This window comes from Tyto alba, unplaced genomic scaffold, assembly GCF_018691265.1.
Source record: "Tyto alba isolate M040663 unplaced genomic scaffold, T.alba_DEE_v4.0 Super-Scaffold_1000006, whole genome shotgun sequence".
NCBI classification, from domain to species: domain Eukaryota; kingdom Metazoa; phylum Chordata; class Aves; order Strigiformes; family Tytonidae; genus Tyto; species Tyto alba.
This window is the reverse complement of record NW_024881272.1, coordinates 18,070,688-18,359,045: the sequence shown is the minus strand read 5'-3', so window position 1 is coordinate 18,359,045 and position 288,358 is coordinate 18,070,688. Positions and strand designations below refer to the sequence as shown.

General features: G+C 39.1%; 5 protein-coding genes across 15 annotated transcripts; 3 read left to right on the top strand and 2 right to left on the bottom strand.

Moving 5' to 3' along the window:
* Window positions 1–92,017: 92,017 nt before the first annotated feature.
* PKN2 (protein kinase N2) lies at window positions 92,018–148,893 on the top strand. The gene is given in 23 exon segments (XM_042786387.1): window positions 92,018–92,223; window positions 92,225–92,401; window positions 116,645–116,945; window positions 125,120–125,271; window positions 129,908–130,025; window positions 131,594–131,739; window positions 131,845–132,058; window positions 135,237–135,422; window positions 135,726–135,835; window positions 137,574–137,717; window positions 137,856–137,931; window positions 138,261–138,435; window positions 138,698–138,827; window positions 139,267–139,403; window positions 139,493–139,568; window positions 139,656–139,747; window positions 140,827–141,003; window positions 141,576–141,638; window positions 141,741–141,817; window positions 143,178–143,320; window positions 144,659–144,766; window positions 146,348–146,428; window positions 146,509–148,893. Coding segments are annotated over 23 exon segments (3,147 nt in total). The 5' UTR covers window positions 92,018–92,163; the 3' UTR covers window positions 146,713–148,893.
* Window positions 148,894–150,055: 1,162 nt separating this feature from the next.
* Window positions 150,056–177,159, bottom strand: GTF2B (general transcription factor IIB). Its single transcript, XM_042786391.1, has 7 exons — window positions 177,059–177,159; window positions 174,426–174,532; window positions 162,529–162,662; window positions 154,949–155,095; window positions 154,683–154,812; window positions 153,797–154,078; window positions 150,056–152,212 (listed from the first exon to the last, which is right to left on the bottom strand). The coding sequence occupies exons 1-7, from the start codon at window positions 177,073–177,075 to the stop codon at window positions 152,079–152,081; spliced, it is 951 nt and encodes a 316-aa protein (XP_042642325.1). The 5' UTR covers window positions 177,076–177,159; the 3' UTR covers window positions 150,056–152,078.
* A 1,478-nt stretch (window positions 177,160–178,637) lies between these two features.
* On the bottom strand, window positions 178,638–207,093 carry KYAT3 (kynurenine aminotransferase 3). 6 transcript variants are annotated; one of them, XR_006164745.1, is made up of 15 exons: window positions 202,460–202,593; window positions 199,206–199,264; window positions 197,827–197,971; window positions 194,662–194,811; window positions 193,366–193,452; window positions 191,840–191,962; window positions 191,637–191,757; window positions 187,663–187,739; window positions 186,689–186,778; window positions 185,844–186,030; window positions 184,763–184,836; window positions 184,224–184,310; window positions 181,695–182,820; window positions 179,362–179,578; window positions 178,638–178,852 (listed from the first exon to the last, which is right to left on the bottom strand). XR_006164745.1 is itself a non-coding variant. In XM_033000593.2 (15 exons), exons 2-15 carry the CDS (start codon window positions 203,404–203,406, stop codon window positions 182,758–182,760), a joined length of 1,386 nt encoding a protein of 461 aa, XP_032856484.1. In that variant the 5' UTR covers window positions 203,407–203,447; window positions 206,968–207,082; the 3' UTR covers window positions 180,986–182,757. The 6 variants fall into 6 exon arrangements, 5 of the variants coding, with proteins under 5 accessions (XP_032856484.1, XP_032856486.2, XP_032856485.1 ...); XM_033000593.2 differs by lacking the exons at window positions 178,638–178,852; window positions 179,362–179,578 and adding exons at window positions 203,403–203,447; window positions 206,968–207,082 and having other exon boundaries at window positions 180,986–182,820; window positions 202,460–202,578; XM_033000595.2 differs by lacking the exons at window positions 178,638–178,852; window positions 179,362–179,578 and adding exons at window positions 200,264–200,411; window positions 200,740–200,832 and having other exon boundaries at window positions 180,986–182,820; window positions 202,460–202,549.
* Window positions 207,094–207,269: 176 nt separating this feature from the next.
* On the top strand, window positions 207,270–237,760 carry LRRC8B (leucine rich repeat containing 8 VRAC subunit B). Of its 5 annotated transcripts, none has more exons than XM_033000582.2 (5): window positions 207,270–207,356; window positions 230,934–230,988; window positions 232,350–232,448; window positions 233,127–235,288; window positions 236,326–237,760. In XM_033000582.2, exons 4-5 carry the CDS (start codon window positions 233,153–233,155, stop codon window positions 236,596–236,598), a joined length of 2,409 nt encoding a protein of 802 aa, XP_032856473.2. In that variant the 5' UTR covers window positions 207,270–207,356; window positions 230,934–230,988; window positions 232,350–232,448; window positions 233,127–233,152; the 3' UTR covers window positions 236,599–237,760. The 5 variants fall into 5 exon arrangements, with proteins under 5 accessions (XP_032856473.2, XP_042642322.1, XP_032856472.2 ...); XM_042786388.1 differs by lacking the exon at window positions 207,270–207,356 and adding an exon at window positions 216,175–216,196; XM_033000581.2 differs by lacking the exon at window positions 207,270–207,356 and adding an exon at window positions 216,353–216,538.
* Window positions 237,761–257,025: 19,265 nt separating this feature from the next.
* Window positions 257,026–280,449, top strand: LRRC8C (leucine rich repeat containing 8 VRAC subunit C). 2 transcript variants are annotated; one of them, XM_042784374.1, is made up of 3 exons: window positions 257,026–257,065; window positions 271,989–272,130; window positions 274,299–280,449. In XM_042784374.1, the coding sequence occupies exons 2-3, from the start codon at window positions 271,993–271,995 to the stop codon at window positions 276,567–276,569; spliced, it is 2,409 nt and encodes an 802-aa protein (XP_042640308.1). In that variant the 5' UTR covers window positions 257,026–257,065; window positions 271,989–271,992; the 3' UTR covers window positions 276,570–280,449. The 2 variants fall into 2 exon arrangements, with proteins under 2 accessions (XP_042640308.1, XP_009970286.2); XM_009971984.3 differs by lacking the exon at window positions 257,026–257,065 and adding an exon at window positions 270,710–270,853.
* Window positions 280,450–288,358: the final 7,909 nt, after the last annotated feature.

Here is a 288,358-nt window from a genome sequence, read left to right as displayed (position 1 = left end):
CATGCTCCAAGACATGTGGAGAACCAGACAGCCTCCTTAACCCTCTTCCAAAACCATGCTCACAGAAGACCACCACAACAAAGCCACGTTTATTCCACTGTTAACACACATTATTTATTTTTTTAGAAAAAGAACATGATGCAAACAAATGCTTCAGAAGCAGAATGAAATATAAAGGCTGTTGGGCTTGTCTCCTGTTCAGCTCTTCCACAACAACAATGAGCTATTAGAGAAATTACCTAATCACAAACTAAGGTAAAAAGTTTTAGGTATAGAGAGCAATTACAATATGGACAAGGAAACAAATGGATGCAGTAAGCTGGAGTGGGATATAGCAGCACTACAGCTTCTCTTTGCTAATTCCCCCATTGTTGCTACATTACTAAAGAGGACGTTATCTTACTTTCACCATGAGTTAAAAGAAATCAAGCCTGCACTTTCCACTGCAGTGCTGCCAGTTCACGTTTTTGCTTTATGGACGCAGTTTCTTGTTTGCCCACCCATCACATTACAGAATTAAATAACAGATGATTTCTGTATTAAAAGAAAATTCTGTATTTAAAGCTATCTACTTCATATCCTTCTACGGCCCTCACTGCACTGAACTGGTGAATGCAATTTTCCAAGGAAATCTATCATAGCTTGGATATTTAAGATAGTTATTGATCTGTAAGTGAAAGTATATATGAATAAACACATTTGCACCTCTAGCTGCCAAATTATAAGACACCTTTGAGGAACTGATGGAAGAATCTAAGTACACTTATTGAATCTACAATGCAATGTTGAATCATTTAAAATACTACAGAAATGAGTGAAGTGTCATGAACTGGAAGAAACAATTCAGCCTGCACACTGACGGGCTCTAAACGGCACAGGAGTTGAGACAGAGTACAGCTAGCAGCGTTGCAGGCTGCTCAGCAAAAATGTTTGTTAGTGACCACAAAAGCAAGTAAGATATTCTGCTATGCTCAGAAAGGGACAAGGAACAATACTGAAAATACTAGCTCGTTATCCAGATCATCCCTTTATTATCCAAGGAAACAGTGAGGTGAGATAGGCCAGATAAAGCAAATTCACAAAAATTATGAATGAGAAAATGATGGGTAGGAAAAAAAGCTAGCAACACTGAAGTACGGAGATCTCAAATCAAGCAAAACCACATAACACAGAACTGTACAAGCTCAGCTGAAGTGTATCCAGGCTCAAGTCAGTTCAGGAAGAGCATGCATGGTTTACATGAAAACTTCAGTAATACCACTGGACAACTTAACTGCAGAATATAACACTGATCTCAAGTTTTAATCTTTAATAGTGAGTGTAACTTTTTAAATCCCATTTCATTTACCAAAAAAAAAGAGGAACTCTAGAACAGCAGAGGAAAAACGGGAAAACATATATTGGCGAAGCAATTTCCAACAAATACATCTGTAAATATTAGGTCTTTCCAAATTAAACCTGCAATAAATAAGAGGGGATGACACCTCCTCTGCACTACATCCACTTTTTTATATCAAGTACTCCTAGGTACCCTTCCACATAATAGACAGCTTGAACTACACCAGGGAAAAATTTAAAAGGCACAAGTTTTAAAACCACAAAGCAATATTTTAAAGGTAAATAAGTAAACATTTTGTGGACTTTACTGCTGTGTGTAACCAGCTAGGTTGAGAGTTTGGCAAGCCTAAAAATCTGAATGGAACATTTATGCAGAGAAGGGTAACTTCCACAACTACGGTAAGGTCTAGATCCTGTAAAGAGACACCTACTTTGCAATGTCAAAAGGAACATGAACATTTTGTGAGGGCACATAAGTGTCTGCAAGATTCAAATCTCAGATAAGATAAGATGTACCATTGCTATCAATTCTCACATAGTCTTCTGGATTAAGGCAGAGCTGTCTCCTAAACCGAGTTCTACAAATTCGTGTGTTTCACTTTGATTACAACACCTTTAGCCTGTTCCGAAAACAGCCAAACTGGATGAACCGTAAGTATAGCATAAAAGGCCCTGAAACCTCAATCTCAGCAATTCATCAGAGACATGTCTTAGCTGAACAAAACACAGCACTTTAAATCTGGCAGAATTTACTGACAACTACTGAAACCAGCACTGCTGAAATCGACCCATCAGCCCAAGAAGCAGCTGTATTTGTTAGCTAGAGTCACTCTTTCCTGATTTACATCCAAGCTAATAAACTATCTAAATGCTTGTATTAAAAGTCTTTAATATTTCTGAACATGGTATCCTAAATAGGAACAGTCTCAAGAAAACCGCAGAAGAAAAGGACAAATGTCATTGTGTATTTTTGCAAAAAAAAAATACTTCAGGCTGTTAAACATTTATGACTCTTGAGTAGCTATTTGAATCTGGCAAAACAAGGGCCTATGCATAATTCTCCTTTAAATACACAGCTTCAGCAAAACACTACTCTAATTTACCCCTCCAAAGTAGCTTACTTTGAATAGGAAGTTTTTTCTGTATAAAAATAATCTGTTACATAATAATTCCTACTTTCTTAAAATTCTCCATTTCTGAGATGTTGGCAGAGATTTTTAGGAAATATATCTAAGAAAGCAATTCAGTAGCATGGCAGTTGACCATCTTCAATAGCAGTTAGGCTCTTTTCAATAGTCATTCCAATAAGAAAAGCACACTGCTGGAATCATCTCAATCTAAATAGCACAAGCACGCACAGCTTCCCACAGGCAGGCAGCAGGATTTGCACAAGGAGACAAAAGAACAGGCAAGTGTTCAACAAATTTTGAAGATTAAGAAAATTGCACTTATTTTAAATTTTCAATAGCAGCAGATGAGAACCAGGTCAGGCTATTCAATCACAGCTCAGAAAATAAATTGCTTAATTTTCAAAAGCTTTCAGTATTAATTTAAGTCTGCTCTCACTGAAGTCAGTGGGAACTGCTAACAGGTTTCATCAAGAGAGTCAGACAAGCCTCAAGCAATTTCAGAAATCTGATCTTCAAACCCTGCCACCTTGGTCATTGCTCAATATATATTATATTCAAGTACACAGGTACATGGTGTTTCTTGTCTTCTCTTCCTTTCTCCCAAAACACACATATGAATGCACTCACAAACACAACAACTGAAATGAAAATTTGAAGCACTCATGCGATTTCTAGCTGTATGAATTTCTCCCATTCAAGAAAAACAAATACAAAACAAAAAGAAAAACAAACAACCAAACAAAAACCCAATGAAGAACAGTACACCAATTTCAACCACTTTATGGGTAGTCCAGCAAACTTTGTAATTATGGATTTCAGAAAGCAAATCTTTTAAGCTCTACATACATATCTGTCCCATAACATTGTTCAGAGTTCTACAACTTGGAATGTAGCCTTTCAGTAACCCAAAAGAGTATGTCTGTTGTTTTAAAGCATTTACAGTGCCAATTAAGCTGCCAGGAAAGGTAAACAGTTACATTTATAGATTCCAGCACTGCTGCTGGGGTAAGACAGAATGTTTAGAATGAAGTCCCTATCATGACTGCCCACTGACTTGCCTTATGGAATAAAAAATCTGCTCTCCTCCATGCTGGGATCCATGGTGTCCTGGGTTTGAGTGAGTGGTGGGGTTTTTTGGTAGCGGGGTGGGCCGCTGGAAGAGAAGGGGGAGAGAGTGGCTGCGCGGTGTTTGGCTGCCAACTAGGCTCAGACCACAACACATGGTCAGCTCCCTGAATTTGAAAAGACACAAAATTCTACATAAGTGTATCAAAAGGGTTTGTGAGAAAAGAAAAATGCTGTGTGTAACAAGCAGGCACTTCTTTGAAAAATCTGAAATAGCCATCTCCACAGGATGTTATTGCTAGAGAATGAAGCTATTGCCCTAAAAAGCTGCTTAAAAAAAAAAAAAATCATACATCTCAGACAATCAGTAGCTGCTGACCATTCAAGGCAAATCTTTCAACTTCTCAACTCTTTCAAAACTCATAATACTTAGAGATATGTAGAGCTCCACTTGCCAAACAGTCCCTATACTCTTCTGCTGGGGTCTGCATCTCAAAATACAAGTTTCTGAGAATAGGACCCCTCTCTGTCTCTTTTCTGTACTGTGTCACACTTTTTGAGCGGTCATCATCTTTCTGTCCCTTTCCCTATTACCCTCTGAGAATAGCACCATTGAGAATTGTCATCGAGACCCATGCTAGAACATACCAGACTCTCCTACAGTATACGGACTGACTTTCCATACACCCATGTCTTCCCCAGTTTTGAGGATACTGATTCACACGTAATAGGAAAGCCAGAAAACATGAAGGTTTTGACAAGATTTCCACATACAGTTCTTTTGGAGAGAGCAAAAGAACCTCACATATAAATATACTTATATACCCATGCATGTCCATGCACACACACACGCGCACACACACGCATTAAAAATCCATATCCATTTCCCTTTCCTGAACCTCTTTCTGGGCTCAGGTCTCATGGGGCAATTCTCTCTCAAATGCATACTTCAGAGTGGCTAACAATTTTTCTCTAACAGTTCACACTCATTTCTTGAAATGTGGTTTTCCCTTTCCCCTTCCAAATCAGTTGGTTGCCCATGGCAGGCTGAACAATGAGTTTCCTTATTCATACCTTTCCAGCTGAAGTCAGTCATTCCCTCACCAAAGCATCTTTTAAAACGGTTTCTAGAATATTTTTCTTTATAACCCTCAGCCATCTTTCTGCTAATGTCCTTACAAGGGCCTCGGTCTCCAGCACATAAATGGAAAACCAACCAGGATTCATGTCAGTTATATACACAGATTATGCAAGTAATTTTTCAGTAATAATTTTCCAGTAATACTTTACTTTTCACAGCTTCTTTCGGTTCTTTTACTCTGCATAGAAAATGGTTCAATGAAACTCAGTCCTGTGACTATGTGCACACATCTGGGTGCTGCCAGACTCCACTGTCAGGCTGCAGCATTCTAAGCAAAACCTGAAGTAAACGTAAGCAGTTTTCAAGTTTCTCCAGGACCGTCATTTGTGTGACAGAACCTTTTATGTTAACTCCCAGACATCTCTAGCAAGCATTTAACACTGATTTTGCTTACACAGGCAATATCCTGTTAAAGCCAGCAAAGGGAAGAGACTCAGAAGACCCTCTCTACACAGAGTAAGCTTTGATTAATCCTGGGTAGTTCTTCAGAGGCTAGAAACTCAGCCAAACGTGACTTTGAAATCAGAATTGTACAACAAGATTAAAAAAGAGGCATGCTATGAGAAAATAGAAGATGTTAGAAAAGATACAGTGAGTTTTTCTAAGGTCGAAAACACCAGTTTCATTTAGGATTTCAGCCGTCAATATATCATAGTATAGGAGATAAATTCAATTTATTGTTAAGACCAATTGGAGCTTAAGATGCTACATAGACATTTTTTGATGCTGGATATCATATCTGAGGTAGGTAAATTACTCATCATACTATGGATAAGTAAACTGAGGCACAGAAGTTCATGTTCTTGACTGAAATCACACAGTATTAAGCAAAGCCTACTTTAAAAAACATGAAGTACTTAACTTAGAAATTATTGTTGATGAAAATCAAGTGCCTAATTATAATCAAGTACTAACAAGTTAAGCTGTCACGTGAGAGTAAAAATGAGAAACACAGTGAAACCTGCAGGCTTGTTTTCTGGATGCAATATATATGGGCTTGGAGTGGTTTCCAAATTATAAACTGTCATTAAAGCATTATCTAAAATCAGGAAATACATCTCACAGTATATTATTTGCCCAGTGCAGTCATCCTATCCTATGAAATTAGGACACCTCCTTATCTACACCCTGTCACAACACCATGCTTTTCCATCAGTTTAAGCAAAACTTCATCAGGAAATCTAGCAATTCTTTAAAACTATTATACAATGTTTATTCTTATAACATCAACTTTCACTGTGAGCCCAATCCTGTAAGGTGCTGAGTGTCCTCAGTTGTCATTTGACGTTTACTTTGTCTTAAAAACTCATAAAATTGATTACAGTGTCACATTTGACTGATAAATGTCTCAGGCCAAGTCATAAATTTATTTAGGATAAATAAGAGCAAAAGGAAAAAAGCAAAGCATAACTGTAAATCGGTGTAGCTTCCAATACATTGGGCACTAGCACTCTCTTTCATTTCACTGCATTGATGGAAAATGGCCTAAGAAATAAAAAGGAAGACAATATGAGTCTTTGAGTTGAATGTTCCATACTATGTAGTCATTTATTTCCTTCTGAGATTGCTAGACTGACAACAAAATCTCTTAAGTTGGTAAATATTAAGGGAAAGGAAGAATGTCATTTTTTTTCCTTGACAGTTGTATAATATCTAGGCATAAAGGGAACAGTGGACACTGATATTTTTCATGACAAACTGTATGAACAGCAGAGAAGTCACATGTCTAATGCAAAGTAAAAAAACCAAAAAAAATCCTAGGTTATTTAGGCATGCCAGAAAGGGTAGCTCTCTTCCTTCAAAAAGGGTGTTTGCACGTACTATGAACATCCTTCATCCAACTACATTACATCACTACATGTAAGAAAATTTAGCAGTGAATGTGACATCAGAATTTTTTTCTTATTTTGGCCCTGAATGTGTCATCATTTCTGCAGACCAGACTAATTAACTAACAAAGCATGTTTACATTCTAATACAATGAAATGGAAAAGAAGTCTCAGAAAGCTCATCCACTAAAAAACAGAGTACAGGTTAATTAATTTTCAAGGCTAAAAGGCATCATTAGACAATTTTATCTGACTTCTTACATAATACAAACCTTTAAATATCACCTGGTTCTTCTTACGCTAAGTCAAATGACAAAATACCTCTGCCTGACCGCACATCTGTTCCACCTTCCTCAGAACCGTACTTCCATAGATGTACAGAAAAATGTGTGCGACCAAAATGGGAAAATGAAAAGTTTTAATCTAAAACAGTAGCATGTCCTCCTCTTACAGGAAAACACCATTTGTTTGGTACAAGTAGTTATTTTGCAGCCAGCACTAACTAGACCACTTATTATTGTAGCCTGTCCAATTTCTCATCCAAAACTGCAAGTGGTATCCAACAGATACTGAGAGCCCAAGGATACAAGAATTAGAGCTGTAGTGTCTCTAGCTCAATGATTCTTGTTATGCAGTATTTGGGGTTTGCTCCATTACAGAGAAACAGATTTACCGCAACTTGTGGACATTCATTCAAGCTTCAAGCAGCAGATAAGTCAGCCCAACCAGTGATCCATTACAGTATTTATTATACTAACAGAATGATCTTTCAGTTATTGTTCATGTGGATTTACTGACAGGAGACGAGTAAAGAATGAAAAGTAATGACAGGAGAACAAAGCTGACAAAAGGCATGAGAACAAATGTTGCCTTATGTTAATCATGAGGTCATAAATATGTGAGTATTTTTGGCTGGAGCAACTTTTATTGGTTAGCAAAAAGAGAGAGGTTTTTAAGATTTTTCCTCTCTCTCAATCCTAACTTTTGCCACTGGTCTAACTTCAGAATTACAAGACTGGTAAACTTCAGTAGATAGGCGTGCCTCCTACCAAGCTGACTTTACACTGATGCTCAGCAAACACCCTCGCTGTTTAGTGGCTGAGAAGTGAGAGGAATCAAATGTCAAAAAACAACAGGTCATGTACAGTTTTCAGTACAAAAACCTCTAGCTAACACATTTGCTAACACAAGAGAAGGGTTTGAGGCATTTTTTTCTCAGGACCATACAAATGCTCAACATAGAGTTTTCCATGTTGCATATATTCAAGTACCTGTTTTGTATCTATTATTTGATGTCAATAGTGGACTGTTTTGAAATGCACCCTAATTATATGAATAGTAAATATGATTGATGAAACAGATTCAAAAACCTATAATTAGGATGTGGGGAAGTTAATTATTAAATTAATATTTTTTTAAACTGTTAAGGATAAAATGCTGATAGAGTTCTATTAGCAAAAGAGTTCTTCAGGAATAAAGAAGCTATGACAGCTGACATTAAATCAATTTGAGAACAGTAGTAATGGTAGGAAGTTTTAAGGTTTACACTTTAACTGCGTTATAGAATTCTGAAGAAACAAAAAAAAAGAATTAAAGGTTTTTTTTCAAAATGCAGCATAACTCAGATCTTCTAGCACTTCTACTATAAGCAGTGTTGAAAGCTAACTTTCCCTTTTAGTATGACAGGTAGAATTGTCACTTAAACCATCAAGCCATTAAACCAGTTTTTAAGAAGTATTTTGTAGATTCTGTAACACTAGCATTCTAGAGAATTTTCCAGTGCCTTTTCAATCAAGAAAATCTGGCCAAAATTGCACTATCTGACCTTCCAATTAATGGCCCTGCCTCTTTCCTGTCAGACTGACACAGAGTTTGGGGAATAGTTAGGATTCATCTGGAAGTGATGTAATTTCTGCCTTTGCCTTTGTTTTCCGGACGCTAATGGCTTTTAGTCAGTCCTCTTCACTCAATGTATGACACATACAGCCATTCCTATTTTAGTTGTCCATCACCTTCAAGCATTATGACAAGAACAAAGCAACTTCTTAAAGAAGCTGAGTTCAACTAGATGTATTAAATTTCTACAAATTCTTTGCTTATAAGGTATAGAATTGAAAAATTGTCACTAATGTTTATCTGAGTGAACCAGTATCTATTACTCATGAAAAGGCTCTGCTTAAACAAATATAAAAGGTCACAAGGCCTGTGGATTCAACATTAGTGCTACTGTTCAGTTTCTCTATACATTTCTGTCTGATTATTATTTTTCTATGAGTTATCTACTCTTCTAAGCAAGAACTGCAGAAAAAAATCAACAACCAGAAAGCTACAGTTGGTGTTCTGAAGTCTAAGGCCTGATCATGGTACTTATTGCTTCCTCAAGATCATGCAAAGTGCAGAGTATAGATAGCACTTGTAAGCAGAAGGTAATACATACATTTCTATGGATACTTATAGGATCACGGATATAAATTACTAGGGAAAATGCATTCTATCAGGAAAAGTGACACCTGTAGTCTCCTTCAAGCTTTTAAAATAATATTTCTGCTCTTTAAATATTTACCACTGAGCACCAAATAAAACATATGTAATATCCTGTGGAAATAACGTGCATTGAATGGCTTTTAGAAATGTTTGACTCTATTAACATTTTACTCAGTCATACCAACCTGACACCTGGTCAATGTCTGTATTAAGGCTGCATTACAAAGCATTTCAATTCCATTTTTATTCCTCATACTGTTTTAAAGAAACAAGAAATCTCCCATTTCTCATTATTAGGACACCAGTGAGATAGGAAGTCTCTAGGTACTGCTGAGAGGTTTGGGAAGCTCAACTATTCTTGTTGGAACTTCTCTAGCCTGGCAACACAAAAAGGTTCCATTTGAACTTAGGTGACATTTAGGTCTATGTGCCAAAGATGTTTTATTCTGACTCAAATGTATTTTTGTGTAATTTGGCTCTGGTTGAAGTTAACATCAATTTCCTTCTTCCCTAGCCAAATTTTCACAGGACCAACCATGGCTGTGCAATGATACTCATAGTCACGCTCTCCTGTGTTCCCCAATGACAGGATGTTCTATCCTAACCTGCAGGCACACACAAAGAGCTTAAAAACAAAGGGAGCACGTTTATCTTCCACCTGAAGCTGGATTTTTTCATTGGGTATTTAGGACACAGTGATTTGTATTACCTGATACTTCCAGATGTACCTGAGACACCTTCCTTGGTTTCTCACTTTGGATCAGACCAGGAATAATGAGGCAGCTGTGCTCTAGTCTCCCTGGCACCTTTTCTTCCATTCCCAAAAGCCTAAAAACATCAAAGACTTCACTTCAGCTGAGTGAATCTGCAAGACAATGAATAAAATAAAATTTTCTCATAAATAATACAAAACCTTGACAATAAGAAAGTGTTTTACTGATCTGAACCATCCAGCCATACACTGCAGTATCCCAAACAGAAGATGCACCTTTCATTAAGGCACTAAACCCACGTTTTATACAGTATGCTTTTAAACTCCTGTGCTGGGTTTGTGTCAGTGTCAGGGGTTTTGGTGGCAGGGGAGGGGGTTGCAGTGGTGGCCCCTGTGAGAAGCTTCCTGAAGATCCCCAGGCTCCAAGTCAGACTCACTTCAGCACCAAGGCTGCAACAATTAGCAATGGTGGCTGCACATCTGTGATAATGTATTTAAGAAGTGAAACCTGGGAGGAGGAGTTGCAAGGATGACACCTATGCGAATACCAAAGTCGGTGGAAGAAAGGGAGAAAAAGGGGGTAGGTGCACCAGTGCGGAGACCCTCCCTGTAGCCCAAGGTCAGACAGCAGGGCCACCCCCCTGACACCCATGGAGGTCACCAGTGGAGCAGATGCTGACCTCCAGCCTGTGGGGGACCCCACGCCGGAGCAGGTGGCTGCTCCCAAAGAAGGTCAGGACTCTGTGGGAAGAAGCCCCCACTGTTGTAGTTCAGCGCTGGGAGGATTGCAACACATGGGAGGGACCCATGCTGGAGCATCTCTGGAAATGCTTCAACGTGTGGGAGGGACTCATGTTGGAAAAGGTTTGTGGAGGACTGTCTCCTGTGAGAGGAGGACCATGAGGGATCAGGGGAAGAATGCAAGGAGTTCCCCCTACCCTGAGGAGGAAGAAGCAGCAGGAATTACTACACCACCCCAAAGCTGAGCCAGGAGAGGTGGGGAGAGGTGTTTTTAAGATGTGAAGATGCTTCTCACTGCCCTACTCTGTTAAGCGTTGTTGTTGTTAGTGTTTTAATTAAAGTGATATTCTTTTTCTTCCCCTAACGAGTCTGTCTTTTGCCAGTGACTGTAATGGGTGGATCACCCCTCCCTGTCCTTATCTTGGTTCCTGAGCCTTTTGTTTTACCTTCTCCTTCCCATTCCTAAAGGGGAAGTGGGTGAGTGGCCGCGTGGTGCTCAGCTGACCTCTGAGCTCAAACTACAAACCAGCTGCACTTGAAACAGAATGATTCTCCACTACTTCTCTCTCTATCAGACAACAAGCAACATTCAAAAGATGCCTTACTTCAGAAGAAGACTAAACTTATATGTAGCAACTTTTGTGTTGTGCTATATTTTCTCCTGATTCTTTCTTGTCAGCCCTTCATCAGAACACCTACCCTCAGAGGGTGATAGGCAGTGCAGCAGTATGTTAGTTTTGCCCTTCAATGAACCACCATCTCCTCCTGACGTGTGTGTCTTAGGACACATTCAACAAAAAGTGCTACTTATTCCCTGAGTGCTGTCCTTTCTTTCTCTGCCCTCTCAGACTTTAAGAAAATCCAAACATAACTGGGATAGAGAAGAAAAATGATTGGGTGAGTATGTATCAGCAGGAAGAATCTGTATTCTCTGATCTGAAGACTTCTCTGTTAACCTGAATCCAACAGATCAAAGAAAACTGCTGGGTGCGTTTCAGGCAAGGTCCTCCACTCAACCCCACAAAGCCAACCACTGTCTGTTCAGTGGCATAGTGCAAAGTTGGAGGTGGAAGGGGGGATCTGATAGTAGTGACTGTGACAAAAGACAGTGAAGAAAAAAAAAACAGAACAAAACAAAACCAAACCTCAAATATAGTGTTCTGCCAGGTAACTCGAAGTGCTAAACTTCATATAGGCTGATACCTCAGGTGCTCTGAAGTCAAGGGAATGGCAGGTAGAAGATTCTCCAAAATTTTCTATGCCAGTTACTTGTCATTATGAATATAATTTCGTAGGTGAATTTGGAATTACAGGCTCAGATATCAAAACAAAACACAGAAATAACCCTGTATGACCAGCTATAAATCAATGTGGTTTTATCCTCTTCCTGAGGATAAAACTTCCTGGAGTATCTTCACCTGCAAAACCACATGGCAATATTGAGCAAGTAACAAACTAATCACACCAGCTAACAACAGGAGGCAAGTTTAAGCTCTCAGAGTAAGGCATAGCAAGCCAAAAAGAATCAGCATGAAGTTCAACAGGTGGCTGCAGAGTTCCCATGGTCTCTTACTGCGCAACTCACTTCTTCACTCCTACTCTATGGCAACCCAGTAAAAGCTATCATCGCTTAAATCATTTGGGCACCCTATATTCCAAGGTACTACCTGCCTCTCCCTCTGTCCCAAACGCATTCAGTCCACACCCTCAAGCAGCTCACTGCCACCTGAACAAGGTTTAGCTTACAATGCCCACATAATTGGGGCAGGATTCATTTTAGACTGCTAAAGAAAGCTTATACATGATTGTCTGCCTAACCACAACTAGCCAGCCCAATCACCTGTAAAAGGCTAAGACCTGGCACTGTTTGTCCAGCTTATTTTTGTTGTTGAAAAATCTTTAACGCAGATTTCCAGCTTGAACCACATAACAAATATCTATGTAAGAATTTAAGGATGTGCACCTTTTCAAGTCACCGTTTCTTGAATGTGGGACAGCATCAAGCCCCTGTTGTCACCTCTCCTTCATCTTTAGATGGTGTGGCTATGTAGTGTATGAAAATACTTTGCTATATTCACAGACAATGCAGCTGTGTAATAATGTTACCTTTGTCCTTCAGTGCAAAACCATTTTTTTTCTGACATGTGTGTCTTAGGACCCATAATACTGAGACATCTGAAAATAGTGATTCATTTTAAAAATTTCATTCAAGCATCTGCACTAAATAGAATTTACAAAGACAGACATTAGTCTGATCATACAACCTGACTGCTTTGTGTTCCTACAGCTCAGAGTCACTGACAAGGGATTATACTAAAGGCATCTTTATACTAAAGGCTACTTCTTTTTCTCTATGTTGCTAGACAACTTCCATTTATGATGTAAACCTAAATATCAAGGTATGAGGCATTTCATTCTTAAAATTAGTTACACATTTAAATGCCTTAAAAAGATCCAGCCATTAAATATATGAAAAAGAATTGTTAAAAAAAAACCAATCTCAAACCAAAAACCCCAGGGGTATGAGCATGTGCCAGGCTGGGGGTATTAAAAACGCAATGAGCTACACAGCATTTTTTAAAGCAAAATGCTTTCACATAACCCTTGAGAACTATATACTTGTGTATGCTCATGCAGACATACACAGTGAAATTAAGGCAACTTGCCCTCATCTGCTCTGGTGCAGCTCTTTCTGATACCATAATTGAGGTCATGTAATAGAAGGAAATCACACTGGTGAGGTCACATAATAGAAGGAAATCACACTAGCAGAGATATATGACTCCTGTTCAGATGATTTTGGAAAGTAAGGGAGAAATAGAAAGGTGAATTACAGTGTAATGACAGAAATCAGTTTTTATGTGAAAAATCAGATGATGGATTTATATGACACACGAGTATTACCCAAAATCACCCTGTAACATTAGAAGGTAGCTACATTATAGGCTGAAGGAGAAGATATTTTCAGTGATAGTCATTGATACTAAATGCAGAGAGGAGAAATAAGTCAAGAAAATGGAAAAACAATATAAGAGACAAGGCTTAGAAAATATATACACCAAACTGATGACAGAATTAGCTTGGTTATATTAACAGTTAGGCTTTGGCATAAAATGTTGGACGATGTAAGGTAAAACCAAAATTTGTTAAGACATTTTCTTAAGTCTACTAAAAACTAACAAAACCATAGATAAGGATACTATTCAAAGTAAACACTATTAGCTAGATAGACAATGAAAACTCTCATTCTAGTAACATACAACATCTTACTGTAACTGTTCCTAATAGTGTAGTTTATAATGAAATGTGAGGCTCAAGAAAAGCTGAATGGAACAACAATAAGATTGTCTACAACCTAACTGACTAAACAAATAGCTGGTAACGTTTTCTTCTGACTAGACAGTGTCTGCATAAATTAAAGAATTATAATTATGTCAGGAACTACACATTAATGAAACTGATTTTAATATAACGTTAAGTATATTGGTACTATTTACTACAAAACAACATACATAAAACTTTGCTTACTCTTGTTTTGCTCCCAGCATGCAGTGTATATTAACCTGTCCAACTTCACATAGTAACCAATTGTGACTATTACAATCCATATAATTTATCAGATTTAAAAAAAAAAAAAAAAATAAATCCAAGCAACACCTTTCCATATGGCCAATTAGCGAAGTCATAAAATGCAGCAAATATATGATGCTGTATTGAACATCTGTGCTGGTTATCCTATGGGAATTTTTAATAAAGGACCAAACAGCATATTGATGTTAATTCTATGTTACCGGGACTTTAAATAAAAAACTAAAATAAATAGCATCCATTAAACTGATCATACTGTTGTAACTCAAATTGTGTTTATTATGCTAATGGAACATGAAATTAAGAAAAAGACCTTTATGCCAGTGGAATTAATTAATGAGCTTTATGAAGGCATTGGGATGTAATTTATTTCTAGATAAGTAAGTCTAATTTGCAGTTCCATGGGTCTCTGCAATGCTGATTGTAATAGTTATTCCTGCAGATGTGCTGCTCACAGCATGTCTTTCCATTAGAACTGAACACCTCATTATATAAACTGTACCTAATTAAACATAATACAGTGGTGACTTGTTAAACTGGCCTTTTTAAGTCAGCAGCTGCCTAAGCTAATAATACCGTACACAAGATTTATATCATCTACCATATAATACTGATATTAAAATATACTGCCCAAGGGATTGACAACTAATTTACCAGTATGTAACAGGTACACTTCAGATTCTGCAATGGAGATTAAAGACTACTAGTCTATAAAAATCAAATGAATTAAAGTCTATTTGGAGTTCTAAATAATTATGGAAGTTTTTTAATAACTTTGTTTTTTTAACGGGTTATTTTAAAAACCATAATCAGAGAATAACACTTTTCCTATGTTCTTTCTCCATATCTGATGGGGTTTTTTCCTTATGTGGTCTGAACTACTAGAATATTTGAACACAATTAAGTATGCGCAGACTCCCTTTGTTGCAGGCAAAACAAAATAAGAAACCTCCAAGGCAGAAATAGCTGTTTCTTTAGTTTTGCAAGTTTGATTCTGTGACTATTCTGTACATGTCCTTCTTTCCACCAAAATGTAGATATATCTCATATTCAAAATATCACAGTCTGTCCCCATAAAGCCTGACTATTTTGGTCAGAAAATGAGAAGGTCAGAAAATACAGTGAAAACAGATTGATTCTCTCATGAGATAAGCTAGGAACACTTCAAAACTACACAAGAATATTTTGGATAAACAATGTTTGATAATGAAAACTCCATATTCTGTATATAACCTGCGGTTTAAGACTTGTTTTCTGTTTCTCTCTTCTTCAGAGGTTGAATCAACTGCCACTTTATGGAAGTACCAGTCTCTGTATGAAATAGTTACATTTTGCTCACAGGTATATGAATAAAATGACATGGATATCCCTTTTCCCCTCAGAAGTCTGTGATTCTTCCTTTCCTCTTTGCTCAAGTATGCAAAACTGGCTCATCTTCCACTAGCTCTTGCTCTATCACACAACTGAACCATCTGAAGACATGTGAGCAGCCCTGCATATTGCTGACACCTCTCCTCTGAATGAAGAAAATGAGGCTCAAATTCTAAACAACTTTTCATATGTGTAATTCCAAGTGGTAAATTTAAAAAGATGCATAAATTTAGGCAAATACTTTTGTCCAATGACGTCCGGTATCAAGACTCAAGTTCAAAGTTCAGAAATGTCAACATGTTTACTCAGTGAGGACTTAAAGTTCCCAACAACATTCACTCCCTTGTACAACCTTTTCTTCCACAAAGAAGTTAGAAAACACACAAAAAAATGAAATGTGGTCATACTACTTGAAGCCCATCACTTTGTTCGGATTCTCTTCAAGTTCTGGAGGAAAAGATTCAGAATCAGATCAGATTTGCTCTGAGCCACTTTCCCTGTCTTACTGAACACATAACAAGAAGACAGTGTTCTTAAATCAACCATTGCTTTATCTTTGTTTTCAGTAAGCTGTGACAATCGAACCACAATCCTCTCCTAAAGACTACTGCTCTGATAGCAACCTCTGTCACTCTCATAAACCTTAATATCTGCAGCATCATACTTTACTTTTAAGGTTTCTTAGTAAAGACAGTTTGACAGTCATTCTCCTCTTCTTGCCAGAATCCCTATATCATTCTGGACTGTAATGTGAAATACATGAATCACTGCAAATTAAGGTAAAATTACAGTTTGTGCTAGAGTTACAGATTCAGAGAAAAGAGATCTGTCCTGTCTTAAAGGATGTGTATCAAGTAACAAAAACATGTGCAATTTAACTTTATTGGCAGAAAATGAAGAGCAGGCTTCCAGACTGAAGCAGCTTGTATACAACTAGCTTATCCTACCAACAGAAAGAGGGTTCCTGGGGTAGAGCTGACAGCATGCTTAGAGGGAGCACAAAATTCCAGGATAAAGAATAAAAACAGGTATTTGCATGGGAACCTGTGATTAGAAGCAAAGCCCTATGGGAAATAATTTCATATGTAGAAATTCTTCCATAATCACTCTGTCTTTACCAAGGCTGCATTTTAATTTCCTGGATGTCACCATTTACTTCATGCTTTCAAAAGAGAGTTCTCCAACTATCATCTAAAGTATTTAATTCTTGATTGGGATCTTTATTGTGAAATCTTTTATTATAAAATCCCTGTACTAAAACAGCTACCTTTAAAATAAAGGATACTATTTCAATTCAAAAACAAAACTCTTTTTTTCATAGAAGTCCCATTTAAATTGCTTCACTATCTCTCAGTAATCAAATATGAAATGTAACAGAACAGCAACATAATTTACTGTGAGAGTAAAATTTAGCAGAATCAATCAACAATAAGAAGAAAATAGGAGCTCATGAACACCAATGGGTCTATTATAATTATTTTTAATTAAAGTATTCCAGATACACATTAATTTTCTCTGCTCACTACTTTTATTGTTTGACTTGCCTTGAAATGGGAACTATGAGCACTTCGAAAAATGGGTTGACAAACTCTAATTTCACAATAAATTGAGTACCTACTTCTCCATCCTCTAACAAAATGAATTTTAGTAACGTATCACAGTTACCCTCCTCCATGACTCACCACAGATATACTCCACCTCTTAAAGAAACAGAAAACTAAGAAAATATTTTCTCTATTAACAATCTTTATCAGTGTCTCCAAAAAGAAGAGAAAAACCCTGTCATTGTGCTCCCCAACTACACACCAAATTAAAAATACTAAAGATAAACAAAAGTCAAATAAAATTAAATAAAATACAAACTTATTTAATGCAATCAATAGAATGTTGATGCATTTAATTCAAATTTCAACTATTTTATAGAATGATTTTACAGTTTCTTACTCTGCCTGCAACAAGAAGGGTGGCTTCACAATCCTACTAGTGTGAGCGAGTTTTCCAAGCTAATTTACAATTTCAGGAAATGAATGAAATTGAAAGAAATCTCCAGATAATTTGATGCTTATATGAGCTGAGCTGCTAAAACCTTTCTGAGAAAGTGACTCACAACTGGTCTGATCTTGCAGGTGCCTGAGAAGACTGGATTGAAAGTTATACTGCCTATTTAACTTCTTTTTTTTACAATTAAGTAGTACTACACACACAAGTAGTTATCTTGGAAGCATAAAAAAGACCTTAGACGATTACTTATAGCTGATCTTCTACCTCCTTGGGAGATAAAGGAGGGCAAAAAACTGGGACCAACCAACAAAGTCTCTCAGGAACATTCCTCCCTAGAGGAAACTAAAAATATGCAAAAATATGGTGAGTGGGGAAAACAATACTCCATATTAAAGACCTCACAGAAAGTTACTATTTCAAGCCAATTGCTGCTATCATAGAGTCAAAAGAAGCTGTTGGATGAAAGAAAATGTTATGAAATTACTCATATTTTTTCTCTAAAACGAAATGCAGAAGCTTATTGTCTGCTGCATTGCCAAAGACTTTATTCATAAATTCTCTAAAACTTTAATCCTGGAATTCTTCAATATACACAAAAAGAACTTTAAAAAATTGCTAACTACCATCAACTGAAAAATTGGTATCACATGGTGAATTGGGACAATTGCAGGAACAGCACCTTCTTGCAAATAACTACAAAACCTGAGTCCAGGTAAAGGAAAACCTCCTAATCCATACTCGAGATAACAGAAAAACAGGAGAAAAGTTCCATCCACTAATGCCTCACACTATCATTTCTTCTTCAACAGGACAATAATTTTCTGAAACCCTGAAAAACAATGAAGCTTTTTAATTTCTAATTGCTTGGAAGGCAAAGAGAAAGTATATGCATGTTATTTTGAGTTCATTTTGTTGAAAGAACTTGGATATTGTAACACTGGGAGGTCACACAGACACCTTGACAGAACAGAACTGACAGGTTTGTTAATTGCCAACAAAATTACAGCACTAATAGCTTTTCAATTACAACAATATTTTCATGATTTGAGGGGTCAGTCTCCATTCCCCATGTGCATATTGTAAAGAACAATCAGGAAACACTGTGAACAGAATTCAGCCAGTTGCTTTTACTCCCATCAAGGACAAAAATCTCCACCGACTTCAGAGTAAACAGAATCAGGCCCTTCATGTGCATATTAAATAAAGCAGACACTTCTATGTCTGAATACATGCTTTTGATGCCACAAAGGAGGTAAGATGATCTGATAAAAGCAATAGATGAAAGTGTATTATTATCTATACTATCTCCATTATATGATATTAAAAACTCTGTAGTGTCTGTATGTATTACCATAAGCTACTGTGAAAGTTGATCTGGTTTCTAGAGGACAGTTTTTTAAGTATGATGCTGCAATTTTTGATGGCATTTTCCTCAGAATTTTTTTAAGAGACAGACATTATTATTATGATGATTATTATTGTCAGTGTCACTAACAACAAGAATTACTACTTCTTAATTGCATGTTCTCTTTCCTCCCTCTCAGGAGGCTCCAACACAAAATCCCTCTATGATAAATTTTAAAAGCACTGGCATTTTGAGTTAAGATTTCTCCAGCTTCACAAGAAAATTCTCATAGCACCAGGGTAAAAAACAGTAAAAAACCCACAGAAGGTAGCAGAACCTCCCCAGTGAAGGAGTACCCCCATTCAGCAGGTCACAAATCCACAGGGAGTGACAGAAGGTTGGGGTTTGCACACCCAGCAGGCCTTTGTGGAGAAGAGATGCAGGCTGTTCTCATTCAGATGGCGCCCCAGGAAACACATGGGGTAAGCCTAGTACAATCAGGTGACATTGTTTTCAAGGCCCAGAACACATTCTACTGAATTACAACTTAATACATTAGAAACTGCATTGGAGTAGTACTGTAAGACCTCAGCTAGGCATGTGTGATGTGCTCTGGGGAGTTTAAACTCCATAGGGAAGAGCTCACACGAGGTGGGAAAGAAAGGAATGTTATTGACTCTGCACACAGGGAATCAAGTCAGAAAGGATTTTGGCAGAAAGCTACTGGATGATTACCCTGTGTGAAGGAATCTCAGGCCAACTGGATCCCAAAACAACACTTCTCCTTGCCAAACACCTCCTAGTCTCCAGCCTGCATCAATTACTGGAACGCACACCGTAATACTCAACAGTGCTGGTGTTAGCAAAGTTATTTTTCCTGAAACTGAGGCCATCACGAGTTCAACACATAACTTAAGGGAAAGACATGGGGAAAGGTAAGAGAAAAACGATGCAAAGATGCCTTTGATATGCCTTTTCATAAGTCAGATTCTCAGCTAATGCATAGCCTCATTTCTCCATTCATACATACTGAGCCCTGATATTCTGTACAACTGGTGTGTTTAACAGCAGGGCTAAGAATAAACCTACAGACCCAGCCTTAGTACTTTCCAAACCCATACAAGCACATAATGTGGTGAAAGGTCATGGAGCTGCCCACATTTCTACCCTCTGCCCAACCATACCACCAGTTCACCCATCCATGAGCTAAAGATTTGCTCCAGTCATCAAGTGAGTTGTCAGGCTCAATGACTGAGTCTTTGTACAAAAGCTCAGTTAAAACTAGAACTGCATACACAAATTCCGACCTCCAGTGAGAAAAAAGAATGCTCATTTGTGCCCCTTTTAGCTTTTACAGGTTTCCCACCAAATCTCTTAATACTTTTTCTGACTTACTCCAAATTTTCAACTTTTGAATAACTACATTTGCAGCTCTGCTAATTTTGTTGCTCTGGGAACAGCAAAATCTGGCTGCCACAACTGTGGTTCTTTTGTGTTCAAAACTGCATCACTTATGTATTTAAAAATACATATGATATTTATAAAGCCTACTCAAAACATTACCAAATTGTCCCATTTTCATGTTTTCATGACAATTTATATGTTTTCCATATGGGCAAGTGCTGACAATATGATACAAGCTTAATGGAACAAATTGTGGTTTCTCTTTATTGTCTTGGCATCAAAAATCTACACTTGCATAAAAATAACTCTCTCCACTATTTTCCAGGGATGATTTTTCATTAATGAAATATTAAGTGTGGCGCTCTCTCATTTTACTTAAAAATGCACCAGAAATTTTCATTGCTCACCTCACCACTGTATCTGGGAGCATTACAGATCTATTGAAAAAAGCAGCCGATATCCAGAGAGCACAGAATTATTCAGATGCGTTTTCTATAACTAACCATGAGCACCACAAAAGACTCGGGTTGGAGGGGGGAGGGGAAAGGTGCCTCACTTTCTATCCATAGGCAGACAGAATTCATCCCTTCTACATGGCCCTTCTACTGTTTTCTCCCTCCGACTTTCCAGAAGCAGGAAGAGTTAATGCCTTTAAGCATTAGAAGAAGACTCTGTGTTAAAAGACTACAGCTGAAAAAGCTGACAGCAAATGATTTCCTTAAAAGTTCTCAAAGACTCCAATGTGGCACTGAAAAGAGCCATTATTCCTATACTCCAACAGCATATGTACTTCAGCCATCGCCATCCAGTCTCTGCTGCCTCCCTCTCCTTACCTTACTGCAGAGCTGTCCTTTCCTTCTACTTTTCTCCTCCTCCAATTACTGCAGTCCTAGTGTAGAGAAAGCTTTCCCTGACCCGAAGCTCCTCGGTAGGCAGTCAGATGAGCTAGCTTTCTCTTCATTTAATCTAGCTCCTACACACGCTTCACAACATGACAGACATGTCAAATGAGCCATCCGCCAGGCCACTGACAGCAGCTTCTGGGGCGTAAGAGAGGCAGCTGATGGAGAGGAGATTGTTGGAGGGAGTCAGGAAGACAGGAAGCTATAGGTAATATCACGAGTGCCCTGCTGAAAACTGACAGCTTAATGGGTATGACACTGCCGGTTATTTTACGTACCTCAAGTCTTAGTCTTGAATAATACACTTACTACTGAGAAGTTAAAATGGAAAATAGATTTTGCCAGAGTTAATAACAAAGGTTAATTCTATAGAAGTTGTGGGTAATAGGCACCTCCTCAGTCACAGTCTAAAACGTTTCACTTCCTAAGAGTTGAATGTTGATGAAAGTTGCTGTGCTGATGGAACAAAACCAAGTTAATTCATCCACAGAAAAAGCAGCTGGTATCATACACAAACCTTCTCCTGGGCAGCCCCTCTCTAGGATAGGCATTGGGCAATCTGTTTAAGAAGCAGGCTTAAAAGATAGGTGAGACAGACATTCGCTGAACGAGCTTCCTATTAACAAACCAGAGATATTCTGCCACCAATTGGCACTTCCTCCTACGAGGAGAAGAAAGGAGCACTTCCACCAACTGTTCTCTCTTGAGGTGACTCACCTCAGTGACACTACTGTCCCTAGACATGCATACACTTCCATTTGTAACTCCCACGTCTGATGGGAAAAAATCTGCAGTGAGCACTAGAAAAGTACATGGATTGTCACTTCCTTTTTTAGCAAGACTTATTTTTTATCAGTTATGTGGGAAATGCACTTCAGGACAGTCTTACTGCTTTCTGTACACCACATCACCCCATGCTCACAGCAAACTGACACTTCCATGAATGTAAACAGGAGCGCAGCTCCAGCAGAACTTTCCATTGTTGGCATTCTGCAACTTACTGTATTCTGTTTATACTGACTCATGTTTTCTTCACCCATTCTAATAATTTTTCGCATTTCATTACATTTCCTTTAAAAGAGCTTGTGGCTGAGGTCTAAGAAAGTTCAAGTAATAATTACTTTCATCTTTTTCTTTAGCAGGTTTTTTAAGGGTAGATCTCTCAACAGCATTTATAAGATGAGCATTAACAGCAAACAAAATGAGCTTCAGAGAAACAGAACCTAATAATAACTTCTCATTTTACTTCTGGATTGTTTTCATATTAGGTACAGTATACATATGTAGTTTAATTAGGACAAATTCTCTGCTTGCTTATGATCTCATCCTTTGCAAAACTACCACGCTAGCAGTGTTGAATGGGCTATAAATCAATCTGATGTTCACGCATAGCGTTGAATCTCTCTTACCAATTAGGCAGAGTTTTGGAAAAGCTCTGGATCCAAAAGTTCACGTGATGAAAATTTTGGCACAGAGCTGAATATTCTCTATTAAGATGCACTACACAGAGTAGTAAGTTATATTCTGCAGTGGTTCATTTATCACCTAAGCAGACTCTTGATTAAACACCTGTCTGTTCCCCTTATGTGTCAATAGCTTGTATTTCAAGCAACTGATTGCTCAGTAAGAGGGAGAAAGTTTGCAGACAGGAAACTGCCAAGTCTATTCTGTGAAATATAATAGAATTACTGAAATTAGGTAAACTTCCTCGAAGCTGTACAGTGGAATCCACTGCAATCACCACCTATAGCCTTAAGTCTTAAAACTTAACAAAATTGCTCATTTGTTCAAACAGCAAGTTGCAATCAGGCTACGCATGATTTTTGCTTTTCCATGTAGTATCAAAATCTACATAGTTTGATTTTGAGTTTTCACTTTAGCTCTTCATGATCAAATTGATCTAATAGTCATCAAAATAATAAATCAAATAATAATTTAAAAAACTGTGTTACAATAAGATGAAATGGTACAGAATACTGATCATTGAGCAAACACTCACCTAAGGAACACTGGTGCCTGGATGGTCAAACAAGATTTTTTCTTTATAAGGAAATTAACAAGTAGAAGAAATCTGTTCACAGGGAAAATGAAAATAGATATTTTTGCTATTTCTCCGGGATGAATTAATAGTGCTAACGCTCCCAGGGTAACTTGACCTATGAATTACAGTGAATGGAATTCCTCGCTTTTCACAAACCATTTGAAAATTGGTTTTTCCACATTATTAATCATATATTTAATCAATTTCAGTTACGTCATAAGCTTCAAATGTTCTTTTTCTTCTGGCACTTCCCTGCACTTCATCCTTAAAACTTGCATCTATGCCAAAAAGTACTGATATATATGGTCACCAATATTATGTGCCATTTGCTAAACCTTTTATTAAACAGAACCACAGCACATGTATTCAAAAAAACCCTGACAATATACATGTTTTCAAGAATTATAATAGATTGAAGTCACAACACTTTAATGCTTACCAGAAATTCAACAGTTTTCTCTACTGGACAGAAGGGCTTGGCCAGCCCCAGTAAAGGAAAATAAGCCAAAAGAAAATGTTCGGTTTATAAAAATTCCCTACAGAAAAACTCCATGAGTCAAAGGACGCACTATGTTTACTACATGATTTGGGATTTAAACCATTCCCTTCTGACTCTTTTCTTTCAGCGGATGTATTTGAGGTGTACAAACACTGAAAGTCTAGACTCCTTTTTACATAAATTTGATTTTTCTACCTTAATTATTGTTTATATTGTACATCATTTAGGTGTGATTATGTTATATTTAAGTATTCCTAAATTAATTCACATTAGTCTAGTTACCTAAATTACAGCTGAAAAATGATTTTAATGTGACATCCTGTTAATTTGTTCCTTTGGTACTTCAGCTCTGCATCCCTGGGGCAATACAATCTAACACAAGAGTTTCAAAAGCTCCAATACAGTATACAAACTTAGGATCGTAGGAATTGCCATACATGATCAAAGTCACAGGCCATTTAGTCTAACATCCTATCTCCCACAGGGAAGATACTCCAGGGGAAGGTGGAAGAAACCCAGCAGTAGGCAATAATAAAATATAACTTGCAATGCAGTCATTTGACACAAACAATAAAAACAGTAGTTTTAAGGACAGCTACCATAAGAACACAGATGAAAAAACAATAAGTAATCGTTTTAAAGAACACCAGGATGTTTTCTTTATGTAAGTTTTCATTCCAGTGACTCTTGATACACCTCTGATATTCCAGCATGGGCTACAACTAAAATTACTTTTCAGGACACAGCTACGGGCAAGAGAGAAAAGTGTGCATTTATTCTACAGTGTTGTTTAAAATGTGATCTCCAAGTGGCCCACAAGTTTTTATTCAGGGGAGATACCTGCTTTTGCTTATGCTACCTTAAATCAGTAGTAAATCTAATTGTACTGCCTTTGGCTTAAAAGGGCATAATGGAAAGCAGAATTCAGTCATTATGCACCTGAGGATGTACCTACAGTAGTCATACAGAGGCTAATGATCTTTATCAGCAACAGAATTACAGAAATTCAGGGGCCTGTATACAGAGAAGGGTCTGACAAAACCACAGCTGCAGAAGTGTCACTTTTCTTACCCTATCTTAAGTAGTGCATTCCACTAGGGCTGAAAGGCTGATTTATTTTCCCCTCTCTAGACAAGACTTCAATCCACACAAAAACTGGGAAAAGAGATAGACCTTGGCTCCTCTTCACTGAAAACTTTCATAATAGCCCTCTTCCACATCTTCCATAAGAAGGCCCTACATAAAGGAAGCAACTTCTTGAAGAAGGTTTGAAATGAGTTTCCACAAAAAACATAGATCTTTTGCAATAAAATCAGCATCAACTTTCATAGAAAAGATCTCCTTGAAGCACATGAAACCAAGCCTTCTAGAAGTGATAAGACAGTAATTCCTCATAATGGAACTTTGCTTTTTAGTATTTTTTCTTTACATAGTAAAAGACATTCAACTTTCAGATTTTTCAGAAAACTAAAATATGACTCAGTCCAGAAACTCAGAATCTTTTTAGCTCTACACCTTTTGTGTATGCTTTACAGTACAGTCTAATTACATAATCACTTATTTGTCAAAAGCATATTTTTTCCCCAACAAACTCAGAGACAGATGTAATATCATATAATATTTTTCATTGCCATAATGGCCCAGTATGTCTTTACTGACAGACTTTTATGTGATTAAATTCTCATCCCTCTTCGGGAAATATTTTATTATTTTAGTCAGCAGTCATATATTATAGACTTTGTTTTTAACCAGCAGCAATGCTACCTTATGCTCAATTTTGAGATGAGATTTTACTTTGAAGCTAACTTAGCTGCATTGCACAGGTATCCTACAAATGCAAGTCACATCTCACAATGTTCTTAAGCTTGTTGATATATCTAACAAGTAGCCAAACTATGCAACAACAGTGGCCAACCCATGATCAACAAGTAACAGTGGGTTTTAGCTGAAAAAAAAAAAACATTCCTAAAATGTTTTCTCAGTTCTTGGAAAACAAAAAATACATCAAGAATAGAGCTTTGTTCTGTCCTAGAAAGTTAATTAAATGTAAGTACCCAGATCATCACCCAGGCTTGAAATATGGATGATCATGCCTGCAACGTAAAATAAACCTATGAAGTAAACCAGCTGTGACTTACAGAAATATTCACTAGATAGATATTACTCAGATGTTGGTGGATCAGCAAATCCATGCTTTGCCTCTGACCACGAGAACAGAACACAGACCAGTGGTTAAAGACTGTAGTGGTCATGAACGCAGATTGAAAAGCTGAGACAGATAATTGATTTGCCAGACTCTCTGGCATATACAAAGTATTCAACAGCACAAAATACAACACTGTCTGAAGTGATATGATAATTGTTCTTCAGAAATAGTAGCTGACAATGTAGTCAAGAGTTGCTTCTTAAAGGAATTTTAGAAGTGTGACATTTCTTACTTTTTGAATAGTTAACCTTACTCTTGCTACATGCTTTTACCATCAGGACTGTTGAAGGAGTGTGCAGAAATAAGCGCAGTAGAAAAGAGCAACACTGAAAACAATACTATCTAATAAGAAATTAATTAAAGAAAGCTGTACAATATTGATCATAAGAAATGTATTATTTTGCAATGTCCAGAAAATAAATGCAGGATATTATATTCTCAGAAGTGGAGCAATACTTATAGTGTAGGTGGGTAAACACTAACAAACCAGAGCTCTTCCATATTGGTAAAGGATAATTTAAGGAAGGTGATCTTTTTCTCCCCCTTACATCTTTCTTGTAGGAACAAGTAACAACCGATTTCCCTTCCCAGTATCTTGTCTGTCTTCCAGTATCTCCCTTCTTTGAGAAGTAGGGAATTTAAGCTTCCAGTCAGGCTAGATAATTCACTAGTTACTACACTCATTAGCATAGCCAAAATTGACTCAAATTACTCTTCCAAAAACATTCCATTTTCTGTTTTAAAGGGCATATTAATACATGCATAGTATTTCTGTGGCTCAGACTCAGAACATATTCACTAGCTGAAGTTGTTCTTATGGCTCCTTTCCCCTCTAGAAAAGTTACTGCTTTGGCTGAATTTTGCTTATGGAGTCACCACATTTCAAAATTCAAGAGATTCAAAAAAAGCCAACCCTCCAGGGAAAATGTACTCTTAACTAAGAGGCAAAAGAAAGGACATGTTCCCTGAGAACAGATTCAGTTCTGAAATGGAGAAAGTCAGTTTAAGATTAAAAAAAAAAAAAAATAAAAAAAATCTGTTTTGACATATGGTCTTCCTTTGTACATAAGACAAGTAACTTTGAGAAACTGTTTCACTGTACCACATATAGGGCCCTGCAGGGCTTTTTCAGATGAAAGGAAAAGATAGTAGTGTGATCTGCACAGGTGTCAACAAGAGTCTAATCAGACAACATTGGGACTGCAGAAGGTAGGCATCTAACTACAGAACCATTACTACAAATGATGACAAATAGATGGAAAGAGCTTGGTTTAATGGTCAGACCTTAAAGTGAACTTGTAAGATCTATATACAATAAAAAGCCTTTAATGCTTGTGCACTGAAGAACTTGATAAGAGAATCAGTGATATACAAGGGAGCATGGAATACCACAGTGCTATTATAGTATAGGTATTTCTAACAGGAACAGTGTCTTAATGATTTCTTTGTAGATGTTTTATAATGTAATGAATCGTTAGAACACGTGTGTGTGTGACACCTACAGCGTCATCCCTGAAAACAGGCTTAATCAGACATGTAGGCTGTGAAAGCTGATGGAGCTTTGACATCTCTCACCTTTACAAGGCTTTCTGTGACTGTGAGTACCTCAGTTATTTTTATAAATCTGGTCTATGTCTACTGGAACACATGGACTGATTCATATATGAAAGAACAAATCTATGTATGAACTGCAACTGCAGTTCCTTGTACAAAACATTTACTCCATCTCTTTCTAAAGAACTGCAGTTCTGAAATATGTAATACATGGGCATTTTAGATTAATAAACCTTTCTTTACAACTTCTAGAAAAACTCTGATCCCATTTCCAAATAGAGAAGAATATTTACAGAAAAAAAATCATTCAGAAAATGGAAACCAAATCTTTGGAGCCCCATACTCTTCAGAACATGGGTATCCTTAAAGCAATAAAACTTAATCTCCCAGATCTGTAAAAACAAACATATTGCCTTAATAACTATTTTCAATTGTGTGCCATGTAAAGAGTCTGTTGGCAGGCTCTTGATCCCTTACACCAAGAAAACATAACAGGAAACTCTAGGGAAACAGAAACATACCAGTGCTGGACACACAGTGGGAGGTGCTCACGAGTCCAGTGCAGATTATAAAAGGTGTCTAAAGGAAATTGTTCAATTTATTACTTCTTACTTAGAATGCAGTATATACCTTTGCTCAGTGCCTGGGAACCAAAAAACATATGTGTAGGTAAGGCAGAACCCTGAAACTTCCTTGGCTGGCAGAATTTACCATCTCTTCACTGAAATACAAAGCACAGAATTTTACACCCCCCTGAATTTGTAATTAATCTTACTATGAACTCCTTCAATACCTGAGACACTGCTGGATAGACCGTTTGCATAACGGTTCTATAATGCTGATACTGTGGATGGATTTTCTATTAATTTTAAATATAGACATGATTACAAAGATCGGCTTAAAGTAGCCTTCATCTAATGCTATTCTTACAGGTTCAACCATAAACAGCAATACAGGTTTGTTTTCTTTTTTCCATTGAGTAGAGGGGTAAAGGATCAAAATTCAAAAATTATCAATGGCATGAGATGCTCAGCTCAAGACATCCTAAAGAGGCTGAATCACCTTTGTAAACCTAGACTAGGCATCCAAATCACTCTCCACTCTCGAAAAAAACAGCTTGCTCTCTGAAACGGCAAAATAGCAAGCTTGATCATACCACAAGAATAACATACAGGAAAATAATGAAGGTATTAAGGTGACTGACTGCAGTAGAACTGCAACGCAGAACGAAAAGGGCACAGTCCTGTTGCTCTTCAAAGCACTGATTTGTTTTGCCTATGCGTTTGAATGGGGACAGGCACAAGGTATCCTGAGTTGCTCAAACGAAAGAAGGTTGCACTACCCACCATTGACCCAGAACGTAAGAAGGGCTGTCTTTGGGCATTCAGAGGTGCACAAAAAAGCCTGCTAGTGCTCCTCCCTACAAAGCTTCTTGCACTGAAATTAAAATGTGGCTTTTTATACAAGCCATGTTACAAGATAATGTCTCCTAAAAAATAAACTCATAAAAAATGCTCTTAAAAAAATGCCTGATCTATGTTTTCAGCCCACATAGATATTAAACCTAGTTTCCTAGACCCTGAAAAGCTAATTATGCATTCAATTAGAGTTTCTTAATAAAGATTAAAACTCTGAAGTCTATTACAAGCCCATATTTAATTCAACTGCCATTTTATCCATGCCATGAAAGTGTGAGTGGTAACAATGAATATAAATTATAATACATGCCATAGAGTGAATGCTATTTGTCCAAGTACGTTCCTATAAAGAATTAAATTTTGCTATCGGTTCCATAATCTCGTTAAAATTGGTATTCTTTATTTGGTCTTTCAATGTAGTCCAATTTCCTACTTTGAAAAACAAATTCTAGGGAATAAAGAAAAGAGATTAATTTATCATTAAGACTCTGCTTAATTGAAGTCAATTCCGAACAAACTTGAATTCAATTTCTGCTCATTAAATTGAATGTGCTCTGCGTTTCTCTCTGCATTGCTTTGAGCAAGCAGCTGAGAACAAGGGACTAACATCAAAATTATTAAATTGAGGAGATTTTATTTGGTCTTCACATGCCAGAGCCGCTTTGATGAGGAGCTGTTTTGGCACTGAAAGGAAACGAGAGCAGCTGGAGGAAAAATCAAATGAAACTAAGCCTCGGAAAATTGAAGAAAATGCAAGCTTAATAATATTTAATAATTAAATTTCCACAAACAATAGCGGCAAATGAAGTAATCTGCAAAGTCTGTGAACTCATTTGCATAATTGATGCCGGTCCCCTGTAAATGAATAATGAAGATAATAAAAGATGTTGCTAAAAATGGGCACAATAACAGCAAATTTCATCAAGCCGCGCGCTCTGATTAATCTGCTCTTGCAAATCAGCAGCGAGAGGGGGACGCGTGATTACCCGCGCCGCGGCCGGCAGCGGGCCCCGGGCGGGCCGGGCCCCGGGCGGGCCGGGCCCCGGGCGGGCCGGGCCCCGGGCGGGCCGGGCCCCGGGCGGGCCGGGCCCCGGGCGGGCCGGGCCCCGGGCGGGCCGGGCCCCGGGCGGGCCGGGCCCCGGGCGGGCCGGGCCCCGGGCGGGCCGGGCCCCGGGCGGGCCGGGCCCCGGGCGGGCCGGGCCCCGGGCCGCTGCGGGAGGGCGAGAGGCGGGGCCCGGCCCCGGAGCTGCGCGCCTCCTGCCCGCCGCCCATCCCGCCGCGCCGCGGGCAGAGGCTGCGCCCCGGGCGCCGGGCCGGGTCCACCGCTGCCCTCGCTGCGCGGCGGCCTTCTCTTACACACGCTTTGCCGACCCGCGCAGGTAACGGGACGGGGCCCCTGAGTTGGAGAAGGTCCAGCTGGGGCTGTTGTGCACCTGGAGCCGCAGCTTGGCCTCATTTATCCGTCAGACTGAGGCTAGCCCGCGTGGAACCGTCTCGCCTTCGCGCTGACGGGGCCCCGCTCAGAACGCGCGGCCCACGCCTCACACGCCAGCCTCTGCCCCGCCGACAGAGGCGAGAGTAAGAGCCGCAGGTACGAACGGCTGGCCAGGTTTCGTCTGGCTCAGATGGTGGTAGCCATAAAATAATTCTTTCAAACTGAACGTGCGGTTTACCCTGATTTAGCTACTCCCACAAGGGTCCAACCCTGCAGATTTCACTGGAATTAATTAGTGCTTTTCACAAGACTGGGATTTTTCACAGATTGAAAAAAAAAGTAGGAGAAACCAGTTACGCTGCTCCTGGAGCTGATGCAGAGGCTGGCAGTGGACACTATGCTTTGGAAACGGGAAAATATTCCAAAAAGTAGTATCCTTTTATAATACAGTCACTACAGTTCTTTAAAGCACTTAAATATAATCCTTAAGGAAGGATTATATATATCCTTACTTCACTGGGATTCCTCAGAATATTTATAGGATCAAGCCCCAAACTGTTACTCTGTTGATATAATTTAATATTTATTCTGTTGCCTTGAACAAGTGATCTCTCAGAGCACTGGACAATTGCCATGAAGGAGAACTTTTCACTGTATGTAATATTTAAGTGCTTTATAGCCAAAATACAAGATGCCCTCTATTTTAATTTTGTTATTTTGCTCAAATCCTGGATCCACCTTAACAACTACAGTTAGTTTGAAGTAAAGGGCATGTATTTTATTACGGAATGGAAACTTCAATACTACACACACCAAAGAGAAGACTTTTATATCAGTCTAGTGAAAACCAAAAAAACCCATTATTTTCTCCTGTTTATGGAACTGCAGCTTGCAAATGACCATCTATTTAATTTGGTGAGCTTTAACTCGTAAACCAACATCCCACTCCTTTAAACAGAAAGAAGACTAGTCTGCCCTTTGTGGCAAATATATCCCCTTCGTCTTTCCTTTTGCACTGATACTAAACAAGTGTTTAAATCTAGGTATTAAATCTATGTACAGCATTATATGAACATGCAATACAGTTTGGTACATCATAATTCATACAAACATATCACAGCCAAATTGCATTCACTACATACAAAAGCAGTTAAGCCATTCAACCTAGAATGAGCAGTTTTTTCACAAGCTTGACAAGGAGGGCAATAACCAAGCTTACGATACCGGCAGACCTGGATGGCAAAAAAGAAGGTTCAATTGCTTTATTAGGCATGTAGGGAATTGTTTTATTAGTGAAATAGAACAGGTCCCACTATGTAGAATACAAATCCATATTGTGCAACTAGGAGGATAGCTTTTAATCTTTTTTTCTTAATACTTGAGGAATAATTCTGTTTCCAGCATAAGTCAGGGCAGCCTTTGAACTGCTGCAAATTTAACAGCTTTGTCATTGAACCTAAGGATCCTCCTTTTGGCTCCTCCAAGGAGAAGGATTTTCCTCTGGCCCTAAGCACAAAACAGCCAAGAGCCAAAGGGAGTAGAGGCACATGAACCAGTTTTATAGCAAACAAGACGACTCCTGATAAACAGTACAAAGACCCTGCAACAGGACTAAGGATCCTCAGTCCAAGGGCTTTGTAAACAGGAGTCAAAGATGCCATTAATAAGAGAGACTATATTTAAAAAAAAATATGAATGGAAATTTGGATTAGATTTCTGATAGAAGTGATATATTTGGGGTAAAAGCTAAGCTAGCAATTATAATGAGTTGGGTTGTATGTGAGATTAAAGCAAACCTTGTGGTCACTCACAACTTGAATTACATTTAGACTTCAGTCAGAGTGGCAGTTGGAAGAGTTCCAGTTGAGCTTATTTCTGTTCTCAACTTGATGAAATTCCGAGTCAACAAAAGGACATGATGACTGCAGAGTGAGACATGAAATAATGAAAGGGCCACAATGACAAGAAGACAAAGATGCGTATTGTCATTTGCAGAATAGACATTGTTAAATTCAAAATGGAGATCAAGGAAAGAACAAGAGTTGCTTTCTGGAGGATGTTACAGTAGCAGAACTGATTATGAGATGATTGTCCTGAGTGAAAAGGAGGAAAGAGGCCACAGGCACCTAGAAACAACACCAAGTGCTCAGAGTATTCACACAGGATATGGGATAATGACAAAGGAAGACTTAAATGTGTGTCCTTGATGCCAGGCAACAGTATTACTTCCATCCCTGTCCTAACCTACAGTTGGATGCATTTAAGAGCTGAAACCTCAGCAGTCATTCTCAGCAGTCATTCTTATGCCAAAAAGCCTATCCCAAAGATCAGTGGTGATTCTAAAAGGGAAATTTGTTGCAGTTTTTTTGCACAAACAGTCATCAGTACCAATACTTGAACCTGCGTTTCCCAGGAGGGAAACCTGCATTTCTCTCTGGCTGGCACAAGTCTCCATCCTTTCCACCACAGTCCAGCCTAGAAATTATTTTTCCTACAGAAAAATATTCGAAACCAGTACATTCAATACTTTCTCATCAATGATCACCATTTTCTTATATTCTTAAGTAGCTATACTGTACAGTTAGATTTCAATGTGTAATTAAATGGAAATTAAATGTAGTTTCACAATAAAATACCTGGACAAAACTAGTAATTCCACTAAACAAAGCTAGTGCAATTCTGCTTTGCACAGAATCCAGACATACAGGCACCACACTTGCCATCATCATGGAAAGAAGGGAGAATCAAAATCAAGAGGAAATGTTTCTAAACATTTCATGGTTTGATCTGAGTCATAAGGAGGATTTACTGGAATTCTTAATAGCTAAATATTTACACTTTGATATGAGGCTATAACTTAGCATGTGAGGACTCAACCAGGAATGTAATTATTATTATTTTTTTAGATCAGTTTTGGGAACAGTTTAGTTCAGTCATTTTTAACTTAAACAATTGTAATAAAAAATTAAGTTTGATGGCTTGCAAAATTTTCTTATATAGCAAAACTTTATATTAAAAATACACATTTGCTAGCAGTTAAACCATAGTACTACATGTTAGTGATTCAAACATCACCCACTCCAGAATTTCTGTAGCACAGCCACATCTGAAGAATTTGCATGTATCTCATCATATTGACTGTACTCAGCATAATTAGGTCGGGGGTGTTGGTTTTTTTTTGTTTTTTTTTTTTTTTAATATTTCCAATTTTTTTAACTAATGCATTTCCCACATTTTTTAAAACCGTAAAAACCCCAAGTATTTTTCCAACACAGGTGACACCAAAAAAAAAAAAAGATTCCATGTGAACCTTCAAGCTGGAGGTGTGAGCTTCTGAAGGAAAAGCAGATAGCCATGCCAGTGGGTACAAAAAAAAAAGATCAAATGGATTAGTGAATTAAAGGCAAGATTCTCTCCATTCTATCTTTTCTCACTGCCAGACAGACCTCTCTTCCAGCCAAGTCCCAAAGGTGGGACTCGACGTGTGACAGATTCAGAATTACCTCTATAGCCTCAGTAATGTGTAAAATATGTTCAGCGGTAATCGTGAGTGTCAGTGCGCATGAAACAAGAGTGTATTAGGGGCTAAATGCAGTGATGTTCCTTGTAATGCGTGAAGTTTGAAAACTGTGTCAGCAGGCTTCAGCTGTACCCTTTACAATCAGAGCAAATGGAAAAGTTCAGTGGCACAGTAGTCACATATTTTAAAAATCAAAAAGCAGATGTTTGATTAAGAAATATTATTATCTGAAAACTACAAGTACCATATGTTGATATAAAACTGATTTTATTTTGAAGAATCATCTTTTATTTCCTCCTCTTTTTGAGCTCTATCATTGTTACTCCATTAGAAGTCATTATCAAAAAAATCTTTGTCTGATAGTAGGACTGGGAATAATTGGATTTAGTCCAGTCCAGTCCAATGACTCTGGTGCATTGACTCAAGACCTGACCTTTGTCAACTAATTAATTAAAAGGACCCTGTATCAGATGCAAGTGTTGTGATTGTTTTTAATGCCCTACAGCAATCTTAGAAAAAAAAAGATTCTAGTGTGCTAGTCTCAGCATGTTTTAGTACAGGTGTTTTTCATCTTTAAACATGAAGATAAACAACTGTGGTTTTAATTACTTGCCTTTCCATCCAAAATATTGTTTAGAAATGAATTAGGCAAGCTCTCACCTCAATGAAACACTCATTCAGAGATGCTGAGACTGGTGTAGTATCTGGATAAACCTATGATATAAAAAGACAGGAACATGTGTATTACATGTACTGTTTATCCAAACAGTCTAGTATTGCATCTACATAGACTCCCTCCAGAGAGCATCCTGAAATACAGATCTGTTTTGTCCCCCAGTGTTCCAAAGAAGGACTGGCAGAATTTAGCAACTCTTGCAGGAAAGTGTTCCATTTTAAGTTTCACTTAATCTTAGCTGGTAGTTTCAGGCAGAAGTAAATTACATTGCTCTTAGTACAAATAAACTTGGGATTGGATGAACTCTCATTGCAATGGGAGGAAAGGACTGAGGCTCATTCTTCCTTTTCCCCTGATTTCTGCAGTTCCTAAGTGGATCTTGTGGGGTTTATCTGCAGAGCCACTCAGTAAATCTGGCCAATATCTTCAGAGGCTAAGTCAATCTGTGGAGGTGCATTAGACCTTTTTGTACTTTATCATTCAGCTGCCATGTTTCCCTCTATAGTCATAGTTAACTTGTCAATGTAATTGCTAGGAAACAGGTTTTCTTTGACCACTCCGACTGTTTATTTTCATTGCATCTTAAAATTGTATATGATGGTCTTCCATGCTAACTGGCCCTGAAGACCGTTAACTTCTACTAAGTGTTCTGCCATATTTCTAAAAAAGAAAAATTAAAAATTGACCAGCCAACAGGATTCCTGTCATACTTTTGGGACAAATTCCTTCCTGTGGGCAATTTCTCTTCAAACCTTATACCACTACCTTACCGAAATTGAGTCTTGTTGGAATTTTCCTATTTTAATTATTCCATTTTCTATTTTATTTACAACTCTGTAGCTTTTACTAGGTCAATAATGGAGAAGACAGGCTAAAAGGTGTCACATAAACTTCTGACCATGGTTTAAAGATTGGTAAAAGCATCACTAGAGACTGTACTACTTCTACCAATTCTCCTAACTAGGGCTTTGCTTCACACTGTCATATTTAGTCATAGCAATGTGCTTTTTTCCTCTAGAAAAGGAGGGGATTTATTGTCATGCTATACCAACTTCCATACAACTGTAAGTAGCAATGGGCAATTAAAATAATCTTATTGGAAGGTTGTTGCTGAAGGGTTATTTTGCCAAAAAGTTAAACTCACTATTTAATTGTAATAACAGCATTACACAGAATGAAGAAAATCCAGGGGGGAAATCTTTACCCAAAAATAGTCCTGTCACTACAGTACACTAGATTCCTGAACAATTTTCTCTAGCTTCTTCAGCATCATCAAACCATTAATTCTAGGTGGCACTTTCAATGACACTCCCTTAGAGGGACAATATTAGACATTCACTTGTATGATCTTCACCTTGTATGAAGAGAATGAATAAAAAATGAAGTTCTTCACTGTGAACTATTCCAGACTAGCTATTTTCATTTTAAAAACTGTTTATTTTACTTTGACAGTCTGAAGGTTAAATTAACTCTGAGTTTTCTGTTCTTCTGCTGTGAAGCTAGTGGGAAGACTGAGCATACTGCCGCCTCTTAAGGAAGCTGTAACGTATGGCCCAAATGCTAATACTCTAACACTATTAAATGTATAAGTCATAGACTCATCAAAAACTTTCTGACCAGTGATACTTTGTTCTGTGAAGTACGTACAAGATCTTGATTACTGATACAGAGCTACTGGCAATAAAAATGAATTAAGATGCTCTTTCAAAATAAACATTTTTAGTGATGCATTTTGAATTCCATGCAATGTTTCCTATGCATTCTATAACACATGGCTACATACCTCCAGTAGAGATACCGTTCCTGAGCCAGAAATGGAAAGGCTTTAGGTTCTTGTACACATTTTAGGATTTGATCCCAATACCGGATTTACTGCCATTGCCTAAACAGAAGAGAAGGTTTTGACCACCCTGACTATGAAAAAAGCATAATAGTGTATTGGTCGTGCATATCCCTTTGCCCTTCTTAGTAACATACTGTAAGTAGAATTTGAGACATACTCTGCATCACAGATTTTGTAATTGCCTCCTCCACATCACTGGTGAATCTTGACTGAATTGACCTGGAAGGAGAGTTTTCTAAACACTGAGGATTTTTTTGAAAAAGCTGAAGTTACCAGGCTTTTAGCTGTAGTTATCAGAATCTATGTGGGAAGTTGCACGTGTCACTGCAGTCATGGCACAAAAATACATGCACCACACCGGGCAGCTACACTGAGAGTGCCATACCAGCTTGTTCTACAATAAACCTCTAAAGCAGACCAGTACTGGAGACATTTGGTACTAGCTCATACAGAAATGAGTTCAGAGCCTTCTGAATTATTTGTTCAGTGCTCTAGCTGATAAACCACAGCCTATTTATTATACTAGTTATGCCTCATTGTTCAAAATTTACTTCTCTACCATGGAAGGCTGCTATATTGTAACTAAACGTAAATCTTAAAATACACAAAGTCCTACCAACTATATGTAGAATATCTTTTAAAAGTATATCTTCAGTTGGATATTCAGACTGACTACTTGCCTTAATTTATGCAAATATAGCCTATAGCTAAAAGCTTTGTATATTTGTTTCCCTATGGTATTAGTATTCAAAAAATAGGACATTCTTTCAAGGGCATTTTATAAACACAGAACTATAATTTATATAGCAAATTAAAGCTCATACAAAATGTGTGCACCGAGGTACATATTAACATATTTAATTTCAGTATTACCTGCAAACCTGTTTTTTTCTATGCACTGCTCTAATTAGCCATATAAAATCAAGTCAGTATATTGTAAGCAATTATTTTAGTGGGAGTAGAAAGACAATCTGAATTAAATATATGGTAAGAGATAATATCTTATGGAAATTAATATACTAATTTGTATCAAGAAAAATGTGTTCTAGCTAAATTTTATAAGATAGTTTGGAGTTCAAAAATATGACTCATGTAGAAGCTGTAGTTTTATAGTTACTAAGATGTTAGACTGTGGAACTGCTTTTAAGTTCCTTATTAATGTGCCAGTGCTCATTCTTTGATATCTGCAGATTGTCAGTAACTACTAATGTCATTTCATATTGTGAAGTTTCTCCTATTATGAATATTCACTCCCCCTACAGTCAAATTTGTAAATTGTTAGTAACTCTGTATGTTAAAAGAAGTTTTTCTTCTGTGATTTAAATGTATAGATCATACCTGACTTCATATTTTTACTTTTGTTACTATCCACTTGAGAGAATTAAATGATGGTGAAGATCAATGTGCAATTTTTGTTTCACTGAAATCTAAAAGTAATCCTATAAACAGTATTTTTTTTCTTTCCTCTTTTACTCTCAAAAAGTCCGAAAGCTAAATATGAAAATTACGTTTAAGGAATGAGAAAACAAAAAATTATCCATGTGATAATGAACTTCAGCTGTTTCTTCCTAATGCAGTTTCCAATTTTGATGGGATTCAGACAGCAGAATCCATTATCTAGCAATAAGAGCATTTAGCTGATCAGGTTGTTGTAATTCAGAATTTTACACTCAATTTCAATCGTAGAATCAGTAATACGTGCTACAGTTCAGTTCCCTTTGTAAGAAGGGTAAGAGACTCAGACATTTCCTCCTCCTCCTTGCTCATGATCTCAGAATATCCAATGAAGACCAATACTAACCATATGGCAGTCCAATGCCTGCATAACTATCTTGTGGCCTCAAAGCAGCTCTCCCGCATTTCTTGGCACAGAAGTTTCTGTCTGACATAGCTGCCTTATACCTCCACTCTGCCCTGGGAGAATGATAACAAGGAGTTTTATTGCTTGGAAAGGTCCACAAAAAAAAAAAAAAAAAAAAAAAAAAAAAAGAGAGATAATAAAGCCTTTTAGAAGACGGGTACAAAAAACTGAATTACATTTTTGCCTTCCTGCCTCCAGCATCACACAAGAGTAGCTAATCTGCAAGAACCTTCCTGGATCTAGAACTGAAGAAAAGTTTTCCCATCTTATGAAAATTCAAAGCTTTCAAATTCTTTACTGTTTCATATCTGGATAAACTGTGTCCACTACAAAAATACAGTACATACAAGTATGTTCTAGTTCTTCCTTTAGCACTCTCGCACATCCCAGCTGAGCTTCCTGGCCACTTGGAAGTCTGAGGTAAGTTATTCTCAAACTCCCCACTGAAGCCTTTTCATCTTGTATAGACAGAAAAATTTCATAGGATGAACATGTACCTGGACAGAACATCAACTACTGGCCTGTCTTAAATAGCTATATTTTTATATATATACACAAGTAGGGAAAATACATGTATTATATATAGATATAGATATATATATACATACATACACATATTCCTATGAAACAGCTGGATTTGGACAAACCATCATCTCTAGTGAAACTCATTCTATTTTACAAATCCTAAATAGTTTCCCCAACTATAGATAGAATAATTTCCAATCCTCTATATTAAAGTGTACAAGTAAAAGAAGTGTGAATAAAATATTTTTATTTAAAACTTCCCTTAACATTGTAGGATAAATTGGCAACATGGCCTCAACCCAACCTCTAGAAATATGTGGAAGAACTTCAGATATGACAGCTACACCTTGCACTCAACATAAAGTGCAGTAGGAGTGACAGAAAAAGTGGCAGGCAAATTAAAGAGTTACCTCTGTTTTAGCAATTTTTTGTGACAGCATTTTTAAAGTTTGCTGGGCAATTGCTCTAAAATGACAGTGTGCTGCTGAGCGGGTAGTGCACCGAGTACATAAAAGAACTTGTCAATAGCTATTTCAGTCGGGACTTTCAAACACGAGAACTTTAAGTATACATCATTAAAAGACTAAATTCTTTCAGCTTTCACAGATGTAAAATTCTTGCTGCACCAGTTTTGCTAATTATCTCTGACATTTATGCTTTTGGCACAAATATTACATACTTCAGAGATGTTTCATTTCTACATGCTAGTTACTAGTTTCTGCGTTGAGTCAACATGCTTGTGGTATCAGAAGCAAAGGACTAAGTACCCAAACACAGAGAACTTCAGGTTCAGTGATGCAGTTTTCCATTTAATTTTTCTTCCTCAGTTTATCCAACTGTCCCAACAGTCCACCTTCCGGTGTAAAGAAATTATTTCCATGTAGCATTTTAAATGCATTTCTATCTTTTCGTAACAGGAATTCAGGAATTATGTCAAGTATGAGTTGTGATTTTATTTCAAAAGAAAATGGTTTGCTTACAAAGGAAACACAAATATAGTTATGCAACAGGAAATACTCAAGTAATATTACTAAAGAAATATTTTGCATCTGCTCTGTCTTCTGTTTGGATTTTTTTTCATATTTGCTCAAAATTAATTATGTACCATTTTGGCATTTTGGAATATAGCCTTGCTTGAACAGTTTAAAGACTCTCTGCATATTTCAGTAAAAATGGAATAGGTTTTCTTTTTCTCACACACATCAGAGGTTTTCCAATCACTTTAACAACTACTGCCTTAATCTTTCCAGTCAAAGTGACTAGTGACATTTTTCATCACGTTACTTTGGCTGATGGGGTGTTAGAGTAAGAATGATCCAAATTTAGTTTACATCAGAATTATTCAATGATTCTAATGCCTTTGGTATAAAAAAAAATAATCCTGGATAAACTGCGCTGTCAGAGGGTCAAGACACAGATAAATACAGTTTTTCACCCCCATGTCACCAGTTTGAACCTATTCTATTTTAGTACTGTCCAAAAATTATCACTGCTGTAAGCTGGCCCACATGAAATTACTAACAGGGAACCAGTACTAAAACAGATGGAAGAGAATCATGAGATTTACAAAACTACAGTATTTTGTTACATACTGAAAAGACTGTTTATGAGCCATCCAAGACTCTGTTCTATCCCACCAAACACATTTAATGTTAGCATGTAAATTTTGGGGAAAAAATAAATCCTATTCAAGAGGACTTCCTATCAACCACCACAAGTATTTCACATTGTGCTCTTTCCCCAGTCTTTCATATGAATTTGTACTTGGCGTCATCTCATGACTCCTGTTTGCGAGCCTGACCTTGCATTCTGCTGCTACAGAACAGAGCCAACGTGACAGCCCAGTGCCAGCCACATGAATTTTCAGAATTGTTGAAAATATTTCTAGTTTTTAAAAAGCAACATACTGGGGTAGTACTGGTGGAGCTAAAGCCAGTTTGTCATTTTCTGAAACGAAAGTGTTTTTTAAAGCAACGTAATACATTATACTCCCTGTAATTAGAGATAGGCTATAGCTGGAGTGAGCACGTGCCCCACACCAGTACATGCTCAAACCCAGACTCAGATCAGTTTCTGCATTCAGAGAGGAAATACATGAGGAAGATGTTACCAGTGAAATCATACCCAGTCCTGTAGTTCAAGTGCACACTGGAACACCACTGCATTGGCTCCAGTGCGTCACAAAGTCCTGTATCTACCTACCTCAATCCCTGCCCTCTACCTGTGTACAGACTTTGACTGCTGAAGAGTAGTTCACATGCTCTTGTGCACCATTCACAAAATGTATCAAATTTTGCACCTTAAGATTCTCTTTCACTTCAAAAAATAGTTTTATTCAGAGACTGCAATATCTAGATCCATGTCAATAAGCACAACAATACTATAAACTAATACAACCCTCTGAAGCTCAGGTCTCCATTAGGTTCTGCAAACCAGTACGCAGAAGGTGTGATATTATTTTTAAATGGTAATTTTAATCTTAAAATATATATTAAAAAATGACTTCAAAATCTTTTGGGTTTGAGCTACATAATGTTATTAGATTCTGACCAGTAGTTATATGCATGAATCAAACGCAATTCTAAACATCTGCATGGTCAGTAGCTTTACTGTATTCAAAGTCACCCTCACTGATTTTGTAAGAAAATGACCAAAACTCACAACACATCAAAGAAATACAATGCTTTTTAAAATGATACAGTGGTTATAAAACAAGTCACAAAGTGATACATATCACTACACATAAAATGTGTATTTTGAAGATTTGTACCATCTCTTCAGTCACACTCATAGTAAGCGAAATAATACAAAAGCAACAGTACAGTGTTTAGATAATACTGACATTAAGCTATATATCAGCTACTACATCGATTAGAAGTAAACTTAAATCAACAACACTAAGGAAATTCATCAGAAAGAAAAGTTTTCCTCTGATGAGTACAGAAAAACTTGCAATAGACATCTCACTGAACTAACTTCTCCCTAGTTAGGACAGTCCAACTGGAGTGTCACAGAACGGCTTTTGTGACACATGGGCTCAATCTGAATTCAGGCAAAACTCCCATCAAAATAAATGGGAATCTCTCTTACAGCTCTGATTCTGAAAATGCTTACACATGTGCCTAACTTCAGGCTTAAGTAGCCCTATTGAAGTCCACAGGATCACATGCTTAAAATTAATCCCACATAAATCTGTGGGCTCAGAGCCTGAAGAGGGAGTACAAAACTGAGCCTTAAATGAACAATGGCTCAGAGTTTCCAAGACGAATTGCTTATGAAAACTTATAGTAAGACTGCAATGCCTAATTCTTCCAGTCTTCTTTGAAAATCTCTTCATTTGCCCCAGCTATTTCCTGAATGGTTCAAGGCTTCTGTGAGTCAGGCAAAAAAGAGAGCAGATATCCTCACTGTCTTAACTAACTCCAGGATTCATGCATTATATGAATAGTTTTGATCCAGATTGAGTTTTACACTTTATCAAATGGCATAAATACCCAATATGATAATGCTAGACCTGTATTCATTAGTGCTTTAGTCGATGGGGTCTCATGTTTGTAATGGTAACACACTGTCACTAAGGAGGGAAAAGATAATTTTGTGACAGGCAAATTATTGCTATATCTCATTAGGAATGTTATGTTCCTGTGTTAAGACATACCAATTGCAAAGTAGTAATCATCAGAGTATCATCAAGATGTTGCTATATTTGAATATGATATGAGCTCACCACCAGATCAGCCCATTGTCACCTACCAGCTTGGAGTACAGAGAAGATACTGATCTACAGTGACTCATGAGCAAAGAAAAGTACCTTCTATGACAACCTACTCAGAGATGTATTTTGTAATTTGTTTCCGGAAGCCTCTGATTTTACAATTGAAGGGTGAAGTATTTTGAAAGTTTCTGAGCCTGCAAGGAAAGGTGTCTGATTTATCCTGTAATGTGATCTGTTCAGAGCATCTTATTCTTATTATGCAATAGCCAGTATCTGACAAAATCATACAAATCTGCAAGCCTGAATCAGTTATACTAGATCATTTTGCTTGACTCTGATAGTGGAAAAGACCACTATACCCATCTGGACTCCTTTTACTGCTAGCCAGATCAGTCAGTCTTTGTTGAATGATAAATTGTACCCTCTTAAGGAACAAGTCTTCAGATGCAACAGAATGGTGTCTGACAAACAGAAGTGCTACAGAGGGTTAAAAGTCTCCTACATTCAATGAAATTCTCTCTTACATTAAGAGGTACATATATCCAATACATAGAAATTTGAAAAAAAAATCTCTAGTTATGGATGGCTAGAACGTGTTTCTAAATAGATTCCAAGACAGTGTGACAGGAAGTATCACCCTTGTTAAATCTTACTCATAGCACTGCAAGTTCATTTGTGACATTAAAAAACTAGGTTTTCATCTTCCCCATCAATACCCTTGAAACTCCCACAGACACAGTGACATAGAGCTGCACAGTGATCCCCAGGACCTCACAAATCACTGTGAAAGGAAGAAACATGTTCTCTTCTTGCAAAGTCTACTGACTTGGGCAGTTGTGAAAGTTGGTAATTTTCTCATTACCCCTTCTCCTACACAACAAAATAACCTAATACATACTGCAGAGTAAGAGTGTTTTGCTATGCCCAGAACAGCACAAACACAGGCACTTCAGTTACACTGGATCCAAAGACAGGTGAATAATTTCTTTCCTGAAGACCCTAATACAGTCTTACTCATTTCTGCCTAGCCAGGGGCAGTCTGACGCCAAAATGATTGTATCAAATTTTAAGAATTGGACTGATCTAAGCAACCTTTGTTTTAGCCTGATGATTTACATGGCTTGCTTCTGCAAATACTTCTCTAGATAAGTTAAAGATTTACATATTTATTTATCTGCAGATTATGTTTTAATTCACCTATCATATATTTAGCAATATCTAATGAACAAACAGATATTTTAAGATTTTAAAATTACAAAGAAAATTGTTATTTACTTATGTGTTCGGCAATCACTCAGCTTCACAGCTGAATGATGGCATTCCAAGCTTTCTGTCTGTGTCCTATTCTTCCTCCCACGGACAATCTCATCTAATTACAGATCCTTGCGTTTTAATGTTTTAGACCTTCTCCTCCCTCAACTACACCTGTGGAATGTTAATCACAAAATAAACTGAAGAAACACATAATTACTAATGTGGTCCTAGATACTTCACCACCACTACCAAAGAGTTTCTCATGATGAACCAGAGGAGCCTACCGCCATTATAAAAGTGGAACCAGCACTTCTTTTCCTTGAATATTTCCTCTGAAGTAAAATCAAAATAGGAAGGAAATAACTATTCCAAAGGGGAAAATATTTTTAAAGTCTGTATAAAACTTTAATTAAGGGAATCTAAAAATTAGAAGAATGTGTTCCCACTGGGCCTGCACAGAAATTTCAGTGCAATTATTAATACTTTCCATTTAATTTCTGCTATCCTTTCTCCCATAAAAGCAACGGTGCACACCTATAGCAAAGAACCAAAGCTTTATTTACATGGGCACTGCTTCAAGATCATGCACTTATGGAGATACCAGCTGTTTCTCTAGTACAGAATCAGCTGTCTTAGTATCATCTTATTCAGCAAGGAAGTCTTGGAAATGTCTCTGCTTGATGCTGGGGAGGGACGGTAGTTCCATCTGACTAGAGCTGGTCCTGAACATCACCTGAGAGTCGGTCTTATAAGCAATTCTCTGTCCTCACGCTCTACTGACTGTACCGGTCTTATATCGGATTTTGATGGATCCATACTGAAAAAGACAGAAACTTGGGACCTCAGACTTTAGATTAGAAATACTGACATTCTTTCCTCCTGCTGACACAGCTAAAATAAAACACAAGTAATATCAATACTTCTAGTATCAGGCATTTCAAATGCAACTAAAATTTCCTGTAAAAAGGAAGCCAGTTCTTTCACCCTGATTTACTGCACTGACAAAGGAACTGCTCCTGATTTACATTACAGTATGTGAATGAAGAATTGGTATCATCTATGTCAAAATGTTACCCGATACATTTTTTTAGAATCAGAGATTACACCACAAATATTTTTAATGAAATCTAAAAACAAATGAGTGAATTTAAACCTCTAGTTCATTAAGAACTAAACCGTCAAGACTGAAGGACATGTGTCACTTCTGGGGGATTCCAAAGGAATCTAAATTTTTCACCAGAATTTTAGCATCATAGGAAAATGTGACAGTAGTAATAATACATGATATTATATACTGCTAGACAAGTTGGACAAATTACATCTGCTACTGAATAGATGTGGAAAGAGTCTGTATTAGAAAACTTCCTGCTGGGTCACAAACATACATCCATAATGGTTTGTTTTCAGCACAAGAAAAATTGCCATTGTCATATTCCAAAGTGAGTGTAAATTGTTTTATTATAAACTCCCTGTTGGTCCCTGTTTAACTGAGAAATCATTCAATCTAAATTTATTGTCTCTCTGCATGGCATTGCCATGTGTTGGTATCACCAAATTCTGCCTCAGTAACAAAACCAATACTCCCTTAAAAGACAAAATGCACTCTTGATCTTAAGCAACATTGTCATATATTAACTCTCAGTTTGCCCCCACTTTATTTGATTTGTAATTCAAGGCTCTCCACCTCACAAAGTCAAGGCTTCATTTTTACTGATTCACAAGACAATCTCTACAAACTTCCACCATGCATGACAATTAGACACCTATGTTTTCCATAGTCCAGATTAGCAATGACAGATATACGTATTCCTGCCATCCTCCATTCAAATCACTTTTTAATTTGATTTCCAAGTAAGGTGACCTGCTTAAGTAATGCCACTTAAACATACACAAAACAATATGTAGCCTTTGTGGTTCTCCTTTGCATTTTTTACTCTTCCATCACATTTTTAGCATCTGATGGAAACAGGGTAAGTGACAAAGACTGCAAGAGAACTGTGAAGCAAGGACTCAGCCATCATATTGGCTGTATTTAGCATGAGAAGGTCTTATTGTTGTCTCCAAGAGCACCACCAAGGCAGGCTTTGTTGAGGATGTAATTTTTCACACTTAGTGCCACAAAATGTCAACCTGAAGCAAAATCAAATCCACCGCACTTAGTGTCACAAACAGCTCTATTATATCAAGAAGAGCACAGCTGAGGAAAGCAAATTAATCTGGGCCCACAGTAAATACTTACCTGCTAAAGATTAAAAGTATTAAATTTAATTGTATTGGATATATTATAGATTTGATTTTCATATGTAAACATCTGCCCACATTCATAAGGGGACAGAGTTGTTCAAAACAAAACAGGATAATTTCTTTCATTTTCCTTAATTGGTGATTACAAACAAGTAAGGCATCAGACAACACTTCCGACTCACTAATTTAACGTCTGGGGAATAGGAATATATTTTGTATCTTACCACTCTTCACTGGAAACCTGGAGCAATCTGTATATTTTCTTTAAGAAAAGAGGTTGAAAGACAGGATGTTACTAGAAAATAAGGTTCTCCAGCTTCTCCACATTCTCACTGCCCAAAGTGGCAGCAGCTCAGTGTGACTTGCACAGGCGAAGCCAAGCCAGATGATAGGTACTCTGTCTGAAGAAAGCAGGAAGGCAGAATTGCTTCTCTAATTATGCTAATCAAGGGCTTTCTTAAAGAATAAAATTCATTCCTCTTTTATAGGTTTTTCAGAAGGGCTTACCAAAAGGCTAACACTTCCCTTCTATTACTTTTTTTTTTTCTTTTTAAAGAATCCATGATTTACTGGGTAGAAAACACAGCAGTCCTTCCAAACCTCCATTTATAATAGGATTTTTCCAGTTCCTCTTCCACACCAAGGAATTTTGTGCATATCTGGAGAAATTAGAAGCCACAAGTGATGAAAAGTGATACTTTACTTCCAGGTGACTGACATCTTCTTCCAAATTAAGAAAGGAGTTTGCCTATTAGTTTTCCACAGTATGCAGAAATTTAGGCAGTTATCTGGAAAGTAGGTGTTACAACATGGCTTTGACTCAACTAAAACTGAATAAGGGTTATTTTCTATGAGAGGAAAGAGAACCTGTGTTTGCCACTGCCCTTCCCTTGCCTGAGCACTGTTTTTCAGTTCAACACCATGTGATGGAGAAGCTGTGAGTGTTCCTGAAGCAGTCTGCCACTCTCCACTGGCAGCCAGTAGGTCCCAGCTAGTCCAGCTGTGGCTAATTTAAGAAGTCACAGGTGCAGCAATAATCTAGCAGCAGGAACTGAGTCATTGTGGATACTCATTTGGATATAGAACTGCAGCTACAGGCTGAAATCTGTCTCGAGTATGAACTTCCATCTGATCCTGGAAGAGAGTTAAAGTAAATCTTCACCTGTGACCTCAGAAGTTAGAGCTGGAGAGAAAATTTACCTGTATTCTGAATTTTGGACATGTGTGGCATACTGTATTATTCTGGAGTTATCCTAGCCTAAAATCAGATAAAATTTAAGAGTATTTGTAATGAAGAGCAGTGACAAAGCTACTGACTTGTCTTTCCTATTGGGAAAAGCAGTATGTGAAATATTATTAGATAGTTTGCTGTAGCTGCATGGTATCTGTTTATTAGAACCCATTGATGTAACTAGGAAGCATAAACATTACATTTGCCAATAAAACTATTGCTACAGAAAAGCATGCATCATCACAGTTATTGTCTTCACAAGGATATGTTCCAGAGGAGATTTATGTTGGGCCAATGAATAATTTGTGGGTTGTCTGTTTAAAAAATCAGAATATCATGATATTCAAGCGTAACTTTGATCTTCCTTTGGACAAGCATCTAAAAGCAAAAGAAGAAAATATGCATTTGAATATAAGAACCTTCCAGAAAAAAAAAAAAAAAGAAAGACTTTCTGTTAATCTAAGTTAAGAACAATAACTATGCACACAAGAAATGTATCCAAAATGTGGGATGTTCAGTGGTAGGATCTCACTTATTCCAAAGCTACCAAAATCAGAAATCTCTTAATGAAGTATAACTGTAATTCAGATGCAAAAATTAAGAAAGTGATCACTTTGTGAGAAAAGCAGCACAGAGACCCTATTAAAGGAGAGATCAGAGCTGGAGGATGCAACCATTACAGATAAAATAGGAACAAAAAAGAACCAGTGCACATTTCCAAAAACTCTTGAAAAAGCTCTAGTTGAGACAAACAAAGGAGAAGAAATCAAAACAAAGCTTGTTTTCTGACATTTCCCTGCCAACACCAGAAAAATGCAGATAGAAAAAAGAAAAGCAGTATCTGAGGATGATGTGAGCACACTAACTGGCAGGCTTGAGAGTGAGTAACTGAAGGGACTTATAAGGTGCACAACGTTCTGAGTGCCAGGAGAAATTACTTGTATGTGAATCATTCACAATCTGGGAAAGAATTAAAATACCTACCCACTCCTCAATGATCATCATTTCTGGGTTTTATTGTGGTGGGAATATTATTTAAATGGAACAATGTGAAAAAGAATTAAAAAATTAAATTGTCTCATTCACAATACATTTCACTGCAATCATTATTCAACTGACATGAAGTCCGAACTAGGTTTTGGTAATTCTAGCTGTTTGTTACTGTATAGCTGTAGTGCACTGTAAACACTGCGGGAAGGGGCATGGGGGGCTGTGTGTGAAGGGGTTTGGAAAGGGCAGCTGGTTCAAGGTTAAGCTGAGATAAAGCCATAACTTGGTTTAGACTTATCCATGTCTCATCTCAACTGTGTGATATGGCCCTCTCTCCTGCTGAGCTGCATTATCTGATTTTGATACTGTGTATCAGCTGACAGACTTCTTGTTGAGCTTTATTCTTGCCACTCGTTTCAAAAGGTGGCTGCAATGAAGTATGGACAAATACTTAGCGAACCTAAGCAAATTTGGAAATAATTTTCCTAGATAGTTTTATAGTAAACTATTTGACAACATCAGTAGTTTTCAAACATAAGAGTCAGCAAAACCTGCTTTTTGTAATAAAATAAGTGCAGTTATTGTCATTGAAATTAAGGTTTCATTAATTTCCAGTTAATTCTTAAGTGTCTTGCTGTTTTTATGTTAATCCAACTATTTTAAATAGACTTTGCTGTTTGAAGTGACCTATGAAACATTTTCAATAGTAACTGATTGGAGAAACAACAGGAGCACAAGTTTAAGTAGGGAAAATCAGGAGAAAAGGCTATAGGGGCTTTATTTAAGACAGCCAAACATTGTCTTAAGAGCAGGAGATGGCTAGGAAGTATGGAGCAGGTTTTGAGAAGATTTCAGCTAAATTCTGGAACTAGTAGGTAGTGACATTATACAAGCCACCAAACTTCAAGAGGCTTTCAAAGCTTTCAGCTTTGGCCTGCTTTAGTGCAAAAGCAATTATGTTGATGCTAGAATACTTTTGACTTCCTGCATTACAGAATCAGCTAACAGTGTTCTATCATTAAAGACTGATTAGAGCTTCGAGCTTCAGCTGGAATGGGTCCAGAGATGCTTACATCGGTTTTTATACTTCAGTGACCACTGAGTCTCAGCAAAGAAAGGTAATAGTTTGGATGTTGATCTTGTTCTACTTGTGTGCTGTAACTGTTGAATGAAATCCTTATTTTCTGTCTCCCACCAACCATTCTAAAATGTCTTCTCCCAAGCACATGTGCTTAGTTATGAGAGCAGCTTCAACGAGTTTAGATGTTGTGTTCAGAGCAAAGGACACTGTGTGTACCAGTAGATTCCACGTAAATTGCTTCTGCAGCACCAATACCTGACATGCCTTGTCAGAGCTTCTGATTTATAAAACTTATACTGATTTATAAAAGTTATACTAGAGGACAAACATGGGCCCAGAAATACCCTAACTGTAAAATATTTGCCTCTGTCTGATTTGGTTTATTCAACATCTTTGATTAAGCCTTATTAAAGGACAGTTAGGCCTTCATTACTAATGTTACACAATATGCAAAATCTGTAGGTTTTGTTATTCTACCTTTTGATGGCAAGAATAAATTTTCCTAAAACAAGACTAAAAATTATTTATGAACTATCTCCCTGTTCTGTTTTTCATTCAGCATCTAAATATTAAAGGTAATCCAAAGCTTAACTCCACACATTATTAAAACTACCATTTAAAATTAAACTATGTTTAAAATGACCTATAAAACCTTTCTTCTAAACCTCGGTTGAGATATCAGTTGCTTAAATATATTCAACACATTTAGAAGAATCCTATCACCTCTCCTGTTCTTATTTAATTAAGAATTACTTTTGCCAGCCACAGGAGAATCAAAAGAGCTTTCTTTTGAGTTATTCACAACGTGGTAAAATAACACATGCAGATACAGCAGCTGACAACATAAGCAGGGTCAGTATTAGGACAAACTGGCCAAAAAGAGCAGCTTTTGGCATAATTTTAATCAGTTCTTGGGTGCATGAAATGTCATGGAGTTTCATATGAAATGAAATTATCCCTTTCTCTTAGCTTATTTCTGTTCCAACTAATCCTCTAACTCTTTATTAAACATTATCTTTACCATCTGCTCTGGGTGAATGTTCAACACCTTGCAGAAGAACTCTGGGCTGATTGGTTTTTATGGGCAACATGATCTGAGTTTTATGCACATACTTAGGATTATGTCAAGGACAAAGAGGATGAATAATCCATTAACTATAATAAGCAAGAACCCATATCAGTGCAGCTAGAACATGTGTTATGTTTCAAAAGCAAAAGATGAATTAGAGATATGTGGATCATAAAATACCCATAACCCAGGACCCTCTCTATACTAGGACATCATTTCCATACATACACACTCCACTAAACAGCATTTCTGGAAGTGACGTTTCAGTCTTGATGAATCAGACTTTTTAGTGCTGAAATGGCATTTCCAAGCCTACAACATGCAAAGAAATAGCTCTGCTGAATTGGACATTTCCTCTAACATGGAACAGATGGCAGCAAAATATCTGCTCCATGCATAGGTCTTTCAACCACATCTGTACAGTCAATAATAGAATGTTACTCTATTTTCATACTTTTTGTAAACCTCTCAAACAAATCATCAAGGAACTGCTACTGTTTAAAGTCACAGTCTAAAAATTTACATTTAAAAAAGTAATTGTCAAAGGTTAGTCAAATGTTGCCATCAATTAGATCCAGTTACTTCTTCCACTCTTTGATATCCACAAACGTTAAAATAACATTATCACTATTAATTATAATATTGTGTAATGTGTATCATCCTACCAAAACATCATGTGCCCCAAAACACATAATTGTAAGAGTTTGGTTCCTTGCTCAGAACATTCCGTGTAATTACTCACCTTTTTCACCTTTACGCATCTGTTGCAATAATTTGTCTTCCTTTGGCTAACCTTTGAGATCAAAGTATTTACCCTCTCCTCCACTATAAAGGTTTATGATCCCATAATGAACAACAATTATGATGGTGTCTGATCGCAGTGTGTATAGTAACAGCAAAAAATATCTGGACAATATGTGGACTCATCCCCTTGCGGAAGGTTTGCACCAGATATCCTTGCAGTATGCTTTAAGATGTAATGACAGACTGCTTTTCTAAACATTTTCAGCAATTTTCAGAGAATTATTTGACCTGCAGTGAGCAGTATACTTCACTGCTATATCATTCTATACATGAAGGGAAGGATCAAGGTTTTCTACTGGTGTAAGTCATCTGGATTCTGTTGATTTCAGCAGAACTAGCTTAATTTAAGCCAACAGTGTGATCTATACACTTTTAGAATTGGTTACACAGTAAGGACTCTGAGAGAAGTAGACATTACTAACTACTGGAAATGCTGCAACAGACTGTGAGGGTTGTCCATCTGAGAGCTTTGACTGGCAACAGAAGGCTGTATTAAATCCTGGTATTCAAACCTCAGTACTCTACATGCTTAGGCTGACCAGAGACCTTGACTTCTTTACCTGTTCCTCTATTACCCATTAGGGGCAAAAGAAGAAGAGAATCACTGAATCTTTCTGTGACATACCCTGCTCCACACTACTGCCCTCATAGCTCACTGGATTAGAGGGAAATCAGATTAGACCCTAGCTCATTTATTGTATGGGAGCCTGCTCAAATTGCATATTCTAATCTAAATCTCAAATGTGGTAGGCAGTAGATGAAAATCTATACATAGCTCAGGTTCTTGGTAAACTTATTCTCCTAAACTTCAAGAGTAGTGACCAGCTTAGAAGTACAACCTAATAATTAAAAAAAAAAAAAAAAAAAAAAGAGAGAGAGAATAATAGAGCTGAAAGGGGCCAAGGCCAAAACAGCATTATATTAAATAAAGGCAAACAATAAACTTGTATCTTCCTCTCCAAGTCCTCCAGCCATTGGCAGTGTTTAGTAGTAGCAATAGGTAGGCAAGGAAGGATTCAGATACCAGATGCAACACTGCACACTTCTTTCCTCTCTCCCTTTTCCTCTGCAGGAGTCCTCCACCCAGGAATAAAACAAAAATTCACATTCCTACTTCATCTCAAACACAAGCACAGAAGCCCTGGGGGGGTGAAGAAGCAAGTGAAGGGGAATGGTATAGAGTTCTTCCATAGGCATTTCTAGCTGAGATCCCAGCATCTAACCGTCATCGTATTTTTGCCCGTCAGAACCACACTTCAGTACTTTGATTAGTTTAAACTTGCAGTCTCCCATCTCAGATTTAAATACCCTGTGCATTCTTCCGTTAAATCTATTATATCTTGGAATCCTTCTGTTTCATGGGAATATGTATGTACCAGTGGAAAAAATATGACATAATATGGCACATATTTGGAGTGTTGTCTACATTTCTGTAGTTAAGCATGTTTATGTCACAGAATTTCTCATGTAAATAATTGACTGCTTAACACACACAGAGAGTTCCTCATCAACTAACTAGTCTTTGTGAATCCCCCAATTCAGAATATAAACACTACTGTTAAATGAAAGTCTTCCAAATAAAGGTATACAGAATATTCAAAGTAAATCCCACTTAAGATAGGATATTTCTATTGCTGAGTAGACAGAAAAATGGGTTCCAAAGACATAAGTCTGGTCAGAGGTCTAGGCCACTCACCAGAAGACAGTCCTGTCAGCTCCTATCCTAACCACTGACTTCAAAGACTCTTCGAAAGTACAGCATGGAGTTATTTTTTTCCTGCTAATACTTCCATTAAGCCTCTTCATATCAAAGAAATTAAAGTTACTTTTCAGGTGTGCCTGTTGAAGAGTGCAAATTTTCAACCCAATGGGAATTTTAAAACAAAAAATAGACTTAGTATTCATTCTTATCGAGAAAGCATCTCTCCCCTCCCCAAATCCTGTTTCTGTATGTACATACATGCATGATTTACTTGACGTAGAAGGACAGAGGGAGATACAGAAGAACCCTCTCCAAAATAAAAACCTTGAAAGTATAAAAAGAGGAAAGCAAAAGAGTTATGTGAAGTGTTAAAGGGAAATAAAGATTTTATACATATCTTAACTGTTAGCATGAGTAATACGCAAAATGGATTTGGTTTAGGTTATCAGCTTTTATCCAGATTATCCAGACAATCAGCATCTGGTTTAAGTCCCCTATGTAACCATCTGTAGTAATGTCACATGAAGGATTAGCCTTATCTGACATTTGTAATGAATATATGGATGGAAAAAGAGGAAGGAGTGTGAAATGGAGTACACCTGTTAAAATCAGGTGAAACCACATCTTTATTTGCCTATTCAAATAATAACTGGGGTTTTTTGATCTTTCAAACATTAGGGTACGTATTAAAAAAACATGTCTTCACTGATTTTTTTTAAGAAAAGCAGGCAAATTGAGAAAAAGTAATTTAATATATTTTTATACTTGATCTTTTAAACATAACTATAACATTAAATAAAAATAAAGCCTAATTCTTCGTGTTCAGTTATGACAGATGGGTGTGATCACAAAAACATCAAAGGCAGGCTTATCCTAATCCTGTAAAGTGATAAGTGCCTCCAGAAAGGTCCTGAGTACCTTTCTAATCCTACTGAGGATAGGCTGCAAGTGCGTCAAGAGGTAATGGGAGTAAGTAACAAGGGTAACAGTGGGCTTTCCTATCCATAGGACGAACAGTATGTATCAAAAAGATCTGATAAGTTAGGAAATAACCTGATTTATCTAAGCATAGAGATCAGAAAGTGGGAAGATGTGTGTTTATTTTCCACTCTCTGTGAGCTTATATTGTGTGTATAGCATGGCCTTAGGCACAGAGCATGTGGCTGTAATTCAGAAAATCTGGCTTCTCTTCCAGGCTCTGTTATTTGAACAATATTGCACAGTGCTGCAGGCCAGTATCTTTACACCAGTGTTTTCTTTCCACAAATGGTGAAACTGAAATGATCTCTTCGCAATAGATCATGAAGTTGTGCAAAAGTGACAAGACATAAAAATCTACTGCCACGATTAGTTGTAATGCATCAGAATGTATGAAGAAAAAACTAATTTTTGAAGCAGAAAGAGAAACTTAAATCCCAATAAAGGTTTCAATTTGGGGGGTTTCTCTTTGGGTGCAATCAAATATTCAGGATAGGGAAAATGAGAATAAAGGATCCTATGAACTTGAGATAGGTAGCTCTACCTTTGGAAGAACAACTGAATTGGAATGACTGTTGATCAGGTCAAGTTCATCAAGAAAAATCTTTTCATCGTAAGGTGGCCAGGTGAAAGGCCTAAATGAAGACTGCCCTGAGCATTTTGAGGCTGAGTGATACGAGAACATAGTAAATAGTACTGCAGTGGAGTGTAGCTGCTAAATAAACAAGGTATATTGTGACAATGCCAACCACTTCTCCCCAGTTTAAAACAAGCCTGCTAAGTCAGGCAGCAAAAGTACCTTGTGCAAAGTGACAGATGATATCTAGGGTAGCTTAAGAACTAAGCCTCAGCCAGTTTCATCTCATCTCAATGAAACTCTAGGATGATTCCCATTGGTCATATAGGACATGGATATCTCATTTCCTTTGGAGAAATGGCAACAATTAATAGCTGATATTTAAAAAAGGCTTCTTCATATGTGTATTATTAGATGTCACATGTACATGATGTAGCTCGACACTTTTTTCTTTTCAGATATCCAGATACTGCTGTTACCAGGCAGAATGTCACTAATGACTACATTTTATAAATTTGTGTTAGACATTTTTATAGCACATGCTGTATTGGCCCCATTGCCCAATACTGCATGCAATTACTTTGTTGTTGCTGTTGTTGCTGAGGGCCAAGCTCTAACAAATTAAATTTAGAGAAGGGAAATAGGCTTATATGCAAATGGAATTAAATGCTGACACAAGGATAAAACAGCACTGGATTTAGACAGGGCTCTCCCCCCAACTTTTTAACCAATCATTAGATTTAAATTGAGCAGACAGATTCATCTTTGATTTAACTCCACTGTAATCAATGGAACTGCAGCAGTGATGAACCTGGAGCAATATGTTTTTGACAGTTTTTATGCAATGGCTATCCAGAATGAAGTAGATGAAACAGATTTTTTTTTTTTTTTTGCTTATAATTTATGAAATTATTTCCCCATCCCCAAATCCCTACATTAAGGAAATTAGTTAGTGCATAAAAATGGATAAAGTAGGCAGCTTCATGCCAAATACCAACTGCTGACCACAGGCTCTGTACCCAAAGCCAAAATATTTATCTGACTTACCTGTGATCCAGAAAGAACTCCCTAATGGTATAAGTACAGCTGGATAATTGCATGGTTTCTTCTCAATATCACTTGCACTGTATATAAACAATGAAGTACCTTTAGTGTTTCTATAATATTAGTATCACATATAAATAATTGCTGAATTTAGAAAATTATGTTCTTTGGTGATCTACAGAAGACCTATGAAGAATAAGGTCTGTTGGTCTGATCACTGCATTAGACAATACAATGCAATCCATATTTCAGTAAACTTTTAGAACCCCTGGTTGCATTTTGTGCTTTTATTACATGACTGCTCCTATACATGGCTTCCTTTCTTACCTGTCTCCACTGGCACTTCTTGTAGAAAGAATAAATTGTTTATCAAAATACTTTGTAAATTAATGTAGGACCAAAGGACTCTGGCAATATGTACTGTATATGGAACTAATGAGAAACTAGGGATCATTGCTTGTACCAATCTGACAGACCCTGATTTTTTGGCATTTTGTTTTTTGGCACGTAATCCTCTTCATTTTTCTCTCTCTTTCTAGTTTTTCATTGCTTCTTTTCAGCTGACAGCTCATTGCTTATTCATTTATTCATTGGTCTTATTTTTTTGGTTTTGAGGATTTTTTTATTCAATGGTAAATTCAGAGGAATTACAGTTTCTTATTCTACACAGTCACATCCCTGTATTAAAGCCATCAAATGATACAGAGAACTTCTGTACAGGCATGAAGTTTTACCCTTACTGTGTCACAGTTTTCACTCTTACATTACCTTCTCCCACATAAACAAAGCTTTAGCTTCTTTTTCACTGTAGACATACAATACTATTTTATGTAACTGCTAGTGGTTAACCACCCACATTTGAGGGAAGCATAACAGACTTCCTACTACCTCCTATGACATGGTCACCATCAGCCTGAGTTTGCAGATGATCTGGCTGAAATATTAGAGTAGTACAGTGCCTTTTACTTTGAGGCCCATAGAGCCCCTGGGTCCACAAGAGGTAATTAAGAGAAGTCTGTTGTCAAGAAATAAATCCATGCATCAAAAATATTTGTTAACCACTACAGTAGAGTTATCCTCAGCTTGCAGAGTAGCCTTGGGACTATAGGTTCTCTAGGTAAAGACAGAAAAGTGGACAAATTTCAAAAAGCAAAACTAAATTCAAAGCAAGACTCAATTCAGATCAAATAGCCTTAGCAAAACATCCATTTCCTTTGTACACCTTGGTTCATATACATAAAAACAAGAGGTAAGAATCAAACAAGACAAATACCTGTCACTGCACTTAAATTGGTGGGACTACTGATCTCTGTTTACACTTGCTGTTCTGTAGCAAATCACTAGGGGCATAGCAGAACACTGCTTATCAGTACTGTTATACTAACCAAAGATGCTTGATTCAGGTCTGAAGCACATACAAACCCCTTTTCCTTTCCCCAAACATACGTATTTCCTTCTTTCCCACCCATCAAAAAAAACAAAACAAAACAAAACAAACCAAAACAAAACAAAAAAAAAAAAACAAACCAGGTATTTGCTACCAATGCATTTTGCTTACTGGAGATTTCTGAAAGCGAAATCAGAACTACTTTGGCAACATACATTCCTATCAAAATATGAACAACCAAAAGAATTACTGTCATATCATGTATTTTCATGAAAAGCTAGTTTAAAAAAAAAAAAAATATAAAGACATAAGCCAATAAAAAGTGAGGAAACCAACTGATTTCATAATATACCTAGAGCTTTAAAGAGGAAGAGAAAATACTACCTTTGCAAGTACATAACTGTAAAACTTAGAGGAAAATTAAGACTTTACAGTTCAGTTACTAGCACTTTCCAGAACATGAAGCCTGAAAGTCTGAGTATTCCCCTTTTTTCAAACAGTAAAGATTTCAAGTTTTTACTCCGTTCATATTTGTTACCACCTTCCCGTTGTTTATATTTCGCTGATTTCAAAACACATAAAATGGTTTCAAAATCAAAATAAAACAGTTTATACATGTTACAAGCTGTATTACAATCCTTCTAAATTTTTACCATGGAAACTACAGTAATTTTCAAGTAGTACAACTTTATGCTTCTTTCCAGAGTTCTAAACATTCTGTTCTGTTTAGTGATTCAGTATGATCTGCTAGTAGCATACTCTGGAGTAGACATTCTTCTTAAGTGAAGAAAGCAGAGTTAGAGATAGTAACTAAGATTAGCATGAATTCAAGGGCCGAAGCAAAATTCAGATACAGGATGTCCGTTAGTTAAAAACTCAAATCTGCATTAAACTGCACCTTTGAATATTACTAATACTAGTAAGAAAGTTTTCAACTCAAGCATTATATGCAAAATTTTTTTTCTAATCTTTCAACAGATGAAAAGCAAAGAGCACTTTAAGGAGAGAAACTTGCATCAGGTCTTATAACCAGGAAAAAAACTTGTGAGATTACTGTCAGCCTCATAGAGTAACATTAACAGCTTGCCTTGAAACTTCAAGGTAAGTGGTCCATTAATTTTTAGATCTTTCTTCTACTCTAGCTTTAAATTCCTCCTTTTTGTCTACCAAAATTGATTTCTAGTTGCAAGAACGTTATTCTCCATGTGCTTCTCATGTCTGCAAAGAACCAGTTTCAAAACCAGTTAGGGCATTCAAACTGAAAAGAGGCTATCCATATGATGAGTTAATCAATTCACACACATATTATAGAGTTTTACATTAAAATAATAAATAAAATGAATCTATTTAGTACTCTTTAAAATGCCTTTCAGTTCTGCAGGGTGACCGGCTGCTGTTCATTGCCATCTCTCTGCTGCTCTGGAGCCCCCTGCCGTAATGTGAATACATACCTTGCCGATGCCAAGCTGACAGGGGCCGCTGCCTTTGCCTGGCCCCCTTCGTCTGGAAGCGCTAGCTAATTAAATCCACAGCTGTGAATGGTGCACAGCGCTCAGATGGACATACCATCTTGTACTCTGAATATTCCCTCTTCATTTTTCCCCAATGCTAGAACCTTATCTCAGTCTCTCACCTAAACTAAATGATGTTCCTGAAGAAAGTTTTATATTCCTTTGGAAAGAAAGTAGTAAAATGGAGAGTCATAAAATAGTTTTTTATGCAAAACAAAATAAATTTTTAAAAAAAAAGGATTCAAAATATCAAGTATTTAATCATCATAGTAATCAAATGAATATCTAAAATAGAATTCAAAAACGGGTTCATTGTGAGAAATGGCCTCACTAATTGGTGAGCAGCCACAACATACATAGAAAAAACAAATACAAGTAAAAGGAATCATCCAAACACAGAATCTGAGAACTATCCAGTGAAAGCATTTTACCACCTCTAATATGATGAAACATTCAGCTTGCAAATACATAGCAAGTACATGGCAGGGGGGCGGGGAGGGTGTGAAGGTAGTTACATTTTGAACTCAAGTTAAAATGAACCGTTGAATAGCACTGAACTGTGAAACAGGAGAATGTGGATTCTGTTTGCAGTGTTGTGTCTGACTTTTTATGAAATCTGAAGGAGTCACTACATGACTGCCTCAGCATCCTTCATTCCTAGTCTCAAAGCTGGTGAGCTACAGAAGGTATGGACCAGTTCTCACAGTTGGTACATCTATGCCAAAATCAGAAGAGTTGACAGAGGGATATGAGTGAAAACATTCCCAGAGTAGCTGTACTCTCACTGGCCTGCTCAGCCACCCTAGTGAGACTTTAGTTGCCCCAATAAGCACTCGGGATGTTTGGCAGATTTTTGCATCCTATGCTGTAGTTCATGTTTCTTGTCAAAGTCCCTTGATAAGGTTTCTTTCAGCTATGCCTACCAGTCCTTCACTCTCATCGCTTAATTACAGTGTGCAATAGTCACTTTGTATAGGTGTCACCTGGATCTCAGCTGGATCTCTTAGACAACACATAAAACTAGGTGCTGCTGAAATACAAGCAACTTTCTTGCGCTGATGGTTTGCTGATGAGCTAGCCCTACTTTTCTTCAAATTTGGTGGTTTGAAGCATCTCCTGCAACTCTGAGCAATCCCTATCCCATCTGCCTCGAGCGTAGAGCCCTGCAGTCAGTGTACTGAGCAAAGAGCCAGTCCATGCCCTCCAGAGCGGTCCCTGCAGCAGACACATACCTGGAACGTGCCAGGTAGCAGATGTATTGCCTCCTTGTGCAAGCACTGCAACAGCCACTGCACAGGTGGTTGGTTAATGCCAACAATATGATGCATATTTCCTGTGCTGAGGGGAACTGCATCTTTCAGGAATTGTATCAGGCTCTGGCAAAAAATAATACAGCTAGGGAGAACATATTTCAATATGAGTGAGCTAATTATAATTTTGGCTCTTAAAGCTTTCTAACAGCCAAAATATAAAGTCCAGCTGGCATGTCCTTCCGCCTGCCTGAAGGAAATAATCCCAATTTATAGCATAATCAAAAATCATGTTTCCATATTTTTGGGGGTTTATAAGTTACTGCCAATACATCAGCCTATGGAAAAGCCTCAGATTGCTTTCCAAGTGATGGAGTGCCAGGAAGAAAAAGTTTCAATGTATACACATTTTACAGCCTCTACACTAGTTTAAAAAGCACACAGGATTGCCTGGCTGGAAGTGAGGGGGAAAAACATCTCAGTCAAGTAAGGACTTTGTGAATCACATAGCCCTGTGCAATTAAGGGGCCTTTGTTAATTTTCAGATTGTCATAAATCCATTGGAGAATTTGAGACAATTCAAAAACCAATTACAATAGAATGAAGAGGGGATTGGGCAATCAGCTGAAATGAAATCCAGCCCACAGAAACAAAATGTTGCAAGGAATCAGCCCTGAAATATGCCAGGAGAATAAAAAGCATATGGACCTGAGCAACTGCGCACATATAGTCTTTTAAAGACCAAGGTTATTTGGTATGAAGGCAGAGGGTATTCCATTGCTCTGAACACTGTTCTGCTAAGTACATTGCATCTTACTTCTTTCAGTCAATTATACACTGAAAAACACTGAAACTACCACAGATGTACAGGGAAGCAGCTGTATGGTTTTCACTCACTATACCTGTAGTAATAAATAAATATCTCGCAGAAAAATACTATAGCACTACTTGCTCTGAACTAGCATTTTGAGTACACACCTGCAAAGCCAAATAAATTTTTCTACACCTCATAACCAAAACACTGCACCACAAATAGCAGTTTGCAATGATCAAAACAGCATTCATATGTCTATTTTTAAGTGATGTTTCTTTAGAGATATAATTACGATTTTGATTGCTTGTGCGCTGAGGTAAACTAAATGAAACATATTCTAGGTTTTATTGAAAAAATGTAAGGGATCAATCCTACAAACTTTATTAAAATGAGTAAGTCTTAAATAATTAACAACATAGACTTCAGCATGGTTCTTTATGTATATAAGAAGTTTATCTAGTAATTCTAAATGACTTAAAATCCTAGACATGCAATCTTGATTAGTAGTCGTGCAAACCAAGGATAGGAAACCATATTTACTTTTCAGATGACAGTCATCTTGTAGGGTCCATAGTACTTGAAGTGTGTAAAGCTTAACGTTGGTTCAGGTTCTGAGACTAGAAGTCAAATAGGGTACGCCTGCTGCCTTCTATGGTACATTGAATGCAATTTTCATCGCCACACTCATCCACTCTACATTTGTATGCTTGGATATTCACATTCCTTCAGTTTAAGCCAATGCTTGCCCACGCCATTCTGTCTCACACCAGAATCTAGATGCAGAGGGCTTTGCTAGCTAAGTGCGTGAAGAAACTGCTAGTTTCAGCAATTTCTGCAGTTGCAGAAATTCTGTAATATTCTTTCAGTAGTTAAAAAATGTGCAAATTTAAAGCATGCTTTGGATGGCAATAAAAACAGAATGGAAACTTGCCTCTACACACTGCCTGCTACTTCAGCCTTTGGCTTTTATAATAGCAAACCTTTCAACTGTTCCCTGTGCCTTTCCTCAAAGTGCATTACATAATTACATTATAAAGTGTATAGTTTGAAGTACCGGTATTTTTTGACCTCCTAGTTCAATCTATTGCCACATTATCACGACATAGATATCCGTTATAATAGTGAAGCACCTATCAGTCTCCCAGTACTAATACCTAGTTATTTACTAACAACTACAGCCAGAATCCTGATTTCCTCTCAGGATCCCTGAGGATTTTCGCTCTTATCAGTTAAATACAAAATTCCATACATCTTGATACCTTGACTGTCTGGGTATCTTAACTACATGTCCTTTTGAGATAACATTTCCTTGGTAGGGATCAAGTCTGTGGCCAACCAAAGCTAAGGAATAGCAAGCATTCAGGGACAGGAATTATATAGCAAATTTACTGATAAGATTATACAGGTGAGGGCTACCAGCACCATGTAGCAGTGAAATAGCCTCCTTCATCCAGAGAAAGAGAATACCAGGTCACTGAGTCACATGTTTGGGGCTAGTGGCGAGGACAGAATATTCAAAAAGCCATCACTGTCACAATGTAGGAAGGAATGGACTGGTTTCCGTATGGGCAATAGCACCGGCTGGACCAACCTCCACTGGCACATCAGAGGTCTTAACTCAGATGAGCTCCTGAGGGAGGATGCAGTTCTCGAGGTCTGGGGCTGCAGGGATTGCTAGAGTCCTCTCCCTGGGGCAGGCAGAGGCAGTGTCCTTGCCTGCAGCAGTGCACTAGTAGTGTGTCTGGCAGTGAAGACAGTCCCCATCATCCCGGGCTGTATTAACAGCATCAGCAGCAGATTGAGGGAAGGGAAGAGAGATTTATCACTTGTTAGATTGCACCTGTAATATTGTATCTGGGTTTGGGATCTCTGCAACTAGAAAGACACTGGTAAACTGGTGAATCATCAACATGGTCATGGACAGAATACACACACACACATATATATAAAATAATATACATATATATAAAATATATATATAAAAGAATTCCATGGATGGTAACTAACTGCACAGAAACCACCATAAGCATTTCTTGACTCACAAGTGGTTATAGACTAGGAAAACATATAGGTGATATATTTGATGTATATTCTCAGATTTTTCTCTCGGTGAGGTTTTGGTTTTTTTTTTTTACTGCTGTCAGAAATAGGATACTGGGTTACACAGACACCTAATGTGATTCAGTATGAAGTTTTTATAAAGATTATTTTCAACTGTTTCAATAACATGCTAAGTTTACTATCTCAAATATCCACATAACATACCTGAAAAGAATCCCAGTAATTTAGAGGGGTTGGGATTAGCTCCTGTTTTCCATAAGGAAAGTATGAGGTTCAGGAGATTGGAAGACAAGATGAGCCATAAGAGAATCAATCTGCAGACGTGGTCCACAAAAGTCTGAGAACTACCAAATCACTAAGTACTCAAAATTGTGTGCAAAATATGAATAAAATATTGATTTCATTAAAAATGTTAAGGACTACTTAATTCAACAACATTTTATATGTTTGCATATTTATTTCTAAATTTGCATATCTGTTTGCATATATCTTGTAAAGCTGAACGTTAATTATACTTTAAAATCATGTATAAATTGTAACCAAGAATGTTGTATGAATTTTGGAAATAAGAGACACACTCAAGTACCATTAATTATAAACTGCCATTTAAAGCACACTGAAGCAGACTTCATATTGAAAAAATATTGAGCCCTTGACAAATAAAAAAGGCAGCAAGAGTTATTAACTGGTCTAGCTGATTAAATGGCATCTCCTACTAGCACAGCAGAGATTATTTTTTTTGTTTCTGCCTCCAGAGCATGGCTTACTTTTACTCAGAAGAGACATGACAATTTGCTGGCCAAAACAAATACTGCTATATACTGCAAGTATGATACAGTGGTTTATAATTTCTGTTTAAGGTGATTCTCTTTTTGAAGTTTTCTTCATAGAGAAATGACAGTCAGTAAATACCTAACCGTAAACAAATAAAACTACATGGGTTACTTTAATGGACTATTGTCAAATGAGGTGAGTTGAAATGATTTTATCACATGCTAATTAGATTTGTGAAATGATTCTGAGTAATTTAAAGAGCATTTACACAAGGTCAAATCTCAAGAAGCCTCCAAAAACCTAGACTTGCTAAATACACAAGATATGATGATCTGGCTATCACTTGAAGTGGTAATTAGAGACAGTCAGATGTCTAATGTTTTAGATACAAATCCAAAGTCAGCTACCCCAGTAATCACTAAGAGCCAGAATTTTCCTTAAAAACTGTTCCTTAGGAATACTGCAAAAGTGTTTGCTCTTGTTGATTTTGAGAAGATGTATAGAAGATCCGTTAACATTGAAAAAGCAAAATTCAAACTTACAGCTTGGATAGAGAAGGCTTGACAAGCTTATTAGTGCAAATCAGCATTGCTGACCTTAACACTTACCTATCTCTGGAAAAGGTTATGGCCTTAAGCAAGGACAGCGGAAAGGTAAAAATTCACACCTCTCTCTAGTCACTCCAAACTTGACATCTTAATTTACATGAACAATGAATCTGAGTTTGCATTAATCCATCAGGTTGGAAAGTACATAAGCAGAGATACAAACTCATATATCTTGTTCTGCTAGCTTTGCCTCAGGGGTGGTAACTTCAGTGCAAGGAGCAGAATGACAGCCAGGAGCAGTGAAGTCTCACACTTCTGCATGCACTATGCACGTAGGACCACCTCCATCAGTTTTAGTGATGTTGCACATACAGATTGAATTTGGCCTGCATAGACCTGGACTAACATTGGCATGTTATCAGCCATTCATGCTTCTTGGTCAAGCAAGGGAACTTCAAATCTTTGAAAACTTCTTTGCATGATCTGTATTTCCCATTAGAAATATAGAACACTGCAGTGAGAGGGAGAGCCAAGAGATGCACCACAGAAATACAGGTCTGTGGTTACCACTGTGCTAAAGTCTGACTAAAGTAAAGTAGCCAAAGAGCAGCCAACTTATGCACACAGAACTGTCATTTAATTCTGTGTTCTGAGAGACACCTATTCTCCCTGCACATCTTCTTCAGCCCACACTTAAGACTAAGCAAGCGGTCCCATTAGAGGACAGACCTACTCTAGCACAGAGGACTATGGTTAACATTTAACCTTGCTTCTACCACCATACAACCACTGTTCAAATTTGCAGAGTTGAGGTAGAATTCCACTAAATTTTAATAGCTGTGGATTCATGGTATGTCAGTGGCAAAAAATGAGGGTGAATTTTCTTGCTCTCTGCAGGAAAATTATGTGAAACTCCACGAGTTTTGACTTTCAATTTTCCAAGATCTTCTAATTTTTCTCTCCTTTTTCACAAAATAGTCTGCAGAAGGAAAGAAATGCCCTAATTCCCATGACGTTTCATAAAAAACACATGCCAACACTTCTAACAGTAACTGATTCTTGGCCTTGGTTCTTTCTTCTGTATTGGCCACATAGGTATTAAAAAAAAAAAAAAAAAGAAACACAAAAGCACAAATGAACAAAGTGTACTTTCAACAACATGGCTCTGAGGTTCTGAGGTGTTGGTGAATAGTAATTAGCTTGTTTAGATCCTGAGGTCAGCTATATTTATATATATGTATGTATGTATGTATGTATGTGTGTGTGTGTGTGTGTGTGTGTGTGTGTGTGTGTGTGTGTGTGTGTGTGTGTGTGTGTGTGTGTGTGTGTTCAAAGTAAAGCAAGATAGTAAAGTATAGAGCTTAGAGATCTTATTTCTTAAAATTAGCAACCAGCACAGCACTAAGTATGGCTGTATAGAGCAAAAAACTTCCACCATGGTTAGAAATGTAATGACTAAGTAATCAGCCATGTGATGCTTTTCTTCCAACTCTCATATCCTTCACCAACAACCATGGAACATTTATTTTGAAGAGGGAAAAGTGTGCTTCTGCTTCTTGAGACTAAGACATTCCTACAGCTAGGAGAGAAGAGAGGAACCTGACAGGATACTGTAACGTTCAAAGCTTTAATCTTCCATTCTAATGAGGATCTGTAGAGAATGAATTACTACAGCACTGGACAGGAAACAAATAGTTCTTCCTCCTGATAGTTTACACTCTAACAACAACAAAATGTCATGATTAAGACACTAATGAGTATTAGATAACCCATATGTTTGTAATAGGAGCATTCTGTAGTTCCGTTAATAGAAGGGCATCATACTGATATTTTCTTACAGAAGGGTCTAGAACTAGATTTTTTGAAGAATTGGGATCCAAATACAGGTCTTTGTTGTAAAAGTGCCAATTGCAGGATGAGCCAAAATCATGACTCAGTCCTATGCACTCCTCAAACTCTGGTATGACTTTAGGTATCTAAGTATAGAATCCATTTATTTCACTGAGCTTTCATGATTATAGTTATCTATTTAGGTAAACATGGAAGTAATATGGCAGAATGATTTTAAAAGATTGCAACATATGCTAAACTGAAATAGCTCAAACTTTAATTTTGTCTGTTCCTTTACTTTGGTTTGCTACTTTGACACAAAATATCAATTGTATAAAATTTGAAACTCAGTAACTAATGAGTAGGGGGTAGTGGTATTAGTTAACAATGGTTCAGAAATACTAAAATAGCAATTCAGTTTGTGTCATCTTTAATTTTAGTGTAGGTAGGTAATTCTTTAAGGTCTGATAATAATCATTGTAGTTTGGCATATCCAAGTGCAAGACAAACAGAGGTAAGCTAATGCCCAACTAAAATATTTTTCTTGATTTTTTCAAGACAAATTAACATCTCAAGTGTTTTAGCAACAAATAAGTTTCTTAGCTGAAAGTAGTACATCTGCAGCCATCACTTCTCCATTTATGCAAAAAGTACAAATACCAGTGTAGTTGGTGACTTTCATATGCAGCATGCCTTAGATAACTGCTTTGACGTATGAAGCAAAAACTGGAAGACCTGAGAAATGTTCTAACTCCTTACTATTTAGCATTCTAATTTTCAGTGTGATTCTCAATCAGTGAAAGAAATGGAGACAGAGGAGAGAGAAATGCAATTTTCTTCTTTTTCAAATTACAATAAAGGATAATTAGTACAGAAAAAAATCCTGTGAGAAAGTAGAGGGAATTTTTTAGGATGATTGCCATACGTTGTCATTGTAGTCTTAGCAGTAGACCATATTTTGATCGCATTTCATCAAGAACTGTGCAAAACTTTCAAATTTTACAGGACTTGTTGGTCTTGTTGATATTTGTAAAAAAAGGTCTGTACTTATTGCAAATACACCTTTAAACCATCAAAATGTTAGGTAGCTGTGGTTGGAAATGAGCTACTATCCTGTTTTTTCAGGTACTCTACAATGTGCATCTCCTGGTCTTGGTACTTCTAAAGGTGCAAAAAAGGCCTAAAAGACAGCCCATCAACTTTTAGACTAGCCTGCTGGCTGCAGTTGTAGCCATGATAAAGAGATTTCAGGCAGAGTTTTCTCTGAAAATGAGTGATCCATAAAGGAAAACAAGGGTTGTGTTCTTTTGCTGGTTTTACATATTTTACAGGATGCCAAGATGATGTTGTTTTACAAAATGCTTAAAAGCTTATTTTCTGCTTTTTGAAATACAAGGGAGACCAGGTTTTGCTCAGTGTTAATTGAAGGGGATGGAAGTGCTGAACGTTTGTCAGTTTTTTCCCTCATGACTGGTGTTGCTCATCATTTGAGGCACAATGAATATACTTTTCTTATGCTTGTTATAAACTTGAAGACAGCATTTTATGTAGTATATTATCAATTACTCCTGCTCAGCTCTGTGAATTCTGCCTGGAAAAATATAAGAATATAATATATAGACAGTTTGTGATGGCAGTCCACCTTTTTGTGCGCTCTCACATGCACAGAAAGCACTAAATCAACAAAAACTCATTTGATAATATCAGGATAGATAGTCTCTAATCTTCAGTAGCCTGAGTTTTCAACTACCAGGCTAATCTAAGTGTGATAATACTACTTCATCCTTGAACACCCAGTTCTATAATGTGTAAGCAGTGATGTCAGCATTGCAAAGGAAGGACTGTATGGCCATTTTAAGGATCCTAACACCTGCTTTCTAGCTAAGTGTCACTTTTTCAGGGGTCATAGAAATTCTCACAGCAGCCTGTCCAAAACTCAGTAGCAAATCACCTGATATGCTTAACTTTGTATAGCTTTGGCTTTTTTAAACTGACCATGTATTTCATGCTAACATGAAATTAAAATGAGGCTTATGAAGAGAGAGAGGACATGGGCAATAGGAACCATTCATGAGTCGGATACAATAAAACTTTTGCTGAATGCATGCAGGGTTGGCAGACTGAGAAATTCCTCTGGACATATCTACTCAAAGCAATCTGATCAAGGAAGGGGCAGAATCAATGCCATTGTGTGTATATAATAGAACAAAGTCTTAACTACATAGAAAGAGGTTTTCCTTCTTTTCTTTCCCAATACTGAAATGTCCAGTTTGATGAAGATAAAACCAATGCTACTGGCTTATTCAAAGATCAGTCAGTTGTACTAATAAAAAAGGCAGAGTTCTCTTGCTTTGAGACGTGCCTGTGCAATATATGACACCAGAGAAAGCACAGACCTCAATTACACATGCGCTTGTAGGATTGCTTAATTTGGCTCTGAAATATGAACGCATTTATGGCTTTGTAATCTAGTTTTGAGATGAGTTTTGTAAGCTAACTGTACATACAGCCTCATATTTCTAAGTGTACCAACCTAATTAAAAGGAACAAAAAACTGAAGATTGCTTCCTTAATGCAAGATCCTTTTCTAAAAGGATCTGCATATGAACATAAAGGTATCCATAGAAATACAGATATCCAAATGTATCCATCCTTAGAGTACTTGCTTGGCTGAGTTGAAAACAACAAACAAGGAACTCTGAAGGTAGGATTCCCCCCAGCTGTATACTGGAATCCCCTGGAAACCTTTGTCTTAATAATGTTCTGAAAATCGTTTCAGCTAGGGGGCATTCAACTAACATTTTTTACATGGCTGCACTTTTGATGTTAACCTGTTATCAGCAGAAGTGAGAGAAGCCTTCTGACGAGAACTATAAGGAAATCCCCTAATATTCTGTGCTGATTTTAAATTTCTCCATTACTCTGTATTCAGGGGCCTCAAACTTCACATAAGTAAATAAGTATGAGTATCCCATACAGAAATGCACCTGCCATTTGTTCATGCTATAGACATACTATAAGCACTTTAATACAGGGATACCTCCGAAGCTCTCCTATAGTGAATGTGATGGTGATGTGCATTATACCAATACAATGAAGCCATAATCCACAGAACAGATTATGGCAGCAGCAATTTTGCCAGTATAACTTAATGTACACAGAATTTCTACTGGCATAAACCAGAGATCATACCTCATGTTACTGCAGCTTTCCTACATGTTACAAGTGGCAGCAGTAGCATGACCATAACCTTAAATATTTATCAATGCAACTATATTAATTTAAAATATTACATTTGTGTTATTTACAGGGGCAAAAGGTTCACATCACTTAAAGATTGGTTTCCCTGACCACGACACATGTGGCTCCAGGGCACCAGCACCTCCACCTTGCTGCTTAAATTTCCTTGGTGGAAGGAAGTTAGAGGCACTTCCATCACATGTCCACCCACCAGGCTCTGCAAGAAAAGAACATTTATTTCTGCCTCTTCAATGTAGGCAAGATGAGTGCATCAGCACCTTTTAACTGGCTGAATTAAGGGACCCAGAGTTCAAAGTGTTGGATCCTTTCTAAGCGTGTATAACCTGGACAATCAACAAAAATATAGGTCTATAAGCATGGGTTAGATCAGGGTACCATGGCACTGAGGTAATGCTAATTAAACACTGAAATTTGCCTACAGAAACTGTAAACTCTCCAATACTGATAATTCTCTGGCATGTCATAGGCTGAGCTGACTCTGTGTTGGGGCAGGAGGTCTGGTTAAGAGAATGCTATGATATACCTTCAGTCCATATTGTAAGAGATTTCTTTTGCTGCCACCTCCCCCTCGCAGATGAAGAACAGGAAAATACACATTGCATGAGGTGACTCATTATATTAGTAGATGCCCTGTATTAAATTTTATATATAAAAATTTCCATAATTTCATGGGTTCCACTTTAAGAAACAAACTACGCTGAACTTTCATTGTGCTGTGGGAAGCAAAGCTGAACAGCACATCAGCAGTTATGGTATTACATATGGACTTTTGCTTCCTCCTGGGAGTTGTTTTCCTTAGAAACAAAGCTGATTCCTATTTTCCACTTTGCTGATAGCTCTGTTCCTTCATAGTTTGTACTATGGTAGGAACTATTGTGCACCCTTCCCTCTCCCTCCCACCCCTGCATACCCACACACTTCCTCTTTTCCAGAACAAAAGACACTTCCAATTATTGAAGGAATTTCACAAAATTACATTCCCTATCCTTATATAGTGATAAAAATTATGACGAATCAGTTCCAAAACATGCTTTCAATAGGAAAAGTATAATTGTTACCCAGGAGCTATATCCCTACCAACTTTGTATTTAATCTTAAAACAGTCATGAGAGAAATGCTTTTGAGGAAGTTGGGCTCCCATACCCAGTTCTGGTTGCACTACCTGGGGTGAAAACAATTTGATTTCAGAGGATTACTTATGCAAGGATTCTGGAATCAAAACTTACTATAAATTCTGGTTACCTTCAAATATTCCCAGTTACCGTCTTATGGAACTACCATTTGGGATTTAGTTCGCAGCCTGCAAGCAGTAATGATGGAAAATCAAGATAGGGCAGGTTACTACAGCTTAGCTATCAGACTCCTTGAAAACACACTCCTCTGTAACCTTTAGAAAAACAAGCTTCCAATAAACACAAGAAGCAGGTTCCAGTCTATGGTCAAGAATTCTCTTATCTCTTAACCCTGGTTCACAGGCTAATGAGACTACTTTGAGAAAACTGTCTTTAAGTGTCTCCCCTTTATCCTTTCCAGAATTCTGCAGGCTGTACGGCTCATTACATGTTTCCCATAATACTGACTAGCCCCTGCCATCATCTGTCTCCTTGCTGCCTGAGTGCAGGAACTCCTCACATCAAATTAAAGGGCCAGAAGCACAGGGTACATCAAGAGGGACAAGGAGGCGCTGACTCTACAGGGAGCGATTGTCATACTTTCTTAAGGGACGTATTTAATCTATTCAGGAAGTCTGGAAGATGTACTTCATGGGAGAAGGTTGATCAGTGCTGATAGAGGTGCTAATATAAACTGTATAAGTCTACTGTTATAATTTCTAAATTAAGATATATGTGGCCAATCTTTCAGCCTTTCCCCTCTCCCGAAGTCAGTATTTTATTGGTTTTAAAGCTTTGCGTTGACACAGTGCCGACCAAAGGCAAACACTACAAAATACAAGCCCAGACCCAGCATGTCATTTTGCACAACAAAAACAGAATGGGGAAGAAGTGCTACATTGCCATGCAAAACATTTGCAGATCTAATTATAAAAAAAAAAAAAAAAAAAAAAAAAAAAAAAAAAAAAAGAGGGATTTATACTGAGTGAATTCTTATTCTATAAAAGGAGTGGATTCAGACCCAGGCACTGGAAGAAAAACAATGCCACACAGTATTAAATGAAAAAAAAATCTTTAGCTAAAATCTATAGCATTCTGTAGATGAAGATTGAATGAAAAATTGCAAGCACCTGAACACTGAAAATTACTGTCTTTTATTACAATCTGAAAGAAAATAGCACCTGAAACTGGAGGCAGAATTTTTTTGGATCATCTTATGAACTATTAACTTGGTTTAAAACACCTAGTCACAGACAGAGAACAGGAGTGGGCTACCTGAAATGAGGGAGTTGTGGGGCACTGTACTACAAAACACACACAGAGCCACAAACAGATCTGTGATTAGCACAAGCCAGTGGAACAACCCTTGATAATCAAGCCTCAGAACAGGATCAGACGAAGACCAGAGCTCTTCTTGCCAGTAGGAACCTTATTGGACAAAGCACCACCATTCCCTCCATTTCTAAATTAAAAAAAAAAAAAAAAAAATCTTTTTATTGAGTATGCCTTTCTTTTTGAAGAATAAGTTTTCAAACAGCACAGTGGAGCTTCATCAGTGCTCACTGTAAGCCTAGTTTGATTTTCAATGAAAACAATGAAAGGATTTTCCTTTTACATCAATGGAGCTGTAGTAGGCCTCACTGGGCCAAGTTTACAGATAGTACATCACTGTAAAAGTAGTCAAGTTGAAAACAATAGCACTGCTCATACAAGTCATGATAATTTTGTGCAAGTAATACTCATAGGAAGGAATGTGTTCAGGATGCAGCTCTACTGACAGCTTTTGTGGCACAAAATCACCTCAGAAAAAAAAAAAAAAAAGAAAAGAAAAAAAAGACTCTATATACTGATGTTTATAAATGAGAAAAATATACTTTGGATATTCCCTATCACACAAACCCCAAAATATCACGGAAAAAATCACTCAGCAGTTTCATTCATCCATCCAGCATGAAAATAAGTGTTATTCATTTCATAACAATTTGTGATGGTTCTGAAACAATAAAGAAAACATGCAAATTATACTGATACAATAAAGACTTGATTATGCAACTGTTTTGCCTATTTCACTGCAGCAATAAGCAAGCAAATAGAGACTGAATAGAACACAATTTAGCAATCTTATACTGCAAAAGAATATTCACTTGAGTTACTAGTTCATCTACTTAAAATAAATAATTTTGGTAAATCATTATCATTAGGGAACCTTATTTAATGAATTTTCACAAGCTACATCACAATGATCCTGACACTAGTTTCATCATGTTTGTGCTCCACTTCTAGACTTTCAAGTCCGAATTGTTTTGCTCTCAAAAGACAGCAGAATACTTTTTATAAAATGTATTCAATTAATTTTTATGGGGTCGGCATTCCATTTTTCAGAATTAATATTGTGAAATAATATTTTCTAGAGTACTTTCTAAGTAGAATTTACAAGTATATTTTAACCTCATTAGAGCAAATGGAAGATAAGTACAGGCTTAAATGTGGGCTTTTTCCTGAATCAGGATATTCCGTTGTATTTTAGATTAACAATAAGACAGAAGAACACTGACAACTATATTTCAGGCAGTTTTCAGAGTGCACATAGAAGATATTCTGTACAAAACATAGCAATATAATATGCTAATAAACTCAGTTATTTCTTTTTTCCTGCTGTGGCAAGAAAAGACACTAACAATGATGTTTATGGGGGTGATAGGACAAAAAAGGTACCTTTTATTCACCTACTTGAAATCTAAATTTAAGAGATTTCTCTTCCCTAGTTCCTTCTCCTCAGAGCCACGGACCTTCCCCCACCACTGTGGATGAGAATCCACATTTAACATTTGATTCATTAATGCTGCTTGGAACATCATTAACTCATCCTTCATGCCCTCTGGGCTGCATCAGAAGGGGTCACAGAGTACTGGTGCTGGCCAGCAGCCAGTGGCAGCATGGCGAGCAGCCAGCCATTCTGCTATGGACTGGAGGGGGTTCCTGAGAGAATTTGAGAGTTCTTCTGTATTTCCACCTCTATTACAGCCCAAGATCTCCTGCAGAGTTTGCATGTACAGCCTACGGATACAAAAGGTTATGCTCCTCTTGCTGTATTTTTAGGTTGTTGACTAACAGTTATTTGTTCACTGAATTCTTTCACAAAGTAACCAAATCAGTATTGAGATTTTTATAGTTTCATGAACTTCTTTTGGCCAAATCATATCTACACATGATTTTGCAGAATTGGTAATTTAAAGTAATTCCTGTCTTTCTTGCAAGCTGAGAAAAACAAATATAGGTATTAACAATACTATCTTGTCCAAGTTCTCTTTTTAGGAGGAAAATAATAATCTTTGTTACAGTTTCCTGTACTTTAACGGTCTTACCATTAAATTACCAGATTTGGTCCTGAAGCATTCTGTAGCAAGATTTGAAAAATTTGTACATACATTATGAAATGAAACCAAGTTACACATCACTTCCAAGAAAATAAATTAATCAGAGCTTGTATATAAGAGAAGTAGGCAGTATGGGTTATGGAGGGAAAAAAATGCACTTTGGCATGCTACAACAGAAGTAGGCAATATCACCAATACATCATTCTCGCATGCATATTTATAAAGATCCATATGTAAAAGCTCCCACCCACAAACGCACAACACACAAAAATGCATAGGTCTTTGGGAAATGGACTTTGTATAATCTGATAGAAAAACTTTACTGCGGCATATTTGAAAATAGATTGAAAATTATTGCCCCACTTTGAACATTTCCTGAAATGTACTGTAATATCAGTACAAAGCTGACAGCATCAATCAGGAATCTTCAGAGATACTTCATTTGATTTTTCAGAGAGATGAGAAAGCAACAAAGTGACTGGACCAAGCAATTCCAGATACTTACAGCACATTAATCAATTTGAAATGAACTCCTTTTGTCTGCAGCTGTAATGGTTTAGAAGACATTTCCTAAACAAATAGATAATATTTTATTTTCTATTATAACTGATCGAACTCTGTCTTATATAAGAATTTAAAAAAAAAAAAAAAAAACAAAACAAAACACCAAATAAGAGTAGGTTGGTTTTTTTTATTAAAGGGCATGCTTACAAATGTGTAATCATGGTTACAGAAGTTCAAATAGAGCTTATTTTTTAAATTCTGTCTGACCTTGGATTTGTCAAAACTGTATATGGGTCAAGATTATGAAAGGGCTTGCATTACATGAAGTTATCTAAGTATTGTTCAGACTGGTTTTCAGGATGAAATACTAGCTGAAGTTTGTATTTACTTGATGCGCAATCACTTTAACCTTGCTATGTGCACAGCAGATGTCTTCTTCACAAGACTACAGAAGCTATTGACTATAAATCTTGATAAGATAAGCTGTTCATTCCTTGCTTGTCAGAGCACTCAAAAAAAATCGCATAAAAGAAAACAATTACTGAACTGAGGCAAATACTAAATGCTGATCCTAGAGTTCTTATGGGGACATCAGGAGGACTTCTGTCCAAGTAAAACCAGCAAAATTAGAACCATTGTAAGAAAGTCATTATGCAGAATTCAATTCACTTGTGAAATTTAACTCATATGAATGCCAAAACTGCAGTTGCAATTTATTCTAATTGGCACCATTTCTGAAATCTCAATAGTTAAAAAGAAGATGAAATGAGCATAGTAATTCAGCTACCTCCTTTATCCTTGCCATCTACCCATTCAGTCATCAGTGACACAGTGTGTGGCTAAAGCAGAAGTGAAAAAGCTTGTATTCCCCATCCTATGGGGCAAGACAGTGGCCAAGACTGTCAACTCAATAGATTAAATTAACAAAAGCCTACACGGAGTGCTTTCCACTATCTCTGGAAATAATTTTGGAAAGCGGGTTCTATCCATCTTTCTGCTTTGCTGAGTTGATTAAAGAAGTTTGTTCTACTTACAAAAATGACACTAAATCAACACAAGAAGAAGGACTGAGGGCTCAGACATCCTGTTAAGAACAGAAAGGTATGAAAAATACACAGCAGGTGATATTTTTGGCACATATGTCTTCACAATAATGGTTAAAAAAAAAAAACTAGATGAGGTAGACTACCCTGCAGAAATGGGAAGATTGTTCCTTCATTTGGAGGGTTATTAACATGCTCAGGGCAAAGTTTCTAATTGATCAAAAAAAAAAAGTTTGGCATTTTTAATTTAAATTAGTTGCCTTCAGAGAACTCACTAGAAGGAGAAAAGTGTTATCTTCTTAATCTCTGTCCACAAGGTGAAACACAAAGCCACCACTCCTGTTATTTCAGTCATCTTCTACAAATGAACTTCCCAGAAATACAAACCTTTTACTTATGTAATGCTAATGAGCTGCTCCTGAACTTTCTGAAGTTGATAAGCAGTCAGAGTATTTTCTAGGGCAAAATTGACTTTCTGTAGGATAGTAATTCACTAATGCCAAGCATCAGAAAATGCACTGTGATTGAAATTCTTTTTTATAGGATCCCATGATTTGGCTTACAACATTCTACAGCCTTTAGACATCTGGGAATCTCAGAACAGAAAAGTTATTCACAACCCTACCTTAAAAGAATGCTTAGTGAATAAAATAACCAAATTGGCCAATCACATAAGAATGCCATATGACAGTACCACCTTTAAAGCATATGTGCATAGGGACAGGCCTCAAAAAACAACTAGAATTGCTACACATATACTGTTCAGATAACCTGTGTATACTCGGTCCAATAAACTGGATTTACTCAATTCATACAGAGGATCCTTCACCAGCAAGACCTCAGTCATCATTTCTGTGTTGCAGTTCAGTCTTCTTTGCCTGCAAGCTGTTATCAAAGCCTTCTAAAAAGCATATTCCCTACTGCACTTTCGGAATTAAAAGAAGCGGGAATTACGAAAGTGTGCAATCTCTACTACATCCCCTTTAATACTTAATTAGCTATCCAATCAAAGAGTAAAACCAAGCAAGATGATATAACTGATTGAACTGATCCACTTGGAGAAGAACAATGTGGTAAATAACAAACGAAATGACCACAGAGACTTAACACAAGTAATGAAAACAGCCATTCTTCAGTTTCTTAGCATCAAAGTTTAACAGATCTGATGGTGCTTCTCCTAGGTCCACCTCTCAGCCTCCCCAGATTTCTTTTCAGCAAACTAATTCCCATTCACTTTTGCCAAGTCTTCAAGTTTTTACTGAATTAGAAAAGCTCAACATATGTTTTCAGAGACCCGAGAGTCCACAATTTTCCATATCCTCATATGTTAGACCCTACTATCTGAGCTCCATGACCCAAGTGTTCTTTCATAATTGCCACACACAGCAAAGCAATTGTTCTGAGGCCATTTGAAAGTCACCTCTTGTATGGAAGAGAAGCAAATAGTCATAAGATCAGATATGTAACCTTCTGAGGATGGGAAGTTACATGGTGACAGTGATGTGGGTGAGCAGAAAAATTAGGTCTGTAACTGGAAAGCATACCTAATAGACCTAAAAGCAGCAGACTGAATAAATGTGATGGTGCACATGAAATTCATGATGCAGACCTATTTGCAGGAGAATATGTGCAGAAGTAAATGATTACTGTCTTAAGGTAAATAAACATAACATTATCTCTAAAGGAGACAAATTTCAAACTAGGTTAAACATGATCTATCCATCCTTCATGGCAAAGCGTCATATCAGCCTTAGGAAACAATCTCATTGCTAGAAAGCCACAGGCATTGTTTCTATTTGTCAGTCAGTTAGGTGCATTTCTTTTAGCCTTGGTGGACTGCTATACTGCCTCCTGGTACATGTTTGTAATGTATCAAGTCTGTTACCTGTTAACAGATACAAGATCATATGATCTAGATGCATCAGCCTTCCAGACTCCTGAATTATTCAAATACAATAATTTCCAACTTGTAACTTTGGTTTGCACAAGACATACTGATACATATGCAGCTGTATCTGTATATATTTGCCTGCCTCAACTCCCACAAAGGCTTTTTTGGGGCCTTTAATCAGATGTTAAATCCCATCTCTTGCAGGCTGTGGGCACCTTATATAGACTTTTTCCAGAAAAGCATTATTAAATAGGACTTGTGTTCTTCAGAAACATATCCTTTTGTTCTGTTGGAGCTTCTTCTGACAAAGTTGATGACAAACCTTTCCTTTTTTAAGCACCATCTTCTCCCCCTCTCTAGCACACACACATACTTGTTACAACATAAACAGTAAATTATTTTCATGCAAGTCAGTCAGTACCTTCTTCCAGAGATTTGGATACTTCCTACAGCATATTCACTTCACTAACTTAATTCAGATTTTAATGCTTCTAGATAATATTTCTTGGAACTAGATACACTTCCATGTTTTTCATGCTTGGTGCATGCTTAGCTCACAAATTTCCTCTTTGAAAGAGCTTCCACCGAAAAAGTAAATTCAGACTTCAGCTAACAAGCAGCAGAAGTTTCAAAGGAAAAAAATTAAAAAAAAAATAATAAAAACCAACACTGCTACATTTCTTATGACACTTAATCCCCTCGTGCATACTAGTACTCAAACAAACCTCTACAGTCCACAAGGAACAACCCAAAATGTCCAGTTCTACACTCTAATGCAAATCTTATGCTACTTCTAGTGGATGTTTGCCTCCATTGCAATCCCTTGTTCTTTTCTATTCCAAATCAGTTTGCATATTGTAACTCACCTCCTACTCACAGGAAAGGAGAAAATTTAAAGTCCACATTTCTACTTTGGGAGGATAAGAGAAAAAAATAAAAAATTGAAAAAAAAATAAATATTGAAAAAGAGTCCTTAAACACCTAAATTTTTTCCTACTATGCCTGGTTCATATATTCAGCTGCCAGTCTGTCAAGTCTGACAATAACTGCTGTGACAGAAATCTGCTAAAGAAAATCGGATGCTTCAAACAGCCTGTTTAATGAAACAGTGGGAAACTCACATTAGCAATAAACACAGGAAGTATGGGAAGTCTTGGCAAAAGACAAGTAAAGTGCCACTTTTCTGCTCTGTACTTGATCAGTCCTTTTTACTGGTTATCTGTATGATGAACCAGAGAAATTCAGGAATTCTACATGTGGATTCATAGGTATCATGTGATTCCACCTGTTCCAGAAAAAGAATGCTTTATTCTGATTTAGATGTTCTGCTTTTAAAGCTTTGATTCATAATTTCATGGAAACACAAATGGAGACACGAAGAGTTTGCTGGACCGGGAATATGCATTTCAATGTGGAGTTCTGCTTTGGTAGCAGTAAATCCAGAAAGGAGCACCAAAACAGTCCATGATCTATTCTGCAGTCACAGGAGAGATGTAATTGAAATAATTTCAGATTAGCTACAAAATTGGGACTGAAATTATCCCTGAAGACCACATGGCATCAGAGGTTAAATAACAAAACAAAAAAACCCTGAGTAGAACAACTGAGTAGAATGCTTTTTGTGTATCAGTGTGGAAATATACATAAGAGAAGAAGTCATGTACTGATTTTCTTTGTTCACAGTACACACCAGTGAAAAGAACATAGTTTATTTCTGATTACAGGTGGATCTGAAAATCAATCATTTTCAGTTAGCTTAGAGGAGACCAACTATGGAAACACCACAGGAGTTGGAATATCATACTCAGTAAGAAACATATGAAAGTAGGTTTGGGAAGGGGTTAAACCTGACTGAACTAAAAAACCCACATATGTATGGTAAGAATACACTGAAAACAAGAGAATCCAAAAAATTTTTTGCATTTGTTTCTTTTGGGGAGATAACATCTATTTGATGAAAAAAAGTTGAATGATCAGCAATATTAGATTTTATTACAATCCCAAACGAAAACCTTTAGAGGTTAGCCATGCTGTGAGATCTAGAATCCCTTTCTGATGAAGCACAGTTATTTGCCCAATTAAGTCACACAATCCAGCATTAAGCTTATGAAATAGGCAACGTGATGGGGTAAACAATTTAAAATCCAAAATGCCACAGGACAGATTGACAGCATCAAAACTTAATGGTGTTGTTCTCATTAAGAAGGTACATGAGACTAAAACCTTTAGAAATTTGGGACAAAATCAAGCTCTTCAAGTGCAGAATAATGCTAAAAAAACCCAACCACTCTGCAAGTCATGAACTGTCCTATGGCAGCTGTTCATAGAAAAGGCTCAAATGTCTTTGGATCAGCACATAGGTACTGTCAGTAACTTGCAAAATGATAAAAAGCCCACCACTTCTGCATACACCCACAACATTTTTAAAAAGACATTTTCTGCTAGAAACCAAGGAAGCATTATATGATTGAAGATGAAGAATAAAGAGAAAGTAGTCAATACCAAATATTTCTTTAAACCACAATGTGAGAAACAGCGAGGTTCTGATGAGTACGTTTTGAAAAAAATATTAGAGTATACATTAAATATCCTCTCCCTCAAGGAACACTTTCAGAGACTTTTCCTGAGACTACTGCTGTTTGGCTTATGTTTGAAACAAATATGTTTCATCAGAAAAGTAAGGCATTCAGGATGGGATGAGGAATACAACTGTTTAGATATTTTTTCAAGATCAAAATCGGTACAAAAGCACAGCAAAGCAATTCTAGAGAAGAGCAGAATCGCACCAGTACAAATCATCATTAGGCATACTCTGAGAATGTATCTGTATCAGGAAACAAGGAGTACAAAGATTCCATACATATGCATTTTTAATTAATTCAAAGGAAGTTTCTACTGTTTTAAGATAAAGCAATCTCAAAACCCTGGAGTGTTCAGTACCATTGTATGCTCTTAAAAAGTTGGAACTCTGAATAATTAAAAAACATCCTCAGAGCTGAGGACCTCAACAACAGAAAAAAGCTAAATTGTCCTTGGCCACCTCCATGAATATACCTTACCATGCAACAAATGTGACCAAATCCATATAATCATCATTTTTTTCTAGCAATAAATGTGTGCCAGACTGAGAAAATTGGCACTGGGTAGCTGAACCATAAGCCATTTACTACTACTGTCTAGCAATTTCCAAGCAATTCCTTCCAGAAAATACAGATCTAGGTTTGCAGCACACAAAGACAAAAACTTGCCAACTTAATATTGAGATGGGTACTTTTTAAAACGTGATGTAGATAAAATGGACTTATCTATGGCTAGATAATATTATGAGAAACCCTTCTTTCATAATAAGCACAGACCAATTGCCAAAGCAATCAGGGCAAGAACCTAACCCCTCTCAAAATTACAATAGGCATTAATTCATTTCCAGCTTGTTGTAAGAGGAAATAAGTCCCTCTAAATTAGTTTCACTTCCCAAGGAAAACTTTGTTCAGAAATACTAAAAACATGCAATTATGTATGTAAAATAATTTTTCAATAGACAGAATACATACTTGAATTAGCAATACTTACCAAATTTGTGTAAGGTTTGTGTAAAGGGATCACACAATTTCAAGTGACAAACTGGATGAAGGACACTATTCCAGACTGAACTGTCTTTGGGATGTGTATTGCAAGGTATTTCAAACAAAGTATTCAAGCAGCACTTTTCTCACTTTTGAAAATCCTTTAGTAGTCACCCTCCTGCTTTGAACCTTCCAAGTCACCAGCTTAAAAAAAGTCACTGATACCTCTCAGCCTCCCCAGTCCAACAGAAGGAGGTACAAAGGCCAAGGTTTTGTGTCCAGTTTTCTGTCAGTACTACTGTAGATGCAAGTACCAGGGAAGGAAGTCAACCACAGCAACACTGATGAAGATTATCTGCAGGAACTGCACTAGGAGAATAGCCCAAAAATCCATCAAGCATTAGAAAAAGACAGATGTGGGGCACACCTAACCAGCTTTATTGCCTGAGAAGGCCTCAGCTATGTAAGAACCACAGAAGATGAAAAGCACCATTCCAGTTCACAGCAATGTTAATTATTTGTTCATGCATTATTATCAGGATGTGTTACCTTGTATTTCAAACACTGCAAGTTCAGCCTAAAGAATAACAGCTGAGGTTAAAATGCATGCTGCAAGGAAACTTTAGTTAGCATGTAGGGAAGTTATGCAATTGTGATATTTCATGGGATCATTTGCCTGGGAAAGGAAGATAGGAACAGTGATCTGCAATTTTAAGTGACCAACCTAATTGGGGAGAGGAAGTATGAAAAAGTGCACTACAAGGCTTATGTTCCATCATTCAAGTGAATAATAACAACAATAGTCTTGGAATAAAATGCAACTCTTCTAGTGTTATAGAGAAGTTCCTTAATATAAATGGAGTATTCAGACATGGACTGAAAAGAAGTGAGATCTAGCAATCCAGCAATAATTAAAGATATATAAATTATTTATGTAGCAGATTAACCAAAACTGAAAAATGAATGACAAAAGTAAAGGATAGAGAGTTGGCAAGTCCAATGCATCTGTTACATTCTCAAGAGCAGTCTTTTTTTTTTTTTTTTTTTTTTTTTTTTAATACTTAAAATTTGGGTTTGAAGTATTTTAGTTCTTTTCCTTTTTCTTGCTTTTCATTTTTAAATATTTTTGTTTCTCTGCAGGACTGGAGCTGCTGCCTGCACAGTTTTGGCCTCCATTCAGAAAGAGAGAACAATAGCACCCAAGCACCCTGAAACTCACTCAACTGTTCTGTGATCTTGCTTTCTTAAGCACCTGAGTTCCCTTTAAAGCTGGCTGCACAAGGGATCACAGCAGTGGGCAGAGAGAAATATGCGAGCCTCCTCAAGAACTCCCTTGTTTTTTGTCAGAATGTGTCTTTTCAAGGTGTGCAAAGGAAGCAGGCATCAGAGATGTCTGGATTAAAACTTTGCTTGAATTTTTTCCTTTAGAATTTTCACCGTGTTTTCATGTGACTGAAAACACAGGGGGTTTTACCTTGATTGGCATAAGAATTCCAATTGCTTACAAAGTATATTGACATTAACAAATCATTCAATTAGTTCATTATTATTATGAGACGTATAATATCAATGCCAGTTAAGGTTTGAATTAAACCATCTGCAACAGAAATTTATCTCATGTTAGAACACGAGATGCATCTCATCATGTTGTACTCGGTACACGATTCACTGTGTACTTTAACTCTTTGCCAAAGAATCAGAGACTTCACCTTTATTGTATTAATTAGTTATGCAATCCTGCTTCTCCATTTTCCCTCCCAGCCCCAAGGAGAACTTGAACCAAAGGTATTAAGACACTAAGACCAAGTTCCCAAAAGCAGTTCAGACACTTGGACACATAAGGCTTGCTTCCAGTGAATTAAACAGTAAAAATGCCCTGAACTAACTGAAGGGAAATCAAGGTTTGTACATTGTCACATGTGGAGCTCCCTTGGCAGAGGACTTTCCATGGAAAAGAGGAAGAACTCAGTCTTAAATTCTTGAAAGGAACAATCATTACTGAAGATTAATAAACACTAAAGAAAAAAATATCAGTTTTAGCAGATTGCCACTAGATGGAGCAATTTAATATTAAAATCTCCATTTATAAAGAAAGTCCTCGTGAAGTTTCAGATCTTTCACTAATACACCTTTACCATTAACAGATTTTTTTTTTTTCCTTTTTATGCTAAGGACACCTAGAAATACTGTGTCCCTGCAGATTTTGCAACTAAGAAGAAAGTTACATATTATCCTAAACACAAATGTTTCTGTATTTTACCTGCATTACAGCAAAGACTGAAAACAGTGTGAAGTAAACTGCAATTCTAATGCACTTCAGTTAAAAAATTAATTTCATTTGTCCACCAATCTACATCACATAATCTTTGGAAACATTAAGCATTAAGAAATATTAAATAGTTTATCAGACTATTATGCTCTCTATTAACCACATACACCAGAATAACTTTTTGCCAGCAGAGATCATTCCAAACTAGAAGTCCTAAATCCACCCTGAACTTTAGCCTAACTACTATATATTTAAAATTCTACATTTTAATATCAAAACTGAGAACTAAGAAGATTTTGCACTGGCACATGAGAAAAAGAGACTCAACCTTATTAGCCTGAGTCCCAGTTTACACCAGTTGTACCTAAGATCCCTGTGGAACTACAGTGCCTTCTGTCAGTGCAAGACCAAAAGTTTCACCTATGTTTACCTAAATTTCAAATGTTAATTTCAAGCAACAATTTACAGTTGTTGCTATCCAAAATACTTGCTGGTAACATCCATCTGTACCTTGTAAAGGTGAAGTGTGTGTTTAAAAAACAAATAAAACCACAGTGTTGTTGCTGAATTCAGATCTGAGGCACCAAAGGAAGTAAATCCTCAATGATTACATGGGTCTTACAATCCTTAAATACTGGATTTGCTGGGAAAAAAGGAAGCAACAAACAGGGCTAAGGATAGCCTGTGAATGGCAACCCCCAACTAACCTCAGCTTCACCTTTTTATTTTAAAGTTACTTCTGTTTTATTATACCTATGAAATATTCATATTTTTGAAGTATGATTTCATAATCTGAATGCTATGAAAACAAGTTATAATATTCTGTCTTCTGTATCTAAAGCCTGCATGCTTCATAATACAGTATATAATTTTATTACCCTGCCTATTATTGCACTTTTCTAATGTTAAATCAACTTCTACCTGCGCAGCAGGTATATATAACAACTGGATTTACTGTTGTGTTTAGGTCCATGTTGAAAATACATGGTTTTAATGTCTAGATGTGATGTTTTCTTCAAATATGTTACTATTATCTATCATGATTAATAACCCCCCCAAAGCATTAAGCTGTTTATGCAACTCTTAAGGTAGTTATGCACTTCTGTCCTACAGAATTCAGCCATGGTTCATGAGATACTGAGGACATATCACTGATATGTCCCCGTCACCTCTATCATTATTATGACCACATTCAGCTCAGGTCCAATTAAGCTAAACTCTCCTACCTCAATCAAATAGTCTTTAAGGACGCTGCAGCTCAAAATTGGCCTACTAGACAGATCTCAGGATGGAGAGAAAGAATATAGGACAGAAGAAGGGTAAACCTTATTATTTTATTTTTAGATTATTACACTTCATTTTCCTGCTTTGCTCCATCACTGCACTACTTCCAGTAAGGGGGATGAAGGTGGAGTGTGTGGTGTGTGTAGGGAACAGACAAAAGAAAAGCAAAGAACAAGTCAAGAGGGAAAGAATGAGAGCATGCTGAATAAGGCATTCCACTAGTTAGAGGTACTTCTAACACTTGTGTAAAAGCTGCCTTCATTAAAGCTAACATGTCAACATTGCAGCAAGTGAAGAGGTAAGTGAATGTAAAGAAAATCCAGGTTATCACGTTTCAAATATCAACCCAGTGCACTTCAGCTCTCTCCTCCATTAACTCCACCTCAGTGTTCACCTCTGGCTGACTGTTACTTGACAGCATAGATACAGAAATCAGATCAAGGCTCCAAAACACTTTTCCATACGTTCTTCAGTAGCTTCCAGCCTCTTACAAAGAGGAAACAAGTTCACTAACTGCAAACTACCCGCTAGGCAGAAAATCAACTTGAAAGTGGTTTATATTTCTACTAGAATAATTCATTATGTGATTATAATAAATGGCTCAAATCCGAAGCCATACTGACAGTATGGGATTTCAGTGAATGTATTCCAAGATACTTTGAAGCTACTTAACCCCAATTGATTCAGCTTAGTCCTTTAGACACCCAGTGTTTGCTCTACAACATAAAAACAGGATAACAAGAAAATGCATTGCACTTAAAAAAAAATCACTGGCATCTATGTATCTAATCAAATTAAGAGAAGCACAAGAACTTAATTGTTGTTGCTCTTTCAGATACTTAATCATCTTACTTTTCAGTCAGTAGAGGCACTCCACAATCAACTTGGCAACTAGTCTCCAGTATAGAAATCTCATCTAAGCCTTTCTACATTGTATGTCTTTTCAGTCAATGTGAGAATGCCAGCAGGTTTATTCACACAAAAGAAAATGCCTTTGGACATCCTGTAGATGCCTGAAAGTTTCAGTTAGAGCTAGTTAAAAAGGTATCCCGAACAGAATGCATGTGATTAATTTCCCTGCTTGCCCCTCTTATGACCATCCCACTGCAAAAGGAGGGTGGGGCGAGTAGAAAGAAAAAAGATGAGGAAAAAAAAAAAAAGGGAGGAGGAATATAAGGGAAAAATAGAGACAAATATTATTCTCACTCTCTCGCTTAGGGTTAAACAACAGTTTACTAAGTGGAATACACTGTAACAAGCCATCTCTGAACCACAAGGTTCAAAAGCAGTAGAACATGAATCAAGGCAATGTGAAGCTGCACTTCACATGAGAGCAAGTGTGTTTGCCACAGCATGAGAATAAAAGAATTGGGGCTGGGAGGAAGACAGGGAGTGAAGAGAGAAGTGGAAGCAGTAACATATTTGGTATCAGTACTAACATGTGCCTTTCTCTTGATATTGTTTGATGCAATTGTCATTTTCTCTGAAAGTTGTTAAGCTCTCTTCTCTCGTGGGGATGTCAGCCCCGGGAGAGCAAGGAGAATGCAATTAAAGCTAGCTATAAACCTGCCTGGTAACTCTCTTGTTTTAAGTGTTCATTAGATGAAGATAGATCTGCTCTTTTAATTCAGAGACATTGCATATTAAGGACGAGTTAATAACTACTTAGGACTTCAATCCCTGACAGAGTTACATATGTAGGCTACTGTCTCTGAGAGGAGATAAAGACATGGAGAGAAAAAACAACCATCAAGTTAATCATGACCAAAAAATCATTACCATCTAAGACTGAGTGTCTGATGAAGTCTGTTTCAGAATCATTTGGCATAGTTGTTTATAACGTCCACAAACATATTAGAGCTAAAGAAAACTTTCTTCTGTGGACACCACACCAACAGACATGGCACTGCAGCTGTACATGTTCTCAGGCAAAGGACTCAGTTCCTGTTTCTGTCAGTCTTTGCTGTAGATTTCAAAACAGCAAATTAAAATTGGTTGAGGATGACCAAAAGTTCATGAGTCACACACATCAACTTCCACAACACAGGATGAGACCAGCCTGTCAGAACCATGATGCAGAGGAGAACAGACACAACCTTCTGCCTTTTGCACACCCTGCCGGGAGCTGCTAGCAAATCTGCAGTCCAGTATTGGTGGCAACAGACCTTCCAAAGGCAGGTCAAGTCCTACCTTAGAAGTGTGCAACAGAGACATCCCTGCAGCAGACTTTCAAGCACAGATCCCCTACTGAGCAAGGATTTGTCTAGAGATGCCCATGTCTGACTCATCCTTTGCAATAGATTTCCCTTTCCTCCAAATGTAGACTGGGGCTTCAGCTATGTTGTGACTCTCAAACTCTTTGTTTTATATTTGCAAAGCCTTTTTTAGAAATTTGATTTTTCTGGAATCATGAAAAGTTGCATACCCTAAAGCTGCATGTGAAAATCCTTCAATTATCTCCAGAGCCCCAATTTTCTAACATCTACTTACAGCAACCTTGGGACACAGCCATGTACATTTCTTCAGACAGTCGGTACTCTTCATAACAAGGTAACATATTTTGAATCACTTTTGAATGTATCTTGCCTCATTTTTATAATGAATTAAGGTACTTTACATGAGCCACCTTTTGAATTAATGTGCTTGTAATTGGCAAAAATAAAGCAATGAGATCGGAAACTATCTGAAGATATAGCTACCTTGCTTATACTGATCTTTTATCTACATTCTTAGAAAACAAGGCCTTGATGTTACCAATGCTGCACCAGGCCCTATTCACTTCAGTAGATTTAATGAATGCGCAAGAGTCCATCTGTGAAGAGCTCTTTGCAGGAACAACACTGAGTATGTTAAGCTAGATCCTGTAATCAAGTTTAATTAGTATCACTGGGACTTAGCATAGGTGTAAAGATCTATCATGTTGATCCACTTGTAGGATCATAGCCTTAATGTAAAGACATAAAGCATTTTGTCATTACTTCAAATAATCCAGGTTGATCTCCTTTAAAGATATGAGGTCTGATCTCACAGCTGGTTCTGCACAGGTAAGGACACTTCCTCTCCACAGAGTTCCACCAACATTAACTAGCATAAGGCAGATTCTCCATTGTAACTGAAGGAGGGAAAAGAAAAGCAGGAGGCAGTAACAGGAATGAACCTCCTTGCCCTGAAGCACTCTTTTCTCACTGACTGCAAGTGTTCCCAGGGTCCAGAATTAATAAAACAGATAGTAAGATAAAGTTTGTTGTACCCCACTCCTCATAGAATCTGTCTATCTGGCTGGGTGATAATACACCTACACCTAGCCCTGGGCAGTAGTATGTAAACACAGAAGACAAATTTTACCTAGAAAGTGTGCAGCAATTGTTAGCAGGGTTATGATTACGTCACAGTAATCCACTCAAAAGTTGCAAGATTAACTGTGTAATTAAAAGAGTTGTTAAGGGGTAGTTTAAAAATATGCAAAATTTGCAAGCACCACAAGAGCTAAATAAATTTATATAGTCATTTTAGATTTCTGTTTATGACGTCATCATCTTGTCCTCTTCACTGTCCACAATACATCAGTAAGAGCCTCAGAGAGCTCTCACGCTTTCTCTCAGGAGCCCTCTCTTACATGGAATTCTCTTTAAGAAATCTAAGTGAAAAGCAGGTAATTAACTTCTATGAATTACTATGGAAGAAGTGAATTTTCAAGAATGAAAACTTTCTCAAGCCAAACACATTAAAAATTGTCCACACCTTTGATTTTTTTTTTCTCCTGTCCATCATTTTCTTTTATAAACACCAGCAAGTTGCTGGTCTAAGAAAGATTATTATCCTAATTTCTTTTTTATCCCAAAGTTTAACCTGATCTAGACATTTCTTTCTAAATCTATTGCAAAACTTAGTATTAGAAGCTCTTTAAAGCAAAGCTTTCTCCCATTCCCACAATGTTTTAAGAAGCAAAACAGGAAGATTAAACGTACTATTCTTCATTAATATACTACTATTTTCAACATCTCTTCACTGAAGTAAACAAACAAAGAAGGCAAAGACATATACATTCTCCCATCTCATTTTTCCTGAGCCTCATAGTTCCAGAATTTCATAAGGTTTTCAGAGGACTCAACCTAGAAGGACAACTATGGGAATGCAAAGGTAACACTGCTAGGTCTGAAAGTCAGGGAGAATAAATGGTTACAACGTTAAAAATCTCTTGTGTTTTGGGGGGGTTTTAAACTAATGTTGGAACTATGTTTCTTTTACATTGTTTTCTTCATTCCTAAGCGAAAAAGAAAATGCTATCCTAAAGTAGACTGGAACTGTGAATTTTAGCATTCCCACTAAATAAGAGAATGTTTTCCTTTAACAGGTATCAATATTACTTGCAGAATTAAATAATCTTTACCCTACCCCATCAAAAAGGTCACTAACTCCTAAAGCTTGCTCTGTGCCTAAAAAGGTGGTGGCCTGGCCTAGTATTACTCTGCCCCCACTACTCACCTACTAATACAGTACATGTAGAATGGTATCTAATTTCCTCCTTTCCAAGAGTTTCATTTAGCCCATACCCAAACAAGTCTCTAGACTGTTGTCCCTCTAGAATACATTACTAACTCAAATAAGCAAGATTAAACAGAAGCTTAAATAAAATCTTACTTTTCCCTGGTAGAGTCATGCTTGTAGTAAGTATAATAATGTAACAATTAACACCTATCTGATGCCCTAAATTCTCATTTCTATATGCATCACCAAGTGAAGGCAAGCTCCTCCTTTGATGATATATAGGACTAATTAGACCTATTCTAAAAAATACCCTAGATTTTGCTTACAGTATCATGGATATTTTTCTAAAGAGTTCCGTACTATGTTCAAGGGTTCACAAGGTATGCTTTGCACCACCTGGAAGTCTCAGCTATTTACTTTCCCAGGTCTTTTGGGGCAAAGACTTTAATAACACAGCCTGAAGAAAATAAATAATTAAAGGCATTAGCCAATGGTACTGACATCTCCTTCTTTCAGTTTGCTTTTCTAGCATGTTATTTGAGTGTAGGGAACGAGCCAACAGAATAATGGCTGAAGAAATAGCATTCAGATATTTTAAGACACAGGCTGAACTCAGGATTCCATATAATGCTAAATTCTTGGACTTACGTACTTAACTGCCTTCTATTTTGAGACTCACTCGGAATGTTCTCTCTTGCTCAATAATTCACTGTCACAGTACTTAAACGTAGAGCTGCAGTTGTCCAGCACTGCCTTGTGTTTTCCAGACTCTGGAGGAAGAATGATCAAGTATCAGAGATTTAGCTAAACTAATGTTGCTTTTCCAAACCAGTTCCTCTTTTGATTCCTGTACCACTACACTTCTATCAAAGAATCCACAACTTTGTCCTTCGAAGTTGTGTAAATAACATTGGGAACATGAAAAAGATTACAGGCCCTGTCTTGACAGGGTTAACAATATGTTTTAGGCTACACCAAACAGGCCAACTTGGTTAAGCATGGACTAAAGTCAGCTGTCTGTTTTAGACAGAATCTCAAAGCTTTCTGAACTTTGTTGACACCCACTCACATATCTATGAGTTTTCTTTGGAGCACAATCTGTGTTTCCCTCTGATCACATCTTGTAAATCATGTAAAATATACATGCTAGCACATTGACTCCTCCTCCTTTGCAGTGGGACCAGGCTAGTAGGTGAGCTGCAGTAATGGACCAAATACACACTGACAACTATATTAAGTCACTAAGTCACAGTTATCCAGTCATTTCTGATTACTTCTACATATCCTTAAACATTTGTTCTCAAAACCAGTTCAAATGAATTTTAAATACAGTTTGGCATCATTCTATCATTGTATAAATGTCTTTCTTTGCTCCCCCCCTCCGAACCTTCTTCTGCAATGTGCCCAAAGCTGCACCATGCTCCACAAGTAAAGCCAACTCATGCCTTTTGACATGTGACTGCTAAACTAAGACTGCTTCACACAACTGACAGCAAAGTTATGCTAGCACAAATTTTACTGGATAATGTGAAATTTTAGGTATGGGAAAAATTGAGCCAGGAAGTCTGGTGAAGAATAACTAGGATTCCCACACACAGCCCTTTTCACAATTGAATCATATGAATGATTTCTGAAATTCTCCTTTATAACTGTGAGTTATGTACCTTGGGGCTCTTGATCACATAAAGATGTTTACTTTATTCTCAGACTCGGAAAAATGACCTACATGACCTCCCAAGTTATCATTCTTCAGGTAGTTTAAAATTGCACAGTAGGAAAAAAAAAAAATATCACTCAAGGACCCAAACTGTATTTCAGGAATTCAGGAATTTACACTCATCACAGAAGGTGTATGCTTCAAAAATTTTATCCAAGTGCTAAGCCAGTTCCCAGTACAATTCACCATAATTTACAATTTAGTCTCAAATGTTTTATATTCTTTTGTGATATCTAAGATATGTTTTCCTCACTGGTTGCTGTCATATTTCAATGCCACAGTGGACAGTAATTAAAATCTTGCACTAAAGCTCTGTTAACCCCAGATTTTTTAATATTCTTAGTAAAATAGTGACTGTTAGACAACTGGCAGGTCAAGTTCTCCTCCTCTCTACTTTCCCCTTTTCCTCCAAGCCTGTAATTGTCTGGCCACACAGAACAGAAATCAAGCCATTGGCTTCAAGTGGACTAAGTCTATATCTATATTTCTCTGTGTGCAAGATTATGAATTATCTCAACACAGTTACTTAGGCCTAAGTCAGTCAAAAAGTCTAGTTTCTGTAAAGATGTGGATTGTTACTGTAGAACTATCTTAACATTTCTTCTTTTGTGAAATTAACTGTGTGCATCTGTTCATCAACTACTTTTATACCCCATGATAGATGGTACTTTAGGCTTGTCTGGTTTGATTGTGGAAGTGTAAGAACACTTAAATGTTTGAAATTTGCTAGGAATTGTAGTGGTAATTTAATGTTTACTTTTCCCATTCCCTTTTTCCTCAAAAAAAAAAAAAAAAAACCAACCCAACCCTCCAAAATTTAACTTTCAGTTCTAGAGAAAACATACTATTACTGGCCTGTAGCCATACAGAGATGCACTAACATAAACAGAACAGATGCTGATGCTTGAATGAAGATGAATTTATCAGAAATTCCTCAGCTTATATGAGTTTGACATGAACTACACAGATAAAAAAAACAGTCTCAATTGTTTCCACACAGTGTTATGCATGAGTTCCAATTAGCCTAATGTAGCACCCAATATTAAGGTGGGATGAGAACGCATGTGTATAGACCAGTCAACAGAAAGTATGTGTTTATGGACAGGTGAAAAAAAACAAAACAAAACAAAACAAAAAAACCGACACAGGCAGGAAACAGAATAAATGCTAGTGTCACATGCTGCCAAGAGAGAAGAGAAACCATTTCCTCCCAGACACTCTAACTGCCTTTGAAGCTCTCAGAAGCTTATTCCTCTGCAGACTAACTGAACAGTACCAATTTCCGTTGTCGTCCCCCCCCCCCCGGAATTCACCAAGCACCCCAAATACGTATGTTTAGCCCTTTAAACTAATAAGAATGGCATTAACGGCCCCCACTCACCACAGCCTCCTGGGCCACTGCTCCAGGTCCCCAGGGCAGCAGGTGGCTGCCCTCTGTCCGGGCACTTGAGACAAGCATGACCTCTCCTTCCTGAGCTAGCTGCTTTCGCTGGAAAAAACGGCCAGAAGGTTCTACCTGCCTCCTAGGCCTGGCACAGCCGAGCCCCAGCAACCCCCAACACCAGGGATGTGCCACACGCCCCCTCCACACACACCCCCCACCACCACCACAGGGGGAAACGACAGGGCTCCCGGCGCTGGAGATTTACAGAAGGGGGAAGCGCCGGCAGGGGGGCGCTACGACGCGGGAGGAAGAAAGCGAGGAGGCTGAGGGGGCGCTGAGGAGGCTGAGGGTGCGCTGAGGGGGAGTGGGGGGCGCTGAGGGGGGCTGAGGCGCTAGCGCGCCCCCTCAGCGCCTCGCGCCGCTGTGCCCGCGGAGGGGGGCGGGGGCGCGCGGCCTGAGCGCCCGCTCTTCAACGCAACACACACACACACACACACACACACGCACACACGCTCTCACTCACACACACTCACTCTCTGTCACGTGCTCCGGGCGCCGCAAAGCAGCGACGCTTTTGCGGCAGGGTGACAGCCAAATGGTGCGACATCGGCGGCAGCCGCAGGAGCAGCAGCAGCAACCGCGGCGGGCGAGCGCTGCCAGGGCCGAGCGCCGCGCCTGGGCGGGGGAGCGCACGGCGGGGCCCGCACCGCGCCCCGGCGGGCACAGCACCGGCCCCGGCGGGCACCGCGCCGCGCCACAGCGCCCGGCGCGACCCCCATGAGAGGCGGGGGGGCGGCGGCGGCGGCGGCCCCTCCCGCGTCCCCCTGCCTGCCCGATCACGGAGCGCTCCCCCCGCCCCCGATGCGCCCTTAGTCCCGGCCCCGGACCCGCCTCCCTCGCTCCCCTCCCCGCCGGCGGCGGCGGCAGCAGCAGCAGCGGCCAGGTGCGGACTTCAAACCCCAGCGCAATGGCGTCCAACGCAGCCGAGAGGGAGATCCTCTTCACCGAGCTCCAGGTAAGCGGCGGCGGCGGCTCCTCCGGGCGCCGCCCTGGCCCCACTCCGCTCGCCCGCGGGGAGGATGGAGCCGCCGCCGGCCCCGCCGCGCCCCGCCGCCCCCTGCCCGCCGCTCGGCGCGGGACGCCCACCCCACCCCACCCTGCGGCCGGGCCGGGGCGGCGGCGGAAGCCCGTGCTCACCCCCAGGCCTCTTCCCGCCGCTCTCCCCCGGGAGCGGAGGCGCCGCCGCCCGGTCACAGCCCCACCCCGCTGCCGGCCGCGACCCGCTTTTGTCTGCTCTCGGCTCCCTCCTTCCCCCCGCCGAGCGGCCGCGTCCCTCCGGCGAGGCCTGCCCCGGGCCGCGCCCCCCGCCCCGGCCCCGCCGGCCCGCAGCCTGCCCGCTCCCCCCGCGCCGGGCACGGCGCTGCTCAGGGCCCTGGCCGGAGGGGCTCCCGGTACCGCCCCCCCCCGCCTGTGTCAGGGTCAAGCGCAGAGCTTTTCCCCTGTTCGTGGCACCGCGCAGGAGCCGGAGTGGCTTCCTTCGTGTAGGCCTTGAACGCGGAGCCTCCGAAGAGGAGAAAATGGTGCGACCAGTGTTATTTGTCACACGGCAAGGGGTTCTTATCGCTACAAAAAAAAAAAACCAAAACAAAAAACAAACAGCCCTGCAACACTGTAAAAGGGCCTGAAGAGGCAAGGGTTGGTTGTTTCCATCCCTGTAGTTTGGCCAGTTTCCGTTGTCTCTGCAACTGTTACTTTTCTGCTTGTCAGCTGCAGGGTTAGGTGCAATTCGGGAGCTTCAGTTTTGTGCTCTTATCTTTAAATGTCAGCTCAACCTGCTAGCTCTTCCGCTTCCTTGTCCAGAAGAAAGCTTGCTCTTTTTTTAATTTTTTTTTGTTGGTTTGTTTTTTAATGTACACTGCTAAATCTATGCAAGTTGTTATGGTTAACCAGGAAAAGAATGTGTCCCTGAATTTATTAGTTGGACAATTAGCTAAAGTAAGAACTCCATAAATGGAAAGCATTGAATTTAATGCTCGAATAGAAAGGCATGCTTTAAAAATGATACTTTTTTTTTTTTACTAAACGTTGTTAAATTCTGATGTAGTTTTAAATGTTAGCAGTGTGCTCACTTGAGTAACAAAGGAAAAGAAGGCAGAACAGAGATGTAGCAGTCTACTTGATATTGTAGCACATGAGATGGCTGAAGGCTAAGAATCCATCTAAAATGCTGAACTTTAATCAGTGGCTCATAAGTGTCTAGAAAGAATCACTATGTTAATACAAACTTGATACGATGATATATAAGCTGGCAAACCTGTTTGAAGTGGCGAGCTGTGTGAATAAGTAACCATGGTAGTGTTACAGGTAAGCTAAATGGAAGCAAAATTTCTGTAGAAGTACTGAGAGTGGGGTTCAATTTAATTTAAACAGAAATGAGTGGGGTTTTTTGTTTGGGGGGATGTTTTTTGTTATTGGGGTGGGGAGGGATTATTTTATTTTTTTTCTTGGAAGATGAGACTGACAGTTATACTCCATTAATAACAAAAAAAAAAAAAGCACAAAAAACCCCCAACAAAACAAAACAAAAAAAAATGAAAAAGAAACAACAGGATGGGTTGAATCCTTTAGTTGCCCTATCTTTTCCATTATAAGTGGTAACTTCTGGATCGATAAATACACTTCTTTGGGCAAGACAGAAAGGCTACGAAGTGAATGTGGAAATCCCAGTAGGGTTTTAGCTTTGTAAACTGGTAACTTTTGGGTATTTTTAAGAGGAACTTCCATATCAGGAAGAACCACTGTAAAGGTGTTTTGTTTGCCGTGGCATATATTAGCAGTGGAATGCAAAGGCATCACTATCATTTTTCTTGGGAATTCTTTAAAACATATTATTCTTTATATACCTGTGCATAGCAACTAGTTTAGTGTCATGTTCCCAAAGTAAAGGGAACTACAGTGAAGTGTGAGATACGCCATTTCACTCATGTTTCTTCAGGAGGAAACTTCCTCAATCTAAAGAGCTCTAACTTAAAAAGTGCTTGTATGTAAAATGGGCTTTTACTTGCATATTGCAATCTTGTGCAGAAAGATGAGGAAGTTGTAGAATGCACAGCTACAGTAAAGGTTGAAAGCATCATATAGTTGGGTGGATCTAGATCATGAACGATGTGTGGTTTAGATGTTTTGCTGGTCTTGTCATGGCATCTAGAGTGAGTAGCAGTCAGTGATCAATATAACACATTGATACTGTATGTTCTGCATGCACTTGGTTATGATAGCCCTGTGTACCCCAGCGTGCTGTAAGTAGTTAACTGTTAGGTTTGGATGAAGTTAATAAAAGTGGATCAGTAGTCATGAATCAGTTGAACTCTCTTGATACAAAGATTGGCAAACTTGCACAACTACTGACTAACAGGATGTGAAGTGGGTTCTGAGAAAATATGAAAAACATAAGGGCAAAATAACTAACTGCTTAGAAGAAAGTTGTAAAACATAGATGTGGTGTATGTACTTGTTTCAAAGTGTACCGGGTTTAATTAAACAGGCCTTGAATAAGCCTTAGATCACACTTCTCTCAGTGACAGTTTTATATTTTAAAAAAAGTGACTCCACACCTGATAGAGCAGTTTCTTAAAATCCTCTGCTAGCAAATATCCACTAGATGTTTCTGCCCTGCTTTTTCTGAAAAAATTTCTCCATTCAGTCATATCTTACTTTAAACATTTCACAGGGAGTTAATAGGATGTGGAAAACATATCTTGCTTCTAAGCAAGTTTTCATGTAAGTTTGTTCAAGGTGAAAAATGCAACACATTACACAGTAGCTAGCAAATGCATAGTATGAAATAAACTTGGCAGTAAACATATCCTCTTTTTAGTTTGTTCTGGTTAGTAGCTTCACCAGCAAAATTACCTCATTACCAAAATTTGAAAAACTACATAAAGCCAGCTTACCTTTTTACCTCCTTTTATCTCCAGTACAGGTTGTTTTGCAGGAGGGGGAAGGAGCTTGGGTAAGAACCAGTATTGCCGATGATGCCTTCCCTTCCAAAATTTTGCTGTCCTTCTCTGGGCTTGCATCCTTTTAGAACTTTGACCACTAGCTAAACTAGCCTCTCCAGTGCTTGCTTTCAGCTTAATTGCACAGCCTTTAACTCTTTGCTTCCTGATGGAAGTGGCAACTCTGCCTCATAAAATTAAACTTTAACTTATGATGCTGTAGGCTGATGCTAAATAAGGTGTCCATGGAATAAAATGTTTATAGTTTTATATGAAAAAGTACATATTTTTTTCAGTCACTATTATTTTTTTTTTTGAGGCAGTGTGTATTTCCAAAGATGTGTGCTTTCTTGGCAATGATAATAGATGTCAGTGTAGTAAGTTGGTATGTCTGGGGTAACAGAAATTATTACTTTTATTTACATGAACCTATTGTGTATGCAAAGTGATTGCACTTTTGTTCTTCTAGGTGTTCTCTATCACTTCTTTTCTAGACAGCAATGTGAATGTTTTAAACTGTAGACTTTTCTTGTTAATGTTACAAGATTTATTTTAAGAAAACTGGGTTCACTCACAAATGTGCTTCCGAAACAATACCTGTTTAACACCAGAAAAAACCCAGTATATTGCATGGGTTCGTTTGCTAAAATGAAACTATTTGGTCAAGACAGAGAACTTAAGTTATGCCCTAAAGTAAATAAGCATGTAATTGCTTCAAATTGAAGTGTTAAAGGCTCTACTTGGAATGAGTTTTTCAAACTAGGCCATAATACATATTTCTAAAATTACAAAACATTGGCAAAAATGTCTGTATTTCTGTATTGGCCAGAATAAAGGAATTTTTTTAATGGATATTTTGTTTTAATGGAAGCCCTAATCATCTAATTTCCTAAGATGCTGTACTCGGGGATTTTGAAGCACAAATTTCTTGACAGAATCGTATTTAACAGCCATTGGTAACTTTAGGGGGTTTTTTTGCTTGGTTGGTTGTTTTTTTTTAAGTAGCTATGAACAGTACCATAACTGAAAAATATGTAAATTATGCTTACACAAAGACAGATATGGTATAGTTTCTAATTTGTTTTATTTTTCCATTTCATATCTGGATAATGTAATTGAAAAATGCTCAGTATTTTGTTAGTCTGCATGATATAAATTGAACAGTTGAGTCTTGGAGTACACAACTATGTTTTGTATATGAATGTATATCAAATTAGGCACTTGTATCACTCCACATTGGTTAAACTACTAGATGGGACTCTGAAGACCTGCATTTCATTCGTGGCTGCTCTGCTCTCAGCTAGGTGACATTAGGCAGGTGACTTTGCTTACTCATGTCTCAGTTTCCTCATCTTTAGAATAGAGGTAATGATGCTTGCTTTTTTAGAGATAAAAAGTACTGAGTATTTATTATTAGCAGTGGTCAAGTGCCTAAGGACACCTTAAAAAGGTACAAGTGACCTAATTAATCTGTTTTGAACAGACATTGTAATTAGGCTGAACACTCAGCAGTAAGACTGCCTTCAAATACTGTTCAGTTAGGACAGATTAGCCTCAAATAATTTTGAATTACTCTTGTTTCTTCAGAACAAGAAAAAGTCACATTCAAATGAAAATATCCTGAACTAGTCTACTGCAGTTCAGACATGAAAACGTATGTGCAGCTGCTTGGGACTTCTTAGGTCCCTACAAACACTTCTAGAAGTGGTGGATTTAGGGAAGCACTTCATTTTTTTTTTTTTCCATTTGTGGGTATATATTACTCTTTAAACAGTACTCTGCTCAAAACTTGTATTAGTAAAATATACATCCTGTTCGCAGTGGAACATAATCAGTCCTTAAAATACCATTAGCTAGGTGCATGGGTGGGGGTTTTGATTTTGTTTTGTTTCTTCCACATTCTGAATCCTGTCAATCTGCCTGTTAAATAGGAACTTGTAGGTTATGTAGACTTGTATACATTTGACTGAATTTTCTTTATCAGAGCAGATGTCTTTCTAAGACCCAGATCTGTTATTCTAACTCAAGATAGATTAATAGTGATGTCTAGTAGAAAAGTATATTTAGTTACAGTATGTGTAATAGCTCTGCTGGAACAGTTTTTTAGATTGTGAATGGTCATTTGTTACAATGTAACCCAAAATTTGTGGTAGAATAACTAGATAAACATGTCCTTTACATTGGGAAATTATGGTTTAAAGGCTTAATGAAGGGATTAAGAATCTCTTCGTCAATGTCTCAGTGCTTTGCTGATTTAGAGACTAAGATATTACATGGCCTCTACTTAGATTCAGAGTAACAAAGCCTTATGGTGTGTTATATGGAGCACAAGGGTCTCAGTCTGCTTTTTGCTTTTGTTTTTTCTAGAAATCACTTGTACAAATGGTACAAATTGATTGATGGTAGGCTTTTAGTTAGTTTGTTTGTTTGTTATGCTTTGTCTACATGGATCCATCAAGTGAATGGGTTCAGGAACAGACTGAGCTGAATCACCTCATGAGATGCTGTTCTGTAGCATGGGCAAGGCATTTGTATGGTACTTTGAAGCTTTAATTATTAATACTTGGCCTGCAATTCCTGGCACAAGCAAAATAGCTTCTTTGCTAGTGTTGAGGGCAGGGAGGGTGTTTTGTTTTTAAAGAAATTAGATTTATGTTGTAGGATCTGATCCATGACTTCTGTTACTTTTAGAAGTACTTTGGAAGTACTACATTGAAACAGAAACTAGTAGTGCCATTAGTTAACGAAATGCTTTGGGCCTGTCCTCACAGTAACATTATATCTGATTAGTTTGTTTCTTTGAACTGCAGCAATATAATTATGTCACACTGACACAAGTCCACACCATTTTTGTTACTGCCATTTTACAGTTACTGATTACTTACTGTTTGACAGCTCAACAGTGAATTGAACTACTTGCAGTCTGGGCATGCATCCTATGGAGCAAAGTTCTGCTCAGTGGGTTTTCTCATGGAGCTTTGTGGGGTGTTTTCCCCAACCTTCAGGAATTCTGTGACCGCGTGTCAAATTAATACAGTTTTGTGGCATCCATCAACTTTGCCAGTGCAACTTCTGGCAGCTGGTGAGGAGGATATGGCTGAGTTCTGTGGTGAGCAGACACTAATATGAACAGGATAGTACTGTGCAGTTTCAGGCTTATGTTTAGCTAAATGGACCAGCTCTGCTGGGAATTCTGCTGCTGTTGTAGTGTGGTAATAGAAGAGGCTGAAATCAAGATATTGAGGCTAGTGCATTTAACTTCACAAATAGGGTGAGTTAAGAGAGTTCATGCAATCGGTTACTACGGCTCAGTTGCGGGACCACCAACTGTGAATAGTGGTGATCTGATTGTTTTTTTAAGAGTAGGCCACACCTTCTATTTTTCTTGATAGTAGGTGTAGATGCAGTTTCCTATATAGTGTATCAACATTATGCCCACTTTGGCTGGAGTTCCTGTTTGCTGTGACAGTACTGTACAGAGCACTTCTGGAGTGGATGCACCATGATGACAAAACTATGCTCTCATCAGTGTAGCTTGCCACTTCTGCTGGGCAACCAGGGGAAAAACAGGAATGTTAGTGTAAGTGTATTTTACTAGGACAACTGCATCAGTACTAAAGGCCTCTGTTATTTTATTATAGGTACCAAATAAGAAATGGTTGACTAGGAAGGGCTGGGCTGTGAAAGGTTAATATGCACAGATTTTTTCCTGTTCTTTTTTTTGTGTCATAAAGAAGGGTTGATATGTGGCAGGACCCAGGATGGGCCCATTATGCAAATCAGGAAAACTGGCCTATGCTGGTAAAAACGTTAATGTGAACATGACTAAATTAGTTAGCTTTTTCTGCCTCCAATTCATGTGGATTTCTTTAAACCTTATTTTCTTCACTGGAGATGTATTGGTTTTTAAATGGCAGGGAATTTCTGACTTGTTCTCTAAATAAGTACAGATCAGAGACCTGTAGTGTTACAGTTGTTACTGGTGATCCAGTGCTGAAGCAAACCGCTTTTTCTGTTGAGGTTTTTCAAATGCTTGCTGTCCTGCAACATGGTATCAGGGCTCATACATTTTAACTTTCCATTAAACACAAGAACATGTTAACCTGAAAATGAAAGTAGCATAACCAGTGCTATTTCTATTGAGAAAGATCGACGGGGACAGTTTTCCATTAACTTTCCACAATTATTATTAGTGGGTCACAAAATACAGTAGGTGGCAGATCCGTATCCAGGAGAAGGCATAATCAAGTCTGCAGTACCAAGGTGCTAATGGATTGTATCAAAGTCCTGAGATAAATCACAGGAATAATGTGAGGCTCTGTCTGTTAGTGTGATAGAAACACTTGCAAGCAGATCATGTCAGAAAGGAGAACTTCTCATGTGGATTATTACTACAACTTTAGTAGTTTTCTAAATTAGTGCTGGACCCTAAACCTAGAGAATATTGCTCAACTCTTGGAATGTAAGGGCTGATAGACCTTTTCTGTTACCTCATAAAAGTTAATCCTCAAAGCACTTAGAAATCACCATCATGTACAATTTCTTTATGAAATTTAAAATTAAAATACTTGTACATGAACTTCATAAGTACATATGTAACATATGTAACATATGTACTCCTTCTGTGTACTTGCTTTTGTTAGACTACTGAAATAAATAGGTTATTAAAAGGAGTAAGAGCTAACAGTAAGTGTAATTGTTATTTATCTGATTTAGAAATAGTACTTGCAAATAGTTGTGTAGAGCTGTTCTGAAATTTTTCTTCTATCTGTGTGTATATATATAAAATTTTTTTCAAATATAAACTTCATGTAATTTTTGAGGAGAATTTGAGAGTTGATGATTAAAAGAAGCAGGAAAAAGTTTGGTTTTTTTTTTTTGTTTTGTTTTGGTTTGTTTGTTTGTTTTTTTTTTTAGGCCCTAACAGAGACTAGCTAGTTGAACAGGAAATTATATTAATGGTATGGTTCAGTATATCACTGGTGCTATAGTTTGCTTATGAACTTAGGAACTTTGACATATGTATTTCTGAAAACTGTCAAAAGGTATATTCAGTTTGGGTTTTTTGTTGCAGATCACTAAGACACAAAGTAGGTCTGTGATGTAGATTTAGGATGGAAGAGTTCTAGTTGGTTCATTGACCACGCCATGTGCTGGAACTGGGAGCTTTCCCCATACAGACTTGAGGCTGTTGTTCAAAGAAAGTGTCAGACTTTGTCAGCTGGTACTGCTGCTGAAAAAGAGTATGTGCCACGTTATGTTGCTTTAGATTTGCACAGACAGCTATATGATGAACAGATTTTGTTGTTAGTTTTGTTTTGTTGATTTTTTTTCCCCCTTGATTAGTTTCCAGCCAGATCAAGTTCACAATCCAGTTCACTGTGTGGCCACGTGAAGGCCTGTACACTGGCACGTATCAGTGAATGGTCTGGGGCAGGAACAAGCGGTTGAGGAAGGATAGGACTGCTGGTTCTTTAGGGTGGGGTTTCTTTGCCTGCAATGCTGTTTTATGCAGTAAAATATCAGATTACAGGCTGAGATTTACTCTCATGTATGTGGTTTTGAACTAGGGACTGTGAAAAGAGTCCAATTCTGCTGCAGATGAATGTATAGATAACAAACAGTCCATGAACTCTCTCTGGCAATTCTTTGCTAGCTTCACATTCTTTAAGTGGAAAGTGTCACAATATGTTTCATGTGACAGTAAAAACCCATTTGTCTGAAAAAGCATTGAAAATAGAATTGTTTTGGACATTATACATGGATGGAAGATGTAGTTTCAATTAGTTTGATGTCAAAAGTTGAGAATAGTGTTTAGGTTTTGTAGCAGTATACTAGATGAATGTGAGGATATGACCACAGCTTTATTTGCTAGCTTTCAGAAGTTGCTGTTAAACTTTTTGCGCACTCAAAGCAAGGAGTAGTTTTGAAAAATCTTGAGTCTTTTTGTTATTTCTCTAACTTAAGTGAAAGAAAAAGTAAGTATACAATTGAAACAAATGGGATTGAATTTTGCAGTGAAGACAACTTACTGTGCAAATAATACTATAAATTACTGTCCATAAAGATAATGAAGAATGTGAAGTATTACAGTTGGTATGAACGTGTTTGTAAGTTATTGAACAGTTCAGTAACTGCAAGCCATTTGAATATTTAGTAGGAAAAAACTCCAAAGGATGAGTTGAATGTTTGCAATAACAGAATACCTCTTAATGGTCACATCAGCATCAATTAAAGTATCACTTAATAGGACTTTGAACTACTGTGTACAATTAGTGTGTGCTTCAGAGGGGGGAAAAAAGGCCTAAAAATAAGGTGCAGAAATAAAAAATTTGAAGTAACAAAGTGGTTACATGTTTTCAAAGTTTTCACGATGTTGAATTAATTTTCAAAATTAACATTTTTTTCTCCTTCTCCTTGTACACATTGGCAAATTCTGAGTGTGTTATCTTCATGACTCAGCTATGCCATTAGAATCCAGGAGTTGTGGTTTGATTTTTTGTTTGTTTTTGTTTTGTTTTTTTTTTTTTTTTACTTGGGTTGTTGGAGTGAAGGATTATCTTTAGAATGAACAAGTATAATGTTTTTGGTGATTCCAGATGTTCCAAATCTCTCTGCTAACAGCTCTCTCTCTCTTATGTATTGTGGGCAAGAAACTTTATGCCAGTCCTTATAAAAACTTGCTTAGTTATGTTGTTCTGCCTACGTTTTTTTTATTTATCTTCCATAGGAAGAGGAACATAATTCTTTTTATGATAGACTTTTTAGGACTTAAACTGGTTACATCACTTAGGTTATTAGATGTGAGACTGAAATTACTCTTTCATCATTGTGATGCATATTATCACTTGGATTTTTAAGTAACAGAAATCCAAAAGCCTCTAAAACTACTGTTGAGACTTTAGGAGGAATGCAAATTGACTGTGTGGCCTGTTGCTTTTTACAAGCATAATATGTAAAACCATCCACTGCTTTTTTATTTCATGTGTTTGTTTATATGAGAAGACTTTGCAAAACAATTAAGTGGAATGTGTTTTAAGAGGATGTTTTCTTTATAGACAGATCTGCATATGACATGACGAGGTTATTTCTTCCCTAATTCTCAAATCACGTAGGCTAAAATTATAAGACAAATGTTGACAAAGAAGTGTCAGCTTTTCTTAAAACTAAAAGACAAAAGTACATTATTAACATCTGAAGTTGTAAGTGTGTTGCTGATAACCTGTCCAGAGCACATGGAGAACTACATTCACATAATGGGGTGGGGAGACACAATACAGTAAATTGGATTCTGGCAAAAGATTATAGATGACAGAGTCAGACTGAAGGCAGGGTTTCAAAGACTTGTATTGAAAAGTACCAAAATTAGCATACTACAGATCTACAGAACACTTTCAAGTCAGCAAGGCCTTTTTGTAGGACATGTTCTAAACTTAGTGGCAGCAGTAGAAAAGTAAAAGTACTGTAAATCGTACATGCCTGACTACTAGTGTAGCATTCTTGAACTGCTGCCCATTTAGGACTCGGCAATCTCCTTTAATGGAAGCATGTTTTCTTCAATATTTGAATTTGTTTGTTGTTTATTTATAAGCTCATATGAAGCTGGTGTTTAAGGCTGAGAATAACTAGATGTTAAAAGTTATCATTTGCAAGTTATAATATCTGTATAATTAGAGAACACCAGGAAGATTATTTATATTTTGTTCTTGGAACTTAACCCATTATTTAATAACTTTTCTTCAAGTTGCTAAGATTTGTGTCTTTGGTCTCTCCTGAATATATGAAAACATGAAATTTTGAAATTTAAAACAGATAGTACTTCAGCAGTAGAACAAAATAATTTATTTCAGAGGGTTTTTTAATTGTTGCTCTCTACTTCTTTATCCATACCAGTTAGCCTGAGTCAAACTAAGTATTTGTCTAGTGGGAGAAAAATGTAATCAGTTTTAACTATTCATCTTTATCAAGCTGGTTCAAATATGATTCCTCATCTCGTAAGCCACTTCACAAAGTAATATCTAAATCTGACTTTTTTCCTCTTCATTTTCTTTGTGCACTTTTCAAATAAAATGAGTATCTATGGCAAAGTGAATGACATTCATCAACAGATAATTTTTGTTTTGGGGGGAAAACTCCTTTCTTGAATTCTACCTTTTATTGTAACATACTGCAAAATGCAGAAACTATTTATGACTTAATTTAAATGCTTTAGAAATTGGTGTTCACCTGTATCAGGACTCTGTACAAGAGAGTGAGTGAATGTATCCTCAAGCTCTAATTAAACTAATTCTAACAGGCTTTAACAACAACAAAAACAATCCTTAGAAGTTTAAGTACAGGAGGAAAAAGAACACTGGCCAGCTGTAGAGTAGTATTCAGTATCATTGTCTATTTTTCAGGTTACCAGCCAGCACTGATATTAAAGTGTTCTTTTTTGAAGTGTTTCTTTTTGATGGGAGTAATTCAGTGACACAGTCAGGGCAGGAGCTGCTGTGCACGTGGGAATTGGTTTCTTTAACTCCAATTTGATTCTTGAACCAGATGACCTTGGGTATGGAAGGAAGGCAAGGGAGATGCAAGTTCTGCAAATGGTCTCCCATTTTTGTAACTCTTTCCTTTCTGTAATAGACAATACTGTTTTATGGACTCAGAAGTAACATTTCACTTCTGTAGCATGTGTCTGCTTTCTTGTCTGTTGCATTTATTTGAATTAATTTACTGTCAGTTTGAGGCTTATACAGTACTTCAAGTAAACAGATTTTTTAAAACTTACCAACAGGCATCCATATTCTGAATTTATTCACATACATTTTCTAAACTATGCAGCTGAACTATTTTCTTCTCCATTTCCATCTAGCACGTAATATTTTCTGCAGATTTCCTTCACTAATTTTTGTTTTGCACTTTGCTATCCATAGATGTTGAAAATGTAAGAGGTTTCTAATTACTTTTATGAAATTTTCCACTGTTATAAAAAAAGGTGTCTACTGTCTTGAAGTATTTAAGTGTTTCATTATCACAATGAATATACTTGAAGCTTAGTACATAGTCAAGTACATCTACTGGGAATTCCTGAAAATCAGAGTTACAGCAGCAATGAGCGTTTTGGTGGCATATACTGGGAATGATCAGAGATGCCACTTCCTCCCTCAGGGTTAGCAAAGGAGAAGGGAAGGTCTGGCTGTGGTTTTGGCATCTTCAGAAAATGGGGAGAACCTGTGTCTAGGCAGAAGCATTGGCTGTACCCCAGAATATTTATAATGCCACTTTATTGCGTCCTGGCTAGGTAAAACAGTAGGAGGGTTGTGAAAAAGAAACTAATAATGCTTAGAGAGGTTGTAGAACTGTATAGTTGAGAGGATGCTCGTCTGAGCTAAATATAATATCTTATTTTGAAAGATGGTGTAGGCAGATTGAGACTACTTTATTTTTGTTTAGTTTAATTTATTTTTCTATTTCAGAGACTGATTTTTATTTTTCTTCTGTGACTCTTGACATCTTTAATAGAATGCTTGAGAGAGCCTTAAGAAGCACACATACCCCACCCCCTTTTCAAATTCATCTAGGAAATAGCCACGACCTCCTAAAATTCAGGTTTCTGTCAGAATATGTTGGTCTCTTTGATCAAGTAGAAGTCTGCCTGCTAGTATTTTTCAGTCAAAAGCTTGTTTGTATATTTTTGTCACCTAAAGATGACATGCTTTAGATTAGATAGCTCATTATAGAGGAATACATAGTAGATACTCTTGGGAATGCAACAGGTTAAACTTCAACCATAAATAGCTTCTGATTGTAGTAATTTCTTTCTTTAGCTTAAAGGACTTCTTCATGAAGGTTTTTCTGAATGTCATATCTAGAGTATTTTTTTTGTAGCTCTTTGTTGTTAATAAAACAGAATATTCTACTTCTGTTTAACATATTTTTCATGCTACAGTTTTGATTACTAGCTAAAGGGTTTTCTCAGGCTGCTAACTGAAATGCTTCTAAACTGGAATGTGGAAAACTTTTATCCTTGAAGAAGAATGTCTTGAAAGTTACAAGCATATCAAAATCAGTTACACTGGAATATTGGCAACGAATAATTCCTACAATGTTTTTCGAAATTGTGTGTGTGAAAACTGCTGTGTATATATGCCCTGTAAAATAGGATGAGGCTTTTAATATTAAAAAAGGATTAATTTGGGATAAACAGAGGTTAATACCACGTTCAGGGTTCCATTCACATGATTGGTGCTGGAAAACTCACAGAATGCATGTGTAATCTTACCCACTATGAAAAAGGAAGGGCATTGAAACCCCTAACAAGTATGCCTCATTGTGGGCTTTCTGAATACTCAGCAGTGTAAAAAGCAACATATCATTCCCCTGGTTTAATGCAGTTCTAAGGTGAGAACTTTTTGCCATTATTATGTAAACTCAGGTTTATATCATATCCTTTAAGATTTACTTTTATAGGCACATCTATACATGATGCATTGAAAAGCTGTTGTCTTATACTGCTCTATTTCTGTTACAGTACAGGTCTCATTGGTGCACTGTTTATTTGGAAACTGATGCTTCCCATTTTCAATTTAACTGATAATGAAACTGTGCTGGTAACAAGAGCTAGATGGAAGAGAGTGCTATATAGTATATATGCAAAACAGGAAACAGGTTACTTAGGAGATGGTACTGAGACTGAACTTAAAGAGTAAAACTTAAATGAGCATTAAGAAATACTTGAGCTAAAATCTTAGACTTTTATTCAACACTTCTCACTGTCAGCTTCAACTAAATGTCAGAGGTTCATTTTTGTTCCTAAGATGGTAGATTTGGATTACTGTACTGCAGGTCAGTGGGGGATCAGGGCTCCTAAACACTAAGAAAATGTAGAAGGTTTTTAAAACCAAAACTAAGCAGATTTGTATTTTGTATTTTGAAATCTAAATGTACTAAGAATTTTTTGTAGTCCACGTAATTGGTAGATGAAATCACCTGCCTCTTTTTCCTTGCTATTGCATATAAAGCAATGAAGTCGGGAAATTTTCTTTTTGCTTGTGTTGTAGGTTGACAGGCTTCTGTGTCTTCGTGACTTCACTAATACCTAAGGAATTATTAAACAGAAAATGGACATTAAGAGCCAGTGTGAAATTCCCTACCGTATTTTAAGGGTCAGAAAAAGGAGGGTTGCAGAAACACTATTCAGATGTATCATAGCGTACATCAGTGATGCTCCCTAAAAGTCTCAGACAAAGGGGGATGTGAAGTAATGCTTCTATAAATAACTCTGTGTTCATCCCTAAACTTTTACTGGAAAGGCATGGAATGAGATGCCTGCGTTTCTGCAAGCAGAATTTTGGGTGTGGCAATACTTAGTCCCAGTAGTGAAAAGTGATCTTTTCTACTGACCACCTGTAAAGATGAGGAAAGGATTTAAGCAGACTTTTCCATCCTTTTACTGCTGGAGATGAAAACAGGAGCAGCATTTCCAGCTGGTTGGAGTGTAGGGTGTGAATTTAAGTAACTTCAGATATAATAGCCAAAACTACTGTGAAAAAGTTCTCAATCTCTCAAGAGTATAAAGACATAGTTCCTTGATATATATACAAACACGTATCTGTTACCTGTAATAACAAATTCAGCCACCAAGCTGGGGAACCCATAAGTTATGGTGGAGGCACTGCTGCACAGTCCTAGAAAGCAAAAAAATCTGGTTCCTTCACCAAGATCTAGTATTTAACCACTTGGCCTGTTGCCTCATAAAACAGATGTTAGTATTATCTCTGATATGTATTGCTGCATTTATAATGTACAAAATAGTTGGCTGCTAAAGATGATGGCTTAATTAGAGTGGAATGTAGACTCTCAGCTCTACCCTTAGTTTTGTAATGGCTAAAAATAGCTCCTGTAAAATATAGTAAAGTTAAATGGCATAACATATCAGTTGTCTGTGCTGAAAGTTGGAATTGCCAGAAACAAGGAGATTTTTTTTTTTTTTTCAGATGATAATTATCCATCCCAGAAATGGAGATTCTCATCCATGGATCACTGTTGTGCTTTTCAGATTAAAGAATTAGTGTATTGTCCTTTAACAGTGTCCTGACACTAGTATGTGTTATTGAGAGATTCCTGTCTACTAGCTGAGGATATCTTTTACATCATCTCAATGATTTAAGATTTTTAACCTGTACTGAAAGAACAGAGAAGCCCCAAATTGTACTGATTTGTTTTTGTAGTAAGGCATTTTAGCATTCTTCTTATGTAGTTCAGTTAAAATGTGTAACACTTTAAGTACCAACAACTTACATATGTGGCAATAGCTGATACTGTAATTTGTGGATGAGCAGAATGGTCATACTGTTGCATTACCTGAGATAGATGATAATAATACCTTTTAATTATGTAATAGTAGCTATTATCTAATTCATTTTTATCATAATAGAAGAAAACCACCTTACAAATGGGAGTGAACATTTTTTGTCATTAAGTATTAATAACTGGGGTTTGGGTTCCTTGAGGGTTTGTTTTGATATTTCTGCATAGTGCTTAAAACTTCTTCACAAGCAGGAATTTAACCACACAAGTTTATCTTATTAATGTTACAGCCATTGAAAAGGTATAGTTGCAGCGTTAACTTTACATTAAGGTAAGTATATTTTTTGGATGCTTGCCCAACAAAGCTTTTTGTACAGTGTGCCTTGTGTTTGAGGAGGAGTTATCAAAGTCCTAAGGCATGATTGTGACTCATGTCTGTTGACTGACCTTTTTACCTTGGAAAAAATAATACTACTGTATTATTCAAGCTACAGGAAACGATAATTAATTTGGTAGAAAAGATTTTCCAATGTCTTAAGTTATATGTGTAACATTATTCTGCTCTGAATGTTCGACAAAATTATGTAAATAATTTACATGAAAAAAAAAAGTATTTATATTGGGGTGACATCAAATAAAATTATACTAACTTTCTACAGCAGCAGAAATGCTTTATTTTAGGTGTTTGCTTTAACACACACTTCAAAAGATACCTTACTAGTATTTATTTGGGGAAGGGGGAAAATGTTTATCTCTTGTGGACAGATTACTAGTTCTCTGTATTTCTAGGACTTAGAGGCAAATTCTCCACACAACATTTGCATGACTTCAGCTTTATCTTAAATAGTTCTGTTTCCTCAGTAAGTTATGTTGGACTTCAAGCATTTCAGAGCAGTAAAACAACCGCTTGCACCAAACTTGAGCTTAATGTAACTACACAGAAATCTATCAAGTCAAACTGAGACAAGTCCAGTGATAAGAATTTCTCTCAACCCTTGTTTTAGTCTCTAGCAGTAATTCAAATGAGTGTATTAAAGTCTAAAAGCAGTGGATACCATGCATACCCATATGTAGTATCTGGCAAGAATATTAAAATACACACTTTATTTTAAAAGTACATAGTATATATATTCAATAAATAATTCTAAGCCGTTAGGATGAAGTTGTTTATATTTACACGGTACAGAAAGTTACAGATGTTCCCATGAAGAAAACAATAACTCCATGTTTATTTGAAATTGTTTAAAGTAACAAAGAAACAAAACAACCCCGAAACCTAAATCTCATTCAATGCTTATTTTTGCTATCCATTTTAAAATTTAAGGTTTTTTTCAAAGCAGCCTCAAATTGTCAAACACACAAAAATAGTAATTTCTCTGCTATTTACCAGTCTTCACATTTTTATTTGTGAAAGGAGATTTGAAGATTTTTTTTCAAAAGAAGACTAAATTTTCCAGGTCAGATTTGGAAAACGCAAAACAAGTTTGTGCATGGAATTCCTGTGTTGGCAGTAGAAGATATGACACACATTCATGTCCATTTTCAGTGCCCAGTCCAGTACATTAAAAGTACAGCTCCAGTTCAGAATCTGTAACTAAGCAACTTCTTTTCTTAAAATATGTTGTGCTCCTCTGAACTTGCTTCTCTTTCATTTATTGAACTGCCGTTCAATCCACCTGGTTTTCCTTATCTTTTAAATAGGAGTGTGTGTATTTGTCACGTTATGAATACATGCTATGATAATATTACAGGAACTAGATGAGAATTTGTTATTTCAGTGCTTCTATTGCATGCATCTAGGTGAGGCTGCATTTTAGGGAGAATTACTTCAGTCTTCTTGTCACAGTTCTATGACACATCGTTGTCAGAGATACATCCAGCATGTAGTGTGGTTTTAACAGGTCATAAAATCTTTTGTCCTTTTCCTTGTATCTTGAAAGAGATCACTTATATTTTGGCATTTAATAGAGCTTCTACTACTGTGTGTGGTCTGCTTGAAACCATATTAATTATGTAAAACTCGGTTTTCTGAGTATGTATTCTGCTTCTTTATCTCGTTATACTAACTCAGTTACCGTAGCACCACTGATAATCATTGGTACATCGCATGCACTTAAAAATGAGAAGCTAAATTAAGGCAGCAAGGTCTGGTAGAGTATGGAGAATTGGTGGTGTTACAGGCATAATTTCATGTGCTGATCTTGTTCCTGAACACATGTAAATAAAAGTTGTGACAGCAGGCCCCATTCACCATAACAGCAATTTCTGCTGTTTCTTTTGCCCCTCTGAAACTACAGAGGGTAAGGTTTATTTGCACTGTGCTGGACTCTGTTGGAATGTTTTGACTGGGAATAAGAACTTGAAGTTATACATAAAAGTTCAGAAACTGCTGAAGCGTCTGTTACCATGCCTGTTGCCAGAATATCTAGTCACACTTCTTGGATACTGTAGCCATCTTCTGATGTTGGATAGAGGTGATCATTGCTTGTTCTCTGTTATAGCCTCTGTTGAGTCCTCTCAATCATGAGAAAGGTGTTTGTAGGGTTTTTCTTTTAATGTCATATTTCTTTGCAAGTCTTGCAGGTCCTTCTAGCATAAAACCCTCAGGAGCTGCTACAATGAGAAGCAGCTGAAGGTGGCATTTCTTAAAATGTTTTCCTTCCTTTCCCCAGTGAGGAAATCTCTCTTATGCCCCTTTCTATAACCGATGTTGGCACGGCACTACATGGACACAACTTCCAGTTCTGTGAGCAAGTCCGCGCTGCTGTTGGAGCACCTTTTGAGGAGCATGCTCTTCATGTTAGTAAATGCTGGCCTAATCAGGGATTGTTTGTGGCTGGAAGCCTAGATGTTAGCAAGGATTCCCCAGGGAATTTTATTACCTGCTTAGGTGCGATGTTCTGGCTGAGGCAGGCCACACAGCTTTTCATGCAGGTGCTGTAGGACTGAGTGCTGCGACCCAGCAGCTATTGTGTGATTAAAAGCAAACATTCCTCCTGTAGTGTTCATTGACACAGCAGCTGAATCTGTAAGAGAGGGGCAGAGGGGACCAGGTGATTGGGAAATGTAGTTTGGACATCCCTATTTTAAGGAACACTTTCATCTCTTATAGATGCAGCCAGGCACTTACTGTTTGCACACAGGAATTGAACCTTGTTCAATCAGTGTCCTGCCTGAATTCATCCGCGTATAATGCAATGCCCAATGGATATTTGTGCCTTTAACAGCCCCTTGGTACAAAGCAAAGAACTGTGACTTAGATTAAATTTAAATCCTGATTTGCAACATGTTAGTACAACAAACTAATGCCAAAATCTATTAAGCCTATGAGGTGGGTTTTTTTGTTGTTGTTGTTGATGTTGGGTGAGTGCTGAGATCTTGACCACAATCACATTTGCTTTTGGGCAGGAAGAAATAGTCCATGTAGTTCCAGTAATCTAGACAAGCCGTCACATCTGGTTTTATGAATGACTTCAGGGGGGAAGGGAAGCTTGCAATTGATTAACATTGTTCTTAAAATCAAAGGCTACTGTAGTTTCAGGAATTACTGTAGAGAGCTTCAGGGACCTTGGCAGTTAGCTCAGAAAAACAACTTTTTTTTCTTTTTTTTTTCTTTTTTTGTTTGGGTTTGTTTTTGGTTTTGGCTTTTTTTTTTTTTTTTCTAAAAGATTAGTCAGAAAATTATACTAAGAAACCTAATAGTTCCAAATCTGTACTTCCAGCTCTTCAAAATTAAATGAAAAAATAATAAATATTTAGTCTTTCTGGATTATGGTAATTTAAAAAATCATACATAAATTATATTTGAAATAAGTGTGCTTATATTAAATAGCCAAACATGTTTTCTTACTATTTAATTGTCTACTATCACCTATTGAAATGGCTACTGAAATTCAGGAGCATATAACAGTGAATGCTAATAGTGTTAGGAAAAATTATACTGTGTGTTTTTACTGTGAGTTTTGGTATGGTCATCTTTATTTTTTTTTTTTTTTTTTTTTCTCCTAAAGGCAGGTTGAGTGGGCTAGTAGCAAGTTAATGTGAAGTGTAAGTAATATTGTGCATGAGTTCTTATCAGCTGTTAAGCATGCTGTAGTTTAAGGCTCCACTTCCTTTCTATAACAATGCCTACCAGGAGCAAGCAATCTGAATTCTTGCCCTATTCAGTATTCTCTATGTAATACAGTGTAGCTGTACTGTGCTCTTGAGAGCAAGTCTTTGGGAGTTATTAATGACCAGCATTTTAGCATTATCTTTTTCTTCTAAGAGGTGACAATTTGAGAATCTCATTTTGAATTGGAAGTCATTCAGTTTACACAACTTAAGCAGTTTCTCTATGTTCAGCTTCACAATACTCTCCTCTATTCAGCAATACCATTTACATTGTTCAGCAATTTAGATGTTTTATTCTTAAATGGGAGTTTGGATGGTAAATGCAGTTTGGCAAAGTACCTGCTTCACCAATTATTTGGTTCAAATTGACCTGAAGAAAAAGTGCAGGGCCCCCATGGGTTTTCATAAACGACATCACTACTCTCCTTCACCACATCAGCCAGAATAGACTGTGCATTATTAAAATACATGCTCAGACCACTATCCATTATTTTCAGCAACTCTACTTAAAACATTTCCCGGGAGTACAGAAATTGAAGGGTAGCATCTTGAATTCATCTATGTAAATAGATAGCCTTTGAGCCAGCAATCAAAGTGAGGTTGAGTCATTAGGCCATTGCAGTAGGAAAGCTATATATGTGGGTTCCTTTTTTCCTTTTTTTTTTTTTTTTTTAAGCAGTAGTATCTAATTTGTGGTCTTTGATAGTTTATTGTAGTAAACATAGCATCAGTTTCATTACATGCTGAAGCGTTTCAGAAATCTCCAGTCTGGCTCATAAACATGTATTTTCCCATTGCAAACAAGTATGCACCACTGCCTCTAATTGCTTTCAGTACAGCCCAGAGCAGGTTGTGAGGAGCAGCACCGGGTGCCTGCTGCCCTTTGCTGCTGCTGGGGCAAAGAACTAGGTCACCAGCAGCCTGCTGTGGTGCAGGGGGAAGAAGGATGCTGTGCTGAGTGGTCCAGTCCTGGGACCACCCAACAGGGATTGGTTCCTCTCTTTTAGCCAGCTGTCAAAACCCTACCAGAATTAAAAAAGAAACTGAGAATCAGTAACTGGCTGCCCATTCTTTTGTCTTAGATTTTAAAGTGGTGAGGCCTCTTCTCTGTGTTGTCAGCAGTAGTGGTTTAGTCATTATCTGCTTCAGAGCATTTCCACTCTTTAAGATGTTTTATGTTAAATTATTCTGGGAGGTAGAGTAAAGGAAGTGGCTGTGCAAAATCTATTGATGGCTTCTTAGCATAGAGAATGTGAATGATTTCTCCTGTCTTTGCACCCTGCCTACCTAAGCAGTGCAAAGGAAAGGACCTGGCCTCTGCCTCTGCCCGTTGTTCCTTCTGACATACTTAATTTTGAGGTTGAGGGGACAAAACGCCTACATCCTAATGGATGTGATGTTCAACCTGGGAGGGAGTTTATCCAAATGGGGAAAATAGTTTTTTTGAAAGAATATTCAGATCTGAGACTTGTAATAGGTTGTTATCAAATAAAGCTGGAATATCCTGACTTTTAAGCCACTTCTCAGTTTAAAAGTAGAGCTTGAGTTTGGTGTTTTGGGATGTGCTTTTATTAAAGAAAAAATCTTACCTCATTTCTTACTTAACTATTAGAAGTTGTGTCCAGTTGTAGGCATCTTGGCATTATCTCCATTCTGAAGCGAAACATTTTGGAGGCTACTCATCTCTTCAGCATGGAGATGTCTCAAACCTGTGTTGCATTCCAGCAGCAAAACATGTCAGCACAGGAGCAGGGCACCTTTGATTGCAGAACACGTTCTTGCTCTGCCTTCACAGCGACCTTCTGGGTCACCAAGTGCACGGCTGCCTCCCTGGAAAAGTGGTTATTGCAGAGTGACCTTTGTGCCAGGTGACATGTCTAGGTGACGGGATACTTTTAGTTCAAAAGTGTAATTAACTCTGGATGACAAGAGAGACAGAAGGAGTATAATCTGTGGCTTTGGGGAGGATTTAAAGATGAATGTTTAGCTGCATAGGCAATGCGACCAGCTTCCAGCCTTGGCATCCACGCTATTGAACTCAGCTGTCTCAGAAGCAGATTGAAGAAGACCGTATCCTGAAACCCTTAAGTCCAGGGACAAAAATGCTGCTGAGACTGCTCAAGCTGAGCAGAACTTTAACTTAATTATTGGAAATTTGGAATGCAAATTACTAATGATCATAGAGATTTAATATAATTGAAGACTTGTTAGAGACTCTGTATCTGGAACAAGGGCTCCAAAAACCTGTTTATGGAAGAGCATAACATCCCTTTACCTGGTAGGATGTAGGACTTGTAGAGAGACAGAAACCTCCCCTGTAACAAAATACGTTATTGTTCAATAGATAAACAATTAACTGAAGTCTCTTTGTGAAACCCTAGTCAAGAATATTTCTGAATTATTTATATCTTAATTACATTGTTCTGTTTGAGAAGTGTACATTCTTGGCATAATTTTAGCATAATTCAGGTGCTATTGAATACAGGATAAAGGTTTTCTTTTAGTTTTGGGGGTTGTTTGTTGTTGGGGTTTTTTTTACATTTACCATTTGTCCTTTGTGAACTTTGAAAAGTGTAATGTCATGCTTTAAAGGAGGTAGATGATGAGTTTATTTCTAGGAAGCTTACGAAACATGCAAATTATTATGGTTTAAAAATACACTTTTTTATTTACAAGCACTGTTTTGATCTCTGTTTTTAAAGGCTAAATAGTAGTATACTAATCTTGAAGCGCTTTTTTTTTTTTTATGTCCTAAATTTTTGTGTTAAACAGGGAAGTCAAAGATCTGAATCTAATTTGGATGAACTTATTACTAAAACAAATAGTTTGGTATGCAGTTGCTTTATGAATTTATTTTCAGTTTCATTTGTTTCTTAAAACACTCAGCAAGTGCTGGTTGGTTTCCTTCATTAGTGGTATGAGCCTTTGTATTAGTTGCTCATCACTATTGATTATTCTTTAAAATAAAAAAAAAGTTGATTCTTTTTATACACCTATGTATGGAAACAATGCCATGTATTTCCCAGTACTACTATTAATAGCCTCTCTCCATATTATTTTAATCTGCACTGACTGAAATGTGCTTACAGGAATCACAAGTGTACGTTAAGTATAAATTTGCAAGATTTTTTTTTTCCCTTTTCCTTTATTACTCAGTTTGTAATTTCTGAATTGCTTGTTTGTTGTCTTTTTCACTGATAGACAAGTTCTGTGGCAAGATGGTGATTCCCACTTTTTTTAATATTTAAGAATCTTTGAGTTGCTAACTTTTTTTACTAAAAGTAGCAGCTATGGGTAGAAATGTTTTAATAAGAGGGGTAAATTGTAAAATAATAGTTGAGGACTAGTAGATTGGATATTGTTTATGGAAGGCAGTATCCCTGGAATGTGTACAGGTTGAAATAGTTTGACCAACGTTATCTGTTGACATGTATGGCCCAGGCACAACCCTCATGATCCTAATTTTCCCAAATTCTCTCAAAAGCATAGAAGTCACCATGAACTATATCTAGAGATCTTATGTTATGGGATATTCTTACAGTTTATTAGCCCAGTGCTGTACTACTTGAACTCCTTCCTGAATGTTTTCTTCTACTGTTTCCTCTGCCATATTGTTGATGTTTCCAACAGCAAATAGTGATAACAACTTATTTTGCACCCAAAACTTTCAATTTGAATCATCTCTTCAAATACCTTACTGTCCACCCAAACATTTCAGAAATCTAGGCAATTTCTTTACTGTGTTTAAGAAAATTTACTGGAATGTAGGTCTTTTGGGTAGTTTTGTACAGATCGGGCCATGCATTTACTAAATACATCCTGAATTATAACAGGATCAGATTCTAAGTTCAGGAGGGCCCTTCTTTGATCTTCACTCATTGTAACTACGACTCCTTGGGTAAGACCTAGGGTCTACTCGTACAGGCAGGGTCCATGTATGAGACATACAGAAAGTGTTATTATGTATGTAATTAATTGTATTTGTACTTTACTGATGTTGTTTCTATAACATGCCCTTTGTACTCTTACTTCTCAATGATACGTGAACATATACTAGGCACAAGTATGACCGTATGTGTACTGGTGGTCTGAAGACTTTACATTTCCTGCTACCTTACTACATCAACTTCTATTCATCACTGCAACATTTTTGTTTGTTTGTTTTGGTTTTGGTTTCCTCTCAGCCTAGCTTGCCTGCACCAGAAGAAAGTAAGATTATTTTTTTAATTATTATTTTTTAATATGAAAGTCTTTACTTGAGGGATTTTTGTTAAAAAACCCTAGCAAATCTGTTTTCCAGTAACATCTTGACAAATCTTTATAAAGGTGCCAGTATTTCTTTTAAACATTTGCAAACATAACTAAGTTCTTAAACTTTTTTTGTTTTTTACAATCTTTAAAATGAATCTATTCTAATGAATGTATAGAAGTTTGTCATAGATAGTAATTGTTAGAATTTAGTCTTATTTCCTTTTTCCATTTGGTCTATTAAAAAACACAATGAAATCTAGAAAATTACAAATGTGAGTCATTAGCTCTGAGGCGTATAACTGCCAGGCAAGCAGCCATGACAAATCCAGAAGTATTTAAATCTCTTGGTGTTAAAAATAGGCATAGTAAAGATGTCACTAAATTTAAAATAAATCTGTTGTAAAATGTAACTCGAGTTAACGTGTAATATCTTGTGAGATTTGTTTCTTTAGGGCAACATGTGTGTAGACCCATGCTTAGTAAATGGTCTCACAAAGTGAGTTTAATATACAGAGGCCTGAAGCCTAGTCATTTTAAGTGTGCAGCATGCGTTGTCAAGAAACAGTGTTTCCTAGTATTTATATTACTGTTTTTCTTTCTAGGGGGATGCCAAAAGTCTTCTAGCCTCTGAGAATGTGAGCACTGGCCAAAAGTTGGACTTTTCAGATACAATGGTACAGCAGAAGCTGGATGAAATAAAGGACCAAATCAAGCGGGAAATAAGGAAGGAACTTAAAATCAAGGAGGGAGCAGAGAACCTCAGAAAGGTCACAACAGATAAAAAGAACTTGGCATATGTGGACAACATTTTGAAAAAATCGAATAAGAAGTTAGAAGACTTGCATCATAAGTTACAGGAGTTAAATGCACACATTGTTGTAACGGATCCAGAAGATGTTGCAGGTATCATACGTTATTGTGAAATGAGTTTTTCCTCTTAGCTTAGATAAGCTATATCCCATTTCACTTAAAAAAAATTGCTCTGGGAATGAGTAGATCTGTAGCTGGTGAGTTTTACTTATGTATGCCTATTTGTTTTGATTCACAAATAAGTGTCCAGTCCCTTTGAGTTTTAAGTTGTTTCCTGGGAAGCACTGTGTTTCAGAGACTGTTTGATGCTCTGAAGACTAGCTTAACATGTACCAGTTCTTCACTTTCAGTTATTGCTATATTAAAACATTTTCTCAATCATTGTAGTATTTCCTAATAGTTTTTCACTGTATAAAAGCAAATTTCAGTAGCTCTTCCAGTGATTTTCTCTGCGTTACACTGTAGCCATCAGTGTTAATACGCCTTTTTATTCTATAAGGAAAAAAAATTCTGACATTTATACTTAAAAGTTTTGGGTTTGGGTTTTTTAACTTAAATCTAGCTTTTATAAACTGTTTTTCTGTTACTCTATTTATCTGGCTAACTTATCAAACATTTCTTGCTGTGGCAACAATTTGTGAAGTCTTCAGGCTTTTCCACAATGAAGCCACCATTTTAAAGACAATTTGAAATTGTTTTCACAGAATCACAGAATGGTTGTAATTAATGGTTTTAATTAGTATTTTCTGTGGCATGGCAGTGAGTCAGTACTAATTTTGAATGTATTTTTTAAAAATACCAGGCTTGTATTTTAAGATGGAATGTTGTGAAGTAAACAGTCCTTTTTCAGCTTTGTGGAATGACTTGGGAGATATTGCCAGCCTGGTAATTTCACACTGCACAGACTCTTTTTGGCAAAAAGTTAATAAACGTGCACAAGCCATTGAAGGTGCTTGTAAAGTGAGTGCTAAGCCTTAAGAAGCTTGGACAGTACAATGAAAGACCTCATCATTCTTATGAAGAAAGTTTGGTTACAGTCAGAAATTAGGAAAATACTGTCATGTGATGTCAGCAATTCATACTCTCTAGCCCTGTGACATGCTACAAAAGTGTTGAAGTGTCCGTGGTGTTCGGCACAGTATTCTCTGCATTTTTTGGCTTTTGATCTTCGCAAGATACAAGGGGGGCAGAGTGGGGGACAGCTGGAACTAGTGAGGCAAAGTAGCTGCTGCAGCATGAAATGGGAATGAATACAATAATGCATGCTTCATAGGTAGCCATTAGGGTTTTAGTAGGCATGAAATACTCTGTTCTTTATTGGCTAATGTTTATGAAAATCTGCTTCAGTTGACATTAGTGTGGCTTTTAAAGGAACAGGAAGCACGGAGCAGAAGGAAACATGTATACAAACTGTGTATAGACCAAATATAAAAATCTGTGGGGACATAAATTTATGAAGTTCATCTAGCAGTAGAATTTGAAAAGTGGATGCCCACAGAACACTCTTGTGGAATGCCTTGTTCCAGTGTAGCATTTTAAAACTTATCACAATGAGTTAATGAGCAGTATTGTCCTTGTGCATGAATCAGGAAATGCAGTAGACCCTAAGAAAGCATTTACTAGTTCTAAAGAGATGGTTTGGATACAGAGATCTAAATGTTGTTCAGATCCTTAGTACGCTTCTAAAAAGGCCAGTAGCACCCATTGATTTTGTGAATAACTGTTAGCAGCCAGGCCCATCTTGCCTTGTGTTCAAATACCAGAGACTTCATGATGGGGTCAAGGGATAAAAGATCAAGGTTGATAAACTTAAGTATTTCTACCTGCTTTTGGTGCATGATAAACTTGTTATAGTACTATGTTTTTAACTTCTATTCCATTCAGAGTGTTATTGGTAGATAGCTTTTAGAGTCATACTTAATTATTGAAATATGCAAGAAAAAGCTTACTAATTTTGTTGAGATCTTTATATTCTCTGTATAGTATCACATCAGGTATTCCTATATCAGATTCATTTTAATATACAATATTGCTTAACCTTCTGAAAAAAAAAGTAGTAGTCTTTAATTCTTTTAATCTCTTTTTAGATCAAAGATCTACAAGCACCCATCCTCCAAAATGGAAATGCTTGATTTTTTCCATGCCATTTGCCTTGTAATTTAATTGCCTGTCTCCTTCCTCATTCCTGGTCACTAATTCATGGCGGGGGAGCAGTATCAGTGAGCATTCTGTCTGTCTTTAGACTAATAGGTACAAGTCATGTAGGTGGTACTCTGATTTTTTTAATACTGAAGTCTTAGTTTTAACGTAATGTATTAGTGAACTTGGCCTTTGAAAAATAAGGTTGATAATATAAAACTCACCAACTGTGTGGGTGTTTGCGTGTATAGATAGATAGATACACATAATATTCAGGAAATACATAAACACATAGCCCTAAAGATCACTGCCACCTGACAGAAGTTATCTCTGTGGAGAGGTCTCGGGTATCTCAGTTTGGCAATTCTTGATTTTGCTCATGATCAACAATGAATTTAATAACTGTTTACTGATGAATATGGGAGCTCACCGAATAAGTGCATTGTTTCCAGAGGTTAGTTTTATTCTAAATTACAGCTTTTCACTTTAGCTCATGTTTAACCTTTTTCCGGTCAGTTAGTGACAAATGATTTAAAAGGGAGAAGGAAATATATGGGAAATTTTTAGACTGTGCAGAGCATGAATTCTGAAAATAAGGTGAAGAGGGTGGAGTCAAGGTCTGCATGTACAAGGTCTCTTTATGTACTTAAGTATTTTTCAGGGGAGGCCCTATGTTTTTCCCTGCCTTGTAGAGTATATTGTGTAGGTTTTTGCAGGTTCTAAGTAGCAAAGTCAGGACTGAGATCCGTTGAGAAGTAATACTGAGAGAATCATTGCCTACAAGATAATGATCCCTTTGACCTGCCAGTCCTGAACTCTGAAGATTTTTGGCCTGTTTCTGTTGACTGGTTGAAAGGTCATTGTGGTAACTCGGAAAAGTAATTTAATCTTTCCTTGTTCCAGTATCTGGAAAGTGGGTGTGAACATATATTTGTAAAGTGCTCCAGATTTAGAGCTGAAAAATGCTGTGCAAGCTGCTGTGACTCTTACTGTTGCTTATAGTATCCAGCAGTAACTCACATTACACTACAAATTAGTGTTTTGTTAAAAAAGTAACTTATTTGTAATTAGCACAGCGTAACTGATACATATTAAAACTATTAAGTGTAGTGTTAATGAATCTCTTGTAGAAAAATCTCTTTTAATAACATTCCTTTTCAATCAAGTTAAGATGTTTTGATGGTAGTTTGCCCACGGCTGAAAGCTTTCCATGTCTTAATGCCATAGGAAATTATTTTCACAACTAGTTGAAGAATTGGTACTAAACCTTAACCAAAAAGTGCAGTTTGCCAACAAGCTATATTATTGACTATGAGGGTATATTTGGCAGCGGACGTATGATTCAGAAACAACTTTTAGCATAGTATAGGTTTGCTTTTCATTATGGGGTTGCTGGTGAGGCTAGATTTGCTTTAGAAGTGGGACTTTGTACCCAGATCTGCCCTTATTGTGCAGCGTATTAGTCATACTAGGATGTGGAGTTTTAAAATCTGTAGGTCAGCACTTAAAAGTGAAGCAGAACGCAGCAGTACAAAATGAATAGGACAAGCCTAGTGACCATTATTGCTGAAAATCTGAGAGTTTTATTTTAATGTGTAACATGAGGATGATTACTTCAGTCTTTGGAGATGAAGAAATTTTGCATCTCGAAAACATACTTCTATGCAGTAGCACAGATTAAATTGATATTCTTCTCGTGTCTAAAAAGTAGTAGTAGAGATTGTGGGCTTTTTATATGACTCATTGAGGTGTAAGACTGAAATAGTTTACCTACAGCAAGCCGCTGATGTAATTAGGCATATAGTTGATACATGAGATACATATGAATTGAGAAATTAATCTGTTCTAGAGCTGAAGTAAAAGTGGTTTAGGGAGGTGAGATGATAGTAAAACCTTTGAGGTTTTTTTCCTCAGGACTGGATAAAACATGGAGAACATGAAATCAAAAAGACAAGTTCATGCCTCTTATGCTATCCTCCTAGCTAACTTCTAACCTATCCACTTTACATTAAATTTGGCTGTAGGGGTCACAAAGAAAATAAATAATTTTGTTTAAGAATATGACTAGCTGACGGAGCGAGAGAGACTGTTTGGGGGATTTTTTTGTCCCTACAAATGACTAGGTTAATCTGTCAGGCGCCAAAGTGTCCATATAAGACCAATTACTGGAAACTGGTAGAGGTAGCAACCAAACTGGTAGAGGGTAGTGACTTTTTAGACAACAGACTCCACCTACAGGGCTCATATGCATGGAAATTCCATGGTAACTTTTGGGATCCTTAACATAGAGGAACAGTATTGAAGCAATTTGGAACAATCTCTCATCACTTGTTTAGTGGTCAAAATTAGCCAGTACTGAATTGAAATTCTGTTGAGAGTGAAAAGTTCCCAGAAAGTCAGTGCTGAATACTCTGAGTGCAGAATGTCCACTGCTGCCTTAGGCTTACTGATGGCTTAGTTCAAGTGCTGATACAACCCTCTGACTCCCTGAGAAAAGCCTGATGACGCCTCTTTCTTCCCCCCTCCAGCAATGCCTAAGCATGCATCACAGGTATTTCTGTTGGGTATGACACTGGTGAGGCTAACTGCAATGAAATATACTCAAATAAGATTAAAATAAACTATTTACCATAGGGCACTTTCTGCTAATTGAGTAGCTTAGCAGCATGTTGCTGTACCATCTGGGAACCCAAATTCTGAAAGTTACATGGGGTCCTAGATTTCACACTGAACTTATTGAAGAAATAGCCTACCTAGCGTCTGGGGAAGAGTCCCCAGAGGAATAAGCATCAGTCTCAGAAGAGTAGAGTTGTGTCACTACTCTAATAAATATAATTTATATGGGAGTGCTGGTAAAAGGCAATTTAGAAGCAAGAAGCTTTTGCTGATGTGCACTGTGCAAAGACCTGAACTGAAAAGCTTTTCAGAAGAGCAAAGATCATGGCTAAGGTAAACATTTTGGACTGAAAACTGCCATTGTCCTGATGCGATCCAGACGTTTAAAAAGAATAAATCAGTTAAGCCACCACTCTTAACTTATTTTAAGTCTTATGAGTATATTTTCATGAAAAAGGATATTGCAGGTGCTGCAGAAGCAATACTTCAGCTCTTCCAGCAGCCTGGGTGTGTGCTAACAAGCCACACAAAACTCATTAGTGCAAAGCAGCAACATTCATAGTTGTTCAGCAAAAATAACATGCTCGTTACTTGAAATGAAGTAAAGTTCACTTGAAATACATCTGTTACTTCACTTGATATTCACTGTCAAGAAGGAGATGCCTAGGGGCACTAATCCATACCCCAGCAGTTCTTGCTGTCCTTTGCAAAGCTAGACTTCAGTGCATCCAAAATGGCAAGTTTTGTACTGTGCTTATTGACCAGCAAACATGGCAAACTTAAGTATTTTATTTTCCTCAGTCCCTACTTACCTACTTGAGTGAAATATCAGTTTGGTATAAGTACTTAACTCTTGTTTAACTTCAAACATATATGTAAATCCCACTGATTGCAATTATCTGGATTAATTTATTACTTATTTGTATTATGAAGGTGACTGAATGTCTCCAGATGAGATTTGAGCCCCTCTGTATAGTGCTTTACACAAATAGATCAGAGATGACTAGCCATACCAAGGTGATTACTAGACATTACAAAGAGAGGGATACAGCTAATACAGATGTAGCTTGTAATGCTGCTGCTGAGATTGTCAGTGCTTTCCATAATGGGACCAGTTTGTCTGGCTGATTTAAAACTTTAATTTGAATTCTTCTATAAGAGTCTGCCTCAGGCTGCTTACTGAATTGTAATGGGGGCGGGGAAGAGGAGGAGTCACTTGGAAGCCATTTCTGAAAAGCTGTTGGTAAACTTTTTTTTTTTTCTTACAAAAAAAAAATATCTTTGTTAAGAAACCATATTGTTCCATGTTTGGGAGTTTAGTGAGCAGCTATTAGGCCTGAAGATAAAAAATGTTTTCTTCCTAAAAATTGGTCCACACTGCAGAAAAGTTTCCTTTGCTGCTGGTTACTAACAAAGCATATAGTAGGACCATTTAAACTAAGCTAGTTTAGGTCCACAAGTGCAGACCAACTCTTGAGATGACCCGGGTAGGTGATGTGGTTATACCTTCACAGTGCAGACACACAAAGGGAGATAATAACAGCTGCCTGGGCAACCTGAACCGTGGTATCTCTAATTAGTCCCTTGACTTGCAACTTGAGTGTTGTTTTAATGCAAAGGAAGACTGCTTGTGTGCATCTTTAAAAGTTGTGAAAACAGACTTCAGGAGCCCCACAGTCTTCCCAGGGATGATCAGAGGGATCTTTAAGTGGTAGAGGCCTGCATCATATACCTAAATTTCGCCAATATTCATTTATAAAATTAATCTACTTTACAAGGAGACTTGACACTGTGACTTTCAAGTTTCACATTTGTTCTGATTATTAGGTGAGGATTAGTTGAATGTGAAGACGTAAGTAAGAGGAAGGCATGTTGTTAATCTATGTTTTATTAATAACAAATTTAAGGTAAAGCTAGTTCAAGTGCAGTTTGACAGAGAAACCAAGCCAAAACATTGAGGAGAGGATGAACAACAAAACAGATGAGGAATAACATAGATTTAATTAAAAAAAAAAATATTCTGGTATTTTCTGTACTACTTTTTAGTGAGGATGCAGTAAGAGTCTTGAAGTGGCTTGAAGTGAATAGTGAATTAGAAGCAGAAGAACTTAAAACTTCTCCTTACATGAAATCTGTATGTAGCCTCAGCAAAGATTGGAGTTTAGGAAGAAATTACAGAGCAAACTTGACAGTAAAATGTATTAAGTCTCCAAAACTAGTTATCAGACACTTCTACAGAAGAAATAAGGAATGGCAGGTAAGATGTTTCCCCATGACACCTCATAATTAATAACTTGTAAGTTACCAGTGCAATGCCTGTGTTTTCTAATAATTGAGGATTTCTGGAAATTGATCCATGATCCTAGTTTTAATTCAAGGAAAAGTAATTAAAATTGGAAAAAAGGACTGTACTGTTGAACCTGGGTAAATACTATCTTCCAGGAGACCAACTAATGTCATTTGCCCATAGAAAAGGCATTGTCTTATTGTTGGGGTAGAAGAAGTCAACAACAAAAAAGTGTTATTATAGTGGACATAATTTATCCTCTTTTACAAAAAGTTTGAAAGAGAAGCCATTGGGGCTGTTAGAGAAGATAATTAGCTAAAAGAACAGTCATGTTGGAAATAGTTAAGTACTAGGAAACAGGCCAGTGGCCACTTATTTTCAGTTTGCTAACAGTTCATGTTGCAGAAGCTGAAATATGAACCAGTGATTAATAGACTTTTCTGGAGGAGGGTAGAAGAGTTAAGGATTTTGACTATGTAATTTGATTGATAAAACTAACTTGCATTCTAATAAATTAATCCAGCAAGATGGCAATCTGAACACAGTAATATTGTCAAATGAAAAAGCTTTCTCCTTCCCATAGCTCACAGTTGTTCAATAACCTGTCTGCTTGTATATCCAGTTATCCCAGGATTCTGTTATGATTCCAGAACAAAAATCATTCAGCTTTACGACTAAGGAAAAGGGTCATTTTATCTCTTCCTAATTTTGTCATAAACTGTGTCAGCAGCGTTCACAGTAGAATCTATGAGGATCTACTTAATATCTGTATTTAGACCATGTTCATTAGTATTGAATATTCTTGTCCAAGTTTGTTTTTAAAACACTTAGATTTAAAATCAGCACTATAAAAAATCTTAATGGAAAACTGCATTTTTAATTGACTTAAAACATTCCAGAAGAAATAAATCTCCTTGAAACAAAAATAGACCTAGCTGCAAACCTGCCTGTTTTACCACTCCCAGAAGTGATTCATGTGAATTAGGATGTGTAGGAGTCACTAGGCTTTCGTGAGGCTCTTCATGTTAAAGCGCATTTGCAGTCGCAAAGTAGCTCTGGACAGGAGGGTCAGTCTTAAGTATGATATTCCAGCTTTGTTTAATCTATAACTTAATAGATAGAGTTTAGGGTAGTTTAGGGGGCAGGGGTTTGGGTTTTGGCTTTTGTGGGGTTTGAAATTTTTTTTTTTTTCCCACACACATTACATCTTGCCTTTACTTCACAGATTGTCCTAGGACTCCTGATACTCCAAATAGCGATCCTCGTTTTTCTACTAACAACAGATTGATGGCCTTAAAGAAGCAATTGGATATAGAACTGAAGGTAAAACAGGGAGCAGAAAATATGATACAGATGTACTCAAATGGCTCTTCAAAGGTAAGGCTTTGGAATGCTTAAAGAACATGAAATGACTGTGGATTTTAATACTGCTGTGGTATGAATGTACAATGTATAAACATGCAATTTCAGTATTTTGAGTTTGGGGTATATTTTTGTTAAGTAGTTATGTCAAATCTGCTCCAAATTACTATACCTTTTGGTGTCGTGGTTTGATACCCACTTAAGTGATTGTTTTATCAATTTGTCCACATGCATTCAACCTAAATAACAAGTCCAGCTTACTAAAGTTAGTACTTCTAGTAACCTTTGATCATCTGTGATTCGCTTAGCAGAAAAGCTAGATATGACACTGATATCTGGTGCTTTTCCTAGTTCCTCTTGAAAGAAAACAAACAAACGAACAAAAAAATCTGTTAGTTTAATGTTGTAATGTACATGACAATTACACAAAAGGTGACATTGCCAAGCATGCTTCTGAAATGGCCATCTAATTGGAGTTGGAATTAAAACAGTTTGTACCAAATATTTGTTTTAATGAGATGTGTATAGAATTCTGATAGAGTTGTTATAATCTGCATTAGTAGACATGCACATAAAATATGCATTAAAATACTTTTTTTTAACAGAAGTGTGGTATTCTAGAGCTAACATCTGACAGCATAAACTAAAATTAAAAATAAAACCACACTTATTTCTAGATCTGAATTTTAAACACATGCTCGTTTGCACTTTCTCTCTCTTGATAGCACCAGAAGTTCTCCAAGGAGGTGTGGGGGGGGAAGTGTTTGCTAACCCCTAAAGGGGTTTATTACATACTCCTAACTATGAAATAAAATTCATTGCACTCTAAGAATCCCTTAACTCAACTGAAAGAGAAGCCAAACCTTTTAAATGAAGAAAAAAGCAAAAAATAAGCAAACAGAAACCAACCAAACAAACAAACAAAACCCAAAGCAACAAACCTTCCCCCCTCCCGCCCCTGTATTTTATAAGGGAGTCGTAGTTCTCAAATGAGAAAAAAGCAAGGGGGAGGGATCCTCTACTTACCTGCCCCTTCACCCTTCATTAGTTACTCATTACCTGTTCTTTTCATTTACTTTTACTAAACCATTAAGGAGATGAATTTCCAAACTTAGGGGAAACACAAACATGGATCTAAGCATACAGTAGCTTGGTTAGATGTTTCTGTGTCCGGACAACAGTAAATAAAACTGAAAGATTTTAAGTTCTTAACTGACTGAGCCAATAGCTAGCTAAGTCAGTGAACTTAATAAAAAGAAGTGTTTTACTTGAAGAGTAGACATCTGTGAACTCCGTTGCTACCCCTTGTAATTGATACCAATCAGAAAGTGTTGGAAAGGAGCTTCATGTTTCTGAGTGAATTTCTGCTAGGGCCTGGTGGAGAGTCAGATTACTATGTAGCTGCCTACTGTATGACTGATTTACACCTCGAAAAAATTACAGTGAATGCTGCACGTTCCCAGAAAAATTAGTTTAGACTAGATGGACTGTAGGTGCCATCAAGCTTGGTCCCAGAGCACTTCTGTTGAACCAGCTGGTAATTTGGTAGCCTTATCTGAAAGTGAGCTGTAACCTGCTAGCCTGGGGCAGATGGAAAAAATATCTGGAGTGCACCTTATGACTAAGGGCCTGGGAATGCTGTCCATGCACCACAGTCCCTCAGCTCCTGGAAACCCTGGAGTCTACATCCTCTGGGGCCATGTACTTAACATTGGGTACACTTAAAAATAATAATCATCTGACCAAATGGATCAAAAGACCTACATGAATTATGTTCCTAGTAATCCCTCAGTATGTAACCTTATAACAGCCTGAAAAAACTTAACTAAATACTCAGGCTATAATATTACACACTGTTAGCAGGCTTTGATCAGACTAGGTAGAAAGGATAAATTCTGGCTTGCTTTATGACTGAGGCATGTAATTAAAATTGATGATTGAATCTTGTATTTGCAATTGGTAAATGCTTTAATCAGCCTACCAGATTGTATATATAGTAACTGGGCTGGGGAGAGCAAGCTGGAAAACACAAAAGTATTGCCAGCTGCTTCACCAAACAGCATGGAAATGGTGCGTATTCATTCTCTCATGTTCTTAATACTCGGTAGTGAGATAATTTGGTGGGTTTAAACTGTAGGCTTGATCATGGTGATTACACTTTAAAAAGGAGAGCTTAAAACAATTCGAGTGTCTGGATGAGGTGGGCAAAAGGGGCAGAAAATTCCCAGTTTTAATCCAACCCCCCTAATCCAATAGTTCTTTAAAAAGTAGTTGCCAGACCCTCTTTAAAAACATATTAAACTCTTTTGTGACCTTTATTCAAGTGTTCCATATTATCTAATTTCAAATTTGTTGTATCATTTTCAGACCTAAGTTTGATGGAGGGAGGTCATCATTTTTTTCTTAAAAATGAAAAAGTAGTCTGCTAATAGTAATAAACCCATCATCTCATGGGAAGGTTTTCCCTTTGTCCTTACTCTACTTGCTTCAGTAACATTCGGCTCAACCAGTTTGGACTTAAGTGTTTCTGAGATATTGATCATCTTTCCTTGGACTTCTGTGGATTCTCTGAGATCCCACAGCAGCTTTGCAGATCAGTTTTACAGGCATTGTCAGTTCTTCCATACTCAGGAGATGGCTTGAAATACTTTGTATTCAGCTTCCAACACTAAAAGAGCTGCTGAGTGCAACACATCCATTTTGATTCTGAAGATGGGGTTTTCTGTATCTTGAAAACAGAAGGCTAACTCTATAATCCTGAATTACCTCCATTCTATGCATTGAAGGGCTGATGTTGCCCCTGAGCAAGCAAATCCGTTGCAGTAAGAGGATATGAGGGACAATCAAGAGCAGCAAGATCAAAAATAAGATGAAAGTGAAGATACAGACAATGAAACACTTAGAGCATATTTGTACATCAGGATGATGCATGGATGAAGTTTAATACAGGATTCTAGAATTGCTTGTAATCTGTTACTTAAATCATATACTCTGCTGTAGACAGGGGTTATTCGAAAATCTGACATTTGTATTTGAGAAAGCATTTATTTAGGAAGTTCAGTGCACTCATTAAATAATTGGATAGCTAACATGGAATCTTAAAATATGAAAACTAGTGCTATCTCTGAAATGTTGCTTAATACTAAAACTTAAAACCAAGAGTTCTGAGACTGGTACGCAGAGGGGGCACAATTTCTCCCCATGCAGCCAAAGCCTTTTTATGTATATTTCTTGGTGTGTCTACCCGGCAAAACATAAGGCAGCATTAAAATACCTGAGTGAGTAATACATTAGGCACAAGGCCATAGAGGAGCTCTGTGAAGGTAAATTCTCTCTCCTCAGCCTAGTGGTGTTTTTCTCACAGTATACTTCATGGTGCCAGTGTTTCTAGCTCTGGGTGTCTGTGCTATGCTGCGGTTCTTTGTCTTGGTTGTGATAAGGGGAAGAATTGAATTTCCTTAACTTCTTAAATAATTGATAACTTCATTATAAAATTAAAAATATAATATAAACCATGTCCATGGGAAGGTAACTTATTAATGAGGTTATAGAGTAGCTACAAAATGAGTTAACCAAAATACCCTGTGGGCTATAGCAAGTGTGATACTCATCTACACTGACTTCTGTTAAGTACTGTGATTGATTGGTACTGCACAGACAGGACAAATAGACTGCCTTAAATTCTCTGACACCCCTTTTTTTGTTCTTACTGCAAGTCAGATCACCTTTAAGTTATCTGGTAATTCCCAGAACGTCCAGAGAGCACCGCACAGCAGCCATAGAAGCACATGCACCATTCCACATCCAAGAACCATGTGATAATCCATTCTAAGTCAGCACATTGTAAATCAGTCCTCCAGTATTTGGAGGACAAAAAGATACACCTGAGAAATGTTTGGATGGCTGTCTGCATTCCTGACGAGGAAATGGTATCATCAGTTAGTTTAAAAGTTCATCTTCAGAAATGCCCTCTTCTAAACTGCTTCTTGTGTTACAGCTTTTGAAAACAAAAATGGTTAGCTTAGTTTATTTAGATTAAAAGTACCATACTTTAAGTTGCTGATGAAATAGCTAATGAAGTAACCCTCCTATCTTATGTATTTATTAATGCAAGAAAATCTTTAGCTTTGATTTGCTCAGAAAAACATACTGTGGAGTTATTTATAATGTGCTATGTAAGCTAGCTTAATATTTCTAATTTCAAGGTAGAAAATCAACTCAAATTTACAATGATTTTTATAGGGATTTAGTCTAGCAAATTTGACTTTTACAAGAGTTCTTATCATACAGTAAATTTGACTCCTTCTACATAGGGTGGAGGTATTTTGCACTTAATATCTTGTCCTTTCTTTAGTATCAACTTACAAAACATTAATCTACAATTGTAAAGTTGCTAGATCATGCCTCCTTTACTCAGCTTTAAACAGATACAGTTTCCATGGGAGTGGCTTATAGTCTTTAATCAACCAGAACGTGTCTCTGTCCTAACTTAATTTCCACTAATAACCTAATGCGGTTAGTTTGAATTGGTCTGCTCTACCAAATGAACTACATAGATTTAGTACTTGTTCCGAAAGCATGTGGGGTTTGAAGCTTTAAATGTGTTTTGTTCCATGAAGAGTTTATGATTTTAACTTGTTTGTTTTAATAGGATCGAAAACTTCTTGCCACAGCTCAGCAGATGCTCCAAGACAGCAAAACGAAAATAGAAGTTATAAGGATGCAGATTCTTCAGGCAGTCCAGACGAATGAATTGGCTTTTGATAATGGTGATGGAGTAGAAAGGAAATATGAATTGTTAATGTCGGAATGCTGTGTAGATATGTGCCCATATGCACACAGAGTTACCATAAATTTCTAGTAGGAATGTTAGACAGAGTTTGCATGAAGCAAAAATAATCAGTCACGAGGCAGACTGTTGTGTGTGTTAGGATGCCAGATACATCGGACTTGAAGCAAAATACCTTAAGCTTAATGAAGAGAAATATAATCTTTCTTCATCGTCCTTTTTATACCTTATGCAGTCCATTTTTGCCTTGTGGTCTTCGTTCTCCCTTCATGCATGCTTTCTTTTGTCTTAACAATGACTAGTAATTTTCTTTAAAGCATATAATTTTCACTATCCTAAAAAAAAAAAAAAATCCAATGCAGGTGCAAAGCCTGCTTGTCATACTTAAATAGATTGACCTTATTATTACTAATGGGAGCACAGATGGAGGCAAATTTTTGTTGTCTTTATGGGTATTTAGGCTAGATATAACAACAACAGAAAAAATCATTGCTTTTAAAATGACCTCATGTGAAATGCTCATGCTGCATTTCAAAAGTAGTTTTAAATTTGCATTTCTTTGGAAATCCTTAAAGAAATTAAAAAAAAAAAATCACTCCTGAGCTATGATAGCATGAGCGTACTGTAAAATTGTGGGCATATCGGTACATCTCTGTCTTGAACTTTATTTGTATGCATTTCTGAGTATCAAAGTTGTATGACGATGCTTGTAATCAGGGCCTGGGTATATCCTACATAATGAAAAACATCTCTGTATGTGTGTGTGTGTTGTTGGGGGGGGTGGGGTACTTTTCTTCGTTTTCACACTTAGGATGCATCTGGGTTTTTTTAATACATGGATTATGTATATCACTTGTTCAAAAGAAAAAGAAAGGTATTCAAGCTAGAAAGGGCTTTCAGATGCCCATTTGTGTTCCTACTACTTTAAACAGGAACATGTCCAGGAAACTTTCTAACTCTGTTTAGGAAATCTAGACACTGTAAGAAGTGGACGTTAGAATGGTTGACCTAAACCATTTGGGGAATGCAGTGTATGGGACCTCTTACATTCTCTGTGCTGGCAGAAGGCAGATTCCCTGGGATTTCATATGAAGCAGGAGAATTATCAGAAACCAATCAGGTATCTACTTAGCTACAGAGTAGTTTGACAGATAAATCCTCAGAGCACAGCTCAGAAATGCGGAAGTCTCAAAACCTCCTTCTTGCCAGCTGAATGATGTTTGGGAGATTTAGCTTTCATCCCTTAAGTCCTCTGAAGACATGTTCTTTTTCTCTCATCATCTAGCAATTATATTCCTTCAAGGAGTAGGACTTGTTTGTTGGATTGAGGCCCTGATCAATTATTTCTTCCTTCAAATGCAGATCCCTAAAATTGCTCTGTTTCTTTTATGAAATACTTCAAGCTTTTCTTTGGAATATCAAATCTGCATCTCTCACTTTTTTTTTTTTTTCCCTCCCCTCTGTTTATATGGGGGAGGGGTTAGTATTAAGGAAATTAAACATTGACATGGTCTTCAGTGAAGATTGTTTGTTTATATCTCTTTGCAGCAAAACCTGTGATAAGCCCTCTTGAACTCCGAATGGAAGAATTACGGCATCATTTTAGGATAGAGTATGCTGTAGCAGAAGGTGCAAAAAATGTGATGAAATTACTTGGATCTGGGAAAGTTACCGACAGAAAGGCACTTTCAGAAGTAATTTATGTCACTAAAATTTCTGATACTTTATTTAAAATATTCCTTCAAGGAAAAAGAAGATTGATTTTTTTTTTATTTATTTTTTTTTCTTATTTTAAAAAGGCACAAGCAAGATTTAATGAATCAAGCCAGAAGTTGGACCTCTTGAAGTATTCACTGGAACAGAGATTGAATGAACTTCCTAAAAACCATCCCAAAAGCAGTATTATTATAGAGGAGCTTTCATTGGTCTCTTCACCCACATTAAGTCCTCGTCAAAGTGTAATATCTACTCAAAACCAGTATAGTACACTGTCCAAACCAGCAGCTTTAACAGGTATGACTTATGGAGCTTTTTTATCATTATTATTTTATGAAATGGTTTTAAACAAATCTTTAGTGCCAATGTTATTTCTTTCTGGATATATTTCATTGCTATTCTTTTCCTAGACAAAGGCATTTACAATCTCCAGGTGTCTATGTGCCAAAAAATGCAGATAAGTTTCTTTGATTTCTTTACTGACCTTTTGTAATCCTATTGAAAAAGTCAAGTTCTGGCCTTAAGTTAGGTCACTGTGGAACAATACCTGACATCTTTCATCTTTAGATTATCAAGCACTTTAAAAGGTGGATAAGTATCATTATCCCCATTTTACAGATGGGGAAACTGAGGCACAGAAGGGTTAAGTGACTTGCCCTGATCATACGATAAATCAGTGGCAGAGCTGGAGATAAGCACTCAGCTTTTCTTCCAGTTCCTATTTTACCCACTGGACCACACTCCTAGAAGGTGAGGTTTATGCTACCAAATCATGCGTTACATTTCTAAACCAAAGAGGGGAGATCCTAGGAAACATGCATGGAACTATTGAGGCCTCTGTTTATTGGTGCGAATTATTTTCCTTGCAACTAAACATGGAGAGGTTTTGGGGAGTTTTTTGAGACTTAGCCTACAGTGAGGGAAAGATATATTTATATATCAATATGAGACTTGGGAACTTTTCATAGATTGGGTTCACCTGGAATTGTTGTCCTTCATTTGGAACTAAACTGTTTCAAGAGATGAGCCATACTTTAAGAAAGCTCTTGAACATTTTCCTCCCAGTGTTCTTAAAGAAAAGCAAATACTTTTGACTACTTTGGGGTGTGCCACAAAGATGATCATGCGGCTGGAGCACCTCCCTTATGAGGACAGGCTGAGGGAGTTGGGGGTGTTCGGCCTGGAGAAGAGAAGGCTCCAGGAGACCTTCTAGTGGCCTGCCAGTGCTTAAAGGGGGCTACAGGAGAGCTGGGGAGGGACTTTGGCAGGGAGTGTAGGGATAGGATGAGGGGTAATGCTTTTAAACCAAGAGAGGGTAGATTTAGATTGGATCTAAGAAAGAAATACTTTCCAGTGAGGGTACAGATTGCCCAGAGCAGCTGTGGCTGCCCCCTCCCTGGCAGGGTTCAAGGCCAGGCTGGACGGGGCTTGGGGCAACCTGGTCTAGTGGAAGGGGGGTTGGAACTAGGTGATCTTTAAGGACCTTTCCAACCCAAACCATTCTGTGATTCTATGTTGCTTTACTAAATTTATTAAATAAGTGGTCATATAAGAATTACTAACACAGATAGGTTTGGGGTCTTTTTTTTGTTTCCTAAAACATTTTACATGTAACTATTAAACCAACTATTAACAGAGTAAGTTTATTACAAAAATAATTTGTAATTAAAATGTTACTCTAGTTATACATGTATAACTGAAACCAGAATTTAGTTTTGAAGTACTGTGGAGCTACATTTTAAAACAAAAAGAGGAACTGTTCTGCTGAGCTGCGATAAAAATAAAATGGAGCGAGTATACTTGTCTTCCATTTTGGTTCAGTAAGACACATAGCAAAGGGTAAAAAGCATTAGGGCCTCAGCCAAGAGCCCTTGTAAAGTTGCAGAGTGGTGAAAGAAACTTTTTAATCATATGGAATCTCAAATGATCAGTGACCATGGGCAGGAAGTATCATGCCTTGGTTTTAAAACAGCTTTTTTTTTTTTTTTTTTTTTTTTTTTTATTCTTTTCCTGTAATACATAAGCATGAGTAAGATACATTATAGTGACAAATAAGTCCTCTTTAAAAGTGATTTACTGGTACATATGACCAGTCTCTACTAGGGATTACAAAACAGAGCTACATGCTTGTGCATTTCTTAATAGTTTCACTTTCACACTGACTACATAAAGAGCTTTTGTATTGAACTGGATTTTAATGAGCCATGGCTTTGTGTTTTGCCCCTAACACCTTGTGAAAAATAGATCAGTGCTACTGTCATACTTTTTAAAGTGCATCAACAGAACTTTGATCCACATCCAGTCCTTATACAAGACTGGAATCTTTCTGCTGATTAACTGCCCCCCCGGCCCCAACCAGAGGTTGGGAATAAAGTATTCTTTTTACCTTTTAACCTGATTCAGCAGCCAATAGCATACCTTTCTCTTCATAGCCTAATGCTTAGCTGTCACTTACAGCTGTTAGTTCCCTACAGGACATGATTTCTTCTCAGACTGGTTCCTTGGTGTCTGTTCTGTGGGCTGTAATGTTGCCAGGCCATTTTTAGGTCAAGCCTGACTTAAGTTTCTGCTACAAAAGAGTACTTTTAAGTTGCACAGTTAAGTACATTTGCTGTCAAAAGAACACTGCATTTAGGACCTGCGTTTCTAGCTGACAGTATGATTATGAACTGGCTAATGTCACCACTTCTGGTAGTTAATTTTGCTAGTGTCAGTGGTGTCACAGTTTTACAGATGCTATCTTATACAGGATGAGGTAAACCTACTGTTCTTGTAACAGTCTGTAGTATTCAGATGTTTCTGTGCTGCTGGAGGAAACTCTCTTAAATTCGAACAGCAACCTCATTTCGTTAAAGTTGTAGATTTTGAGGAGTAGCTTCTTGTCTCAGCTTCTATAAATCCAAATTCAGTCAAGAAGGAATAACTCAATTTTAAATTATGTACTAACTCAAATTTGACTTCAGCATGCAGCAGGCAAATGTGATATCTGAATGTACCTTAAACAAATTTGTAGTCTCAATAGTCAATGTGTTCATTTTAATTACCAAAGCAATATATCTGATATTAATTGGTTATACAAAAGTTGTGAAAAATTGTTATTGTTGCATCTGCAGGATCCATCATTTTAATAAGAAACTTAAGATTTGTCATTTAAAAAATTAGATTGCTTACAACTTGAAACTAAGTCAGCTGAAGAAAACAAAGATACTTCTGGAGCATGGAACAAAAACTTATTTTGTGTTATTTTGGTGAACTGTTGCTCGTTCTAGAAGGTTGAGTCCACATATTTGACTTTTAATGCTTATTTTCATTATATTTGTCTGTCTGAGCTCTGTCTTTTGACTTCAGCTGATATTTCTGTTATACTCTGTGGGGCTCAGAATGTGAGCTATTGCCATAAATCGAGCACTAGTCATTCACTTCATTTACTTTAAGAATAGAAATATTTGATAAACTGTTGTCTGTCTTGTTCTAGGTACCCTGGAAGTTAGGCTAATGGGCTGCCAAGATATTTTGGAAAATGTCCCTGGTCGATCAAAAGCCACATCGATTACGCTACCTGGTTGGAGTCCAAATGAAGCCAGATCATCTTTCATGAGCAGAACCAGTAAAAGTAAAAGTGGGAGTAGTAGAAACCTTCTGAAAACTGATGACTTGTCCAGTTCAGTATACTCCTCTTATTTTTATGCATATCTTTTGTTTATATTTTAATGTGCATGCCATGTTCTGTAATTTAAAATACTAAATTGATTTGAAGCTTTAAACTTATCTGTTTCTTCATCTGTCAAGTTTTTTAAAAAGAAAAAAAAAAAAAAACACAAAACAAAACCACAACCACACTATTATGCCTGCAAGAACCAATTAAATATGAGATTACATTTTTAAGGAAAACTTAGTGAAGATTTTTTTGTTTGTGGAAAATCCTCTTAAAGATTTAAGCTGAGTTTATGTACTTTACTTACAGATGAAGTCTGTGCTGTGCTGAAGCTGGATAACACTGTGGTTGGTCAAACTAGCTGGAAACCTATTTCCAATCAGTCATGGGATCAGAAATTTACACTGGAACTAGACAGGGTAAAAATGTGGTCTTAATTCCTTGACAGCTTTCCGTTAATTTCATGATGCTTTTTGTTTTGTTTTGTTTTTTTTTCCTGTTGTTGTTGTGATTATGTTCAGCTTTCATATGTGCAAGTATTCCCATCCTTAACAGCTTAACCCCAGGGAGCTCATTCTGTAATGCTGGGCTGCCATTCTAGAAATCCTACCTTTTCTGGCCTACAAACTGACATAATGTTTTTATCCAAGATCTAACACTTAGCATCTTTTTAACCTGTGATAGAAGGTGCTTAATTTTTTATGACGATCATCAACTTCTTATTATTTATCAGTAAATTCTAATATCAGAGATGGTTTGGATATTTTGGTAAAGCTATGTCATAGAATTTTTACTGTGCTTCTGTAAAAGTGTTCTCATGTGAAGCTGATTAATTCTTCAGGAATAAGAAGTAAATTCACTAATAGTTCTTTCCGACAACTTAAATGTTACTTGGAGGACACAAGTATCAAAATGATACTTGACGTTTCTTTTCTCATGCCTTCTGAAGAGAATTTATGTTATATAGGTGTAATCAAGCATTCAGTTTTTAGATACCTGATAGTTATAGTATGTTAAGTTACAAGGATTATTTTTTTCCATAAGTGTTTAAAATAGACTGAAAATTAAACTATATTTCAGGAGCCTAAATGTCATCTCCAGTATATATTTAAAACAAATGGGGCGTGGGGGAAAGCCCCCTTCCTGCTTTGGCTCTCTCCCCGCTGAGCCCCACCCCTCGGAGCCCCAAAGCAGATTCCTTCCATCTAGGAGGGAAGCAGTTTTAGACTTGCGGGTAGAGGCGTTCCGGTTCCGGTGAGTAGTGCAGAACAAAACTAGCAGCTGTGGAGTCCTGAAGCCTTGATTATTCTCAGTTTAAGACTTTAACTAGTCAAAGTTTGGTAGCTGCTCCTACCAGCCTACTGTGTGTCACGTTCACTATTTAAGAACTCAATATCAAATGCTTTCTGGTGCCAGAGGAGGACCTTGGTTCTGCTGGGCACGACCACACATCCTTCTGTATTTGAAATGCACATTTCAAACCCCATAATTTTCTTTTTATCTGTTGCTGCTTCTTAACTTTTGTTTCTTTTAAAACCTACAGCTGTCATATAAATTGATGCATCATGATGGAATTAAACTATGCTAACTGAACTTAGTCACATACATGCTGCTGTTAGAGTCTATTGCAGGATTCTTCACATTTGGTAACAAGCATGTAAAATACCCTAAGAATGTATAAATCCCACTGGCAAGATACAGTAGTAGTTCTTGCTTAAAGTTTTTGTCCCCTCTTATGACCATGTTACAAAAGCTATATGTATTTCAAGAGATGCTGTGTAAAGTATTGCATCATGATGCATGTGCAGGTACTAAAATGTCACTATGCAGCTGTGAAAGGCAATTGGTACTTGTAAAGAACGTGGAAAGCTCGTGAAGTTGAGGTTTCTGAACACATAAAAATTTGTTGTCGGAGCTTGAGCTAAGGGAATTTTACACTTGAACTTTTATTTGGATGCTGGCAATCACGTCTGAGCTGAAATGCTACAGTCATCCTAGCGAGAGCTTGCTCAGTATGGCTGGTTACCCTGCTGCTCTTTGAAAGTCACAGCTCTGCATCTCCATCTTTGAGTTGCTAGATCTTGTGCTTGTACAGAGGTGACTCTTGCAGAACAATTCCTAATAAGTAATTTCCTGTGTATATGTTTCCTGTCATAGTCACGTGAATTAGAAATCTCAGTTTATTGGCGTGACTGGAGATCTTTGTGTGCAGTAAAGTTTCTGAGGTTGGAAGATTTCCTGGATAACCAACGGCATGGCATGTGTCTCTATCTTGAACCCCAGGGCACTCTGTTTGCAGAGGTAAGAATGTTTCTTTGAAGCACTTGAGCATACTTGCAAGTATTACATTGCAGAATAGTTTAAAAAGTTTTCCTGAAACTTGTAAGAATGCATTTTGTTCTGAAACCTGACTTACAACACACATTATTTGAACTGCAGGTTACATTTTTTAATCCAGTTATTGAAAGAAGACCAAAACTCCAGAGGCAGAAGAAAATTTTTTCAAAACAGCAAGGTAATTGTTTAATATAAACATGTAAAGCTTAAAAATTGTACAGCTATGTGATTTTTTTTTTTTATAGAGACACCTAATATGTGCCTGTGAATAAAACTGTTGATAATGAAGGATTTGGCGTTACATTTAGAAATGTTTTGTTTTAGAATTCCTTATTATGCATTAGCATTTAATAGCGAGTAATGAGGAACTGCTAAGGAATGTGACAAATTCCGTTTATTCTTCATAAACTATAAACTGATTAATATGATTTTTTTTTTAATTATAGCTTTTGGTAATAAGTAAGGAAATTACTTGCCCTCTATTTTCTTTTTTCACAATATCCACAGGCAAAACATTTCTCAGAGCTCCTCAAATGAATATTAATATCGCCACTTGGGGAAGGCTGGTAAGAAGAGCTATTCCTACAGTAAATCACTCTGGCACCTTCAGCCCTCAAGCACCGGTACCGGCTACTGGGCCAGTGGTTGATGCACACATTCCTGAACTAACACTGCCAGCCGGGTAGGTGACACCTGCAGTTTTTAAGTACTTTAAGAGCAAGAGTAACAGTGAGGTGCTTATGCCCTAATGTACGTGATGCATGTCAGATCTGTTTATTCTGCACTGCAGACCTTTCAGTATTTTAATTTTGGACATTTCATAGGCAGATCTAGACACAACATTTGTTTTAGGAGAAATCTACATAACGTGCAGTTTTAAGTTGTTTTCATACTATCAAAACAGTCTCTGGTTTACACTGAGGAGTTATTTATTTTCTTGCCAGTGACTCTCCTGTAGCCAAATTGGACTTTGAACTTGAGCCTGAGCCTCCACCTGCTCCACCCCGTGCATCTTCCCTTGGGGAAATATGTGAATCTTCCTCTGAGATAAAGTCTCCTGATGTGTCATCTCAGGCGAGTAACTTCAAGAATTTCGGGCTATGCAGTTTAACAAAGTTGTAATATTGGCATCTTTACGATGGATTTCTTCCCTTATGCTCCCTTAACTTACATATACAGAATTGCCTTGACAGAACACTGCAATTAGTCTTGGTGGCAAACTGTTTCCATGGTTAGTGTGTTTAACTCTCCTTGTGGTTTCACCACAGAAAAAAACAGAAGCCCAAAATCATTAGAGTATTCAGGAAGAAATGGTTTTATTAACAAAGCAGAATGACTGGAGCAATAGGTTGCATCAGTCTGTTAAAAACTTGCTTATCTATATCATCATAAAGTACACCATTTTAGCTTAGATAATTCTTATGTTAAGAATTTCACATGCTTATAGTAAAATTTTTGCATTCACTTACCTTCGCAATCAGTTTTAAATTTTCAGACTTCTTTTTCTTCACAGGATGAAGTAACAACTTTTGATTTTGAAAATGGCAGAAATAGTATTGTCCCAAAACTCCAGCCTGAAATAATCTGTGAGCCTGATGCTCCCCGCTCAGACATAAAATATACCAACACCCGAGAGCCTGAAGATAGAAGGTAAAAAAGCAGTGGGTTTGCTGTTGATCTGAATGATATTTCTTAAAGTTAAAAAACTAGAAGATTTTTGACTTTTTTTATTTATATAGATCGCAACAAAGATTTCAGTTCAGTCTGAAGGATTTCAGATGTTGTGCTGTACTGGGCAGAGGACATTTTGGAAAGGTAAATGTCGAAAGGCTGTATCAAATGTCAAGGCTGTATCAAAAACTAGATATAGCTCTTAAATGAATCGCTTATCTTCTGTTTTAGGTGCTGTTGGCAGAGTACAAAAACACAAACGAGATGTTTGCTATTAAAGCCTTAAAGAAAGGAGATATTGTTGCTCGTGACGAAGTAGACAGGTCAGTTTGTAAAATACAATACGTTGATTCCATAAATTGTGTTTTCTTTCTTCATGCAACCCAAGTGTAAGCTCTAGCAAAGAGCAGTTACATTCAGGGAAGGAGCAAAACTGGTTCTCATCTCCCTGCTCAGCTGGCTGCTGCAGACACGTAGTCTTGCTTCTGGGACAAGGAGGGACCAGAGTAGCCCATGAACACAGATTCATTTTAGTGCCTCTCTTACCGTGCCTGTACTACAGCTCTGACTTGAAGCTGATCCTGTTTTTGATTTAGGTTCTCTTGCAATTATTTATTCTAATTGCTTGTTCTGTAGACTTCCATCACGTTTCAGGAGGGCGGTGACTGTGTTTTCTTTACTGGCAAACACCTATGATGGTATATCTCAACTTGTAACATACTGTCATACTTTGTCCATGATATTTTCCCTTAAGTCCTGTTGTTTTTAAATCTTTTTTCCCCAAAACTCAGATTTTTCTTTGCTTGGAAGTGAAGTGGCAATTAGCTACAAAACCATCTAGTTTTAGTACAAGAAGGTGCTTTTACAACTGTTTAATGGTGACAATATTGGTTTGATTTGCAGGAAGTAAGATCACTGTATTAAGAATAAGCTACAAATAAACCAACTGGCTTAAGGAGAAATAATCTGGAATTACTATAGATAGATGTCTGTAATATTGTTACTGGTTTTCCACTTTATGCATTGTATACCAATAAAATAAAAATAAATTGAAGCTAATGTCACATGACATTGATGCATACTTAATGCAGGTCTGAGTATTTGAAAGGAAAATTGGCAGGGTACAATTTTCATGGACTGCTAGGTTTCCTTTTTCGTTTGCAAAAGCTAAATGTAAGTTTGTGGAAATCTTGGCATCGACTTAACGTGTGTGCAAGTATTAAAACCTCTCTCTTGAAACAAAAGATGGTCTTATGTTATCCTGAGAAATAGAGGAAAAAACATGTATTATATGTTGGCATGTATATACATATATTGGTATAAATTACCAATAGTTTCTGAGAGTAGAAAAATTACGGTTCAGGATTCAACTTCAAATTTTTACTGATTTTTCTGTTTGCAGCTTGATGTGTGAAAAGCGAATATTTGAAACTGTGAATAGTGTAAGACATCCCTTCCTGGTGAACCTTTTTGCTTGTTTCCAAACCAAAGACCACGTTTGCTTTGTAATGGAATATGCTGCTGGTGGGGATCTGATGATGCACATCCATACTGATGTCTTTTCTGAACCAAGAGCAGTGTGAGTATCCATCCCTTTTGATGGCATTAAGTGAAGGGTATTTTGTTCAGCGGGTAAGAACAAAGGTCTTTATCACCACATGTCTCTACATGATGTCACTTCAGCAAATACTGTTTCAATTTTTAAAAGGGGCAGAGATTCAAACTGATTTTGTTAGAAGGACGCATGCAGTTTTAATGTATCTGAATCTACATTGAATTCAAAAATTATATACAAATATTTAATGTTTATGCTGCTTTTTTTTTTTCTCCACATTACACAAAAAAAAAAAAAAAGCTAAATGAAAAGTTAAAATAGCAGACAAGGGTAAAGAATAAGCCAAATTAGAAATCCTTCAATGCCAGAGCAGTGGACATTACAGAAAATTTATCCTCCAGGCCAAGCGAACATACGATAGCTCGAAAGCTGCAAGTTTAAGCATTTTTGCCATCTGGCTTTAAAACTCTGTCCTTGTATAAAACTAATCTGTACCTAAAAAAACAAACCAGTAATCTTCAGAGCACGGTTAATAATGGACTTCACAGTCTGAAAAGCAAGACTGAAAGACATTGACGTTTTAACTCTTTCAACAGATTCTATGCTGCATGTGTGGTTCTTGGACTTCAGTATTTGCATGAACACAAAATAGTATATAGGTAAGTAGTCATTGACCCGTTTCCGAGAGATTCAATTCAGCTATTCTGAATAGTACTGCAGAAACATCAGTGATGCAATTCTGTTCTCAAATGTTTATTTAGAGATTTGAAGTTGGATAACTTATTGCTGGACACAGAAGGCTTTGTGAAAATTGCTGATTTTGGTCTTTGCAAAGAAGGTAATGGCCTTTAAATTTTCTTTCGAGGGGAATTCCATAGTCTGTCTTACTCTTGACTGTTCCTTGAGACTTTTGGACTGCCAAATGTGTATAGTGTATACTTACCCTGTATCATCTGAAGGAGTAACGTCTCTGATAGTGCAAAAGTGGAGATATGAGGAAGTTCCTTAGTAGGGAAGTATTAGGAGCATCTAAGCAGAGCTCTGTTTTTAAAAAATTTTTTTTTCAGTTGTGAGCATCACCTATTCTGGTTCTGCTTCATATCTCTGCTTATTAGCAAGGCATACTGTATATATTGTACAAATTAGCAGAAAAAGCATTAGAGTACCATTATAATCCTGATCTCTCTCTTACTTTTTTACAAATTCATTGTCTATTTTCTTTTAACTCTGAAACAGTCACAACTCTAAGTATATGGAAATTATATGCAAAGTATATGATAGCTAAAACAGAGAAAATTATCCCCAAAGGGAAGCCTAGATGCTAGAAAGTTCCTTTCAAGCATTCCACTACTGGCACCAACATTTCAAATGAGACGTAAAATAGAGGGAGCAGCAGAAATTGAAGTGTCTTTCTCAAACCTCGTTGGAGAGGAAGATCTGGAAAGGTCCATTTCCTTCTCCAATTTATACAGCCTGTCCTTCATATCTTTTCCTTTTAGATAGCCTAAGAGGGAATTCAGTAAATTTGGTAGGTGCTCAAACATTACTGTTGTCTTTAATATCCTAGGGCAAGTCCTGTGACTTTAGCTGCAAACAAGTTCCATAAATGACAAAAGGAAATGAGGACAAGGAAGGCTCTTTGGTTTACTGACTACTACAATAAATGATTTTCTTAAGCTTTCTGCAGCACCTCCATTTGTAGTGTCACATCAGTCCTTATGGGGTCGTCATCCCAAACTCTGCCCCTCGTGCAAATACACAGGGCTTATTTCACTCAAAGCTGTTTCACTACACTCCATGTTTTACTTCCTTCTACGTATTTTCCCACTACAGAAGCATCCATAGTAGGCATGTTTGACTAGTGCACCACATTTTCTTCTAGCTAGTGGCAATATAACTTAACATTGTTTATATCTTTCCAAGCAAAGATAACGGGGTGACAAAGGTGTAACTGGAAGCTTAATTTTGCTCATTGCATAGAGTTAGGGACAGAAAAATTTATATTGAAGCACATGTGGAACAAGGGCGTGGGAGGGGAGAATGGGGGAATGTTTTACCTCATTGGCCTGAGCCTTCAGAACAGGCCCTGGAACTACAGTGTTGGCTGAAGTTGCTCTAGAAAGGTCTTACTCGCTGGAGGAATAGGTTGTAGAATGGCAGAAAATACTGCTTGCTTTTCATTAACTGTAACTTTTCAGGAATGGGATTTGGAGACAGAACAAGCACATTCTGTGGCACACCGGAATTTCTTGCTCCAGAGGTGCTGACAGAAACTTCTTATACAAGAGCTGTAGACTGGTGGGGTCTTGGTGTACTTATCTATGAGATGCTAGTGGGTGAGGTAAGTTCTAGTAAGATACAATGGAGTCATAAAACTAATACATGCTAAAAAGGTTACGAAACTCAAGATACCAGCCCGTCAACATTTAACATGCCCTACCTGTCACAGTTGTATCAATACTTGTACGTACAGTATGTACAGGCATACCGAGTTTTACAACGAGCACCTTAACGTGCTTCATCGAGAAAGAGAAATATTAAATCCTGAGCAGCTACATACCTGATACTAGCTGCTGTAATACTACAGACGTTGATGAATCATGTCATGAGCTTGAATTATCAGCAGTTGTGGAACTGAATGAGTTGTAGCTGGTCGAAGACTTTACATTTTCATTTTGTTTTTAATTACACCATAATGCCTTCTATCAAATTACAGTAATGGCACGTTAATATCGGTGGCTCTAAGCGGGAACATAGCACTTCTGGGTTTGGGGAGCTCAGTTTCCAGCGCACATCTGGCACTGTCAAATTTGGATGTGTAGAGCCGTAGCACTCTTCTGCTTTCAAATGCAGAGAAAATAAACTCCTTAACTTCTGTAAGATGAATGGAAGTGAACTTTAATGCATATAACTGGATGGCAGTGAAAGATTATGCCAAACACAATGCTGTTTACCATTTGAATTACATATGCACTAAAATAGAGTGCCCCAGTTCCACGCAGATGAGATGGTATAAATAAATTACTATTGAATAGTTATTTACCGCTGTGCACATTGTTTTACCTTCTGGTCCATTTTGTTATAGTATCTCTCAGGTAGCACCATAATGGCTTACATGCTAAAAAACTGAGAAAAACTACAGATTTGCTCATCACTTTGTTTTTTTTTTTTTTCAAAAAAGATGATCATTCAACTTCCTTTCAGGTAAAAAAGGACAAAAAGCTTATAGGGTGTTGCCTACATCTGTCAGGCCACTTCAGAAGTCTGAAAGCTCTCGAGCTGTAACATGCTAAAGATACTACAAAAACAAATTAGTCTTGACCATGTTGCTTGTGAATGGCAACGGTCCCAAAGAAAAGATGATACGTACTTTCCATATTCCCTGTATATCCTGTGTCAAGAATTCAAAGCAGATCCCAGTTTTAGGTGTTTCTACTTCTAAAAGCACATTTGTTAAAGCACAGTCCTTCAGTAAGAACTAAGGGATAATACCAACTTGCTTTACTTTTTTCTTTTCCCTATGGAAAACTACCCTATCTGTTTCTGGGAAAAGGAAGACTTCGTTTCAGGGTATCTAATTCCAAACTGTCAGCAGAATATATGTTGTTTTCAAATGTAAGTGCTTTTTAAGCTTGTTTTTAATTTTGTTTTATTTTTTTTTTTATTACTTTCATTATAGTCTCCCTTCCCTGGAGATGATGAAGAAGAGGTGTTTGACAGTATTGTAAATGATGAAGTAAGATATCCACGATTTCTGTCTACAGAAGCCATCTCTATAATGAGACGGGTAAGAACACATTCTTCTCCTACCCTGTTTTATCTTCAACATGAAGGAAATTAATTACTCATGTGAGGAACAAAATACTTTAAGAACCTACACTTGGTATTCTTTTTTTTTTTTTTACAATTAAATTTCAGACTTGCTTCATTTATGCTATGCTGGGGTGCCTGTCACCTTAGGAGAAAACTGCCAATGACATTCCGCTTTATTCAGGAGCAAGTTTTTCTTTTTAAAAGGCTGTATTTTCTCCCTGAGTTCCGTTTCCTAGTTTTATCTAACTAGAGAAGTTCAGCACTCTTTTCCTAGCAGAACACTGCTGCATTGACTGATTCAGTAGATTAACATTCTCACATGAATATTTTAATTCAAAGGCTTCTAAATCTTTTTGGTTTGATTCCAACTGGGGTGAGGAACACCGTACCCATGGCATCTGCAGTCCCGTTCTTGGCAAAGAACAGCTGGTTTAGTTTATGACTGTTGTTAGTGCAATGCCTCTGCTTAGCTAGAGATGATGCTTGAGCCTGTCTAAGTTAGAAGCTTCTCACGGTTGGCAGAAAGGCATCTACTGCTGGAGGTGATTCAAAGCATTTGGAAGCAGCCTCTCCACTTAAATGTCCGACACCGAGTATCAGTCTAACACCCAATTCAGCAAGGTGCTGCAGCTTTTAAGCTAAAGCATGTCACAGTAACTAATGTAACATAAGTATTTAAACAATAGCATAAAAATTCCGTAGTTTAAAATGATTGCTTACTCCCAGGGAGAGAAGGAAGAGTACAGTTTTAAGGCAGTACCTGGGGAGGGGAATTCTACTGTGAAAATTATCGTGCTGGTATCTACAGGCGACTGCTGCACTGCACCCACAAAAGGTGTGCCCTGAACTTTGTGCTTGCAGCTTACTCGTCAGAGCTGTGTGTGCACCGTTCCCATCTGACAAATTCTTACACAATATAGGAGATGTTATTTTTTAATGGCTGCACGATGAATAGCTGATGCTGGGCACTCTGCCTGCAGGGGCTGCTCAGAGCAGCACGATTCACAGGTGGGACCATCTAACTTCTGCTGGTAACTAGAAAGCCCTTTTATTTGGCCGGGCGGGTAAAGCAGCATCCAACCTGCTCCATAAACCAGGTGCTGTGAAAGCACTGGGCCCACGAGCCAGCGGAGTGGTCTCTCTTCTGGGCCAGGCTGGAAATACTAGCTAATGGCAGCCCTGTACCCTCTCCAGCAGGAAGCCCACGTTTCGGTGTCTCTGTACCCCACAACTCACCTCAGGTACTGAGCCTTGGTACCCCAGACTGCAGCGAGGCAGACGAGTCTGCTCTCTGTGCGTTCAGCGCTCGGCTGCTGGGGGAACTGTGCTGACAGGCAGGTTCGGGCGTCTCCAGAAGAGCACCTCTGCCTCGAGCGATGCGCTTCTGAAGTTTTGTCCTTCCCCTTCTTTGAGGGCCAAGACTTTTCTATAGGTCAGGCTGTTTGAATTTCACTGTCCACCTAATCTTGGCTTTGACTCTTACACAGTAGCACTCCTCCTTCGTTCCTTCCCTTACCCCTAAATTTTTGCACTGAAATTGTGCATGTTTTGTCAGCTGCTACGAAGAAATCCAGAGCGGCGTCTTGGAGCTGGAGAGAAAGATGCTGAGGATGTGAAAAAGCATCACTTCTTCAGAGTGAGTATAAGCTAATACCATTTCTAAGGACACTAAGGAGTAGAGACAGAAAACTAAACAGCAGCTGGTTTATTTTACAGCTAATAGATTGGAATGCTTTACTGGCCAAGAAAGTAAAGCCTCCTTTTGTACCCACCATTAGAGGACGAGAAGATGTTAGTAATTTTGATGATGAATTTACCTCTGAAGCACCTATCCTCACTCCACCGCGGGAACCAAGGATACTTTCAGAAGAAGAGCAGGAAATGTTCAGAGATTTTGATTACATTGCTGATTGGTGTTAACTTCTAAACACTGTGAAACCCCCGCTGACTGGCTCACAGGAATGCCTCTCTCAGAAGACTATCGACCCTTCAATTGCTCTCTGTGCCACCTGTAGCTTCTGTTTTTTTTTTTTTTAAAATCACATGAAGATCCTTTTAAGTACTGTTTTAACTCTTGTGAAGAGTGGCCTCTTTGTATATTGTTTTTTATCCGAGCACTGGAAAGCAGGTCTATGGAGCTCTAAAGCTGAGTTGGTGAACCCAGGCTGTACGAAGCCTCCCACGCACGGGCACACGTGGAGCTGTACTGTTTCTCTCACTCTTTTGCAGCAGATAACATCACTTTTTAAAGTATCTGCCTTAAGTGGGAAAAGCCGACTGAGCTAGGTAATCACTTATCTCTGCTCAGCCACACTGAAGTAGAAGTTTGGGATACTGATGACACTCGCACAGAACATGGTTGTAGCTGGAGAAGGCAAATGATTTCAGTTAAATGTTACCTTGTGCAGTCTATAAAACTACACCTTTCTATGTACACCTTCATCTTGTGTTCTTAAAATAACGGTATGGAGAACAGATATGCCTTGTTTTGTAAATTTTCTATGGTATTTATTAGGAAAAATGTTAAACGCCTTGCCTTTGAGATAACAGTGTAAGTGCTTCCATTACAAAGAAAAATCCGGAAAGTTTACCAAAGCCACTTGCCAAACAGTTTTGCCTTCAAGCTTTTTAAGCATGGCTTAAAACCCTGGTTGATATGAAGAATGTAACAAAGATGTTGCTCAGTCTAACCACAAAGAGCAAAGCATATGCATTCCCAAGCCCATCCACTTCTGTACTCAAACTCTCGCCTTTCCCACTCTCCGAGTGGGCAGATAAGTTAACCAGTCTGTATCTAACCCCCTAGATCATCCTGTATCTGCTGTACAGTATCATATCACTTTTAGAAAACATAAGGATTTTCAATGTATACATGCTGTGAACATGTATATTTGGAAGTTGTAATGTATTCTTATGTCCAGGCAAGTAATTTAATTATACCACTTCATTAATTTTGCACGGTGGCTGAGTGAACAACGTAGAACTGAGTGAAAAAATATTCATATATATAGAGGCCACTGAATTCCCAAACACAGATTGGCAGTTACTGAGGGTAAAAGCAGTATGTTGTAACAGAATGTATAAATATTTTTTATAAAAACTGTGTATTTTATAAACCCCTTAACACTAAAAGCTGTACCTCAAAAGTTGAAAAATAATTTAGACCAGGCACTGTGCATACTTGTAAACCAAGTCCTATCTTTGGCATCTGGTGTTCTGTGGGCAAACTGTAATTCTTGGAAAAGAAATTTCCCACGTGGTCCTTAGCTCTAGGCTCATTCTGAGCTGACAGCGTGGGCCACCTTGCAGGTTCATCCTGCCCAGGAGTTTGCTGTTCATGGGCTAAGGCAGTGAGAATCAGCACTCAGATGAATTTGAAACTTGTAATTTTATTCATTCAGAGGAATGCATTGGCACTTGAGCGTGCAATGCTGAGGTGGTGGTTTAAAATCATGATGCTGGACAGACCTGCAGGGTCAGGCGGGGCATGGAGGGGGGGCTTCAGAATTTAAAAAAAAAAAAAAAATAGTTAATAGGTCCAAATCAGGCAACCTCCCCCCATCTCCGCCCCGCAAGAACAAGGCAGGCATCTTTATCAGCACTGCAAATCATGTTTGGCAGAGTGAGTCAACTTTTCATCATTACTTGTTTCCAGATTCTAATTAATAAGAAACAAATTATGTTCCTGTATCTAGCTGAAACCAATACTTTTGAGGTACAGTCAGCTCACCCTTTTCGGTTCCCAAATATATGTATGAGCATCTAACAGGGTGCTTAACACTTATGAAAGTATCCTCAAAAACACCTTTTTGTAACTACATCTTGTACAGAAATCTTTTTTTAATCTATCACTAAAAAAAAAAAAATTTAAAAAAAAAATTAGAGGGCAGGGTATGTTCACCCAGTTAAGCTGAAAGAAAGCACTAATTTTATCTCTGTAGTTTTTTAAATATTTTTAGGCAGATTAAGATTTTAAACCCTAGATTGTAAATATATTTTGCTATACTTTATCTGTATGTGGCTGCTCAAGCACTTTGTAAGGAAATTAGGATATTTTAGAATGGTACACTATGCATTAAAATGAAATGTGCCTTTAACAAATGTCATTCTAAGTGTTTTGCAGTCATTAATATCACAAATTAAAGTTTTAAATAGAGTAATTTGTAAATTGTGTCCCAGATATGATTTTGCTGTTTCTTGAAGTAACTTGTCATGTTTTTTCCACAGGGAACTTCAGAAAAGAACTTGCAATCAGGGGGGCACTTACAGAACCCCAGTCTCTCAGTGGTAGCTCAGTGTACTTCCATTCATTTTCATTTTTTTTTTAATCGAAGTAAGTTATTACCTCTGAGCATACCTTCTTTCTGAAGCTGAAGGAAAGCGGCCTCATCTTGCCTGGGTGAGCAGTCCTGCTGCAGGGAGCTGGAGAAGACCATGTGTCTCTTGAAGCCTGGCCAGCTTGAATCCACATCCTCCCTTCGAGGGCAGGGGGGAGACACCACTCACTCCACTCCTGCGTATTTCTTCATTCTAGTCTCTTTCCTCCCCCCCCCATTATATAGGAAAGCTCTGTAAACAAACAAAAACCTATAGCAAACCCACAAGGAGCTGGTTCTTTAAGCAGAGAATGAAGTTTTCTTTACTGAGTGCATTTAGGAAAGAAATCTTTATTCTTAAGTTCAAACTAAAGTTTCACATGGAACCATCGCCTAGAGCCACTTAACTTCAATACTTCACTAAGCAATCATTCCAGAAAGGGCTGCCTCCAAAGGAAGATACAGTTTCAAATCTGCAGTCTATCTGAGTTCAATGAGCACAGGAGGTGCCTGAAGACACTGCCCTTGCCTTTGCTGTGGGGGGGGAACGCAACCCTTCAGCGCTCCCAGGCGCTGCCCAGCCACCTCCCAGCAGCGGGTACAGGTATGAGCAGAGAACCCCAAACCTGTCACCACCTGAGCAGCAGCCACTCTCCTTGCTTGCACTTTAGGCTCTACGTGTCATACAGCCCTTGCTACCACTTAACCAAGCGAACACAAGAAGGGAGTTAGCTGAACCAGGCGGCCGAGCTGCAGCCACCTCTTCTCCAGCTCCGCCCCGGGAACTCCAGCCCCCCCGCGGCCCAGCAGCTCCAGCCAGGACCACAGCTCGCTCCTGCGTGACACGCTGCTCTAAGAGAAGCCAAATTCCTTAGCTTCAGAGAAACAGCTCACTAAAAGAGCCTGTAGCTGCCTAAAAACGAATTCAGAGTTAGGCTATATTTGTCCCTAGAATGCTTCACATTAACCGTAGTCTACAGGGACCAGGAGTAACCGGGTTTCAGAAGACTCAGCCCCTTCAAGCATATTCCTGGTTCTGCCTCTCTGGGCTGCACAGTTCCTGCCCCTCCACCCCCGGGAAGGTGCAGGGACTGCTCCCAGAGCCGCAGGAGGAGGCAGGGTCGAGGCAGGAGAGCATGTCCCTGCCTCCATCTGCTGCCCTCCCACGCTTTGCACAGATGTACTGAAATTTCAGTGCAGACGACTTCTGTATGTAACAATTTCAACTGCAAGCACTCACCGTTCCCACGTCATATATATTATCCCACGGCATAATGCCCAAAAGCATTTAAAAGAGCAGCATTATTGTAAACAAAAGCTTCAACCATTTTTAACCTGCATGTAATAGGTTTAACATACTGATCTATTGTGAAAAGCACCTTCACAGTAGAAGAACTTTCACCTTTGCATTTCCAAACTGTAACTACATTAAAGGTCAGGCCCAACGCATCACACCTCCTCCCACAAAGGAGGCAGGCAGAGCAGCTCAGAGCAAGACAGGGAAAGCCCAGGTTATAGAAAACGTTGCAACAAAGTTTAAGGAAATACATTAGACAGTAGAATACAATCCCTCCAAACTACCAAGAACACTTGTAACATCTGCACCAGAATTTTTCATGCGTACAACCCAACAGCTTCAGTGGTGTAACAGAACTGTACAATCTTTGTTATCTGGTTACAGAAAAAAAAGTGTTGAGCTGTCACATTTCAATAGTCTCGACTGGCAGAAGAGGATTATTAAAACTAAACCAGCAAGAAAACAGGGAGGGCTACTGACAATTAGTGCCATTGGCATGGCACACACAGCCTTCCCTCTGGGTGGCTTTGGACCAGATGTGTAGCAAGCTGACCCCTCAGCTGTTCATTTTGGTAATTAAAATGAATTTGCACCTGTGATACAAAATTAACCCAGGAACTAGAAGACTTCCAGTTAAGTACAGTTGTTGCTTTGCACACAAAGGGACACTGTCAGGAGGAAACTAGTTTTCAAAGCTGTTCTTTTGGGGAGGCCCGAATAACTTCTGGCCTTCGCTCCTCCGCACCTGGCGCATCGTTTCAGACCGGGAAGCGCTCACTGCCAACACCACCGTGCCAAAACCTCAACCCTGGGCCAGACTGACAGGTCAGAACATTTAACAGGGACTTCCACTAGCCACATTTTTTACCTTCCTGTGTACATACCAAGCATCACAAAGTTGTCAGGAGTTCAACTAAAGAGTCCTTATGTTTCTCTTTAGCTGCTACATCATTACGTCAAATTCACAGAAGCAAAGCAGAGACACATCAGTGAAAATCCAGGAGACTGTGCCAAGGATGCGACTAATCCCTTCACAACCAATTTGGAAATCTTCAGCAGCAGTTGTGCAAATATTCAAACCACTTTTCAGCAACTGCTTGCACTCTGGGTTAAGTCACCCACGCTCTACTGTACAGCTAACTACAAATACTGAAGCCATGCTAGAGATTACCAGTTGTCAAGAAAGCGAGTGAGCGTTGAAAGAGCCTGGTGACCCAGCCCGTAAGTATGAAGCCAACCCTACCATCCTATGGACTGCATTCCAGTTCTCAGCATGTGCAAGTCAAATTGCAGTCATATTCACAAGATGGTAAGTGTTTTTGGAAAACAGTTTATTTGGGAATTACATAATATTTTAAATTTTCCAAAATACATCTTACTAGATCCCTACAAAAGAAAACTAAATAAGTACAATAATATGAAATTAAGCTTGTTGCGACAGTCATTAAATATTTACTTCCACTAATATATACATACAAAATGCCACACAATGAGCTTGTTTACCCTTGGAATGTGTGCTGCGTTCCAGCAGTTACGCTCCATCTCCATATCCTCCAGTTCCACAACATGAAGACTCAATATTAACACTTTGTACATCCTTTATTATAGGCAAAAATCAAAAGTTTGTTGTCGTTGGGGGTTTTAAGAGAAATTAAAAGTAACCCTCTGCAATTTCACAGCTGTGGTAGTTTGTCTACTGGGGTGTCAAACTTGAAGTCTGCTGGGAAGAGATCTGGAGCTCGAGGATAGATCAGCCTGTACGATTGTCTAATCGTAACGTCAGCCACACCAGCAATATCACCGATTTCTAAGACAAAAAGCAGATAAGTGATTAGTTTTCACTTTTGCCATTTGTATTGAAGAAACCAGCAAGCATATTTTAATCAAGTAGCGCTATACACTTCGCTTAATTCATAACTCTCCCAAAAGCCTGGTAAAAATGGTGACTAATATTTTGCATACATGAGTCTGTCTTCTCACATGCCATAATTCAACTTATGCTATCAACCTTGGAATAATATCAGTTTCAAATTGGCAGAGGGCCAAGAATGCAAAAATCATTAGAAACATCTACTGCAAATTCAACACGTGCCCAGCAATATTCTAATAAATCGTCACCAACATCAGGATCTTCATTGCGCTTTAATTAAATACAAGCAAAAACAGTAAAAAACCCCTTAGGCATAGACAAAAAGCAATACCTTCAGCTAAATATGAAATACATTCACCCCAAAATGCACAAAGAAAATAGCTGGATACACAGAGCACTGTAACAAGCAAAGGCAACACTTGTTTGGGATGCACAGAAACTTAAAATTTATTCAAGATCTAACCAAATTTGGAATTTAAACCTTGACCTGCATGAAAGCCTTCAGCATTGTCTGAAGACACTGAAGGAATATGGAGTAATGTCTGTATCCACGGCAGGCAGCTGTATTTTGTTTTAACAATCACTCTTAAGAGACATAATCCAATAGCTCAAAGCAAGCAAGGATTAAGGCACCGTACTGCTCGGGCTCTGGATCACTCACATGCCCAGGAAACTGCCAACATGATGAAAGCTCCAGGAACAGAATAAGCAGCAATTAATACAGAACAGAGTGCCACAACCTGACAGATAAAGGTTAGTCTTTACTTAACAGCAGCATTCCACTAAGAAATTACTAGTTTTTTAACATTTCTGATCCGAACTGGACCAGACACATCTACGGAGCTTCCACAGCCAGCTCCCAGCACTTGGATCCATCTGTCACACACCAAGTGCTAACCACCACAGCCTTAGCTCCCTGCCTTCCCCGCACACTGCCCCCACGCAGGCCTCATTCTCTTGAGCCCCAGAGGCTGATCCACGCTGCCCTCAAGCTGAAGAACAGCCCTGAACTCTTTCCTGGCTTCCTAAGGGCTACCCTACCAGAGGAGAGTGATGCCAAAGGCGATCTGCGGCCAAGCCTGCCATCCCACCACTTTCAGTCTTTATCACAGGCTTGCAAGAAGTCAAGGAGCATATACTAACTTACATGATTCCCTGCTACAGGCCCAAGTTTGCATGTGGAGTATGTTGGAGCAGCAGAATGCACAAATGCAAATACTGGCATGGGTAAAGTTAAGATTATGCTCATTTGAATGCGCTAGTCTACTGCGTTCAAGAATCCAACTCCTAGTGCCAGAAGAAAGCAAACTCTGTTTACATTAAGCACAGCCAATTACTCAATTTTCATTTTGGGGAGTGGGAGATCCTGGTTTGGTCTTTGCTGTGTGCAGTTAGAATGGCAGCATATCACTGCTCATGCAGACCTCATCCAAGTTCTACAGTAACACTGAACTTTTTCAAGCAGCAAGACGCATAGAAGGAAAAAAAAAAAAAAAAAAAAAAAAAAAATTCAAATTTTACCTTTCTGTGTTCTTTTCTCTGCAGAAGCCTGTGATGCCATGTAAATAGCTGCAGCTGCTACAGAGATAGGGCTTCTCCCAGGAACCAAATCTAATTCCACAGCTTTACGAGCAATATGTGTTGCTGCCATCTGTACTTGTTTGGGAAGACCCAGATTAGAACAGAATCTTGACATGAAGTCTCCAGTCGTAATCAGATCAACACTGGTTTCGAGAGCTTTCAAAATAAGTTTAAAACACCGGCCTATTTCCTTCTTTGAAATCCTGGACACTGCACATATTTCTAAACAAAGAATAAAAATTAAACTTTAGGCTTGACAGCATTTGCTCCCTCAAATAATCAAATTTGATTCTCAAAATATTAAGACCCACAAAGAAGGCTAATGTCATGAAGGCCACTGTCACTAAATAAGCTTTGCACATTTGTGAAACTTTCAAATCACTTCAGTCTGTGCACATTTTTCATAAAGAGCAAATTAATATAGCTTGCTTAGTAAGGGAAATCGGGTACCCAAAAAAGTTGTATCCCTGTCAGGGAAAAGTTGCACATATTTACTGCAGAACTGTTGATTCAAATTCAGTTACATCAGTCCTCATCATCCTCCAATCAAAGCACTACCTCTTAAGTTTCACCAACACTCAAAATTACTTTCAAACGCTAAATTTTTTTAATGCATTATGACCAAAAATCCCATGCCTGAGAGCCTACTCACTTCACAAATATTACTAATTTCCAGACTCCCTCCTACCCTCCACCCCAAAGGTGAGCCGTAGCTGAGGACAAGCAATCCAGCAAAGACCAGGAATGAGAAAAGCAACCTCCTACAGTGACAGTAACTAGACCTTTACTTCATGGCAAAATTTAATCTTTATTGCTAAAAACTTACCTTTAAATGTTCTTGGAACACCCTCTTGCCTACAGGCTATGTAGAGACAAGCAGAAGCAATAGCATCATTACTCCTTCCCTTCAGGCTCTTTTGCTCATACACTTGCTTGAATAAATTATTTGTTCGATCCTTCAAAGCAAGAAGACTAAATTTAATTAACTCTAGGCCATTTAATTAGCAGCAATATCAAAAATTCATGTGCTCATTATATTATGCTAACTAAGTCAATGCCAGAACAATTCAAGGAAGAGAGACATGAACTTACAACTATATTTCTAGGGAGGTTGATTCTATCTGCCATGTTCGTAATTTCTTTAAAAGCATTCATCATTGCACGATCAGAGCTGCTCATAGTTCTGCGATTTTGGTACTTTGAATTCCCAAATTCATCAAAACTTGCTGCACCTGTGCCCTGAAAATAAAAATTTTTATTGTCAATAAAACACAAACAACTTCCTCTTCATTTCAAGCACAAACATCTTCCAGCTTTAATACATCTTAATTCAAGGCATTCAGTTGAACAGTTGTACAAATAAACATCACTGAAGTAAATCATACGATCGAGCATTATTCCAAACACCAGGTTCTATAACTTGCACAAATCTCAAATCATTAATTGATTTCCAGAAACCATAGATTATGCAGGGACTTTTCCTTCCTAATGTAACAACAGTTTTAAGAATAAAATGAATAATATGTAGCCAGTGTGTGACACCAATGCTGAGGTCCAAGATTAGATTTTATGCAACCCGTATGTCATTTGGGCTGCATCTGCACTGTGGCAGACTGGCGAGTCAGAAAAACAAAATTTTATGGCCAACTGGAGACCAGTTGTTACAATGATAACTCAAATATGAAAATGAAGGCATCAGCAAAGAGAACATCCAAACCAATGACCTATTCAAAACCAATTTGATACTGTGCCTGCTAGCAGGTGCAAGCCTTAATTGTGGCAAAATGTAAATATCCATATATTCTGCCTTTCCAGGAAAACCATGGACCTCTTAAAAGAAAAGCCTGAGGTTTTAGGAGAAGTAAGAGCCACCAACTCAACCTGGCAACTTCAAAACAAGCTTCCAACATGCTGTTTACAACTGATAGTGAAAATTGCATACTTCCACAAAATATGCAATCGATTTTACAAGCCTAAGGGGGTCCAAAATGTTTAAGATCTTCAATTAGCCATCAGTCTGAAACATGTCTTTGACAAATAATACCATGTCAGATCAGTAATAGCTGATGACAACAACGTGGCCTGTAAGTTCAGAAGAGCAATATCTGTAATTAATATTGTCTTACATGTTTGCTGTCACAGTGTGTGGGGCCATGAGTTTTCAAGTGGCAAACACTTCTTCACAACAACTCCACATCATGAGTAGAAACCTGGATTCCCTGATTCAACAGGTATTTATTCCTTGCTGGCACCTTCAGACAATTTGGCTGGGCAGAGGCATCCAACTTTCATTGCAAACAGAGGATACGGTAGCTGCTGCAGACACAGACTACTGCACTGTTCTGTTTTGCCAAAAAAATAAGTAAGCATAAAGCAGATCTTGATCTGTGACTGACTGCTAGTCTGGCTATTGACATCCAGCACTTGCACACAGAGATCTCAAGCTGAAGACTCCACAACATACCAGGATGCCCACATGGTACAAAGTGGGGCCAGGACACAGTGAACAGAGGGCAGACCATGCCCCAGCACCACCTTATTCCTCTGAGCTGCCCAGACGGAATCAGAGCTTGTTTCTCCTTTCCTGATCCACGTTCTCGGGAATTGCCCTTCTATTTCTAATTCTACAGTCTTTCCCTGGTGCACGTCTGCATTTAATACATGTTCTCTGGCTGACACTAACAGCGCTCACTCTTGACCATTCTCTTACAGTGTTTCTCTTCCCTACGCCCAAGGACTCCAGTTACACCCCATTTCGGATGAGCACAGCAATACCTCTACTGCTGAGACCTGTACCCGTGGTGCACACACACTGGTAGGGCTGCGGAGATGGAGGACTCTGGCACAGAACCCTCCCTCACAACCTTCCCCAGCCCCTTGAACAGGTCCCTCTATAACAGGTGCTAGATTCGACTCCTTCAAACATCCTTCTAGATGAAAGAACCACACAGAAATGATCCTGACACTAACACAGCAGAGGGCTGCTTCAAAGGCAATCCTACATCCTTGGCAGGATGAACACCTCCAACTATCCACAGATTCCCAGTAAGGTTTAAAGGTAAACAAAGAATAAGAATCAAGTACAACAAACTTCAGGCCACTACGAGCATTACAAGCATATCTGCAACACTAGACCCTCCTTTCAGAAATCATGCCAGAACTTTCCTTGGCCCAAAATATACAAAAGTCTCTGGTAAAAATGCTCCTTCCTGGCCATCACTCATACCCCTGTTCCCTGCAATGCATTACAACATTTATGGGCATCATGGTCTCCTAGACTGGCACCATACACAAACGCTTACAGCGCCTGCATGTCCTCAAAACCCTGTAGATGCCAGAAGAGTGAACACAAGGGACTATCAAGCCTGAGAGCAAGTCCCCAGTCCCTGCCTGTTCAGGCTTCATGCCAGATAGTCCTTTACCAGGAAACACTGCTCTGCCCTGAGGCCACCAAGCATTCCCCTTTGCCACAGGGATTTTCCCTGTGCCACTATACAGTACCTACAAGATTTATTTCTTTTTGGTAACGGTTCTCCATAACATCTCATTGTTTACTTTCTTGCTGGTATTTATGATTACCTTTTCTTCTGAAGGTTTGATTACATATATTGAAACTACCAATGCAGCTATAGACAAGTACTGTTAGCCAGAGGATTTTGCCCTGTCCGTATGAGCACTCTCAAAGAGCCATAGCCGATATACAGCTCTGTGGTGGGCTGACCCTGGCTGGATGCCAGGTCCCACCAAAGCTGCTCTATCACTCCCCTCCTCAGCTGGACAGGGGAGAGAAAATATAACAAAAGGCTCATGGGTCAAGATAAGGACAGAAAGAGATCATTCACCAATTACCATCACAGGCAAAACAGACTCAACTTGGGAAAATTAACTTAATTCATTGCCAATCAAATCTGAGTAGGTGATGAGAAAACAAAACCAAATCATAACACACCTTCCCTCCACCCTTCCCTTCTTCCTGGGCTCAGCTCTGCTCCTGATTTCTCTACCTTCTCCCCAGAGTAGCTCAGGGTGACAGGGAGTGGGGGTTGCGGTCAGCTCATCACATGTTGTCTCTGACACTCCTTCCTCCTCAGGGGGAGGATTTCTCACACTCTTCCCCTGCTCCAGCATGGGGTCCCTCCCACAGAAGACAGTCCTCCACAAGCTTCTCCAACATGAATCCTCCCCACAGGCTGCAGTTCTTCATGAACTGCTCCAGCGTGGATCCCTCCCAGGGGGTGCAGTCCCTCAGGCACAGACCGCTCCAGTGTGAGTCCCCCACAGGATCACAGCTCCTGCCAGCAAACCTGCTCCTGTGTGGGCTCCTCTCTCCACGGGACCACAGGTCCTGCCAGGAGCCTGCTCTAGCACAGGCTTCCTATGGGGTCCCAGTCTCCTTCAGGTGCATCCATCTGCCCCAGCACAGGGTCCTCCCCAGGCTGCAGGTTGAGATCTGCTCCACCACAGACCTCCCTGGGCTGCAGGGGCACAGCCTACCTCGCCATGGGATTCACCACGGGCTGCAGGGGAATCTCTGCTTCAGTACTCGGAACACCTCCTCCCCCTCCCTTCCTCACTGACCTTGGTGTCTCCAGAGCTGTTTCTCTCATTCTCACCCCTCTGTCTGGCTGCAAATTGGTGTTGCGCAGCAACTTTTCCCCTTCTTAAATGCTTTATCCCAGAGGCAAAACCACAGTCACTGATGGGCTCGGCCTCGGCCAGCAGCGGGTCCTTCTTGGAGCCAGCTGGCTTTGGCTCTGTCAGACATAGGGGAAGTTTCTAGCAGCTTCTCATAGAATCCACCCCTGTAACCCCCCCCACCGCTACCAAAACCTTGCCATGCAAACCCAATACAAGCTCATAACTATAACAGGGTTGGAAAATACTCCTTCATCTCAACCACTTAAATAAACCACAGCAATTCTCCCTGAATTTGTTATTTAAATGCACCATCTACTTTCCCTCTGGAGCTTTCAATTGACTGACAATGCTTTGTTACTTCCATCCTTGACAGCCATGTTAGGAGTCCCTTTCCCTTCATGGAAAAAACAGAAGTCATACAATTTTAACTGAAATCAAATAGCCAACAGCTTTGTACCCCAGTATATCCCCTTTAATAGCAGAAAGTAGAAGTATCACCAACATCAGCCACATCATTGACTTGAGGCTATCCACAGCACCAAGGAATGCCCCCAGATCCACCAGTCTTCTTGCCCAGTACAACCAGCTCATTATACAGTCTGACTGACCCTTTCTTCTTTTTCAATCATCAGCCCTTGGCACCTTGACACTGCTTATCAATACAGCACTTCTGGATCCAGGCCACACAGACTGACAAGAGCCAGCTTCCTTTCAGAGGAATCTGATAGAAGGATAGGAATTCTATACCAAGAGATGGCATTAGTTTCTTGTTTGACCAACTGAAAATCCCTCATAGTTGCAGTCACTACAAAAAGGAATAGTTTAACTACAAAAGGTGACAAAAGACAACTTTTTCCACAAGACAGGTGGCAAAACTTAAGTTTTCTTTTAGATTCATAGAAAAGAGTTCTTTATGTCAAGGCAGATCTAGAAGGTGCTCGGTGAGTTATTTTTCTTGAATTTTACATAGGGATTTTAGAAATAACTATAATATTCTGGCAATTGAGTCACAACCAATGCCAGACTTCGCATGTCTCCAACTGATCTGCATTGTCATCAAATCAACTGCAGCACACAGTATTTACTTTCAGAGAGATATAGTTCTGTGACAGTATCCTAAAGATCTGCCTGAAGAATACAAACCACTTCCACCCCAGCCAAATATGCTATTCATTCTCCTTTGCAGACAAATTAATCTTTCTTCCAAAGCAGGCTGTTGCTGCCTCAGACAGATGGGTCCCTTAAGTACTAAAACCAATTAGGAACTAATCCCTTTGCATGGGCAGAGCAGCCTCTTTTTTTTGCTGCAAGCAGATACAGACTACATATCCCCCGCAGAAAGGAATCCCAAAGCAGCACCTCTTGGTTTCAAAAAGGAAAGTGACAATTCCGTGAAGCAGAACTGGCCCCCCTCCTTTACTATTTCAAGGCAACAGCAAGTCACGAGCACTTCATTGTTGTAACTGGCAAGTGGGTCGGACTCCACTTCCATCTCCATTCCCAGGAGTTTACAATAGATCTCGAATATGATGCGCCATGAGAATTATCAATGTCCTTCTCTTTTGGATTTTCCCTGACACAGATGGTGTTTTGGGAATTTTTGGGGGGTGGTGGGTGGTGTTTGTTTTAAAGATTCTATTATCTGCAGCTCTACCTCAAGCAGAAAGGAAACCTCCCTGTTCCCAGTCCCATGCAGAAGGCTAAAGCAATCTCTGGCACGCAAATCTGGGGTCCACTCCAGGCCATTCTAAGAATTGTTGTTAACTGAGAAAACGCAGTCTTACCCTGCTTCATTCTCTCAAATTCATGAAAGCCATTCTGTACTCTGTCGGATACTACTTATCTTCATGACTACACCGATTTCACCCTTGTTCAACCACTGTGCGGATCTAGATCAATCCTCATCCCAGCCTACTGGCTGGCAAGGACTTCAGAAATGTACCACTTCCTTGGTTTAGGCTTTTTTTGCTGCAAAACTCATACCCCTTCTGCACTGATAGGAGATTTCTTCAGCATCTTCTGGTGTAAGTCATTCTCTTCCTTCCAAATGACTGAGGAAAAATGCAGCTCCTGATAGAGAGTTCACATCAATGAGCTGACATCCCCGAACTCCTGCTCACTGGCAAGACAAACACAGGAACTCTTGTACAGAACACATCCTGGTTTGTCAGAGATTCCCCATTTCCTGTAGAAAATAATGTGTGTCTTCTGTGATTCCTCCCCATGCAAATAAAATATCCGCAGTAGGACAGACTGCTCCCTCTACATTCTCCCACATGATCGTGACAGTTCCAGTAGTAGGACATGTTTACTCAGAGTTCTCAGGTTAAATCGTGCCACGCTGACATTCCTGCACCTTGTCTTCACTGAACAGCACTCTTTGGTCATGCCTATTCTGGGATCTTCTGGTTAACAGCAGAACTGTTTCATTCTATGAACGTCCTCCTCTAAAAATTTTTAGTTTTCACTGAAAAAAAAAAACCTTTCATAGATGTTTCTTTATGTCTTTAAAATTCTAAATGGGGCTCTGAACCTCCACGGAGAAGAGGGTTAACAGCACAAGTCACTTCACTGGAATACAAATTCTATCTTCAGCTGAAATATCTTTTGTCTTTTCCAACATGCAGGTTCTAGGAAAGCTCAGAAGGTCATCCTACCTACTGAATCAAACTGAGCCCCCAGAAACAAACCCTGTACGTACACAGTCCCAAAACAAGGCAACAGTGTGAACCTGGAGCAAACAGTCCATTTCTCCATCTGTCTATACAGGTTATTTCTGACCTTTACCATAGCTGACCAAATCAGTAACAGAAATCCTAGCCCTGAGAACTACATTCTTTCTGGACATATACAAGTGACATTAAAACTCCAATGACTTCTACAGCACTGCTTAACAGAGCTACTTAGCAATGCCAACTTTTTTAATGGAGCGATGCAGAAATTTGTCTGCCTGAAAGGATTCCAAAAGCCACCACAAGGCATCCTAAAATCTGGTGGGCAGCTATACTTGGAGTTGTCCAAAACACAAGCATTTACTTGGACAGTACTTTGAACAGAAGGTCTCTTTTCACCAATGGTGAAAGATTAGCTGTCCATATCAGTAGTCATTAGTCACCTTCATCTCTTTGAAGAATTCTTGATATTGTGCACACTCCCCTATACTATATCTATCTACATGCATATTTAGGTATGTCAACTTCTTCATTCTAGTAACATCACTGGAACAAAAACTTCTGAGAAATCCTGGTGTGCATGTACCACAACACACAAAGCAATGATACATTTTTTTAATAATTCTTTATCAGCAACTGGACCATCTTTCATGAAACGTTCAAGAAACTCACAAAAATCAATTTGGATCTTGAAGTAAAAAAAATATAACACAAAATACAACAATTAAAACTTACCTGCATTACTATTTCATTAAAGGGAGTGCATTTACGCAGTTATTCTTGTTTGCTCTCTCATGGCATAAAGCAGGATATGGCTACACCACTAAATTTCAACTCAAATACATACTGAATACTTTCTTCTGGAGCAGTCACACCATGAAAGAATTCCACATTTAGTTCTTTAACGTTAACTGGAAAAACACATACAACATGTACGTAGATCTCTGGGTCTCCAGTATGAATCTGATTTATCTTTTATTACAAAAAAATGACAGTTACAAGTTGGGCAGTACTAGCTATTAAGGCCTCACAACTAAGTATCTGTTATTTCAAAATCATCTCAAATACACATGATAAGTCAAAGTGTTTCTTTAAAGATTGCAACATCAGCTTTCTATTTATAGCAGCATACCAAAGAGTGGCAAGTAACCCCAAAGAACTACAAACTTTTCTTTTGTTGAAGAGGTCAGACCTTTCCTGCTTCCCCCAGGAAAAAGCCACACTTTACGGATCATTGAAATGTAAGAGTTAAGTTTGGACAAAATTTTTTGTAAATACATTCTCTTAATTTCCTACAGACATACAAACATGTATTTGACAAAAACACTCAAGCTTAGTAAAATTTAGTATTTTAAATATTACCTTGCCAATCATTGTACTCAAGTCTCCATCACTCAACAAAGGATTCTGGGTATCCCCGACTCGAGATGGATCTTTTGTAGCTTTGTCATTGCTGAAAGTTCTCCACTCTGACCCTACGTCTATGACCCGGTCACCTGAGTTCACAGAAAGCAATAATCTGCATTAATGTAACATTTTGAAATATTTCATGAAACAGTAAGTTACACATCTGAGCTCTCTGTTATAAGGCAGCAGTCTGTTGGCATCCCCAAACAGAGAAGTCACTTGCAAGACATTATATCAAAATGTTTAGGAATCACAAGTTAAGTTAAAGGCAAAAAGAAAAAAAAAACTAAAAATGCAACTAGAGCTGCACATTAAACATAAATAACTAGAGAAATGCATCCAGAACACAAAGTTACAATTATCCTTAAAGAGTATCACGGGCTTTTCAATACACAAAAGGAATCAAGACCTTGATTTCAAGCTAGAGGTTGTGGTTGCCTACAGTTGTTCTCATCACTTAGACAAATAAGTAATTTATTGTAATTTAACAAGTTGAACACATGGCAAATGTGAGAGAAAGTGCAAATGTGAATTAACTATCATGCATATTCTATGCATGAGGTCCAGGTCCTTGGTACTCTGAAATATGCCACCTTCCAACCCACCTAATGGCAATTTGCAGCTCAGTTCTTGTTCTTGAAGGGACATCTGACCCTGCCCAACTCCACTTCATTTATGATGTTTGATAGTATCAACACACAATATATATATACACAACTATTTCTTCTGAAACTCTGCCTGCCCTGTTATACCTGAAAGAGTTCAAATACAGATACAGAGTAAGCAGAAAAAGCACTAAATCCACATTCTCTGAATGAAACAACTTTCCTTGTAGTCCTCTATTCATCTCACATTCATCTAAACCTTCTCTACAGCAACTTTTCAGATTGAGAAATAACCCTAACCAACATCTAATGCAGGCAAAAGCCCTACAGTAATCACAACGGTACAATCTTAAGAAAAAAACAACCAAACAAAAACATAGCAAGAAAACAAAGCAAAACAAAAAAAAACCCACCAAACAACCCCCTGCTGTTGGCAGTGCAGTTCATTCTACTCGCAGATCTGCTAAAAGCTGCATCTCAAAGGTGTTGCCTCCAAAGCAATACTACAGAATTGTTAAGAATACTTGTACAGAAAAGGACAAAAGAACACTTTCCTTAGTATTTTGCAAAGCAGATCACAGCTCTGTGTAGGATATCAGAATAAACTTCAATATAATTGCTACCCTGCTTTGCTAAATGTGAGGAAAAAGTCACTGCTTTTATCATTGTTTAAGTGCGTTGTGAAAGAAATGTCTGTAAAACAAATAGCATTGACTGCATGAAAAATTTCCAGTATAGAAGTCTTAGTGTGAAACCACAGAGGCTGATTTAACCTGGTGAAAACAAGCAGACAGACAAAAGCACTCTGCAAACAACAGTAATACAAGACACAAAGCTGGAGAAAACAGAGGAGCAATGGACAGTGGTGCAACTGCACAACTACTGGGGGGGGGGGGGCGGGAATCTATTCTCAATGAGGAACTTTATTCTTAATATAAAATTATGCAGGGAATATGCTTGAAGTTAAAAGCTGTGAATGAACTGTAAAAAAATCACCACAAACAACAAGAATAAATTTAGGTTAGAGGTGTTCTCATCAATATTTGCCAGACATGCTCACAGCTATGCTCCACTTTTATTTACTGCTCTAATGAAAACCAAGAGAGGGAGGGGGAAAAAAAAAAAAAAAAAAACACACACAAGACCCCCACAAAACAGAACATCAAAACCAAGAAGGGTAAGTATATAGCTGAGTAAAAGAAGGCACAAATTCATTCTCTCTGCTGCAAAGGTCTCCCCTCCCTGCAAGCTTAAATTAGTAGACAGCATGCTCCTCTAGCTCCTGGACTCTGTAAATATTTGATTCAGTAATGCTCCTTCTATGGCCTAGCAGTAACTTTAAGACAACCCCCCAATACTGTTTACAGCATCTAAAAAAAGCAAAATGTACTTAAAATTCTGGCATGGTATAAATAGAACACTGAGTACAGGGCAATGATGTAATATTTTTTCCACACAAGTGGGAATGACCTAAATGACTCACTCAGGGATCTGCCTCTTGTGAGTTATGAACCATTCCAGCTCTAACAAAAAAAGTGTTATATCACTGCCTGCTTTGGCAAACATATTACAAACAGAGGATTGAGACTACTATTTCAAAGTGAGAAAAGATTAAGTAGAACAAATCACTGAATATAAAGCATTCGTGTAATTAAGATGCGGTATGCAAATATTTGTATTTTGCCAAGAAATGTGCTGTTGCAGAAAATAAGCTTTTCTGTATACTCCCAGTGTCTTACTTAAAATATACAGTGGTCCTAGAAAGTACAGTTCACCTTTCAAAAGGCTTCTATGAAAGTGTGACACAAAATAGAAATATTAATGAAAATGGAACAGATAGGCCAAAACTATCCATAGATAGAAAATATACTCAGTTACAAGCAGCCAATTATCCCAATTCAACACAAAAAAAAAATTGTGGCATTTACTAATTTTAACTCTTCAAAACATAAAAACCACTTTAGAACTGTGATGTTTTTACAGATGTAAATAAGCCCTAGCCTAAGTGATTGAAACAAAACCTTAAAATATGAAAGTTAGTCTTACAAAAAGCAGTGTAAGGAATCAGCCTTTAAGACTAGTCCCAAGTTAACATTTCAAGTACTTAACTGAATTTGCTGGGTCATACACTACTGACTGGCTTTCCTGAAGCACCTGGAAAATAGGGCTGACAGTCAAACATAGGAGTAAAAAAAGCTCCCAATAAGTGCCTTATAAAATTACCTCTGCTTTCTCACATCATTATTATATTGGTTTTGGCAATGGCATCGAGCTGCGATACATATGGGAGTGGCTGCATATTCCCTTCATTACTTCCTTTTGATTAAGTCCTTCTGAACAAAAATAAGCTTCACTAGATATGGTTACAGTAGACACTCCTTTAATTTTCATCAGATGAGTTCATCTCCTCAGCTTCCTCCACTGAAGTACATACCAAAAATGCAGTTTACAGGACCAAATCTTTGCAGAACCCATCTCCAGACTGATACCCTGAAGCATCTTCCTGAACATATGAGTTTTTCTTCATTGCCCCATTTAATTTTGTAAACCATTCTTCCCTTATTCAATTACTCTTTAGAATAGAGACTAAGAGACTAACACATAGGCCTTAGTGGAAATACACACTGCAAACTCCACTGACTCAGGTTACCCACCATCTGAAAAGCTCATTTAGTAAAATGCAGAACTGTTATTCAGACTAGAAAACCTCAGACCAAGGTTACTTTTCTTCACAACTGCCAAATACAAAGTGCATGCGCTACAGAAATGCAAGAGTAAACTCAGGTCAGTATCAAAAATCAAAATATCATTTTGATCAGTTTTTTAAAATTAGCTTAAAACATCTACACATCACCAATTGTGTATGTTTACTTCCCTCCTAAAAACAGAAAGTGATTTCTCAAAGGAAAATATTTTCATTCAACAAGCCCTGAATTTGCAATTACATATTTATAGAGAAATAATACCAGCTATTTTAATGTTGCACTCTACTTGCAACAACTCATAATATACATGCATTTTATTCTCTTTCTGCATGTTGTACTACCTGTTATATGAAGACAATATAGCTGCAAATTTAATATGTTTCATCAAAACAAGAAATAGGATGAAATTCAAGCCTCAATTAATGTTTCTTCCATATCCAGTCTTGAAACAGTCCTGAGAAGGTATGTTCTTAAGTCTTTTTCAGAGAAGCTCTGCTGTTAGCTGTACATTGCATCAAGTTCTATGAATTATTAACTAATATTTTAATCTTAACATAAATATGGTAAAGTTTATTTGCACTTTGAATTACCAAAATAGCTATTGTTTCTACAGAATGTTTCATTCTTACAGTTAGCTGAGGAATCTGCTGCCATCTAGTGAGCACACATATTATACTTTTAACTAAGTGTTTTACAATGCCAAATTAAAAAAAATAAATATAGAATCACAATTAATTTCAGTCAACTCCTTATTAACCACAATAATGAGGTGCTGAGACAAACTACAATGAAAAACCTAGGTAGCAGACTACAAGCTGAGGAGAATCGTGAAGACACATAACTGCTCTCTTCCAGGCTAACAGTCTCAGCTCTCACCTTCTCCTAGTATGGAAGATACTCCAGTCCCTAAATTACTTTTCCAACGTTCTGCTGGACTTGCTCCAGCAAGTCTCTACTGTTCTGGTACTGAGAAGCCCAGAGATAGACATGTTACTCCAGACACCTACTCCTCCACATTCTATTTATTACCTTACACACTGCCCCAATATGTGGTACTCAGCTTTATAGCTTCCAAAGCATAAACTTAACTTTTTGTTTGGTTTTCTTTTTTTGTTTGGTTTGGGTTTTTTGTTTGTTTTTTGTTTTTTTTTTTGGGGGGGGTGTGTGTGTGTGTGTGTGTGTGTTTTGTTTTGGTTTGGTTTTTTTTTAAGTTTTTCATCTTTAGAACTTCTATTTAAGACCACATATATTAAATATTACCAAAGAATAAGCTCTTGGTAGAGGGTGGGGGTGTGAGTTGTCTGGAATTTTACAGTCTCAGCTTTTTCTACAAAATTTCCAGCCTTTGGTAAGCTAGCAATATTATTTGCAAAAAATTATCTTGTTTTCAATAAATTGTCAACATCACAAATGCATTACCACCAACAGCAACACCAGCCTATTCACATGAATCAGCTGAAATGACAGAACCAGAATAGGTTTTGAGATGTTAAACAAACAAAAAAATTCACAGAAGACCGACTAGTTTCCAGACATCATCAGCATCATACCAGTATCAACAGGCAGCTATGGATTGAAACAGATAGTATAAGCCCTGTGGGAAAATGACTGTTATAACAACACAGGCTTAGCAGCTCCTGCATATCAAAATTATTACAAATATAAAAGTACTTCCTGGCTTCCTAAACCATCAACTTGTAATAATTTTGGAGGAAGCAAACGAGAGTAGAAATGTTAAACAATTTGGTGGACAAGTCTGGTCAGTTGAAGTTAGACCTCTCCAGGATTTGCAGGCATTAAAAGACAAACAGCTCAAGTACTTGCAAAGGATGCGTCAAACTACAGAATCTCAACGAAAAATGTTGTGCCTGATCTACACTACATCACAAAAATAAGGGGCTTTGGACTCCTCCACCAGGAGTTCAGATCATTTCTAGCCCTTATTTGCCCTTAATCACTTTGCCAATCTGATAACGAAGCAAGTTAAAAAACAAAACAAAACATTCCCTCAACAGGATGATTCAAAATGTTAGATATTCCACTAAATAAATTTAGTACTTCAACTAATGGAAGCATTCCTCATAGTGGCTCTCAAACACCTCTGGTTCCCAGCCTAGAACCCATTGATTAGAAAATCTCCTCCACTCTCCAGGAAATTTCATGCTAAAAGCGGTGCTTATTACAAAGCCCAGCAAAAAATGCCAGCTTTTGACATCTAAAGTCTAAGTTTCCACTGTTACAAGCATTACTGCTGCAACAGCTAGAATCATCATCCTTGTCTTTAAAGCTGTGTCATGGTTGAAACCTGGGGCTGGCAGCCAAACACCATGCAGCCACTCACTCACCCCCCCACCCCTGGGGAACAGGGGAGAGAGTTGGGGGGGCAAGGTTCAGGACACACTTATAGGTTGAGATAAAAACAATTTAATAATCAAAATAAAATTAAATTCAAATAACAACAAGAACAACAATAATAAATATAAATGGGTAATGTACAATGTGATTCCTTGCCCCCCACGGACCGGCGCACAGCCCATGCCTGGCTAGTGAACCCATGGAAAAGAGAATCCTGAAACCACAACCCCGGAAGCCAGAGTGAACTTCCCGATCAACCTTCATCTATATATTGAGTATGATCTTAGGTGATATGGAATATTCCCTTGGTCAATTTGGGTTCATTGCTCTGGCTGTGCTCCCTCCCATCTTCTTGTGTACCTGCACACTAGCAGAACATGAGAAGTGGAAAAGTCCTTGTTTTCTTAGCAACAACTAAAAACATTAGTACATTATTAACAGTCTTCTCCTACCAAATCCCATACTGAATCCAAAACACAGCACTATTCTAGCTACTAAGGAAGGAAGTGGAAAAATTTTTTTCTATCCCAGCCAAAAGCAGGATGAGCTGAAATAGGCTAGACTTAAAACACAGACTATTTGAAAAGCTGACTGAAATGGGCTAGCCAATTACTTTCTTCATATTGCGAATTCCCTCTGTAAATCAAGCATCCATGAATGCTCATGCAAAAGTCAGCTATTCAAAAGTTCTTTAAGTATCAGCATCCTTTCTAATTAGCTTTCTCATGGATGCAAAGACTTTTATTTGCAAGGACTAACTTTTGCCAGACACTTTTTAGTGCTCTGGACACCAAGTGCAGAAGCAGTAATCAGATAGAAGGTGCCAATACACATCCACAGCTAAAGATTTCTGCCTATTTATTTAATCAGTACTTTAAATTGAGATTTCCCCTTTTAGTTTTAAATGTTGAAAATACTCCCAGAAAGAGGGAATCATGAACACGCACCCAAATATGGAAAGATTTTTCAACATTTGGAGGTATAAAGATACTAGAATGAACATAACTGCATAACTGCCCTCTACTGGATCTAAGTCAGAAGTATTTAAGCACCTTCTCCACTTACAGGCCACTACCAACAGCTTGGAAAAAAAAGGTTTCTTAGGTTTTCAGAAAATAACCATCTATGTAAAGACGCAATCAATCTTATGCCTAATGACAGACACCCTGGGTAATGGAACGGCCAGCAGAAAGGCAATTGTGAAACCCTTTCCTACTTATTTTTTTTCTCTACAACGCAACAAACATCTACGGTATAGTTAAAGCTCATCTATTCTTCATAGACCAAAGCTGAATTTAAGATGCACCATTTAGATCTCAAACTTTTCAGAAGCATTAGCCAACCAAATGTTCTGACAGAATTTTGTAACAGACTTACTGCTGACCACAAGTTATTGAAAATTTTTCCCAAAAATTCTTTAATTGAACACTCAGGTATACACAGAAGATGGAATAAACACCTGAATATAGGTCAATAATCTGATTCAAAGCTTTAACGAGTTGATACATGTCCAAGGATTCTCATTGACTGAAGACAAACTTATGCTTTTTTATTTAAGAATGCTATCCAAGAAGACTTCATACAAGAGCACTGTTCTCTAAGCCACACCTGCCTATTGAAGCAGACAAAGCTAACCAGTTAGAGAAAATCGCTTACTAAATGCTGAAAACAAACTCCTCATTGCTCCATCTCCTGCATACTACAACAACTTTTAATGAAACTACACAGAAGTTTATACAGAAACTTAAGGAAGAGTCTTTGATCAGAAAGGTATTCCTACCTAGCTGAGATGCTACACAGCTGTAACGTGCCACTAGGCTCATTCATAGCCCCCTCTGAAATGCAGCTCACTACCTTGCTACATCAAGAAAATTCAGTGCTTTGTATTCCACTTCAATTCTGCTTTCTTCAGCCCCTTCTGGCATATCAGCTGACTTCCAGCCTTTTTTACTGCCTAAAAGGTAGTGAGCAAAATAGCTACCTGTCAAGAAAGAGGATTTACTAGCCTTGTGTTCTTGAATAAAATGCTTCTCCCCCATCAAGTCTGTCTGAAGAATGAGATATGGTCAATGTTTTAAATGAACACAGAACTACTACTCCAAACCCTAAGAACTCTGTTCAGGAATTCTCAAGCCAGCACATTAACAGGTACTGTACCATATATCCTAGAATGATTTGAGAAATGTATGTATAATAAAACACAAGACTTATGACAACAGATAAACTTGGATATAGACTTGTAAAGTTTCAGATGATTGTCAACCCAGATCAATACCAAAACTCTATGGATAACTGCTACTTAGGTCTCTGACTGCTTTTCATGCAAAAGGCAATTAGCAGGAGGAAAAGTTAACAAGTTGGAAACAGTTACCAAAAAAAGATGAAACACCAGCTAACCCAGGAAATGTAACTGTGAAAAGGCAGATGAGAGTATTTAGTAGACTGAAGCTGTATTTTGAATCAATAATAAAACAGCCACCAGTTTCAGCCGTACTGACATCACAAGATTTAATTGTTTTAATATTGCACCGCAAAACACCACAGTTTATTTAGAAAAAGTGAAAAACGCTGTGCAAAGAAAAAGCGGCATACTGGATTTAACTTAAAATTTCAATCTTATTGAGACACTAAAAAACCACCTAGGAGTACAAAACATCTTTGATTAAAAATCTTTCTCAAAAATCCCTTTAAAAAGCAGTACTTCCAATATACAGCTCTGCCTAAGACAGGGAATTCCACTATTGAAGAGATCAGCTCCTCCTTCTCCTAGCTTTCAGCTCCCCCAAACTTTTCCATTGCTTTAACCTTTCAGCTACAGACCTGATAAATGCAACCTCAGTCATAATACTAATACTGATTTAATCTCATATTCCCAGAAGAATGATTACAAAACTTGAAAATTACCTATGCACCAGCTATTTTATCCTATGACAGTTTTTCATTTAATAAACACACTTTTCCCACAAATGTGAGATGTCAGTACTTTGCCATGGCAAACAAGAGAAACATCAAGTGGAAATACAGTTAGTTTAGTCAGACTCTTTGTTTTGATTTCAGCCAAACTGTACTAAAAAAATAAATTAAAAAAAAAAAAAAAAAACAAAACAGTGAAGTCACATCGCTATGTACTTTATACAATAAAATAAATGCACAAATTCAGCATTTATCATTCTGTCCCATGTATACCAGCAGTGCTCTTCAGACACAAAATTTTTAATTTTTAAATAAACCTGTAGCATTTCTTTGGCTATAGAGTATACTGAGTTTTTTTAGGGATTTTAACTGTTCTAACTGATCCCCTTCAGTGACCAAGATCTCACTAACTTTCAGCCCACCTCAAAACATATTCTCAGTGGGCCTTGTTCACATGAGCTACACATCATGACCTATGCAAGCCTTGAAACGAAGACCCACAACTTTTCTACGTAAGAACAGGAAATGAAATCACTAGTCTCTTAAAGGGAACACATATCATGGAATCTGCAACAAATACATAAAAGTTTCCTCATTTAGAAACAAAATTTTGTCTTTGCTCCTTTAAAACTTCCCCTACTTCACACGCATCTCCAGGAAACAGGCATCAAAAACTGTACCTGTTTCTCCTCTAAATTTTTTACCAGACCAGAAGAGAAAATGTTGAGCGTTCACACTTCTATTTGATCATGCACTCTTCAATTATTTATCTTCATCTGATAGTTGGCTTTCCAAACTAGCTGCTAGATACCCTAGCTAATGAATTGGACATATGCAGGTAAACTAAATTGCTGAAGGCAGGCAAGACAGAATGAGAACCACCAGCACAATGAAAGTAAATGTTAAAGCCTTTCAGTATAAATCCATAGAATGCCCTACTTACAAAACACTGCAGGCTTAAAAATACTTTTTACTCTACCAGTAATATTGTCTGTACAGAGGGTTAAGACCATTTAAAACACATTTTAAAAGTTCAATTCAGCAGAAGTTGTTATTAATATTCTAATGAGTCTGCTCATCAAAAACACTGACAATTTGAACTAAAGAAATCTGCAACACTATTGATTCACGAAAGACCCGAGAGTAAATCTCTAAAGGAAGAATACATTGTAAATAGGTACAGAAGATACATGAAGTGAGATTTCTGATAAACTCCCAAGTTTTTCAAAACGAAACATATCAAGCAGAACCTTTCCCTCTTCTAAAGCCAGAATTGTCCTAAAAGCTATGAACTGATCAAGACAGGCTTTTCTAAACTTTTCTTCAACTTCTTTGGCAGCCACACAGAGCTGAACACAGACAAAACTATTTTTAAGCAATAACTTCAAAGTTTATTACCGTATTTCAGTAATATTGCTGTGAACATTTGAATTTTTCACCAGCAAATTTATTATGATTCATTTATCAGAATTTATGCAATTCAAACCAGTCCTTTTAACAAAACAAGTAGCAAAACCCATGCCTTTTAAATGGTTTCATAGTCTTAAAGGAAACAGGTACTCAAGTTTAAATATTTTCACATTTATTTTAATAAGCTGTGTGGAAGCTTGCCTTTTGCATAAATAAAAGACACATATTTTAGTCACCTGGCTAAATTAGTACTACTACTGCTGCAACTTATTAAGCCTTTAGCTTTATGATAACAGCAGTATGAAACTTTTTAATTCAGTGCAAAACAAAAGCCAAAACAAAATCACCACAGTCTAGAAGAGAGGAATATAAAACCATCGGAAATATTTAACAACACTGAATGAATCACCTGAGCATGCACCATCAAAACAAATGATTTTCTTTTGGTCATGGCATGTTGCCATGGTTTAACCACAGCCAGCAGCTAAGCACCATACAGCTGCTCGCTCACTCCTCCCCCCCCTTCCAGTGAGATGGGAACATAATTGGAAAAATTGCAAAACTTGTGGGTTGAGATAAGAACAGTTTAATAATGAAAATAAAGTAAAATATAGTAAGAACTGTAATAATAACATTAATAATAATAATGAAAAGGAATACAGCAGAGAGAGAAATAAAACCCAAGAAAAGACAAGCAATGCACAATGCAATTGCTCACCACCTGCTGACCGATGCCCGAGCAGCGATCCGCCCCTCTTGGCCAAGTCCCCCCAGTTTATATACTGAGCGTGACGTCCTGTGGTACGGAATATCCCTTGGGCTAGTTCGGGTCAGCTGCCCTGGCCGTGCTCCCTCCCAGCTTCTTGTGCACCTGCTCGCTGGCAGAGCATGGGAAACTGAAAAATCCTTAGCTTAGGATAAGTGCCACTTAACACACTGATGTTTTATTTGTCGCTATGAACATTATTCTCACATTAAATCCAAAACAGAGCACTGTACCAGTATTAGGAAGAAAATAAACTCTATCCCAGACAAGACCAGAACACATGTCTAAAAAAGCTTAATAGAAATAAATGAGAAATAGAAACTCCAGAATGATCATAACAGGAGCGTGAAAAGTTTTCCATGCAAAATGAATAAAGACAGTAAGATGCTCATCCTAGAAAAGATACATAACAATGAATATGCAGCACATTCTATGACAATATGGTTCTCTCCTCCTCTCATTCCAACAAAGACAAAGACTAAAAGGCCTTTCATATTAAGTATACTTAGAAACACAGTTTAGCCTGTGGAAGTTGCTGCCACATGAACAGGGTAGAAGAGCTCAGCAAAATTCCAGAGGAAAAAATGGGTGTTTACTTTGGATAGTATTAAAAGCCTTAAGAGAAGTAATTAATAAAAACAGGTGCTGGCAAGTATACAGAGAAAAAACCTTCAGAGCAGAAGATAACCTCTAACTAATGGGAAACTGAGATTTTTTTTTTTTTGTAAGCAAGTTATTTGACAAAGAGCTTTTATTACATTTCTTATACTTTCCCAACTGAAACAACAGTCATGATTAAAGACAGAATACTGGACTAGACAGCACAATATTCTATCTAATCCAATACTACAACATATTTTGAATTTTCAATCTTTAAAGACTGTTTGATTCTTTTTATAATGTAAGAAGTTACCAGAAGACAGACTATTTAAAGAAGTAATCTGTTAGCCAACAGAGTATCATAAAAAAAAAACATTTAGACATCAAGAAAAAGCTTTTTGATACTCAAATTATCATATACCAGTTTTGTGGGAAAATAAATCAACATGCACAATTTAAGTTATAAGGTAATTCATAAAAATATGAATAGCTACTTACCCACTACTAGCCCACACTCAGAACAAATCATATCACCAGCTCTGTAATCCTCTACTAAAATGGAATCTGGATGGTTTGGGCAAGTCACTCTTGGAAGTACATCCAAACTAAGGAAAAAAATATAAGTATTAATTACTTTTAATCAAGCAGGATGCATATCCAAAAGTATAAGAGTTCCTTGCTGAAAAGAACACTTTAATACTACAGCATTTACAGTGATTTGAGTGATAGAATATTAACCTAAACACCTGGACTTCATCTTTTATTTAAATGCTGTAACACTACATTTGACAATCAAGACTTAATGTCATCTTAAATTCCAAATTTTTTGTAATATATCTTGTACCAAAACTATTTCAAATTAATACATAGGAAAAAAAAAAAAAATCTAAATAACAGACTTGATTAAGTGTAGTCTAACTTGCAGTCTATCACTAAACTAAGTTCCCCAAGAAGTTAGTGGTTATTGTTTCATTCCAAATTAACATTTTCACTCATTCTTATCAGATCAATATTACTTACCAGGTCCTTAATTCAAAGTAGTGCACACACCACACGTATCTTTAGAAAACGGCTGATTCTATCACTCTTATTATTTTCAAGCATTTGAAGAAAAAATCCCATTTTATATTAAGCAACTCATTAATTGTGAGATCTTAACAAAAAACAATCCGTTTATAAAGAGAATTATGTGACAGCTGTTTCTGATAACAGGGATCTATCTCTTTCATATCCACACATCTTCAAGAGTTACATCAGATATAAAAAACTTGCTATAAAGTATTAGTGCTATTTAACACAACTGTTTTTAGTTACTGACTAGAGTAATAACAAGTTGCTTCTAACTAAATGTTTTAAAAGTAAACATTCAAGCTACTAGTGAATGTTCAGTAATTCTGTTAAAACTGATCATTTCAAAACTGAAGACTTAATACAATTGGGGCCTGTATATTAAACAAAGCCGTTTTGCTCTATCTAAAAAGCAGAGGGTTGATGACAAAAAATTTGTCTTGAGTACCCAACCAAACTCAATCTGATTATGCCAAAAACTAACTTCTAATCCTTTCAATTGAAGAAAATGTCCTATTAAAAATTAAATTAATCCAAGCTCCTCTCTTCCCACCAGTCCATTATTTCAGTCTAATCCACACATTCCATCTTAATTTTTACTTTTTAGGTATTTCTGATGAGTCAAAAGTACAAAAAAAAACCCACCCCACAACTCCAAAGATTTTAATCTAGTGACTGTTCAGAAAAATATCTAAGACTTGAAATCAAAATTGAAAATTGACATCTCTCAGTATTAAAGCCTCGAGAAATAACATATACATGCAAAATCTTCAGAGGTAAATTATGCTCAAAATACTAGATAAAAGCCTTTTAAATTACTTTCCTTTTCACTATTCCCAACCAGTAGTTTCATGCGACAAAACAACTGTTGACAAAGCATGTGCAGTCATCTGACATCTGGTATTATGCAAAAGGCTAGTGACACACTAAGCAAAAGAAAAAAAAAAATCCGGAATCCTGAAAGTGTTTTGTTTCAGACTTTACCTTCACAAAACGTTGTAAAAATTAGTCTTCCTATCCCAATTTTAACTCATTTATCTAGACGTATATGCTATACTCCTTGTAACATACAGGTTCGGTGTGCTAAGCCAACTATACTGAAGGAAAATGCATGGCACGCGTGTAAAATTCCATCTCAGCAAACAGCTCCCGAGCTGCAATGAGACTGCTAGGAAGCACTCCCTAAATCCCAGGACAGGTTTAGCAGGAGCAAGAGTCGCCCCACGGTCCGCTCCACGGGCCGTCCTTCATCCCCGACTTGAAAGAAAACCTCGATACGTCTCCAGGGAAAACGACTGATTCAGAGCCGTCTGGCCGCTGCCCAGTGCCGGTGCGGATTTAGGGTGGGAGCCTAAAAGCTGTTTTCAGGACCCGATAACCCGGAGCCGAGCCCGGGAGCCGCCACCTCGGCTGCGAGGCGCGGGCGCGGCGGCCGGCCACACGCTGCCGGGCCGGGCCGGGCGGCACCGGCGGCTCCGCGCCCGCGGGACACCGGCCCGGGCCGAGCGCTGCCCTCCCTCAGGGCACGGAGGCAAGGCGCTGCCGCGGAGAGCGCCCGGCCCGACAGGAAAAAGGGCTCGATCCCAGGCGCCGGTTATACCGAACTCGCACTGACGAGGGGCCCCGGAACCGAGTCACAAGTCGCCACAGAATCCCCCAAAACGCTCACTTCCTCTCGCAGCGCTATCGGCTAACAACGACGCGTAGAAGGCGGCGGCGAGCTCAGCCCCCCGGCACTCCCGGCCGCGGGCGGCCCCTCGGCGGCCACTCGCCCGGCCCAGCGCACGCGGAGAAGCCCGGGGAGGCGCGGCCCTTGCCGGCCTCCTGCCAGCCCCGGGAGCCGCACACAGGGCGGCCCTGACACAAGGGGAAGCCGGTGCCGAACCGAGAGCCGCGCCGAGCCGGGGACACCCGTTCCTCCCCGGATGGCGGCCGAGGCAACGCGGCCATTTTCCCTCCCTTGCTGCGGACAGGGAGAGATGGCGGAGCCCGCGCCCTCCCCCGCCGCCTCCTCCTCCTCCTCCGCACGGGCCCCTCGGAGCGCCCAGGCCGGCCGCCCGTACCGGCTCGTGGACGCCATCTTGCCTCCCTCCCGCCGCAGCCTGAGCGAAGCCGGGCGGCAGAGCGACGCTCCCCCTTATATACCAGCGGCGGGGGCGGGGCCCGCCGGGCGCCCGCTACGGGTCGCGGCGAGGGAACAAACAGACGCGAAGCGGCAGGTCCCGCCCTGCCTCCGCGGCCCGCCGGGGAACCGCAGCCTGGCGCGGGGGCAGGCGGAGCTTGCACCGTCCCCCCTCAGCAAGCCCGACCCGCGGCCCGGGCAGGAGCGGGGCTGCTGCCACCGGCCCTTCCCGCCGCAGCTCCCCGCCAGCCTGCTCGTCTCCGCGGTGCCCCTGCCTCACCACAGCGGGGCCGCCCGGGGACGGGCCTCTGCTTCAGCTGTTACCGTGCAAGACAGTGAAATACCGCACAAAATAAGTTTAAGCAAAACTGCCGGAGTTTGCACGGGGCATGTTCTCGGCTCTGGAGCTGAGGTCAAGCAGAGACCCACTCCCAGAAAGGGGAAGAAAAGACAAGAAAAAATTAGTACCCCCTTACTGGCATCATCTGCCACAGCTGTTCTGTTTTGCCACCAGGCTGATTCGACCATGAGAAGAGCCTGGCCCTCCTGCAGGACCCGCAGGTGTCGGGAGCCCGGCTGTGACTCATGGAAGCCCCTGGCAAACAGGCCACAGGCAGGCTCAGCCTGACTCAATCAGACGCACACACGCGTGCCTGCTGGTCTGCGTGGGATCCCCGTGCGACCCTTCACACTCCTGCAGGGCGCAATCGGCTCCCCTTCTGTCCCTCCCTCTCATACCCACCTTGGCAGCCAGTGTCAGGTCGTGCAGAAGGAGAAACCCACAAGAACTGTTGAAAAACCAAAGCCTTCTACCACTGGACTCCAGTTCACACTCATTGTTCTCCAAGAAATTATCTGTCTGCAAAATCAGTCTGTATATTGAGCACCAACAACAGGTTTTCAAGCCCAAGCTATCAAACAGTGGAAAAAGACCTATTCCTTTGGTATGAGCCTCTCCTCACTGATAAAGAAAGAGATGAATAGGACAGGAGGGTCTACAGATTTTGGAAAGTACCATTACTTAAGAGCTTTAAAGTGATCAGTATTAAAGCTTCTGAACAGTTGTAAATTGGCTATTAGTCAGATAGGAAGGACTGTTCACTCCACTTAAGATCATATCTCCACTATATAACAAGAATATTTTTCAATTTGCTTGTTCAAAGGAAATTCAGCAGGGTTGAAAAGTTCTCTTATACTTGCTAATATTGAGTCAAATTCATTCATCACACAACTTCTAAACACTTTTCTGCCCACTGAAATGCTGTGTGCTGGTTGAAAATGAGCTAGTCTGAATTTGTCAACACATTCCTTAGATTTAAAAAAATATATATTCCTTTTGGAATAAAAGAAAGCTGAACTATTAGAAGATACATAAGTTAAGATTTAAATTTAAAGCTTCTCTTTTTCCATTTGCAATGCCCTTTTTCAGGAATGGCTCAATAAACTGAGGCTGAGAATCAAAAAACTCTTCAAGACGCAAAAGTTGAATTAGTAATGAAAAAAAAAAAAATCACAGTAACTGTCAATGTGAACACATCATTTAATATTAAGTTTCCCCATAACCTCTGAAATGTGTATGTAGCAGTATCTGCAACAGATGTGCCCCATCAGCACTGTCAGTCCCATCAAGTTTTCAAGATTTGTCCTGGCTTCCCATATAATCCATTCTATGAAAAAGATCTTCTGCTGGCAATCACTGTCAACAGCAGGTCCCTCCTGACCCTACTCTCGTCAACTAGAATTGAAAGAGTTTAATTTCCACCACAGCAATACAATCATTTTCAGAAATGTTGCAAAAAATGTGATAGATTATATCTCAGCATTTCTTTATTCCCTATCTGCAGCATTTTTTCAAGTGCTTTGCCCACAAGCAGCAGGAAAAAAGCGGTTGATGTGGCAGGTGGGAATACCACTATTAACAGTCTCTGTCAACAACAGATCATTTTAATAACTTTCGGAAAGTACATCTTGCTGTCCCCAGCTGTATTTTTCTTTCCTATCACTGTAGTTACAACAATAATCCTAATTTAAAATTTACTTAATTGGTCATTCTGGAGTTTCTTAAAATTTCACCCAAAGTATCGCATGCTAGCTAGTGTCAGTAATAAAGCTGTGTAATTAAATTGCAATTCTTACATTGCTAATGTTATCAGCATCATTTCAACAATAATGCAATAAGATATTCAGATGCCTTTGCAAACACAATGAACAGTACATTAATGAAAACAAGTCACTGGTTCTTACTTGTATGTCTAAGGGTCCTTTGTAATGCTTTGTTGATTTAGCCAACAGTCATTTTGTTAAAATAGCAGATGCCAGTCAAATGCTTCAAAGGAGAAAATGAAGGAAACAATAAATGGCCAGAGCTGCTGAATTATGCTTGGTATGTTTATTCATCTCTATGCTGTATCTTATTTGTTCAGACGCTTGATGAAACAAAAAGATTACCACACTGAAGCACCTGGACAAAATAGGAAAAAAGAAATTTTAAACTACTCAAGCCTAATACAAGGGGTCCTATAACATGAGGGTCATTGTTTAACCCCAGCCGACAACTAAGCACCACCCAGCCGCTCACTCACTCCCCCCCACCCCTGATGGGAAGGGGGCAGAATTGGAAGGGTAAAAGTGAGAAAGAAACTCATGGGTTGAAATGAAAACAGTTTAATAATTAAGAAGAAATAATAATAATTTTTTAAATTGTAAGGAAAAGAGAAAAAAAAATACCAAAGAGAGAGGAAAATAAAACCCAAGAAAGACAAGTGGTGCAAATGAAAACAATTGTTCACCACCAACCGACCGATACTCAGCCAGTCCTTGAGCTGTGGCCTGTCAGCCTCCCCCCCCCCCCCCCCCCGGTTTCATTGCTGAGCATGACATCATATGGTATGGATATAAGCCTTTGCTTAGTTGGGGTCAGCTGTCCCAATGGTGTCCCCTCCCAACTTTTTGTGGCAGGGCAGTCTGAGGAGCAGAAAAGGCTTTGACACTGCATAAGCACTCCACAGCAGCAACTAAAAGGTCTGTTAGCAACACTATTTTCAACACAAATCCAAAACACAGCCCCATACTAGCTACTATGAAGAAAATTAACTCTATCCCAGCCAAAACAAGTACACGAGTAAGGTTCTGCACCTATACACAGTGCAGAGCTATCTTTAAACATTGGCCACCCGTGTGTTCCATCTCAAATTTGGTGCTTTAGCAGGTAAGTTATTAGCATACTAATGAGATATCTGAAACAGTCAAACATAATAGAAAAATTATTGTGCTGTAGTTTTCTTAATTTCCTCTTCAGCCCTCCATATCATTTTTCCTTCATACATATTTAGACTGATTTTATACAGGGTGTCCCATTTACCAATGAGAATATTTTGGAAGCAATGAGGTGCTGCTTTTTTTTTTTTTTTTTTTTTTTTTTTAACAGAGCATGAAAACATTGTAAAGAAAGGTGAATAGAAGAACCCTTAATACCTTACTACTGTTATGAGGTCTAATAACTCAATTATGTATGTGCTTACATGCTAACAACCCAGCTATCAGGGAAATCTTAGTGTAGAAATAAGGGTAAAAATAGTGTAGAAATGAGTGTAGGAATAAGGTTTTAAAAAAATACTTAGAGAATTGTGCTCTATAGCTGTTATCTTCAAGATAAACATGATGCAATGATCTTTTAAATTTTTTTTTATATATTACAATGATGAAAATAATATTACTTGTGTAAGGTTTAATTGCATTGAGAAGTACCTGTTTCAAGGACAAGAAACCAAACATCAAATATTTAATTATTTTCTATCATCTTAGAGGCTTAAGAAGTTAGAAAATGTTGGTTCACATAAATAATACAAACATTTCATAGAAGCTTATGTTTTTACCACATATTTATGCTATAAAAATTTGCTTAATTTTAGAAAAATTTACTTTTCAATTAAAGAAGCAGACTATTTCACATCTCCCTTTCCCAAATTATCATGCAGCTCAACAGCCTGTTGCACTGCCCTCTTAGTTCCTGCAATAGCGCAGCTCCCCACTGCAACTTACATAAACAGATCTTAAACTCCTTGTAAAATAGTGTAGATTTCACAGAAATCTAGTATCTTAAGTAAATAGTTCCTCCAGGAATTTAATGTAGGAATTTCCACATTAAATTAATGATGAAATTTCAGTTAGGTCATTTTAATTACTGAACTGATTTTTCTACACAAAGACTACACACCTCCTTAAAAATACCAGCCAACCATATTCTGGTGAGATTCAAGAAATGGCAGTGCCAGACAGGGACAAAGACTACAGAAGTCCCAGCTCCTGGACTGCCCAAAACCCAAGACCAAGAGATACTAATGAAAAAGCCTAGCAGCTGTTCTCACAGTCCAGTCCCTATACTTACTTTTTTAGGCCCTAGCTATGGTCACAGTCTGATGGAATTCAGTTAGGATTCCAGCTGTGTGATCACAGAATGAGTAAAACCTTTGCAAAACGAGTTACTGATTTTTTTCAGGCTTTCAACCATAATGCCTGTGGGAAGAATATAGAAACAACATGGAGAACATAACACACAGCCTGGAAAAGTTACCTACCTGGGTTTCTTCTGATAGTGGGAAAGCCATCTATAGATTAACAGGTCACAGAGAGAAGTGAAATAGGAGGGAACTAGAAAGGAATTCTCCATACTGATCTCTTGAAACAGTCCTTTACCAGATGAGCTTGAAATAAAGTTAGTTGGGCTCAGTAGCACTGTATTAGGCCCATCTCCACAGTCCCCCTAGATCTAAAGAGTTTGAAATAAGTTTTGTGTGAAGTTACCAATATTGTGAACATGGTAAGAAAAAGGATGACAGGATTAATTATGTCACTGTACAACTGATTGTGAAGGAGCCTCTAAAGCAAAGTCTTCTATTTTGCTTTGTACATTCATCCATGTAATAAAAAAAATACACAGATAGACATGTGTAACTAGAACTCCTATTCTAGATGCCACTTTTATAATTTTATTGAGGACTGAATACTTTCAGAACAGCACACGTGACTGTTGTGGGGGAAAAAAAAATAGTAATTATGCAATTTAGCACTTTTCAATCTTGCCTATAGTATAAACACTGTATTGATTTCCCTCGATCACTTTATTTAAACTGATGCAATTTGTGGATGGACAGGGTAGGTAGGTATGTATGCAGAAAGTCACTGCAATTATCTAACATGAGGCATATTTGAATTTTCCTCCACTACAGGCTACTGGGTTTCCCAAACCATGATGTTTAAGTCTTATCCTTAGTGCCTATATTATCTCATACCAAAACCAGCTCCCACTTCCTTATTGTAAGTTTTAAAGTACCTACATCATCTGTTTATTTTACAGAGTCCTGCATTTTTTTGTCTTTTACTGAAAGAAATGACTCCCGTAGATTTTTTTTTTTTTTTTAGGAAAAAAGTAAATTATTTTGAAAAGACTGAAAATAACCTCTGAGTTGCATTACACATATTTCAGTAAATCATTGTTTTAACCTCAGCAGGTGGCAGCACAAAGTTAGTTACAATGTCATCTTAATTCTATATTGTATTAAGTAATTTGTTCTTAAATTTGCAGTTAAAAAACCCCTACTAATAGATAATTATACTGGATGGAAGAGTTAATAACAACAATCAGGCTGCCTGTTTATTCCAGTTCTTCAGGATCACTTCAGCTGCATCTAGTGTGCTGTCTTTCTGCAAAACAAGGAATATCACTATTACTGCAAGTATAGAGTTCTTGAAAAGAGAGTAGCAGTCATGATTATATCATCCCAAATCAGTATTTGGCAGTTTCACTTGCATCCTGTAAATATCTGTCAGTTTTTCATTAACAGTTACAGCTTCAAATCTAGACTACACAAAGAATTCAATGCTGATTCTTTGCCAATATTTATTAGGTATATTTAAAAGATAACATATTTTTTCAGCATTCAAACTATCAAATTTAACAAAAGCAATATTTCTTATATAAATGCCTGGCATTTACACAGTGATGTACTTGGTGACTCTATATTAGACACATGCTAGCATAGTTTCCTAATCTTTATGTGTACAGTTGGGATTTTTATATTTCCACGCGACCAAATTATGCTGTGAACTACTTAAACATAATCCCTCTCTAAATATGGGTAAATCTATCCACTGGCCAGTTGTATGGTTTGGCTATAACCTGGTGAGTCATACAAGTAGTCTTTAACTTGACATGATTAGTGCTGTTTATCCTGGGCAAGCCACATTTACAACAGCAAGCTTCATCCTGGTTGTTACTGGCTCAGTTTATATCACAGTCTTTACATCTCATCCTAAGAGCTAAAGAACACAAGCAGAAACTCCTCTTCATTACCAGTTCAAACTGAGGCCCCTATCTTTGTACTAGAACAGTTAAGGAGTTGCACATGTTCTATTACGCTGACTCTGGTACAGAACAATTGGGAAACATCTTAGGGCTGTGGGCATGTACCTGTCCCCAAAGTCTTTCAGTCTTTTCAAGAACAGATTCAACAGCAGGACAAGTATGTGAAAAGGAGGTGCTCACTGAATGGCAAAAGTCAATCAATTCAAAGAAACCATATAAGATAACGTCCTGTGTCTTCGTTTTCTTTTGTACTTTGGAGCTCATGTGAAACCCTATGTATTTCCAGGCAAGTGAGTTAAACTTGAAGGTGACCTCTTCATTGTTTTTGTTGTTGGAATCTGAATGGGCATGGCGTATACCACTCCGCTACACAATTATTCTCTGCTTTGGATTATAGAATTTACCTTAATTGATGCTGTACCTGTGTCATTCATTTTCTCTGTCACCAATGGTCAAGAATATTTAAAAAAATCAATAGAGTAAGCTTAAAAAAGGCCTACCCCCCAAGTTCTTTCCTGCCAGTTGCCCTTCTTAGCCATGTCACCCACGTTTATGGCTTAAAGTCCCTCAACAAAAGACAGTTGAATCTACTTTGTGCTGTATTTTACACCAAGATAACTTTCTGTTCCTAAAACCATCCAACTCAGGAGAACCTGGGCAAAATGTAACAATCAGTTTCTTGCAGATATCTGTACTGCATTGTTTTTTTGGAGTCTTAAGTCTACCCAGGACACAAATATACCTTAATGAAGCAAAAACGTATATATTTTTCAAACTGCCTTTTTGTCTCAGGACCACAGAATGCTGAAAGAGGAATTGCTGACAGCTTCTGAAACATAAAACAGAAATAATATTTGTTTATTTTATATATGTATCAAAAAAAAATCTCATTTAAGCATTATGATTTTACTATTCCGTTCCTAATACTCTCCCTCCTGACATGTGAGGGAAAGACAAGGTTTGGGTTTGTAAGCCCTAGCTAGGCTTAACTAAATTCAAATTACTTTTCTTAAGCAAAACATTTCAAAGGTACTTTTGTACAGCTAGCATTTATTTAAGCATGCTGAAAGAAAAGTGCCGGGACGTAACACAAACCTACATGGTACATTTTCAGCATATTTAGCAATATTTTAATCACATCATTATCAGCAGTTACTATAAACACCAAATAATACTCTGAATAGAATATCTTTACTACATTATTTAATAAGTACAGTTGCACTGCTCTTGCTTTCAATAGAAAAGCATTTCTAAAACTAGAATACGACTAAGACACCTTACCTTAGATGCTATCATCCATTTGACAAATTTATAATCATAAGGTTGGTTTGCATCTACTTCAGAGAGATCCACATCTAAAAAAAAATTTAAATTTAAAACAAGCATGATGTAACATTTCCTAAACTCCATTGGGAAGGCATTAATTAACAGCTCTTCATTATAGTTAAGAATAAAGATGTGTGCTTTTATTTTAAAATATTATTTTAAAACGATACTATAACAATTAAAATAGGCCAAGAGATTGAAACTTTCCATTCTGACCCAAGCGCTTGCTTCCCATTCAAAGCAAATTCAGATATGTAGCTTGGAAGAAAGCCATGCACTACTCCAAGAAGTCCTCAAGTCTGGGATATTGAGGGATCAGGACTGTGGAGAGTACTAGAGAGTGTATTTATTGCACGGACAGCAATAATCACTGCAACTGTGGTTTTCTCATCTGTGAAACTGAAGTATCTAAAGCTTTCTGAAACACAGTAGCACTGCGAGGTCCAGCTGAGTTTAAACACTTCCCTGTGAGTAACAAGTGTCATTAGGATCAGTTAGTGAAAAATGTGGAACTACAAAATATTCCCCTGTAGGAATTCTTCCTCCAAAATTACCATAACCTGAGTTTCCAAAAAGTATTGTAAATTTTGGTATCATTTTACAGTGTTTAGAAATCAGAATGCCTTCAGGGTATGACTTCAGATTAAGACAAACAAATGAACCAAACAACCAGAAAAGGGAAATTACAAATGGTATGAACTCAGGATATTAAGCCAGGTGCTTGGCTCTCAAACTTTTTCATAATCATAGAACTTTTGAAAACAGAAAATTTTATCTGCCTCCTTTATCCTCCCTAAAACCTTGCCAAAGCTTTGCAAAACACAGACAGTAGTTAGGATCACAAACAAAGGCTTTGTTGAAGCTTATAAAATCTACCTTCCAGGCTAAGGTCAAACAGAAAATTTCAGTCCCAGTTAGTACTTCTGACAATGATATGCAAACATGGAATGAGAATATAGTTTACAATGAAATTTGCAGTTTCAGATTAACTACAATATTTGCTTTCCACACCCTTTTTAATAAACTTTATACTAACTTAATGTAGAAACATCAACAATCATAAAGTATCCTCCACTTGGAACGACAGGATTTAGTCCAACTTCTTGAAGTAGCTGAGCCATCCGATCACGCTTGCGCTCCAGCTCTTGAGACAGTAAGTAAAAATAGCAGTCTGGGTCATCCATGCGCTTATAGTCTATCCAAAATGCTTGTGCCAAAGCCTCCTGGAAACATAATCAATGTTCAAAGTACTCATGGACTCTCAGTAAACTCACAGACACTCATATACTTCCTACCAAAATCATGTGGATTTTTCTTCAATTCTGGCCCTTATTAAGCAAATTGGCACGCACAAATCACACAAGGTACATACAAGTGTGTACTTTGTTTGTCACTTTGTGCTGTTACAACACCTAAAGCATCCAATCATTTGCTAGGCACTAATCATATACAGAAGTCACAGTCCTTGACACAAGGTTTTACAATCTGAATAGAAGCTAAGTTTAGGTTATTGATAATCATGTATCCTAGAATACTTGAAACTAGTAGACAGAGATAATGCTCCGTAAAACAAGACTTAATTGCAACAATTTTTATTTGTATTTGCTAGAAAAACAACTAAGGTTGTCATATTTTATGCAAGAAGCAGCAGTTTGTAGGTGAAAGAAGAATCTGCAAGACTGATATTTGTGGTGGGTTTTTGGTTGGTTGTTTTTTTTTTTAATATCTAGTGAGCTGATCAAAGTTGTCTCCTCTTCTTGAACCGCTGAGTATATGTTTTAGACAACTAAAAATTCATTGTTGTGATTACTGTTTTATTACAGTGAGGCCTACAGTTTTGCTACACCAGAAAATAACCTCCTCTGCCCCATCTATACCTACCTGTAATGGAGTTGGGCAAGTATACAGTGTATTTTGGTGAACAACTTGCAAATGCTTAATCAGGTTCTCGGGGCCAATAGACCAACCAAGCTAAGGGAAGAAAGCATGCATGTGTTACACGTACAGCAATGGTGTTACTAAAAATTAACAAAGAATTAAATTAGCCAGTGTCTCAAGTTTTCTATTTTAAGAATTGGTAGTGAATTTGTTTTGATAAAGAATTAAGAAAAGAACTAATTTACACAAAGTTTCCTGAATTATACCATTAAAAAAAATTCTAGATTTGAGACAAGTTATAGTTTCACTTATCCCTATCTCTCATAGGATATGGAGCAAACTTTTAGCTCTTTATATAACAAAGGTTAGAAATCAAACTGAGCATTTATTAAGAATGTTATTTCTAATTGCTTTAGAATCTTTCCAACTCATAACCTCCTGTGAAAAAGGTGGTTGGAGCATAAAACAAAAGCTCACTACTGAATCATATTATGTCATGGTTCAGTTTGAACACAGGTGATGAAGAAAATCTACTTGCCAAACAGTGAAATATTTTTGTTTACTTTCTGATATGTATTTTAAAGTCAAGCAAAATATTATCATTAAATATTCTACAGAAATATAAGCCATTCCAAAACTTAACATTATCACAATACGAAAATACCACCACAAAACTGGAAAGTTAAAATATGATAATATCCAAGTTTTATCCAAAAATCTTGACTGATTTTTAACAAATCATATGGTGTTTATTTTTTTAGCACTGTTTTCTCACAAGAGTTTATTAATCAAGAGGCAATAAAAGAATTAAAACATGTATGTCTAAGATAGGTAATTCCTCCAACTGAATGTTATCTTAATGTTTTGGAGACACTGAGGTTTGCCAGAAGACAGGTCATAAAAATGGAGACTTTTTAGTGTAATAAATGCATTCTGCCATTTGTATAACTGAAGTCTTTTATATTGAGTCTTCTTACCTTCCAGCCAGTTACACTGTATGTTTTTCCAGCACTTCCTATAGTTATTGTTCTTTCCCACATACCTGGCAACGTAGCTGTATATAAAATAAAATTCATTGAGTACAGGTGCAGTCACATATTCCATGAGTTAGAAAAACTGTACTGCCCCTAGCTCAGAGCTATATGTTGATATATCATTGCAGCATATTAAGCAAGCAATGAGAATATTCTAAAATTATAGCAATTGTGATAAATGAGAAAGGATGTATGGGCCAATACTTTTTGGCATGAACAGAAGATAAGGATTAATGAAAGGAGAAAGAAGCAGCAGAAGATGAGAGGCACAGTCTGTGAAAACTACATGATAGTTATCCTCAGCTAAAATGCATAATTATTCATAAGAAAGATACAATCTAAGAAGTGGCTACTCATTCACCTCAAGACAGCATTATTTCTGATGCCTGATAATAGCACCTATACCACATTAACTCGGGCACTGCAGCCATTTTAATAGACTTGTCCAGACCAGTGTCACTGGCTGTCTCAGACATCAGGAAAAGAAGAGAATTACTAAGACTTCTAACCTGCAACCAAACACCATAAGAATCAGAAAACTAGCAGAGTAAGTAAATAAATTATGTTTTGTTATATCATTTGGACAGGCCTAGGACTGACTGACAACAGCAGCTAGCTAAGGATGTCTGCAAGGATTAAGGGACACATGGAGGCCTGTCTCAGTATTTGTATCTGATAGGAGACCAAAATCCTTTGTTTCCTTTCCAAGGAGATGACAGAAGAAAGGTGTCTTCCTGTAGTTTGCAAATTTTTTTTCTGTACACTGCTTCAGGGGAGCTCTGTTTGGACTCTTTAACTTAATTCATTTTCAGAAACAGATAAATCAGACATCACACATAAAGACACACCTAAGTCTGAGACACAAAGGTGACCTTAGACAAGGTCATACCACTACTGCAGTTGCAGTGGTCAACTTGCACACAACAACCACTACCAATGAAGCTGCCAGTTCTTAATTCCATCTATAGGGAGACCAAGGAACAAAGATTTTTCCAAATAAAACCACTGAATCTCATAAGGAAGTTTATGCAGCAGTTATCTGCAGTAGACATGGTATAAGTCTTTGCAGTTATTTGAAAACATGTATTTTTTGAGCACACTGGCCAAGGAGAGAAACAAAACAGCAGGAAATAAACTCATATTCCTATTAGCCCACCCATATTCACTCAACTGCTCTGTGTCCTTGAAAACAAAAAGGCAGTTGAACAGATACATCTTTTAGCCAGCTAGGTGAAGAGAATAGATCACTTCTTAAAAGCAACCAAACTAGCTCTCACAGACTGAAAAAATAATTGAATTTCAAAGCTAATGGCCTCTAGCAGACACTTTGCCACCATCATAGGAATTCTACCTTGGAGATGGAATGTAACAGCATTTCAAACAATAGCAGCAGCAAAAGGGCATAGGGGAAGAAGCAGCTCTGTTGCTTTTACAAGCAGCAAGTTTTAAATAGAGTGGGAAAATCCCCTGTGCCATATGGCAACATCGTTATGTGACACCATAACCAAGTCTGACTACAATTTAAAACCCAGTGAAGTGCAAACTAACACATAATAAGCCTGCTACCTGGGATGGCACTCAGCTTGTTGGGAGGCTCGTTCAGGATCCTCAGTTATGAGATGCAATTTCTAAATCTGCCAGTGCAACCCTAATCATTACTTAGAGGAGGTCCCTGGTTTTACAGAAGTCAGCTAATGATGAGAAGCACAATGAAGTGCTCTACACTACAGAAAACTGATTCAGTGACAGAACGAAGACTGTACTAATTTTATGATCTGTGGCTAGCAACACATGTTAAATTGTATTAAAGAACCACCATCAAGTCCTGTAAATTGATGCAATGTTAATTTTGCATCTCATAAAAAGTGTCACCGCATTTGATGGAATATGTAGAGGTTAATATGGAAACACAAGACTTTTTAGATAGTGAAATAAGACTTTTTTTTTTCTTGTATTATCTTTTGTAGATGTAAAAAAAAAATAATCTAAGAAACTTAAGTTAAAAAGAATAGATCTTGTTTCTTTTACTGAAATAATGTTACTGTTTACAGCATTACCCTGAAGGTTTCATAGTAATTTTAACACTTAAGTTAAAGATGACATCATGGGATCTGTTAGAGAATATGTACCTAAACCTATCTGACTAACTGTCCAGGCTTTAACTTGCATTATCATTACACAATATTTTTAAATGTTATGCTAAACTAGAGAATTGCTCTTTTTCAACTGGAAATATTTTGGTTTGAAGCATTAAAATGACAATATTGATACTAACAAACAATAGAGTTACTGTGTCTTAAGATTTCACCACCTGTCCACTAAGGCAAAATGTAGCTGACAACATGAGTGTTCAGCCTTGCTGCCATTGCAAAGGAAAATGGATTACCTTACACTACCCACAGAGATTTTCGTTCTGAGAATAGCTATTTGCATGAACCACCTGCTAAGCCCATGAAGAAAGCTTTAATTTAACTCATTTTACTTTGCAATTGAGACACGATAAACCACACACGATCAGTTACTGTGGTAACTTGTTAGGATGCACTAACTCAGATTACTATCACATTAATGTACCCAAAATGTTCCCCTTCTTCCATGTCTGAAGGTCTTGAAAAAGGTGTCACTATCAAGGCACCACGACAGCCATGAAATTAGGCCACTTGCCAAAGAGACTCATAGCCTATGCATGGCCAATACAACTGATGTACTGCGGCTGTATGATCAGCAACCGTGTAGCTGAGCTGATAAGTATTGCAAGGTGCAATTCCACTCTACATATATGGAATTAAAGCACAGATGTAAACTTATTCAGAACTCAGCCTGTGGTAAAGCCAGGAAAAAAGCTAAGCTTTTTCATGTCTAAGTTATATTTATGGGTCTTGATTTCATCGTTTAATATCAACTAGATGTCTCTATTGCACACAACTGAAATGTGCCTTCATTATGACAAGTACATCATAACAGATAGTTCATGCAAGGTGCTACCATCAGAAACAAAATATCTGTATATATAAGGAGGAAGTTTTGCACTTTAGCCAGCTCAAACACATCAGCAGATCCAAACCAAGATCACCATACTGGAAACTTTTACATAAATGCTTCACTGAAGCATTACAGGATTGGGGAAGGAGTTCAGTAACCTGCAATAGATTCGCTTGTTCTGGGACAGTGGGAGTGATTCCACTAACTTCAGTGAAACTTGAATGAAGAAGTAAAACAAGAGGGACAGGGACATAACATCATATTTGGTTTTCTGGTTTGCTCTTGCAATGGTGCTTTACCCCTGTAACAATACTGCCTGAAGACTTGAGCATGCTTTCACATTGCCCATGCAGCAACTTACTTCACTGAATTCAATGTCCATTATTTATCTCTGTCTCTGCACTTTGGAGGGACAGTGTTCATGCACTATCTCCACACTACCCTTTACACTTTCCTCTTTTCTTTTCATAAGTAGTGGAGCAAAAAAACCCCAAAAATTGTGTTCCTCATTTTGCATTTCCTTCATCGACTATCTCTACAATGCTTTGAGAAGGAAGTTTTAATCCCTGTTCTTTCTACTAGCTCTTCAGCAAAGCACAGCCCAACATGCATACATGAACAGCAGTTACACTTGTCATGGCCAGCGAAGTAAGGATGGGATATTCAGATGATCGTAACTGGTTTATGAGCATAAGTACCACTGGTTTCTATGGGTATTTGCTCCAAAGTCACCTAAGAGCTTTTGAAAATTCTATTTGGAAATTATTCTTTAAAATATTTTTCAGAAAAGGGAAAGGCTCTCCTCCTTACAGTCTAAACATTGTAAAATAGTCAAAGCTTGAAGTTTGAGCTCCTTCCAGCAACCATTATCTCCAAGAGGTATGTTTACAACATCATTCCACAAGAGCTTCTAAGGTGCTAGAAAAAATCAGTACCTATTTTAATGTGTTTATTTCCTTTATACACCAGCCATTCATACACTTCATCACTGATGCACAGGGTATCATGTTTAATACAGAGATCAGCTACTACTTGGAGCTCTTCTCTGGTAAACACCTGGGATACAAGGGACAATGCATTAATCATAGTATTTAAGGCATAGTCTGAAATTACAGTAGTGTTAAATCAGGACTCTTACCTTGCCTGTAGGGTTGTGTGGGGTATTCAGAATAATTGCTTTTGTTCTGGAATTAAATTTATTTGCAAGTTCAGCAGGATCTAAGACCCAATCAGCACTAGATGCAGAGCTTCCATCACTCTTCTAGAAAAATCCCCAAATAAATTTATGCATTACTTGAATATAACATATTACAGCCTAAAGAGAGATGTGCAATTTACCACCCTCAGACACTTTCATAACCATACTTGACAACCTATCCAATCTGTCCTGTTCTCCTGGGAGAAGGCACTTCCAGGAACAGGCAGGGAGGCTATGAGCAAGTTAAATTATTATGACAGTGGCTGTCCTCTCCTGGCCACTGTCTGTCTTAAAGTTTCCCCAGGAACTGGTTTCCAGGATCTGGTTACACACATGCTGATTATAACAGTGGGTAATGCAGGAAGCCCATTCCCATGACAAGAGAGTTTATGGCCTTCCCAGACACCAGAATGAGTGTGTGCACGCTTGGCTAGGAAGTTTGATCACCACTGGAGAGATTCAAGCTCTTTTATTCCTCCTTGTCCATAGGAAAATCACCAAAAAAGTTAAAAATCTGCACCACTGAGGCTCTGGAGTTGCTGTGGTATTACATGACAGCAACAGAAGTTTGAGCCAGTTGCTACAGAGAACAAAGAGCATGGCCACACTAAATTTCTGATACCTGCCCATTACTGGGAGAGGGCCAGACCGAAAACAAGGGTGTGAAACAGAAAATATTTGGAGAAAACCCATCTTTGAAAATGTCCTTATAGAATAAGAGCACCCAGAGGAAGAGTCTCACCTACTCCCACTGCAGTCTTGGAGTTTTTGTCACTGTTTTTCTGATTTCATTGCGTTCATGGAACAGTCCTGCCAAAGAGCCCCTCAACCCTCCTCATGCAAGGCTGCCAATCACCCAAGGCAACCGTAACAGGATCAACACTTCGCACCCAGAACAATCCTTGCAAGCTGCCAGCATAATGCCAGCAGTACCAATTTGAAAATGAACCCATACCAAAAATTATTCCCTTTTACCAGTAAATGAAACAATAATTCTCATATGTATAGCAAATATGTCTACTGCATGATCACTCCTTATTTAGTAAGCAAGTTTTGGAAAAGAAATTGTATTGTCATTGTAGGGGTTGCTGAAGGGATCAGAAACCAAATCTTTTGAAAACTAGCAGATACAAAAATTGCACTGATATGTGATCTTCCCTCCCTTATATGCACTCAAAACATTCTCTGATGACATCCAAAGAAGGAATTTTTATCAGCTTTCAGAACACACAAATTAAAGTAAATGAGAAACATTGTCCCACCTTCTGCAACACTAATAAAATATTCTATCTGGTTTTGGATTATCATTGTCTCAAACTTAAACTATAGCAATTTATCTTATTTATATATAATTAGATATTGTGAAAAACTATACAGAAAAACATCGGTTAGAAAGCATTCATCAAACTGTCTTGAGAATGGATGAGAAACTTTATGAGATAAATAATTTTTAAAAAGCTACTCACATATCTCAGTGGGATAAAAACAGGCTTTGCACCCGCCATCTTTACCATTGGTTCATAACAGTCATAAAATGGCTCTATTATTATTACCTGAAATTACAATCATCAGTATGATAAATACAGAATCTACCATGCACAATACCATCATATTTCCAGATTTATTTTGGTGGTATAAATTGATAATATTTCTGGCACTTCATCCTGATCTTACATTGTAGAATATTCCTCTTTTTAGAGCATCATATAACAATGCCCTCAGTCTAAGTATGATAAAGCACTACACATTTTTGACAACACACACAAGCTGTTCTTCTATAGTTGTGAATCACAACCATTAAGATACAATAATAGGAATGTTTGGGTCCTGCACACAGTTTTGAAGGTGCAAGGCAAAGATGCAAATATGGAAGAAAGCAACAGCAAATCGTTGAACCACGGCACAGCTGCCCTAATTCTGTCCATGAAATTCCAGGGTTTCCAAGTATCTAGAAATCTCGGAACGGTTTAAGTCCTCAAATTTTATCAGAAGAAAATTTTCAGGTAGAGAAAGAGGACAAATTAAAGGAAAATTGCATAGAGGCTAGATAATAGGAAAACAAAACAAAATAATAATAATAAAAAGGCTAATAGCAGAGAACTGTTACCAAAAAAAGAGAAATTAATATCAGCGCAACAGAAAAGGAAGAAAAAAATAGATGAGAATTCACGATACAAGTAAAACCAACAAAACAGTGAAAGCAAAATGCTTGACAACACAAAAAGTTCTTGTCCCCTACAGATAGAAAAATCACCCCCCAAATGACTTTTAATATCACTGTCAAAAGGCAGACATCAGTAGTGAAGGGATGAACCATCACAGCTAGTACAGTAAATTAATAATCCTTTCTTTAAAGGACTTTTCTGCTACCTATGCTGCTACCACACAGTGGTCCAAAATAGAATTTGATATACAATGGTTAGTCAAACACCAGAAATACTTTGCACCACCCTTAGTCTTCTGTTGCAGACAACAGCCCACAAGTTTTCTCAAATAATAAATCGGTGTGTGTTGTGTCACCTAACAGTAACAGTGATAGAGAAACTGCTACAGGTACCGTAAGTATGAAGGGGGTTTGTAAGGTGGTGAACAATAGGAAGACATCCAAAGGATAGTCTCCTGATCACAGCTTCTGAAACTGTAAGTCAGATGTGCAACTGTAACAAATCAAACTAGGGGAGATCAGAAAGAAGCCCCAATATTACATTTTAAAGTGGACAAATTTCAGTGAGTATATGTGAATATTTCAAATAAAATCTTACTTCATCTCCCTCTTCAATGAATGCCTGTATTGTACTAAAGAGAGATCCATAAGCTCCCACGGTCACCAGGACATCTGTGAAAGGATCAATCTTCCTTCCACAAACTCTCTCGTACACTTGAGACAAGGCTTTCACCAGCGAGGGATGTCCCTGTTCAAAGCAAACAAATGGACCTGATCAATGTGTTCCTGACAATGTACAAAGCCTATGTTTGGGGGTTTTTCCACATATATCAAAATAATACATTTTGAAACAGAAAAATGCAAGGTGAGCCTTTGGTGTTAATGGCTGTTAACAGGTAGCATGGTTTAAAGTTTTTGAACATTAGAGAAGAAAAGTGATTTCAATTTATTTGTATCTACTAGGAAATTCTTTTTGTATATCTGATGCTTTTTAATTTCTGTCTTATTATCACATCTCAGGATAGCTCCAGGTAGCTTATAGGAGAGCTAGGACAAGAGACAGGAGGAAATAAGGGAATACTCTGACACCAGTTCATTCTCACCTCCTTTAGAGTTTGTTTCCCACCAGACCATATTTCCACCTGAGGGTCCTTCTGTTTCCTTCCTTATCTTTCAACTAAAAATTATTTGTTAGAAGGTGAATCTTTTTATTATGTTTATATACCGCTGATAAAAGAGCACTTGTGATCAGAATGATGATTCATACAGCCATATCCTAAATCCCAGAGCACCATTCACCATTTGTGTCCCCTACAGGGACATGGCGGTTAACGTACTCTTCTCAAAATGTGCAAAGAACATGAAAACAAACATGCAATAAAGATCATACATAATATGGAAATAAAAAGGCACAATTCCATTTACTCAGATAGACTTCAGGTGTCCTGCTGTGAAAATATTTTTTTCTTTTTGGATACTTCGTAGAACTAGAGAACAGCTCCTTGAGAAACACAATTATGTAACAAAAATCCTTCTCTAAAATATTGAACATTGCACCTCTACACACAAGGCATAAAATCATGAACAATTCTGTAAACAAAAACATTACCATAAATTAAAGCTTACAAGTCATTGTTGATTCAAATGACAGCCATTTCTTGCCATGAGTGTGTCAGCTGCCCAGGAATGCTGCACCACCCAAGTCACATTAGGCCGCTCTACAGGCCACAGCCCTACAGTCAGCGACAAGTGCAAGCAGCGCAGAGGGCTGAGACGTCTCAATTATCAGATGGATGTGCATCATTCACATTCATCCCTCTCGTATTTGCTACCACAAAGACTTGGGCTCAAAAACCTTAGAAGTACAGACATTTGTAGAGGAGTGCAAAGGCTGAAGTTGGGAATATTGGTAAAAATTCCTCTTTAATTACTATCTATAGCATAATATATCTGCAAACATTCGTAGTTATCATGGGAATTATCAAACTATTTGGAAATAAAGGACAAAGTGACAGAAGTAAATACTGAATAGTTGCATGCATTGGGAAAATCATATTTATACTGGATTTGCAAATTGTTTTAGAGAATCAGTCTGTGAATATTTGTCAGAAAATAGACTGTAGCCCATTCTCTCTGTAACCTCTCCCCCCGTGCCAAGACTCCTCCAAAACCTCATCTGCCTGGTGAGCAAAGACTTTCCAGGTAGCTATCATGCGTGATGAACATATTAACACTTAGCCCAGAAGTTCACTATATCCCAGCCATCTTTTCTGTGAGTCTGACACAAAATAATTGCTTTATACTTTCAAGTTAATATATATACAATGAGAGTTTTTAATATATTTTTATGTGTATCTTATACTTGCAGAGACTCTTTGCACACAGCTAAAGGTGATTAAACAAAATGACCCAAAGAGGGATGGAATGAGACTACAGTCATTAGGGATTTTTTTTTTTTTAATCTTTCTGTTCTTGCCAGGGCTCTGAGTGCCCTAATAGGCCTTAATGGCCTTGATCAGCCTCACTTGGGGTTCCACCTAGTGCTCTGACCTTGGTCCGGGGGCTCCATTTAAGTGCTGTGCAGTAGGGTTGCCGGTCTGCAATTCGGTTACAGCCATGTCTGCACCTGGCCATACACCCTGTTGAATTGATTTTGTGGCTTGACCTTAGACCTGCCCTGTGATCACTGAGTTATGTCTAACTGTGGTTAGCATTGCCAGCCCCAACCTGTGGACTGACTTCCTGGCTCGCCCTCAGGCACAACTCACCACCACAGGCTTGCCTAGTGATCGGGGCTGAACCTCCACTACCAGCTCGGAGCCTGCTTTGCTCAGGTCCTGTGGGACCAGGCCCTGGCTGGTGAGGCCTCCACCCTGCTCACTGTGATAGCTTGTCCTTTAGGGAGCTGCTGGCCACTGCTGCTCCCTGGGAGTTCTAATGCACACAGATTCTCAGAGAACAGGCAAAAAGTTCTGTTTGAATAGCCACAACTACCAACACAATTGCTGGCCTACTAGTCTGTATGATGCTTTTCTATCACTGTTGTGTAACATGGTCATCTAGGAGAGTATTAGGCTCCTCAGAGTCTTGTAGCAATCCTGACATATAATTCTCAATTGGGCAATATGGTTTATCTTTACCATAAGATAAAAGAAAGACAAACCAAACAAGGAAGTGGTCATACTAAAACAGTAATAGTCCACTTGAATATCACGTCTTGGACAATGATAAATGCCACACACTCACACCCAGCTCAGGACAAACTCTACAAGCCAACTTACAGAACAGGTAGTGACTATCTTCCAGGGGCAAAAACTTACTGTTTTCATCACTTCCTAATCTCCACTGAAATTTACTAAATGTTGTGTGTGAATCTTTTCCTGATCCTAGAGGCACCGTCTCAGGTGGCATTGAGTATTTCTTTCTCATGCTACCATTATCCTATCTGATTCATGTTTACACTGACCACAATCAGAGGTAAGTGTATAATTTACACTCTTTAAACTATGAATTGACTCTTCAAAAACAATCTATCCCAGATGTGCTCTACCATTTTGCTCTTGCTGAAGGATTCTGCCTTGAAGAAGCATATACAGAGGATGTTCATTAGTAACAGATAAGGCTACTAGAACAACTTAATTTGGGACATAATAATATGACCTACAGATAAAACCAACTTAAAGCAAAGTCAATTTTTTTCTCTGGCGTTTTTTCAGTGGCATGTTCTCCACTGATTTTGGGGTTTAAGTTCCACAGTACTTACAAAGCCTCGTGTGTACTGGTTCAATCTGTCAACTGATGCTGCTTTTGCCAGCTCTTCTTTAACATAGCTGGGAGGGGATATATCAGGAAGGCCTTGACCAAGATTAACAATTGAGGGATCTGCTGCCACCTTTGTAAATTCAACCCTAAAGGGAAAAAACATCTTAAAGTTAACATACCAGATAAAATTGTCTTTTTCTTCATTAGCATTAAAAGGAAAAAAAAAACGTATTTTACTTTGCCAGATTCACAACTGTGGAAGTAGAATGCTCACATGGAGAGGTAGGGGCTGGGACAGTAGTAAGTAACCGCAAGAGTCAGAGGGAAGCCAATAAAAGGCTGACTTTCTGCATTCACGGAATGACTTTTCTGCCAGCAGAACTGTGCTCAGATGTACACATGCACAGCTACACAGTAACTCTGGATATGGGCAGAAATGGAACACTGCCCTTTTTGCAAAATGAAGTAGACCTAATTAGAACAGGCACATTAAATGATTTAAAGGCTAGATTCTGTCAAGTAAAGGTGTCATTTAAACTATTTAGTCAGCTCAGAGTGATATAAATTTCTTTTTGTAATTTTAGGCAACAGACTGTTTCAGGCTGCTCACTAACTGTTCCTAGTAGCCTGTCAGATACAAACATTAGGATTCTTGAACAATGTTTTTTCCTCCCTTCACAGGTAAGCTTTGCATTTTATCCTTTTTATCCCTACTCTAATGTTAACAAGATAAAAAACCCAAACAAACAAAATGCCCCACCAAACAAAACAGCAACAAAAACCCACACAGTATCACAGTTCTGTCAAAAATGAATACAAATTGTTAAAAATGAGTTTGATGCTGCATGGCCAAAACATCTCGTGTATATATATACATACAACAAACACAAGTCAAAATAGTGTTTCACCAACTAGCAAAATCCCATATATATCATTGATGGCAATATTGTTTTAAAACCAATTTAATACCTAGGAAAAAGTGTACTAAAAATAATGAGCTAAATTATAGAGACAGGTGTAATGGCTTTGAAAGATATCTGACTTATCTGGTAAACACAAATCAAGTGTAACTGAAATATATTACTCAACAAAATTAACATTTACATTTGAAAGTCAGCTATATTACTATGCCCGAGAGTTATACTTGTCATATGTGGTTTACTAGACAAAAAGAATCCAAAGCCTAATATTTAAAGCTCAAGAATAAGAATTAATTCACACATTTAACAGAATTTGGTTTGCTGCTTCTAAGCAGGTACCAAATATATTTCAGCAGAGATAGTAATTCCTGTATACCTTCTTATTGGCAATAATTATCAATTTGGAAAGAAAATATATCAGACAAAGACATTTTCTGAAATTTGCAGATATTTTCCTTACCACACATTGCTATCAAGGCCTTCAATTCGTCTTGTGTTTTTGTGTCTGAAGGTCATTGTCTGCAAGATCAAAATATACAGACAGAAGGGTTTTGTTAAGAAAGACAAAGTACTGTATTGTTGGATTCTGCATGACAAATGTTCCTTCATGCTTTCTCAAATATACCATTGCCAGCTGAATTCAGTAGTTACACAAAATTATAGACATGTTCTTTCATTAAAGCTACTATAATAGCTTGAATTTAGTCTAACAAGAAAATACACAAAAATGTCCTAAATTCTCATCCATCATTATTTAAAGCCACAGAACTTTCAACAAGGATGGAGCAGAGGCATAATTTAGCTCAATAGCTTTAAAAGATGACCTAAAAAAAAAAAATAGGCTACATACATTCTTTTTCTTTCCTATGATACGCTAACAACTTAAAGACTGTGCTATTTCTAGCCCAATTCCTGCTCAATCCAGTTTGGAAAGCATGCATTTTCGATGTAATTTTATTTGTTAAATTGATGGGTAAGAGGAAAATAGCAAAGACATTTCCTATTTTCATTCAGACTTTTAAAACTTTAAAGTATTTAGTTACAGTACAACAAACCACATTAGAACACGTTTTTGCTGTATATTCAGACCTTCAATTAAGGTCCTGGAAATAGACTTGCTTTAGAATAGACTTTCAATGAGTACTCTCTATAAAGACAGAGAAAAACTTATTGATATTTGTGGTATTTTTAAGCTAAAAGGAGACAAGAAAGTTAGGGGAGAAAAAACCCAGATTTATTTCTATGTGCAAACAAAAAAAGTACAAACCCGTTTCTACCTTTGTAAATCAGCTTGATACTGGAAAAAAATTACACAGGAATTACATAGTCACTCAATACTCCAGCCACTTCTGTTTCTTTGAGTCAGACTATAGATTTTAGTGACTTTTACAACTGCTACCTACTGTTATTGCCTGAAAGATTCAAAAACCATAGTCTATCTACCATACTTGGAGAAGAACACGTCCACATTACCATTTCACTCAAGGTTTCAACTCTGAATCAATGGGAATGACTCACAGTAGAAATATTATGCAGGTACATGTTTGCACTCAACCGGTTTGCAGTAATGAAGCTACCATATACATAATGATTTGAAGAATGGGAAGCTCTGAACAGATACTTCTCTGGTAATATGCCTTCTCTACAGATCTGATTCTGATCTCATCTATAAGACACAAACACCAGAAGAATCAAGGACAGGACACCTTTCATTTGTCCTCAGGAAAAAAACCATTACAGTAACTACACAGGTAAAGTTGTACTTGACACAGAACAAGAGGGAGTTCTGACTAGTTAATCTGTACAGCACCTATTTAAAAGCACACATGTGGTTTAGGTTAATCCAATTTTACAGTGTATGTCTTGGTAAATATGATGAATTTTTGGCTGTAATATATAAACACAAACAACACAGGTACTACATAGACTGAGCCGCCTTCCCCCCCCCATCTTTTTTCACATGCTAGAGTACTACAAGAAATAAGAAGTCTCACCTTGATTCCTTCCAGTTAATAGTGAGAAATCTGTATGCTGCCATGGGTAAATTTGTTCCACTGACCAGCTCTTCTCGAAATTGTTTCAAATTGCTAAAAGCGGAAGGCTTATCAACTGCAGGACTTTTGTAATTAAGTATAACATAAATTTTAAGTGCATTCCCTAGCTAAAATGTATTGACAAGTAAAATAGGTCTTCACTGTACAGCTCTCACACTATTTTAAGTTTAAATATTTAATGATTCAAGTCTTCCTATTTATTTTCAACTGTGCCTTGAAACTAGTTTTAAAACAGAGTATCCGGACCTGCATTAGTTTTCACAGATTAAGCTTACAGTAGAGCTCAGGTCCACCCTATTACTTTGAGAAAACCAACCAATAAACTGACATTTTAATTGATACCTTAAGTAGCATTCTTTATTCCAGAAGGTCATAAGAATTCTTAAGGCTCTTTTTTCTTGTAGCTTAGTTATGTCATCATTTGATAATCTTCAAGCCGTCTCTAGGTACAGGGCTAGGATTTTCATCAGTTTAAAATCAGTGTTAAGCAGGAGAGGTATGTCCTCATCAAGCTCTAACTCTGACCTCCTGCTTTCCCTAACACTTTCTATCAGGGGAAACACCTGATTGAAAGTCAGGCGCTGCTTGTATTTATCTTTCTTCCTAATACAAAGAAACTTGTGATTAAATTCAATGGCAATATGTTTAATAATGATAGAAGCAAACACTTTTACATGGCACATAATTAAATTGTGGAATTCAATGTCAAAAGCTACAACTGAAGCCAAGATCTTAAGAAAATTAAAAAATACACAAACAAACAAAAAAACCAAAAAACAAAAAACAAAAACCAAAACAGGATTAGATTTCAGCACATTTAGTGAGAATATCCAACTCCATTGAATAGAATACAAATACTTACAGCATATGAAAAACTGACTCAGGCAAAAGCTGACCTTCAAAGTAGCTTGCATGCTAAGAGGAACTTCTCATATGGGCAAAATATGCTACAATTGTCCAGTATAATGGTTTGAACATCTGTTTTGAAGGATCTGACATGTGCCTTGGTTGACCCAAGTTGCTGACTAGATGAACTTCTGTTTTGACCTGGGAACGCAATTTACATTCTAGTGTTCTATATGCAATGCAGAGTGTGGCCTCCAACCACCTATCTATGTTGCAAAGCTCTGTTTTCTCTCAACAAAACTAGACTTGAAATGAAGTTACACAATCTTATAATCAGTTAAGCTAAGAAATTGAGAAGATTCTGTATAAAATTAAGTTTGAGGCACTTATATACCCTTTGTTTTTGCATCATCAAGAAACACCACTACACTCTTTCATTAAAGAAAAACTGAGATACAGAGAAATTAATTGTCTTACCAAAAGTCTGTGATAAAGCTAGGACTGAACCTGTATTGCAAGCTCTAGTGCCCTAACAACTAGACATTCCTTCTGGCCTGGTATGTGCTAGATGTGACTTTAAAGACTGAAAAGGATACACAAAATAATAATTGCCAAATTCTGTTATACTAGTGTGGTTAAATATTTGACTGATTCAAATTTCTTATTTTGTTCTTGATATTAAATGTTTGGATCAATGTAACAAGAAATAAAGAAAACACAGCTAATGCATACATTTTGGCAACATTGCAAAATTAGTGTGGCTCTAAAATATTGCACAAAATAGTTTTATCTATGAAGCTGAAAGAATACTTACTGCAGAGGCTGAAAGTTTCATGGATCTAGAAAGCAAATCTGATCGTAGCTGGTATGTTCTAATGCCAAGGCAAGAGAAGCTTCGTGAAGCAAAAAGCATGCCTGCATAAAAAATGTGACCTGAAAAACCATAGAGATTCCAGGAATAAGTTTCTACACATCACTAAGCAATTTCAAAAGATAAGATCCCTTTCTCTTCCCTTCAGTGATTTTGTTTCATTGAAATAAGTTCTAGTAAATTATTACCTTATCACATTTGTAAGCATAGAGGATGAAACTTTTTAACTGACAGTGCTGCAAAAATGTTTCTGAATATCATCTAGAGGGAAGGTTTCCTCTATTTGACAGCACTGATCTTTTTTTCCTTGAATGACAGTTAAGACTAAATGCAATTCAAGGTTCAAAGTCTCTGTTAGAATTGTTGTGAAAATGTGTCTGTGTCATAAAAATTGCTATACTGTTAGAATAGAAAAAGAGCCCAATTTTTTAAAAGTCACAAAGCTTTAAAACTAGTGTCCTTTTTCAATTGTTTCAAATCAGGTATTCTGAAACTGGGATAATTAAGATCACCAGTCACACTGGAGAGGCTGGCCCATGTACTTTATATAACTACACTAAGTTTTGCCACAGTGACTTGGCAAACTTCAAATATCTACCACAGCAGAAAACAGACAGCTAGCAAGGACATTCTGTGTGGAGTAACAGATCATTCACTGACTAGAGAAAATGTGCCCTGTTAATCAATAACTATAAAGAAAAAAAAAAAAAAAGTAAGAGCTGGTACTGTAGACAATACTTCCTGAATGTATTTTTAAACATACATACTGGATGACATTATCAAAATGACTGGAATGTGTAAGAGAAAAACATGCAACACATAGACCTATGTCACAAACACAGTAGCCACAACAGTATAATTATTAACTTTGTTTTCCACAGCTTACTCATTAAAGAGCAGATAACCCTTGCTTCCCCCCAGACTTTGCTACCTGAAAAGGAGAAAAAAACAAAAAAGAAAAAGCTATGTTATTTGTATTAGAAACAAAGGACTGCCATTGCCTGTTAAAACAATACCATGCAAGCCTTGCAGATAGAAATAGAGAAGGTAATTCGATATCAAAGTAAAATATGAATCTTTCATTAAGAAAAATTGATTTAGTCCAACAAGAAAGTGTTCTTTACACTTTCAATGTAAACTAACAGAAAAGGTCAACCAATACTCCCTTTTAAGGATGCCCCACTGAATGAATTAAATTTTAAAAGTATGTTGATTTTGCCTTTCCCTTATTCCAGTGCTACAAAGTCTGTCTCAAATCTGAAATTAGGGTCTCCCACACAGTGCTGAGTTGTAGCTAACTCAGTGATACCCTCAATAATACCCATGTAATTCCACTGCCTTTAGTAATCTGCAGGTATACAATTCATTGAGGCTTCCTTTTCAAGAAAGGCAATTTCCTCAACTCAGCTGGCCTAAGGACTAGAAAAAGTAAACAGCAATTAAATCTTTGACACTAGTCAGCAGATATGCTGAAAGACACAAAATAAATATATCTGTTTAAAAAGACCTGTAAATACATTTTAAGTTACTTTTGATAACAGCACTTAGCATATTTGACATAATCTTGGATAATAGCTATGTGAAATCAAAAAGATTGTGAAGGCCTCTACTTCTCTCCTTGTGTATGCTTACAAAAACTACTTATGTAACATACTGATACTATCTTAAAAAGTGACTATAACAATAGCGCTATTCTCCTGGGGTCAGACCAGAGACAGAATTACTCTTGCAACACACTGCGAACACCTGCAGAAGTTAGCACAGAGGGGAAAATATGCATATATTTGCCTGTTTCATTTTGTATTGAGGAGTAGCAAATTGAAATAAAAAACTTCCAAACCTTACATGCAAAACTAACTTGCAACTTTATTAAGAAAAATTATTAACAGTTGTAAATATTTCTATCATTAGTGCCATGCTGCACTGAAAGATGGTGTAGTATTTGACAAGCCATTACTTGACACAAGGCAATCATACAAAATCACAACACAGCATGAGGAGCAATAGACCTGTATCACTGTGGTGAGGTCAATCTCTAAGAGTACCTGAAATAGCTGAAGTAAAAAAAATATATCTGTCTTTAACACCACAGAAATGTAGAAATTGTGAAAACTTTATGAGGAACATAATGCAAACAATACTTTGCAGAACAGTCTCAGTAAGGAAAGTCAAGGCACTAGCATGTAACATTTGTCCCACTAAATTTCAATCTTTGTGACACTCTTCCAGCGAATGCTGAACAGCATTTGTTCAGACTCAAGAGCACTCAGAACCAACACTACTGGCCACTAAATGGGAAAGCCTCCTATAAAATACTTTTATGATTTTTTTTTCCTTCTAAAAATACTTCTCTCTTCTGCAACATGGAATATTTCCACTTAAGCTACTTTAGGAAGTGGGAAGGCCTCTGTAATGTAACTAGAAAACCTCCCACGTTAATCTCAGAAAAAAAAAAGCAAGACCTACTCATTTTTTTTTTTTTTTCCAAACACACACATTCCCACTATGATAGTTTATGACATGTTAATACATATCAAAGGCTCGAGAGGATTTTTTTCTTTTACTTTTAGGATTAGTGCACATTCAATTATTATCTCTGTATGTGTTTTGGCAATAACTAAGTATGTATAAGACATCAATGAGATGTTTTATAATGTCCTAAGGTAAGTTTTTCTCATCAAGACGGAAAGTTTCTTCCAGCTCAGGAAAGCTACACAGTGCTAGGCAGCTACAGAGGTACTGCAAACCCTGTTTCAACTCTTTTAAATAAGGTTCTTCAAACACATACAATGCACCGGTCTTTGTGGGGGCATGAAAAGGTAATATTTTTTTCTTTCTTAGTCTTATTAATGTCTCTTTTTTCAATCTTGGAGTCAGGCACTGGCTTTTTGGCCAAGAGTCATGTCTGTTAAACTCTGAAATTAACAGCTAGGAATACTTTTCATCTCATTCTAATTTTCAGTGCTCTGAAGCATTCATGCTTTAACTTGTCATCGGTCCTCCTGGAATTCAGGTATGCATACTCACAGAGAAAACAAGAAAATAAACATGTTAGGGGGAAAAAGGATAATGAATGACTACTCTTGCAGTTTATTTTTTTAGGGGAATGAGAAGCAAGAAAGGCTACCAGAAAGGTCAACGCAGTAAATGTTTTTTAGTGGGGCTGGGAGGAAGACACACTCTAGTTGCTAATCTGGTTTAAACTCAGATTTGGTGATTTAAACTATACTGGAAGCTATAGTTAGACTTTGTCATGGGAACTCCATGAATACATCTGTATATGAACAATCATTTAGCTCATACTGTGCTTTAAAATCAGTCCAGCACAGATACAACCTCCAAGTTACAGGTTCTGCTCCCTTCACAGCTGCCCAGCCTCTTGGTCATACAGCACCCTGACCTCAGATGCTGCTATATCACTAGGGCATTTTATGAAAATTTATTTTTTTCTTTTTGAAACTAAAGGCCAGATGTTGCTGTCCCTTCATTTTTGAGCTTCAGTATACCACCTCTATAAAAACAATGCCTTTGAGACTTATGGTCAGATCCCTGAAGCTGCTGCATTTTTTCCATGTAACAAGTAGCTTCATTTTACTGCGAGGTCTCATCAACAAATGTTACTAGAAACACTGCAAGGTCATCAGCCACCACAATAATGTAAATATAATCCCTACCATATTTGTGTTGTGCTTAATATTTGTTTGAAATGCAAACCTGGAAAATGTTACATCTCAGCCAAACTTTGTGAAGCCTTTGAAAGACTGTCTCTTTGTATGTGTCTAGAGAATGAAAGCTTTAGAGAAAGAAAGGGTCCCATCTTACCAAGACCTCTCCAAAACCTTTTTTCTACCATCTAAAAGTAATAAATGACATGTCAAGCCAGGACAACTGTTGCTAAAATTGCTGGACGTAGGGATGTTGGGTATTCTTATTAAGGGCACTGAACTTAAAAACTGCTGTATGTGAAGGATTTGACATAGCAGTCAACATTTTGTCATTTCTTCTTCCATAATCTACACGGAGCGGAGAAAACTAAGCGTGGAGAAATAAATTTTACAATAAGGAATGAAGAAAGGGATGAGGCTGTGGGTTTTTTTTTCTCGTTTCCCCTCATACAGCAGCTTTGCCATTTAGCCACTTTAAATGGCACTTCTGCTCTCACTGACGCCCTCTCCCCACGCCTACTTTCGGCCCGAAGAACCCCGCGCCTGCAGCACCGAGTGTGAAGGGCCAGACCCCGCCGGGGACTCGCAGACCCCCCCGCCACCACCGACAGGCCCCGCGTTCAGCAGGGGGGAGCCCCCCGGCAGTGGCTCCCGCCGGCTCTGAGGGCCAACAACCGCGGCCACCCGTCAACCCGAGCTCAGGCCGGGGTTGCCGGCGAGGCCCAACCAGCCCCACCTCCCCCGCAGGCCCTCAGCGGCGAGAGGCTCCGCAGCGCCACAACTCACCGTCCCGGCACCACCTCCTCCGGCCGCCGCGCTCCCGCCCGCGCAGGGCGGTGCGGGGCCGCCCGGGCGGAGCCAGGCGTCCGCCTGCCCCGCCGGAGCCCTGAGGGGCGGGGGGCGCCCGGCTCCCCCACCGCCCGCGGGCGCTCCCTCGCGGCGCCTCCCGGGGAAGGGGCGGGAGAGGCCTGAGGGAAATGGCGGCCCCAGGGGACGGGGAGGACGCTGCCCGCAGCGCCCGCCCGGGGCAGGGCAGCGGCCGGGCCCGTGAGCGGCCGAAGAGAGTGTAAATCTGCGTGGCCCGAGATAGGTGAAGTCCCGCCCCGCATCCGGAGCGGGAGGTCCGGGGCAGATTCCCCGCGGGAGCCTCCTCGCAGGTGCCCCAGAGCCACCGGGTGAGTGAGGAGCGGGGCGCAGGCGATGGCATCGGTGGGCACGGCCTGGAAAATGGGACTTGAAGGCAGCGCGCCCTGCCACGGGCTGTCGGGCCACACTCTTGAGGGGGAAGCGATCCGCCAGAGCGCCACGGTAGTCACTGTACCAAGGCAGAGGTGTCTGAGGTGGCCCTGCGCCGCGGGCTCACCGACAGGCCCAGCGGGTGCAAGGCTGTGCCGGGTGAGGGGTCTGCTCGCAAAGCAAGGCACAGCGACTTGGCTGAACGTGTTAGAAATGTCGCCTCATTTCCACGTGCTGGTGGATTTTCTGTCAGGGGTTGAATTATGATTTTTCTGATCTCTTCATACGCAAATACTTCTTGATACGGAGCTACACACATATATACGTCTCCCAAGGAACATAAAAATTGGTGCTCACCTGGGGCAAACTGGGATAGCTAGTTACCTTCTTTGGGCTGTCTTTCTGGAAGGAAATAAAATGTCATAATCATTAACAATCATCTTATACATAAGTTAACCCCTTACAAGGAAAAAAAATGGGGTTTTCCAGACTTCTTAAGGTATTCCACAGTCACAGGATTTGCGTTTCTAAGGTTCGTTTTCACAACCAAGACAGAGACTTGCTCCATTCATAAATTAAAAAGTTCCCTTTAATCAGCAGCTTATGATCACTAAATTTGATTATTCAGTTAGAATTTTATATATATATATATCCATTCATAAATTAAAAAGTTCCCTTTAATCAGCAGTTTATGATCACTGGATTTGATTATTCAGTTAGAATTTTATATATATATATATGTTTGAAATGTCTTTGCAACTTATTTTAGCTGCTTTTGTAAATCTTGACAAAACCAGTTTGCCTTAATATCAACATCACAAAGCTTTAAGAAAGAGCTGCAGAGCAGAAAGAGCCTCACAAATCAGATTTTTACAGAGGCCTGGGATGACATTATGTGTCAAATGCATTTTCTGTTCTAAAATGTCCAGTAATACAGATAAATATTTTCCAAAAAAGCCTGTACAAGCCAATATGAAAACACTCTCTATATCAAGACTTCATATAAAATTGTCTTTGTTTCAGCTGAGACAGAGCTAATTTTTCTTCTTAATAGCTAGAATAGTGCTGTGTTTTGGATTTGGTATGGGATTTGATATAAGAAGAATGTTGCTAATACACTGATTTTTTTAGCTGTTGCTAAGATATCAAGGACTTTTCAGTTTCCCATGTCCTGCTAGTGAGCAGGGGTACAAGAAGTTGGTAGGGAGCACAACCAGAGCAATGGGCCTAAACTGGCCAATGAAATACTCCTTGTCATGTAACGTCATGCTCAGTATATAAATGAGGGTGGGCCGGGAAGTTCATGCTCCTCCAGGATTGCAGTTTCAGGATTTTCTCCCCTCTCAGATCGCTGTCTGGGAACGGGCTGGGCGTCAGTCAGCGAGTGGTGAGCAATCATTTTGTTCAGATGAGAGTATCTCTTTGCTCACAATTCCTCTTCTTAGTATCTTCTATTTTTAACTCAGAACTGCACAACCATGCTGTGCTCAGTCCTGTTTTTCAAGCAAAAGCACCGGAAGACATGCTGATGTCTGCAGCAGGTCAGTGTCCGGTCCTGTACTCACGCCTGTGCAGTAGACTAGGCAGGGCACCCACACACCCCTTAGATGTGGGTGATTTGGAGTGTCTCAGGTGGGAGGTACCACCCTTACCCCCAGCCCGTTGCCATGCTGCCACTTCACAGTCTTCCATGTCGTGACTAAACCCTGTTCAAGAAAAACTATGAATCCTGTCTTTGGCAAATACTTATTAAAGAGATATTCCAAGAAATTAGTGTGCTATGTTAAATATAATGTATGATAATACAGATGAAGAAATACTGCCCAGATATCTCAGAGGCCTAACTTTATTCTTAAAGACAGAGTCCAGCCAGCATCTGAATTGGGGAAGAGGATGTGACTATCTGACTGCTCCCACACTGCATGACTAATGCTGGAATGCATCAAGGGAGTCTAGGAAGCTGGAAATACTTCCGTGAGATTTTCCTATATTACTCACAGTATGCAGTATTAAACAAATGCATAAGACTTTTCAGTCATTTAGGGTGAGCTGTATGACTCGTGTCTAAGTACATTTTTTTATGATTAAACATCCCAGATATGTGCCAATGAACTCCTCATATCAGGCTCTGCTGTACACATTTATTATTTACTTTAATTCTCATTGAAAAATAATGACTTTTCTTTGCCTGGTAGGCTGCACTGTAACAATTTTCTTATCAGATAGTATCTACTGTATATGCATGGCATTATTTTAAAAAAGGCATCATTATCAATTATATTGTTCCTGGAGTTCAGATTATACTGGCTTTATTGCCTCTAAAGATCTAATCTTAGCAGGTACTGACAGCACTCCAATTTTAAATGACCTCATACATTTTGTATATCTCAAAGAAAATTGAATGCAACTGTAGAGTGAAGCAGGTGGTACATAACTAGCATTTCTTAGCAGTATCCATAAACAAATTAATTTATTTTGATATTGTTCATACTGCTAAGGCTGATTTTAAATTGTGTCTCTGTATCTTTGACTTCTTTATAAAATTTTATATTTTTATGTCATGAAGATTTGGGGACAAAATTGGGGTTTTTTCCCTGTGGAATCAAGCTATTAATAGTGAAAATGGGTATGACAATGCAAGTATTTTACGACAGTTTTCAGAGGTGCCTTCTTTGTGATTAAATTTGGGTACAGATACTTTGATATAACAGACATTTTTGTCTTATTTTTCTTATGTTCTCTAGAAAACAGAAGGCAAATTTCTGCTTGAGATCCAGCAGTGGTGTATTTTATTATGGATCCCCTAAGTTTTATTGTAAGGTCAAGTTAAATGGAAAAGAGCTTATAGTGGTAGATCCCAAATTGGGTCTTTCAAAATTATGCAGATTAAAGAAACCCTGTAATCAAAAGTGTTTAAACTGATCAGGTTATTTTTGGTAGCACCAAACTGGGGAGTGACATCACCCATAAACCAGAATGCAGTTTTGAGGGGACAGCAGCTTCTGGTGGAAAATTAGCTGAGGGCCATAGTCAGCAACAGGAGGTTATTTGAAGGGGGTGACCTTCCTGAGCTGTCTCAGCTGAAATCAGGGCTGCATGTCTGCAACCTAACAAGTAACGCAACAGTGACTACATACAACAACACAGTAAGTAGTTTCCTCCTGGAGGACTTCTGATTTCTAGTGTGTTAACCTCCACAGCAAGCATAAAGTTGTCTCCTTGTGCTGAATTGACTAGAAATGCAAGCCTTTGCAAGAGTGCTGAGCAAACAGATGCTGGAATTAATGAAATATTTACTAGGTGTAAACTTCTTTCACCTCTGTGCAAGGGGAGTGAAATGTAAACAATAAGATAGCATAAACGAAAGAAAGACCTAGGACAGTTGTGAGAAACCAGGATCTGCGTAAGAATATGCTTAAGTGTATTTCCTGTTTTCTGCAGAAAAATCTGTGATGTAGAGTTTCAAGTGCTGGATTCTTAATTGCGTTTTTATGACTTGTAGTTGCAATACTAAAACTGTACAGTGGAGTCAGAGCATTTGTAAACAACAGGGGTGAATGGCACCCAAAGCACTCATTTTTTTTTTTTTTTTGGTCATTATTAGAATTCTAGCAGACATATATCAATTACTAGTAATGCAATATTGTGATGTGTGTGAGCTGTTAATGACTGTAGGGCTACTGGAACCAACAAACATTTATTTTGTGTTGAAAACTCAAATACTAATCTTTAGTTGCTCTGTGTACTTAGAGCCCACCTTGGATGTTTTCTTGGAAAGTCTCAGACAAAGACTTCACAATTAGTCAATAGGAGTAAGATGCAAGAATCACCAGGACGCAAGAACACAATGCTATCTAAATGAAGGAGAGAGTAATCCTTATTCTTCAGCATTTAAAAACCAGGTGATGACTGGAAAACATCCTGCTTAGAAAAGCATTACTTATGCCAACTTTAGCTGTGTATTTTTTTAAATGTCCTTTCTATATTTCTGTTACCCAGGATGTTTTCTTGATCTTGACATTCTGATTTCTTTATTCAAGCCTTTTATTTCATCTCCAAACTCTTTGAAAATACTTCTTTTTTTTCATGAGAAATATTTCTTATATGATCTTTTCTAACTAGACCTTCAGTGTGCTTAGCACGGGCTTTTTTTGAGCACAAATCAGCAACCACCTACCGTGTAATCACCTGTTTCCTGTCTTCTAATGAAGGTTTATTCCAGTTAAACTCAATATTGCTTTCAGCACTGTTACCTGTTCTACCTTTTAATATTACCACTTTGATCCAGTCTTCTGACAGTTTTTCTGTGGAACATCTCTGTCTCCCTTTTCAAAGTAAATTTCTCTGACTGGGAATATTGTTTTAGGGTTAGATCTGTATTTTCTACTCCCCTTCCCCCATCTTTAGCTTATTCGTCATCTTCCTATGTTTTGAAGTCCACCAAAAGCCTTCATTCATCAGAGTATGTGAACAGAATCTTTGTTCAGCAAAAAGCTTAATTATGTTTTTCAGTTGTGTTTGTACAATTGAGTTAGGAGCACATGTTGTACTACACTGGGGCCAGTTCCTGTCCTTGTGGAGAGCAAGAATTAAGCACAGTCTTCCTCATTTATCTTGGCAAGTCTCTCCCCTTCCTTTTAACACTCCCCCTCCCTCGGTTGTGAACAGTATTCCAATAACTGTATAACCTGAACGCAAGACAGTTGTATCTGAATATGGTAGCTTCCATCTAAACCCTCTGTAAAGTATGTAGTACCATACTCTGGTTATTGCTAGCAGTTTGGAACAAATAGCCAGATAGAAAGTGTAGCACTCAATTAAAATTCACCGTAGCACTATTTTTGGTTTCCATTAGAATTACAAAAAGTGCAGCAAGAGTTTCTATTTCTTAAAAAAATTAATCTTTTTTTTTTCTGTGGTGCCCTATATACACACTCTACAAAGAAGTGCCTGTTGGTCTGGGTAAAGGTGTTTTAAATATTGATTTAATTCTATGTGGCATGAAGGTCCAATTGACACTTAAGAGTTGTCAATTAAAATCAACCTAAACTGTGTAAAGAAGGTCTCTGCCGACAATAGATCTATATATCCATTGCTGCAAAGTGAGGTACATGCTAGCAACCAGATATACTGTACATTTATAGGGTTTTTAGGCTGCCTGCACTGTAATGGGCCAAAATAAATGATATGAACATGCTGCTGTCACTTTGCACTCACTTCCTCACAGGTAAACACAGAGCATTAGGTATCAGCACAGAACAGAGAAAAACAAAGAACATGCTGTCTTCTCAAATGTGCAGTGTTTAGTGGGATGGCCTATGTATGGTATTGTTCTTGGGATACCCTATGATCCTGATGCTTTTTCACTGAAGTACGTCCAGACAAGGATGCATCTACTACTCTGAAGTACTGTAGTGCAACTCAAGAGCTAAAGTGTCAGGGTTTTCAAGTGAATATGAAATGGCAGACCCTAAGATCCCAATTCTAGCAATATCTACAGCTTGGAGATACTCCCCTTTTGAGTAGAAACTAAATTGATATTCCTGTCTGGCTGATGGTGGATTAAACTTTTATGATTATCTTATTAATTTGATAAATTAAGACCTTTGCTAGTTTATTACTGTCCAAAGCTGTCTGAAAGAAGGGGTCCTGCCTGAGCTAGGGGCAGAGGATTTGGGCAGGTCCCTCCAGTGCAGGCAGAGCTGTGACTGCCCACAGCTCCAGCAGAGGGAAGTGTTGTTCTGAAATACCCACCCCTGCAGTGAGAACCCTTTTTGTTAACTGCAAGCCACATTATTGCACTAGGGAATCAATGATCTGGAGTGTATGTAACATGCAATTTATAAATTCTCAGAGGAAGACAAAGAACCCTTAGCAAATGCCAGAAAGAACAAGTGTGATAGTAATCAGGATGTGTCGGTGACTGAAATTAAATTATATGGAGAACTATGAAGCTTACATGTATTTTATTCTCTTTAGGATAATAAATGGTAATATGGCATTTTAGAAGTTAAAGGGTTGTGAATTGCTGGTTAAGGCTTCAGCTAACTATAAAGCTCATATCAAAAGATGGGATCTTGAGAAACAGGCGGTCAGAAATGCACTTGGTGATCACAAGGCAAGTTGTCACAGGGTGCTTTATTCAAAGAACTGGCTCAGCTTCAGATAACTGCTGCCAGCATGATTGCCAATCAAGATGCTGTTGCTCCTGCAACTCCAAGCACTATTGGAGGGTTAAAAGACAAGTATAATATAATCTCTCTGATATTAAAAAAAGAACATTCAATAGGAAATATTTTAGAGTGACATTTTGACTATAAATATTACCCTCTTAAATATAGAGGATTCTGCTATATAGCTTTCCCTTTCTTACTTCATGAGATTTCCCAAAATTGTACAAGCGAAGGGTTTGGAGTAGATGCTCAGGACACTCATTAGTCACACTGAGCATAACATTTGAAACTGTTACGTCTTTTGACATTTGAAGTTGATTTCATAACATCTAAATATCAAGTTAAAAAAGATCAGGAGATGGCATGATGTGTGAAATGAAACTCAGCTTTCCCTGGATTGTCAAGCTGTTGTTTTTCAGTATCTTATAAATGGCTGTGACAAACAATTAGAAAGGGTGTTAGAACTTGAAGAACATTTTCTAAATAATGTTGCTTGAAAAAGACTGGAAGAAATTAATCCCAAAATAATTGCACTAAGATAACCCCAAAGATGAATTTAATCTGCTAGGTATACAGTCAGGAGCTTCACAGCTAAAAACAGTGTTGATTTTGAGTAGGTGGTTAATAAAATATTTCCTTTGCTCAGACGTCCTTGATTGGAGATTTTTGGGGTGTGACTGATGAGTTGAGTGCTACACTCGTGCTTCCCCAGGAGCTGCTCAGTAGCAGAGTAATGAAGAACCAGACCTATAAAGTTGGGTTGCAGTCTTTTGCTTAAGCAATTATGAAACGTATGACCATAAACACCAGTGTTTTGACTTAATACTTTTCCTTTTATTTTTATCACAAATAGTTATTGATTTTATAATTTAATTAAACATTAGTCTTCCTTGTTTATTGCTGACAAAAAGAAAATGTGGCAGATCCTGGAGACAGACGTTTCGAGTTAGTACAAAGGAAGATTATAGAATAAGATGTACTTTTATTTATTTTGCTCACAGAAAGGGGAAACAGTTCCAGTAAGGTAAAATGGATGAAATCATTCCTCAGGGAAACCCTGACAGGTCAGAAGATTTGTCCTGAGGATGGAATCCAGAAACAGTCAGCTAAGGAGGTGGCAGGTCATGAGACAAAAGGGAACGGGTCTCCTGGGAAGGTTACTGGCCTGCACTCTGCCATTTGCCAAACCTTACCAAGGACTCTGGGAGCAGTAATTGCAGACAGTGCCACACTCTTGTCATCTTTGTGATGGCAACAGCAGCTTCTCTGAGGCTAGATTACTGTCAAAGTACATCACCTTAAGCAGAAACTCTCAGCCTAAAACAAATACAAAACATACATTTTCTGCTAGGCTACCAGTAAGACTGCAAACTATTGAAACAAACATGCATTTATTTATTTATTTATTTGGGTTTTTTTACAACATACATGTTTGCATTAGAATTTCTATGTGTTTGGGTTAAAAAGCAAGTTTCACTTGTTTGTAATTAGTTTCACTTTTGGCTCAACTGCAATACTTGTGTTTCAAAACAAGCACATACTTTTGTGTATATTTTAGTGACTCTTTTAAGTTGTAACTAATAATAATAGCTAAATGTGTACAGAATACAATTTGCAAATTGTTACTTTTGCAAAATTTAGTGTCTGTGCTGTTTAAATGAAGGGGGTTTTTGTACACCTGTGAAGAAAATGATTTTGGCATTTTATGGAGTAAAAGAAATATTTCAATAGTATATCTTTTTTCTATGAAACAGATGACTAGAGAAACAATAAACATTACTATAGGAGAGTGTAGGGAGTATAATTATATTGTAAATAGAATTTTGAATAGATTCTTGCAATGGAGTTGCTAATATTGAAAATATGGCAGGTAAATTATCTGAGCAATTGAGCTGTTTGTATGACGGAGAGGGAGCCGACACAGTCTATTTCTCCCAGTTATTTGCAAAAATCTAGATAGGAATCAGAATTTTCCTTCAGTCTTTCACGGGTTTGCCCAGCAGAAGCAGCCTCCTCGGACGTTTGGAGGAGGGAAGCTGCACTGTTTGCTGGAGAAAAAGATGAAGTAGGGAAGTCAAGTGAACCTATGATTGATTTAAACATAAATAAATTTAAAAATTGTGTATGTTTGGAACTTTTTTATATTATTCCCTGGTTTTCACTGGAACTGTAGAGCCACAGAAAGGTCTCGCAATGGAGAACTACGGGCTTTTGCCGACAGGGAGGTGGGCGCGGGGTGGGCCGGGCCGCGCCCTGCGCTCCTCGCCTGGGCGAGCGCCCGCTCCTTCCGCTCGCCCCCGCGGGGGTGGGGGGGCGTGGGCGCGCTCACCGCCACCTGCTGCCCGCACCGCCACCCCCGGGGCTGCTGTGGCACCGAGACCCGCACCCCTTCCCGGACGGTGCCCACAAAACCGCGCGCCCTCCGTCAGATTAAGTTGCCTCTCCGCACGTGTCGCCTCCTTTCATTTTTATTTTCTAATCGCCGGCGATAATTGCTTTCTCGCTTCTTCAGCAGCTCGATTTGTTTAAACGGCAGCACCGGGGAGGGCGGCTCTGACCCTGGCGGGGCTGCCCCGGCCCGGGGGGGCCCTCAGGTGGTTCCGCAGGTGAGCGCGGCGCGGCGGGGCGGGGCGGGGCGGGGCGGGGCGGGGCGGGGCGGGGGCGCTTTTGTCCGCCGCAGCCCCCGCCCCGCGGCCCGTCAGCGGTTCCGCCGGCCGCGCCGCATTGGCTGGCGCGGCCGGTAACGTGACAACGGCGGCGGGGCGGGGGCGGGCCCAGATCCGAGAAGTGCCGGTTGGAGCCGGTGCCTCGCGCTGCGCTGCCGGCTCCCTCGCGGACGGAGTGCGCGGGCGGCACGGCGTTGCGCGGAGGCGCGCGCCGGCCGGTCGGTCACGCCACACCGGGAGGGAGGGGAGGGGAGGGGAGGTGAGGCGAGGCGGCGCGGCCAGGTAAGCGGGGGGCGGCCGTCGCTGACAGGTGCTCCGCTACCCCGGCGGGGGAGGGAGGGGCGGGCGGGCGGGCGGAGGAGGAGCCGGGGGGGGGGGCCGGACGGAGCAGGGCTTTTCCCGGGGCAGCGCGCGGCGGGCCCTCATCGCCGCCGGGAGCCCGCCTCCGCTTCTCCCGCCACCTTGAGGGGCCGAGGCGGGGCCCCTTCACCTGCGGGAGCGGAGGGGGCTGCCGGGCCGCCCGGTGAGCCTGCACGGCGTCCGCCCCCTCCCCCGGCGGCGTTCTGCCGCGGGGCCGCTCCCCTGCCCGCCTCCCGCAGGCCGGCTGGGCCGGGGCGCCGGAGCGAGACGGTGCCTGCCCTGGGGCCGGGTGGCCGCCCCGCTCCCCTACGGGTGGGGCTCGGCAGAAAACCGTTTTCTGATTTGCGTAACCGGCGTTTACGCGTGTCCTCAAGTGACCTGGGGCTCCCTTCCTCTTCCCGGGCGCGGCGCGGCCGGGTGGCAGCCGCCACCCCCCGGCCCCAGGTGCGGCCGCGGCACCTGCCCCCGGGCAAAGGGCCGGCGGGTGCCGAGTCCCGGCTTCTCCGAACGGGAGAGGGGACTCGAACTCAGTGCTGAGGCCTGACAGTCCTGCGTCTGGAATACGAAGCGTTTTCTTCTTTGTTGTTCTTTTTCTTTCCTCTGTCCTGGCAATGCGTTTCTCATCTCCAGCAAGACAATGATCTTGTAGTCAGGGGTTTCTAGCATGATAGTTCTTACTTGCATCCTAGCCGAGTTGTTTCAGTGACATAAGGCTTACTTTGTGCGTTCTGTTCTGAGGTGAAATTGAGGCAGCTTCCTGGCCTCAACTAAGAATTTGTGGTGAATTCTGCAATTAACCAGTTCTGTAGGAGTGATTAAAGTGGGATTCCCTAATGCTTAGTTTTGGATGAATATTATCATTAATTATGCTGATCAGATAAGCTGTGTTTGATGGGTGCCTTTTGTGGTCATTTAAAACAATACCTTTGAGGTAATGCTAGAATGAGCTAGGACTAATGTGGCTACTTGCAGTTTCAAGTATTTAAGCTACATGCTATGCTGACTCGTAGCTTTCCCTGCCTGCTTAAGTGATAAGACCTCAATTATTTCCTGATGTTTATAAATTCTTCCCTATGTACCTTCCTAGCACAGAGGGCAACAGATGAAGGTTTATTAATCTATCTCTGAGTTCTTAAACTGTCAACGTGGCAGGGGGGAAAGCTCACAAGGCTTAAGTATTGAAATCTTACAGTATATCACTCATAGAATTTATTATGCGTTGTTTCAGTATATTGTGTGCATTTTTTTACTCTGTGTAACTCAGCTGATTGTGGGGAATAGAGTTTTCATAAGTAGTGTTTGTCTTTTGTATCTGTGGTGCTGAGCAGGGCAGGGGACAAGAAATGAAAGCAGAAAGGAGAATGACTGCAGTAGAGAACCAATAGTTAGGATAAGGTACAAGTTTCCATAAGGGTTTTCTCATGTTTAAAACATTCTGTTGTGGCTAGATAACAATGTTTATCGCAGAGTTTTACATTAGCATATGTTTTTATGTTCTACTGAATTTTACATTAACGTAGTGTGAGTTTCAACTTCAGTAGGATTCATATAACTCTTAGAAATTTGCAGTATTAGCATGCTTGTTTCCTTGCACTCTTAAGAGTTGCTGGTTGGACTTATTTTTCCTTTTTCAGGAAAGTAGAATTCTCATGGGGAGAAAAATAAAATTGGTTCTTGTTTCTTGCAAGATACCAGTATAGCTGCTCTTTGAAGTTGGTGAAAGCATGTTGAGTAAATTTTAGAGAGGGACGAACAATGCTAAAGAAATATCCATCAGTATTTCAGCACTATAAAATGAAGTTTGTAGAGCAGTATGTCACTGCTGAAGAAGTATTTTTGTAATGGATTTGTGGAGGGAGAAATCTTGTGTTTCTTTAGCTGCTACTGAATGCTACTGGTAGCGAAAGAGGCTGTAGGCACTAGTAGTATTGCTTCAACTTACAATTCCTACTGCTAAAGTCGTAAAGCTTTTCTCAGCTAGGATTAGAAGTGGATATTTTATGTGACTAAAGAGATAAGGTGTGGTTTATGCTGGTGTCTATGTTGTCTACCTCAATGTTTCACACTGCTGTCTGTATTCTGGGCGCCAACCTGTGGGCTGTGTTTATCCTTTCTGTAGGCATCTTTATAACAGCTGTTCAGCCCTTGTCTTGCAAATAGTGTCACTCTGCCAGTTGCTCTTGCAGTAACTATTTAAAGATAAGGTAGAAGTTGGTGCTGTGGTTGTGGAGATACTTGGTTCACATACCATGGGTAGCCATATAGAACAGTGAGGAATGTAAAGTGGAATTAGTATTTTTTTATCTATGCTGTCATTTTAATGTTTAAATGATATAGATTATATGTTGGTTTAGGAACATATATCTATTATTAATTTGCTAATGATTAACTAATATGCTTTATTCTTCTTAACTAGTGAGAAGCTATTGTGTGCCTTGTCTAATACATGTTTGTATTCTGTACGGAGTGAGTTCAGAGCCACACATCAAACTTGTAACTGTACTTTGTGGTAACCAGTAAATGCAGGCCACAGCCTCTCAGCTACATCTTATTAACCCTACCATTGCCATGAGGGTAGTCAGCATCATTAATGTCAGAAGGCTTGTTATGAGTCATGTGGTCTCAAGTTATTAATAACTAAGCTGCTTATTTGTCTGAACTATCTTGTGTACATATTCCAATTAGAGTTTTATCAGACTTGGTGAGTGGGCTTCAGTTTATTGTAGTTATACTTGGGTTTGGTGATTCTTTTCCCCAAGAGTTGTTAGTGTGCTGTGAACTAGTTCTGGATATAATTTCTAGCTAGTTGAGACTAAATAGTAATTCAATACTGAACTACAGTTTCATAATAATTAGGGACAGTTTCCCCAATTGTTTGATTTTAAACTCACTGATATGAAAAGGCTAGGCTTTCTAGTGGTATAATACATTGGGAAGAAGGCAGATGATGCAGCTCCTAAAGCTGTTGCAAATGCGGTTTGGGGTACAGTGCTGGTACACGGTCCTCTGATGTGCACCCAAGAGGATTCTAGGGTCTTTCAACTATCATAAGGGAGTTGTAGAGAAAACTTGTAATGGAGTATCTTCAGTTTAATTCTCATTGGTGCAGTTCTGTTTTGAAATAGTATATTCACACACCCTGAATTAAATTATGTGTGTGCATTTTCATCAGAAGTGCTTAACTTCTTAGTATGTTCTGATACTGTAAACTGGAATGCAATTTTTTTATACCAAAATTGAGAATTTAGTTGATTGTGTGGAACTGATGGGATTGAAAGTGCCAGTAAGGTATTCAGTGGTACCAACAAAGAATATGGTAGTAACACAATCTGGTTTTGTTGCTCCTAATTGTTATTAGGCCTAAGACAATGTTATAAACACTTTGTTTCTTTGGGGGATACTATTCTGAGTTGTGGTTTTAGTTTAATATGGAAACCAAGTTTCAGTTTTGTGACACAGCAGTTACAAAACTATGGTCATGTAGTTTACTCAGGCTTAATTAAAGTGACATTGATTTTAAAGCTCTCACTTAAACCCCCAGGACATGTGACCCCTGGTGTCCCAGGCATTACTGCCTTAGTTTTCTGGGGAAAATATTGGTTTTCTATGAGTAGTTCAGGTTGTCAGATATTTATTCAGATATTTTCTGGTAGCTAAAGTTCATCTGCATGCAAACGTGTAAAGGTCTAAAATTTAAGAACTGCAGACTTAGACTCTAATGATAGAGCATTTATCCTTTAAATCAATCTTTCCATCTGAATGAAACCAAAATATTGATACGCATGTGTTGTATAATCTAAAATACTTGAAGAAGGGAGGGCATTTGAAAAGTTTTAACTAAAATCTGTCTGTTTCTAGGCTGTGTTTAAATTATTAACAAGACAAACTATCACTTCCAACTCCTGCCAGTAGAAGTGTGAAAATTATTACTTTGCTAGTGCCTTTGCAGTACAAGAAAACTGTTTTCTAAGTAAATGTTTTTATTAAACATTAACATTGTTTAAATACTAACTTTGCAATGACACTGACTCAGTCAGGAAAGCACTAAAACATTGCTTAATTCAAGTGAGACGGGATATGTCAATATTCAAGTGCTTTACTGAACTAGAGTTGTTAAAAGTAGTGTCTGCTTTGCTTCAAACAATTATTCAGTTTCTTACAAATATGGGGATAGAGGTTTTTTACTTCAGAGTTCTTAATTGATTCAGGTGATGATAAAACCTTGATACTTGTTTTTGAAGTTATTAAACTTGACTTCATACCAAAAAGTGCTTTTCTTGTAGTACTGCCATCTGAAGAAACTTACCAGTTGTTAGGCCTCTTGGGGCAGCCTACTCAAAAAGGAAATATTGCACCATAGAACACTTGCACAGCATACTTGGGCTTGATGGAAATATAAAGCATGAATGTAGGTGCTAAGCTAACTTTGTGTTTGTTCAGAAAACAAAGCATGATTACTGTAGGTTTACTGTAGCATTCAAGTCTGATCGCTTGTATGTGGTTCTGAAACTTAGCATTGTTCTAGGAGATGCTTCTGATAAGCACAACACCACTTTCAGCTCTCGTGATCACATACGTCTGTGCAGTTCTTAAATGGTAGAGTTGGGTTTAGGCATTGGTATGTAATTTGTGCATACACAATTACACAGTGTGTGCAATGTGACATTTGTCCTTCGGTCCTTTCATTTTATTAAAAGAAAAGATGATGAAGCTGGTTGCTGTGTCCAATTAATAAATACATAATGTAGGATAATATGAACAGATAGTTAAGACATTGAGGCAATTGTGCAGACAGCATGCTCCCTGCCAGAGGATTAGTAAAACCTGTTTTATTTCCGTTTCATGTGAGTTTGTATTTGACTGCAGAGTTTCACAAGTTTTTTTTTTTTTACTTTGGAGTGGGGAGAATCTTTAAAAAGATGACAAGATAGGTTTCAGGAGAGAGGCATTCAAAAAGAGTGCCTGAGTTTGAATCAGATTGGAAACCTATCTATTACTATTATTTTTATTTTAGACGCTTAGACTGAACAACTAACATCAAGTGCCTCAACTTGTCAGGCTGGCTTTGAAGAGTAACTCTTCCGTGTTAAGGTGAAAAGCTGCTGTTTCTGAGAAGGAGATATGAGCCACTGCTGAAAATCTGAATCAGTGTTCCGATGTCAGAACTAATAGAGTAAAATCAGATGTGGTTTTGTATTGCTGCTCTGGTAATTCTATTTTCCTAGATGCAGTTAAATTGTTGCCTGTGGAAGTAATAATAATCCCTTCTGGAAAGTTCTTCATTAAATTTATGCAACATCAGCAAAATTTAAAACCAAAACACTGGGTTTTGACAGTTCTTAAATCTTGTAGCTATGTCATGTCGGTGCATGGTAAGAATTATCTTGCAAAGACAGAATATATTTGGTATATATTTTTGATTTGTGACCTCACTTGATGTTTCTGTTTGTTCTCAACATCTGTTATCCTGATAGGATACTGTTTGGTCTTGGCAGTCTAAATATTGAAAAAGCACCAGTTTCCTTTTTGGGCTGAATGTTGGAATTTTAACTTATTGTACTAGATAGTTTGAATCATTTTGATGTTTCTAGTTAGAATAAGGATTATAAATACAAATTCACATTTCTGAGATTAGGCAAAGATAACTGCCTGACCACTATTAGGAAAAATAATGTCATGTGTGCTTCCAGCTCTCAGAACCTACCAAGATTTGTAGGAAAATCCAGAATAGCTTCTCTGATTACCTAGTGAGAAGTTGTGTTGTTACTATATAATGTTCCTAATTTAACGTTTCTCCTATTCTTCATAAAGTATTTATATATATGATATAAAGCATCTGCTAGTAGAGGAATCTTGTAGTATTTAAGTTGTGAATATTCTCTAGTGTTATCTTCCTCTGGTTTGCTTTCTGATATCCTGAGCATAGCAACACAATTGAATGGACATCATGAGTATCTGTCTGACTTCTGGAAAGTAAAGGGATAAAAATTAATTTTCTATTGTAGTACTTATCTCGGTATGCAGAATTAAATAGATACCGTTGAGGCTTCCTTTAGAGTGCTGGAGGGATACTGCTGATTCCATTGTCTTATGGTTATGTATTCATATTTCTCAGCATGAGAAAGACCCAAGAATGCAGTTACAAGAATAAAAAGGCATTAAATGAGCTTGAAAATCTAACTTCATGCAGTTGGAAGGTGTCTGTTTGTTGTGTTAGTAGTGGGATGAAGAACTTGATGTAATGTTGTGTAAGATGGGTTCTGGGAAAGCTGTAAAAGGTACTGCATGCCATGGATATCGGTACCAGTGTAGACCTGTTGAGATGGCTTTTGGTACAGCCTTCCTAGTTTAGGAAAGAACAGGTGAAGAACCAAGGAGACTTTTCATACTAAATGCTCCAAACTTGCGCTAAGATTTCTCTGGAACTTGGAAGTAAGGACTGTAGTATTGGTGTGCTATTTCTGTCTTCAGTGCTGCCATACTGATTTTAAAACCTAATTGGGGGATGAGGGAACAAGAAAGGATGTCTGTGCTTTTAGGTACCATTTAAGAGTGTAATCTGTGCCACTTCTCTGATGTATTCCATGGCACCTTTGGACTGGAATGTTTAACAGCATGGCATGCCTGCGGGCATCTCTGGAGAGAGTTGTCTTTTCCCATACTGGTTTGAATAAGCATTAACTGAGCACAGATGGACTTTGTACTTCTGTCCTGAGAAGGCAGATGCATTTCCCATGTTCTTCTATTCCCTCCTTTCCACCACCAGTATATTCTTATTTTTCTTGTGCTTGAAAGCTTACTTTGAGTCACCATTCCTCTGAGCATTGTTAAATTTCGCAGATCTGATTCTGGTTTTTTTGGCTTTTTCCAAGTGCAATGATAATGTTCTTTAGGCATCTAGATTAAGTTTATACAGGAACAATGGCCCCGTCTGCTACAAGTATTTTCTTGGGTATTAGTGGAGGACAGCCTTTGCTGCTCTTAGGGCTACATCATTGGTGGCACGTTCTCACATTCTTCCTACAAAGGATTAGTCCAGGTGGAGTTTTTCCTTCTCTTCTTTTGGTTGCTTTCAACAAATGGCTCAAAAGTTAGAGCAAAAAAACCTGTTGTTTGCACAACAAGTGCAAGTGTTATATCTTATTTTTATCTAGTCTACCTTTTTTTTTTTTGTTCAGTAGGCCTGTGGCCAGAAATATATCAGCATTTGCTATTAATTGCTTGTAATTTTTGTGAAATTACCAGCTTTTTCTTAGCTGATAAAGTATTGAGTCACTCTGGAGGTTATTTTCTTTATCCTAGATTTGATCTCTTATGCTCGGCTTTAAAACCATTTACTTAATCAAAGAAATGGACCTACTTGCAGCTCTGTTTAATTTTAACTTCTATAACTTGAGTGTCAGATTTTGTTGAAAGGGAAAACTAATGGATTTGTAACTGGACTTGTTTCTTGGGTCTGTGGTACCATAAGCCACTCTGGGGTGATGATGATTTAAGTAAATTGCTGTGGCTAATGTAGTCTAGTATCTCAGTGCTCTCACAATCCTATTTAATAAAAAAAGATAGGTTTGTCTGCAAGGGGATAATTGATACATGCTTTGAATGTGCTTGGCTTCAAATTTATTTGTAAAGACAGTCTCTTACACTGCTTGGGTGCTGATTCTGCTTACGTACCTGTACCCCCTTTTTTGAGACTTAACATGAACTGACTTTCTGTTATTCATTATGTGCTGTCTAATGCCAAGTTTAAAAATACAATTCATTGAGATTTTAGAAGTGTATAGATACTTTAGTAGGAATGTATACCCCTCTCCTACTTCTTATTCAATACTGCAGCTTTTGTTTACTTGGTGTTATGGGATCAAAAAAAGAGGAAAGGAGGCTGACACAAGACATTGCTTCACTTCAAATACTAACCTCTTTGTGCTGAAAATGAATGAGACGTGATTAGACTGTCTGGTGTCACATAGCAGTTATCTGGGACTTGTTTCAGTTTTTGGGGCCCCTTTTTTAACTTAAAGAGAATTTCAGGAATGACCTTCTGGAAGACAATCTATATGGTTTGTGTCTTGTACCAAGAGGTGCTGGTCCTTGATCCCAGTAAGAAAGGTAATCAGACTTTGTATGATATAACTGAAAATGCTTTTTATTGCATTTAACACTAAAAGGAGAATAGCATAGATAATCTGGCATCCCTTTAGAGGCTGGGAACACAAGTGGTGCAGCATCAAATGAGCCTTCAATCCTTGTGAAGCATACTGCGTGGACCCTGCCTGAAGAAAGTGTTACCTCATTTTGATCATTCAAGATACTACAGAATTTTCTTACAAGAAAACAACTCTGTGCATCATTTCTACTGTTAACCAGGAAAGATGTTCTCGGGATAACTTCTTAGTGCAGTTCTTGATAAAGACAAGGACATACAGGTGGTGTAATCGTTGGTATCAAGTGGGAGCTGCCTGCAGACTCCTCTGTTACGAGCTGGCTAAATTTATCCTCTGGCCAAGAGATCTCCACAGCACAGGCCTGGGCCTGTTAACTAGCCAGAGTGGAACACCTCAGTATACCATGTTCTTCCAGTCAGAACTACTACAGTTTGTTACATTCATTTTATTAAAAAAAAAAAAAAAAAAAAGCTTTATGGAACTACTTCAAATTATTTTTTTATTTGTTAATGGGTTTTGCTGTATTACTTTTGTAATTGCCAAGCAGACTTATGATAGCAGTGCATAATACCAATATGGAGTTTTGGCAGTCTTTTTCTACTTAGAATTTTTCAAGCAGAATATGTGAAATTTATAATTGTTTGAAGAAATATAAATTCATAGAGCAAATAAAAATCTGCTTTCTAAAAAAGAGTGCTAGAATTTCCAGTGAGAAAACAAATTAAATTATTAGTTAAGTATTAGGGTGAAACAAAATATGTTTCTAAGTGAATTTACTCTTTGAATTCTTTGTATAATGAATAGAAAGCACTCTTTTCTAAACAGTTGCTTATTTTGATATTTATTGCAATCAGTATTTTAGGTTCTAATACATCTCTTAAACTTAAGTTAATGTATTTATATTTGTAGCTAAGAGGAATTAAAGGGGTGAGAACACAAGCTGAAAATAAATCCATGGTCTGGCAAAGCTACTACAGCTTGGCTGCAGGTTTATCATAATGTGTCCACAAGGAAAGAAGAGACCACAGCACTATAATACTTGTCTGTGTAGTTAGTCTTTCCTGTCATACTTTTATCATCACCTGACGTAACCTAATTTATATTAAAAAAAAAATGCATCTCTGAGTTTGAAAATAGTGTTGGGACACCAAAGCTGTACAAACTACTGCTTACTAGTTTGGTTCCGTATAGATTCTGCTTGGGTTGGTAGGAATCTTGGAAAACACTTATGACTATGACTTGCCCAGAATGTAGTCAGTTTGCTTTCAAAGAGATCAGTTGTGCTGATGCAATTATGTGCAAAACAAAGCTGGTCTACCTTTCATTTTACTTGAGTTTTTTACCATTAGATTGCTTGCATGCTTAACTCTGAAACCCACTTGTTCAGGAACCTAGCTTTGTACCTACTTATCAGTTTTTCTTCAATTTGGTTCGCAGTGTTTTTTGCTTAAACTGCTTGCCTCACCTACTGTCTAATTGGTCTTAAACTTGGGTTTAAACTGAATATTTTTCTTACTAGTACAGGCCTTTCTAAGAGCATAGGTTGTGACATATTTTAGCTAGAATGCAATCCTTAGCACCTTGAACTTGAGAAGAGGACTGAAGAAACGCTGTTTACCAGTTAAAGTATGTATGTCTGAATATGAATTTTTATTTAAAATTGCTCTCTAGGCTAGACTAGTACAAAATACAGAGCACATTTAACATATATTTTAAATACATATCTTGTATTACTACTTCGTTGTAGAATTTAAGCCTCAAAATAGTTGACTTGGTTTCTCCCTCCCATCCACTTCTGAGAATTCGGCTTAAGCAACTTCATGCACTTGGGCAGACCTTGCTGATGTGATTAGTTATCATGTGGCCTACAGGTATGTAATTTTAAGTACCTATGCAACCAGAATGTTTGAAAATGATCTATCTCCTTAGTGAGTGCTTGACCAGCGACACATTTTACTACCAGTTAATTCTTTACTAGCCTTCCTTGAATAGAGAAAAGGCTTAATACTTGCATATTGATGGCATTTAATGAGAGCTGAAGTTAATATGGCTCAAGCAAGACAACAGTCTTCTCTGGAGTGCTGCAGACATAGGTTAGAAATGCATAATATAACATATCTAATCCTACACAATCAGATTTCAAGAATAAGTCTTGTGCTTGTAAAACAAATCAAATTGGAGTAAAACTTAATTTCAATTTAGATTAGACTGCAAGATAAAGTATTTCTCTTGCATTAAGCGTACCAGAGAAAGGAAATAATAGAATAAAGACAGGTATTCTCAGTTTAGGTGAAGCTGCCCTTAAGATGTTGTTTCTACCTAATCTAAGGCCTTTTGTGTTGAACCTAGGAATGTTAAGGCTTTTTTGTAGTTGAGGAAACTATTTAAAATACACTTGTTATGTTGTGCTCTATTTTTCATAGCTTGCTGAAGGTATGGTAGTAGTTGCTTAACTTTGCAAGACTTTTTATTAGCTTATGTGCTGTGCAGTTAGCTCTGAAGTAATACCAGAGAAGAATAACCCATGTGAAGTAAAAATTTAAGTGTAGCCTAACTTACTAAATTTTAAACTAAAAGTATGTTTACAATTATTTTTCCCCAGAAATCATTGGGCTACATAGTCCTGTGTAAGCAGCCTTCTCCAGAGAGTAAGGACTGCTTCTTAAACAGCATAAGACTTTGCTGTTACTGTTCCACATGTTCTATTCAGCAGTACTGTCTTGAGAGCAGGAGCATTTAAGAAAATCAAGGCGTCTAGTTAATCCAGACACTGGTGGTTGAGATTGTCTGTAGTTGTAATTATAGCCTTTAATTGTTTGAAACTTTGACATGGAAAACTTGTAACAATGTTAGTGTAGTCTAGAACATCCTGTGCTGGAGGAATATGCTGGTTTTTGTAAAGTGTAGAAATGTCTTCAGGTTTATTTCAAATACAAAAGGATAATCACTTATACATGTTTAATTGTCACCTGTGACCTTCTTCAGAAGGAACTGGAAAGAAGCTTTCTCTAATCTTGTATGTTGTGCATTCAGTGGAATACAGATCCAAAAATACAGTCCCTGTAGGAAAGATCCTACAACTAAATCTGCTTGTGCACACAAGTGGTTAAAGTACAGATTCTGAAAGACCATATATCAAATTTAGTGCTTGGATTGAGTAGTCTATTACTTGTCAGTAAGAGGCTTAAAAAAGGGAGAGGCAGTCATCCGAACACATCTGCTAAGAGTATGTATGACTATCATTCTTTATGAAGTCAGATATGCAGCAGAACTCTTGCAGTATCTGGCTTTTTGTTGTTTAGGAAAGAGATGGAAAGGGACATGGTAGCATGTCAATAGAAGGGGAAGTTTTAGCCAGGAAAGATGTGGTTTGGATGATGAGTGTGTGGGGAGATAAAGTTTTTTTACTTTTTTCCCCTTTAGGAATATTCATGAGGATTTATTTGCAAGTAGAGGTTCAGGCTGTGCATGTGAGACCATAAACAGGTACTAGCAATCCAGTAGAAGAGTCAAAACTGCCTATGAAGCAAAATTGATTGCATGTTTATTATCGAACTCAATTTTTCATCCAAAACTTTGGAAGAAAGGGATACATTTAAACTAGCTAAAAGCTAAGTTGTTACTGTAGTTCAAGAATCACTTTTGATAGAAAATTGATGAAATAGACATGTTTACTTAGTATGTCAGTGTCTCCTTATCTTGAGAAACACATCATGCTTTTGAAATGACAGGATGAGTTTAAAGAGATGGGCTGAAAACTTGATGGCTCTGTTTCTCTGAGGGGGAGGGGGAAGAAGGCAAGATAGAGGGGCCACTGCAATACCTGTCGAGATGCTTTAGTTGTATAAATCTATTTTGATGAATTTAGTGTGTCAAAACCACCAGTTGAATACTTAAACAATCAACAAAAACAGTGTAGCCTTAAAAATAACAGTTTCCTGTCAGGTATTGGCTTTTTTTGTAGCCCATTATCCATTGGGGAGGACAGCAAGGCACTTAGCTTGCTGTGGAACCTTCCCTAACTAAATATGCCTAAAATTATGTGAGCAGTGACCAGATGACAGAGTAGTGCAATGTTAAGTAACCTTTCTGCAGCAGGGGAGGGGAGGGGGTATGTTTGATGCTTATAGATAACATTTTTCAAAAGGGTAGCCTTTTATTCATATTCTGGAAATGTTTCTGTTGATCAGATTTCTAAGTCTTGAAGTAACTAAAAATTGCCTAGATATTAGTGATCCTTTTCACTTTATTTTTCTGGCCTGTGTCCCAGTACTGGTCTGGGGTAACTCTCTTGAAGTCATCATTTAGCCTGGGGCTGAACTTCTGTGTCTCATCTTCTAAGAAAGATTGCCAATTGGATTAGGCCACTTTGAAAAGCTTTTATGGCTTTGATATGGGTTGAAAGCTGCTGGAGATGAGATTTATCAAACCCATTGCTGTTCAGCATTATTCCATTTGATTAGTCACTTTTGGCATATAGATAGGATTTGAAAGAAAACTTTCTTTAGCAAAATTACCATTAATAATTCACATTTATATTACGCTTATATACTGTGTACTTGTCTGATAGGAAGCTTTATTTCATATACATAGAATTGTAATGAATATGCATGCTTCATTGGAAGGCTTCAAAAAGTAGTCATTAACAAGACCAGAGTTAAAGTATTTAAATACTTAATACTGTGATACTTGCTTTCTGCTAGAAAGTGTTCTAAAACCACAGCAAGAATGTAGCCTTTTTTCTTGCATATGTGATAAGGACTACCAGCTTGCCAGTTCAAGGCAGGGAGGTGACAAAGAAAGCATTTTGTAGAAACAGACCTTACAAAATTACATGGATCAGGCTCACTTTGAGTTCTCAATCTGTGTAAAAACAAGCCACCTTTTGTTGGAGTATTATGGCATTGCTTGAAGAAGTTGTACTGGGTTATGTATACTCTCAAGTATATCAATATGTTTTTAATAGAATTGACTTAAGTTCAATTTTCTGGGTTTTTTTTTTTGTTTGCTTGTTTTTTCTGTAACTTGTAGAGAAAATACTTTATCAAACAGTGTTAACTGTTTTATTGTACTTTGAATTCTGTCCCTTATGTTCAACAAGAGCCTTGCTTATTCCCCAAAACAGGTCTGTCACCAGCAGAGTGGTGCTCTTTGTGTAAACCTGCAAAGTACATATGTGCATTATTGTGTTACTTGTAACTTTCTGTAATAAACATTTAGTTATATAAACATCTTAATGTCGGTATTTGCCCAAGTCCCTGACAAGTTTTACATGTTTGCCAAGAAAAGAATTGTTCCTATCCTCATGCTAATTAGACCTTTCATGCTATTTTAAACTCTCATCCAGTTCAGTGGTCATTTTGACTTTTGGAATGTTTTCCTTTGTTAAAAATGTTACTTATACCTTTTGCTCTGACTTTGAATCATTCAACGTATTTATCTCTTACCATGTGCTTTACAACTTCAACAGGGGTCCCAACTCTTTAATTTTTGTATCAAAGTTCAAGTGACAATTGACTGGTTTTAATTCTAGCTTGGAAATGGAAAAAAAAAAAAAACACCTTTTTTTTTTTTCTGTCTGCATTCAAATCAAGCATGTTTGGCTTGAATTGAAACATGATTCAGATATTCTTTACAGAATGAAAGCCTTAATTTGAATGGGTTTAGTACCTTTCTGTGCTTTTACACTTACGCTTTTATATTCCAACCCTGAAGAATTGTATCAAAAGAACTCATTTTAAATGTATCTACAGAAGTGTTTTTTGCCAATTGAGCTGGAGTGACTGAAAAAATAGCTATTTCTTTGCTATGGTTAGAGCATCTTAGCTACAGGACTAGCAACTTTAAGTAAATGCAAAAGTTGTTGAGCTTAAATGGCTTTTAGTGCTTAAAGTGGACAATGACAAGGGCCATTACTTTAGCTGTACCTTATGAAAAGCAGCTTTCAGATGGTGACCAATAATTTGAGGGGGATGGCTTCTTAAATTATTCCAACTAGATATTGTAGACCTAAATAGATATTTTGCTCATTAAATGTTGGACCTTTAAAACACTACTGTGGAAGGAGTGGAGTAATGAGCAGCTGTTCTCTAATACGCAGTTATTGGAGTCCAAATATTTCATGATCTGATGATTATTTATTTTCTCTCCAGGAGTATATTGTAACCATCCTGTCTTCCTTCGGCTGCATTCCCTTGAGTGGGCCTGGTAAGTTTCTACATTCTATTAAAAGTGACCCTGTCAATCAAGAAGGGTTAACTTTTTTCGGCTGTTCTTCCCCATTTAAATGTGCATGCGGATTAAGAGTTAGGGTCTGCCTTAGTTCAGCTGATGTTTGTCTTTTTATAACAGCTTGTCAGCTCTGGAATTGAAATGTCCAGTGCAAACACATTATGGATATGAGCCAGCAATGTGCCCAGGTGGCCAAGAAGGCTAGTAGCATGCTGGCTTCTGTCAGAAATAGTGTGACCAGCAGGCCTAGGGAAATGATTGTACCCCTGTACTCAGCAGTCGTGAGGCCACACCTTGAATACTGTGTTCAGTTTTGGGCTCTTCCCCATGAGAAAGACATTGAGGTGCCAGAGCCTGTTCAAACAAGGATGACGAAGCTGGTGAAGGGTCTAGAGCACAAGTCTCCTGAGGAGCAGCTGAGGGAACTGGGGGTGTTTAGTCTGGAAAAAAGGCGACTCAGGGGAGGTCTTGTCACTCTCTACAGCTGAAAGGAGGTTGCAGCGAGGTGGGTGTCAGTCTCTTCTCCCAAGTAACAAGACAGGAGGAAACGGCCTCAAGTTGTGCCAGGGGAGGTTTAGATTGGATATTAGGAAAAATTTCTTCACTGGAAGAGTTGTCAAGCATTGGAACAGGCTGCCCAGAGAAGTGGTTGAGTCACCATCCCTGGAGGTATTTAAAAGACCTGTAAATGTGGTGCTTAGGGACATGGTTTAATGGTAGACTCGGCAGTGTTAGGTTTATGGATGAACTCAATCTTAAAGGTCTTTTCCAACCTAAATGATTCTATGATTAAGAAAAATGCAAAGCAATGGGGATGTTCGGTATCTGTACTGCCTAACAAAATTTATGGTAAGTTTCTTCCAAAGCTGGTAGTGTCTGTGGTATTGCCATTGACACTGGATAGCTTATTAATTTGTTTCAAGATGTGAAATATGGGCCTTTCTTTTTGAGAAACTTGCTGTTCTGCCAAACCTTGATATATCAAAATTATGACTGAATTCTACTCCTTGGAGTCTTGGGTGTTGCATATTTTATTTTCACATAGTTATCTGGGAAGAAAAACAAAAACAAAAAAGAACTTCCCAGTTGAAATAGGGCTAGCTGTAGGCAGTTTCCTGTTTTCTGTGTTGACATGACCGTGCGAAACTTTGACTTCACATTCTACATGGCCATGTCTGAGTATGTTTTGTTCCATTTCATATAGATGTAGCAATGCAGAGCATCTTGGATCCTGATGTCTGCAATAAGGCAACAGTTCTAATGAAAGCTGTGATGTTTGCTCTTTATTTAGGTGAAGCTGTTAAAAATAAAGTATATTCAATGTTTTCTTCATCCAGAATGAAGACAAATGTAAAGATGGCATGTCCAAGGAATTTTAAAAGATGTAGACCTCCTGACTGAGCAGTGCTGTGTATTTATTCTCTTTAATTGGTAAAGTAAGTATGAACCAAACCTATACTGCTGGGGGTTAATTGTGTCATTTTTATATATATGACAATATTGGACAATAACAAGTTCTGTTAGCTTCATTTTCATTCTGTCAGTATGCTTAATTATCTTGATGGAAGATGGACAATTATATGTAAGAATATGTAATGCAAAATTGTTCTTTTGAGAATTTCTGTGTATCCTTTATTCTTTAATTGGGTAGAATGATTTGATCTATTATAAATTCTAAATTACAAGAGTCATCATGTTAATATATCGTTCTTATTTGAATTCTTCATAAATGAGAAATCACTTCTGCTATGTAAGTTTAAGACAGTGGTGAAGGACTGCTAGTAATGTATCAGACACTGCTTTAACTTATAACTGCTTGTTGCTTCTACTAGAACAGTAACCAAATGTTTGGTCAAAATATACTTTCTCCTAATCTCTGATGCTAGTTTCACTCTTCATTTAAGTTTATTGCCTTGCAAGTAACTTTCCTTAAAATAAGCTGATGGCTAGGCTTAGGTCCCAGGAGTTTTTGGATCTTTTTGCTATGCTCTGGATGCTAGGCCAAATGTTACACATTTAAAACTCTGAAAACAGTAATAAGGTTCAAGTGTTTAATGGTGAGAAATTGTTTTTAACAATTCTCTAAGGTTGTCTTTTCTTTTTTCTTCTACCAGCTGCTGTTCTCTCACAGGTGAAAGTCATGATCACCCTAACAGAACTCAAATACTTAGCAGATGCCCAGTCATCCTACCACATACTAAAACCATGGTGGGATGTCTTCTGGTATTACCTCACCATGATAATGCTGCTAGTTGCTGTGCTCGCTGGGGCTCTCCAGCTTACTCAAACCAGAGTTTTGTGTTGTCTTCCTTGCAAGCTAGAATTTGACAATCATTGTGCCGTGCCTTGGGATTTAGTTAAAGCCAACCTTAACATGTCAGCTAGCTCTACAGCACAGATAATCATCCCGCTTAAAATCCAGAATGATCTCCATCGGCAGCAGTATTCCTATATTGATGCAGTCTGTTATGAGAGACAGCTTCACTGGTTTGCCAAATTTTTTCCATACCTAGTGCTTCTGCATACCTTTATTTTTGCAGCTTGCAGTAATTTCTGGCTTTACTATCCTAGTACAAGTTCCAGGCTTGAGCACTTTGTAGCCATTCTTCAGAAGTGTTTTGATTCTCCATGGACAACACGTGCCCTCTCAGAAACAGTTGCTGAGCAGTCTGTGAGGAATTTGCCAATAGCCAAATCAAAAGCAGTGATTTCATCACCTGGGAGTTCAGTAGATGTAGGGGCCAGCAGACAGTCCCTGCCATATTCACAACCTGGTTTGGAAACAACTGGAAGAGAAAATTCCTCAAGTGTTCTTGACAAAAAAGAAGGTGAACAAGCTAAAGCTATATTTGAAAAAGTGAAGAAATTCAGAGTACACGTTGAAGAGAAGGATGTCATATATACTGTGTATATGAAACAGATTATAGTGAAAGTTGTTGTATTTGTAATAATAATAATTTATGTCCCCTACTATTTATCATTTATTACGCTTGAAATTGATTGTGTAGTTAATGTTCAAGCCTTTACAGGCTACAAAAGGTACCAGTGTGTTTATTCACTAGCAGAAATTTTTAAAGTTTTGGCTTCATTTTATGTTGTTTTAGTGATCTTTTATGGCTTAACTTGTACTTACAGTTTGTGGTGGATGTTAAGAAGTTCACTTAAGCAATATTCTTTTGAGAAGTTGAGAGAGAAAAGTAACTACAGTGATATACCCGATGTAAAGAATGACTTTGCATTTATTCTCCACTTGGCAGATCAGTATGATCCTCTTTATTCCCAACGATTCTCAATATTCTTGTCTGATCTGAGTGAAAACAAACTGAAACAGATAAATCTGAACAATGAATGGTCAGTGGAAAAACTGAAAAATAAACTAGTAAGAAATTCCCATGACAAGATTGAACTTCACCTTTTCATGTTAAATGGTCTTCCAGACAGTGTCTTTGAACTGACAGAAATAGAAGTCCTAAGCCTGGAACTTATTCCTGAAGCCAAACTCCCTTCAGCCGTGACCCAGCTAGTCAATCTCAAAGAACTCAATGTTTATCATTCATCACTAACTATGGATTATCCAGCAGTCAGCTTTTTAGAAGAAAACCTGAAAACATTGCGCCTGAAATCTAGTGAGATGGGAAGAATTCCGTTTTGGGTCTTTCATCTAAAAAATCTACAAGAATTGTGCTTAACAGGATATTTCATGTTAGATCATCACAACTCCATATACAACGAAAGTTTTCAGGGGCTAAAAAATCTGAGATCAATTCACTTAAGAAACAACCTTTCCCGTATACCTCAAGTGGTTACAGATCTTTTGCCTTCCTTACAGCACTTGTCTATCAACAATGAGGGAAATAAACTGATAGTGCTAAATAACCTGAAGAAGCTCGTAAACCTGAGAACCTTGGAATTAATCTGCTGTGATTTAGAGCGCATTCCTCATTCCATTTTTACCCTCAACAATTTGCATGAAATTGATTTAAAAGAAAATAATCTCAGAACAGTGGAAGAAATAATTAGTTTTCAACATCTTAAGAACCTTTCTTGCTTAAAACTGTGGCACAACAGTATTTCATATGTCCCAGTGCAGATTGGTGCATTATCAAACCTGGAACAATTGTATCTCAATTATAATAATATTAAAAATGTTCCATTGCAGTTATTTCTTTGTAAAAAATTACACTATTTGGATCTTAGCTATAATAAGCTAACCTCTATCCCTGAAGAAATCGGTTATCTGACCAATCTGCAGTACTTGGCTTTGACAAAAAACCATGTAAGTAGAACTTTGAATTACTACTTAAAAAAAAAAAAAATCAAATATTGACTTTACCTACCATTTATTCTGGAACAGCCTCTGGTTTAAAATTCTTTTGTGATGTTCATGATTAAAGTAACCCAGTAAATCTGAAAAAAAGGGGTGGTGCTTGTTTAATTACTAAAACCTTGGTGTCATCAAAGCTTGTGTAATACTGAGTACTATCCTGGTCTGTAGCAGCTTAAGGGTTCTGATCCAGAGAAGGTATAGGTTAGCATGGCTGCAGAAGTTTGTTCCCTTTCCCTGCAGCTGTATATCCTGTGTGGTATTTAAATGGAAGTGAGCAGTGTTAAATTTTTACCTTAGAATGTCAAACTGACAGCTGTAGTGAATTAGCAGATAGTTGATGAGCAGCTCAGCTGTCTAACTGGGTAGAGGGAAATAATTGTAGCTGGTTAGCAGTGCTAAATTGTCTGGCTCATTAGTGTGGGATCCAGGCTTGTGACTTAAGACTTCTTTTGAGCTTTATAATTGTTTTCACTGGTGAGGTTGGTTTTGGATGTTACATGCCAGTGTGAACCAGGACTCAGTTACTACTGTACTTCAGAGAGCTGCTTGTACAGGTTTAGCAACACAGGAGCTGTTAATGTCTCTCCACAATCTGTTTGTTCTTCATTAAGTGATTCTTAGACATATATAGTAGTGTATTTATTGCCCCTGCCACCTGCAAATGCACGCATTTGTATGCACTTCTGTGCATGTGTGTGTGCATATGCTCCCCCTGCCAGGCTTCTGTCTTGACTTCTGCCAGTAGCTAAGCATCTTCATAACAAAACAGGTATATATTTGTATATATATAACACTGTAGTCTTCTCAAACACTTTATTACATAATGATAGAAGTATTATGTTCTTCCCTTTCCTTAGCCTTCCATAAACTAAGAGGATTTTTTTTTTACCCTGAAATAAAACAAGGAAATGTCAAAACATGCAGCTGCATGTAGATTAGCAACTTCTAACGTACAGTATTTTTGTTCTTTTCTTTCATTTTTCTAGATTGAAATGCTGCCTGATGGATTATTTCAGTGCAAAAAGCTGCAATTTCTTCTTCTGGGAAATAACAGTCTGATGAATTTGTCCCCTTGTGTGGGTCAGCTTCTGAATCTTGTTCAATTAGAGCTCATTGGAAACTATCTTGAATCACTTCCTGCTGAACTGGAAGAATGTCAGTTCTTAAAGCGGAATAGTTTAATTGTAGAAGAAAGGTTGTTAAAAACACTTCCACCTCGTGTAAGGGAGCGTTTGCAGACATGTTCAGATAAGTGCTAAGTTTAAAATGAAACTCTGCATCACTGCATTCTATAAGCCTTTTGCTTAATATCTCTTTAAAGAGCTGTATAGATGGAGAGAATTAAAGGAGGGCGAACAGTTTACAAATGAGTCTTAAATGCATTGAACTGAGTTGATTGTATTGGAAAAGAAAAATTTATTCAGATTCAAACTAAAAAATGCAACCTTTAACAGGTAATCATATGTTTGAAAAAATCTGAAATACAAATTGTTGGTTGGGTTCTACTGGTTGAAATAATTCAATTAAATGTTTATGATAGTATTGAAATGAAGGAGTTGATTGCCTGGCTATAGTGGTATAGTGTATATACTTTTTTTCATGTGGAAATTTTTTCTGTTGATAGTAATAATATTAAACAGTTTCATCTCCGGTCATATGAGGTCTAAGAACTGTCTGGAATTAGTTTCTAGATATGAATGCTTCACTAACTTAGAATATGTTAAATTAAGAGTTTAAACTATTTGAGCAGTTCAACTGCATGGGGTATACTGAAAGTAATTTTTCAACATACCTTTCTTTTTAAAGCTGTTGACAAGTACTGAGCATTAATTCTATAATTGTGGAAGATGCAATTTGACTCTTGCTATTAAAGCTAGTTGGGCAATAATACCTGAAACTATTTTCAGTATTTTGTCTATTAAAAAAGTAAATACAAAATGAGCTGTTGCTTAGAAATTAAGAGGAATCAGGATAATCTGGGGTAAGTGTGTGCATGTACTAGACAACAAATCTTACAGCACTGATCTTGGATAATGATGGCCAACAGAGCGTGATATAGTTGCAAAGTTGTCTTTTGTACGCTCTGAGCATCCCAGGTGTTAGTGTAGTATATGTTGCTGTTTAACATTTTTATAACTTCTCATTTCTGACCGCCTCAGTGCTGTTTCTCCACACCCAGTTACTGTATTTTGTTGTCTGGGGAGAGAATGAAGGAGGTTTGTATTAGATAGGGACAGAAAGACACAGTTAAACCAAATAATCACAGCTTTATAAGCACTTGGGAGGGAAAACCAGGAAGCATTATAAGCTTTGCCTCTTCTAGGGTTGTAATAATTCAATAAATTATAGTGGTGGAATGAGTTCTTATGCCATCCTTGATACTTGCAAAACTGGATGGAAATAAAATGGTTCCTGACTTCATTCTTCTGCTGTGCGCTGTTTTATTGTATTTGAAGTCTTAACTATCATGATGTTTATCATGTTCACTAAAAAACGTAAGTTATGCCCCTGGGAAAAAAAGAGCATGCTTTCCAAAAATGTATTTGAAAACTCTGTAGATTATATTAAAGTTTTCAAAACCAATCTCTATTATGGGTTAAATAGGTGAGTTAAACTGTGTTCTTAATGACGTTGTGTTCAAGTGTGCTAACTATGCATTCCAGCTGTTAATAACAAATCATCACAGATAAACCAGTTTTATACTAGACTACTTTTAGTGGTCTCTTGCTCCCACTCCAGTGCCACTGTTGTGGAGATTAAGGTTTATTTTGATTGAAAATGTCAAAACTAGGTCTGATCAACACAGAAGTAGGAGATATCTCTGCAGTAGCAGTGCAAGAGGTACATGTTTATTCACTGTGCTAATGGCACTCCAAAGACCTTTGTAGTTAGAGCACTTTTCTTCTCAGGGAACTGAAATGTGATAAAACTATTAAATTTTATGTAGTTCTAGAAATGTTTCATGTAAACTGATTAGTTGTGTTTTAAGTGCAGGCCAGTGCTGCTGGAACAGTCTTTCATAGTGTCCATATATAGCTCTTCCAAACTCTACTTTCAACTAATTTTGAGTTGTATAATAGCTCCATAGGAATTGACATGGTTCACAGACAGAGCTAGCTGTGGTAGATGTGATTAAACCAAGCTATGTTGATTTGCACCCTTGTGGCAGGAGTTTTGTTAATAATTGCAATAGATATGTCAGGACTCTATAACTTAACATCAAAGAACGCTTTGTGGCAGAATTTGACATGCAAGGCCTTCAGTCTAGTAATTTTTAAAAGATTAAGCAAACATTTTTTGAAAGCTTTTTCAATACAGTTAAATAAGCAAGTAACTGACTTGGCCAATAACTTAAACTTTTTTGCGGTGCATCTGTCCTTTTTCATAACCAACAAAACTGATGGAGGTGAACAATTATCTTAAATGTACATTTTATGCTAGTTCTATCAGTGGAATAATAGAAATAACTTGAAGAAAGATACTTCATTTCTAAATCGTGTAACCTCACAGGATTTGAGGAAACACTAAGAAATGCATAAGAATATAGATACTGTTTTATAGGTTAAATGGATTACATTTTTTGCAGATGAATATTTTTTCACTCCGCACCCCTCGAGGGTTGGATTTTTTTTCACTGCCTGTTTGAGTGTTTATAAAACATCCAAACAAAAGCCAGAAAGCTTAAAGGCTAGAATCTCTAGCCTTGTTTTCAAACCAGTGTGCCTTTATTATTCGTTTTGTACCATGAAAACCAATCCTAGAGCTCAGAATTGAGGGTGGAGACACATATAACTGAATTTCTTGAATTCATTTCAGCTACCACCTTAATACTCAATACCTCTTCAAAATGAGGGGATTTACAGGGAATCAATATATGAATCCACTGTCATTAACTTTGTACAATAAGCATTGTTGGCATCTAGTCTTTGTATTAATCACTTCCAATCAAAAAAAGGCTTTTCAACTTGTTTCAGTGTTGTATTGTGTTTAAGAACTTTGTATTGTGACCTTCCGTATCGTGACCATTTTCTTGAAAAATTAAATTTTTTTTGCATTACAATTCTATGAGCTGTTCTTTATTTTCCCTATGAGATGTTGCATGTAATGCAAAGCTCAGAAGTCTGCTGCCAACTATCTGTACCGATGTGCTTAGCAAGTATATCTTCCAAAAGAGCATGTGAAGATAATGAACAGCAATGAGAAATGAACACTATTCTCCATATCAAAGCAGTTCTTATGTTCTAGGCTGAGAGAGAAGCTCCTATGTTGATTAGAATGAAGCTTCAGTCTTAATCATTGTTACAGAACCTTTCCCAAGTCTCCCACTTCAATTTTTGTGAGCTGGGTAAATACCAAACGCAGCCTGGAATTTCACTGGGAGAAGCAAGAAGGCAGTGATTCTCTTCCCAGCTTGGCACGCACAGCTGTTATGTGGCTAAAGTGCCAGAAATAATGCTGCTTACAGTAAACCATGAATGTGTTTAAAGTATTGCACATTGTGTTAGCTCAAAGATCTAATTTCTCTTGAAATGTGAGATGATACTTGTGGGCTTTTTGTGGGAACCTGGCTTTGGCTTCTTGTTTTAAAGACAAGGGAAAAACCCAAACATGCAAGTAATATGTATTCAAGATCTATCTTCTTATATTTCAAAAGAACCTTCCTGGCAAGTTTTACAGAACTATGGTCCTTTCTTCTTGGAGATGAAATTAAATAACTAATAAAAAATTACTTGTGGTTTACCTGTTTAGAGGTGGTAGTGTTAGTAAAATAAGGCAGATAATTCTTCTTAAAGCTGTTGTTCCATCTTCCTACAGATCCGTGTATTTTGTTTTCATGTCAACTTGAAAAGTAATTCTAACTTTTTTTTTTAACCTGATTTACAGCATGCTATCAAACTTCCTTGGTATGTAGGCTTTACACTGTCAAGAATGTGTAATCACTTCTAATAAGTGACTCTTTCCCTCTTCCCTTTCCACCCCAATAAATGCTGGGATTATAGAGAACAGCATGGGAGCAACTGAAGAATTCTACCAGCAAACACATGGCTGCAAATACTCAAGGCAGGTGACAGTGCATGTCATCCTATGGTTTGTTTATATCAAGGATTTTACAGAACTTTGAGTATTTCTGGAGATCAGGAATTGATCAAGCTCTCACTTCATTTGGCCTTGTTGGGTGGGTGAGTCCCTCAAATGTCTAAGCATGATAATGCATTTTCCAGAGAAAATGTAGGGACTGTGCAGTTTACTTACTGTCACGATGGAGTTGACAGCTAACGTAGGCTGTGGCAACAGGAGGAATTGGAGTTAATTGAGAAGAAGCAAGCAGTGATACTACAGTCATATATGTTTGTAAGGTACACCAATGTTTCAGGAATTGCTGTGTCTGGAGAAGTCACCATCCTGGCATTACATGAAGAGTTTATCCCAGTGCTCCGTTGCTAGGACTTGTAGGTGACAGGGCAGTAGCAACCCACTCTGGGCCTGGACTGGCATCTGAAAGGGTTTAGGCATTAACTCAGTCTAGAGTGTTTAGTAAATGAGCTGTTACATCTTGTTGCTTCCTTATGTTCTTCCACTTATGTGAATATCTCTTCTCTCTTTGTCCAATCTCATAATCCTGTTAGAAGTAGTGTGTATATATATATTGTAAGTATATAATATATATAATATACTTATATAAGTTGTCCAACTTATAATCCATTTTTATTATTTTGTACAAGTGTGTGCTCTGCTTGGCAGGAGCTGGCTAAAAGACTTTCAGATGATATGGAGATGCAGGCCATATGCGTTTAACAGTTGGAGAGGTAGCAGAGAGAAGATGAAAATTGGTCTACCTGCAGAGAGGCGGGAAAGGAATAATTGTTCAAAGTAACAAGGGGGATGTCCAAGACATCATTATTACTACTTAGCCCAGCAAGGCTATTGGGAAGTGCTACTTGCCAGTAGGCAGTTTTGACAGTGTGGTGCTTCGACACAGTGATGTATTAGTCAGTAATGCTTGTGGGCATGCTGTTAAACAGGTAAATTTATTACTTGCTACTGCTTTTTTTCCTCTTATGAAAATACTATTTATAAATCTACTACTGCTATTTATAAAACTTAAAACTCTGAATAAAACTTATTTTATTCAGAGGGAAACTTTCTTTTCCCCTCCCTCATACTTGCATATGTGTGCAAGGATGAGAACTGTAATTGGAGCTATATAGAAATGCCAGTCACTGCAATCTCACTGGCAGTACAACTTGAAAATCACTGAATTCAGGGTTACAGTTTAGTATATGGTTAGTAAGGGAAGGAGGAACATAGCTCTCAACTTTTCATTGAAAGCATAACTAATCTGCAAATAAACAGCAAAATGAGTGATTAATTTAAACTAGCCTTGCTCAGCAGCAACACTGCATAAACTTGTGCGTGAAACAGTTTGGTGGGGTTTTTTGCATTAAGTTGCTCATTATACTTAAAGGTGTCTAACCCCTATGCTGATGCATAGGGGAGGTCCTAATCCTTTGGTCCTTGTGCTTTGGCCTGGTGGTCTGACTGCACCATTGTTTTGTCTTATGCTGGACCTTGTGCTAAGCTGATTAAATTCAAAAGCCTGGCAAAACACTATTTATTGTACTAGTTTTCTGCTGGTTTAACAAGCTGAATTTGTTTTGGTACAGTCTAACAAGTACCACAGTCAGTAGGAGAATGGGACAAAGATCAGTACCTCACCTTATGATTGCTTAGGGTGCAACTTTGCACTTGCTTGCAAAGTAATTATCCTTGGCTGCCTCTTTTTTAATAGTACATTATTAAAACCAAATGGTCATGACTTCTTTACATAGGCTATAATATACATATATACCTATATATATATATGCATGTACACAGATGCTGAATCCAGATCTGGTATTAAACAGGTCTAGGACACAGTACTATACTAAATATGTTTATCTAAATTAAGGTATAATGAAGTGGAAAGCGTAAAAATAGGAAGATTAAAAAAACTTTGAGTTCATAAATAGCATGTCTTGAACTGATCTTATTGGATAACAGATATGCTTGGCTGCAATGTTTGCCTGAAAATTTAGGAGTAAGAGGAAAACTAATCAGACTTTCAAGATGTGGAACCCATGATAATTAGTGACTGTGGGCTCACTAATCCCTAACACTGTCAGCTTTCCTCAGGTTGCCAATTTTTTATCTAGATTAGCTTTCTGATTATGGAGCAGTGATAGACATTTCTGTGCTCCTTTGAGAGTTTTCTGCTACTTAAGGATGATTGAGGTTCTCTAGGAGCAGCTGCTGAACTGTTGTATTTTAGTCAAGGTTATTAAGGTAACCCAAAGTTGGTATCACTTTTTGTGAGGTAGACAAAAGTTAAGTGGCTATGTCAAAGCAACAGTGCCACTCCTGTAGGGGAGATGGAAAACTGAAGAGGGGAGAGAAGCTAGGGCAGGAGCTAGTCCAACTATTGTAGAGCAAGCCATTTTCACTCATGGTTTAGTTCTTTAATCTGTCTGATGAGAGATATTGCTGTTTTTTCTTCAGAGTAGTCTCTCTCATTGTAGAAAACATGAAGTAACTTGAGTGTTGTGCAGGGACTTATTCTGTAAGGTGCTGAGTTTTTGAGTAACTGCTTAGTGAACATGCTCGACTCCCACTCAAAACCAGTGGGAGTTCAGGGTATTCGTACCATTCCAAATAACCCCTTTTATTCTTTAAGATGTCTTGATAAAAGGAGCTTGTAAAACAATGATTTGTTTTCTTTCTGTTCTTTGGATATAAATTATAACACATGCATGAAAAGGAAATGGATAACAATTTTCTGGTTTAAAAAATGGCTAGAAACTAGCAACAATGTCAAAGGCAAGGACATATGAATCTTATTTAATTTAAATCTGTTTTTATGCCAAGTGCGTGTGGGTTTGCTAGCTTGAGAAATAAATTCACTGAATGGACTTAACTGATAACATTATTTCCTGCATTGGTTGAGAGAAAGCTGATAAACTTTAGGTACAAAGTTTAAAATTTACTGAATCTTGCATATAGCTATAGCTACCTGTTTTTCTGGATTTTATAATGCTAGCAGTTTATAAAGAGGGATTGGTTTTCATTGCTGTAGATCCATCAAGAGTATAAACAAAACCTCATATTCCATGGCAAAGGAGTCTGAAATTCTACATAAAGTTTCTAGTTGCAGTAGACTATAATACATAATCACATTATTATGTCAAAATGGAGGCTTTTAATAAGTTAATCTCACAAATAAAGATTAATAGTCAATAGAGTAGTACTTCTGATACTTTGATTAAAAGCTCTGCGTGTTTTACGCTGCCCTGCACTTAGTTCTTAATATAGCAAAGATGTTTGTGCTGGCAATGCGCAACTCTCGGTGAGGAGCTGAAGCAGTGAGCAGATGGGGAAGTGGAATATGCACAAGCTGAATGTTATTGAGTCAGCAGTGAAGTAGCAAATACTGCATGACAAACTGTCTTCTAAGACTTCAGGCTTAATCAGTTCAGATTTCAGTCACTTCCTTCCCTTGAAGTATTGCTCTAGGACCTTGCAGACTCAAGAAAACAACTGGAGCAGAGGACAAGTCAAGGTTTGGGGATTTTTATTCCCTGAAAAAACTGTGGGGGGTTTTTTTGGTGTTTTTTTTTGTTTGGGTTTTTTTGGGGGGTTGGTGGTTGGTTTTTTTTGTTTGCTTTTTTTGTGTGTGTGTGGAGGGGGGGGTGTTTCTGTTTGTTTTTTGTTTTTTAAGGAAAGTAGCAAAGCCATGCTGCAGAAGTCGATTATGGTTAATAAGGCTTTGAGCTCCGTTAAGTTGCAATATCCCTCTTTCAATTTTCAGAAGTTTCTTTCTTTAAGGCTGACCTGCGTGCCAATTGATTTCAACTCTGCCTTTTCTTATTAAGGACCTACCCTTAATTGAGTTTTAATCACAGTAATAACTGCACAGGGCAAAGGAGCCCCCTACAGCTTTTGGATGACAGTGAGAGTTATCTGCCTTGTATCTAGGTAAACATTCCTTTGGTTTCTGTATTGAGGGCAAGGAGATGCTAAATCACTGTGGTTGTTGCTGCCTCCCCCTTAGAGTCCAGCTGTTGATAAAATTACAGCCTGGTATGTAGGAGAATTCATGCTTGTGCTTGCATGAGAGAGAGCTGGAAGCGGCACAATAGGGCTGATTATTTCAGTAGCTGTGCTAGTTTTGATTGTTTTTAGGTAGAAATGTGACCTAAATAGTGGCCATGTCCACTTGTAGAACATGGAGTAAGAAACACACAGAGTGGGAGGCACCCAGTAATTCTCTAGATGCTGTCCCTGCTATAGGTTGAAAGAACCGAGCTGGCAAAGTGTACTGGAAAAAATACTATTTGGAGGGGAAACCTTTGGTTGCAGGTCTGAGTCTCTCCCAATAACAGCATTTCTGTTTGCATCCTTAGCATTCAATTAGCTAACAGCTCTATTTTTGCCATCTTTGTAGGGTTAAGCCAGTGGCTTCTCTGACAGTTATGTAAGTCTGTATGTCAGTGGGGAGGAAGCAGCATTTACCTTAATTCTTTCTCAGCCAAGGTAATGCGCTTAAAAACCAGAGAGCTTTTTTAGTGTAAACTGTACATACTGATATTGAATCAGACTGCCAGTGAAGCATGGAAAATGCATCCTGTGCAGCTAGGGATCCAACACATTTGGATAGGCCAAGTAATGTTTTTGCCTTTCCTTCCCAAAATGATACATGTCCTGAGAACATCTCCCACTGAGAGAATACATGCTGAGGAATGCTAACAAAAGGATTGCAGTCATTTACGAAGTTACACAAATGTATAAGGTATGTGTGTATGATTATTAAAGGTTAAAAAATTAAGTTACTAGCTAAGTGTTCAGAAATAATCAGCTATACCCAGGAAACTAAAACAAGTATTTGTAGAAAATATTTACCTTGTGCTCTTAATCCTTAGTATTTTGGTTTTAATTTGTTTTAATTTTAAAATCTTCTGTTTAAATGCCGGTTTATTTCTTCATTTCAATGCTCCAAGACCCCTGTGTAAGGCATTTCTACTGTAAAATGTCTCTCCTACCCATGCTTCATGCAGCTTTAGGCAAATGTTACTCTTCATCTCCCCCTGCCGGTGCTATTGCATGCCTAAATGGGTATGGTAACATGATTTCAGCTATGGACAATTTCTTTGAAAAGACAGTTTAAAAAAATATTTTAGATAAATACAAATCACAATTTAAGCTTCTGAGGTTTGACTATAAACACCCTCGGTTTCCAGTCACTGCAGTATGGAGCAAAGCCCTGGATACCAGGTATGGAACTCTTACAGGGACAGCAGTACCAGTTCATCTTCATGCCTTCAGTTAGCTGCTGTGTGCAAAGAAAATGCACTATGTAAATAGTAAAAAACTCACTTCCTTAATTTATGTATTTGACTAGCAAAAGGTGCATTTTCAGTTTATTCTTTTGCTGCCAGAATATCTTTGCCCAGTTTTGATGGTAATCAGTCCAAGCTGAGAAGTAAACAGTAGTGTTACAATGGATGTGAAACTATTAGAGAAGTTGTATTAAATGGAAACGGTTCTCAGAAAATAGTAAAAGTCCTTTTCTATTGAGAAGCAGCTGCCATTACTTAGTTCTAGAGGGACTAATAATTATGTTTGTTTTTCTCCCAACTTCAGATCCATGTCAGAGTAGTTACCTTGGACCATGCTCTGCTCACCTAGTTTCCCTTTTGCTGTTATCTCTCTCTGCCTGGGGCAGTATAGTCACTATGCCACTTGGGCTGTGTCACTAGTTTGGAATTTACTCTCCTTCCCAATCCTTGAGTAATTTTCATTCTTTAACCTTTTCCTGGGTATCTTATTTTCTTCATATGTCTTGAAAGGCTCTGCTGGGGAGAGTTTTTTCTTCATTTATTTTGAGTAAGTGGGAAAATAAAACAGTTGTTGTTTTGAATATGTGGATAAGATCTGAGTAACTTCCAAAGGCATCATGTATTGTCTTATTCTATGAATGTGCAACATAACACACTCTACATGATTTTCAAACAGAATTGAATAACTAAATCTCATCCATTATGTAGAATGGATGAGATTTAAAAACCAAATGCATAACTTGCTGATTACCAGTATTTAAATGTCTAACAGTAATTTCCATTACTAATCATCTGGCCAAATGTTGTGTCTAATGGGTTATGTCAGCTAAGAAATAGACAGTGGATTGGAGTGTTCCTCTGCTGATTTGCTTATTTTCAATGAATCACAATTGTATCATCTTGCTTCATTTCTGTGTTTTGAGAAATCAGTTTAATTCATTGCTTCCAGCACACGTCCTTTTCTAACTGACTCCTCACCCTCTGGTTTTCTCCTGGGATTATACCGCAATCTCTGCCTTCATGGGCTGCTTTGTCCAGTCTTTTCACTGAGTCTGGGTGCATTTGTTGTCTTGAGGTTGCAGCTGCTGCACAGCTCAAGGCATCTATGTACCATCATCCTGTATTTAAATCTCTCTGCATGCATAATTGAGGCTCTGTAGCAGCCTTTCTGGGGTCTTTGTTTCAAATGGGGGCTTCTGTTCCATGAAAGGGGTGTGTAATTACCTCCATGAGGAGGGTGACTGTTCTCATGTGCCCAGCTTCAGTGACATTTTTGGCTAGCTGTTCACAGAAATGTTTCACTCTGATCATGCCACCAGGTATCCCCAGACTAGTCACTAGAGGTCAACATCATCATCTTCTAATAGAGTACTAACTACCACATAATTAAAGGATGGTCTCTTCCTTGTAGCAGTTCATTTCTCTAAAGGCTTTAAATGTTCATGATGGAATATTGCTGATCCTGTCACAGTCCAAGGTTAGGAGGACAGAAGATGTAAAACAGGAGTTAGTAGTTTCTCACAATGTGGGCTTTTTAAAGGTACCAGGAGCAAGGAAAAAATACATCTGAGAGCCTTTGCCTTTCTGTACCTGATGTTGCTTTTGGTGAGTGCCTTAGGGAACAGTGGCAAAGCCAACAGGCGCAGAGCAATAAAGAAAACTTTCTGAGCCATTCCTGTGTGTCAGAGTTGTAGGTCTTCCAGCTGAGGCATGTGTAGCCAGGGATTCCTGACAGTACAACATGCACTTCATCAGCATCATAACTCTTGTGGATCTGTAGGATTTTCCAAATGCACAAGTGTTTTCTTTACATTCCTACTTGGATATGCTCTTTACTGTTTCTATCTTGGACAACTATATTGTCTATCTGAAGTCTCTGACAAACTGTTCCATAACTGTATGGAAGTTAAGAAAACTGAAACCAGGGAGGAAGAGCCTAACACTGCGTCATTTCATAAGCAGCTGAAGGAATGAAGCTTGACCTACAGATCAGTGTCCCTGAAGATTTCCTCATAGTTAGGATATTTAAGTGACCTCCCTCTTACAGATTTTTGGTGTTTGACTTAATCTTGCAGGCTTTCTCTTGGCTGGAACACTTGAGGATCTTCTCCCCCTAGGTAGCCAGTTGCCTATTTTCAAGCAACTTGAAGGAATTCTGTTCATCTGAGATTTCTGTTCGTCTGTTAAATTTGTTTGAAATCAACCTGCACAATCAGTATTTACTAGGGGGATGACACAGATCACATAATTACCTTCATGGTTATTCCTTATCTAATTTCCTGTTGGAATATGATGTAAATAGTTTTCATCCTAAGAAATCTGTAGAAACCATATTTGTTACTATGAATGCAGTATATTCTGGGCTAAATCATCCACTCTACATTTAATTAACTTTGAAAGAGGTGAAGAAAGCAACACTTTTAGGGAAAGCATGGATCAGAGTTTCAAGTGTGCATCTCTATATACCAAATCTCCTTTCAGCTTATAACTTTATCTGCTAGGTCAGAGGAGCACTGAAGATGGGAGAGAAGAAGGGAAGATGGACATATCCAGAGGCATGGAATAAGATTACCTGGGTGATCCTGGGTGTATTTATCAAGGCTTAAACTAGTCAGCGTTTTCATTGTTGCTGTAGCTTCTGTTGGCAAGTTGCTCATAACTTCCTGTTTTTTCATAAAAACATAGTGTTCATGTCAAATTTATAGCACTTGAGCCAATAATATGTTTTTATTTGTTAGACTGGAAGAAAAAGAAACAGAAATAGTACTTTACTAACATTCCCCGCCCCCCCACCCCGTAGGAGTTGTCTTCTCACTTACTGTCAAGAGACTTGCCAGGAGAGGGAATGCAGACTGCTCTCCGTTCTGGCTGGGCTGCTGTGCATTGCTGTCTCCTTTTTAGCTAATGCAGCTTGACTGCTTCTGGGCTATAAGCTAGGCCCGTGGGCTGTGCCAGGCAACTCTCCCAGCTCATCTGGACTAGCTCAGGATCTCTGCACAGTGGTGCCTTGTGTGGGGGAGTCACACTGCAATGCGGAGACTAAAGGCCATGCCACAGAGAAGCTGTGGAGGTAATGGCAAAATATAGGTGCAGGGCAAAAAAGTTCTGTTCCTGTTTTCTCTGCAGAGCTGGCATATCACCTTTTGGTAGACTGACACTGCTGTGTGTTTTCCCAATGTAAGTCTGTAGGAGGACTATCTATCTGGCATATAGTGCTGTTGTCAGGGCTAATCTGAAATTCAATGAATAGTGTGAGTTGGCAGGAACTGATGGTACTGCTGAAGGAGATGGCTCTGCTGCCCTCTCCTCCTTCCCTCACTGGGTGTGTAAATGTTTCTGCAGCTGTGCAGACGATGTCTGTGTGTGTAAGCTAAACAGGTCTGGGCCAGAGGCCCAAGCACTAGCATGTTCTCTAGTCGTACTGCCAGTTGTGGTATACTCCATGGCACAGCTCTGGGCCAGTCAGCACCCTTCCCAGCAATACTCTGGGCAGCACAGGCCAGTGACTCTTTCTGCCTGGCAGTTCGGATGTAGCTCTGTTGGTGGCAATAAGGTAGTTTAGCTGTATGGATGCAGGCTTTTCTTTGTAATAAGTAGATATGAAAAGTAACTATAGTATCATGTCATTGTTCTTTAAACCTTGATAAGCTGACTGTCTAGCTGCATATGCTTGGACTCATGTAAGTGGGGTTTTCATATTTCTGCCTCTCTGCGGGACCGAAAAGAAAAGGAGTAACAGAAATCTGAGAGCATTTGAAATTAAATTTCATTAAATGCTGTGCCTAGTCTTTGTGTTCTGCCCAAGCACCCTGGAAAGACTACCTGAAATTGGAACTATACAAGCACTGAATGGTAACCACAATGTCATCTGGGTTTGACACCTGATGTCTTATTATTAGAATTTGTGGTCTTTACTCACCAATAGCCAGGATGGTGTCAGGACCTGAGCTGTGCTTGATAAAGCTGAGAAGCAAACACTTCCAGAGTTGAAACCATACTAGACTTTACACCTCTAAGAGTCAACTTATTTAAAAATAAAATTTCCTCCAGCCTGTTGGAGCAGAGGTTCCCTGAAGGAAGAAAGCAGAAGGCTCTACTGGGAGGACTGCTTTCATTACATCTGGAGGCCACACTTTTGCACATGATGTGTGGTACTTTCCTTTGAAAGTGCTTTCCTTAAACAGTGCTTCAGAGTAGGTTTTAGTCAGCAGAATTGATTTCTTAACCTGAATGGACAGGTTTCCTATTGCTTTTGAACCCCAAAATGCACTGCTCCCCTTTCTGCTCAGAACTGAAGAGTTCACCTGTTTCTGTGTAATTATTGCCTTTTACCTAGTCATTCCATTGCTATTGCTAGATGGAGGCATAGGCATAGAGCTCTTAGCCTCTCCATTAGCACTGCATTCAAGCTAGAAGTATATATGGTTTCATAATATAAAATCATGGGGAGTTTACATTTTATGCTGAGATAATTTTTTACTGCTTTGTTTCAGAGTTTGCTCCTGACGTATAGGCTTCCTGTTAGCCTAGCAAAGGTCTTCTAACATGTCTGTTTTCTTCATTCTTCTTTTCACAAACTAAAATAGTCCAGTGGTGCAGAGACTGTCGTCATTACCTTTGTTCCCTCTTTGTACTTGTATTTTACACAAAAATCTCTGGGAAACAATCCTATTCCTGGAAATTAATCACATTCCATGCAGTTGTGTGGCCTCATTGATGGTGTTCTCCAGATGCTTCAAGTGATTCAGTGGAACTTCCATTTGTGTTTGGGATTCCTGGAAGGCTTGTCATATACAGTGCTCTGAAAATGCAATACAGCAGATGAAGCCAGGCATAGAAAATTGCACAGTTCAGTCTCTTATTATTAGCCAGTCTAAAGGGTAAGTTGTCTACTGAATAGTCTGAGTCTTAAAGGTCTCAAGTGTAAGTACATAATCTTTAGCTTTTTGGCAAACAAAGAGTCATTGTACCATATACAGTCCAACCAACAGCTAAACCAAAACAGCTTGTATGGATGCTTCATCCCTTTACGTTGGTGCTATAGTAAACAACCTTATCTCTCATCTTGGCTGAACGAAGGCTTGTTTCAGTATGTAAGCATATGTATACACACAGCCTTAATTCTAAATACTTTAGTGTGATAGAAGTTTCTGTCTATATGAACAAATGACAATGCAGCCTGGATTGCTTGGACAACTGCAAATCACATCCACCAGAAACACCTACAGCTGCGAGAAGGAAAGAACAAAGTCCTTGGACTGTGATATTTCAGCTGTGTGAATGGCTCACACAGCCAGGTCTTGGAGGATACAAAAAGAGACTTTTAGATGTGGAACCACTGACCTGGCAGAATTGGGTATAGTGCCAGTGGAGAGCCAACAGTTGACAACCTAGGAAAGTAAAAATGAGTCAGGTGCATGCTGTGTGTATGATGTCTGAATAGTTGGACTGACAAATAGCGTAGGCCACAGATTGCTGTTTATCCCCTTTCACCACAAAAGACTCTTCTGAACAGTCTTCCCAAACACTGCTCACTGCCCTGTGAGGTTACCCATTTCAGAGGTTGTGCCCACCATGGCCTTTGTACCAACGGAGTCCTGGAGCAGTGAAGTACATTGTCTTTTGGGTTGTTTGCCTAATGAAGTAGTGTGAAGTAGACAGAGTTGAAATTGTAAACTATCCTTAAGTTTTTTGGTTGGTTGTTTTTTTTCCAGTAGCTTGATTCAAATTTAGTTCTAGAGAAGTACAAGGCTCAAATATATGATTGAAAAACAACAGAGGAAAAAACCCTTTTAACTGCGTGTGTTGAAATGGGAGCAAGTCTGAACATAGCAGGCATAATTGCAGTGGGGTCACATGCATTCCACACAAGCGACTGTCGGCTGATGAATAAGCACGGTGCAGGATGTATGCCGACTTCCGCTGTCGGAAGTAGAGCTGGCTTGGACCTGTGTCATGTATAAGCAGCAAAATGTGTATCCATTCATCCTCTGCGTGGGGCTAGTCTAATGATGCAAGAAAATGTTGGGAGCTCTCTTCTGACATTAGACCAAGGATTTAAAGAATCACACCGGTACCAAACTAGAATGATGATGTGGAGATTTTAATTCTGTCGTACCTCCACTGAGGGCAGCAGTACAGCCTACAAACTGCACTTCCACACTGGGCATTAAAGCTTAGAGCAGAACACACTTTTACTGCCTAATAGCTCAGTGATGCTTAGTGCTATAAATGTAAAAATATGTCTACTTTTATCTGATCAGACTCTTCTGCATTAGGAATCCCATGACTCTTAAAGCTACTGAGCTGGTGCAGAAGCCACCAAACAACACTCCACATCTTGTTCCTTATCAGCTATGTCTGTATCAGATAATCCCCTTTGCAGATATATTGCTGACTAGCTCATCCCCAGTTCCTTAAGACTTCCTCTCTCTCCTGCCTGGCACCGTATTTCAGAGAATCATTTAGATGTGTGTTTCTGTTTAGATGTGTTGATCTGTTCCAGCAATTAACACAAAGCATTGTTTATTTTAAGTTTAGGCAGCCAAGACTGCTGCTATATTTTAGTGCTTTCTAATTTTGCGAATCTATTCTAATCCTGACCCTTTCCCAGCTAACAAGCATGCCATATGTCTGATTACTCAGGTTCCCATGCAAAATAGGAAATTAAAAATTCCAGATGATTAACAAACATTTCTTTTTGTTTATTTTGAGATGACTGTTTTAAAATACCATTTAAAAAAATCTAGGGACCTGTTTCTCAAACATTTTCTTTATCATTTAGATATGTAAAAGGTTATTTTCATTAAGAATGTTCTGTTTGTGTTTTTAAATTATGATCTATTGACACAGGTTTGTTAGAAGTAAAAAATCTGCAAATAACTGTTTAAAGACAGTGGACAAAAAGTTGGGTAATTCAGTGGTGGAATTTCATGAGGGGTGTGTATGTGGGGAAACTAGGGAACAACATTCCAAGCTAACGCCTAATGATAGTGAAAGACTAGAATCTTCCTTGAAACATCCAAGCTCAAAGCATGATGCAAAGTGGGCCATCACTGATAGTCTGTTATCTCTCAGCAGGATGTCAGCTGGAGGAGCATGCTGTGTAACCAGTGACTCAGTCCAGTACAGCGTTGGAGCCAGGATACTGGTCAGGATAGGTCACTGCTCTGGCAAGTAGAGACTTCTGTAAAAGTAGAGCTGCTTTGTATTAATTTATAGATTCTGTGCGTACATTTTTTTTTTTATGAACAGACTGCTTCTATGAGTATATCACAGTCTGGCTTGTATGAGGGGCAGAAGGCTGTGGAGAAAACCAGGTATGAGAGAAACCCAAACACTTGAATTAAGCCCTCTCTCTGCAAGTGCTTGAATGAGGCTATGAGATGGTGCCCACATAGAAAATAAAGTGTGTATGCATGTCGGACCAGCTACAGCATTTCAGTAGAAAGCATCAGAGGGCAGAGAGTCAGCGAGCAAGGCTGGGAGGCAGGACCTGGGGCAGCCTCAGCTACCCCCTGAGGACAGCAAGCCTGGTGGTTGGCTCTTGTTCTAATATCCTCCCAGAAGCGTTTGTTCTTGCTACCCCTTCTTTATTCAATCACAACCCTAAAGGTGCATTGGTAGTAAAAAAAAGCATCTGCTATTTTGAAAGTGGCATTTAGAAATTATAAAGCGCTTGTTCTGAGCTCTGGCTGCTGGGCTGCATCCTTTCTGCCTCATGTGAGCTACCCCCACTCATTGCATCACATCTAAAATTAGATAAGATGCTGTATCCCGTGAAGCACACAGCTCAGTGGCTCAGAGCTGCAACTGCCGTACCACACATAGCTGCGTAGCTCCCCAGTCGGGGAGATGTTTTCAGATGGATTACTGGAGAAAGCCCGATGATGATCAGAAGTGTAACAGAGGTAAAGCACCGTTCAAATCCAGGAGCTCCGGTTCAGCCAAAGGTCAGAAAATGGGAGTTAGTCCTATTTCTTTTGTCATGTCTTTAGATCTCCTTTATCTCAACAATGCAAGGTACATGGGGACAGCTGTCAATAGCTTCTGTACAGAGAACTAGTTGGCCCAAATTCTTCCCTGATGTAACTGCACTGCTTTCCTTGTAATCATACCAGTGATGAATGTGGCTCCTCTTTACTTAGGAACAACAAAAGAGCTCATGAGATTAAACATCCTTTCAGTGTTTTCCTTCCGATTTAAGCCGGTTTTAGTACATACAAAATGCTGCAGGCTTAAGAAATGATAGCATATTCTTCACCTTGCTCTGAAACTTTGCTTCTCCTGCCCAAACTTAGCCCATACCATCCATGCAATTTATTTTAAAAGTTTGTATTTCTGGTGCGCTGCTATTATTTAAACATCTGGTGCACTTAAAACTTGTATTTAAAACGCTAATCTGGGGGGAGAGAGGTTAAAATGTAAAACTGGGGAAAAGATAAACTTTGATACACACTTCAAGCAGCTAAGAAGCAGTGGAGCTGTCAACTCATGCATTCTGGATTTGAGCTGAATCAAATCACAGAAGCAGTTTTTCAGTACTTCGTCTGAAAGCAATTTAGCTTTTCCGTGTTAGCAGATTATGCTGTTTTCAACAGTTGTTAGAGTAATGACTGATGAAAAGCATTTTCATTGTGGGTGTGTTTCCAAGTATAGACAAAGCTCTTACACTCAAACCCCTGTTTTCTTGCAGTGATCTCTCCTGAAGCTGAGAGGGGATGGGGTCTGTCAAGCCCTGCACAGAGTCATCCCCTCAGCCCCAGCCTCAGGGCTGCTCTTGGGACCCCAGACTTTTGGGTATGGGATGGCTTCGAGTTTTTTTCAGGGTGCACCCTCAAATTATCAAGGGATTAGGGAGAGAAAACAGATAAACAAATCTCCTGAGCGCAGGAATCAGTAAAAGGTGGGAGTTGTATCCTGGAAGATGCTATGTTGGTGCTGAGCAAGGACATCAGGATTGGGCATCCTGAACCTGGATCACACCTGGGAATTGGCCCACGGGTACAGGAGTGGGGGATAACAGTCACATAAGCACTGATGGTGCGAGCTGTCCCTGAGTCCAAGTGTGGAGGCTGGTTTGTGGCCGTTTTAACTCAGGTGCAAACCAGCATTGCTCTTGGATCTGTTGTAGTGTAAATACTGCAAGGTGGTGCTCCGTAGCGGCAATAACACTTCTGGAATTTGTAAATTATAAATGACGGAATCGCCAGTAGAGGCAAAAGCACCAAGTTCACAGTAATGGCATTTCTTAGGTGACCTGTCCCTCATTCCTCTGGAGTCCATGAAAACCGAAGAGACAACCTGAAATCAAAGGATGTCAAAAACTTGCAGTCATACAGATGGTTGAATTCTGTTTCTGTTGTCTATCACTTTGGTAGAAACAATACTTTTAGTAAAATAAATACCCCTAACTCTGCCTAGATGGTCCTAGAGAAAATAATGCAGGAATCCACAAAAAAAGTAGTTTTCTGCAGGCAGCAAAATTTTTCCAGTGCAGCAAAGGTATCTGGAGCTCCAACTGTGTGTTTCACATCAAACATAAATTTTTGGGGCCTTCTTCTACCAGATGCTCACATGCCAGAACTACGCTAAGTCTCCATCCCCAAACCCATCAGCTATAATTATCTATGGACCATGGTTTTTATTGCAGTATCGCTGACCCTGCCTGTAATTATTCTTCACAGGGCAGCTTAGCTCAGTCCTCCAAGTACTGCAGCAACTCTGAACAAAAATAACCCAAAAGTCCACAACAGGAAACGTTAACAATGGCAGGATTACTGGCCACCGTGTCACCGTAGAAAAAATGAGCAACTGAGAGGGAGTTCAGGGAAAAGCAGCACCATGATTAGGTAACGGGAGGGCCTGACTTATGAGAAAAGATTAAATGAGCTAAGTGATGACGAAAGGGTGAACCGAACAACTGCCTGCAAATGTTTGAAAGAAGAAACCTTCCAGGACAGGGAGGGATTCTCTAAGCTGCTGCCAGGAGTTAAGAGTAATGGAAAGAAACCAATAAAAAGAAAATGAATACAGCAGTCACCATAACTGTTTCTTTAGCTCAAAAAAGAAACCCAGTGCTTTCGTCCATATGGAAACCTTACTTATTTGTCCTGTTTTATTCCTCAGCCATATCCCACAAAGCATGGGGCTAACGCTTAAAATTGCATAATGGTGCAATATTGATGAAATCTTTTTGGCTGGTGGCTCTGAAGGACTGTGGGGGAGCTATGCCAACAACCTCTTCCAGCTCCTGCCAGATTCAGACCCTCATTGCTTGAGGTGCCTCAGAAAGCCTCAGGGCTTCAGCTGAGGAAAACATCTCTGCACAGCAAAGCGCTGAGCCAAACTCCCACAGCTATAAATCACATCAATGAGTCCCAAATGAGGAACCTGAGCCTGCCCTCAGCAGTCCCCGAAGCAGATGGGTCAGAAAGTACGTGAATTACCTGCAGCTATCTGTGGCAGGCCCTGGGTGCGCATCCCCATCCAGTTAATATTCTTGCAGCAAAACAGCTGTGGTGCCTCATGTTGTATTTGTTTCCATTAACTCCCCCCCAGTGGGCTTATATATTAGTGTTTCCTTGTTTACATATCTGTGCTGTCCCTAAGGGGATACACACACTATCCCTAAGGTTAGGGGCAAGTCACTAGAGGGCAAGTAACTCCCTCTGATGCAGAATTTGTCCCGCCTCTTCGTTCTGCCAGAGATTTAAATCTTTCTTAGAAATGTTGGACAAAAGTCCCTTCAAATATGTGGTTTCTCTCAGCAGCAGTTTTCAGTCTGCGCTTTTTGAATTGCTGGGCCAGAAGTTTGTGTTTCCAATTGTCACTCTTTGAGACGCTTTTCTATTGTTAATGCACTCCCAGCCGCTTTACAGCCTGCTCTCTTTATAGTCTCTCCTCGGCGCTGCGCGTTGAGGTCGAGGTCTTTCCATAACGATTTCTGCTGCCGTCCTCCGGGGACGGCCCGAAGCCGCCCGCCGGGGCGGGCGCGGCCACTCGCGGCTCCCCTCCGCCCGTCATTCCTACCCACGGCACCGGCTGCCGGTTCACGCCGCGCCCGCTCAGCCGGCCCGCTCCTCGCAGCCCTGCCCGGGGATGCCGGTTACCGTCAGCGGGGGCCAACCGGGCCGCCGCCCGCGCCGGGCCGGGGACGTGGCCCCCACGGCGGGGGGGGGGGGCGGGCGGAGCGGCGGGGGCGGAGCTCGGCTGCGGGCGGCCGCCCCGCCCCGGCCCTGCCCGCCGCGCTCGGCCCAGCCCCGCCCCGCCCCGCCCCGCGCCGCGCCGCGGCATGATCGCGCTCGCGCCCGGCCGCCGCCCGTGACCCCGCGCCCCTCGCCCGGCCGCGCACCAGGTAAACCCGCTGCCGCGCCCGGCCGGGCTCTCCCCGAGCCCTTGGCTGCCCGAGACGGGGGGGGCCGCGACGGGGCCGGGGCATCGATCGCCGCGGGGAGGGGGGTCCTGGGTGGGTGTGGGGAGGGTGGTGGAGGGGGGGGGCCGCGCGGGGACGGATCCGCCGCAGGGGCCGGCGCTGCATCCCCGCGAGGAGAGGAGACCCGGCCGGGCCCGGCCCGCTCTGCCCGCCGGGCGGCATCGGCGGTGCCGCCCCCGTCCCTGGGCAGCGCCGGGGGAGCCAAACTTTATTTGGGATCGCCGCCGTCTCCTCCCCCGCGGAGGGGCGCCGGGAAGCGGCCGGGGGGAGCCCCCCCCCCCCCCCAACACACACCCCCATCCCACCTCGTCCCCGCCGGGCGGCCCCCCCCCGCCGCTGCCGGGCCGCGGCGCTGGGGCGGCCCCGGGGGTGCCCCGCGGGGCGGTGGCCCGGAGCCAAGCGGGGCTGCCCGGGAGCGGAGTCGGCGGGGAGGGGGGGGAAGGCGAGACAGTCGCCGTGGAGACGGGCGGCTCGAGGGAAGCCCTTGGCGGTATTTGCCCCGAAAAAGAAAAAATCATCCCGCGGTACGGTTCAGCCGCGCTGCCGCCGCGCCCGCCGGCGGGCAGAGGGGATGCGCGGTTCTTCCGCGGGGCCGAGCGGTGCCTCCGCGCCCCAGAGGGTCCTGACGGGTCCCTGCTGCCGGGTCGGGAGGGGAGCGCAGCCCTCGGCGGCACTGCCTGGCTCCGGCGTTCATGGCTCTGTTTTCGAAGAGGTTTTAGGGAAAAAAAAAAAAAAAAAAAAAAAAAAAAATCCTGATTTTAAATCGGTTTAAAAGCAGCTCTGCCTTGTCGCAGTGTGATGGGCGGTTTTGTTCATTATTCACGAAATGCAGTTTGTCCAGTTCACTGGAAAGAGTTGACCAAGCAAAATGAGAGGCTTATGAAAAGCTGCCCAATGTATCATACTAGAATTTCATTAGGATGAAAATGTTTAAAAGTGAGGATTTTTATTGCACAGATAACAATGTGAGTTATGGCTTGGCTTTTAAATTTTTTTTTTTTTTTTTTTACTTTTGGAGTAAGTACCTTATCTGAGGAAAGAGTCGGTATTATGGGCAGCACTGTTTGGAGACACACATGTACATGTTTGCTCCCATAGAGCACTGTAGGCTTGAATGATGCTGTGAAAAACTGGACAGGCAGAAAAGTGCTTTGCAGGACAGTGGAGAAAAAGATAGCAATGTTGGAAAGAAATAATAAAAAAAAAATCTCCCTTCCCAATTCAACCACATGTGTATATTTCCCCTCCCCCTTGCTATATTAGACCTGCTTTTACTTTTCTTTCTGGCATGATGCAAGCAGTCAGGAGGGTAGCACTCGCTCCCCTGAGCTTACTCTCCTGGAAATGCCTGTTTGCCCCTGTGGTGCAGATCATCTTCGAGAGCCGGGCTGAGCACAGTTCCGAGCTGATCCCTAATTTTAACCCGGCCTTGGGTTCCCGCTGCCTCACAAGTGCCCGTGCCCAGGGGCTGCCAGCGAGGCGCAGCAGCCTGGTGCTGAGCACCTGTGGTTTCTGAATCATTTCCTTTTCCAGTTGTGTTCTGAGTTTGCTAAATGTGTGGCAGTCATGATGCTGTTTTCTTCCAGTCTGAACACTAACGGGCCCCACTGGAGGGTTTACAGTCTGTAATACAACTTTCTGTGGAGTTTTTGTTATTGTTTGCTCTTGTAAGCAGTTTTAGAAAGAAACTTTCTGATGGAAAGCCTAAAAATCTAGCTACTTTTTATGCCTGGTATTGGGAAAGGCCAGTGCTGGTTGTTAGTGAAGAACAAAATCAGAGACTGCTGAATTCTTCACACAGGTTCCTTGTCTCTGAGCTTGATGCTGTCTGGCAATCAGTCCCTGTACCAGTTTTTGCTGATTTCCTGAGGCAGCTGCATCCCACCTTCGTATCTAGTTTTTGAGGCCCACGGCAAGGGGCTCTGACTGGGAGGGGGGCGGCATCCGGGCTGGGCAGTAGAGAGGGTTAAACAATATTCAGGTGGCCTTAGCGCCAGAGTGAGGACACAGTAAGACCTAAAATAATGAACTGGGTCAGAGAGTGCTGGGAGGAGCAGTTCCCCTGATTGTCCATTGACCTCAGTTGCAACTGGTTGAAGTGGCCCCTATTCACCACCAGAAAGGCACTTCCCAGCCCCAGCCTTTTCTGAATGCTGCGGGAAGTAAAAAAAATTTCAATTACCGTCCAAACAATTCACAATAACAGGAGCTAGAGTGTAATTTTACTGGATTTTTTTCCTCTTTGAGGAAATTTAGTGAAAAGATATTGTCTGCATTGTCACAGAGTTGTGAAGGGCAGGGAAGGGGCTATATATTAAAGACAACCCTGAAAATTAAACAATTTAGCTCAGGAAAAAAAAAAAAAAAAAGAGAACCCCAAAATACTTCCCTTAAAACCTAACTTAGTAAAGCAGAGAATCCATTCTACTTCCAAAATGATTTGACAGAAGAATGTTAACAAGTGTTGGATTTCACATGCTCAACATACTGGAAACTTTACTCTCTTCTTCATCCTTTAGCTGTTTGCCCAGGGACCTTGTGCAACAAAACTCTCATGCAATTTCAAGCTATAGTGCAGCGACTTTTGTTGGGGGTTGTGTTTCTAAGATCTCTTTCCCACTAGGAAGATACTAGGTTTGATTCACCACCTTGGGCATGTGTGATTGCTGTTTGCTCCGCTGCTTTCATTCATAACACAGGGCAGGCATTGCTCTCTTCCCATCCCCAGGCAGGCAAAGCATCTTAGAGCTGTCTTTAAACCTGACAGACCCTGGATCAGCTTTCCTGTACTGTATTCATTTTACATTTTAGTGCCTGACACAATCAGCTAATCAGACACAGCATAAACTTTACAACTGTGTCATTCGCAGAGTCATAGGCTTGGACCAGGATGATTTTTTTGACATTTTTTCCAGTACGGAGGTTGTGTCTGGTCTGTTTCTATCTCCCATGGAGGATGGATTAACTATCTAGTGTTTGATCAGGTCAGATTTTTAAAAGGTAGGATAGTGCTGGGTATGTGCCTTGCACATTTCCATTTGTTTTGGAGAATCTCGCGTTAAGATACCCTGCGTGGGGTTTTTTTGGTTTCAAAAGTAAAACAGAGGCTTCCCCTGAAGCGCAGAATGGCACCGTTCCCCATGGAAAGTTGCTAACGCTGCTGTCATGGAGAGCATACAAAGTTCCACTGAATTTGAACCAGCATATGTGAAAACATTTGGTCCTGTAGAGTCACGTTAAAAATCCATTTCTCTCTCTCTGTCAAAGTAAACTTTAACTTTTCCATTGACTTTCAGGTGAGCAGCATCCAGCCTTTTATATCAACTTAAAATCCTGGGCTAAACTATGATCTGCTGAAAATGGGAGCTCACGTCTCCCTTCACTGGCAATAGCACATAGTGATTTTTGTATTGATGGGAATCCAGATTTTAACAAGCTAGCTATAAGACTGCTGAAGTGCTGAGAACATTTCCAATTTTATTTACTCATCGCTGAAAGCAAGGTGGGAGCTTGGATTAGTTGCTTGCTCTGGAGTATACGGTGAAGCAGAGCACAGGTCAAACCCTGCCCTGAGCGTGCAGCAGTGTAAGATCCTGATATAGGTGTGATTTACAGCAGGATGCAACAGCTCAGAAGTGGAGGTTGCTGTCAGAAAGCAGGTTTGGTGTTCCGAGCAAGCCTTGTTAAGAGATCTTGTTTTCTAGTCGATGTGAATGCTTGTTGAGCTGTCTCAGGGGTAGATAGTTTTTATGCAAGCTTATAGAGCAAGGTGGGTGTTCACAGACAATACTGTTGGAAAAGCCCTTTGTTAAGTGTAATGTGATTTAAAAGAGTATTTGCTCTTTGCCATCATTTACCCGTGACAACATAATTTCACAGACCTGCACACCTGCTGTAGTGTAGTCTGACCGCCCCCCACCCCAGCAACTGCTTTGATCTCAGAAAGTTTAGGTTTGATGGAAACAGCCTTTCTTTCTGTTTTATGATGCAGCAACAGACTTTGTGGTAGAACAAGTTTAGATCTAATCCCTCTTCAGTGGGCTGTGGCTGGACACTGTGCTGAAAAAGTCCAACAGAGAATTTAGGCAGATAGTTCTGGTTTTCCACATGTCTGAAGTCTATGATCTTTAAAAGTCATCTTATATGAATAGTAATTCAGATTCTGCACGTGTTTATGTTTATCTTCAAGTATGTGTAGATCACATCCATTTTATGTGCTTGAATCTATCTAGTTTGTCTTTCTTACTCTTTCAGGAGTATGGGTGAGACTATGAGCTTTATTTTTATTGTCAGGGATTTTTGTCACAAGGGATGGTTTGTGGGGAAGAAAATTCATCAACTGTGTTTCAGGCTGAGAATACCTGTGTGTTTATCCGGGCGTTTGGGATTCATGTTGTATGAGACTATCGCAAAGTTTAGAAAGCTCCCTTGTGCAGCATGCAAGTGGGAGCAGAAAAGATCTTTTATATGAAAAAGTCTCACAAATCGTGAAAACGGGCATTTCTTTAATATTTTTGGCTCAATCACTGCATAAAAAATTTTAGCTAACTTTTCAGATGGTTGAGCTGTTTAAGACCCAGAATGGACCCTTTGTGCTTCCTGTCCCAATTAGGAATTAATTTTTAATTATATCAGCTGAACTTTTTTTATTATGAGCACTTGTATTAGCCTGAGGCCCCTGACTATTCCTTTGACAATGAATGGCACTGGTTTGTGTCATATTGTCTGTCCTGTGACATTCTATGGCATTGTTTCTGTCTTCATTATCTGAGTATGTTAAATAACTGTTTGTGGAAAACCTGATGCAACTTTGATTAAAACTTGATGTGAGTTTACTTTTCTCAATCATGTAGACATATTTCAGGAGTACTAAAATACCACTTACTGGATAGTTTCTTGCTCAGTGCTTTGGTTTGCTGTTAAACGTTTTCACTCGCATTAAGAACATTTTGCAGCTCTGGAAAGAGGGCCCTTAGCTTGAGTGATAGCCCTGATAAACTAAGAATGTTACTCCCAGAACTGAAAAATGGTAAGTATTGCCTTTGAAGTAGTCTTTGACATGGAAATGCATAGAGTGTACTTTTCTTTAGATTTGAATAAATAGCTCAGCAAAGCCAAATCTCCACACAGGTCTATGTGCTTGGTACAGAAGGAACTCCTGTTGATTTCACTGAGACTTTATCTGGCAGAATATGGCCCTGAATTTTTTTTTCTCTTCAGTTCAAACAAGTTGAAGTCAAAGAGCTGCTGACAGTAGGAAGTCTTTTTGGTATGTAATACATGAAAAAGTACTGTGACTCAGTTGAAATAAACAACAAGGTTGTTGTCTGGGATCCATCGCCAAAGCAATACTTAGTGTATGTGTAGGTGGAAATTGCAGCATATATTTTGAAATGCAGTTTATTAAAGTTACTTCCTCTTTATGTTCTTTGTGACTCCTCTTTATGTCCCTTATGTCTCCTCCAAGTTCTGGGTTCAAGCCTTTGAGCTTCCACTGCCGCTGTGGATGGTACCGACAGCCCCAGCAGCAGAGCAGAGGATTCACTGCTGCCTCTGAATCTGCCACGCTCCTTCCTGGGTGTTAGGCAGAGAGGCAGCTGAAACCTAAGTGTATGCTGAATGCTTCCAGTGTGGGCCTCTAGCTCGGAGGGAAAAGCATGGAGAAGGTCTAGGTGTGCAGCAAGTTGCTGGAAGTTATACTCTTTTCAGTTTTCTCAAGCAACTAAATCCCCAGTGATTTGCTGGAGTCTTGCCCATGGCTGTGGATCTGCAGAGCCCGGGCAGTGGGGAAGCTTGGCTGTGGCAGTTGGCGTAATGGAGGACAGTTTTCCAGTAGTTGGGTTGTGACTATGCGGGAGTTGAGGTGGCACAGCCTAGCCTCCTCCAGGCAGCACATGTGGAAATGAAACCCCATTTCTGTGCTGAATGGCTGTCACGCAGGTCTTCTGTGGGGTGATTGTGTTTTGTCTGCTCACCCGCTTTGCAAACTAATACCAACTGTGACACATGATTTTGGTAATGTGTAGCATGAAACCAAATAACTCCAGTGGCTTTGCAGGGAAGTTTTGACATGCTATCAATTTAGATTCAACCATAGGAGAGAACTGGAAAAAGCAGTGTGTTGTGATTTTTGTAGTGCTATTCATTCATATTTCCCACCAAAGGCAGCAAAGAAAGTAGATACCTTTCTGTGCTGCAGCTGGAGAAGCAGCAGCGTGGTGGGTCAATGTGGCACGCACGGGGAGGAGCACATGGAGCCCACGGCCAGGTCCCACGGGAGAGTCCTGACTCATGCTCTGTTGTCCCTCCAGGCCACATTTCCTCACCGGCCTCAGCCCCAAGAAGATGCATTTGTTTGAAAATACAGTAAACACATGGACTTTTAAAAATAACTGTTTGGATGCAAATAGTTTGTTTTTAATGGCTTTCCAGTTCTTTAGCGTAGGATTTATGTTTAAGCAACAGCATCATTTGTTTGTATTTCTTACTTCAGAATAATGGTATTTCTTCCTATGAAAATCTCCCTTATAGTCGAAGGAACAAAATGTAACCTGTCATGTTTCCAAAAGTGGCAACATGTGATACGTTTTTGCTATACTCCCAAATAGCAGTCATTCAAAGTAGTTTTTCCAATCAAAAATTTTTGACGATTTTATTTATTTGTTACATTTTATGTTACAGGAAGCACCAATGACTGCAAAGCCTAGCAGGGAAACTAGTCTCCTGAAATGCCTCAAATATAGGGAGAAGTTAGTAATGTATTATATATGCATATAGTATTATATATATATATGTATTATAGTAATATTATTGTACGTTACATGGGAACTGACCAAAATGCTGGCCATTTCGGTCAGTGCAAACATATAGCAAGATAATTGCAAAAATCTGAATGTCAGGGTAGTTCAGACATTATGTTACTGCCTGTACAATGTGTGTGAGAATACACAGATAAGGATGGAACATGAACCTCTTGGGAATTAGGAGTTGCTAATTCCAGCCCCTATCATCTTATTTCCCCCTTAGTCTAATCTCACTTTTCCAGACTTCGTGCCTTGTCCTTGGGTCCACTTTTAGTCCTCTCCTGGTTAGGTGATGAAGTGAAGCAGGTTCGTTATCTGTGATCTGTGGTGCCAGCACAGGCAGTGCCAGGAGCTGTGAGGGGCTCCTGGACACGCGCTGGAGATGAAGTGTTCAGCTGCCGAGATCAAAGGACACATGCAAAACCATAGTTTCCAAAGGTTTATAAATTAGCCAGCTGTGGGCAGCTGTTCACACTTCGGTAAAAACCGTGTCCCCAATACACAGACCAAGTTTTAAGGCATGGGAGGGGTCTGGAAAGTTTAAAATAAAAGAACACGAGTTTTGTAGTGTGCACGGTCCAATATTGTTCCCCTAAGCTTGTTTCTAGAAATGGTTTGAACAATTCCTGGCTGTATTGTCATTCAAATTTTGTTTTAAATTAGACAGTTCTTTCCTTACAGTCATCGTGGGGACCCAATCCCACACAAAAATACTACTTTGGGAGAGTTATAATCAACAGAAAATATGACTGATGGTGGTAGTACCAAGCCATTTTCATGCCAGGCTGCGCTTATCAGCCCCAGCTAGAGGAGACTGTGGCCCTTAGCCCCAGGGCTCTGCATGGACCAATGTTTTTGTTTAAATTGGGTATTTAAGAATAGATCACCATGAACCTGACTGCAAAACTTCCTTATCCCTTCTTATTTAACTGTCTCAGTGTGCAGTTCCCAATCAGGCAAAATAAAAATGCAAAATTCTGCTTTTCAGTGCAGCCCCAGGCCCTGTGCGGAGAAGCACTTCAGCTTATCTTCAGCTCCTGGCCCAAGGTGGCTGAGGCCAGACTGCATGGAACCACCTGAAAAGTGATGTTATGGTATTTATGCAGAGCAACAAATGTTTACATCCAAGGACAGCAGGTTGTGGTGTTCAGGGTGGGCAGTGCCATGTCCTGTGTAAAGCAAAACTCACTGGAGTGCAGCCCCCGCACCCACGGCCCGCAGCACTTGGGCTCTGCTGAGTCCCTGCTACCAGGTCACAAGCTCGTTGTGTGTTAAATATGTGCTGTGCTCTGTTCCTTTAATGAAGATGAATATGCAATAAATCATATATGGGAACAAACCCAGAGACCTACTTGCAGCACTATTCCCAAAAGGCATTTCATAATTTATCCTAACACATGCAGTATGTTTAAAACAGCCAGGAGGGCGGGTTTTGCCTAGCCAGTACTTTCTCCTTTCAGTAGATCTCTGATGTGAAAGACCAAATAGTCCCAGTCTGAATTGTCTCTTGAGGACATCTCAGCATTGACCCTTCCTGGCGTACTCAGCTGGGCTGCGGTTGTGGCCCTGTGGCCACCAGCCCAAGGCCCCTCACGCCAAGGGGAAAGCTGGGGCGGGGGTGTCAGGGCCATGTCCATGGCATTTGGAACTTGCTTGGGCTCTGCATGACTCTCGGGAGGTGGTGGTGCTGATCCTGCGTCTGAGGAGGGTTGATGTGATGTCAGGGAAATGTGGTTAAATGTCAGCTGGCTAATCATTTAAACATCTTTTCTAGTCAGCTTAAGAAATCTCACCAAGCTTTTATGCTTCCCAGTTGTAAATGTCACTATTTCTGCAATGTTGTCTCTCTCTTCCTGCTATGTTTCTCCTCCTTTTTTCCTCTGGTGTGTTATTCATACCTTGCCCCTATGGAACCAATAAATTCTGGGTGTTAGTTGCCTGTCCGGCACCCAGGGGCCCTGATTCTGGTGTGTGGCTCTGATCGTTCCACTAAAACAAGTGATGGATGACAGCAATTGCTTCGACCCATGGCATCATGATTGAGTAACTGCTACTGGAAGAATAAAATAGCAGAGGGCTTGATTTCTGGTGAATAACACCTCTAGCTTGGCAAACACAGCTCTGTCAAATCCTGGTCTCCCGCCTACAGCGCGCGAAGCAGCAGTGGCGCCGCTTCAGTGTCGCACGAGGGTCATCAAAGCATGGGGACAGGCCTTTGGGCTTTGCTGGGCCAGGAGGCCATAGCTGGGGCACGGGCTGGCTGGTGTCAGCGGATAACACCGAGTGTTGGGCGCAGACCCGTCGGCAGCTTTCCCGGCAGCACGGCGCAGGTGGCCAGGTGGTCATCTTGCCGTGGCGGCAGCTGCTGGGGGTCTGCCTTGGTGAGAAATGCGCGCCAGCCGGCCTGCCGCAGGTGAGATAAAGGCAGGACCTCCCAGTTATTTCTTTCTGTTTGACTCAGTGCTCTTTTTTTAATCTCAGTGCCTCTACAAACTGTTCCTTGAAAGCTGAGGAGGGGCAGAGAGGGAGCGGCACAGCAATTTTCTCTGGTAATGGAGCATTCTCCAGCAGCGTACCCTCCAATTCTGCTGAGGGCTGGTGTCAATACACACAGTTACGCTCCATAAAATGAATGAAGTTACTCTGTGAGAATCTGCTTAAAAATAGCAACCGTCACCTAGCAATAACTGGAGCGTGGGACCTGGCAGCTGCTAGAAGCCGCCAAAAGCGGTTTAGTTTGCAGTTGTACCGGATTGTTCTGGGCTGTACCAGAGAAGCACTTTATTATATTAATATATTAATATTAACATATATCATTATGCTTTTTCTTTTTAAAGTGTTTCTCAAGGTGCAAGATGAATACAGCTTGATGAGTAGCTGTATCACACACATCTCAGGCAGGTCGAGCGCATAAACCCTTTTGTCTCCAGGCGTTTGCCCATCTGGCATGGGGTCCCCCGTGCTGCTGCAGGGCAGGTCGCAGAAGTTCAGTGGACGCGAAGCCGTGGGGAGCGGCTCACAGCGCCTACTCGTGAAGCAGTAAGCTGAGGCCAGGGCTTGTCCCCGGGGCTTTGCTGGCTGCGTTGTGACAGCTAGCACCGCCGGGGAGCCCTGGCAGCAAGCAGTGCCAGCCCGGGCACGCCGAGCTGTGGCTGGGGAAGCTGGTGGGTTGGGGTGCTGCTGCTGGTGGAGGTAGGGTAGCTACAGCTGGAAGTGCTCGTCAGCATCTCTGTGCGGGTTCACACAGAGGCCCTGCTGACACAGGGCTGGTGGCAGAGGTTCGGCCGCTCCCCAGGGGCACCAGTGCTGCAAAGGCAGTCCCTGCCCAGAACACCCCCGGGCTGCCCACCCCAGCCTCCTCTGAGCCACCCGTGGTCAGGAAGCTAATTGATTAATTATTTTCCTTTATATTCTACAGTGCATGTCATGTGGATTGCCCGATTCGTAAAACATACTCGTTTTTCTCTTTAGTCGCACTGGCAAGAGCCATCATTACTTCCGAGCTGTCCCCACCGCTTTCCTTTATTCCCTCTGATGAATGCCAATTGCTGAGAAGCTGGTTTGCGCCATGGTGCGGCCATTTCACATTCATCCTTTGATTCAATCTCTTGATTTATTAAATCTAATTTATTTCCAATACTTTTCTCTCTGACTTAGATCTATCTATTCTGTTTAGCTCTTTTAGGTCACATTAAGTCATTGTGTCTCGCTCCTAATGGCATTAGTTGATTCCTGTAGTTAATTTTTCTGCTGGGGTAAATATCACACTTTCCTTCTACCTGGATTCCAGTATTTCATCTTATTATCACATATTCATTTTTACTCATTGAGTTTTCTATATTTTCTAGAAATTTAAAAATAATAATAGAAACCCCTACTAATTTCTCTCCCATCAGTTTTAGTTTTAGTGGGTTTTTTTGTTTGGCAGGGCTGGTTTTGTTTTTTTTTTATTTAATCTGGCAAACCCACAGCTTTTTCTGCAGCACTGCTTAACTGCCAGTACAGCCTTTTTTTTTAATCCAAGTTCCTCTTTTATTTCCTTCTGGTAGCTGAATACCAGATGATTTATCTCATGTATTGTTTTCTTTTCTCAAGAGAATGGGGATTATTAGAAATGCAAGAGAGAAAAAAGAGAATGAGTTCTGCTTTTAATTGAAAAAAATACCCAATATTTAGAATTCAATATTTCCTAAGGTAGGTTAGAATAGTATTTAACATGTCAGAGTCCACATTTCAGCTATGATGTATTGTGCCATTGAACAGCATTTTGAATGTGAGTGAACGGAAATGGGTAACGCTGCCATAGTTTTCACCAGCTGAAATGTTGAACTCCTTTTCTCCTATATCCTTGTTATAAGAAGAGATAAGAAGCTACAGTAGGTGGTGTGCTGACCCAGAGATTGCTGTGATTTGGGCTGCAGTGTGACTTTTTAGCATCCTCGTTTTGATTTATTTAAATTCATGGTTGACTAAATCAGTTTATTTTGTACAGACCTGGTTTGTGTGTGGTTATAAATGAGTCTGGCAGTGGTGCGGGTGTGGGTGTAGCCGTGGGGAAGAGCCTGACTCTGGCCACGGCCAGGACAGGGTTTTTGCGATTGCTTGGAGCCACATGGACCTGCTGTATCTTTTCTGAGGCCACAGAGCTATGGCTAATAGATGTCCTCTCAGTCACTAGACAGGCCAGAATGGAAAAGAGGCTAGAGGGAAGAGGGAGACACATAAAAAGTGATTTCCTATCATTCTGTTCTGCATGCAGATACCAGCAGCGCGGGTAAGCCTAGGCTTCTCTGCACTTCTTTCCAGCATTTTCTCTTTATTGCTAGTGCAGCAAGGCAAGAAGCAATAGGGTTTCTCCAGAGGATGTTGGAAAACTGTTATCCCACTTCTTCACATCCAGTCTTCATTTAAAGCTTCTTGTGAATGTCTTTTTTCCTGGAGTTAAAACATATTGTCTGTCATTGTTCATTGTTAGTTTATTTACCATTATTATGTGCAGCACTACTGCCAGCATTCACTAACATTTGTTATTATTTAACAATAAAGAAAAACGAAAGTGGCAGACAGATTTTGATGTCTGGTGTTGGACTGCAAACCTTCCTCCCTCAGAGATGGGTTTTCTAGCATGGCTCAGAGAGGCTTGCTGTATGCAGGTCTCCCTCTGCTTGGCTCATTAGCCAGGATAACAGTATGTGCACTCTACTAATTGAGGAGTCACACTATGCAAACAGCAGCCTCTAAAGGGAAAAGGGGATCAGAGCAGCATGTATTTGTGGTGCCAGAAACTATATGCCTTCATCTAAATTCCCCACATATCACTTAGAAGAAATAAAGCAAATATATAATACAACAAAGACCCCTAAAAGTACAGAGTGAAACCTATCAAATGCAACAGCCAAATTAATTTTTGGTCTTGAAAGCTGTCCCTGAACATTCATTTGCAAGATAGTTTCCCATCCCATCAGCTGTCAGGCATTGCCCCTATTCTAGTACTGTCGATTTTTGTAACACCATGGCTCAGATCCACAGTGTTGCTTAGAAGTCTAACCAGTGAGGAATGGGTCTCCACGTGTTCTGGTGCCTGTGAGTGCTCGTGTTTTCTCAACAGTCTCCACCGTATGAAATGTGATTCTGTCTTACCTGGCACTCGAATTGTCTATACTTTTGGAAAAACCTCACAAATGGCACCTCCAGAAGCCACGGCACCAAAATATGAAAAAGCACGCATAAGCCCTTATTGGGAGGGGGAAGGAGGGTGGAAATAAAAGGTGGTGGTTTTAAAGCGATCTGTGGATAGGTATTCTTGGGTGTACTGGTGGCATTCCAGTCAGCTAACTGGCCTCAAAACCTGAGGCGACAGCAGTATATGTGTTACAAAGCTTTGAGCAGGACTGTTGCATGGCAACTGATTACCTAACATTTGTATTAGTGCATTCCTTTAAGAATTTTCTATGTTTTTCAGTGCTTGATAGAAAAATTATTTTTAAAATCTTACCAGCAGCTGCTAGTCCCCTACATTTTACGTGGAAATAAAAAAGAGGAGGTTAATTCCTTTACCTATGTCAGAGAAATGCATGTGGGTATGGGAGAGAGGTAAGTGCATGATGTTCTTCAGCTCAGGCACCACCTGGAGCTGCCAGCGGAGGGTTTCCTGTCCTTGGGTTCAGCTGAAGGAGTGCTGGGCATGTACTTAAAGCTGCATGGGGCACCTCTCATTTAGGAGATCCATTTTTTCCACTAGTACTTCTAAAAGAAAAGTGAAAAGCAGCAAAGGTTTGTCCCAGCAGTTACCCCAGCTGTTCTCTGCTGTAGAGGAATATCTTCCCTGATATGTCTGCTGAGCATTTGCATGACAGGCACACAAAAATCAGAATTGCGGCTCCTGGCTGCCTGCGATTTGATAACGGATGCTGCATTCCTTCACCACCACTGCAGCAATTTGGGCCTGTTGGCATGGACACTGCCAAGCCTCCGACCAGGCTGTGTGAGTCAGGCTTGCATTGCCATTATTTTCACTGATGGTCTATTAATTTGCAAGTGCTGCAGAGGGCAGCCTGCCTTCCTCTTGGGGATTGCCAGCCGTGTGCGAGGGGTGTGTGTGATTTCATCTGGTGGTGTAACGTGCATCCTGGGAACAGCTTTTAGAAAGACAAGAGGCTGAGAGAGATAGTCTCCTGCCTGGCCGAGTAGTGCTTAAAGCAACACAGAAGAGTTGCAAGAGGAGAGGGGAGCAGGGACCAAAGGTTAAGAAGTTTTGATGCTACTCGCTTAGAAAGCTGCAAAGCCCCAGCCAACCTACTAACCCAGGTCCCTTCACAGACGTCACCTTGTGCCTTTGGGGACCGCGGTACCTCCTGAGGATCAGCTGGGCAAGCAGAGGCACAGCAGTCCCTGAGAAGGTGTCAAAGTGAGGATCCTTCCACGCGAGTATGGCCAGTATAGTGGGAGTCAGTTATAAATTCATGGGGTGGCTGTATGCTTGCGATGAATTACAGCTGTTAAGGCCTGAATCCTTCCCGGCCAGATCCCCAGCTCTGAATAAATGGAATCCCTTAAGTCCCTGGGCAGCGTATCAGCAAGTGTGTGCTTATCGCTAAGCCTGCGCACAGCTGGATGGCACCAAACCCACACTAATGGGTCCCAGTGTGCAGCTGAATCAGGATTATGGACTCTTCCAATAGTACTGTGATACGAAGTGATTGTGGTGAGCATTTACAATGTTAGTTAAAGGACAAATTTTGTAAAATGCCCTTGGGAGTCTTTTTGTTGCATTCCCATGTGAATTTATCTTTCCATCGTAATTTACTGGGGAGTTTCAGTACTGGTTTGATCTCAGGGATTCAGTTACACAATATGCTGTAGGCTTTACAATCGGTTGCTTTGCCTTTACATGCTCATGCGTTAGCTGATTTTTCAGAGGAGGTGATGATGTAAGCCTAGACATCTAAGGTGAAGATAAAGCCCTTGATCTGCCTGTAGTTTTGGTTAGCTAAAGCACTTTAGCAACATGCACTCAAAACACAGTAGATTTAAAACTGCGGTGAGTATGCACACAAATATTCTAAAGCATCCCTGAAATCACTATGAACAAAATGAAGAGAGTGAAACATGATAGCTAAAAGGGCCTGTGAAATATGAGTGCAGGACAAGCATTTTAGCCAGACCTTTGAGACCAAGGGTAACATGTATAAAACTGAATGTCTCTATTTACAGAATGGGCTGATTTTCAGGGATTCAGAAGGTGTTACTGACCCATCGGATATGGCTGGAGTCAATGCAGAGAGGGATTTGCCTGCCTGCGTGGATGGGACCCTGGTCCTGCTTTCCCTTCCTCGCAGGAGCTGCAGGGGGGCTGCATGAGCGCCCCTCTCATGCGTTGGGGTGCCAGATGGACTGCTTGGCTGGTAGCTGGGAACTTTTATGCCACATCCTGGGAGTTTCATTTTCAGAGCAGGCTTTTTCACACCTCATGGAAGTACTTGCTCGCACAGACGGAGGGATATGGGCTGCAGAAGGTTGAGTGCTGGCTTGGTCTTTTGCAGGACGATGATTCCCGTGACAGAATTTCGCCAGTTTTCGGAGCAGCAGCCGGCGTTCAGGGTGTTGAAGCCCTGGTGGGATGTGTTCACGGACTATCTTTCCGTTGCCATGCTGATGATCGGTGTGTTTGGGTGCACATTACAGGTAAATCAAACGGGGCAGCAGTGAGGCGGGTGCCGAAAGAACACCACAAATGAGGAAGGTCCTTGGAAGAATGGTGTCATGTCTTGTTTTATCTCTTGGGTTCACCATGAACAAAGCAAAAATTTGCTGGTGCCAGGATTATAGCTGTTTAGGTAGCAACATCAAATAATGCAGACCAGACTTTCAGCAGCTGTAAATCAGCAGAGTTGTGCTAGAGTCGATGGAGCGGTGCCAGCTAAGATAAGAGTTGTTGGTTTGGCTTGTGCCTGGATGCTTCTTTTCACCACAATTTGGCATAACGAAACAGATGATTGGCTAAAGTTCTTATATGTTACCATTTTTCTGTTTAAAAGTTTGAAAAATGTAATTTTGTAATTTCTGTTTTCTTTGTTTGACAAGCGTTAATTTTCTGTCACTATGCTTCAAAGATTTGAAATTAACGTGCTTATTTTATTAACACCACCCACAACTAATATTATGCTTCTTCCATTCCAAAGTATTTCTGAGGATGCTTACACGTAAACAGTTGACATTACTGTCAATCACTGTTAGTTACATTTTGCTAAAGTGCCAAAAGCTGAAAAGAAATGGAAAGTAATGTTTGGGATGGACTCCACAAAAATAGAAAGTTAAAGTACTAGTTCAAACACAGATCTCATGTTTCTTGGCATGACTTAGAAATGTAGCTAAAGGGACACATTGACAGAGCTCATATTTCAGAGGAATTTGCTCGCTTACATGGCCCAAGTTTTTCACTTACTGTGTCCCAATTTTCACATGAAGTCAACCATAGTTTTGCCTGTATTATCCATTTTCAGGTATTTTCAGTTGAAAAGATACGACATTCATGTTTAAAAAATCTCTTTATATAGGGCTGAATTTTGCATTAGTAGCAAAGTGTTTGCTTAAGTACACAAAGTAGAACATCTGTTATTTTAAAATTCACCTTCTTGATGGGATGAAACACACTGGAAAATAACTTGTGGAAACACTGCAAATAATATATGAATCTTTTTATTCTAACTTGTTACCAGAGGCATGAATCCAGAGCATAAGTAAAAGTGTATATTAGAATAACATTTACAGACAGAGAATAACTGCAGGAGTTTTTGATGTGTCAACAGCTATGGCACTGATATTGTTCAAAACACATGTGGTCTCATCTCAGCATCTCCCTGCACCAGGGTGGATCATCAAGGAGGATCTGATTTCAGTAGTTCTTGCTGTATACCTTCTATTTAGTGCTTTCAACAACCATGATGTCAAAGACTATATCTACACTACACACACATTACTAGTTTGGCCCAATCCCATTTAGTCATTCAGGGCAAGTAGCAGGAGCTCCTTGGTTTATCACATGGATTAGCATTTTAAATTCAGACCTGTAGGGAGCCTTGCACTGAAGTGAAACTGTTATTCCAGGTCAAACCAGAGGTGACTGCTCCCCACAGGCAATCAATCTGACCTCAGTTTGTCAACATGGATGGTCAGCCCAAATTAAGAAAGTTGCTTTTTTTTGCATTATAGGCAGAGTCAAGAACAGAAGAACAGAACTACATTTTTCCCCCAGGTGTGTGTTATGAGGACTCTATGTATATGTATGAGAAACTGAATAAGAATTACACCCATGTGTGCACACACACAAATGCTGTCAATTCTCTATTATCCCTATCTGTCTTTATTAAGACCGAAGATTAATAATGTCCCAGCACAGGTATGCCCACGTTAGCACTTTGTCAGCCATTTCCAGTGTGATAAGACATCACAGTGTGAGCATACATCCACATGAATGCAGTTATGCTGCTTTCAAGCCTAAGCTATCTCTGAACATTTTGTACCCAGGGTGAATACACCTGGCAAGAACAGTCTGTCTCTGGGGAGAGCAGTGCAGGGCATCCCTGATCTTTTCTGGAAGCATTACCTACACTTTTCCTCTTATACAAGTTATGGAAATCTAACCATAGATGAAAAGGGGTGACCTAGTTCTTGTCATATAAAACAAGTGTTTTGTTGGGAAGAATAATAATAATAGCACAGCCCGTGTGGCCAAGTGCCAGGCTGTGGGGAGGAATGCTTGGCAGCTGGAGGAACTCCAAGGACAGCTACCCATTGGTACTGCCACCGTTGTTTGTCTGTCGGTTTTAAAGATATCTTTTTGTGTGTTTCAGGTCATGCAAGACAAGATAATATGCCTTCCAAAGCGCATACAGCCTTGCCAGAACCAATCTAATAGTTCAAATGTGTTTAACACAATCCCAGATACAACCCCCCTTCCTCCACCCAAGCCGTCCACTCCTCCAGCTACAGTTGAAATGAAAGGACTGAAGACTGATTTGGACCTTCAGCAATACAGCTTTATAAATCAGGTGTGCTATGAACGTGCTCTGCATTGGTATGCCAAGTACTTCCCTTACCTTGTCCTTATACACACACTGGTCTTCATGCTGTGTAGTAACTTTTGGTTCAAATTCCCTGGATCGAGCTCCAAAATCGAACACTTTATTTCAATACTTGGGAAGTGTTTTGATTCTCCCTGGACAACAAGAGCCTTATCCGAAGTGTCAGGGGAAGACTCTGAAGAGAAAGATAACAGGAAGAACAACGTAAACAAGTCTAATACTATCCAGCCAAGCACTGAAGGCACTTTGGTCAAGACACAGTCTTTAAAATCAATACCTGAGAAGTTAGTTGTGGATAAGGGAACACCTGGGGCATTAGATAAGAAAGAAGGTGAACAGGCCAAAGCACTGTTTGAAAAGGTGAAGAAATTTAGATTGCATGTTGAGGAGGGTGATATACTCTATGTCATGTATGTTCGCCAGACTGTACTTAAGGTAATTAAATTCCTTATTATTATTGCTTACAATACAGCACTTGTCTCAGAAGTTAATTTTACAGTTGTCTGTAATGTTGATATTGAAGACATGACAGGATATAAGAATTTTTGCTGTAATCACACAATGGCACATCTGTTCTCTAAACTTTCTTATTGCTACCTGTGCTTCGTAAGCATCTACGGCCTCACATGCCTTTATACACTATACTGGTTGTTCTACCGTTCGCTGAAAGAATATTCTTTCGAATATGTTCGGCAAGAAACAGGAATCGATGATATTCCAGATGTCAAGAATGACTTTGCTTTTATGCTTCATATGATTGATCAGTACGATCCTCTCTATTCCAAGCGGTTTGCTGTCTTCCTGTCTGAAGTCAGTGAAAATAAGCTGAAACAGCTGAACCTAAACAACGAGTGGACTGCAGATAAACTGCGACAGAGGCTACAGACGAATTCCCATAGCCATTTGGAGCTACAGCTTTTCATGCTGTCTGGGCTACCAGACACAGTTTTTGAAATTACTGAGCTGCAGTCGTTAAAACTTGAAATAATTAATAACGTAATGATACCAGCAACCATTGCACAGTTGGACAATCTCCAGGAGCTCTCGTTGCACCAGTGCTCTGTGAAGATCCACAGCGCCGCCTTGGCGTTTCTGAAGGAGAATCTCAAGATCTTGAGTGTCAAGTTTGATGACATCAGAGAACTTCCACACTGGATGTATGGCCTCAGAAATTTGGAAGAGCTCTATTTAATTGGCTCCCTAAGTCATGATATTTCCAAAAACATTACACTGGAGACTTTTCGGGAACTTAAAAGCCTTAAAGTTCTTTACATAAAAAGTAATCTGTCCAAAATCCCACAATCTGCTGTTGATGTTTCAAGTCACCTGCAAAAATTGTGCATCCATAATGATGGCACTAAGTTAGTGATGCTCAACAACCTGAAGAAGATGATCAACCTGACCCAGCTGGAATTGGTTCATTGTGATTTAGAGCGCATACCTCATGCAGTCTTCAGCCTTCTCAGTCTTCAGGAATTGGATCTAAAGGAAAACAACCTCAAATCCATTGAAGAAATAGTAAGTTTTCAACATCTGCGAAAACTAACAATCCTAAAGCTGTGGTACAACAGTATAACATACATCCCAGAGCATATAAAGAAACTCACTAGTCTCGAGCGGCTTTCCTTCAGCCATAACAAAATAGAGGTTCTTCCATCCCACCTATTCCTATGCAACAAAATCAGATATTTGGATTTGTCTTACAATGACATTCGCTTTATCCCACCTGAAATAGGAGTTCTGCAGAGTTTACAATACTTTTCCATCACTTGCAACAAAGTGGAGAGCGTGCCAGATGAACTATACTTTTGCAAAAAACTTAAGACTCTGAAAATTGGGAAAAATAACTTATCAGTCCTTTCACCTAAAATTGGTAATTTGGTATTCCTCTCCTACTTGGATATTAAAGGCAATCACTTTGAAATCCTCCCACCTGAGCTCGGTGAATGCAGAGCTCTGAAGAGGACTGGTTTCACTGTAGAGGACACCTTGTTTGAAACATTGCCTTCTGATGTCAGGGAACAAATGAAAGCTGAATAACTAACTACTTCTTGCTCAGTTTTATAGAAATAACGCTTCTACCAAATACTCTGTAGAAAGGGCATACTCCAAATATGCATTTGTCATTATTTTTTTCTTTTTCAAACAAATCCTTTCTGTACAAACAAATTTGGAGTAAGGAGTACATATATTTTTAAATAAAATTTTCTCGTATTTTTTCACTGTTTTAAGATATTTTTTAAGTTTGTTTTGCCCTTAGAACAAGGGTGTCTGTAACTTAATTTTTATTGGTAAAAGTAAATGGTTTTATCTGCTGACTTTTTTGGTTTTCCTTTGCCTAATCCCAACAGGGGATCTGTATGTAAACGGTATGCTCTGGGTTGCATAATTTGTAATAGATGATTATATTGTCTTCCTAGTTATTTTTAATCCCTTAGGACATGGTCTTCAATGGGTGGTGCTGCAAGTGTTGAATGCCTTGTTTCTTCTTTTGTTCAGTGGCAGTAGAAGGTGTTCAACATCTAACAGGATCAAATCTGGCTTGACCATCCTTTTTTATTTGACATAGTTTTCTCAGAAGGTCAAAGCACGTAGGAAAGGTTCTTTATGTATCTTAACGGGCCTAAGGGAGCATGCAGAACTCCTTCAGGGCCTTTTGGCAAGTTCAGACTAGCTGTCCAGGCCGAGCAGGAGGCACTGACTGCAATTTTCTCTCTGGTGCAGGAAGAGCAGGGTCACAGTTCACAGAGGAGTCGAGACCAAAGTGACTCACGTTGAAGATTTTTCAAACAGTGTAAAGGGAGGCAGCTGCCCATTTCCTGCTAACTTGAACGGAAGGGGTGCAATGAACTCACTGTGTTGGAAATGTCAATCCAGCGAGATGAAACACTATCTTGAAAAATCCCCATCCTCCACTAGACACCCCATCCTGCAAGGGAGAAAGTGCTCTCTGCCCCCCTCAGTTCACTGCCCCACCAGGATGATTGGCACCTTGCAGGAATGGGATCCAGAAAAAGTGCAATCGTGTCCAGTTTGTAAAGCTTCTGATAAGGAGATAGCATCTAATACACGTTTCAATTGAGCTTGAGTATCATATAACCAAGCTCAGCACAGGAACATTTGCAGATTTGCAAAAATTAGATTAAATGAATATATTAACTTCTCAGAAGTCTCAACCTACCAGAGGACAGTGATGAAGGCTATGTTTTCATCTCCCGGCTAGTAATTAAATCAGAAATCGTACAGTTGGAAGTCTGCTTTTTAAAATAATGTAATAATCTGTAATAATTATGCATCAAGTTGGGAACTTTACCCTCTGAAGCCATGTTCAGTTGTTTATTTAATCCAGCCATTTGCTTTCTTTTAAGCAAGTTTGGCAGGTATATGATAACTCATGTGCTGCTCACAAGCTAATTTAAGCTAATCAAAAATAAATATATGATAGTAAAATATTTTTCTGGGAGGAGATCATCCTATCCAGCAACACATATTTGAGTCAGATGCAGGCACTGGATAAATGCTTTGCAAGGATATCTAGGAATAAGTACTTCTCTCTCTAGGAGGCAATGCTGTTCATAAATTGCAGAGTTTGAGTTAGTTGCTGATTGTTTAAAGTTATGTAAAATAATTGATGATTGTCAGGTTGGTTGCTTTTAAATGTTGCGTGTCTGGAGCTACAGTTAATCTGAGTTCTTGAGCTTGGTAAAAAAGCATACTGTTGTTTTACGTCTGACTTATAAAGGTGGGGAGACAAACTAAAATGAGAATTTCCTCATTAATCCAGGGCGTGCTATGCTATCTGATATGTGGGCTTGTCACAGTACCAGGTCAGACTTATTTTTTGTGCTTGGCTATGTTCTGGAGAAGATCCATGGATTAATCGAAAATGGGTCAGGCATGAAGGAATCAAAGGAAGCTTTTTTAAAGGGGTTTGATTTAGTTCTATTAAAGACCTATAACTGATGTAACTTGTGAGAGCTACTCTTACTCATGTATGGAATGCACTTACTGGAACAGCTTGGCAGTATATATATTCTAAATGTGTTTCACTTTGATGTAATGTGAGGGAGAGAAATGCTTCATTGCTCATATTAACCTAATTATGTAAACCAAAGTGCTGTTGTCCCCGATGAATGTAAACTGTTTAAAATGTCCAAGTACTCGGTGGAGCTGTATAGTTCTCTTGCTTAGATTTGAAATATGGGATTACATTTAAAGTTTTTTTAAAAAAATCTTTATATTCCTACATGTAGCATTTTACATCCCTAATTTATTTTGTGTCTAATGTTGTTTCATGCGTAGTTTGTGGTCTATTTTCTGAATGGAAGTTATGCACACCTCATAACTGAAGATTAGAGACTTGTTCTACACCATTTTTGTAAATACATCACTATGGGGATGTGGGGATTTTGTTTATTACAGATTATACTTAAACCAGTGCAACCCCTCATGTGGACACAGTTACATGAGTATAAAGTGCCTTGTGCTGGCATATCTTTATTCACTTTGACAGGAATAAACTATACCGGTCTAAGCACTTTCACGCTAATAACTGTATCTTCTCCCAGGGTTTGGTCTGCTGAGACATCTTAGTCAACTATCTAACAGCTCACTGCCACCAAAAAGGGGCAGTTCCCTCCTCCTCCCATGCTCCCTATTCCTGCCAACATGTTCCAGCTGCTTCTCTTGCACCTTTACTGGTCTGGTGCTGGTCTGATCCCTCCATAGGACAAATAAACCTTTTTTTTTTTTAAGCCAGCAGAAAACAAAACCAGTTAAAAGAAGGGACTAATCTTCTGCTGGATCAGCTCTCCAAAGGATTGGATGGACATTAGGGTGGGAGTAACAAGGGGACAGGCCTCTGCAGCCGGGGTCCGGGCAAGGAGAAGGTGGGACAAGTCACTTTGGAGGTGCTGAGCTGCTAGGTCAGTTCACCATCTCGCTGAGACGCGTGCTTGGAGAGCTGTGCTGTTTTATCTATAGCAGGGTTATGCGGCATGGCTTTTGTGGGTAGACAACCCTCAGGCTCGCAGTGAATGACAAAATATCACATTACTGTTAATTGCTTAATCTTAAAGAAACAAACTCAGGTAGCTGCACTGTTGACTTTTCTAAACTTCTTACTGTCTAGTCTGTGGGGTGTATTTTCCAAAACCATATTACAGTATTTTAGAAATGTGTCAGCTAAGAGAAGATTGTTTCCTAATTCTGTATGACATACAGGAAAATATGTAAAAGTGCCATATTTACTCAGTGATTCATGTACTGCTCATATGTATATTCACATGCAATGCATACTAGACTTTTCTGTGACCTATAGTATTTGACTTAGAACGGATGGGTATTTTGTGGATAATACTTTAGGTATGGTTTCTATATGTACAACGAGTTTATATAACTACTTACATTAATCAGGTGCCTAACAAGTACAACAATTCCAGAATATAAGCAAGGCATTTTACATTACTGCTCAAAAATAATACAAATCTTCCTTGGTAATGGAAGGAGAGATGACAGAGTGCAGCAAAAATAAGAAGACAACCTTAATAGAATGTTAAGCCTGAAAAGCAAATTTACTTTGTGATCAAAATCTGGAGATGTGCATCTTCCCCTTTGTCAAAATTAGGATGGGTATTTGTGCTGACCTCTTGCATCTAGCCACCCAACAATTTTTGCAAATTCTGATTAGAAAGCGCCTGCTTCAAGTCTCATATCACATTTTTGGCACTGCCAATAATTCATGTGTTTAACTGGTGTTGAATCCTCTAAGAAGGCCAAGGAAAAAATTTGAAATTTGACCAAAAGGACAAACTTCCTAATTCTGTAGCAAGAATCTAAATATGATAATAGAACTGTGTAGTGTTATGTTGCAATATAGTACACCCAGAAAAAATGGAAATAAAATGCTCTTTTTTAATTATGAACATTGTCAGACTGCAATGTAATTATTTGTTTGGGAAACATTTTGTTTCTGGGTTACCTAAAGATCAAGCATAACCATCTTTTGGGTTTGATCCCTTGGGAGGGAAGTCAGGAAAATATGCTTGAAAAAACATTAGACTTGACAGAATTTATAGCCCCATGGTCTTGCTTCCTGTGCACCTCCTTCCCTGCCCTCGCCCCAGCCGCCAGCTCAAGGGCCAGCAGAGCAGCCATGCCCGTGGGAGCCGCTGCCCTGCTCGGGTCCCTGCGCTCTGCCCGGGCTCGGGGGGGGGTGCCGGGGGCCCTGCCAGCTCCCACCGGCCCCCCGCAGACGGCAGCCAGGGCTCCTGCTCCCCCCTCGCAGGCCTGTGCTGCTAAGGGAAATGATGCTGTTCGTCCTTGCATCTGACGTAACCCCCTATAAATCTCTCAACCAAAGGCGATGGGCTCGTACTGCCTGCGTTTGGCTTGGGACGTTTTTCCTCATTTGTCTGTATCTTTAAGTTGGAAGCAATAACGTGTTTCAATTCTGTTTTTTTATGCCAAGACAATGCTGGGCTGCCAAGATGGAGCAAGAAATGCAGCTCTCTGGTTCTTGTGGTTCCAGGGAGAGGAGGGGAGCAGTAAACGCAGCAGCCTGAGTCGGCTTTGCCTCTGGAGAAGCCCTGGCAGGGAGCTGGCACCGGGGACACACCGCCCCTGGGGCACGGCGGAGCTCGCGGAGGAGTAGAGGAAGCCTTGCTGACAGCGCCTGCTCTGGAGCTCCAGGCTGTTCCCTGGGAAGATGCGGAGAGCTGGGAAAGCTGCTCCGCTCCTCACAGCCCTGCTCCTTCCCACCGGCCCCACAGGAGAAACCATCTCGGGGTCACACCCAGCAGGATGGGAACGATGGCAAGCGAAACCGCCGTGGGGATTCCTGGGCTGATGAGATCACGCTGCTCGAGCAGATGTCGCCCTGTTTATTAAGTGTGCTGGTGGCAGAAGTTCATGGCCCAAGTTAGCAGAGCCCTGACAAACCTCTTCTTCCGTTTTCCTGGGGAGCAGGAGATAACCAGAGCAGATACTTGTGCCCTGAGAAACCCCCACCCCACAGCCCAGGGGGCTCCCAGAGCACAACCCCACCAGCAGCTATGTCATCTGCTTGCCAGCAAGCAGCAACTCTACGGCCAGTTTGTCCTTCATCTCATGCCAAATAGCTACTGGGAATTCCCAATAACCATGACAGTTTGCTGGTATATTTTCATATGTTGCATTCGATAGCACGGGCAATGGTAAGAAAATTGCATGTCTGTCCTCTTTTCTCCTTTGGAGTGTACATGAAGCCCTGAACATTCAGATTTAAGAAGCAGCAGTTTTTATTTCTCTTTTTTTTTTTTTTTTTTTTTTTTCCCACCTGTGATTGCCTCGGAAATGCCCTTCATGCCAGGTGTGCAAGTCTCCATCCCTGTGAGCCGCGGGCACGTGGGAGCGATGGCCCACAGGCGAAGGCCAGGGCGGCTGCAGGAGCACGGAGGCAGGAGCGGGGCTGTGGGGAGGGGGTGAGGACGAGCCCCTCGGCCTCCCCTCCGGCTGGGGCAGCGCCAGGGCAGGGCCGGGCAGGCGGTGTCCCACCGGCGGGGCGGCTCGGCGCGGCAGGTCTCTGCAGGTCCACCTCCACCCATGGGCGCTCGCGCACCCCAGGCTCGGCTCCCAGTTTCCCACCGTGTGTCCTGCCCTTCCTCGTGCCCTTGTCTGTAGCGTGAGGCGCAGAGGAGCTGACGGACACACCCAGGCTGTACCTGCCCTGTCCCCACTGGCGCCAGAGAGGGCTGGCATGCCGTAGGGGGACGTGAGGTTTGGAAGATGTGTGATGGATGGCAATGGCCCCAGAGCTTCCACGTAAGGAAGACCAGACCAGCATGAGGACCTTGCTCCAGTCCTCTGGCTCCAGGCGCATGTTTGAAGGAGCTTCTGCTGGCAGAGATGTTGTGTTTTTACCTCTGTCTCAATAGGAAATAGGCCATGTTGTGACTGGGCTGTGGCTGACGGCTTTGGCTCTGGCAAGTAAATTGTGTGGCTGCTCGTGGTGGTTGGTGAGGCCGTGCTGGGTCCTCACACGAGGGCTGTCTGCAGGCAGACAGGCCTGAAATGGAGCTGGCCTTGAGGGCAGGGCTTCCTCCACCTGTCCTGGGCCAGGGAGGGACCAAGGGTGTCCAGAGGTTGTGCTGCCAATGAGAAAACAAATACAATCACCTCAAGGAGTGCAACTGTCATGGCCGGTGGGGTTTAGTGGCTTTTGGCCAGGGCCAGATTCCCTAGTACTACCATGGGCAGCACTGGCAAGGTATGTGATGCCAGGGCGTGGAGTAAAACACCTACATCTCAGGCAAGCTTGAACGGTTCTGCTATCAAGCATGATTTTATCAGCCCATCCTCTTCTCTGTTGCCAAGGCTTATGAGGTTACACCTAAACGGGGGGGTCTGGGTAGCACATCCAACAGCAGCCTTGATGTGGCAAGGTGGCAGTGCCATGGGTGTTGGGAGCAGTAATGGCAACATGGTGCTTCCTTCAAAACCAATGTCAGCGAGCCAAAGGGGACATATGTGACCGCACCCCTTTCCAAGGCTGCAATGTATAGCTTATACTAAAGGTGGACCCCTAGCTACTCCAGATAACTGGAAGGTCCCCCAGGAACAAGAGAGAGGTAGCAAATGAATTTAGGACTGCCAGATGCACTGAGAGACCCAGAGCACCCAGAGATTTCAGCAAGGACTCACTTGCTAGTGCATGTGTTGCTGCCAGACTGGTGTGTGATACTGCAGAACATGTGCTGACTTGATTTGTTGTGCTTTTACATTGCTGGAGTAAGAGGGCTACTAAGCTGTCTGTCGGAAGTATTTTGTCACATTAATTTTATGGACTGTGGTAAATAAGTGTTGATGTTTTGCCAAATTAAAATTGAATTTAAATGTAACCCTTGTCTCTTGCCATTTGGGGTCATGTGACACTGTTAGACTGGCTGGTAGAGACTGCCTGAAGTTCTATGTATTTAGTAAAGTATTTTGGCAAAGTTACGGCATCCTGTTTCCTTGTTGTGAGCAGAGAGAAGAAAGTAGTTAAAGAAGCACAGAACTTCAGTGCAGCCACAAGGTTACCCTTAGGAACAAGCTGCTGGCTACAGCTAGAAGATAAATGAGATTTTTACAAGTTCAGAACAAGTTGCAAACGAAACCACAGAACAAAGTAATCCCCTCAGCAAAGAGTAACTTTAGGAAGCTGAAGTGCTGGGAGCGAATGCAGGCAGGATCAGTGCTGGTGACCTCTGCAACCTCATTTACTGCCGTTTGTCCCTCTCCCAAGTCACACCATGCTCTGCAGTGCAGCAGTGAGAGGGTCAGAGCTGCACCTCTTGCCTGTGTTTTGGAGGTGATGCTGCCCATGAGGCAGTTTCTTTGCCCACTTGACTGCAGCGTCCCTGCGCTGGGTGTGCTGAGTAGAAGATGACTGCCAGGCTCAAAGAAACAGAATTTACTATTTTATTTAAATACAAGAAATCTATTTCTACATCCTCACTGCAAGGTCTCAGTGTGCAACCTCTGGCATTTTGGGAACCCTGACCCTTCTCACTGTCACCACCAGCATGTCAGAACCCATACGTGGACTCTGAGCAGGGTAAGACATAGTAAAAAACCATCATCACAGCTGGTGGCTACAATGCTCCTCAAAAATACAGGCTAACCTGGGAGGGATTTTACCCCCGTTGCTTCAGTGAGCTGGAAAGCTTCTATGAAGCCAAGGACCCAGGCGTTTTTTTCAAACTGGACAGCTTATCAGGGGCATGAGTTGGTTGAATAGAAGAGAAAAGTAACTTTCTGAGCTGGTGGAAATGGCTTTGCAAAGCCTGGCACTTGCCCAGTGGAAGAGCAACCAAGTGATACTGCTGGGTCAGGGCTGGGTCGGCCGAGCAGGCGGTGCAGGCTCCTCCTGCCTCAGTGGCCCGTCCCAGGAGCCTGGCACGGGCGCCCTGACAAGCTGCCGGAGGAACTGCTGAGCACACGCTTTGCCTTCGCCAGCAATTATTTCTGCAGAAGTTGTGAAAGTGGAGAGGAACTGCTTCCAAACTGCTGAGTGTGCCCGATGTCAGAAACCATCACACAAGGGGCTCGGCCCAGCTGGAGCCGGCATCCAGGCACCGCGGGGATCAGTGGTCCGGCTCTGCCACAGGAGCTGTGCCATTCACAACTCCAGGGCTGTGGGATCCCTTTCTCAGAGGAATAACACACACTCTCCTGTGAACACCCAAGCACTTGTGGGTGTTTTCTTCAGCGAAGTGAGGCTGGGACTAGGTGAGTGAGCAACCAGAACATCAGCAGGAGCTTGAGCTTGCACCTACTTATCCGTGGAAGTTTTCCATAAATCTCCCAAAGCAAAAGACCTTTCACAGGAAACCTGTGAAAAGGACCTGAAAGGAAAACTCGGTGCTCATCAAGCCTCTGAGGGGGGCAAATATAAGCTTGCAAACCTGGAAAAAAATGAGTTGATGAGGCAGGTCTGCTGCGTCCTGTGGGGAGTGATGATACCCATGGTGGGGAAGGGTGGTGCTGCCCCCAATGCTGCAAGGGCACCTGAGTGCTTGGGGGTTATATGGCTTTTTCGTGAACAGGGCAGCAGCATCAAGGCAAACTCTTGGTAGGAGAGTAAAGGTTTTTGCAGTCGTTGAGGAAAAGGCTGTGGCCTGGGGAGCGAGGGACCAGTGAAAAGGTGTTTTGTTGGGACTTGGACTTTTCCTGGGCTTGTGTTGATGCCAGTGGGGCTAGAGCTCTCCCTTGGCAGGGAGCGGGCAATAGAGGGAGCAGCTGCCATCGGCGCAAGCCTCCTTTTCTGCTACTTTTCAGCCTGCACTGAGAGCCAGCAACAGCGACTGTCTGCCTCAGGTGTCCTGGAAGGCCCACGGCCACCCACGGCCAGGACGGGCACCACTCACCCTGGGCGAGGTGGTGGGAGGGGGTGACTGCAGCACCCATACTGACGGCCAGACTGTAGCACGGGGCTCCCACGGCTGCCCCGCAGCACCAGGTTTGCCACTAGGACACTGGATGCTTTCACTGAAAAAAAAAAAAAAAAAAAAAAATCCTGTGTTTACTTAAACTTTTTTTTCCAGCTTCACAGCTCTGATTCCCATTCAGTAGGCTTCAAGAATTCTTGTTCATAAGGTCACAGAAGGCTAAGTCACACTATCTGAGGGAAGCTACACCAAAATATGAAAAATGTGTCTGCCCAAAACTTGCAGATTTTAGACCTGATTGTTTCTGTGTCCCAGGTCTTGCAAAATATTTATTGATCTTTTTCTTTCTAACCCCCTCTCCTGGCCCTCCCCCCAAAAAATCAGGTTCCTTTAGAGGGCCAGTAGACAATGACTGAAGTGTTGAGTTTCCCAAAGCTGGTCTCTCCCTTGTGCTCCCAGCACCCCAAGGCTGGAGCACAGGGCACCGAGGGTCCCCATTCATCATCTCACCAGAGAGGGCAACCAGCCTTAAACACCAGGAGCGAGGGCCGTGTGTCGAAGGGCCGGGGAGGGCAGCTGAGGTGCTCCCAGTGTCACTGAGAGTCTCCACTCCAGCAGCGCAGCTGTGCTCAGTCCTGCCACGAACAGGTCCTGAATGTCTTAGTTTTTGGCCCAGGATATTTTAAACAGGGATTAGAGAAAGAGGAATAATTGCTGACTGAAGTAATTAGTAGGGTCCAGGGGTAGGATGTTCAGTGGTACAACTGGGTCCTTCTGCCTTGGAGCTCTCGGGTGGCACAGGCTGCTTCCTCCTCCTTCGGCCCCTTTCTGCATCCTTTGGCTGGAGGTGGAAGGTGAACAGTAATGATGATGTGATGCTCAACCCCAGGCAGCCAAAAAGAGGTGAGAAGATCCCCACCTGAATGATTTACAGCCAGATACCGCCATCCCTGGGTTTTCAAGGATGCTTGATCCCAGCAGTTGGGTGTAATCCTCTGTGCATCACAGGCCAGCTGAAAAATAATAGCTAGGATTTTGGTATGGGCTGAGACACTATCCAAACAAAAGTGAGCAATGCCCCCCCAAGTCAATCATTAATAACATGTGTGTGGATGTTATCCCTTGATAACAGCACAGTTGAGCCTTAGGCTTATCTAAATCTCATTTAACCAGCTTTCCAAGAAAGGTTTAGAAAGTGACTGGAAACTGCATTGAAATCCATCCATTTGAGCTGTAATTTCATCCAGTACTTGTTTAGAACAAGTTAGGCCCAAGAGAACTGCCTAATGTATGAGCATGTTTTCCTTACACATTGCCTGTCTTGACATTTTTCCATTGGAGATCACTCAGCTGTTGGGGATCTGCGATAATGATGATTTAGAAACAAGGCCAGCAAGGAATTCAGAGTACAAACAAATGGCCCAAAGCTGCCTCCACCCCAATTTCCATTTTTCACACTCTTTTTCTCTACAGTATAGAAGTCTCATAACACTCCGTAAGTACATGTTTACAGTTGCTTCAGGCCTCCAAGGACATCCTGCATTTAACAATCTCTCATTATATAAGAAATGTTTCCAGTTTTAGGAGCTTTTAAAGAGAATTCCAGTAATGTTGCGCTTATAGTCCTGTAGCTCTCTCACTGGGTTTTGATCCCATCTTTACATGTGCCTTGGATGCTTTGGTTGCCTTCCGAGATAGTAAGAGTGATTCCCTGTTTTTTAATAACATGGTGTCCCTGAGCACTTTGTTTTCAGGTCTTTAATGTGTCATTTGCCATGGGTGCACAGATAAGGCAATAGGTGCCAGATTTATTACACCTTATGGAGATTCTGGGAATTTTTTCCCCATTGCAGTCCACATGAAGAAGTTTGTTTATTCTGCAGAACTTCAAAGCATTCAAATTTAAACATTCTGCTTTCCCTTTTATGGCTGTGGAAAAGAGAGGTGAGACCTCAGGGTGTGGGCCTCTTCCACAGTGTCACTGATGGGCAGCAGATATTATGGAGGCGGGGGGAAACCGATGACACACTAAGCAACATCTGATGAGGGTAAGGGGCAGGGGCTGGGGTGAGGCGCACGCTGAGCAGTGCTGCTGTCAAAGACTGCAGGAGCTGAGAGGCCTAAGCCCTCGCACAGCACTGGCTTGTGAGGCAGGGGACGGGTAACGGTCCCTCTCTGGATTATGACCCTTTCTGAGGTGAAAAAAGCAGAAGATGCTGCTGGGGTTAGGGTAGGAGAAGCCTTTCTCCTCCCCTCGCTAATTAGCTCACTGGGCACACACTGAGCATGGTGCTGGCCATTGCCCTGGGATGGGGGTTGTGTCTGGTCCCACATGTGGGACACCTGTGCCAGGAGGGATCCCCGGGACAGCCCCTGCCAGGGCTTGAGCTGCACATGGAAGTCTGAGCCTGGTACCCAGCGTCTCACTCGTTGCCCTGCGAACAGTCACCCTGTGACTCTCTGCCATCTCCATCCCCACCTTTGGCATGGAGGACCATTCAAATGAGTTTGTCAAACTGACAAGAGGTGATGAAAAATACTCCGAAATCCTCAGGTGAAATCCACTCATAAAATAACCTGTTATAGCTCTGTGTCTCAGCAGACTTCCCTGAAAATCAATCTCGCAACTCCATGTGCAGTAATGCAGGGGTGTATGCAGCCAGCAGTGTTGGTAAGGGGATCTTTCCATGTGTAACAGATGCTGATTTGATCCAGGTGACAGCTGCATATACACCAGACAGTAATTAATCTGATGTGCCATGGTAGGACATGTAGTTCCATCCTTGGTATAAAGATAATCTCTGCTCCTTCTCTACTGCTTTAGACATTACCACCAGCACACATCCCCAGATGTGTCCACACTGGTGGCCTATCTCAGCGATTAGAGACAGACTCCCCCCAGCTCCCCAGGCTGGGCAGGGA

Bases quoted from the DNA above. Each gene is read 5' to 3' on its own strand.
- GTF2B (XM_042786391.1), bottom strand. The intron at 162,663-174,425 runs GTAAGTAGCTAT...CTGTGAACTCAG, and splicing joins TGAGTGTGGGCTAGTAGTGG to GTGACCGGGTCATAGACGTA. The intron at 152,213-153,796 runs GTAAAATTTGAA...TTTTTGTCTTAG, and splicing joins AGAGAAAAGAACACAGAAAG to AAATCGGTGATATTGCTGGT.
- KYAT3 (XM_033000593.2), bottom strand. The intron at 186,779-187,662 runs GTAAGAAGACTC...TTCTTCCCTTAG, and splicing joins ACAGTGTAACTGGCTGGAAG to CTTGGTTGGTCTATTGGCCC. The intron at 186,031-186,688 runs GTAGGTATAGAT...TTATGTTTCCAG, and splicing joins CTTGCCCAACTCCATTACAG to GAGGCTTTGGCACAAGCATT.
- LRRC8B (XM_033000582.2), top strand. From the start codon at position 233,153: ATGATCACCCTAACAGAACTCAAATACTTAGCAGATGCCCAGTCATCC. The intron at 235,289-236,325 runs GTAAGTAGAACT...TCATTTTTCTAG, and splicing joins TGGCTTTGACAAAAAACCAT to ATTGAAATGCTGCCTGATGG.
- LRRC8C (XM_042784374.1), top strand. From the start codon at position 271,993: ATGATTCCCGTGACAGAATTTCGCCAGTTTTCGGAGCAGCAGCCGGCG. The intron at 272,131-274,298 runs GTAAATCAAACG...TGTGTGTTTCAG, and splicing joins TGTTTGGGTGCACATTACAG to GTCATGCAAGACAAGATAAT.